Genomic DNA, 288,358 nt, shown 5'->3' with positions numbered 1-288,358 from the left:
TTATGATTACTTATTTATTATTAATTATTAATTTATTATGATTACTTATTTATTAACTTATTTATTATTAATTATTAATTTATTATGATTATTTATTTATTAACTTATTATCATTATTTATTTATTAACTTATTATGATTATTTATTTATTAACTTATTATGATTACTTTATTTATTTATTAACTTATTATGATTATTTATTTATTAACTTATTATGATTACTTTATTTATTTATTTAATATGATTATTTTATTTTGCCTTGTATTTGCTATTGAGAGTTAATTGATAAAAAAAGATTCCAACATTCAATTCAAAGCATTGTAGAGTAACTTTTTGTTCGATTTGATTCGTTGTATATAATTCGTAATTGTGTTTTAGATTTGATTTGTTTGTTTTTTTTTTTTGAAATTTTGAATCAGTTATGTCAATGATAAGTTGCACAAAAAAATTGTATTTTCTAGTCATTTTCGTGTGTATAAATGCTGCAATTAAATTCTGTGTGTATAATACTGTAATAATGAGTAGTGTGGTGTGGCGTGGAGAGGGGGTGCCAGCTCAGGTGTCATCCTCGTCATCTGACCGCGGTTCAAAATTACGAGGTCCGTCCCAAAATAGCCCTAGTGTTGCTTTACAACGGGACGTTAATATAACCTAAAAAAACTAAAGCTGTAATAATGAGAGTAATGCAAATGCTGTAATGAGAATGTTATAAAATAGACTTGAAAATGTTTCAAAACGTTTTAAAATTACACAAAAATGTTCAAGGATATAAAAGGCTATTTTTGTATAGTAAATTGTTTCAAAATTTACAGAGATCTTTCAAATTTCGCTTAATTGTTAATTAGAAATGTAATTAGAATTTTGAAACTTTAAAAAAACAATCGTTTGTCCTATGTAGTGTTTAAAATTATGTTTGCATCATGCATTTCATATCAAGCGGCTTGAAATTTTTCTAGTAGAATCCTATCTATTAATTCTGTTATTATAAAATAATCAGGTCTGATTAATAAAAAGAATCTTCCTGGCATACTGTTTATGTGTTAGGTGTTTTCATCCAACATTTGTTTTGCTTTCGATAATATTGAAATAAATTTATTTCTTCATTGTTGCGACGTTCTTATCATTACTGCTTTCCTTTGCAGTTAATTTCATATATGGTGGAGAGTTTACTGATAGCTTTAATGGAGTCAAACTCCGAATTTGGCGATAAACTTGGCGACGAATTTAGCAACAAAAATGGACCCAGAATCTTCGATAATCTTTTCTATAACTCCATTAGGATTCGAGTTCTGATGTTTTTCTAACGGATTTTAGAGCATTCGATATTCTTTCTCGAGACCTATAAAAAGCGATGGTGGGAGGAGATTCTGTCAATCAGGTAGTCGGTAGTTGAATTGAACTCAAATGAATTGTTGAGTAAATAAGCAAAATCTTTTTGGACACTTTGTGTTATTGCTGTTGTTTAAACGTCGACTCTCCGCCGTCAACGAGAGCGGTTGTGCTTACTGTTCTCTCCTCAAAGAGCGTACTTAGTCTCGCATCATCTTCGCAATTAGTGAACTTCAGACTGCGATCTATCTTCCGCTATTCTTTTTACACTTCGATTCTAGTGTTTATGCACAGTGTTTTACTGTAAATATTTTGTTAATTAAATAAAATTCCAGTAACATGCCCACCAAACCGTTCAGTGATCAGAATGGTCACGGATACGAGGGTATGAGACGGCGTTCTGTTCTGTTGTTTAATACCGATGTTCTGTTTGTATGTTGTTGATTTCTGCTTTTTTTGTGTTTTTGACTATTTGCTGCATAATAAGGTGTCGTATAATCTTATACTGCAAATATATATTTCATGTATTATACGATTGCATATTTCATGTATTATGAAGCTATTATGATCTGCTATATTATCCCATCGTAAAATCACGTTGGAATTTGATTCTGTTGATTACAAGTAACTTTCTATTGGCCATGTTTATACCTTAATTTCCAACGATGCCAAAGAATATAATTGGAATAATCTGTAGTTAAAAATGAAAAAATCAACACATACATTTATAATGAATTTACCTGTTCCTAAATGGCAACATGATCTGGATAATGATCTTATTCTTTTAAAAGACTGAATTGAACGTCTGAACTATCTAAAACCTTTGTTTTATTTAACATTTTAGAGTCGGCAACATTAACATTATTATTATATATATATATAAATATCAACTAATTATATTATAAATGTTTGTGCTAAATGTATAATAAATAGATGTTTATAAAGTTCAACCATCCAACATACTCGAACTGCCTTATCAAATTCACAACAGATCTATGTGAGAAAAATGTTGATTGAATGACTTTAATTAATTAATCTGGATGATGCAATTAAACTCTCAGATATTTCTAAATGGGTTTTTTTCTTCAATAGTCGATTTTATAGATTTACAAATGGAGAGAGTGACTGCGTTTATTAAATGTAAATGGATTTGGATAAATACTGATTGGAAATACAGTAGAAATGGAAATAAGCGTCATTTGAACTAACCATATATCATCTAAATTATATTTAAAATATCTGGAAATACATATGTTTTAAAATAAAATCTGAAGCAATTATATTTTAATAGATAAATATTTCGGTCAAACATGCAAACAAGTCAAATTACAAATGATATTTAGCGCTATTTGAATAAACACCTGGGCAGATGCAAAACTGAACTCAGTTTTCCAGTCAACGCTTAATACCTTTATAAAATTAGTAATGAAGTAACTATGACCTTAAGGTTACGTCATATGCCTATATAGCTTAGAAACAGAAATACATCAATGATCTCGGAAGCAGCAGTAGAATGAGCAGAAAGTCTCGCCCCAGGAGCATATTAATATCTTGGCTGTGAGTCACTTGATACTTGCTGTAACCAAAGAAAGTCTGTATAATGAGAAATTGTGTGGTAGTCTGTGAAATAATACTAAGCATAATGGTCATCATGATACAAGGGAATGGTAATTAAATAAATGAAAAGTGAAAGAACCGGATATTACTTAACGAAAAGTAAAATGAGAACCTTTCTTCCTAAACGTATTTGCATGATATTGTTTTACGCATGATTGCTCTGTTTTATCCATTCTTAGCTTGACTGGATCAAGTGTTGCATTCAGCTAGTAGCATCAACATTTTTACAGCATCCCATTTACATAAAAAATGCGACCATGGAAACATTAATATGTTAATTAATTCATTAATTCTGTTCTACATTTTCGACATTAATTCTACTTTGGAATTAATGTCGAAAAGCAATAATTTTTTATGATAAAGTTAACATCGGCAAAAGTACGAGAGCGAAGGATTTTATAGCAACATTAAAAAGTAATTGTTATAAGTAGAGTTTGAAAATAATTTTTTTAAATGTATTGAAATTTTTAAAAAAATGTTAAACACCATTGATATTATTGAAAACTTAACCCTTTGAGACAATTTCAGTGAAATGAAATTAGCTTATGTGAGATAGGTAATATGCTTTAATGCTTTTTTGTTGTTGTTGCTGTTCTCGATGTATAAACTCCTTGTGTGCCAACAAGTATATCACAAGGCTTACAGATGTAAGTCAGTACACAATTGATAGTAGAATAAATTTCAAATATAAGGACGCAGGCACAAATGCAAAGAAAGAAAGAGGGGGGGGGGTAAACCAGTAGATACACAAACAAAGGCAAAAGGAAACAAAATTGCTCGCATAGAAACCGAAACATACAGTAGATTATATAAAACAATTGACGAAGCATGATCAAATAAAATATTCAAAATACAAATACAAAAGTATGTATGCAAATATATGTAGGCAAGCACACTGAAGTAAAGTTTAAATAATACGGGGGAAAATACTATTAATATATGTACAAAAGGAAATGAAAAATGATTTACACTGTACAAAGGCAGATAAATGAGGAGGCCAAGCTATATTGTTCTTTAGAAGGCAGTTCCTGAGTTTACGTCTCTCAGGAATAAACTTGGTGCATTCAAATATCAAATGCTTGGCATCCTGGACTGCACCACTGTAGCACGAACACCTATCAGTCGGCGAAAAATTGAATCGTTTTAAATATGCTTTAAAGTTTCCATGTCCAGTCAGAAACTGGATAAGCTTAAAATTTGACTCAAAGTAGTTAGCCTTTAGGCGTCTCTGTAAGGATGGAATAAATTCCTTAGTGAGCTGCGCATTAGTCGATGCTTGATATAAAGTATTCCATTCAGATATAACTTTATCTTTAAAGACATTCTTTAAATAAGATTTCGGAATGCTCATAGGAGTGGAATTAACTAATTTTGTCGTTTCTTTGGCAAGCCAGTCGGCGCGATGCTTTAATGTTAATCGAAAAAAATGGTAAATTTTATTTTATCTTTAGTTAATTTAAAATCAAATAAAAATTTCGTAGAACTCTCTTTTGGTGAACATTTACTACCATAATAGTAACTGCGTGCCAAATTGATACGTCTAGGTCCGACATTATGCCTTGTAGATGGCTGAATTGTAGATGGATATTGATATAACTTATATTACAAAATCTATGTCTATCTTAAAAAATTATCATTTTGAAAAGAGATAAATGCAGTGTTAAAGATTACAAAAATAATTATTACACTTATCTGCTCTTTTATAAAGTTTTAATAACATCCCATATAAAAACTCATAATATATTACATATACTTTATACATGCTTAATACACACTACATGTCATAAATTTTTATAACATGATATATACACTTAAGTATATAAGACATGTATTTCGTTAAGTCAACATTTTATCACAATTAATACTTGTTATTTAGAAATGAGGCCTGATTATTAAATTTTATGCCTTCATGGCAGAATTGGAATATTTCAAATTAAATTTATTTAGCTATAAATCTCTATAGGGTGCTCCCAAAAAATCGCGCAAGCATTTATTTTTCTAAACACTGTGCTGAGATATATGCTTCTAATCTCAAAATTTCATTAAATAAGGTAGAAAACTTTATAAAAATATACTGATACCTGTGAAAATTGATAGTATAAAGTTTTTAAAAAATTATATGGACTTTATAACGAAAAAGTGACAATTAATAAATTTTTTTTCTGCATTCATCTATGCACAAACGCAAGGATATACTCATTTTTATCGATGAATTTATCATAAATTTAGTTAAGGACATTCATTTTAAAATGCAAATTTGTTTATTGCAGAAATATTATCATATTCAAATATTTCTTTAGAAGTACCTTATGCAATCATTAGTATTTGAAAGAAATTAACTAATCAGGCATAATGTTGTTTACTTTGATATGTCAAATTTGCAGCATCGAAGAGAGGAGAAACTGCACATTAAATATATGTTAGAGAAGTACTGAAATGCTGGGAATAAAAAAGAAATTCTTTGCACGCATTTGTTTGATTTCTAATGGAAGTACAGATTTCAGATTGATGTTTCATTTACTAATCATGCATACTATTCACAATAATTAATCCGTTGTTACATTATATTAAAATTATATAAAAATTTTACAAATTGTAAAAGGAATTACAAAAAAAGGAATAGATATTTGATGAATATTAGCTAAATTTCAGAGAAATAGTAGAATACCAACAAATAAAATAAAATTCTTAGTTCGCAATCGTGTGCTTGACGAAATACTTTATGAAAGAATAGTATATTTCAGTAAAGAGGAATGCTGACTATTTATACTGTATGCAATCGTAAGTCGTCTTCCGAATTGGTATCCTTCTAAAAAGTGTATTTTCAAAACTCTTTAGTGATTGCAAACTGAAAATCTTTATATACCGGGCATTGTGCAAGCGATATAGAAATCAAATGACATTTTAGTTTGTTTTTGAAGTTATTAGTTATGAAAAAGTCAGTTGTGAACTGGACATCCCCAAAATGATTGTACAAAAAGTACTTGCTATTCATACAGCCTTCTTACTAATGGAGTCCACACTACCAATACAGTTACAGGCAGATAATGATGGGCGTCTAAATTTTTACCGGAGAGTCGTACTTTAATAGCAATATAATGTAGATAGAAATGTAATGTAGATAAGAACAAATGTCGATTTAATTGGGGTGGAAACATAATCGCGAAAATTATCTCTTTTAGAACGATAAAAATCCATTCTTTGCACATATTATCATCGAAGAAAATTTTTTATAAATGTATGCTGTGGAATTATCAGAAACTCTTTGCATGGTCTATTTTGCACAATAGAATATTGAGTGGTGACAGATATTTTCGTTTAGCATTCTATCTGAAAGCATTCTATTCGGTTAGCATTCTATCAGAAATTCTTTGCCTGTTCTATTTTGCACAACAGAATGTTGAGTGGTGACGGATATTTTCGTTTAGCATTCTATCTGAAAGCATTCTATTCGGTTAGCATTCTATCAGAAATTCTTTGCCTGTTCTATTTTGCACAACAGAATGTTGAGTGGTGACGGATATTTTCGTTTAGCATTCTATCTGAAAGCATTCTATTCGGTTAGCATTCTATCAGAAATTCTTTGCCTGTTCTATTTTGCATAACAGAATATTGAGTGGTGACGGATATTTTCGGTTAGCATTCTATCTGAATTAACAGACGAAATGCCGTTGGTAGCGTTTCCAACATGTGTGGTTACAATTAGATTAGCCTTTTTTTTTTTACCGCACATCAACTGTAAGGCAATGGTAGAATGCAGAATTCCCTGGCAGGTGGATTGACTTACAAATACCAGTTGAATATAATCCTAAGTCACGTGGTTTGACTTTTACTTAAGGAGTCATTTTTCTGCATTATCATGCCACCTGTAGATGCAGCAGTTCTTAGCAGACGAATTCAATTAAACTAACACTAGTGGTGAATCAAATCGGCTGTACTATATCGCCTGTAGTATTTCAGAGGGTATAAAACTTTGTCAATGTTCATTTTGAAACAGTTTTTTAAATACTTCAATTAGTGTGTTATTTTTATCATTTCATAAAACCCAATGAAAATTAATAAATACAAATTATTTTCTGATTTCGACCTTTAAATTACTTTTTATAAAAGACACGTTAAAACATTAGTATGAGATATGAAAAAGTAATCTAAATAAATACATTTCTTTCTAAATATCTCAAAAAATGTTTTTGATATAAGAATGAAATATTTTGTACTTATGGATAAGTGTAAGAGAAAATGTCTTATATACTGATAATATTTAATTATGGGGGTCATATAAATATATAATTTTTATACTTTTTGGTTATTAACATTAACAGAAACTAAGGAGTTTTTATATTTAATGAAACTTACACAGAAATATACATTTAATTGCTACATTTAAGAAGTATTATCTTTTCTTTATCTTTTCATTATCTTTCCGAACACCCTATATATATAAATATGAATGTTTATTTGTTTTTCTTTAATGCAAATCTCCAGTTCTTATGCGAGTTTGATAAAATTTGGTACATAACAAAGTCGACGTAAACTGTTCAAATGCAATTTTTAATTTTTTTTATCTGTAACTTCCAAAAATATTATCGTGAAAATGTTTTTACATTGTAACTTAAAAAATTACATTTTTCATGGTATTAGTTTAATTTTCCGAAAAATTTTTGCTCTGAATTTAACCAAACTTCAAAAATTAATATAATATACAATCTATAACAATGCTGTATTGTTATGACAAAATTCAAACTCATTTCTATCTTCTATCCGATCATTCAATTTCTTTTTCTTGATAATATTAAAATAAAAACAAAAAAAAATCATTTTCCTTAGTCATTAATTCAAAGGCAAGATAATCACTTCCTTTTTTATTATTAGTATAAGCAACTTCATTTCGCATACTCAGCATTTTCCATATTAATAGTTTAAAACTCGACAAAAACACATGCCAATATACATGAGAACAATTTGAGCGTAGCTACTTTTTTAACATGAGAGAAATTTTGTTGTTGTTTATAATGGCACTCGCCATGAACAAGCTCGCTGATGGAGGCAGCGATTTTAAGCCAAGGGAGCGTCTCTTTTTTTAGTAGCGCCAACGAGGGCCAAGAGTACGTCTTAGCTACTCACACATCTCATTCGCTTGCACAACCCCTTTTTACAGGGGGGCACATTCACACATCTCACAGATAGAACGGAGGAAGAACAACCATGCCCTTACCGGGACACGAACCCAGGACGCCCAGAACACGGGGAAGACGCTTTACCACTATGCCAAAACGCCGGCGAGAGAAATTTTAAACTGAATAAGTAGGAATTTAACTTTCATTTTTTTAAACTTATTTTAGGAGAAAGGAGGATTATAAAAATACCTCAAATGAACTATGGCTTTCAAAATATCTTTTTAAGGATCCATTAACCCTACAAAAAACTGCATGTTTTTATTTCCATTTATAAGCTTCGCGTGATTGTTTCAAAGGGCAATAGTTAGTGTTTGGAAATCTTTGATAAATATTTGCAGAAAACACTAATATATGACAAAATCGAACTATAATTTGATTTAAACTGGAAACTTTCAAAAATACCAAGATGGCTGTTATATGAATAATTTAACCATTAAAAATGCTATCAAAATGTTTTATTTCCATTGTAAAAAATGTATGGGTAAAAAGGCACTTTAATTTTTGTTTCAGAATTGTTATAATGTGACTTACGTCAATGTTATATTGTTTAATTCATTATGTAGCCAACTGGCACTTTTAATTATGTTATTAAAACTTCATCAGACAAAATAAACTAATATTTTTTTTAATAATTTTTCTAAATTATATACAGCTATTCAAAACAAAGGATTTTTTTTTTTTTGTAAAAAAATAATAAAAAGTCATGCATTCTAGGGTTAGTTTAAAATGATATATCTTAATGTTTGTTGCTTGAAGAAATAATGTTTTGGCACGTTAAATTACATCTAATTAACACAAATAAGGTAAACAAGCATTCAAAAGAAGTTGTAAACATTTCTCCAGAAATCTAACACAGTTTCTTTGGCCGTAATTCGTAGGATTAAACAGCATTTTTCTTTCCAACATCATTAAATTGTTTGGCAACATTTGTCACATTCATTTCGACTCCCTAATTAACTGTAACCGCAATGACTCAAAAGCCAGAAGCGGTTTGTTCTTCAAATCGAGTTAAACGCCTTAACTTCCCAATGAGATCAAACCGCGACTTTACAAAAGCAGAAGTTTTATTCTAGAAAATACTGCAAGCATTTACAGAAGCATCGTTCCCACTCCAAAAAAAAGACACTTAAGGTCTTCACGCAGGACAGACAGAAAACGTAGCTTTCCTAACTAGCGATAAAGCGCCGTAATTTTTCTCGTTCTTTCTTTCTTTCTTTTTTTTTTCACTTGTTTCGTAAAAGCAGGATAAAAGCTGGAAAACTGTTCTCTTGAGATCTCTGAGGTATAAATTATTCCACCAACGAGTCGTCTGCCGTTTCCGTACTGGAATACGGCTATCCCTCGTTTCCAGATGGAATCTGCTATCTTTTTTTTCCCGAGTCATTTGAGAGGATATTCCGTTCGTCTGGTGGCTACACTTAATGTGTTTCTCAGGGAAAATGATAATGACTTCCATGAGGAATTTCCGCCTCAAGTATTTGCTTGGGAATGATGTCTAGTGGATATGATTTTCAATTTATGCTTTTTTGCAGTGACAATAATATTATGCTTTAAAGTATGAAAAATTTCTTTATTAAAACTCATTCATTTACACCAGAGTAGTTAGACATTACATACTGATAATTATATCCCTTCGATATACAAGTTAGTCACAAAGTTTTGTACAACAAATTATTAAAGGATTCTCAAAATTAAAACAAGATTTGAATTCGTTACCATTCGTACAGTAAAGTGTTGGCAACCCTATTAAAAAAACCGTTTGACAGCTGAGAAATAAAAAAGTACAGTCTTTTTCTTTAAATTGATATACTTTTATTGATAATAAAGTACACGGGTTAGGGTTATGTTTGGAATAACATATAGTCCAAATTACTTCCACGGCTTTACTGGCACATACGCACTCTTTTGTCGATATTTTCCATGATCATTTTTTATAAATGTGGCTGAATTTCGTTGATGCATTGTTGAATTTCATCCTTCAACGCAAGCGTGCTTGTAGGCTTGACCTTGGCACAGACCTTTGACTCCAAATAACCCCATAAAAAGAAATCCAATGGTGTTAAATCACCATTGCTGACAAACTCTCATTATTTTTGAAATATTATTTAACATTGAAAACACGTTGTTCTATCGTGTAAACACGCCATCGTGTAAACACGCCAACTATCAGCTATCAAATGGTTTGTTTTCTTTCCAACACTTTACTGCAAGAATTGTGGCAAATTCAAATCTTGCGTTAATTTTGCGACACCCTTTAGAAAAATATTATAATTTGGTTTATGATTGTTTTGATATATTGTAAAGACGTTTCTGAAGTTTTCAATAAAATTATTTACATCAATAAATTTCAGTGTGAGCACCTTTGGTAACTTGGACAATGTCATAAGAACTTGGCGTCTCAAAGATTGCCATAATAGCTTGGCAGCTCAAAGATTGTCATAGCAACCTAGCAGCTCAAAAATTGTTACAGCAGCTTGTATCTCAAACAGTGTCAAGGCAGTATGCCGATATCGCCAAGTAGTGTACAATATTTTGACTATTACACTAGACAGCCAACTTAACAGCTGTGATCTTAATTTTCAGTGCATATGTATTTTCAATTTGGGGTTGTAAACGCTTTTACCTTTATATCACCCTAATCTGATTTGACCTTATGAATTCAAAGAACAAATTGAGCTTTTCCTTTCTGTGACGCTATTATGATAACATCAGAATATAAAATCACTGTTTCTGCATAAATTGAGCCATCTTTTGGATTAAAAAAATATTTCAAAACATGTCTATTCCGCAGTTTAAAAAAATCAGTATTGCAGTCCATAGTATTTTTACAATACTTTTTATAATAAGGGGGGGGGACTTTTCAAGGAACTCGTTGTAACGTCTAGTTTAATTGTCAATATAAAGAAGAGTTCTAATCGAAAGAAAACTAATTTCACGCTTTTGTAACCTGTAAAGATAATTACAGGTTACATTCTATATTACAGTAATTTCAAAGGAAGATTTCTCACAATGATGTTATCATGTTCTGCCCTCTCTTACTGTGTCTTTCGTAGCAATTATGGGCCCCATATACTCAGTGGAATAGCCATTCCATGGAACTCTTCAGACTGGGAAACACCTTCTAACAAATTTTGCCCAGTTTGTCTGATAATAATTTAATTTAGTTTCAGTAAACATGAGCACCATTTTAAAGCCGCTTGTAACAGGCATATTTTAGAATGGATCTTCTAATTTTAGACCGTGAGTAGTTGACGAGGAGGCAACCCAAGTTTACCTACCCTAACTAAATTCTCAGATCACTCCAACATTCCAGCATTGATGCATTAGGATATATGTATATCTGCATATAAAATAACTACTTTTATTTACAGCTTATATATATATTAAAAAAATTGGAAATATTTTTGTTGGGAAATCATCGCAACTTTTATAAAGGCCAGTTCTGAAGCTACTACTTCTAAGTATATGATATGGATATTCCGTTTTTGGAGAATTTATTCTTTACAATAATAATGCATCGCTTTCGAATTATCTGGAAAAAAATCTGAAACACGTTCTTCATATAATTTCACTTTTTACATTTAATAGCAGAAGGAAGTCCCGTCCAAGAAAGGAATGCTTAAAATAACATTACTAGACCCTAAAACAATTGCTCAGCTAAAAACACTATTCTCCAAATTACTTTCGAATTCAACAATAAGATTTATGCTAAGTTACGGCAACGCATTGTAAAATAATTTGTTTTCATCAAGGATGTATAAACAATTCTTAAAGTTTGTACCAAGAGATTTGGCACACTCTTAAAGGACTTAACAAAATTAAATATTCTTTCAAAGTGTGATTTGATTTTTCTCTAGTTATGGGCAATTCAAAAGAATGTCGACTAAGGATTCGGGACTGTTTTGAACATAACGTGTCTTATAGTCGTGAGAGGGATGGGTGTCTTTTTAGATGATGTCAGAAAGTGGTGTGCCAAAATGAATCAATGTCAGAAAAATCCAAATTTTGGGAACTTCGCCTTCGTAGGTTTTAACTTCTACTACTACACAAGTAAACAAATCTTCTGCTTCAATACAAGTGGCAAATCATTTCAAAACTTTACATAAAACTGGTTCTTTGCCAAGTTCCTTTATTTCTGAACACGTATAGATAGACGTTAATTCTAGCAACAAAAGTGACCTGTCGTCTATGGCTGAAGACATTATAGACTATGACCCAAATGAAACTATTGAGGAAACTTCCCCTGTTGTTGATCTGCAAGAACAACCAACAGTAATCTTTAAAACCCCTACTTCAACCGATAATCTTACATTAAAGAAAAAATACACTCATGTCCAAAATTAAGGTCAAAAACATAAAATCTGCGAAAAATGAAAAACTATTCACTGTGTTGGCACGAAATTTAGCACAGAGGTACATTACAATGGCAGAAAGAACATAGACACATAACAACATAGAAAAGATTTGAATTAGGAATTAAGAAACAGGGTATATCAAAAAGTGTTACATTATGAATCAGAGATAAAGCATTTATCTCGGGAAAAGCCTGTCTAATCTGGAGTGTGACCACCGTGCACTGCTATACAGGCTTCACAACGAACTTTCATACTGTTTATGAGAGTATCAATAAATACTTGGGGCAACAAGGCCCATTCTTCCAAAAGCGCGACTTTTAACTCTTGGAGGGTATTAGGAGGGGGCTTACGCTGTGCAATGGCTCTTACGAGACCATCCCAAACATGTTCAATAGGATTGAGATCAGCAGACCTCGAGGGCTAGTCTATAAGTCGAATATAATCTTCCTCAAGAAAATCATCAACGATCTGGGCTCTGTGTGGACGCGTGTTATCGTCCATAAATAAAGTCTGGGCCAAAAGCACCCCGAAACAACCTCATATAGGCTTCAAGGATTTCATCCCTATAGTGATGTGCATTGACAGTACCCGCATCGAAGACGTTCAGTGGTGTACGACTTCCCAATATTATGCCATCCCAGACAAGGATTCCTCTGCCACCAAATCTGTCGATTTCTTTTACGTAGAAGGGGTGATAGGGAACTCCTCGCTCTCAACAGATGAAGATTCGACGAGTGTCACTCTCTGTGGTAAAACTCGACTCATCACTGAAAAGAACGCGCCCCCATTCTTGCTGGGCCCAAGACTGATGTGTTCGGCACCACAACAACCGGGCTTTTCTGTTGGATGCAGTCAAAGGGACGCACTCAACTGGTCACTGGGCATAAAGGGACCTCTCTGCTAGACGTCTGTATACCGTTTGTCAGGAAATTCTTATTCCAGACGCAGCAGCAAGGTCACGAGCAAGTTGAGGAGCCGTTGTCAGCCTATGCCATCGTGCGCTTAATGCCAAATAACGATCCTGAGCAGGCGTCGTTGCTCTTTGACGGCATTTCCCGGCCTTCCTGGTTACAGTACCACTTGTTTGGAATTGATTCTACAACCTGGATACCACTTTCGGTACCACTTGTGACCATCGAGCCACCTCCGCTTGAGACTGCCCAGCTTCAAGCCTGCCAACGGCTCTCCATATCAAGGAATCGTCTAAACGATTATGAGAACTCATTCTCATTGGAAACAGGTTAATTTTTTTTGTTTTAATGCAATATTCACATAATTGCAGATAAAAATCCCAGATGCCTAAACGGTCTAATTTCAGTAGTTCCTCAAAAACTAATGCTAAACAACATTTTTTCCTACAATAAAGGTTAATATAGTGTTACCGGTCCTTTACAATATATAAAATACAATTTGTTTAAAATTTACTGGTAGCCATTTAGAATTATTTTGAAAACCATTTTTGTGACCTTAATTTTGGACATGAGTGTAAAAAACAGCCCATTTCATTGGGTTAATTTTAAAACCTTTCAACCTAAAACAAATAGTACCACTGCCCATGCTAAGTACACAAAGAAATATCATGTCAAAAGACTGCAATGATTTTCTATCCCCAATCTTCACATTATTATTTGCCTTTTGATTTTTTTTAAAATTATTTTATTATTTTTCGAATTTTGTATCTTGTTGTTATCTTATCTTGTATATAGTTCACCATATTTTGGATTTTATGCCATTTATATGACTGATCTTTTATTCATAAGTTTGTAAATACTTTCCACTTTTACCATTTGATTGGCGCAGTTTAGCCAAACATGGCTCTTGCGCCATTAAACCTCTATCAACCAGACACTGGCGTAACTGGACAGGGATTCTGACTGGCCTCATATATCCTGTACATATATGTGTAATATATGAGGATATATCCTCATATATCCATACAGGGACTGGCCTCATATACCCTGTCGATGCTGTGAAGTTCAATAGTTGAAGGTTGATTGCCTGCAAATAACTATCATCAATACAAGTTTAAATGACACTGAGGGCCTTTGTACGATTATTTCACTCCCAGTCATCATTAATGGATTGGCAAGGTTAAATTGGTGAGCAAGTTATTACTTTTTCTTCCTCTCCTTATATTTTATTTTAAAAAGTGGCACAAACGCAATAACGTTTTGTCTCTATAGTGCTCTTTAAGACTGGCATCCAGAGTATCCATAATCTTAATTTCAATTAATTCTTTTCCTACACCACTGAAATACCCTTTTTTCCCTTTTAGTTTTCATTAAATTAATTAACGTGCTACCTGATAAGGTTAAGTAGTTTTACTTGAAACTCTTAAACTGTTCTCAGAATTAAATTGTTAATTTAGCAAATTATACTTACAAAAAATAAATTCATTAATATGTTTTCAGTCTGCCATTCTCGCATTACACAAATCCGTTAGTTTCAACATTAAGAAATTCTTTTCAAAACAAATATGTTTCCGATTTCTTTTTCTCTCTTAATATCAGGACTTTCGCAAAAATTCTATTACATGAAAGACAGTACACGAGTCGTTAAGAATTTTTCCTGCTTTAATATTTTTTTTTCCAGTCTTTAACCTGGTTTCATATCTCCAGTGATTCCGCCCCACTACTTTAGCTAAATTTTTCTTCGGCGTATTTAATGAACTAATATAAAAGTAATGAAGTTCTTCAGACGCCGAATCAATATGAAAGGCTTTTAAACTCTCATTAATTTAATTTGCCTCTGGCGTCTCCGAAAGCTTCCTCTGGACAGAATTTATTTTTTAAAAAAATACTTCTTTTAATTATAATTAGCGCAAGCTTTCAAAATATTACCAGATACTGGAAAAAGAAGCTTAAAATAAAGTGGTTGGATTATTTCTGTCATATAATTTGGTAATTGAATTTGAACTACTATTTTGTTCCGAATGTTTTACTCAGAATTCAGCAATCATTTCCGTAGAGGTTAATGCTTTTTGAATGGAACAATACATTAAGTTCTCTGAAGTTTGTCATTACAAAACCTGGATGATCATTTCATTTTAAAATGTTTTGTTATGGCATATTCCGAAATATGCAATGGTTATAAGAACTGTACTTCGCATTGACGTCACTATTACACAGGCCATTCAGTTGTATAAATTTCATTTATCTGTGATTATTATTTTTTATCAAATTCAAACATTAATTAACCTTATTCATCTCTTGAATCAGTGTTTCAAATATTATAGTTCGAGCTCCAGTATCCTGACATATTGTTACTAAAAATTTTTGTGTCCTAAGAGCCGGCATCCTGGCCTAGGGGCAGCGCATCTTCTCCGTGATCTGGGCGCCCTGGGTTCGAGCTCTGGTTTGGGTCTGGTTGTTCTTTACCCTATGTTCTATTTATGAGGTGTGCGAAAGAGTCCCCCTGCAGTAAGGGGTTGTGCGTCTAGAAGACAGACTTCTGCCCTTGGGCGCTCAAGGGCCTTTACCCTCAAAAGCTTCTGCACAAACTCGGTTTAAATCACAGCGCCATAAGAAACAATATCCGTCTTAAGCGAACCTGCATCTGAAATTCGTTTTTTTTTAATTCAATCTAAATGTTAATCACACTTATTGGTCTCTGAAATCAGTATTTTTAATATTACAGTCAGAGCTCCAGTATCCTGATAATAAAATATTGGCATATTACATATATTACTAAAAATCGTTGATCTGTTTTAAGCGAACTTATCGGAAATATGTTTTTTCAATTCAATCCAAATGTTTGTCTACGTTTAAAAAGCAGTTTTTGGTGAATATTCACATTTTTAAAAAAAAGATTGAGACGAAATTATGTCAAATAATTGAAAATCAATTTTAATGGAAAGTATTTAATTACAGTACGAGCATATTAAAATTTTTGCTTTTAGTTATGTTGCTTTCTACAGATGTACAAAGCAACATAGCATCAACATTAACAGGAACAGATGATACATATGATTAAACAATGAAATTTGCTTATTATATTGACCAAAAAATAGAACTGATAAAAATTATTGAGATAAAATTATGTTTACTTTGAACAAAATGATTAAAAATCATGGAAAAATAGGGCAAAAATGAACTTGAGGGCATTATAAAGCTACTTTTTTTATTTTATGACGTTGTACAAAAACTATTTGTGTATGGTGGCTTGTTCAAAAATTTATGGCAGATATGTTTTAAATTCTTCAACTTTCATTTCACCTCTTTAACAGAAACTTTTTAAAACCGCATTTATTCCTTCTGGGTGAAATTGTTTAGGATTCAAACTAACAAAACAATTTTCAATTTTATATATAGAATTACACTTATACAATAAAAAATAGAACATTCTGATGTTTAGCTATATTTGCAAAGTGGCGAAATTAATTGGCAAAAGCGTTTTAACTGTTGAGTCTGGGAGTTCTGACACAATTTTATTTTATAATATGTCTTAAAACTAATAGTGCATGACGTGCAAAACAATCACTGATGGTATATGATAGTAAGTTTCGTATGAGACACAAATTTTCAAAATAGACCGAATAGTTAAGGCTTGGGAATTAATTCTTAGGTTTTCCTAATTAAATATATTGATATTACCACACTTTGTTTTCTACAGATAAAGGAAGTATGACGTTTTCTAATGGTACTGACTTGCTGAAATCAGAAATAACAATAAAAACCTAGATTGGTTCAAGTTTTCCAAGTACATGGGCAATTATGTTCATAAAATTACAAATCTTACATTAAATGTAATCTAATCTGCTTGCGGAGCATCAATGCCATGATAGTCTTCTAATTATAACCAGCGAAAAGGGTTTCCCTAAAACTCTCTCGCTTACTCTCTAAAAGGTGTTATCTTTACCTTCACCCTCGGGGGGGGCACCTCGAAATGAGGATGAGATGCTTCCGGCATGGTGGTTGGATCTCGCCACCCTGGAGGGTACACTAATAGGTGGGGGATCTGGCTCCTCCCATCGATGACGGGACGTACTTCCTTCGGGGAGGGTTGTACCGTGGCCGGTGACGGCCCTTAGGACTCAACCACAGTTCCCGCCAATTGCTGTTGCGGCGGTCCGGTCATTCAGTTTTATGGTTTAAATCCGTGTGCCTTAGGGCGGGTCGGAGAGTTAGATGGTTGACTTATCTTTACCTTTGCAAGAATAGGCAATCCAAGGTCAGATGGAAAGAGATAATGTAAGTTTCAAGAGTTAGTCCTGCGCCATAGTGCTGAGTGGGGTTGCTTTGCGGCGGCCCATCGTTTTATCCGAATGGCTTCGGCTGGGGCGGACTGTAGGTATGCCTTACCTTTGCATGGCATTGGCATACAATAATTAAAAATAATAAACCTTTGAATTAAATTTATCATTTTTACTGCATCTATCGCATCATTATTGGCGAGTTATTTGGCGATTTATCCCTATCATGCGGTTATTAGTATTCGAAATTCGAATCTGTCTTTTAAAGTTATTTTTCACAACAGTTTGAAACAAAAATTTGAAGAAAAAGTACATTTATTGTCACAAAACCCCATACCAAATTTGATATATTTAAGGCATTTCGCTTTTCAGTTATTGCTTTAGGATGTTTCTGAAAATCATTTGTAGATTTGTCTCAAAATTTGATTGATGTATACACTATAAGTGTTAACTAGATGTATTGAATTTTATCCATCTAGCTCTCTTCGTTTTGCTATTATTTTGTTAAATTACATTCGAAGAGCCGGACATACAGACTTCCACTGAACGGAATTTGCTTAAAATTTGGCAGGAATTTACAAATGTGGTACAAAGACTTTATACCAAATTTCATTCGCCTAGCTCAAAGCGGTTTTTTTTTCAGTTATCTTTGTCACAAATAGACAAATATTTTCCAAAAATGATTTTTTTTAAATTTAGATAGGTCTGAAACGTAGAGAGTAGTCAAACTCTCGATTTCGAATCTTTTGATAATTACTATATTTTCTATACACTACGTATAAAAGAAAGCAAAAATTGTAAGCACGAATATTTCACGATTTTATCATATCGATTTCGGAAAGCAATTAGAGGAAAGATTAATGCGGAATGTTGCAATCCTAAAATGGTATTCAGGTATTTAGTCTCCAATTTTTTAGAATTATAGACAAAAGGAAATTTTTACTAACAAATTCTTGTTAACATCCTCAAATTTGTAATATTCGGCTACTTTTGTTTCTGAATCTATCTATAGACTAGTATTACCATTGTAATAGTATACATACCCTCCATAAAAAGAATTAGGGTCCAAATGGCTTCCATCTTAAACATCCAAACGGTTAGCCTGCTTTGCCGAAATGGTGAATGTTTATAGGTCTTATGTTCCAAACGAATGATTCTTGTTCAAAGAATCCATGATAAAAGCCTTTTAAAAGCGGAGGTCGTAAAAAGCCTGTAAAATAGTAGGTGCAGACCAGTCTCTAAGGGATAAGTTTGTGACATTATAATGTCGAAGAAAGCTCTTTAAACCCAAATATAATACTGTAGGATAATGCTTTAAGAAAAATTTATCTAAGTAAATATATAAACTAGCTACTGGATTTGAGAAAAGTATTAAACTTTTCTATAATCCTAAATAGACATTGCGAAAGAAAAATGGGGTAGTAGGATATGTTTCGTAGATGGATAGAATAGTTATCAACGATAAACAGTAGTTAAAGTATAACAATGGTGTAATAGCATGCCAACTTTTTTACTTTTTCGTATGCATAGTATAGAGAAAGTATAGTAATTGTCAAAACATTCGAACTCGAGAATTTAAAGAACCTCCTAGTTTCAGACCTTTCTGAGTTCGAAGAATAAATTTTCGGAAAATGTCCATTGTCTGTCGATCCGTGACAAAGATAACTTAAAAATAACTAAGCTAGATGGTTGAAATTTGGTATACGGTCTTTACACCAAATCTGCAGATTTCTATCAAATTTTGAGTAAAATCTGATCAGAAGAAGTCCATCTGTCCGGCTGTTAGAATATAAGTTAACACTTTAATTACAAAAACGAGGAGATCTTGATAGATAAAATTCGGTAACAGATTTAACATCTATAGAGTAAACAAACTGTTAAGGTATACGTACTTGAAACTTCGAAAATCGTTCAAAATATCGAATATTTTTTTTATTTTTAGAAAATGTTCTCTGATCCTATAGCTTTCAAACGATAATAAGATGTTGTCAATATTCGGAATATTTCTCGAGTTAGAATTATTTTTCTTGAAGTACTTTCACTAAAAACTCTAGTTTCGGTTTTTTTAAATCTCATTTTATGAAGAATGATATTTTTCCACTACGTTACTTCATTCAAACAATCATAACTCAACAAGTAATTAACCAAATACAATTATTTATATATCAAAATAATATGTATAAAACACTGGATGTGTTGTACCTCAATGAAAGTTATATTTGTAGAAATAAATTTTTAATAACTATTTAAAAGTTAAAATGACAGAAGAAATCCCGCTTTTTCTATTCATCGTTGATGAAAAAATTGTTAAAAAAAACTATTATACTAAAAAAACTATTTTTATAACTTGATTGAGGCAGATAACATGAAGACTAATATTAGGTATAATTTCCAACTAGAGTTGTGTGTCTGTACAAATTAGAATTTAAGATATCATGTTTCAAAAAATATGCTAATTAGCTCATTAAATATTAATTAATTAATAATTAGTATAATATGATTTTTTCTCACTGAAATGAGTTTAAAATATATTAATGACCTGTGAAAAATTTAAATTAAAATTTAAAATTAATAATAAAAATAAAAAATTTAAATTTAAAAAAAATCTTCTAGAGTGTACGTACACCTTAAGTTTTGAGCCTAAAGCAACAATGGATTAACTGTTTTTCAGTCTGTATTTTAAGTAACATGTAAACGCGTTAATTCAAAAACGCAGTAACTTAAATATATCGAATGAGGTATGGAATTTTGTGATTAAAGTACAGTTTTGAATCAAATATTTCTCAAAAGATTGCGGAAAACGCGTCTAAAATACAAATTTGATCTTCGGATACTATTAACGCATGTTAGGAATTCATCGCCAAATAACTCGCCAAGGATGACACGATAGATTCGGTAAAAATGTTATATTTGCGCCAAAAGTTAATATTTCGTAACTATTGCACGCCAGTGCCATGCAAAGCGTTCTTTGACAAGGTTTTATGAGATTATGAGAGACAGTTTAGGGCAGACCACTAACGCTGCTTCTTTTTGGTTAAATTAATATCTCCTTTTTACGCGGCATGAGAATTTGCTATTTGAGGATGAACGTCATCTTATTGGACCATAGCCAGATGACAAAAATGAGATAAATGTTTCAGTTCCATAGAATTTGATTTATGACTTCAGATATAGCATGCACCATGCTCATATAAAAGCGAATTTTCGCTGATTTCGAGCGAATCGTCCTGAAGCACAGACCTTACCACCAAAGCATCATGGACTTGGCATGAAACTAACGAAATATCCTCTGGCGGAAACCAGTTGGAAAATTTACATGCTTAATTTTTTTTTCCATCAAAAACCTTATAACCGAAAAATAGCGAAATTTCTTAATTTTGTTTTCATTTAAGTCTTAGTAAACACAGTATTTTTATTTCGTGTGTCATGCTGTAATTAAAAGATTAATGTCGTACTTTTATTTACTCAATTCGGTCTTAAAATGAAATGGTTAAGTCTCAGGTATTTTTTACAGTTTCAATTCTTAATATGATTATTTTCAAATCTATAAATGTGTATATTTATGTACTTATCAGTAATATGATATTGTCACGTAGGTTCGTTAGTGTGGAACTCAATGACACACAAGTAGTAGAGCTAAACCAATTTATTAACTCAACTATGAACTGAGAATACAGTGACTGACAAATCTTCTGCTTTTATACTAGCAGGGAAAGTTCCAGCATACTTTTCTGGAGACAGTAAGAAAAGTCCAGATCACTTGTCTGGTAAACTAAAGAAATGTCCAGTATCTTCTGGAACATGAAATAAAGGAAAAAATGTTTACATATACTATGAATCGCATTGTCTCGATTGGGATTCGAACGTAAGGTCTCTTGACTATGAGACCGGTGTCATGACCATTCGGCCGTGGAGATTCGGCTATCGTTCTTCAATGCGGCAATATTAGTAAGCGCCTAAATGCATGAATATGTATGGCGCCTAATTTTCCAGTTTAATTTTAGTACCACTGTTATAATATATCGGTCTTTTCTACATTTTACCAAAAAGCATTTAAAAAAGGATCGAATATTTGTTGTTACCCTTTGGAATAGTTATGTGAAATTTATAAATGGAAATACAATTTATATGTAGTCAAATGGCTGCACGATGCACTGAAGGGTTAAATTAACCCTCTTCTGTGATATTTTTTCTTCTCAAATTGCCGAAAACAGGAATGCACCTTACAGAACAATGTTTAAAATAGAATAAAATGCAACTCCGCCTATTTCCGAAACTTTTTTACTAGATCCGAGACTAATTTTTAACTACTCTTCTTCCCAACTCTGCAAAAATTTCATAATCATAAAAAAAAGCCATTTAAAAGAAATTATCCATGGTCCCAAAGGCAAGGCACTCTCACTTTCACCGGCATCCAGAATCATACACTATAAAAGGGGTCTTTTTTAAATAAACCCCTGCCCAAAGACACGTATAACCTGCTTTTTTACGTCCAAGCTTCTAAAAATAGCCCCAGCATTCTCCGAAATACCCCCTCCCATCTCGAAATAGCTAAACAGTTGACTCTCCAGTATCGATCTTCCTTTTCTCCTTCCAAGAAAAGTAAATTACTGCAAGAAAGTTTTCTTTTCTCCTTCTTCTTGCTCTTGGTGATGGTTTAGATTCCTAATTCGCCCCGGAGAAACTGAAATTAAGAAATATCGATTGCAGTTTCTTTTTAAGCAAAGTTTCTTTTGGGATTTTGGATTCTGAATGAGTAGACAATTATTTTTAATTGAAAGATTATATCAAAATAGGGTATAGGATTCATCAATTTATTAATGTTATTTTTTTTTCATAAAGACTTGTTAAGAGAAGAAAATTGAGATTTTTAATAAGTATTTTCCTATGCATTTTTTTTCTTTGAAAGTAAATCATTTCATCATACGATAAACACAGCTTTTCTCTGAATATAAATTTCCTAGGAAAGCATAAAATATCATATTACTTTATTCGAATAATTTTTTCCTGTAATTTTTTTGCTACTGAAATATATTTTTTTCTAGTAGAAGCAGGTAGTAGAATGGATTTTAAAAGTCCTTTTATTGATTTTAAATTCAAAATTGAATCTTATAAAAAAGTATATTTTTTTCTAGTAGAAACAGGTAGTAGAATGGATTTTAAAAGTCCTTTTATTGATTTTAAATTCAAAATTGAATCTTATAAATAAGTAAATTTTTTTCTAGTAGAAACAGGTAGCAGAATGGATTTTAAAAGTCCTTTTATTGATTTTAAATTCAAAATTGAATCTTATAAATAAGTATATTTTTTTCTAGTAGAAACAGGTAGTAGAATGGATTTTAAAAGTCCTTTTATTGATTTTAAATTCAAAATTGAATCTTATAAAAAAGTATATTTTTTTCTAGTAGAAGCAGGTAGTAGAATGGATTTTAAAAGTCCTTTTATTGATTTTAAATTCAAAATTGAATCTTATAAAAAAGTATATTTTTTTCTAGTAGAAACAGGTAGTAGAATGGATTTTAAAAGTCCTTTTATTGATTTTAAATTCAAAATTGAATCTTATAAAAAAGTATATTTTTTTCTAGTAGAAACAGGTAGTAGAATGGATTTTAAAAGTCCTTTTATTGATTTTAAATTCAAAATTGAATCTTATAAAAAAGTATATTTTTTTCTAGTAGAAACAGGTAGTAGAATGGATTTTAAAAGTCCTTTTATTGATTTTAAATTCAAAATTGAATCTTATAAATAAGTAAATTTTTTTCTAGTAGAAACAGGTAGCAGAATGGATTTTAAAAGTCCTTTTATTGATTTTAAATTCAAAATTGAATCTTATAAATAAGTATATTTTTTTCTAGTAGAAATAGGTAGTAGAATGGATTTTTAAAGTCATTTTATTGATTTTAAATTCACCATTGAATCTTATTAATATGTGTGTTACCATAAAAAACTCAGCCAAATCAATTTGTCCTTAAACAGATTGCTTGTAATAATGTAATATACTAAACGTAATAGAATGGAAGTGTGATTATATATATAATTCTATCATATTAATTACCTTCAAAATTACTTTAAAAAAATAAACATCTTTAGAGATTACCTGAAACATCGATGTATTTAATTTCAATCAAACGTTTCATGCTTAATTTTATATACTTTCAAAGTTTTTTTAGAACAGAGCTTTAGGACCTATAATGTGGGAGTGAATATACTCGAAAACATAAAAGGCCTTTCCTTGTTTCAGCAGATCCACCTACAATGGATACCTTCTCATTTTGGCACTGAGGGTAGGGAGATTGCGGACACCCTGGTTGAAGTGGGAGCTAGGGATGTCTCTGTGGCGAATTGAATTGAGCGAGGATAGAACCTGGGACCTTGTGGGTCGCAGCCGAATAACATGACCACAATACAAAAGCAATTGCCCCCGCAGCGCAGCTGTTAACTGGCTTATAAGCTTTCACCACAGACTCTCCCACCAGTGAGTCGGTGATGAGACGAACGATATGGCTGTTGAGTCTAATGTGCCTGTACCCATTTGAGTATGTGCCTGTACCTAAGAGTTATAGCGAGCGAGCGTGTGTGGGTGAGAGTGGTTGCTGTTGTGTCAAGTGAGTCTGACGACTTTGGTTTGTTGTGGGTAGATGGCGAAACAACAGCTGTACGAAAGTTGAAGGTTCATCGTCCGAGGTCATCAATGTAGCGGATTGTGGTGAGCGAAGATAGAACCTGGGACCTTGTGGTTAGCAGCCGAGTAACATGACCACAATACAAAAGCAATTGCCCCTGTCGCGCAGCTATTAACTGGCTTATAAGCTTTCATCATACCTCTGTACCTACTGAAATTCTTACCTACATGGAAATTTTCTCAAGGTGAAAACCCAAAATAAAACCACTTGGCTTGTCCTACTAGTACACAAGTGGTATTAGAGTATTCGTCCAGGGGGCTCTCTGATTCTTGATTGCAATAGGCAGGATCAGACTGCTCTTATTCGTTTTCCCAGTGGGCACCTTAGAACTATGAAAAATTCTGTGGATTCTAAGAGTTTTGAAATCTGTCCCAAGTGTTTCATCTGAACATATTCTTATTTGTCTGGGACTCTCCAGACAGGATTTTACTGACAATCCATTGCTAGCATTGGATTTCTTCAGGGTGCAAAATTCCATAGATTTGATAAAGTTCTGCTGTTGTTGGGGATATACACCAAAAGCGGAACCTAGCAATTTTTGATTATTTTTTAAATCCATTTAAAAGCCAAAAAAATCTTGTTAATTCATTATTATAACATTTTTTTAACTCATAAGGTAGATTTTCAAAATTATTATTATAAAAAATATGACATTTTTTTAAATTCACAGTCCAAGGTCAATAAATACACGAATGAAAAAAGTATTGAGTATATTTGCTAATTCGGAGTTATTAGGCACGCATTACTTAGACAAGTATTGATAAAAAAAAAATTAAAAATGAAAGTTGAGCCTATTTTTCTGTCCATGTGAACTTGAATCTATTGCTAAAAATCTTGAATCTACTTGTTAATTCGGAGTTATTAGGCACGCATTACTTGTACAAGTATTGATAAACAATTTAACTATAAAGGTTGAGACTATTTTTCTATCCATGTGAGATATTTTAGAAACATAACATTCTGACAAAAATTTCAGAAATTTTATGGGAATAGTCTCTTTGTAATAGTTTTTGTATCATGTTGTAGAAAAAAAAAACTTTCTTTCTTTTGAATCGTTTTCATACTACACAAAAACTTTCCAAAATAATTTTTTTTAACAGATAAAACTTTTTTGATACTTTGTCACTTTTTTACGAGCAAGGTAAAATATGATATATATAAAAAAATCGGTTAATATAAAAAAAAACCTGTCGTGTCAAAATTGCAGTTATCCAAAATCGACTTTATCGGTTATGAGATCTCTTCAATAAAAGCTTAACTGTCCAGAAACATGAAACTAAGGATCTGCAATTTAAAGAAGTTTAACTCTATCTTGTTTTGTCTGTATCGAGTTTATTTTTGAGAATAAACGAGCGCCTATCGATCCCATCTTCCATAAAAACTTTACTCTGTTTGCCTGGGCAAAGTAAACAAAAGGAAAAAAGAATACAGCAGAAAAAGAACTCCAACTTGTGTTGCCATTCTGCCCTTCGGAATTTCGATTCGGGGTCGTTTTCAAGCTCTGCCATACGAGCCACTGGCACCGAAAAAGAACATTTCGGAAGAATAGAAGCGAGCGGTCACGTTCCTTTAAGTACTTCCAGAACATAAAGGATGTTCCTTTAATCTTTATGATCCTCTTTCTCGTGGCGGATCGGAAGGATGTTTTTTGCACTTCTCTTCTGTAAGAGGATCCGCAGGTCTTAATTTTTCAAATACAAAGTAACTACTCCCCATAGAACTCTGTAAAGAGATAATTGTACTTGGGGCTCTGCAGAAGTTATGTGTCTGGGACTCAGTTTCTGCTCCTCCCTACTAATTACCTGCCTTTAATAAAGAGAACTTATTGAAACTGTTATTGAAATATTAAAGTTATTTAATCTTTTGATCACGTCTTCTATTAAGTTTCGAAAGCTGTGTTTAGGGAATTAAATGAATTAACAAAATTTTGTTGCTACCAATATTTGAGAATAAACATTCGAGAACACTAATGAAATGTTTTTTGCTAAGTCTTTACTGCTGTAGCTTTCAAGTTTTCAGCATTCCTCGGTTGTTTCTTCCAAAAATAATAAAAATTTCATATTTTTTATTTAGAATTCAAAATATTCAAAATTTTGCAGTTTGTGACTTTTATAAAGCAGCTTTCACACGATTAGGGCAGCCAATTATTGCGCACAAGGGAAGGCCACACCTACTTCAGGAAGATCACGCGACTGCAATTGGACGATGACAAATAGTTGTCCCGATGAGAAAACTATTTGCCATTGTCCTGCTGGGTCATGTGATGTTCCTGAAGTAGGCGTGACTTTCCATTGCGCTCAACAATTGGCCTCGTGTGAACGCTACTTTAAATTATCAACTATCAAAACCGAATCATAAATGTTTTAATAAATTATCATTCAGATTCTGACTTTCAAATTTTCAGTCTTCTGAGACAGGCTGAATTCAGCATGAATAATCTAAAATTATTTTTATCGATATTACTTAGATCTGTTCCGCAGCGAATTTTCTATTAAGAAAGCCGCATAGTGAAAATTGATCCTACAATAAATAACAAATAATCCTATCCACCAATTCATGCACTTCAATTCAAACAACGAATTCTCAAAACCATGATTTGCATATTCCTCTCCTTAAAAAGCAGCTGAAAAAAGACCTAAAATCAATTGAATGAAAAAGGGTACTTATCGTAGAAGATGGTTTACAATTCTTGTATTTTGACCCAAATCTATGAGGAGGTCTCATGAACTAATTCTTCTACGAGAAACAGCTTCAACGAACAACTCCTGTGATTCATCCACAATTAATCATTCCGATAAAACACTTTAACAAAACTAAACGATCAAAAACAATGTAAGAGTATTCTCCTTGGGACAACGTAACAAAGATTTTCGAGAAAGCATTAAGCGATCAAAAATATAATTCGCGATTCAGAGTGTATAAAGAGTAAGTTGTCAATTGAAGATAAGTAAAAAGTACTTTCATTGTTCTTTTCCTTTAATATGCCTACAATCTTAGCAATTAGAGTTTTAAAACAATTGAGAAACATTGGATAAATATCACGAGAAGTTCGATAAATCTTTTAACAGATATTCCAGATAAATCTTTTAACAGGCTACAGATTTATTTGGGAGTTGTAATCAATCAAACCGCAGAAATTCCAGTCACTGGACTGGAATTCCATACTGACGGTCTGATAGTAATTTAAAATGGATGCGCTTATAAGAGCCGTAATAGCAATAAAAGGGAATCTCAGTTTTACATTAAAACTTTTAATAAAAGTGATTGTAGTATAAATTTGTAGCATAGAAGTAGAATTTTTTACGATAGTTCGAGAAATCGTGATTTAATTTTCTTGATGAATGAGTAAGCATAAATGAAATCTTAGGTAAAAATGCTTGTTTATTATGATCAAAAGATTATTCTACAATTATATGAAAATTTCTATGCCATTTCTCACAGAGAAAATGAAGATCAATTAGTCAGATAAATACAACGAATGTCCGTAGTTCGTGATTATAAGGATTTAAATTTCCTCTCGTTGAAAAGGTCAAGAGGTGCGTGTTTTCTCACCGGTTCACAGGAGCCTCCTAGAATCAAATTATCCATCAAAGCATCACATCCTGATATCTCTACAACCAGTTTGTTCCCCTCATCTCGCCTCATGTGAGCTTTCCCGAGGATAGAGAATTCCTTTAAGGAGCAACGATTCTCAAGTTCTAAAGAAGTACAGCAATGAAAACATAAGAGGAAATGGAAAAAAAGGCTTGAAATCTGCAGAAAGGAAATACCAAATAAGGAAATTTTTTTTGTATTAATTTTCCCTGAATAGAAATACGTTTCGGAACTTTTTGAACATAATAATATAAGACAAATTAATAATATCTATAGCAATTTTTTTATCTTTATTTTTTATTCATTTATTTATTTTCATCGGCGAAATGAACCGAGGCGTTAAATTTTTACCAAAAACGCAATTGGTCTGCAATATAATTTATCCACAGACCTATGAGGATTAGTCAGCGAATCCAGTTAAGAAAAAAAAGGAAAAAGTAATAAAATCATAAATTTTCCTTCCACTTTGTATGAACTTGTATAACAGAAAGTCAATAAAATTTCTTAGTTATATTATTTACAAAGCGTTAATTACTATATTAATAATTAAGATCAATCTGAATATTTCGTATAATATTACATTTGATGTCATATTTATTAAATTCCATCCCAAAGGAATAAAAAAACTTTTGCATACTTAAAATACTCAGTATTAATAAATAATATTGAAATATAGAAAATATTCTTGGCTACTTCGGATAGATTTTAATGTTTCCAAAATTATTTATATAATTAATATATGCTTTAGATATTAGAATAATAATTATTCTAAATTAAAATAATTTTATATTTTCCATAATTCAGAAACATTCCAAATAAAAAAATATTTTTTTTAACACTGGAAGTGTTTTATTGGCGAATTTTCGTATAGGACTATATCTAGGGCTGCGAACTACGTTGATTTAATGAAACGTTATTAGCCTAATTAATAAATAAATAATTTTTTAAAAATATCAATTTTATGAATTATAAAACATTAGGATAATATTAACACTTTTTCCAGTATAATTAAACAGGTTTCTATCTGTTCCTTTAAGTTTTTAGAAGTATATAGTATTTTTCGAGAAATGTTATTATGGATGATGTATTTGCACATTTTGTTCGTAAATTTTATTAATAACTAGCCGCCTTTGGCGACCAGCCGGTTCGCCAATCTTAATGTTCGTTAAAATTTTAATAATTAAATATTTTATTCAATTTTTACTTTAATAGCTTCTTCATCAAAATATTTTAAAACTTCAGATTTTGATTATCATATAATTCATTCATAATATTATAAAGGCCTTCAGTCATAACGTAATATGTATCTCTCTCATTTTCTGTTAACACCCGTAGAATTTATGCTTTAAATTAAAGTGGAAAGAATTTATCTTCAATTAATATAATAATATTTTTTACTGAAACAAAGCATTTTTTTATAATCTGATTACTGAAAATAGAGTCACTCAGCGTTTAAACTTTATGGGCACTAAAGAATATCTTTTTAAATTTATGTAATATCTCAAGAGTTGGTCAACAAAATTTTCTTAGATTCATTATGAGCAGATCGATTCATTAACAATGTTTAAATTTAAATGCATCAAACACTAAGAAAATAAACGGTTGAAAACAGGTTTTAAAAAAACTACTTAAAAAACGATGTACTTAAAACTATAAGCATATACAAAATATATATAACTAACATAAATACAATTTACTTACAAAAGCATGCAACTAACCCAAAAATAATTTAAATCATCCATTGATAACGTTGTCATGGCAACAATCAGAACAGAATGCGCATGCGTGAATTTTCTTTGCCGGTTACGTAACGCAAATACGTGATTTTTTCTACGCCAGTTGGGGTAACGCTATGCGGATTAGAAATTTTTAATTTTCTTTATTCTGTTTTATTTTAATTCAGAAGTACTTCAGAATGAATCTGAAAGATTGATTCATTAACAATGTTTAATTTTAAATGCATCAAACATTAAGAAAATAAACAGAACCGATTGAAATATTCCGCCGAAAAATTTTAACCCTAACCTCATTACTGTTGGGAGAAAAAAAAATTGAAGCCTTTCTCGTTTGGCGCTGGGGATAATGGAAGATTTTTTTGGCAGAAAAGTTGGCGGTGGGGAAAATGGAAGATTTTTTTGGCGGGAAAGTTAGTTTTTAATTAATAATTAAAATTCTAATTAAAAATTCGAAAAAAGAAACCCCAGGTGCACATTCCCAACCTCCAAGGTATACATGTACCAAATTTGGTAGCTGTATGTCAAACGGTCTGGCCTGTAGAGCGCCAACACACACACACACACATTGAGCTTTATTATAAGTATATAGATTTTCTTCATCAATAAATTTTGACTATAACAAATTTTCTAATGATACAAATATGTTAGAATTTACATCTTGAAATTAATTATAAAAACACATCAAACCATCACTAAAATATTTTACGACCTAATCTAACCTAAAAATATAAATTTTGAAATTTTAAAAACAACTTCCATTATTTAAAACTGACAGCCATTTATTATTCAAACGATAAAAATTTACATATGCTGAGGAAATGAATTATTAAAACATAATCTGGCAACGCCACTAAAAAATTGAACAGACGATTTCCATTCAGTCCTACAGTTTTACGATCGAATAAATAACAACCTAACGGCCATCTTACTTTCGAGATTACGACGCCTTCTGCGATGTCCGGAAGAATAGAACATCGATTTAGAAGCACTATTCCACCAGAACTTCGGCTTGTTTTCTAGAGGGCATTATACGGAATTTACGATCGCAGAAACGGAAGATTTTTCAGCTATAATTCTGAACGCCGGCTGAGTTTTAACGTTCTTTATTCAGATTCTGATGGAATTCCACTCAATTTACGAGATTCTTGCCAACTATGATCGCCAGCTGACTGCGTGGTTGGATGAGATAGTTCTTTATTTCAGAACTTATGGCGAAATTCATTTCATATAAATTATGTGTAATGAGAACATAGAAATATATATCTGTATTATAAATAAAACAATATACAATTACTCGTGGAATACTTTTGTTGCTTGTTTACATTCATGGTATATTCTTTTCTATGAAACTTGATTAATTTTATTAGATGTTTCTGATCTTGAATATTTAATTAATTCCTCAGATATGCTTCTAATGAAATCAATTCACTTGAGATCCCATTTACATGACAAATGTAATTTTGCATGTCATTTGATATGCGATTTGATACTCTCTTGCATACAGCCGACCACCCCGCCACCACTGAACGTAGCAGTATCGACAGGATTTGTTGTGGCCGACTGCTATCTTGAGTATTGTCCATCCTTGCATTGACCGATTTGTCAAACTGACATTCTCCTCGAGGTAATTGGCCACAAAGGGGTCAATTATTGTCCTTCTTCCTTATCTACAAACTCTCAAATAGTTGGTAAAAACTGACAATTTTTGACATCATGTCCTTCAGAATTTTAAGATTACCTGGTACCATCAGTACTGTACTTAAGTCATTATTTATAATTTTCAGATTTTTTCTTAACTCCGAGATTTCCATACATTTCTTTAAATAGTGGTAAACAGTACCGATTCCTCCACAAATGCATTTATTGTCCTGTATTCTTCCAAATCTTTAGAAATATGCAGGGAATCTCCGCTGTCCTGATATAATTTGAATTATCAGTGGATAGTATCTTCTTATTTTTATTTCTGGATTAGGAATAAAATCGAAAGTTACTCTTCCGTTTTTGGACATATACCATCTGTCAAACCATTGCAGCTTTATTTCTTCTCTTAATTCCCATTTTAAGACACCATTTGATTTGGGGACAACCACATCAACACCCTCTTTCTGTGCCGCCAACTTTGCATATTGATCCGCCTTTTCATTACCATATATCCCAATATGGGCCTTAACCCAATTCAACTCTATCCACTTGTTACTTTTTATACTTTTTATCTTTTCTTTTATAGTCCATATTTCCTTATTACAATTGTGAGAAAATTGTATGGCTTGTAGGATTGAGAGAGAATCTGAAAAAATTGAGCACTTCTGTGCGTCCTCCACCCTTTCACTGCGATTTGATACTGTCTTTGAAAAAATTTATTTCTGTAAGGCCTGGTATAAACCAAAAATTAAATAAATAGATGAAGAATTTGACGCGTATCGCATGAACAAAATTGATTCGATGGCAGCATTTTTTTTTTTTTTTTTTTTTTGTCATAATTCGGCTAATACCGATTTTGCTTGCAGATGTTTCAATACCGTTGAATTCGAATCAGTGTTCAATAGTAAAAAAAAAATTTATTGTAAGATGCAAAAGTTTTTTTTTTTTTTGGATTAATTGTTAAAAAGAATATTAAAAAAAATTTTAAAAAGCATTATTTTTAAACATAAAGAATATTTTTATGGAAAATATATAAATTAATATTTGAATTTCTAAAATCAGGGTTGTGAAAATCATTTAAAGAACTAGTCAAGAAACGAGAAAAAAAATTTTTTTTTTAAAGAAATAAGAAGGGAGAAATATAATTAATATTATTTATCATAAAATTCAATAATTAATCAAAAAAAATTATATAAAAAAGATTATTAATATTAGTGAGATGACTAAAATTCTGAATGCGCGCCAAAACTTTCTCATAATTTATGAAGCACCAAGATGAATTAATTATTTTTATATTTAAACCGGCAAAATCAAAGAAACAATTCTCAAACCCTAGCCACTCATATGATTTTCGGCAATTTTTATTTTATATGAAAACTCATAACCATTATATATGTCTTCAGAAAATGCTTATCACTATTTTTCTTCATTTTGGAAAGAAAACTCAAAAACATTACTTCTGCATGTATTTTCTATAAAGAAAATTTTTGACAGAATCCTCCAGGTACAACTATTGTCCTGATTTCACTCTAATTTCATATCAAAAGATGATAACTTCTAAATAATATATCACGCCCGTATATTTACTGGACTCTTTAGGAGATACCAAAAAAATGGAACTTTGACTGAATTCCTTGCCTTAATCACTAAACCGATTTCACCAGTTTTACTCTCCTATTTATTTCTTCTCTTTGTAGGCATTGTTAATCAATCACAATGGCATTACTTTTATGGCAAAAATAAATTAGATAATCATTAGAATTACCTCTATGATATAAATAAATTAAAATACTTGGTTAGAACTTCGTGTGTGAGATTTCAATGAAATCTTGACTATCACTCAATTCTATCTATTAAGTGGCATTAAAAAAAAAAAGAATGCTGTGGTATTTTAGTTCAATAACAATATTGCTGCTGAAATTTTTAGAGCTCTTATTTCCAAAAAGTAATTCTATTTTTCCTACATTTTATTGCATACTAGTCACCTCAGGCGATCAGTTGGTTCGCCAGGAATGTTGATAAAATTTGAACTCGTATAAGCCATTTTTGTATAATTACATGTCCATGACTCCGTCAAATTGCCTGACTTTAACGCCATGTTATTTTAATTATCTTACTGAAATTTTATTCTCCGCTTTACCAATAATAATTCAATAATACTTTAAAATACAATGAAAACAATTCCTTCTTTACCTAGTTTGTTATTGAACTCAGTGAACATTTTTATCATAAAATATCTGTATATTTAAATAAATCTAGCTAGACCTATGAAACTTTTTTATTGCTAGATCTATACTGGATAATATATCTAGATCTGTAATGAAGTGTGGGAAAAGTTCAATGTGTATGTGTGTTTTGTTGTTATTATTTTGGTTCTCTGTAGATCAGGCCGTTTGATCTGCATTTACCAAATTTGGCCCAGATATATTTTAGGGGAGAAATAATGTGCACATCGAAGCGATTTTTTTTCTGAAACTTTAATTATAAATTTAATTAATTTAAATAAAAAAAAGCTAGAGTCTGATATTATTTCGCGATAACTTCCAAAAACATCAGTACACGAAGTCCAAAAGAATTTTTTTCAATAATACCTTGCTGTAAATTTTTTTGCTTAAATTTAATTAAATTTCATACAATTTTTAAATATATTTTACAACAATAATTGAATTGTTTGGAATGAAACCCAAAGATTTCTTTTTTTTTCATCATCGGAATTAACCTATGCTCTAGCAACGGTCATATGCCGCTTCGAAGTAGAAGTTTGTACATCATTATTTGGATTAATCAGTTATAATACCATGATTCATCTAATGTACCGATTTAGATTAATCTTAACATTATAACTTTATCGATATCATTTATATTTTACCTGCTCCATACTATAGCAAATTCCGAGTGTTGTTTACTACATTTCTTCTATCATACCACTTTTTAGCTTTCAAGTACTTAATGTCTTTAAAAACCAGCAGGGGTAGTCTCCTTAAAACTTATATACTCTCTAGTAAAGGTATTATTATTCGTTCCCTCGAGTAAAAATATGGATTTCGAGCATGGAAGTGAGCATTACAATTGATCAGATTTTTTTGTCTTTATTTTCATAACTCCGCACATGAGAGTTTTGTGCTTCTTAATATAAAAAAGAAAACAAAATATGCATTTTATTTGCCTTTTTTTTAATTTATTAATATAAAATCTTGTTCACAGCTAGTTCACAGGTCTAAATCTCTATACTTTAGAAGCTAGATTTTTGTACCAAATTTTATCTATATAGCTTTTAAGTTTTGTAATTATCTTGTTCACTTTTATTCAAACAATAGGACAGATAAAATTTCTGTAAGTGGATTTCGTTCAAAATTTAAAAGAATGCTACAGATTTGGAGTGAATATACCAATTTACCAAATTTTATCCATTCAAATACCATCCACTTACCAAATCTTATCCATCAAGCTCAAAGCATTTTTAAGTTATCTTGTTCACAGAAAAATAGATAAATATAATTCTCAAAATGTCTTCTTCCGGTCTCATGGAATGTATAATGTAGAGATTTTCCAAAATCTCGAATTCGAGCATTTTGACGATTACAATACTTCTTCTTTGTATACGATAAAGTAAAAGAAAAAAACCTAAAGCATCTAAAATATGTCTGACTTTTCATCTAAAAAGTGAGAAAATTAAAATTAATTGTTTATCTTCAACAATAGTGTTTTAAATCTCAAAACATCAATAACGATATTCGTTTTTCGAAAATATTCCATTCTTCGAAAACCCAGCCTTTCGTTTTAGAAAGTGCTTACAATTCAACACGAATCCCCCTCCTTATTTTTATTTCTTTTCAGATCTAGTATAATATCATCATTTTTTTCTTATATTCATTCAGTATTCTTGTAACGATTCTGCTCTGTTTACAGTATCCAATGCTGGCATTCGGCTACATAAATTCTGCTTACAGTTACAATCGCATGTCATTCTAAAATTTATTGTCGGAAAGAAAAACATCCCTAAATGGGCGCAATGAACTCCGATTTCTTTCTTTCTTTCTTTTCTTTCTTTCTTTTTTTTTTCTAGAATTGAGATACTTGTCTAAATATTTTATTTGAATAGACGTTATCTCCAGTTTGTATTTTATTGTTTACTAGCCGCCTTTGGCGACCAGCTGGTTCGCCAATCTTAATGTTTGTTTAAATTTTAATAATTAAATATTTTACGCAATTCCTACTTTAATTCTTCATTAAAATATTTTAAAACTTCAAATTTTGATAGTCATATAATTCACTCATAATATTATAAAGGCCTTCAGTCATAACGTGATATGTATCTCTCTCATTTTCTGTTGGCTCCCGTAGAATTTATGCTTTAAATTAAAGTGGAAAGAATTAATCCGCAATTAATATAATAATATTTTTTACTGAAACAAAGCATTTTTTTATAATATGATTACTGATAACAGAGTCACTGAGCGTTTAAACTTTATGAGCACTAAAGAATATCTTTCTTAATTTATGTAATATCTCAAGAATTTGTCAACAAAATTTTCTCAGATTCATCATGAACAGATCTATTCATTAACTATATTTAATTTTAAATGCATCAAACACTAAGAAAATAAAATGAATCGTTTAAAATAATCGGTCGAAAACAGGTTTAAAAACAATACTTAAAAAACGATGTACTTAAAACTATAAGCATATACAAAAAATATATAACTCACATAAATCCAATTTTATTACAAAAGCATGCAACTAACCTAAAAATAATTTAAATCAAGAATCATCCGTTGATAATATTGTCAACAATCGGAATACAATGCGCATGCGTGAATTTTCAACGCCAGTTACGGTAACGCAAATGCGTGAATTTTTCTACGCTAGTTGGAGTAATGCAGATTAGACATTTTTAATTTCCTTTATCCTGTCTTATTTTAGTACTATTTTAGATCATTTCAATAATTGTCTCAAGGATAATCAACAATATAATTTTTCACCCCTGTAGTTTTTTAGATAATTAATTTCCATAATCAGAAGGGTAAAAACTGCAACAAACTTTATTCCCCACGCACTTCTTCCGTTAACCTTTTCCAACTGTTGCCAACGCAATTTACATAAATGATGGATCGCTCATACAAGCGTTGCCAGATACTAAAATTTCACCCATTTCGAAGATAATTGGATTACAATAATGGCATTCGAATCTTAAAATGTTGGAACATTGTCACTTTTGATGGCAGGAAGTAAGACATTTTTTTAAACAATTTATTGTGTTAAAAATGCTTTGCTAAATTATCCAAATATAATCATCTAGGTTTACGTTGTTCTTACATCACATGCGTGAATTCATCAGAGCCAAGCCATAAAAATCCTCCTAATCTAGAAATAAAATCTTTTGGCATTTAAAATATTCTTCTTTGATAAATTTAGTATAATAGAAAGCAATAGCATCATTCTGCCACAAAAAAAATGCAAATAAACAAAGACTTCATTGGATTACAAAAAACTTCTATTTCGCAGCTTTGTTTCAGAAAAAAAAATGCGATTAATTAATCGACTGTTTTGCTAAATTATCCAAATCGAAGCGTTTGCGTTTATGTTGTTCTTATGTCACATTCGTCCATTCGCCAGAGTCAAACTATAAAATTTATCAAAATCGAGAGGTTAAATCTTTTGATGTTAAAAATGATTTCTCTTTCCTAAATTTAATATACGAAAAAGTAATAGCATCATTTTGCCACAAAATAAGAAGGAAATAAGCAAAGACTTCATTGGAATACAAAGAACTTCTATTCCGTAGTTTCGTTTCAGAAAAAAAGTTTTCGAGTATTTACTGTGCTAGGCAATACAAAATCGTTTGGTGTTTCCATTTCCTTTCGCCGTGGAGCTGTGCTCAAACTCATCCAATTAAACTGATTGAATTCTCGTACTTCAAGAATCGGACGGCATCTAAGCCCTTCGTCGCGAGGGATTACTGCATCGTTTGTTGAAGAGTGGGCTGAGTTCGTTTAATTCATGCAAGATTGTTATTTGTTCGGTTCAATTATGCGAATGCTAAACAGTTTAAGTCTGCCGAGGTTTTACTTTTGTATTACTCGTAATAAGAATTTAGTTCTTTCTTGATCTGTTGATAGAAAACTTTTAATTGAATAATGACAGTAAAATTTCTTTTTAAAATGTTGTGTGAGCAATCTGTCTTACTGTTAAGTTTTGTAAAAATTCGATTTTACGTATGCTTTATTTTTATTTATTTCAGATTTGAGAAAAACAGCAAGTTGGTTTATTGTGTTTGCAATCTTTTATTACAAAAGATAAATAGAAATTTGAGATTTTACTGATTATGATAGTGACAACAGATAGAAGATGTCCATGAAAGATGTATAACTTTTTAAAAAAAATTTTGCTTCTTTTTTTATTGTAATTACTGATGTGCATTTAGTAAATTACTACTTACTACTATTTATTATTTAAAGAATCCAGGTGAAATGGAAAATGATTGTTCTTAATAATGTTTTTTATATCAATTAAACAATCAAAACTATATTTTTTATATCAGTTTATCAAGTTAGAAATCTATAGCCACTTGAACTTCAAATAACCTCCACATATTGTAGGTGTTTATTTCCTTAAAAATCATGTTTTAAAAGAAATCCTATTGTGTGTTATATATATTAATAGAATTACAAGAGTGGTCTCTCCGAAATTTTCTTGCATATTCTCCCCTAAAGATTTTGCTTCTTCCCTTCGGATAAAATTGTGGACCTTGGGTAAGACCACTAATACTTTGCATTAGGGACCGATACTTTATTGAATATATTGTGAGAATTTATATTTTCGACATCTTTTTGCCGACCAAATGAAACCACAATTTAACACTAAACACGCTGTAGTCATAACATGCTGAATTTCATTGACTTAGGTAATTATGATAATACGTTTTTGCTTTTATAGGCATACGAAAGTACTGATTAACAGACAGCCAACCCTTAGATAGATTTGATTTAAAATATAAAAATAATCTATATTTCAGATGCTGATACTGTTGCGACTTATGGCATGTTACAAGCCCGCTGACAGTTATCTGTCAGCGATTTAAGCTGAGTGAGCGTCTCTTGTTTTTTCAGTAGCTCCAACTAGGACCAAGAGTACGACTTACCTACTTCATGCGTCATATTCGCACGCACAACCCCTTTATACAAGGGGGGAGGGCATATTCACGAACTCACAGATTGAGCACAGAAGAAGAACTACCATGCCCGAACCGGGACACCCAAATCACGGGGAAGACGCGCTACCCTTATGCCAGCACGCCGGCTGAACGTGTCTACCAAATATTATCTATCTTAGCTCTCTGTATTTTCTAGTTATCGTGTTAACTTATATTCCAATGATCGGACAGACAGACTTTCTCTGAATGAATTTCGTTTAAAATTTGATAGAAATATGCAAATTTGGCCGTTATCCTATATTCCGAATTTCGGCTCAAACTGTTTTTTGAATTATCATGTTCAGAAAGAGACAGAAATAATTTCAAAAATAAGTTTTTACGATTTCAGGGAGGTCTGAAATGTAGAAATTCATCAAAATCTGTAAATCGATTTTTTTTATCTAATCTCGATTTACAGAGATTCATCTAATTGTAATGTTGACCTGAATACAAAGCCTTTTTATCTAATCTCGATTTACATTCATTTTTTTCATCTAATCTCGATTTTCATTCATCTAATCTCGATTTACATTCATTTTTTTCATCTAATCTCGATTTACAGAGATTCATCTAATTGTAATGTTGACTTAAATACAGAGCCTTTTTCATCTAATCTCGATTTACATTCATCTAATCCCGATTTACATTCATTTTTTTCATCTAAACTCGATGTACAGAGATTCATCTAATTGTAATGTTGACTTAAATACAGAGCCTTTTTCATCTAATCTCGATTTACATTCATCTAATCCCGATTTACATTCATTTTTTTCATCTAATCTCGATTTACAGAGATTCATCTAATTGTAATGTTGACTTAAATACAGAGCCTTTTTCATCTAATCTCGATTTACATTCATCTAATCCCGATTTACATTCATTTTTTTCATCTAATCTTGATTTACAGAGATTCATCTAATTGTAATGTTGACTTAAATACAGAGCCTTTTTCATCTAATCTCGATTTACATTCATCTAATCTCGATTTACATTCATTTTTTTCATCTAATCTCGATGTACAGAGATTCATCTAATTGTAATGTTGACTTAAATACAGAGCCTTTTTCATCTAATCTCGATTTACATTCATCTAATCCCGATTTACATTCATTTTTTTCATCTAATCTCGATTTACAGAGATTCATCTAATTGTAATGTTGACTTAAATACAGAGCCTTTTTCATCTAATCTCGATTTACATTCATCTAATCCCGATTTACATTCATTTTTTTCATCTAATCTCGATTTACAGAGATTCATCTAATTGTAATGTTGACTTAAATACAGAGCCTTTTTCATCTAATCTCGATTTACATTCATCTAATCCCGATTTACATTCATTTTTTTCATCTAATCTCGATTTACAGAGATTCATCTAATTGTAATGTTGATTTAAATACAGAGCCTTTTTCATCTAATCTCGATTTACATTCATCTAATCCCGATTTACATTCATTTTTTTCATCTAATCTCGATTTACAGAGATTCATCTAATTGTAATGTTGACTTAAATACAGAGCCTTTTTCATCTAATCTCGATTTACATTCATTTTTTTCATCTAATCTCGATTTACAGAGATTCATCTAATTGTAATGTTGACTTAAATACAGAGCCTTTTTCATCTAATCTCGATTTACATTCATCTAATCCCGATTTACATTCATTTTTTTCATCTAATCTCGATTTACAGAGATTCATCTAATTGTAATGTTGACTTAAATACAGAGCCTTTTTCATCTAATCTCGATTTACATTCATCTAATCCCGATTTACATTCATTTTTTTCATCTAATCTCGATTTACAGAGATTCATCTAATTGTAATGTTGACTTAAATACAGAGCCTTTTTCATCTAATCTCGATTTACATTCATCTAATCCCGATTTACATTCATTTTTTTCATCTAATCTCGATTTACAGAGATTCATCTAATTGTAATGTTGACTTAAATACAGAGCCTTTTTCATCTAATCTCGATTTACATTCATCTAATCCCGATTTACATTCATTTTTTTCATCTAATCTCGATTTACAGAGATTCATCTAATTGTAATGTTGACTTAAATACAGAGCCCTTTTCATCTAATCTCGATTTACATTCATCTAATCCCGATTTACATTCATTTTTTTCATCTAATCTCGATTTACAGAGATTCATCTAATTGTAATGTTGACTTAAATACAGAGCCTTTTTCATCTAATCTCGATTTACATTCATCTAATCCCGATTTACATTCATTTTTTTCATCTAATCTCGATTTACAGAGATTCATCTAATTGTAATGTTGACTTAAATACAGAGCCTTTTTCATCTAATCTCGATTTACATTCATCTAATCCCGATTTACATTCATTTTTTCATCTAATCTCGATTTACAGAGATTCATCTAATTGTAATGTTGACTTAAATACAGAGCCTTTTTCATCTAATCTCGATTTACATTCATCTAATCCCGATTTACATTCATTTTTTTCATCTAATCTCGATTTACAGAGATTCATCTAATTGTAATGTTGACTTAAATACAGAGCCTTTTTCATCTAATCTCGATTTACATTCATCTAATCCCGATTTACATTCATTTTTTTCATCTAATCTCGATTTACAGAGATTCATCTAATTGTAATGTTGACTTAAATACAGAGCCTTTTTCATCTAATCTCGATTTACATTCATCTAATCCCGATTTACATTCATTTTTTTCATCTAATCTCGATTTACAGAGATTCATCTAATTGTAATGTTGACTTAAATACAGAGCCTTTTTCATCTAATCTCGATTTACAGAGATTCATATAATTGTAAGGTTAGAGTAAAATCATCTTTCGAGGATGCCATGTTGTTCATTGATTTCTAAATTTTATAAACTGTCACCAGAATGCCGCGTTGGATTTCTCTATTTCTGTACAGCATTGGATCGAAACCATATTTTAAAATACATGCTGTTTAATTATTTTTGTAATTCTAGAAATAGTTCTATAGAACCCATTATTCAAATTCTTTAAATGTGCTAGAAATTGCGTTTCAAGATGTTTTGGCGTTCAAGAATTTTCGTAATTCTAGAATCTAGTTACGTGATGCCGATTATTTAAATTCTTTAAATGTGCAAGAAACTGCATTTCAAAATGTTATGTTGTTCATTTATTTTTAAATTCTAGGATCTAGTTCCTTGATGTCCATTATTCAAATTCTTTAAATGTGCTAAAAATTGTGTTTTAAGATTTTATATTGTTCGAGAAATTTTGTAATTCTAGAAACGTGTTGAAAACTGTGTTATAGAAATGCCTTTCTTTTTATATTCAAGCTGCATGTCCAAACAAGAAAAGATTTGTTATATTTGTTGCCTTTGACATTTTCTTTTTCAGACATATTTCCTTTTATTTATTTATTTTTTCTTCTTTTCCACTGACTATTGTGTCAAAGAACAAAATCAAAACAGAAAACAATCTAACGATTTCTTGAAACAAACGATGAAAAAGAAAGAAAAAAAAAAAACCTTCGCAAGGTTTGCTCCCAAAATTATCAAACAGTTCTTTCAAGAGGAAACAAAATAGAAGGGAAAACGAGCCCCGATCTACGTCCTCCGCTCAAACCTGAAAGAGTTGTTAGACCTCCAATCCTCTACAATCTTTAGAAATAATCAATAAAGAGTAAACATACCGGCTCAATTTTCTGACACCATCCCCTCAATTCTAAACATTTATCAAGGTTATACCCCCGAGCCTTGCAGAATCCTTCATAAAAATTCCAAGAATTCCTTCTCCCGAGAAACTGCGTCATTAAATCCCAAAACATCGAACAATGAGATGCAAAGGAGTAAATCTCATTACTCCTTTGCATCTCCTTTACTCCTTTTCAGAAGAAAAGTTATTTCTATATATCCCGTACCTCGCGTTCTCTCCCATCCCGTTTAGAACAATTCTAAGAAAAGGAAGAGAACAAAAAAAGAAGTTCTTCGGTCCGGCGCAGTCCGAAATCTGGTTGCCATGGCTACGCCCAATCTCTGATCGATGCGGTCTTCAAAATGGCCGCCTCCGAGGAATACTGGAAAATTCCTCGAGATTGGAGACTGTAACCGTGACTACAATTATTCCGGAGAAATTCCAATCCCAAGAGAACTTTTGGAGAAAATTACGTATCAGAATCTGAGGGCCATTTAATTCTTTTTTTATTCTTTTTCCACTCCATTTTTTTTTCTCTCTTAGCCATATCCTTTTTAAGTGGAAAAAAAAATTTATGACATCATCATAATCGGCTTAGGTGTAAAATTCCGAAAATGTGATTAGATTAAAAGGCAGTGGGAACTATAAATCTCCTTCAATTTTTATTGATCACGTCGATGGGTGGGACGTGTGTTCTAATGCTAAAAGAGTAAAGATCGCGATTAATTTGACATATAATCCGTTTTTGGAGAGACGTGTCATCGGTGGATTCCTGGTTTCGAGTGCTTCAAATAAAAAGACTTTCATCTATAGTCTAAAAAATTCTTCTTAACAAACTAACTGTAATCGGTAGAAAATGAGTTTTTTCAATCTGAAACGACTTAACTATTTATAATTTTAAAAAGACATTAAACAAGAGATTTTAAAAGCTTTAAAATATTCTCTTTTTTGTCTACATTAAAAAGTCAAAAGCTTATATTCACTAACAATAATTTTACTTAATTAATAACTTTATTTAAATTTGTCGAAATAGTCTTTTTAATATAAAGGCTCATTTTTTAGATGAATGCAAAATGATTTCAAATACATCAGTATTATTTCTCAAACTTTTCTGGCTGAAAATTTCCTTCAACTTGTAAACAGTCTGAATGCTTTTTTATTTTATTTTATTTTTTGTTTCGCATTGAATGATATTTTCTATTTTGTTGAAAACTTTTTCCTTACATTAAAAACTTTTTATTTATATTAAAGAATCAGCCCTTGGCTTTTGGGGAATATTTTCTCTTAACATACAGTTCCAATCTTTATATATATCTTTATATATCTATATATATATATATATATATATATATATATATATATATATATATAAGTAACCAATCTAAAGTAAGAAAAAGTTTGAAAACGAAATTAAAATGAAAACTGTCAACTGACAACTAAAAATTATTTCCTATTCAAACTAAAACCAAAAAAGGAACAGGAAAAAAACTTCATAGTATTTAGAGAGCGCAACTGCAGCTACTTCTACAACACAGATGAATTGAAACAAAAGTATTAAAATCAAGTTAATAGGAAAATCAAAAGAACCAAATAAAAAAATATAAAAAAAGAATCCGGTCTGAGGACTGTTTCAAGGGTCACCCTCAGGCAGGGATTCAAAGAAAGGGAAGTTTTTCTGTGACGGAAATGCAGACAATGGTCTAATAATGATTCCTCGTGACCCGAAAATCCCCGAAATTAGGCCCAAGAGATATACCATTTTAACAGAAAGGAAAATACAAAACAACAAATTAGAAGAAAATAACCACTACTAAGTAAAAATACAATAACAAAATTTTTGTTATTGTATTTTACTATTTTATATTTCTTTTAATACTTTTGTTATATATATATATATATATATATATATATATATATATATTTGAAAGTTTTCTTTAGCACTAAAACACTAAATATACACTTAACTCTTTTTATTTTTTAATTTTCCTGTAGTTAATAAATTGTATAAATCTTAGGTATATCAACTACAAATATAAACAAGAAGATATTATTGTTTAAGGAAAAATTCTCAGGTAATTAATTCTCTAACATAAAAACTTTCAGAGACTTTGAAAGTAACAAATTATTGAGAATGTTATAACCTATTTAACAGTACCCATCGCTCTCATAACATAATAATAATAACCACTGCTTGCTAAATCCTCTCATTTACAAATTTCTAAACGTTAGGAAATATTAATTTTTATTTAGAAAGAAAAAATATAGCTTTATTGCATTCGAAGCATTGTTGAATGTGTTTTGTATACAAATACAATTTTAATTCATGCCTTATTTTTCATACATATGCAGGGGAGGAGATATAAAGTAACGTTCCTTGTTAAAGGTGTCTGCAACTAAAACTGAACTAGAGGGAGTGGTCTTTCCAAAACTTTCTCGCATACTCTATAAACTTGTTATTCCAGAGAATGCCTGGCATGATATGGGTGTACAATTGTTTCGAAATATTAAATTTTGGCGTGAATTTAACGATTTTTACTGAATTTATCGTGAAAACCATTGAAGGGTTTTTTGGCGATTAATCGCTAGCATGTGGTTGGCAGTACCCGAAAATCGAATTTGTGCTTTTGACACGTTTTTCTCAATCGATTGATACAAAGATTCGACACAAAACTGCCCTTGAAGTCGCAAAATCCCATACCAAATTTGATATGCTTAAGTCATTGCGTTTACATATTTCTGAAAGTACAGACCGACAGACAGTTAACCCTTTGTTGATTTTGGCTCAAACTTTGACAGATGTTTAGTCAAACTATAGATTTTAAATTTGTGCACTGAATCATATCTATCTGACTCTCTTCGTTTTGTAGTTATTCTGTTAACTTATATTCGTACAACTGGACAGACGGATTTCTTCTGAACGGATATCGTCCAAAATTTGACAGAAATCTGCAAATTTGGTGTTGACCATATATTGAATTTTATCTATGTAGCTCAAAGCATTTTTGAGATATCTTTGTCACAGACAGACGGACGTTTTTGAAAAAAAAACTGTGTTTCTCGAACTCAGGGAGATCTAAAACGTGGAGATTCATCTAAATGTCGAGTTGACATATTTTTTAATAATTACTATACTTTCTCTATACTATGTATACGAAAAAGTATTTACTATACTTTCTCTATACTATGTATACTAGAAAGTATAGTACTATGTCCATATGTATTCGTATACTATGTATACGAGAAAGTATTTACTATACTTTCTCTATACTACGTATACGAGAAAGTATAGTACTATGTCTATATGCATTCGTATACTATGTATACGAGAAAGTATTTACTATACTTTCTCTATACTATGTATACTAGAAAGTATAGTACTATGTCCATATGTATTCGTATACTATGTATACGAGAAAGTATTTACTATACTTTCTCTATACTATGTATACGAGAAAGTATTTACTATACTTTCTCTATACTATGTATACGAGAAAGTATTTACTATACTTTCTCTATACTATGTATACGAGAAAGTATTTACTATACTTTCTCTATACTATGTATACGAGAAAGTATTTACTATACTTTCTCTATACTATGTATACGAGAAAGTATTTACTATACTTTCTCTATACTATGTATACGAGAAAGTATTTACTATACTTTCTCTATACTATGTATACGAGAAAGTATTTACTATACTTTCTCTATACTATGTATACGAGAAAGTATTTACTATACTTTCTCTATACTATGTATACGAGAAAGTATTTACTATACTTTCTCTATACTATGTATACGAGAAAGTATTTACTATACTTTCTATGTATACAAGAAAGTATAATACTATGTCTATATGTATTAGTATACTATGTATACGAGAAAGTATAGTACTATGTCTATATGCATTCGTATACTATGTATACGAGAAAGTATTTACTATACTTTCTCTATACTATGTATACTAGAAAGTATAGTACTATGTCCATATGTATTCGTATACTATGTATACGAGAAAGTATTTACTATACTTTCTCTATACTATGTATACGAGAAAGTATTTACTATACTTTCTCTATACTATGTATACGAGAAAGTATTTACTATACTTTCTCTATACTATGTATACGAGAAAGTATTTACTATACTTTCTCTATACTATGTATACGAGAAAGTATTTACTATACTTTCTCTATACTATGTATACGAGAAAGTATTTACTATACTTTCTATGTATACAAGAAAGTATAATACTATGTCTATATGTATTAGTATACTATGTATACGAGAAAGTATAGTACTATGTCTATATGTATTCGTATACTATGTATACGAGAAAGTATTTACTATACTTTCTATGTATACAAGAAAGTATAATACTATGTCTATATGTATTAGTATACTATGTATACGAGAAAGTATAGTACTATGTCTATATGTATTCGTATACTATGTATACGAGAAAGTATTTACTATACTTTCTATGTATACAAGAAAGTATAATACTATGTCTATATGTATTAGTATACTATGTATACGAGAAAGTATAGTACTATGTCTATATGTATTCGTATACTATGTATACGAGAAAGTAAATATAAGGTGAAAGAAAATTAAATATGCGTACCATAAAAGATACTATGAAATAATGCTATGAAAACGATCTGAAACATAAGTTATTGATTGGAGAAATTTTTAAAACGTAAAAACTTTATTAATGTTTGAATGTTAAAACATTTACAATGGGTGTGCATACAAAATATTGCAAAGGCGACTCTTTCTCTCTTTTTCAATTCCTACTATTAGCTCACACTCTCTCTATATATATATATCTTGTTCAAATTTTCAATCGTTGATAAAATTCTTTTTATTCATTCACTGAAGTTCAAATACATTTTTTTTAAAACTTGTAGTGAATAACACTTGATATTAATACATTTTTTTTCAAATATTAATTAATTAATTAAATTTGTCCAGTAATTTCTATTTGGTCGCCAAGATCTTCAAATCCGTCGCCAAGCTCTATTTTGCCACGTAATTCTATCATATGTACTATATACATATTTATATTAATTGTAATTTTTTGATAAAAAGTAACTAAAATAAAAAATATTGTTGACCTAAGTAGGAATTGATTAAAAAATTTTTTTTATATATATTACTTGTTTTGTGAAAATGTTTCTTCGTCTCTTTTACGATCTATATATGAAATTCGGCTTCTTTCCATTCATTTAATATGATCTGAAAATATCTTAAGATCATTATTATTATTTGAAAATATCAAAAAGGAAAGTTATTTTATAGATGCCTTCCATTTTAAGAAATTCATTTCAGCTGCAACTAAATCAAATCCATTTTTAAAAGCAATCGTTTCTCTTTAAACGAGGTGAATGCACTTTGAAAGTTCTAAATAAAGCGAATTCATTTAACCACCAACAAATTCTAATTTCCGATAAATTCTTAACAAAGATTTCATGAATAATTACTTTTCAGTTTAACATTTTCTGACGACTAAATTTAAATAAACGCTGCAAACGATTATTTGCACATCACTCGATTGCGTTTCGCTATTAACTATGATTAATTATAATTAAGTTGATTGTTGCAATTAAGGACTTTAAAAGCTGATAAATTTAGAAAATTGAATAGAGCACAAAGATTTTCCAATAATTGTGCTTCTAAAATGAAATGACGTATTAACTTTCCACAAAGGACTGGAATAGTTTTCAATATCTCTACTTCAGAAAAGTAATGATAGCAATTCTAAAGAATTCGAATTTCTATTTGAAGATTCAATTCAAATACTGAGTCAATTTAATGAAGAATATCGAAGGCTTTATTCTCTTTTCGATTCTTCTTGAAGTTAAGAAAATCAAATTTATTTATTGTGCGATACATTCTGTTTTGTTTTTTCTCCCGAACTTCAGCTTTCGGAACTCAGACAATTATTTTATCAAAATTCGGATATTCTGGCAAAATCAATATCATTCTTTTTTACTTTTTCGTATACGTAGTTTAGAGAAAGTACTGGAGTCGTCAAAATATTCGAATTCGAAATTCTGACGAATCTCCACTTTTTAGACTTTACTAAGTTCAAAAAACTCATTTTAGGAAAATGCTCGTCTATCTGTGACAAAAATAAATCAAAAATACTTTGAGTTAGACAGTTGAAAATTGGTATATAGTTGTTATACCAAATTTGTAAATTTCTATAAAATTTCGAGTAAAATCTGTTTCATCGAAGTCTGTCTGTCCAGCTTTTCGAATGTGGTGTGAATTTAGCATTTTTACTATGTCTATCGTATCATTCTTGGCGAGTTATTTGTTGATTAATCCCCGGCAGGCGTTAATAATATACAAAAATCATATTTGTGTTTGAGTCAAGTTTACTTCAACCGATTAAAATAAAAATTTGATACAAAACTGCACTTGTAGTTACAAAATCCCTTACCAAATTTGATATATTTAAGTCACTGTGTTATGGAATAATTACATTTCATTTTTTTAAATACAGATTGACAGACAGTCAACCCATTGTTGAATGTGGCTCAAAATATCACAGGTATCTACACTATAGATATTAAATCAATATACCGAATTTTATTTTTCTGGCTCTCTTCGCTTTGACAATATTGTGTTAATTTATAATTGGACAGCTAGGCAGACGGATTTTTTATAAATAGATTTTATTCAAAATATGATAGAAATCTGCAAATTTGGTGTAAAGACCTTATGCTAATTTTCAACCGTCTAGCTAAAAGTGTTTCTGAGTTATCTTTGTCACAGACAGATGGGCGGACTTATTCCAAAAATATGTTTTTCTAACTTATGGAGATTCGTCACAATCTCGCTAAGTTCAAATATTTTGATGATTACTTTACATTTTTTTACACTATATGTATGTGAAAAGGTGGGGAAGGATAGCCTGGTTGGTAGGGCGTTGAACTCGCATCCCTCAGGTTGTGAGTTTGAACCCCGTCGGACGAAGACTCTCCGTGTGTGGTGGTGGCTGGCGCACGTATAAATCTGTCGAGGTCACAAAGTACTCCATGTCGAGAGTAATAGCACTGGGGGTACTGATTCAGAGCTGATCGTTCTTTGAATCACTTCTAAATTACGATCTGGGGAGGATTGAATGAAATGCATAAATGAAGTCAGCACCATAAAAAGGGTTGTCAGTGTATGCGTGCTATCTTCATTTGAGCTAGAAGTCAGACTTCTGTCCTCGGGTGCTCAGGGGGACTTTACCCTCAGAAGCTACTGCGAAAAAACGTGCCTTAAAATAGTTATACGACAACAACAACATATGAAAAAGTAAAAAATCTGTATCTATTATTGTGTAGAGTCATCTATGAAAAAAAATACAAATCCGAATTTTGATATTTCTAGATTTTCTAAACTTTTTCCCCTTTCTTATGGAAATGAAAGCCATTACATAACCATTAACATAAAATCTAATCCCTCTTCTCGTGTATTGTGCATGACAACGATCCTATTAGTAAACAATCTAACATCCCATTCCTAATAGTCTCGCTCCTGGCAATAATGATCTTGCATGTTCCTTGGAAGATAAAATTTAAAATTCTTTTAATATTTTTATCTTATTTTACTGGTAATATATATATATATATATGTAATGATATCTTAAAATCTAATTTAAACTTAATAAACATCTTCATTTTTAGCTCAATTCAGCACATATTAACTTCATTCTAAAATATTCTATTTCTTGATCACATTCCCCTTTTTATATTTAATTAATGCAACAAAAACTCTGTCAAAATTGCTTTAGTCAGCGGTTCCCACACTCCGAGTGAAGGGATAAAATACTTTCCAGCTAAGCACATTCTATTAAAACATCCTTATGATTCCCTTATTTATGATTGACACGAGTTAGAAATCCCTATTAAAATCTCACAGTATATATTCGCAGGGATAAAATTTTCATCAGCTTTTCCTCATTTCCTGTTGTGTCATTCTGTGTTGTGCTCGTCGCTTCTGCTTGTGCGAAAAATCATGTCTCCGGGGACGGAAATAAAACGAAGTTAAAAAATCGAAAGTTAAATTCATTTCAGACAGCGCAGTTTTACTTAATCCAATACTTCATTTAATTTACTAAATGAAGCTATAAAATATTATTAGAAATGCTGTGACAGAGGCTTTCCGCGTCACCAAGCACTCCCTTCAGTTAAAAGAAAGACGTCTAAAAGAACAAGAAGAAAGAAGTGGGTGTCTAGTAGAACGTTTAATTGAGCGTCGAAATAGATTTACCTACCGTCAATGAAGTAATCTCAATTACTTCCTTCAGAAATTGACATTCATATCTTCGAAACCCATTATTTTACAAAAATGATTTTTGCATTAAATTAAGACACAAAAAATTAAATTCTTAATAATCTGATTCGTTTCCGAAAATTTTTTTCTTTATATATATATATATATATATATATATATATATATATATATATATATATATATATATATATATATATATATATATATATATATATATATATATATATATATATAATAATAATAAATAATAAAAATCAAGTTAAAAGGAAAATCAAATTAAACCAAATAAAAAATACTTTATTTTTATTTGGTTTAACTTGATTTTTATTACTTTTGTATCAATTCATCTGTGTTTTAGATGTAGCTGCAGCTGCGCTCTCTAAATACTATGATGTTTTTCCTGTTTTTTGGGGGGTTTTTTTTAAGTTTGAATAAGAAATAATTTTTAGTTGCCATTTCGAAGCTATTTCGTTTCGTTTTATATATATATATATATATATATATATATATATATATATATATATATATATTCAACAGCATGCTTTTTCCTATTGCTAAATTCAAAATAGGATTTTCGTTTTCCCTCTTATTTCATAATATATGAACTTTTTAATTTATATGCACAGTAATTTGAAGTAGGTTGATTCAATTAAATTTATGTTTTTCAGTTGTTTAAGTCGAGGGGGGGATAAGGTGTAATTATAAAAACTGCATTCCATACAAATCGTTTAACAACATAAAAGACAAATGATTAAGTCCTAAACTAATCTGGATAAACAAATATAATTATAAGCTTGAAGCAGCTCCAGACATGAGATAAACTACGCTTATCCCGTTTATATAATCAACATGAAGCAAGCTCAAGAAGGACATTCAAATCATCTTCCATCTGAATATTTGATTATCATTAGGAAATACAATTATCTTTAATCATAATTAATGCGAAATTAATTTAACGGCTCTTTCTCTTTATTTTAGCGTTGAAATAATAATGTTATAAAAGATTAAATAAATTGTGAAATCAAAACTGAATCTTACGAAAAACAAAGAATGCCAAATTAGACGCACGGAGGAGAATACCTCATTATATTAAAAAACATCGGACATATCTTCATTCACAAAAAGGTATGCCCCGTCATCAGTGAAAGGGTCGTTAACAAACCTCGAACGAAACCGAAAACCTCAGAGCTAATTCCTGAAACGTTTCGACATATTTTTTAAGATGGTTCGCCTAATGGGATCTCTGAATGAAAGTGCATAATAATATACTTTGATTGCAACGTCAACTATATTCATACTTGACTCTTAGAATAGTAGCGAATCTGATTCTACAATTGTTTTACCCGAAGAATATTTGTACTATATAATGGTTCTGTAATACTTCATGAACAGATATTTTTTCTAATTTTAAACATGAATGCAGAAATAAAATGCATCTACAAAATAGTTATGTAATTTGAAAGAGAATTCTGCGCTCTCAACACATTATACTATACACAACATCAGGTTGACCATCTGTCGGTCTGTACTTACAGAAACATATAAACGCAATAATTCAAAGACGCAATGACTTAAATATATGAAATTTGGTATGTAATCTTGTGTATACAAGTGCAGTTCTGTATCGAATTTTTATTTCAATCGGATGAGAAAAACGGGTCTAAAACAGAAATTCAATTTTTAAATACTGTAGCACCAGAACTGTAATGCATCACCGGATGGGATGAAAGATCTCTGCTTTAAGCGAACATTCTGGCAACCCTGACACCGGAAACAGAGTATTTCCGGAGCTTTCTTCAGTCTGTGTGCGGTTCCCTTACTTTCATGTGAGGAACCCCTGTTTACTTAAAGAATGTAATTTTTATAGAATCGGTTAATTAAAATTTCTTTTAAAGTATTACTTGACACATTCCTAAAATACGATTAATGTATGCCAGGGATTAATCGCCAAATAACCCGCCAAGGATGGAATGATAGATTCAGTAAAAATGCTAAATTCATGCCAAAAATTAATATTTTGTAGATATTTTGCGTCAACACTATGTAAAGTGTTCTCAAGCATGACAAATTTGTTATAGTGTATGAGAGAAAAATTTTGGCGACACCACTCCAATGGTTTCATTTAATTGTGGCATTAAGATAGTCAAAGTTACTCAGGAGATTTATACTTTACATGAAGAAGAAACAATATCTCACAGTCATTTTCGCTAATCAAAAAATGTTGACGAGCGATTGAACAAAATGCTTTGTTAAATAATTCGAGGAATTTTTAAGAAAAGCTAATGATTCAATACTTAACTCAATTGTGTAACTTCTGTCCGACTAATATGGCGCATCGAAAACTCGTTTATATGATATTACAACTCAACTTTGAAAACTAGTCAACTTTCATGCCGTAAATTTGAGAGTAAATTAAACTAATCTACGCAGCAGCAGGACATTAAATCCTCATGATCATCGTAACAAGTTGTCAAGCAATATTTTATGGCTTTCCTCACTGCATTCTGTTGAAAATGCTAGAGGTCAATCACAAGTAATTGAAAACACTCTCCCAAACATTGTTTATTTTTTTAAACTCATTTCTGAGATTATTACAAATAAATGAAAATTTTTAAGAAAAAAACTATTCAAAGGAGGTTTAAAATATATTTTTAATTTACTCGAACTCAATCGATTTGTGTACATCTATGTTGAACAATTGATTTATGAAGGAGGAAAATACTTTTAAACCAGCGTAAATAATGGTCTCCCAAAAACTTTCTCGCATACTCTCTAATAAATTTGGCATGACAGAGAGCGCCTTAATTGCCATTGGCGTACAATTGTTACGAAGTATTAACTTTTGACATTCATTCAGATTTTTTACTGTTTTTGTTGTTTCTAATGGCACTTATCATAGATAAGCCCGATGACTTTAGAAATCAGTGATTTTAAGCCAAGGGTGCGTCTCTTGTTTTTTCAGTAGCGCCATCTAGCGGCAAGAAGAGATTTTTTTTGCTGAATCTATCGAGCCATTCTTGGCGAAGTTTTTGGCGATTAATCCCTGGTGTGCGATTAATAGTACCCAAAAATATAATTTGTACTTTAGACACGCTTTTTTCCACCGATTGAATACAAAATTTGAAACTACATTACGCTTGTCGTTACAAAATCCCATACCAAATTTGGTACATGTAAATCGATGAGTTTCTGAGTTATCGCGTTTATGTGTGTCTGAAAATACAGACAGGCAGACAATGAACCCGTAGTTAGATTTTCCTCGAAATTAGACTGGTGTGTACGAAAAAAGATATTAAAAATGCATTTCTAATTTTATCTATATAGCTCTCATCATTTTGTAATTAACGTGCTGATTTATATTCGAAAAGCCAAACAGACGAACTTCCACTGAACAGATTTTAGTCAACGTTTGATAAAATTCTGTACATTTTGATAGAAATCTGTAAAGACAGTATTCCAAATTTCAACCATCTAGCTCAAAGAGTTCTTGAATTATCTTTGTCACAGACATACGAACACACTCAGGGAGGTCTAAAACATATGTTACGAAATTTTCGGGTTTGTTTGGATAGTGGGAGTTATATGGTGTGGAGAACACTCAATCAGCAGACGGCATTAGAAAATGAAACAACGACGTTTATTTACACGAAGACACACAGGACAGCACAAAGACGACAACTATATACAGCATAGAAGACGATTATCTTCAGCCGAGACGTGCAGCATACAACAGTATACACAGCAGCATACAACAAGACTCTACTGCAGATAGTAGCGCACAGCTTAGTTCAGCACTAGCTTGACTCCGTCGCTGCTCCGCTTATCCCTGGAAGACCAGTTCTTTACCGTCGATTCCGACTACTCTCCTCTGTCACTTTCGACTACGACGACTCAATTCACGACGACTCTGGTTCACAACGACCGGCAGCTGCAGGCTGCTTCTTTTATAGGTCTCAGGAGGCGTGGCTAGAAGCCTCTCAACCAATCAGGAACGTTCGAGGCGTATCTCGGTTCCTACTGGACGGATAGGGACAATTCTCGATGTTTCGGGTATAATCTATTGTGTCGCCAAATTTGTCGCCAAGTTTGTCACCAAGCTCTGGGACTTCCTATGGAACCAACTATGCTGGAAAGCCGCATCACAGATTCGTAACACATAGATATTCGTCAAGATGGAATTTTTTGACCATCACAATAATATATCTGTACTACATATATGAGAAAGTAAAAATCATAATTCTTTTTTACATTTGTTTGGATCGTTATACACACCCATCACTTATGTACTGTAATGTCAATAGGTTATATATTGATCTATTAAATGTTTTTAATATATTAAGAGCCGGGAGCAGAGAGCTGTTAAGAGTTTAAAGTCAAAAATTAGTCTTAACATGAAAGGATAATTGTATTATCCTTCAAAGATTTTTAAATAAATATGTGTCTTTTTTGAAAAAATCTTTTCAGAAGAAACTGGAGGATTTGCATAATGCAAATAGAAAATTGCCTTTATACAGCTCATTTATTATGCAATCAGTTTGCTAAAAACCTTTCAATCAAGTGGTTATCTTGAACATTAATGGAATTTTAAATCTAGTTAAAATTCGTGACTTTCATATGCACAAACGAAAAAAACTTGCTTATAAGACTTGAATGTCGGAGGTTGCCTTTGAGCAATATTTCCAATTTTGTCTCCTAAATTATGATGTAAATAAAATTGAAGCTATAATGGTTGTTGTCAATATATTGGAAATATTATTGAATCAAGTTACAATATTGTATCGGCATCCCAAGGGCTGATGAAAAATAAAACTTAATTGTTTTACACTTACGGCTGCATGTTGTTTTATTTGTATGATTGGGAATATAATTTATTCTACAATGTTGAATTAAAAATTATTAATAGTTAAATTTAATTACTTTAATGCTTCATGTATTACAGTTTTTGGCCAGTTGACTGTAAAAGATTCATTGCAGACAGATTTTTGTGTGCGTTGGCATTTGACATAAATATTCATTAAGCCAAGGCATAAAGTTTCATTAAGCCTATAGAATTATCAATAATTTGATTTTAAATAAGAAATATTGAGGACTGATTGAAAATATTTGAAATTTGAATTAAATTATACTTAATATCTGCAATTCAAAATCTGTTTTCAAAGAGATATCGCAATAGCGATGCTTCATGTTTACGATTATATGTCTTTTTTATCCAAGATAAATTTCTAAAATATTTTCTACAATTTTTACTTTCTCTCATGCGGAGTATAGAAAAAGATTCAAACTCGAGGTTTTGAAAAATCTCCTCGTTTTAGACTGACCGAAGTTGAAAAAACCCCATTTTTGGAAAGTGTCTATTGTCTGCTTATTTGTGATAAAGATAACTCAAAAAAGCTTTGAGCTAGACGAATGAAATTTGGTATACTGTCTTCAAACTAAATTGAACAAATTTCTGTCAAATTTTAAACAAAATTAGTCTGTCTGTCCGGCTTTTTGAATGATAAGTTACCACGATAACTACAAAATAAAAATAGCTAGATAGATAAAATTTGGTGTGCATATTTAAAATCTACAGTATAAACCACTTTCAAATTTTAAGACAAAATCTAATGAGGTTTTGACCCTCTGTTGGTCGGTATTTCCAGAAACTTATAAATGCGTCAAAAAAGGAGTTAAATGGATTAAAATTGATATGCCATCTTGTGACTACAAGTGCAGCTTTATGTCTAATTTTAATTTTTGTTGGTTGGAGTAAAGGGTCTAAAACAAAAATTCGATTTTCAGACAGTGTTGACCACATGCCAGGAACTAATCACCAATAAACATGCCAAGATTGGCACGGTAGATTCAATAAACACGCTGAATTCAATCAAATATTTCGTAAAATTTGTACGCTAATTCCATACAAAGCATGTCAGGGATAACGCCTTTATTAGAGACTATGCGAGAAAGTTTTGGGAAGACTACTCACGTTGGTTATCTTCTAACTTTTACGAAACTGAAACTACATAAAGACTTTTGAAAAAAAATCATTTTGGCGTGAATTTAAATCGATAGTGTGAATGATTATTAATCTAAATGTAACAATGATTTCAATAATAAGAGAGTAATGGGGAAGTGAAAATTTCATAACCACTACTCATTCCACATAATTTTCTGTTGACTGACCCTTCTAAGAATTAGTGATAAATTTTTTTATCCATTTCCTCAATATATCAATCCCAATTTTCAATTTAAACCTGAATCGTCACACATTATCGTCTTTACAAATTAACGAAGGTAAAGTGTCGTGTGTGTATGTGTATAATTCTCGATGGCGATAAATAATTCTAATATTCATAGTTAAATTATAGGTAAATTGTTGAATTTAACTGAAAACAAATGAAAAATGATTTTGTCTGGTGTTGAAGTGAAGAAAAGCGTTATTCCTAAATTCATTAATTTCTGCTAATAATAAAGGTGTGTGTGTAATTTCTGCTAACATGTGCGTGTGTGTGTGTGTGTGTGTGTGTGTGCTTGTTTATGTGTGTGTTATAATTAAGTCGTAGGAATCATTAGAAGTCTTCCGTATAGAATAGAAAAAAAAATTAATAAAATAACTATTAGTAGCTTTATTATTAATTAAAAGGAATCTCAAATTTTGGCTGAATGCCATTCATTCTAACAGCAATTAATTTTAATTTATTTCTATTATTAGATCTTAATATACAAAGCCTTATCTATAACAGTAACGTGACTAAACTCAGAATAATTTTTCTCTTCAATTAGGAAATGTCGAGCTGTTTAAGCCTTTCAATTCCTAATGACGAGGGCAGTTGCCTAATTAATCGGATGTCACTTTCTTTTATGCGTCTACTGCACTAATTAGTTGATATTTTTTATTCATTATAAAAGCCTCTAAGCAATTTCGAAGCCAGATATTACGCGTTATTAAACGAAACTAATTAGAGTAGTAGTATTATTATTTTAGATTTATAATATAGGAAAACAATTATATTTAATGAGCGTCTGATATCAACGTGTGAAATCACGTTGTGTGGCAAGAATTTCACTTGATTGGTTGTTTGCTGGAGTTAATTTCTCTACAATTGGTTGATGCCAATTCTGGTTATTAATAATTTATGCACATTCTTATATCTATGGTTGCTAGATTATGGTATCCATTATAATGAAATCATTTTGTAGTATCATCGATTCATTTCTATTTTCTCGGATACCTGACCTAGCCTGTAGTGAATAGCTTATAAGTCAGTTAACAACTACGCTTCACGAGCAATTGCTTTTGTATTGTGGTCATGTTACTGGACTGCGAACCACAAGGTCACAGGTTCCATCCTCACTCATCCCAATCCTCCACATTGGTGACCTCGGACGATGAACCTTCAACTTTCGTATAGCTGTTGAGGCGCCATCTACCCGCAACCAAAGTTTTCAGACTCACTTAACGCAGCAACAACACCCAATCACCCACACAGGCTCGCCATAACGCTTGGCGCTACTCAAATGGGCACATGCGCATTAGAATCAGCAGCTGTATCCTCACTTAACAGCCATATCGTTCGTCTTACCTCCGACTCACTGGAGGGAGAGTCTGTAGTGAATAGCTTATAAGCCAGTTAAAAACTACGCTGTACGAGCAATTGCTTTTGTATCGTGGTCATGTTACTGGACTGCGAACCACAAGGTCCCAAGTTCTATCCTCGTCCATATCAATTCGCCACACCTTTTTAGAGAAAGTAATATCATCATTAAAAAATTCGAATTCTAGATTATTACGAATCTCAACGTTTTAGACTTCCCTGAGTTAAAAAAAAACACATTTTTTGGAAAGTGGTCGTCCGTCTGTATCAAGGATAAAATTGCTTTGAGCCTTTGAGCAAGACGGATGAAATTTGGTATACATTTTTTATACGAAATTTGAAGATTTGTATCAAATTTTGAGCAAACTCTGCTTAGAGGAAGTCTGTCTGTCCGCCTATTCGAATATAAGTTAACGCGAAAGCTACAAAATGAAGAGAACTAGATGAATAAAATTTGTACTCATATTTAACATCTATGATGTAAATACTCATCAAATTTTGAACCAAGTTCAAAAAGGGGTTGACCGCAATTGGAATATATTTTCAGAAGTATGTAAACGTGGTGACTCAAAAACGCAGTGACTTTATCAAATTTATTTTGTAATTTTATAACTACAAGTGTAGTTTTGTTATAAATTTATATTCTAATTATTTGGGAATTACATGCCTAAAACACAAATTCGATTTTCGGACTATTAATCACATACCAATCGCCAAAAATCTAGCAAAGGATCACAGAAGAGATTAAAAAAACTGCTAATTTCATGCCAAAGCTTAATATATCGTAACTATCATACGCCAGTGCTGTGCAAGGCCTTTTCTGGAATAACACCTTTCTCAGAGAGTATGTGAGATTTTGGGGTGACCAAAGTTTCGAATCAAAGTTCCTCTATTTACAATAACGTTTAGAAATCTTGTGTTCTGTATAAGACTCCGTCAATAAATAAACAAATGATTACTTCACATTGTACATAACGTGCTCAAAATTCCCTGCAAAACTGTGCTCATCAGAAAGCAGTTTTCATCCAGAGAATTATCACCGCAATGGTAGCTCGTCTATTAGGCTAACAGTGCTACACCGTTGCGATGAAAATATTTTAAAAGCTTATTTTTTAGTTTATAAACTTTTTGGCTATTTTCCCACATTAAAACAAATGAACAAATGAAAATTATAATAATAAATAGAGCATATGTGTGATTATATAATATTTGGCGGAATCGTAGACATGAAGTTATATTTACACGTTTTAAAAAAAATTAAATAAAGTTGAAATTTGCAATAATAGAATTCAAGTTAACATATAAGAACATTATTTTTTTAAGTCACGTGGTATCAATATTTCGAAAAACGGGGTTTTTTTTCACCATCTCAAAATGAATGGAGATCCAAAACTTTTCCTCAAGGTCAGATTTTTTTTAAAAAAATCCAGTTTAAACTGGTTTGGAATAATCACGTCACTACTGTATTGCACAATCATTAACTTTTAGAAAAGCGATTCCCCTCCCCCCATCTCAGAATCTTCAATCAATAAAGAAAAATTATAAATGAAATTAAAAAACATTATTATTATTATACACCTTCTGATACCTCCTCTCGGTGCTTCGTATTGATTCCCGTTTTCTTCTTTATGCTGCTTCGGGCGATAACTTCTTACGACCCAGCCCTTTATTGGCCATACAGGAGAATCAGGTACATGATGGACATTCGTGCCAGTTGTAACTTTTCGTTGGCGATAATTCGCCACATGTGACAACCTTATTTATCATTTTCTATTAGGCTAGCAGTGCTACACCGCTGTCATGAAAATATTTCAAAAGCTTGTTTTTTTAGTTTATAAACTGTTTGGCTATTTTCCCACATTAAAACAAATGAACAAATGAAAATTATAATAATAAATAGAACATATGTGTGATTATATAATATTTGGCGGAATCGTAGACATGAAGTTATATTTACACGTTTTAAAAAAAATTAAATAAAGTTGAAATTTGCAATAGTAGAATTCAAGTTAACATGTAAGAACATTATTTTTTTAAGTCACATGGTATCAATATTTCGAAAAGTGGTGGGTTTTTTCACCATCTCAAAATGAATGGAGATCCAAAACTTTTCCTCAAGGTCAGATTTTTTTTTTAAATCCAGTTTAAACTGGTTTGGAATAATCACGTCACTACTGTATTGCACAATCGTTACCTTTTAGAAAAGCGATCCCCCCCCCCATCTCAGAATCTTCAATCAATAAAGAAAAATTAAAAATGAAAGTTAAAAAAAAATTATTATTATTATATATACCTTTTGATACCTCCTCTCGATGCTTCGTATTGATTCCCGTTTTCTTCTTTATGCTACTTCGGGCGATAACTTCTTACGACCCAGCCCTTTATTGGCCAGACAGGAGAATCAGGTACATGGCGGACATTCGTGCCAGTTATAACTTTTCGTTGGCGATAATTCGCCACATGTGACAACCTTATTTATCATTTTCTATTAACGCTAAAAGCGAAAAACTGATTCCACAAAAGAGATAAATCGCAAATGTTCTGCCCGCACAGTTTGAGGCTTCAAAAACAACAAACCATATTACCATCATGTTCTCACATGATAATAAAGGAAAAATATAGAAAATAAATCAATTGGTAGGATATGCTGAAATTCAAGCTGTTCGAACACCAGCTCCAGAAAGCATCAAAATTCGACTAGACAAGCAATGACGGAAGGGGTAAAATCAGAGATTCTTCACATTAAGTTTGTAGAAGCCGAGCTACTCTGATTACAAATCTGTATTGGCCCATGGCCATCTGTGGGATGTTCTTTCCTTCCCTCTTTTCCCCATACAAAGCTAGAATGCATTCTCTTTATTGGTTTTTCCTCGATTTCTGCTTTCTTATTCATGAAGTATATAAAGAGAAAATTTTGCAATCGCCATAAATTTGGAATTTTAGATTTTTACGAATCTCCAAGCCTCAGATCTTCCAAAGTCCGAAATACACATTTTGGGGACTACTGGACTAATTAATTCAAAAAGGCTTGTGAGTATCAATGTATCAGTACCCACTATGCAATCTGGTCGGCAAGAACTTAATATTTCTTTCTCAACTCGAGAGTGAGCAACTTCAACTTCTTCTGTTAATATTTTTATTTATTTATTTGTTTGTTTGTTTTTATTGTATAAGAAAATATACTCTTGTTCCTTGTTTAAAAAAATGTGCTAGTTTGAGGTTCGAACTCGCAACATTAGGGTTCATCGCCGAGTAACATAGCCAGCTACCAGGCAAAAGTGATCACACTGGTGCGGGTGTTGTTATATGTCTTATGAAGTTACCACCACAGGCTTTTTACCGGGCGGAAGAAATCTGGTATATGATCTTTACTTAAAAATTGAAGATTTTTTTAGAAATTTCGAATAAATCCAACTACCGGGTTTGTTTGTCCAGCTGTCCGAGTGCAAGTGTTCAATAAATGCAAAACGCAAAGAGTTAAATAAATAAAATTTGGTATATAGGTTAACCATCTAAAATGTATATTAATATTAAATTTTAATCCTTGGCCTGATTAATCTATGGCCTGACTAATTTTAAGCCATGGCAGTTTAAAAGATAGTCTGTGCTTACGCATCCATACGTTTTAATCTAAAAGCATAACAACTTATTTAAATAAAATTAATTTACCATTTTAGCATCTAAAGTATCGGTCCTTATGAAATTCTGATTCCAAATATATCAAAAGGATGTTGCTATGTTATGCATGCATTGTGATATTTCCGTTGATGCCGAAGATATTTTAGCTTAACAAGAAGACGAAACACTAGGCAATTAATGTATAGATGCAATAAAAAATTTGGAATTAAAATGTAACTTTTCTTTACATTAATTTTTAAAAAAATACTTTTAACTTTTATATCCTTTTTAATAAAAACAATATTAATATTCCTGTTCACCCTCATAAACATTCTTTTTACTTTGAAAAATCAGTGACGCAATGAAATTTTAAATTAATTTTCAGATGAACTCGGAGGGGAGGATCTACATCGCCCCTCCCTCTTGAAGAATTTCTACTGTCTCTAATTGTGGAATGATAACAATCGACATCACTTTGAACGGGAAATGCAATCTTCTTCCATGCCACTGGACAAATAAAATTTAAATCTCCGTTGTCATTTCTCGTGTCCTCAAACTTTTCTCCAGAACTTGGATTAAAACTAAGAATTCCTCACATCATCATTAATGACCCTCTTGTGAAACCTCACCATTCAGCCTTGCGATCTTAATGAAGGTGCAGCCACTCTCATCATTAAATGAGGCACGGGCTAGTGGATACGCATCCAACCTTTGCAACAATCTCAGAAAGATCGTTTCCGTTTCTTTTAGAGTCTCTCGGTACAAAAGACAAAGATTTACTATTTAGGAATGACTAAGTGTGGTATGATATCTATTTTCGAAATCCAATATCACCATATTCTTAGTTTAACACGTTTCAAATTGTTATAATATCGACATCAGTTTATATAGAAATTTCTCTTTCTACTATAAACAGCGAAAATTAAATTGGAACTCCTTTATTCTCTCTCTCTGTGTGTGTGTGTTGTGTGTGTGTGTGTGTGTGTGTGTGTGTGTGTGTGTGTGTGTGTGTGTGTGTGTGTGTGTGTGTGTGTGTGTGTGTGTGTGTGTGTGTGTGTGTGTGTGTGTGTGTGTGTGTGTGTGTGTGTTGCATCTGTTTGCGAACAGTACGAGAGATATCGTTTGATTCAATAGCAACAAATTTTGACACATATATGCTTTGAAGAGTGGAAATGTGTACCACGGAACGATTTCTTTGAAATTTTCTTTTCCATATTAATTAATTAAAATTAAGCTAGATTTTGGCGTTTTTCTGCAATAACATCCAGGATTATTATTGAGCAGACCTAATTTTTACATTAATTGAAAAATTTTTAAATCAACTTTTTAATGATACCAATTTAATTTCCATATGTAGAATTTTTCCGGAGTTTTGAAAACAATTTTAAATATTTTTATAAAATTTTCAACAATATATTTCCTTGTTGTAATTAAATGCTAATCATTTTCTTGTTTTATCAAATATTTAATCTCTAACTGTGCGATTTTTTTCTTCGTTACTGAAAGCCTCGGAATTCTGCTTACTGTTTGTGCTGTTTACTTGAGGAATCAGAAAGAAATAATACCAACTAAACATATAAATTGAAATAGATATCTAGATACTTAAATTTTTAATGGACCTGTGATGGGCGTGATTTGATGAATTCTCAGGTTTTACCATTAAGGAGTGATCTTTCTTAATGGTAAAATGTGTCAGGATTAAGGAACCACCTATTGAACAATACATATCTGTCTCATAATTTTATGCACTGCAATATTTCCACATTGTGAAAACACAATGTGAAAATACTGAATATCTTAACTCTCTAACTGAAACAGATTATATATTGTTACGAATTCATAATACTGCTTCCCTTTGCAGTTGATTCGTAGTAAAAAAGAAAGTTTTACAGGTAGTCCTTAACGGACACCAGGACAATGTCTCGGTCTCGGCCGAATTTAGAGATTTTAGCGGAAATTCCAAATATTATTGGAATTTTGATAATATCTCGATTAAGAGCAAATATGATAAATATTTATAGAAGTTTCTTTACTCTATAAAAAAGTTGAGTTGAGTTGAGTTCTGGCGAGAGCTTGTGCGAAGTCTGTCTTTGGACAATTGATGTTCAACCGCTCCTATTTAAGTGCTTTGTATTGTTGAATTCCGCAAGTGTCGTTTTGTATATTTTTTTGTACCTTCATCAATGTTTTGTTACCTGTGCGCCATGTTTTCGTGTAAAATAAAACGTCATTATCCTTTATTGAACCTGTTGGATTTATCATCGGACACTTACTAGACTTATTTTTCCATAACAATACATACTGATTAAATATCTTAGCAGTTTGTAAAATGCAATTACTTTAATTCTGGAATAAAATATCACTGCTATGGCTTTTCCTTGAAAACACGAGTTCACTTTTAATTAAGTTTACCACGTTTCAAAAGCTTGCTACATTTTTATACATGCAACGTTAAACAATAACAATTTTTTTTAATTAAAAGATAGTTTGTATGAATGTTACTCGATGGCTGAAAATATAATAGTGATATAAAAATTTGAAAATATAATCGTTGTATTAAAATTCAATAGTATATTAATTTAATGGTTGTTAGTTATACTGCGATCTAGTAATTAATGTTGATAAATAGTTTTAACCTGAAAATCCTTCAGCTCAATTATCAACATTGGATTTAGTTTTAGTCACTTTTAAGATGATTTATTATTTAAAAATTAAAATAATCGCCACTCAAAACTGATGTTTTCTATTGATTCATACAACATTTACAAGCATTTTAAATATCACGTATTTTTTGCATTTTTATAGCGATTTGCATTCTATTTTTCATTTACTTTCTGGCATACTGATATTTTTAAATTACCTATGGCTGTACTTCTTGAATGTTTTCTATTGTAGAAAACATTATCTTTCAAACTTTTAAGCGATAAATTTTATTTAAATTATTATTCCATTCAAAAGGCCTCTCCTTGTTTTAAATTTTTTTAAAGAGAAATCGATAAAAATCTCCATACTACTAATAATAAAGAATTGTGAGGTACATTAGACACAAAAAAAGAATAATAAATTTCCTAAATAAGGAGATGAAAACAAAATCATAAAAGTATGTGGATCTGTAAACATTATTACAAAGGAAGTAAATCAAAATTAATATTCAGCAGAAAAAAGTAACACTCTGAAAGGTTAAAAATATGCCATAAATGTAATTATTGTTGCAATTTAGATAAAGCTACGATTACAAGTGACTCAAACATTTTCATTTTTAATATAAACTTCACATTTTCGATTAAAAAATATCGCTTTCTCTTTTTTAATACACAAAAAAAATGAAATTTTGAAACCTTCTTTTATTAGTATTTTAGAATTTTTTTAATGGCATTTTGAAAACGAAGAATAAAGTGATTGGTTATCGCTCTAATTATTACCGAAAATTTAAAAAAAAATTCAACAAAAAAGTAAAATAAATGAACCGAGTTATAAAAGAAAAACCAACATATCAAATTTATTTACAATTTTTATGTTGATGCTCTTATTTTTCATTTTTGTGCACTATAAATTAACTTGGATCTTGCAATATTAAATTCATCCCCCATGCACAGGCCCCGTGTCTTAATGCATATGGCCATTTACAAATGAGGAACGGGTTCAGGAAGTGACCAGCGACGCTTATGGTTAGAATTTACTACCGCCTCATCTCTCGTCAAGTATTCTCGTCTAAGTAAAAAGGACTCAGTAACTTAAGAGGAAAAGGTGAAAGACCTTTTCGTCTCAAGTATGCGCTGCATCTGTTTGAATCTCCAATGAATCACTAAGCTTTGGTCAAATATAATTAAGAGATGAAATTTACTATCCATCAACGTAGAATGTTTAGAAAATAATTTTTATCAAATATCTGGTCATCAAATCTAAATCGTAAAATCGGAAGGTACTGATTCATATACTTTTAATGAATTAAAGTTTTAATCATATTTATGTTGCATTTATAATTTTTATGAATATTTTGGGATTTCTTTACAAATAATATTCATTCTGTTTTAATTTCATTATATGTGTAGTAACAGATCTTTTTTTTGTATATTGCCGCCTTAAACAGTGCACATTCTGAAACCTTGATTGAAAAAACTTGTAAATTTCGTTTAACATTTTAAAATATTTTTAAAGCATGTTAATCAAATTATATAAAATGTTTAATTAAAAATATATTTCAAAAAAATATGTTTATGATTTATTTTATCTTTTTCTTAAGTGCTAAATTTGTTAAAAAAACAATTTTTTTATTGATTTATCGACAATTATGATGACTTTATGCTGTCTGACATGCATGTTTGTACACAATAATTGTTAAAAATAATATTACAGAGAAGCGAGTCAACTACATTTATTCGTACAGTAAATTTTAATGAGAATGTTAGCTGAATTTCTGTATCATCATGTACCAGTTGCTGCACTCTATGAATTTTATATGGATAATAGTGCATCGTTTTTCTCACCATGGAAATCGGCGTATAGACTTCATTTGAAATATCTGATAAACTTGCATTTCAATATACCGGCTGACTTGATAAATCTATGACAACAGTATCAGCATTTTCAAGCCAGAATTGGCCACTTGTTTCCATCCACAGTTAGAAAGAATGTAGTCTTGCTGTTGCCTCAAATCTTTTAATCATTTTGTTAACTCCACGAGCAGGCATTGGTCCAAGTCTAACTTTTTTCTGTCCCCGGAATCGAAGAGTTGTAGCTGCGTTGTTTGTATTTTTAATAAAACAGTTTTACAAGAGGAGTCTTTTCTTTCAAAGTTAACATCTTCCACAAAGCTTCGAATTTTAAGGCTTTTCAGCAATCAAAAATTGCTTAGTATCAAATAAATTACAGATACTTTTACATAAAGTATGCATCAGATTTCCGAATTTTTGACATCAATGATGCTAAGTTGTTCGCCAAAACTTTAAGTAAATGAGAAATCTTTTTCAATGTCTTTAGTTTAACTAAAAAATTCAAATGAATATTCAATTTTACTTCAGTGGAAAAAATAACCCATTGAACTTTTTTCCTTTTAGTAACGGAACGTAACATTCGTATTCCATGCTACTGAAATTATCTTTCATTGAGAACTACATAATCACTCCAAAATCTTTTAAATATGTGGACTTTAGTCTCAATAATACTGTATTCTCATTTATATTTTTAATCAAAAAATTAGCAGGGGTGGTATACCTGAAGGTTTCCATCATTTTCTCTAACAAAAATGCTTTCCTCTCTTCCTAAAGGATAAAACTGCGGACCCTGGGCAAAGCCGCAAATGCCACAAGGGATCGAATTGTTATTTTTCAAAAATGAGAATTTTGCGCTTCGTATAATGGTGACGAAGATTTAATAGGCATTTTGAATTTTGTCTTCTATTGTCTGAAAATAAACTCTACAGAACTATAATTTTCCAATTCCATATTCAAATCGTGTTTATCGATATTGTTGCGCTTTTTGAGTTCACGCGTTTACATGCGCGCAAATGCCCGATTGATTATTTTCACAATTTGAAATCTATCTACATTTTTTTAAAAATATCGCACCAAATTTTAGACATCTAGTTTTTTTACATTTTGTGAATCGTATTTGGACACTTTATTTAGACAATACTACAAACACTTTATTTAGACAAGCACAAAGATATCATTGGATTTAGTTCAAAATTTGGCGAAAATCTGCACATTTGGTGTAAAAACAATGAACTAAATTTTATTCATCTAGCAAAATGAGTTTTTTTTAATTATTCTGTTCACAAACAGACGTAATTCTTAAATGTACTTTTCGAACTTGTAGAGGTCCTTTTGGAACTGCGAAGAATCATCAAAACGTCGAAATCGAAATTATTGACGATTGCAGTACTTTCACGTAATAAAGAGAAAAAAATAAAAATTTTAAAAAAATCTATGAAACTTTTTAAATGATCTGACAAAATATAACAAGCAGCCGATACTTTGTATCATGCTGTATAAAAACTAATTGCAATTTTTTTGTGAAATTAAGGGAATTATTATACGAGAGCGCGTTGTACGAGTCTTCTCTTTATATAAAACTTGTAGAGGTCCTTTTGGAACTGCGAAGAATCGTCAAAACGTCGAAATCGAAATTATTGACGATTGCAGTACTTTCACGTAATAAAGAGAAAAAAATAAAAATTTTAAAAAAATCTATGAAACTTTTTAAATGATCTGACAAAATATAACAAGCAGCCGATACTTTTTATCAAGCTGTATAAAAACTAATTGCAATTTTTTCGTGAAATTAGGGGAATTATTATACGAGAGCGCGTTATACGAGTCTTCTGTTTATATAAAACAAAAACTAGTACTGGCTGTGTCCTGTATATATCTCGTTCATTGAAGACGCATGCAACTGCATATAAAATTGCTCATGAATTAATGCATTTACCAAGTAACTGCCATCTCCCACATACTTCTTTTTGATCGAGCATCAACTTTTAGTTTAGTTATATTGATGTGCCGCTTTAAAGTCACCCGTGAACCATAATAGCGTCTTTATATTTTAAATCCTCATTAGATGAAACTGATACTTGAGCCTATACCCGTCCTCCAGATTTACACGCCACATTAATGGGAGAAAAACTTAGCCGAGCTATATATACTTTAGAAATGCCGGATTCTGAGCCTGGAACATTCTGATCCCATAATCGAAACTTTATCAAAAGGTCCGCTGAACACTTGAATTTCAAGGCAAACATTCTATTGTGAAAAAATAATATTGTATGAGGAATTATCGATAACTCCAATATCGAAAAACAATTGATTCTCTTTTTTCGTTGAATGAAACGGTATTTCTCTTCTCTGCTCTCAATTCAAGATCCAGGGCTGTAAATAAAGCATTGCTTCTTCTATAATCTTTGTCCAGAAGTTTGCGTTTATCCTTTAGGATTTTTTGTTCGTCTTTGCTTTTACACATATTTTACACGAGAGATAAAAAAAAAGATAATGTTATAGCGTTAAAATCTCAAAAATAAAGAAATTGAATAAAGCAAACCATTATTACGAATCAGCAATTCCTTCCTGGAGCAATTCCAAGGAAACAATTCCACATTTATGATTTAGTCCAAAGGAAAACTCCAGCCTCATAGCTGCAGATAATTCGCTGCTAAAGCGTGAAACGCTCCATCAGTTTTTGAAAAATACCGACTAATATTTCAATAAGATTGAGTGCAACTCATAGTCTTTCTTTACGAATTCATATGCCTCAGTGACATTATACTTTAATTTTTTGGATCACCTATGAATGTTTTATTAATCATAAAACCAGTGGGAATGGTTCACTCCGAAAATTTCTAGAATTCTCTCATGTAAAGATGCTATCCCTTCACGATATAAAAATTGGAAGCTACAAGTGCTCAGATTTTTATTTTCAGAGTCCAGCAAATGTGCGTTTTGTGCTTAATAATACAATTTATAAAAACGAATATTCATTTTGAGCTTTTTTCTGTACGATTGAATTCAAAATTCGATACAAAATTACAACTTAGCATCAAGATCACACACTAAATTTCATTTATCGAAATAATTTTGTTTTTGAATTATCGCCTTTATATATAAATGCTAATGTACAGATCGACAGACAGTCAACCTTTACACGGATTTTGTTCAAACTTTGACACGGATCTACACTTCAGATGATAAAATGCCACACCAAATTTCATTTATTTAGTCATTTTAGTTGAGTAATTATGGTTTAAATTTTCTCTCAGAGAAGAAGACGAACAAACTTCTTTTGAGGGAACATTTATTCACAACTGAATAGAAATCTACACATTTAGTGAAAATATCACATAAAAAATTTCAATAATCTAGTCTAAAGGTCTTTTATGTTATCATGTTCGTAAACGTATATCAAAATAATCTTTAAAATATCATCTTGAAACGGTATTTTCATACTCAATGAGGCCTGAAATGTGGATATTTGTCAAAATTTCCAGATCAAATTATTTGAAGACCGAAATTTTTTTTTAATATACTTCATATACGTGAAATTAAAAAAAAAAATTGCAGTGGTATCGAATTTACTTGAAAGAAAATCACTAATATTTTAAAAAACTATTTTTACGGAACGCTTATTAAAATTCAAGAACTTGTTTTACATTAAACTGAATATTGATTATGTAAATTTAACATAAAAAAATAACGCAAATACTGAAAAAAAAATATCGCCCATACCTTTCAGACTGAATTATATACTTTATCACCTTCTGATAAACAAAGCAAAGTATTAAATCTTTCATATCAAAACACTTTAACAGCTAGTTCATACTGCAGAAAGAATTTCATAATATAAGTAACAATTTCGCCTGTGATAATTCACACAGTGTTTTTATGATGAGAAATAAACTGAAGCAGCAGCAATTCGTTTTCTTTGTTTTACTTTTTGAACCAGATGGCGCGTCCTCTTTCGTTGTTTTGTCCATGAAAAAGCACTGCTGTGTCTTCGGTCGAATACGCTGAATAAAATATTATTTATACAACGTAATATTTGTCATTGCAAGCGAAAAAAATATTCCCTTTTTCTTTTTATAAACCTATTTTCGTTCTTGTTAATGTTGTATTAAAATATGTTTATGGATTTTTTAATATCTGAGGTTAACTCCATTTTAAACAATTCAATTAAAAACTGGTTTTCTTAAAAGTTTATAATCATAAAAAGCTTAATACTTTTAATCGAATATCGTATTCCCTGCCATTAGCATTGTCACCCTAAATAAATACAACTTACAAATCATAAGTTACAGAAATATCATACTGTAAATAATTACCTGCTATTAGCATTGTCACCCTAAATAAATACAACTTACAAATCATAAGTTACAGAAATATCATACTGTAAATAATTACCTGCTATTAGCATTGTCACCCTAAATAAATACAACTTACAAATCATAAGTTACTGAAATAACATTGTGTAAATAATTTCTATATAATACTGAGAAATGAAATATATGTATCGACAAAATTCGCATTATGGAATCCATATATGTAACGTCACGGAACATGGCAAACGTCATTTCTCTGTCATCTGACATTTTACTGCTTAATGTCTTATGATGTAATGTCTTTCTGCCTCTGGCAGAATATACAATGAATTCTAAAAAATAATTAGTTCTCCAAAATTAATGTTTGTCTTGTGATCAAAGATTGATTCCATTTCCTGGACTGAAGGCGTCCGGTTAGATTAAAAAAATGATTTTTCCAGAAAATTTTGATTTTTTTTTTTTTTTTTTATGATTTGAAAATAAATTCCAATCTTTGTAGACTCTAAAACAGACTTTGTTTTTAATATATATGAGATAGAACTTTATATATAGTCGTTTCAATAATAGCACCAAATAAAAATGAAATCGGAAACAGTGCTATTTTTAACCGAAAGTGAGCAATTCATTTTATTTTTATCCTAAAATTCTCCAAAATATTATTTGATATGTATATATTAACTCTCTACCTACTCAACCATAATTGGTTTATTTTTAACATTTGAGTTAAAAAAAGTGTGAAAACTACATTTGCTTCCAGCGCGCTTGAATGAACTTATTTACAAGTTAAGTATCTAAATGCATTTTCTGAGGAATGGATATTTCACTGCGCTTGATTCACTGAAAACAAGATATCTCACAATGAATTCAATAAAATTTCATGAAATTTGGTATGCATGTATCCAATACCTTTGAGGGTGGGATAGACCACGGAATTTAAGATAACTTCATTTAGACATGTTTTACTTAAACTTGAAATTCAAAACTTAGACAAATTTTGTCAAAAAAACATTAACGGCAACTTCAAGTGCTCATAAAATTTTTATTTATTAAAATAAGTTTTATCTTGGGGTTTGTTACATTTTATGTAGTTTGAACTATTTATAGGTGAAATAAAAATTAAATGTTTCCATTATTTTTTAAATTTATTCTGTTTTTCCTAACATTGAAAATTTTGGAAAATTTTCATTAACTAAACAGTTTTTCTCAAACACTAAAGGCAATGAGTGTACTTTTTCTTCTAATAGTGACCTTTGAAGTCTGTTTTAGCTATTTGTACAATAAAAAAATGTTTATGTATCATTTTTAAAAAATTCGTTTTCCTAACCTGGTCGAATACCTTAAAAGGGTTTTAATTAATCAAAATGTGATTAATTAACATGATTAATTTGGCGAAATTGATTCAATGCTTCATGTTCTATATTTTGTTAGTTAAGTCGTATCTATATTATTTTGTTTAATTAAATAGCTGGTAAACATTGTTTCTGTTTAAATTATATTTCCCCAATTTGTGTTTAAAACTTAAGATCATAAATATTCATTTTGATTTAATATATTTAAAATTGATTATGAAATTATGATAATTTTTCATACATCAATTTCAATCCTATTTATTGGTAGATTAACTGCCGATGCCGGCGTACTGACCTAGGGGTAGCGCGTCTTCCCCGTGATCTAGGCGTCCCGAGTTCGAGTCGTGGTTCGGGCATGGTTGTTCTCTTCCTTGTGTTCCTTCGTGAGGTGCGTGAATGAGCCCCCCTGTAAAAAGGGGTTGTGCAAGCGAGTGTGTGTGTGCTATCTTCATATGAGCTAGAGGTCAGACTTCTGCCCTCGGGTACTCAGGGGTCTTTACCCTCATAAACTACTGCCCAAAAATTTGGTTTAAATAGTCACAAGACAAAAAAAAAAAGAAACGACCGGTTTTAAAATTTCAAGGACATGGGATAGAAAAGAATGTGGTGGTTATTGAAAGTGCATTGTGGGCATAAAGTGGGAGAGACACCAGGAGACGTTTCTCAACTCTCTATCGCTGTGATTATCACTCTATTTGCCCGACATCTGGCATTTATTGACACTAATTTAGCAAGGATTTTTAAAATCAATAAATAAAATTCGAGATCAACGAGCTGGTTGGGATTCCATTGAGATATGGCTGTGACTTTGTATACTAGTTATCAATGAGAAACTGAAAAACCTATGATATTCTACAAAAAGGGACACACAGTTTAGTTTGGTTGCAAAATTTAGAATATAATAATAAAAAAATATATTGACAAAATAAATTGCTAAAAATGTGGACAGATATATAAAAAAAGAATAAGAGATATACAAAACTGAAAATGCAAATATAGAACAAATTAGTGCTATGTACAAACTCAAAAATAATGGAATATAAATATACTCGTATATATAACTATTATTGGAAGGAGTGTTCTGTAGTTCTAAAAGGATCTTGATTGTCTTCGAGATGGTGAATGTCTGAATTTTCAATCTGAGCTCTTGGGAACAGGCAGCACTGTAAAACAACAAACAAACGGACAGATACACATAATTTTAAAAATGTGTTTTTCGAGCTTAGGGAAGCCTAAAACGTGGAGATCTGTCAAATTCTATTGTTCGAATATTTTGATGATTACAGTAATTTATCTTTCTCGTACACAAGAACCCCGGAGGGGGAGGGGCACCTCGAAATGAGGATGAGATGCTTCCGGCATGGTGGTTGGATCTCGCCATCCTGGAGGGTACACTAATAGGTGGGGGATCTGACTCCTCCCATCGATGACGGGACGTACTTCCTTCGGGGAGGGTTGTACCGTGGCCGGTGACGGCCCTTAGGACTCAACCACAGTTCCCGCCAATGTTGCTGTTGCGGCGGTCCGGTCATTCAGTTTTTTGGTTTAAATCCGTGTGCCTTCGCGACGGGTCGGAGAGTTAGATGGTTGACTTCTCGTACACAAGAAGGTAAAAAGGAGTCCCCTGTACACACTTCCAACAACCTTAAAATGAGTAAACCTACCATTATAAGTATTCGTTAGAATACATAATTATTTGTCATATTCATTAATATTATTACAATTATTACAATACCAATTACTTTTTAATAACTGAAAAATATATTTGAAACTATTAATTCCTTTATTTGTACACATTTATCGAATTACTGGATTTTTAATATTTAAATCTTTAACTAAGAAAAATAGTAGTAATTTGAAGACAAAAAATAAAACACTCGAAACACTTAGTACTTTTTATGGCCATGGCATTCTTATTAAAATTGTAGCATTTCTTTAAAGAGATAAAGGACACTGCTCCAAAGCAAGGACATTAGGCAGCGTGTTATTAAATGGCACAAATTATGACATTTCCTAATTATTATAAGAACAAGATGCATTATTTAAAAGGAAATAATAATTTCAGCAAATGATTGAATGAAAATGATCAGAATGAATGCCAACTTTCTAAATTATCGGCATCATTTCGCAAAACAATACCTTCGATAAAAATAAGCAATTCCTCTAAGTATTGAGGAACTATTACAGAAATAAGAATCTATATCATCCATAAAATATTACCTACAATAACTTTTCTGAGGCTCGTTTTTCTTGATATTTTTATCCGCGTTATTTTTCTTTATTACAAAACAAACATGGTCTCATCCTCTGGCGAGGGTTGTTTCATCCACGTTCTAATGACGGTTGAAGAGCGGCATCGGGGAATTGGGAGGAATCAATTCTTGATTTATTTTTGGACCTTCGATGACGATTTACTCTCCCCTGGGATTGTCTCGCGTCTTTTGTTCTTTCTTCCTCAGGTTGATCTTCTGGAGATTAGCAATCCTTAAAAAGATCTTATTTTTTTATTATGGAGTTTTTATTGTTAGCAATAGGTCTTTCGGTGTCATTGTTTATCGTGGATATTTTTCTTTACAAAAGATGGTTTTCAATTAAAGATGGGCTAGAATATTTAAATTCATCTATACCGATGGTTCTACAGTACGTTGACAATATTTAAGAATAGATCAACCGTACAGGATATTTCCTTAGCCTTAAAAAGACCTTATTTTGTTATTATGGAAATTTAATTTTTAGCAATAGCTCTTTTAGTGTCTCTTTTTGAGACACTAAAAGAGCTATTGCTAAAAAATAAGGTTATAATAAAGTGGATCTTTTCTTTACAAAAAATGGTTTCCAATTAAAGATAGGATGGATATTTAATATGAGAAATTTTAAATCAGCTATATCGGATTCTCGTAAAGGGCTTTCACAACTTTTAAGAATAGATCAGCTATACAGAAGTAATTCCTTATCCTTCAAAAAAAAAACACTTGTTTTTTAACTATGGAAAAAACACTTGTAAAAAAAAACTTGTTTTTTAACTATGGAAAAAACACTTGTAAAAAAAAACTTGTTTTTTAACTATGGAAGTTTTATTTTTAGTAATAACTCTTCCGATGTCACTGTATATAGTGAATCTTTTCTCTATAATAAAATGGCTTCTAATTAAAGACAGGCCAGGGTATTTAATATAAGACATTTTAAAATTAGTTATAACGGATGCTCACAACTTTTAAGAATAGATCAGCTATATAGAAGTAATTCCTTATCCTTAAAAAAAAAAACTTGTTTTTTAACTATGGAAGTTTTATTTTTAACAATAACTCTTCCGATGTCACTTTATATAGTGAATCTTTTCTCTATAATAAAATGGTTTCTAATTAAAGACAGGCTAGGATATTTAATATAAGACATTTTAAAATTAGTTATAACGGATGCTCACAACTTTTAAGAATAGATCAGCTATTCAGAAGTAATTCCTTATCCTTAAAAAAAAAACTTGTTTTTTAACTATGGAAGTTTTATTTTTAGCAATAACTCTTCCGATGTCACTTTATATAGTGAATCTTTTCTCTATAATAAAATGGTTTCTAATTAAAGACAGGCCAGGATATTTAATATAAGACATTTTAAAATTAGTTATAACGGATGCTCACAACTTTTAAGAATAGATCAGATATACAGAAGTAATTCCTTATCCTTAAAAAAAAACTTGTTTTTTAACTATGGAAGTTTTATTTTTAGCAATAACTCTTCCGATGTCACTGTATATAGTGAATCTTTTCTCTATAATAAAGTGGCTTCTAATTAAAGACAGGCCAGGATATTTAATATAAGACATTTTAAAATTAGTTATAACGGATGCTCACAACTTTTAAGAATAGATCAGCTATACAGAATTAATTCCTTATCCTTAAAAAAAAACTTGTTTTTTAACTATGGAAGTTTTATTTTTAGCAATAACTCTTCCGATGTCACTGTATATAGTGAATCTTTTCTCTATAATAAAGTGGCTTCTAATTAAAGACAGGCTAGGATATTTAATATAAGACATTTTAAAATTAGTTATAACGGATGCTCACAACTTTTAAGAATAGATCAGATATACAGAAGTAATTCCTTATCCTTAAAAAAAAACTTGTTTTTTAACTATGGAAGTTTTATTTTTAGCAATAACTCTTCCGATGTCACTGTATATAGTGAGTCTTTTCTCTATAATAAAATGGCTTCTAATTAAAGACAGGCCAGGATATTTAATATAAGACATTTTAAAATTAGTTATAACGGATGCTCACAACTTTTAAGAATAGATCAGCTATACAGAATTAATTCCTTATCCTTAAAAAAAAACTTGTTTTTTAACTATGGAAGTTTTATTTTTAGCAATAACTCTTCCGATGTCACTGTATATAGTGAATCTTTTCTCTATAATAAAGTGGCTTCTAATTAAAGACAGGCCAGGATATTTAATATAAGACATTTTAAAATTAGTTATAACGGATGCTCACAACTTTTAAGAATAGATCAGGTATACAGAAGTAATTCCTTATCCTTAAAAAAAAACTTGTTTTTTAACTATGGAAGTTTTATTTTTAGCAATAACTCTTCCGATGTCACTGTATATAGTGAATCTTTTCTCTATAATAAAATGGTTTCTAATTACAGACAGGCCAGGATATTTAATTTAAGACATTTTAAAATGCTATAACGGATGCTCCTAATGGTCGTTCAAAACCTTTAAGAACAGATCAGCCATGCAGTATTAACTCCTTATTCTTATAATGACCTTATTTTATTATTATGGAAGCTTTATTGCTATCAATGGATTTTTTGGTATCACTGAGTGTGGTGGTTCTTTTCTCTATAAAAAACTGTTTCCAATTAAATATTTGCTAGAATATTTAATGTAAGAAATTTTAAATTCAGTTACATCGGATGCTCCTAAAGGGCGTTCGCAGCATTTAAAAATAGATCAGTCACACAATGCACCTCCTTATCTTTAAAAAGGCCTTATTTTGTTACTATGCACGTTTTATTGTTAGCAATAGTTTTTTCGATGTCACTGTGTAGTGAACCTTTTCTCTATAGATAATTGTTACAAATTAAAAATAAGCAATAGTGTCTATCTATAATATAAAAAAATATTTAAATGATACGTTTTATTCGGTTATTGATTGGTAGGTATAGAGTCTCCTGAACCATGACATTTGAGGTTTGCTTCGTGACTACTGTTTGAAATATTTGATGAAAATTATTATTACCTCATAGTAAGTGTTTATATTGCACTTGACAATGAAATGGAGACAAAAAGTGAAAACTAAAGCTTTTATTGACAAGGAATTAATAGAAAAAGAGTTTAAAATAATATTATTTGTTTATTATACTTTTAGACACACCTTTTGTGGCAATACTAATGAATGACTTTCCGGTTTATTTACCTTTTCCAAGTAACGGAAATTTTTCGTGTCTTGACCAGTAATTGTCAGAATATTTAAATAATACACTTATTAATTCTGCGTTGCTTTTTAAAGTAGTAATGGGGCTCCAGCGATATCAGATGGAAAATAAATGCGAGGAAAGATCGGGCGAGAAATCTGGCAATTTAGTAAGAAAAACTAATCATAAAGTTGTAAGTTGGCTGCAAAACTGAAAAATTGATTCAATATTTAGGTATTTGAGATATAGGCAGAGAATGTTCTCATTATGGGGCTTTGAGTTTTGAATCGGAAGTGTACCAATCGGAAAATGTGTGTTTTCATCATGGAAAGATTAAGTTTCTAGTACTGAACGAATGGAAATGACTAATTGAGTTTAAAATCTTGCTACTGGGACTGACGAACATCGCATAATACAGTATCGGACAACATCGGTATTGGCGAGCGAAAGCGAGCAGGGGATCAAGTCCCTTGGTTTAATAATATAAAAAATTCAATTATACTGTACGTTACTAAAAGCTTTCTCAACTTTTAAGAATAAATCCGCCATACATTAGCAACTCATTTTTTCAACAGAATATGGCATCGTAAATGTTCAACGGGGGCTGCTACAGGGGCTTATTTATCTGAGAATAAAATTTAAAAAACAATACAAAAAAATAAAACATACAACACAGATTTAATCAAATAAAAATTTACAACAGCGTAATAATCGCTGCATTAATAATAACAAAGGCTTAACAAGTTTTAACATTGTTCCAGACAGTACGTTCTAAAAACATTTACTTTAAACACTCTAAAGGTATTTTGTTGATTCATTATCTTTTTAACCAGCATCGCATTTTAAATGTTATATACAATTTGTAATGCTTTGGTTCATACTATTCCAGGTGCTATGTTGTTGTTATACTTATTGTGCATTTTGTTTTCTATTCGTCTTCTTTTTATTTAATTGGCTGAAAAATATCTCTTACTCTTGATCCCCTTTGCATTCCCAGCATCATGTTCTATTGCAAAAATGTCTGATTTCTGTTTGAATAACAATTCTTAAAGTCTGTAAAGTGAGTTTTGGAATGTCCTCCTAAGTATGGATATTTCACTACAGTGATGGTAAAACTCTCTAAACAGTTAAACTATCTGTCTCTGAAAAATTACGAGCCAGACGACTTATCTCCAGCAAAATGCAAATAACATAACATTTGTGAGTTTTCTTTTTCTTCGCCTGCCCAAAGAATAGTTCATTTAGAAAAAGTAGTCTGATATTTTGCACATAGAAAATTAACCAAAAACATATTTAAACACCGAATTGTAGAAATTAAACTTCCTTAACGCATAGGACCGTGCAGGGCATTGTAGGAATCATAACGAAATGAAATTCTTTTAGATGTGTTAATAATGGAGGATGTTAACATTATTCGAGAGGGAATAAACGGGAATTCATTACGTTCCGTAGTGAAATACAACGTTTTGCGATCGAAAAAGTTTATAGAGAACCACGGATACCATGCAGAAATTATGTAAAACGCTTTGTCCCGCTACAGCCCCCCTTCTAGTGGCTTCGTGCTCTAATTACTTTTGTTTGTTTTTTGTTTTAAAAATTTCTACATGGTCTGTATATGCGTTTTTAATATAAAGGTTGATCCATACTCAACAAAAGGAATTCATGCATTAAATGCGCCGTAGCTATCGATTGGATAGCAACCAAAGGTTATACACTTATTCTCCTGGGTATAGAATTTCGATTTCAAATGAGAAAATCGTTCATATTTTAGCCGATAGAATAAGCTTGGCGATACTGTGCTTTCAAAAAAATATCTATAATAATTTTTCTTTGAAGAGAAATAAAAGTTTATTAAATTACCGAAGGATTTTAAGAATATACAGGGTGTTTATTTAGTCCCGGACCCATTTTGATGTTTAATAACTCATAAAATAATAAAGATAGATTAAAATTAATAACATAAATGGTTAAATAGACTCAAAAAGTTTCATGTCCCTTGTCAATGAACTTCCACGTGTGCCCCCTTCGTCGCACGGAGAATATCAAGTCGATTGTCAATTTCACGCCAGGTAGCGGCAAGCATGTCGGCATCCACAGAGCCTATTGCGGTTGTAATTCTGGCTTTTAGGTCATCAATGTTCGACACTCTCCTCCTGAAAACGTTGGAGGATCTTTTTGGTAAATTCTGAAATTTCTCTGTGCTTGCACTATCAATTTCGTTTCTATGAACCACCATAAAATCTGTGTTTTCTCTTGTATTGTATGCATTCTCCTTAATATCCGCTCGAATAAAACATCACATACAAAAGTACTACATAGAACAAACACATCAAAAGTAAACATAATATTGCAATAGTTGCCAAAAACAAGAGAGAGAAAAATGCAATTAATAAGCAGACGATATTTAGAAAAGTACAGATATTTAAACTGGAAAATTAAATTATCTGAAATTAACCACACACGCAGACGATACTTACAAAAGTAAAAATATTCAAACCTGAAAAGGAAAATATATGAGTTATTCCATCAATAAATGCCATAAGTTTGTTTATATCTTCATTATTTTATGAGTTATTGACCATCAAAATGGGTCCGGGACTTTATAAACACCCTGTAGTATTTTGATCATAAAAGTTATGGACTTGTTTGTACATCGAACATCGATTTAAAAGCCTTTTTTTGGGGGGGGTTGCTATTTCTGCGCTCGGTTGATAAATATTTAAGCCTTCGACATGAAATTTATCTCGTTGAAATCCATCTACTGAACCACATTAAAAAAAAAGTTCAAAGAAATATTAATAACATTACACCCTCGTTCTGTAAAAGCAGTATATTCTGTAATATCTAGAAGTGGCATCCAAATTCTATGACGCCTTATCAAGTAAATTATCTCTAAGAAAGTCACTAGACGGATATGGGAAAAATACTTCCTCAAAAGAAACATCTCCAACCTCTTTCATTCGCCCCAACAGACACCAGACCAGCCCCGATTTTATGTTCATTTCTCCATTATCCACACTCCTAAGAGAGACAATTAAATTGCCTGAAGCACTAAATATTCTGTAACATCTGCAATCCTAAAAGCTACTTCAAAATACAAGTTGAGTTTTATAAGAACTCCTCTAACAAGCTTTGAAATATATGTTTAATTTCCTTTTAGAATGGTTGACATTTTCTATAGGTTTACAATTGTGATGACAGTGCCTTACAGCAAATTATACTTTGTGCTCGTTTTCGAATATACTCGTATAGGTAAGCAAATATGTTTACCAGTTTATAGACTTCGGCCAATATTGAATATACATGAATCATTTTTATTCAAAGATCCAACGTTATAGAGGTTTACTGCAGTTCATTGGCCACCGGCGGGCGCCTTCAGCGGCATCCTTAGAAAAAAATTTTGCTTGAGGTGTATGAAATTAAGTGGAGTGCAGAAAAACATGTGCAATGTGTAAAGCAGAAATAAATTTTAAGTAGAATGGCTGAAATGTAAATTAAGAAATTAAATGAAGAATATTTAAAAATAAAAATGGAATTAAAATAAAAGTATGAAAAGGTTTATTATAACACTGATAGATTGAGTGATAAACGTTAGGAAGATTTCTTAAAAATTGTGATATCGAGGCTTTGGGGTCCTACGAAAGTAGGATTGTGGCTAAGATTTATTTAAAGATCGTACACCAAAAGTCACTCATCAATTAACTTGTTACATTTCAGAGATATCCATTTTACATTTGCAAGAATAGATAAATCGATAGATAGTCTATCCTTCTCAGATTTGTTCCATAATTCTATATAGATCTTAAATCTAATAAATGAATCATATGGTCTAGTTACTTGAATTGTAGATGATTTTTAATTTTAAATTAAAATCCAGGTCATAGACATTTCTAAGCGATCTTAATTTTACATTTCATCCATTTTGTACTACTTTGTATTTTCTATTTACATATTTTTGGGCTGATATATAGGCAGATTTACCGTAAACAATTTTCGTTCAATGTTTAACGAAGATTTACAACTTTTGATATAGAGACCTTACTGGGAATTTCATTATTTCACTAAACTTTCCTGTTTTTGAATTTTCGGGTGTTTACAGATAAAATGTCACATATGTTGTTTTATGGACCCAGGAATGTTTGAAACGTAGAAATTCATCAAATTCTTTCTATACTTTCGTATATGAAAAAAACAACATGTTTATTTAATTTTCATTTGTCTTTCTTGAAGTTACTGATCCATTCAATTAATGCATCGTTTGCTTGTACTGATGTTATCTTGTTCTCGCATTAAAATATCATTTCATATTATCACTTTAGAGTTTAGGAAGGGATTAAAAAAACATTTTGATGGGTGAGAGTTTACTCTATTATTTAACTGGATAATATATTCTGTTTCGGTGATATTTGTCGTTTCTATCTAACTGAAAACCCAGAAATACTTTAATTATTTGCGAATTTTACATAACATTTTTTAGTATGTCGAGGAATCATGTGATCTTTCTTCATAAGTTTAAAGTAAGATAACGCGCAATTACACACACACACACACACACACACACACACACACACACACACATATATATATATATAATTATATATATATATATATATATATATATATATATATATATATATATATATATATATATATATATATATATATTATATATATATATATATATATATATATATATATATATATATATATATATATATATATATATATATTTAATTAAGGTATGGTTTTAAACAAGGTATGGTTTGGGATTAATCCTTTGGCTTAAATAAAAATAGAACTTTCCTTGCATATTGGATCACTCAATAGATGGCGCTGGGAGCCTACATCTGTTTACATAATTTACCGTTAGTTTTCTAAAAACAGGGAATCACAATCGATAGTTTAAAGTTTCCTTGACTGTTGATGGTATGTACTGGCCTTTTCGTTTTTAATTTTTAATTTTAGTGCTATTTTTTGTTTTTATTGTTATTTTTGTTATTGTATTTTTACTTTGTTGTGGTTAATTTCTTCTAATTTGTTGTTTTATATTTCCTTTCTGTTAAAATGGTATATCTCTTGAGCATAATTTCAGGGGATTTTCGGGTCACGAGGAATCATTATTAGACAATGTCTGTATTTCCTCACAGAAAAAATCCCTTTCTTTGAATCCCTGCCTGAGGGTGACCCTTGAAAAAGTCTTCAGGCCGGATTCTTTTTTTATATTTTTTATAATTTTTTTGGTTTAAATTTTTATTTGATTTTTTGTTTTTCCTATTAACTTGATTCTAATACTTTTGTATATATACATATACATATACATATACATATACATATATATATATATATATGTATATGTATATATGTATACATACATACATACATATATATATATATATATATATATATATATATATATATATATATATATATATATATATATATATCTTATTTTATATATATATTATATTTTTAAATCGTAAATTAGTCCATGTTAACTTCATATTAAAAGGGTCTCTTATTTCCTAATTCAATTCCCATTTTTTATTTAATTATTTTTATCATGGTGTCTAGAAAACTGATGACTTTAGCATTCTCTCACGCTCCGAGTAAAGGGATAAAAATCCCTAATGCTTACAACATTCTTTTAAAAATAACTAATTTTACATTTCCTGAGACCACACATGTCAAAGAAACTCCTATCAAAATCTCATTGTAAAGTCACTGAAGGGAAAAATGTCTTGTCTCTTTTGCTCTTGTGTCACGATGTAGATTGATGCTTCTTTTATCAATGTTTGTTTTTTGTAAAAATTATACACATATATATTTTGCATAAATATATATCGAATAAATAAAAGAATGCAAATAATGTAGAATATTTTATTTAAAACACATTAATCGCTTCATTAGGGAATGAAATGAATGAAAACTACATAAATACTAAGCTTTCATGGCATCTGTGTTACATGTCCCCACAGACATTATATGTTATATCAAATTTCGATTCCACTAAAAACTTTTCTACGGCCATCAGTTTCTTGGCTATTATAACACTCTAAACTAAAAGGAGTTCTTATTCTCTTGTGAAATCTTTGATACGAAGCAGTTTGATTTAACAGTCAGCCCTTCAACTGCAGAACTTTTTCAAACAAGAAGATGGTAACTGTATAAAAACAGCAGTTTCGTAAAAAGAAAAGAAAGTATTGTCTCCTATTAGCTTCGATAGTTTAGATTCCTTTACAGTCAAAAGAAGCAGGTACAACCCTTTTAGCAGCTGTGTTTGAGTTACTGCGGCGTCGACGAGTCATCTCTTTCATGCCTTTGTGCCGCGATACAAACGGTTGCAAACAGTATTTTCCCCCTTTGGGACAGATTGTTGAAAACAGCGCAGCAGGAAATTGTTTTGTTCACACATGTAATCAAGAGTTAAAAGGCAATTGAAGTTTTCCTCGCTTTGCGCTCTCTCTTATTTCTCTGAAGAGCCAATTCTCGAAGTAAGTCTTATCCGCTCTTGATAAGATCACAAAGAACTCGATAATTGTTACTTAAGGCATCTTTCTCAAGTTGTTTATAAGAACTTTGTGCCAAAAATATAAAGTTCGAAGTTTTATTTAAGCACTGCTATATAATTTTTTAAAATATAATTATATATTTAAATTGGATTTACTTTCTTAATAGAAAGTATTATCATTATCAATATTTGGATGTGTATCTTGAGTTCAAATAAACAACTTTTGAGCAATACGATGAAGAACTCTTTATACGACTTTGAGGAGACTGACCGAAAACGATGCATAATTGAAACTTTAATAAAATCACTTTCATTATTAATCCCCTAGCCGTCTTTAGGGATAATTAGAAGAATCTCAGTTCGAATAAGCAACTTTTGAGCATTACATTAAAGCACTCTTTAGATGACTTTCATTAGATTGTTCAAAAAGGTCAGGAGAATGACCAAAAATGATATATAATTTAAATTTTAATAAAGAGTATTTCATTATTATTCCCTAGCCGTCTTTAGGGATAATTAAAAGAACCTCAGTTGGAATAAACATTTTTTGAACATTATACATTAAAGCACTCTTTAGACGACTTTCATTAGATTGTTCAAAAATGTCAGGAGAATGACCAAAAATGATATATAATTTAAATTTTAATAAAGAGTATTTCATTATTATTCCCTAGCCGTCTTTAGGGATAATTAAAAGAACCTCAGTTCGAATAAACAATTTTTGAACATTACATTAAAGTACTCTTTATACGACTTTCATTAGATTGTTCAAAAATGTCAGGAGAATGACCAAAAATGATATATAATTTAAATTTTAATAAAGAGTATTTCATTATTATTCTCTAGCCGTCTTTAGGGATAATTAAAAGAACCTCAGTTGGAATAAACATTTTTTGAACATTATACATTAAAGCACTCTTTAGACGACTTTCATTAGATTGTTCAAAAATGTCAGGAGAATGACCAAAAATGATATATAATTTAAATTTTAATAAAGAGTATTTCATTATTAATCCCCTAGCCGTCTTTAGGGATAATTAGAAGAACCTCAGTTCGAATAAACAATTTTTGAACATTACATTAAAGTACTCTTTATACGACTTTCATTAGATTGTTCAAAAATGATATATAAATTTTAATAAAGAGTCTCTCATTATTATTCTTTAGCCGTCTTTAGCGATAATTAGAAGAATCTCAGTTCGAATAAGCAACTTTTGAGCATTACATTAAAGCACTCTTTAGATGACTTTCATTAGATTGTTCAAAAATGGCAGGAGTATGAGCAAAAATGATATATAATTTAAATTTTAATAAAGAGTATTTCATTATTGTTCCCTAGCCGTCTTTAGGGATAATTAGAAGAACCTCAGTTCGAATAAACATTTTTTGAACATTACATTAAAGCACTCTTTAGACGACTTTCATTAGATTGTTCAAAAATGTCAGGAGAATGACCAAAAATGATATATAATTTAAATTTTAATAAAGAGTATTTCATTATTATTCCCTAGCCGTCTTTAGGGATAATTAAAAGAACCTCAGTTGGAATAAACATTTTTTGAACATTATACATTAAAGCACTCTTTAGACGACTTTCATTAGATTGTTCAAAAATGTCAGGAGAATGACCAAAAATGATATATAATTTAAATTTTAATAAAAAGTATTTCATTATTGTTCCCTAGCCGTCTTTAGGGATAATTAGAAGAACCTCAGTTCGAATAAACAATTTTTGAACATTACATTAAAGTACTCTTTATACGACTTTCATTAGATTGTTCAAAAATGATATATAAATTTTAATAAAGAGTCTCTCATTATTATTCCTTAGCCGTCTTTAGCGATAATTAGAAGAATCTCAGTTCGAATAAGCAACTTTTGAGCATTACATTAAAGCACTCTTTAGATGACTTTCAATAGATTGTTCAAAAATGTCAGGAGAATGAGCAAAAATGATATATAATTTAAATTTTAATAAAGAGTATTTCATTATTGTTCCCTAGCCGTCTTTAGGGATAATTAGAAGAACCTCAGTTCGAATAAACATTTTTTGAACATTACATTAAAGCACTCTTTAGACGACTTTCATTAGATTGTTCAAAAATGTCAGGAGAATGACTAAAAATGATATATAATTTAAATTTTAATAAAGAGTATTTCATTATTATTCCCTAGCCGTCTTTAGGGATAATTAAAAGAACCTCAGTTGGAATAAACATTTTTTGAACATTATACATTAAAGCACTCTTTAGACGACTTTCATTAGATTGTTCAAAAATGTCAGGAGAATGACCAAAAATGATATATAATTTAAATTTTAATAAAGAGTATTTCATTATTAATCCCCTAGCCGTCTTTAGTGATAATTAGAAGAACCTCAGTTCGAATAAAAAATTTTTTAACATTACATTAAAGTACTCTTTATACGACTTTCATTAGATTGTTCAAAAATGATATATAAATTTTAATAAAGAGTCTCTCATTATTATTCCTTAGCCGTCTTTAGCGATAATTAGAAGAATCTCAGTTCGAATAAGCAACTTTTGAGCATTATATTAAAGCACTCTTTAGATGACTTTCATTAGATTGTTCAAAAATGTCAGGAGAATGAGCAAAAATGATATATAATTTAAATTTTAATAAAGAGTATTTCATTATTGTTCCCTAGCCGTCTTTAGGGATAATTAGAAGAACCTCAGTTCGAATAAACAATTTTTGAACATTACATTAAAGTACTCTTTATACGACTTTCATTAGATTGTTCAAAAATGTCAGGAGAATGACCAAAAATGATATATAATTTAAATTTTAATAAAGAGTATTTCATTATTATTCCCTAGCCGTCTTTAGGGATAATTAAAAGAACCTCAGTTGGAATAAACATTTTTTGAACATTATACATTAAAGCACTCTTTACACGACTTTCATTAGATTGTTCAAAAATGTCAGGAGAATGACCAAAAATGATATATAATTTAAATTTTAATAAAGAGTATTTCATTATTATTCCCTAGCCGTCTTTAGGGATAATTAGAAGAACCTCAGTTCGAATAAACATTTTTTGAACATTACATTAAAGCACTCTTTAGACGACTTTCATTAGATTGTTCAAAAATGTCAGGAGAATGACCAAAAATGATATATAATTTAAATTTTAATAAAGAGTATTTCATTATTATTCCCTAGCCGTCTTTAGGGATAATTAAAAGAACCTCAGTTCGAATAAACATTTTTTGAACATTATACATTAAAGCACTCTTTAGACGACTTTCATTAGATTGTTCAAAAATGTCAGGAGAATGACCAAAAATGATATATAATTTAAATTTTAATAAAGAGTATTTCATTATTAATCCCCTAGCCGTCTTTAGGGATAATTAGAAGAACCTCAGTTCGAATAAAAAATTTTTGAACATTACATTAAAGTACTCTTTATACGACTTTCATTAGATTGTTCAAAAATGATATATAAATTTTAATAAAGAGTCTCTCATTATTATTCCTTAGCCGTCTTTAGCGATAATTAGAAGAATCTCAGTTCGAATAAGCAACTTTTGAGCATTACATTAAAGCACTCTTTAGATGACTTTCAATAGATTGTTCAAAAATGTCAGGAGAATGAGCAAAAATGATATATAATTTAAATTTTAATAAAGAGTATTTCATTATTGTTCCCTAGCCGTCTTTAGGGATAATTAGAAGAACCTCAGTTCGAATAAACATTTTTTGAACATTACATTAAAGCACTCTTTAGACGACTTTCATTAGATTGTTCAAAAATGTCAGGAGAATGACTAAAAATGATATATAATTTAAATTTTAATAAAGAGTATTTCATTATTATTCCCTAGCCGTCTTTAGGGATAATTAAAAGAACCTCAGTTGGAATAAACATTTTTTGAACATTATACATTAAAGCACTCTTTAGACGACTTTCATTAGATTGTTCAAAAATGTCAGGAGAATGACCAAAAATGATATATAATTTAAATTTTAATAAAGAGTATTTCATTATTAATCCCCTAGCCGTCTTTAGTGATAATTAGAAGAACCTCATTTCGAATAAACAATTTTTGAACATTACATTAAAGTACTCTTTAGACGACTTTCATTAGATTATTAAAATTTATATATCATTTTTGAACAATCTAATGAAAGTCGTATAAAGAGTACTTTAATGTAATGTTCAAAAATTGTTTATTCGAACTGAGGTTCTTTTAATTATCCCTAAAGACGGCTAGGGAATAATAATGAAATACTCTTTATTAAAATTTAAATTATATATCATTTTTGGTCATTCTCCTGACATTTTTGAACAATCTAATGAAAGTCATCTAAAGAGTGCTTTAATGTAATGCTCAAAAGTTGCTTATTCGAACTGAGATTCTTCTAATTATCGCTGAAGACGGCTAAGGAATAATAATGAGAGACTCTTTGTTCAAAAATGATATATAAATTTTAATTATTCGAACTGAGATTCTTCTAATTATCGCTGAAGACGGCTAAGGAATAATAATGAGAGACTCTTTATTAAAATTTATATATCATTTTTGAACAAAGAGTCTCTCATTATTATTCCTTAGCCGTCTTCAGCGATAATTAGAAGAATCTCAGTTCGAATAAGCAACTTTTGAGCATTACATTAAAGCACTCTTTAGATGACTTTCATTAGATTGTTCAAAAATGTCAGGAGAATGACCAAAAATGATATATAATTTAAATTTTAATAAAGAGTATTTCATTATTATTCCCTAGCCGTCTTTAGGGATAATTAAAAGAACCTCAGTTCGAATAAACAATTTTTGAACATTACATTAAAGTACTCTTTATACGACTTTCATTAGATTGTTCAAAAATGTCAGGAGAATGACCAAAAATGATATATAATTTAAATTTTAATAAAGAGTATTTCATTATTATTCCCTAGCCGTCTTTAGGGATAATTAAAAGAACCTCAGTTGGAATAAACATTTTTTGAACATTATACATTAAAGCACTCTTTAGACGACTTTCATTAGATTGTTCAAAAATGTCAGGAGAATGACCAAAAATGATATATAATTTAAATTTTAATAAAGAGTATTTCATTATTAATCCCTAGCCGTCTTTAGGGATAATTAAAAGAACCTCAGTTCGAATAAACAATTTTTGAACATTACATTAAAGTACTCTTTATACGACTTTAATTAGATTGTTCAAAAATGTCAGGAGAATGACCAAAAATGATATATAATTTAAATTTTAATAAAGAGTATTTCATTATTATTCCCTAGCCGTCTTTAGGGATAATTAGAAGAACCTCAGTTCGAATAAACATTTTTTGAACATTACATCAAAGCACTCTTTAGACGACTTTCATTAGATTGTTCAAAAATGTCAGGAGAATGACCAAAAATGATATATAATTTAAATTTTAATAAAGAGTATTTCATTATTAATCCCCTAGCCGTCTTTAGGGATAATTAGAAGAACCTCTGTTCGAATAAAAAATTTTTGAACATTACATTAAAGTACTCTTTATACGACTTTCATTAGATTGTTCAAAAATGATATATAAATTTTAATCAAGAGTCTCTCATTATTATTCCTTAGCCGTCTTTAGCGATAATTAGAAGAATCTCAGTTCGAATAAGCAACTTTTGAGCATTACATTAAAGCACTCTTTAGATGACTTTCAATAGATTGTTCAAAAATGTCAGGAGAATGAGCAAAAATGATATATAATTTAAATTTTAATAAAGAGTATTTCATTATTGTTCCCTAGCCGTCTTTAGGGATAATTAGAAGAACCTCAGTTCGAATAAACATTTTTTGAACATTACATTAAAGCACTCTTTAGACGACTTTCATTAGATTGTTCAAAAATGTCAGGAGAATGACCAAAAATGATATATAATTTAAATTTTAATAAAGAGTATTTCATTATTATTCCCTAGCCGTCTTTAGGGATAGTTAAAAGAACCTCAGTTGGAATAAACATTTTTTGAACATTATACATTAAAGCACTCTTTAGACGACTTTCATTAGATTGTTCAAAAATGTCAGGAGAATGACCAAAAATGATATATAATTTAAATTTTAATAAAGAGTATTTCATTATTAATCCCCTAGCCGTCTTTAGTGATAATTAGAAGAACCTCAGTTCGAATAAACAATTTTTGAACATTACATTAAAGTACTCTTTAGACGACTTTCATTAGATTGTTCAAAAATGATATATAAATTTTAATAAAGAGTCTCTCATTATTATTCCTTAGCCGTCTTTAGCGATAATTAGAAGAATCTCAGTTCGAATAAGCAACTTTTGAGCATTACATTAAAGCACTCTTTAGATGACTTTCATTAGATTGTTCAAAAATGTCAGGAGAATGACCAAAAATGATATATAATTTAAATTTTAATAAAGAGTATTTCATTATTATTCCCTAGCCGTCTTTAGGGATAATTAAAAGAACCTCAGTTCGAATAAACAATTTTTGAACATTACATTAAAGTACTCTTTATACGACTTTCATTAGATTGTTCAAAAATGTCAGGAGAATGACCAAAAATGATATATAATTTAAATTTTAATAAAGAGTATTTCATTATTATTCCCTAGCCGTCTTTAGGGATAATTAGAAGAACCTCAGTTCGAATAAACATTTTTTGAACATTACATTAAAGCACTCTTTAGACGACTTTCATTAGATTGTTCAAAAATGTCAGGAGAATGACCAAAAATGATATATAATTTAAATTTTAATAAAGAGTATTTCATTATTAATCCCCTAGCCGTCTTTAGGGATAATTAGAAGAACCTCAGTTCGAATAAAAAATTTTTGAACATTACATTAAAGTACTCTTTATACGACTTTCATTAGATTGTTCAAAAATGATATATAAATTTTAATAAAGAGTCTCTCATTATTATTCCTTAGCCGTCTTTAGCGATAATTAGAAGAATCTCAGTTCGAATAAGCAACTTTTGAGCATTACATTAAAGCACTCTTTAGATGACTTTCATTAGATTGTTCAAAAATGTCAGGAGAATGAGCAAAAATGATATATAATTTAAATTTTAATAAAGAGTATTTCATTATTGTTCCCTAGCCGTCTTTAGGGATAATTAGAAGAACCTCAGTTCGTATAAACATTTTTTGAACATTTCATTAAAGCACTCTTTAGACGACTTTCATTAAATTGTTCAAAAATGTCAGGAGAATGACCAAAAATGATATATAATTTAAATTTTAATAAAGAGTATTTCATTATTGTTCCCTAGCCGTCTTTAGGGATAATTAAAAGAACCTCAGTTGGAATAAACATTTTTTGAACATTATACATTAAAGCACTCTTTAGACGACTTTCATTAGATTGTTCAAAAATGTCAGGAGAATGACCAAAAATGATATATAATTTAAATTTTAATAAAGAGTATTTCATTATTAATCCCCTAGCCGTCTTTAGGGATAATTAGAAGAACCTCAGTTCGAATAAAAAATTTTTGAACATTACATTAAAGTACTCTTTATACGACTTTCATTAGATTGTTCAAAAATGATATATAAATTTTAATAAAGAGTCTCTCATTATTATTCCTTAGCCGTCTTTAGCGATAATTAGAAGAATCTCAGTTCGAATAAGCAACTTTTGAGCATTATATTAAAGCACTCTTTAGATGACTTTCATTAGATTGTTCAAAAATGTCAGGAGAATGAGCAAAAATGATATATAATTTAAATTTTAATAAAGAGTATTTCATTATTGTTCCCTAGCCGTCTTTAGGGATAATTAGAAGAACCTCAGTTCGAATAAACATTTTTTGAACATTACATTAAAGCACTCTTTAGACGACTTTCATTAGATTGTTCAAAAATGTCAGGAGAATGACCAAAAATGATATATAATTTAAATTTTAATAAAGAGTATTTCATTATTATTCCCTAGCCGTCTTTAGGGATAATTAAAAGAACCTCAGTTGGAATAAACATTTTTTGAACATTATACGTTAAAGCACTCTTTAGACGACTTTCATTAGATTGTTCAAAAATGTCAGGAGAATGACCAAAAATGATATATAATTTAAATTTTAATAAAGAGTATTTCATTATTGTTCCCTAGCCGTCTTTAGGGATAATTAGAAGAACCTCAGTTCGAATAAACAATTTTTGAACATTATACATTAAAGCACTCTTTAGACGACTTTCATTAGATTGTTCAAAAATGTCAGGAGAATGACCAAAAATGATATATAATTTAAATTTTAATAAAGAGTATTTCATTATTATTCCCTAGCCGTCTTTAGGGATAATTAGAAGAACCTCAGTTCGAATAAACAATTTTTGAACATTATACATTAAAGCACTCTTTAGACGACTTTCATTAGATTGTTCATAAATGTCAGGAGAATGACCAAAAATGATATATAATTTAAATTTTAATAAAGAGTATTTCATTATTGTTCCCTAGCCGTCTTTAGGGATAATTAGAAGAACCTCAGTTCGAATAAACAATTTTTGAACATTATACATTAAAGCACTCTTTAGACGACTTTCATTAGATTGTTCAAAAATGTCAGGAGAATGACCAAAAATGATATATAATTTAAATTTTAATAAAGAGTATTTCATTATTGTTCCCTAGCCGTCTTTAGGGATAATTAAAAGAACCTCAGTTGGAATAAACATTTTTTGAACATTATACATTAAAGCACTCTTTAGACGACTTTCATTAGATTGTTCAAAAATGTCAGGAGAATGACCAAAAATGATATATAATTTAAATTTTAATAAAGAGTATTTCATTATTAATCCCCTAGCCGTCTTTAGGGATAATTAGAAGAACCTCAGTTCGAATAAAAAATTTTTGAACATTACATTAAAGTACTCTTTATACGACTTTCATTAGATTGTTCAAAAATGATATATAAATTTTAATAAAGAGTCTCTCATTATTATTCCTTAGCCGTCTTTAGCGATAATTAGAAGAATCTCAGTTCGAATAAGCAACTTTTGAGCATTATATTAAAGCACTCTTTAGATGACTTTCATTAGATTGTTCAAAAATGTCAGGAGAATGAGCAAAAATGATATATAATTTAAATTTTAATAAAGAGTATTTCATTATTGTTCCCTAGCCGTCTTTAGGGATAATTAGAAGAACCTCAGTTCGAATAAACATTTTTTGAACATTACATTAAAGCACTCTTTAGACGACTTTCATTAGATTGTTCAAAAATGTCAGGAGAATGACCAAAAATGATATATAATTTAAATTTTAATAAAGAGTATTTCATTATTATTCCCTAGCCGTCTTTAGGGATAATTAAAAGAACCTCAGTTGGAATAAACATTTTTTGAACATTATACATTAAAGCACTCTTTAGACGACTTTCATTAGATTGTTCATAAATGTCAGGAGAATGACCAAAAATGATATATAATTTAAATTTTAATAAAGAGTATTTCATTATTGTTCCCTAGCCGTCTTTAGGGATAATTAGAAGAACCTCAGTTCGAATAAACAATTTTTGAACATTATACATTAAAGCACTCTTTAGACGACTTTCATTAGATTGTTCAAAAATGTCAGGAGAATGACCAAAAATGATATATAATTTAAATTTTAATAAAGAGTATTTCATTATTGTTCCCTAGCCGTCTTTAGGGATAATTAAAAGAACCTCAGTTGGAATAAACATTTTTTGAACATTATACATTAAAGCACTCTTTAGACGACTTTCATTAGATTGTTCAAAAATGTCAGGAGAATGACCAAAAATGATATATAATTTAAATTTTAATAAAGAGTATTTCATTATTAATCCCCTAGCCGTCTTTAGGGATAATTAGAAGAACCTCAGTTCGAATAAAAAATTTTTGAACATTACATTAAAGTACTCTTTATACGACTTTCATTAGATTGTTCAAAAATGATATATAAATTTTAATAAAGAGTCTCTCATTATTATTCCTTAGCCGTCTTTAGCGATAATTAGAAGAATCTCAGTTCGAATAAGCAACTTTTGAGCATTATATTAAAGCACTCTTTAGATGACTTTCAATAGATTGTTCAAAAATGTCAGGAGAATGAGCAAAAATGATATATAATTTAAATTTTAATAAAGAGTATTTCATTATTGTTCCCTAGCCGTCTTTAGGGATAATTAGAAGAACCTCAGTTCGAATAAACATTTTTTGAACATTACATTAAAGCACTCTTTAGACGACTTTCATTAGATTGTTCAAAAATGTCAGGAGAATGACCAAAAATGATATATAATTTAAATTTTAATAAAGAGTATTTCATTATTATTCCCTAGCCGTCTTTAGGGATAATTAAAAGAACCTCAGTTGGAATAAACATTTTTTGAACATTATACATTAAAGCACTCTTTAGACGACTTTCATTAGATTGTTCAAAAATGTCAGGAGAATGACCAAAAATGATATATAATTTAAATTTTAATAAAGAGTATTTCATTATTGTTCCCTAGCCGTCTTTAGGGATAATTAGAAGAACCTCAGTTCGAATAAACAATTTTTGAACATTATACATTAAAGCACTCTTTAGACGACTTTCATTAGATTGTTCAAAAATGTCAGGAGAATGACCAAAAATGATATATAATTTAAATTTTAATAAAGAGTATTTCATTATTATTTCCTAGCCGTCTTTAGGGATAATTAGAAGAACCTCAGTTCGAATAAACAATTTTTGAACATTATACATTAAAGCACTCTTTAGACGACTTTCATTAGATTGTTCAAAAATGTCAGGAGAATGACCAAAAATGATATATAATTTAAATTTTAATAAAGAGTATTTCATTATTGTTCCCTAGCCGTCTTTAGGGATAATTAGAAGAACCTCAGTTCGAATAAACAATTTTTGAACATTATACATTAAAGCACTCTTTAGACGACTTTCATTAGATTGTTCAAAAATGTCAGGAGAATGACCAAAAATGATATATAATTTAAATTTTAATAAAGAGTATTTCATTGTTGTTCCCTAGCCGTCTTTAGGGATAATTAGAAGAACCTCAGTTCGAATAAACAATTTTTGAACATTACACATTAAAGCACTCTTTAGACGACTTTCATTAGATTGTTCAAAAATGTCAGGAGAATGACCAAAAATGATATATAATTTAAATTTTAATAAAGAGTATTTCATTATTATTCCCTAGCCGTCTTTAGGGATAATTAAAAGAACCTCAGTTGGAATAAACATTTTTTGAACATTATACATTAAAGCACTCTTTAGGCGACTTTCATTAGATTGTTCAAAAATGTCAGGAGTATGAGCAAAAATGATATATAATTTAAATTTTAATAAAGAGTATTTCATTATTAATCCCCTAGCCGTCTTTAGGGATAATTAGAAGAATCTCAGTTCGAATAAACAACTTTTGAGCATTACATTAAAGTACTCTTTATACGACTTTCATTAGATTGTTCAAAAATGATATATAAATTTTAATAAAGAGTCTCTCATTATTATTCCCTAGCCGTCTTTAGCGATAATTAGAGGAACCTCAGTTCGAAAAAACAGCATTTGTGCATTACAGTAAAATACTGTTTTAATGAATTTCAGGAGAATGACCAAAAAACGATATATAATTGATATTTTAATAAAAGCGCTTTCATTATTATTATTTGGCCGTCTATAGCGATTATCTGGTATGCAGAGAATAGTCGTAATGTTTAATTTCTTTTCTTATAAGATTTCTTTTGCATAATGTTTATGATTCCCTATACAAAACACCCTTAAATATCAAATTGTGTCAAACATTAGAGACTTATTATTTTGATATCTTTACACCTGTGCCTGGTCTTTGTGTAAATAATTAAAAGATGCTCCAGTAATAATAATAAGAAGGTATATTAGAAGAATCCTTCTTCTTTAGATTTAAGCAATGACATAAAATCACGACAGAAAATATTTGATGAAATTACGAAAGAATTTTGAATTTACGTTAACAATGTAATTTATAGCTAGTAATTAGACAAAATAGTTTTAAGGATTGCCAAAATTCATTAAAAATTCACACGATTATTAAATTAACATCATTATAAAAACATTTTTTTCAAAATGTTGGGAATATGTAAAATTTATTTTTATGCTATAATATTTTCAGTTATCGTGGGAAAAAGCCAAACATCCGCATCATTTTTAATTAATTAAAATTTCAAACAATCTTTCCTAGCTGCACATTCTCATCCTCCAAAGTATATATGTTGTGGTGAAAGCTTATAAGCCAGTTAACAGTTACGCTACCCAGAGCAATTGCTTTTGTATCATGGTCATGTTACTGGGCTGCGAACCACAAGGTCCCAGTGATCACAAGGTCAACCACATTGTCACACAAGGAACCACAAGGTCAATCCCCTACATTGGTGATCCGGACGTGATTTGAACACACCACATTGGTGACGGTGAACCTTCAACCTTCGTACAGCTGTTGTGGCGCCATCTACTCACAGCAAACCAAAGTCGTCAGACTCACTTAACGCAGCAACAGCAACCACTCACGCACACACGCTCGCTCACCATAACGGGCACATTAGAATCAACAGCTAAATACATCCCCACTCAATACCCATATCGTTCGTCTCACCTCCGACTCATTGGAGGGTGAGTCTGTGGTGAAAGCTTATAAGCCAGTTAACAGCTACGCTACTCAGAGAGATTGCTTTTGTATCATGGTCATGTTACTGGGCTGCGAACCACAAGGTCCCAGGTTCTATCCTCGCGCATATCAATCCCCTACAATGTAACAAATTTGTTTGCTCTACGTCACACGATCTGATCTGTACATCGCCAGCAGGCATGTATTCATCTTTATTATAAATAGAAAGAGTTCCATTTAAAAATCATATCTTCCCTGTATCATCCAAGTTTATATTTGACACTTATATTATCTTTCAGAGCAGGAATATCATCTAGAAATCTAACCAGATCCTCAGATTAACTATTAGGGGAACTCAGATTAACAATATATCAGATTAAATATCAGTATATCTCAAACTTTTAGAGAAATAATTTTATCACTGTATCTGACATTTTTCCTTGTCAGATGCATGAAAATTTCGAATTCACAACTCTGATGACATTTGTATAAAAATTTTCCCAATACATTCTTTAAGAATGTAAAAGGTTATTTGGCAATAAAATCATGGTACTTCCCATGTTCTAAAATAATCATTATAACTGATCAAAGAATTTTTTCTGACTATCAGATCTCATTTACAAAATAATAGTAATAGTTATAAAATTTTTAAAAATTCTTTACCTTCATATTTATTATTTAGTTATATGGCCTTCAATATAAAAAAAAAGTTTCTCTTTATTTGAGAATCATAAACAATGAAATAGAGTTAAATTAAAGCATACGAGACCACAATTGAATTTCAATTCGCCCATCAAATCAAATTTTTAAAAATTAAAATTAAAATAGTTACACAGTAAAAGAAAATGAGAGTTTAGATGTTAAAAATGGTAATAACGATATGTTTTTAATATTTAGCAGTTTTAATTAATCTATACTTATAGTAAAGCTCAATGTGTGTGTGTGTGTGTGTGTGTTGGCGCTCTACAGGCCAGGTCATTTGACATAAAGCTACCAAATTTCGTACATGTATACCTTAGAGGTCGGGAATGTGCACCTGGGGTCCCTTTTTTTGAAATTTTAATTAGAATTTTAATTATTAATTAAATACTAACTTTCCCGCCAAAAAAATCTTCCATTTTCCCCACCGCCAACTTTTCCGCCAAAAAAATCTTCCATTTTCACCACCACCAAATGAGTAAGGCTTTAGTTTTTTTTTCTCCCAACAGTAATAAGGCTAGGGTTAACATTTTACGGCGGATTATTTCAAACGATTCTGTTTATTTTCTTAATGTTTTATGCATTTAAAATTAAACATTGTTAATTAATCCATGTTTCAGATTCATTCTGAAGTACTTTTAAATTAAAATAACACAGAATAAAGGAAATTAAAAATGTATAATCTGCATAGCGTTACCCCAACTGGCGTAGAAAAATTCACGCATTTGCGTTACCGTAAAAGGCGAAGAAAATTTAAGCATGCGCACTGCGTTCTGATTGTTGGCATGACAACGTTATCAACGGACGATTTAAATTACTTTTAGGTTAGTTGTATGCTTTTGTAAGTAAATTGTATTTATGTGAGTTATATATTTTTGTATATGCTTATAGTTTTAAGTTCATCGTTTTTTAAGTAGTTTTTTTTAACCTGTTTTCAATGATTTAAATTATTTTTAGGTGAGTTGCATGCTTTTGTAATTAAATTGTATTTATGTTAGTTATATATATATATTTTTGTATATGCTTATAGTTTTAAGTACATCGTCCTTTAAGTAGTTTTTTTAAACGATTCATTTTATTTTCTTAGTGCTTGATGCATTTAAAATGAAACATTGTTAATGAATCGATCCGTTCATGATGAATCTGAGAAAATTTTGTTGACAAATTCTTGAGATATTACATAAATTAAGAAAGATATTCTTTAGTGCCCATAAAGTTTAAACGCTCAGTGACTCTATTATCAGTAATCATATTATTAAAAAAAAATGCTTTGTTTCAGTAAAAAAATATTATTATATTAATTGCAGATTAATCCTTTACACTTTAATTTAAAGCATAAATTCTACGAGGGGTAACAGAAAATGAGAGAGATACATATCACGTTATGACTGAAGGCCTTTATAATATTATGAGTAAATTATATGACTATCAAAATGTGAAGTTTTAAAATATTTTGCTGAAGAATCTATTAAAGTTGGAATTGCGTAAAATATTTAATTATTAAAATTTTAACGAACATTAAGATTGGCGAACCGGCTGGTCGCCAAAGGCGGCTAGTTACTAATAAATAAGCATTTATTAAATAAGTTAATAATTTTTATAATTTACATTTTTTCTTTTTAAAAATTATAATTCCTTTGGGTTAGTAAGAAATCTTTAGAAAGAAACTGTATATAACATTCTAAATACAAAAGTTCCAAGATAACACTTTAAGGCTAACACAGTATTATTCACTTCTAACTTATTCAAATCTTTTTAGAAGTATAAAATTTTTTTATTGAATCGATTGTGTATTTATAAAATCATTCAGCGAATTAGGATAATGTAGTATTATTCATTTCCGGTTACTAAAAACATAAGGTATAGACGAATTTAACTCACAAAAACCATTTAAAAATAAAAACACCTTTTAAAACAATATCAAATTTCCAATTTCAAATAAACGAAAAGCATTCTTCTTTTTATAAGCAAAATTTAAACATTAGCTAAATTGGGAATTACTAGAATAATCCGAAAAAATTCAAATTACTGACGAATTTCAATTAAGAGCATTTAAAATAGAAAAATATCTTTGAAAACCCAAATTAACATATTAAAGAATACTATGAGATTTTATTTTACGCAGTGTCGACCCTTGATATTAGCAATTTACGCGTACAAGAGTAAATTCAAAATAAGATGATCCATGCTAATAATTATCTTGCTCTGAAAAACTGCATTAATCATTAAAAAGGAATTTTACAAAGTATTTATTAAATATTTTTAATGAAACTGAGCATAGGATTTACTATTAAAATCTACCGCCATTTTGGAGAATAATAAACGAAATAAAATATAAAAAGTAATTCTGATTATTTTGCTCAATATGATTTCTAATACAAAAAAATAAACATATCTCAATTGAAAGACAAACTAAGTTATACTAAAACAACACTTCAAAATGTTTATATCCCTCATAATGACGCAACTTGCTATAAACAATTCATATTATTAACGCGATTTCATGATACAATAATCATAATAAATATTTAATTATCTTACATAAATTTAGATAATCCTTTTTAAAGATTCATTTATCTAGCATTTTTTTAGAAGTCTGATCAATAAAATCGTCATGTTCTTATCCTCAGATATCTTCAAACTTTTGTACAAAATTAAAACAAAGGAAAAGACGAGCGCAAGAAAGCTTATTGAAACAAAAAGAAATATTTGCTTTGATAATTTTTTTTCCGGATAACACAAAGAGATAATACAGTCTCTTAACACTTTCTTTTGTGATTTCTTTGAAAAAAAATAAGTTACTGGTTATTAAAAAAAAAGATTGAAATTATTCTATCAAATAAAACTAAAAGAAATTAATGTTAGACACAATGGCGCATTTTAATATAAACAATATATGCATGCAAATTATTTTCATAATACAACAATTGAATCAAATGTTTGCCTGTTTTTTTCAACAATACATGAATGCGGATTGTTTCCATAATGCAACAATCAAACTGAATATTTGCTTGTTTTTTTTCAATAATACATGAATTCAAATTATTTTCTTAATTCAACAATGAAATCGAATATTTGCCCACTTTTCAACAATATATGTATGCAAATTATTTTCATATTACAACAATTAAATCGAATATTCGCCTGTTTTATCAACAATACATGTCTGCAAATTATTTTCCTAATTCATTAATTGAATCGAATATTTACCCGTTTTTCAACAATATATGTAGGCATTTTCATAATATGACAATTAAATCGAATATTTGCCCGTTTTCCAACAATATATGAACGTAAATTATTTTCATAATACAACAATTAAATCGAATACTATTGTGTTTTTTCAAAAATACATGTCTGCAAATTATTTTCATAGTACAATAGTTAAATCGAATATTTGCCCATTTTTCAACAATATATGTATGCAAATTATTTTCATACATACATATATATACATCAATTAAATCGAAAATTGCATGTTTTTTCATAAGATTCCGACAATCATGATCCAGTAATTCTTTAATTACCTCAACCATTTTTATCAATCATACTTTCAAAGCTATTTACATATATGTAGATAAAAATCCTCAATTGCTTTATACAAAATAAAGATCAAAGTGAAACCACGAAACAAAGATATTTTTCGAATTTAAAAAGTAATTTTTGCTTATTACAATAATTCTGATGTGTGTACAAAATAAATATCTAAGTAAATCCAAGAAACAAAAACACTTTTCGAGTTCAAAAGACAATTGTTTTATTTATTACAATAATTCTGATTTGTGCACAAAATAAAGATCAAAATGAATCCACGAAACAAAAATATTTTTCGAATTTAAAAGACAATTATTTTTTTTATTGTAATAATCCTGATGTGAAAATAAATTACAACCAATTTATAAAGTATTTAACTCAAATCATCTGACTGAATAAAGCAACATGAAGTTTAAATTCTGCTGAATGGCGCACCTTGACATAAACAATACTTGTGCGCAAATGCGGAATTGTATTATGATAATCAAATCGAGTATATGCCTATTTTCCGAAAAAAAATCCAACAATCGTATTAAAATATCTCCCAACCCATTTCCTATGTATTCTTTCCCCAGATCATACTTTAACTAAAAGGCCCTACAGACTAATCGTTCGAAATCTACTATGTTATGTCCCAAAACGAAAACAAAGGGCAGGAGGGGTTCAAGGTGGGACCACCAAAACAAAATTCTTCCTCGCACCCCACATCCGGAATGCGTCATGGAGTGCCCGCAGCGCCCTCTCGGACACCGGTAACTGCGGCCGCTGACGTCATCAGAAGCCGTTGCAGCCAGCGTCCGTGGCTCTTGCCTCTGAGAATCCCTTCCGCGCGTATCCTCCGCATCTTCTTCTTCTTCTTCTCACACTCTCTTCCATCCAGCTCTGACGATGGGAGGGCAGCGGGCCTCGTGAACAGGGATGAGCAGGAAAAACCGGAAAAAGAAGACGGACGAACAATGGACGGCGGATGAGGAACGGATGAAACGACACCCTCAAAACACCACCTGTCTCTAGCCCCAAGGATACGGTGAGAAACAACCCCCTATTATTATTATCGTCCTCGAACTCCTACTTTACCTGGGATTTAAATCGTTTGTTTCAAAGTGATCGGTTTGATCCGGTTCAAGTGTTTTGTGGCATGTTCTGGAATGCAGTGGTGTTGTCAAACAATGGATTTGTTGATGTTCGGAACGCAGGAAAAAGAGTTGGGATTCAGGATCTAATGCGTAATTTGGAATGGCCGGTTTAGAGACAGTTGAGTGATTTTTTATCCGAATTTATACACGACTGAATGAAAAAGATTTAGTTACATAAACTAAATTACAATGACCGTTCTATAATAAAGATTATAATTAAGAAAATAATATATATATTTTAAATGTGATCTGATTTAGAATTGATACTTAAATTATCCCGTTATAACGAAGGCAGTTTATATCGAGTGATAAAACGAAAAAAGATAATAATTCTTAAACCACAGTTTATTAAGATGAAAAAAAATGATTTCTCTATAATAAATTGTTTCAAAATACTAAGATGAAAGAAGTTTTTAAATGTAATGTCGTTTGTTGTTTGATGCTGTAATGATTCTCTACAATGAATATGTATAGATTATATGTTTTGGTAAAAATAAACTAATAATATTTCTTAATTCAACCTGATTCAGACAAGATACTAAAAGGATTTCGCTACACAGGATACTAAAATAATGAAGGCAATTTCTATTAATATCGAACGATAAAAGTAAGATATATTTAATTAATATTTTTTAATAATATTTTTTTTAAAAATTTCAAATATTATTCCACTAAATAAAATAGCTTTTAAATAGAAACACCGACATAAGATGATAATTTTTTTAAATAATCTAACTACAGTGTTAATGGTTAAACGTACGAGAATTCTCAAAATTAAAATAACTTTCAGATGATTTTTTTTATATATTTCCAATAAATATTTCCAATAAATTAGAAGATATTACTGAAATAATATTCTCAAAATATAATGTATGGATAAATAGGAAGCTCTGATTTAAAATGCCACGGCATTAAAATTCTTTCTTCTTTTAAATGGTTATATTAAAGTATTAATGTGATATTTGATTCTTATTTATATTAAAATTTAATTATTTAGAAGAGTATTTTTAGAATTTCTGATTTCGGATGTATTTTAGCATAAAACAGATTGAAATTTATTCCTTTTCTGTTATATTATACAGCTCAAAATATTTTCAAGAAACTTGAAAGATTATATGTTCGTTATAGTGTCTTTATAGTAGTAAAATAGCTTTTATATAGAAATACAGACATAAAATGATAACATTTTTAAAGTAGTGTTATTTTATTTTTAAGGGATAGGCGTACAGAATAAAAAGTTCGCTAAATCAAAATAGATTTCAACTGTCTATCTTTATATCTATTAATATTTCCAATAAATTAGAAGACATTACTTGAGTAATACACTCTGAATATAATGTAGTGGGAAAAGAAGAAGCACTGGTTTAAAACGCCGTTGGATCGAATTTCCTTCTTCTTTTAAATGGTAAGATTTAAAATGTCAATGTGAAATCTGAAGTGTATTTATTTTAGCATTTAGTTATTTAGAAGAGTGTTTTTAGAATTGTAGATTTCAAATGTATTTTAGTATAAATTAGTATTGAAATTTTATTCTATATATTTCCTTGTTCTTTATATTGCAAAATCAAAATATTTAAGTGAAATTTCAAGCGATATTACCTTCGTTATATCGTCTTTAAATAAGTAAAATAGCTTTTATATAGAAAAAAAATGATACTTTTTGAAAAGTAATGTTGCTTCATTGTTAATGGATAGGCGTAAGGGAATCCGCTAAATCAAAATAACTTTCAACGGTTTATTTTTGTATATACAAATATATTTCCAATAAAATAAAAGACATTACTTGAATAATATACTCAAAATATAATGTAATTGTAAAAGAAAAAGCACTGAATTAAAATGCCACAGCATGGAATTTCTTCCTTCTTTTAAATAGTTAAATTAAAATTTTTATGTTGAATCTGAAATGTATTTATATTAAATTTAGTTATTTAGAAAGGTGTATTTAGAACTTCAGAGTTTTAATGTATTTTAATATGAAAAAGAATTGGAATTCTATTGCACAAATTTCTTTGATCTTTATATTGCAAACTCAAAATATTTAAGTGGAACGTGCAAGATAATATGTTCGTTATAGTGTTTTTAAATTCGTAAAACGGCTTTCGTATAGAAACTCAGACATAAAATGATGATATTTTTAATTAATTTTGCATTATTGTTAATGTGTAGACGTACGGGAATTCGTCACATCGAAATAACTTTCAACTTTTTATCTTTATATACATATATATATATTACTAATAAATTCGAAAACACTAATTGACTAATATACTCAAAATATAATGCAATGGGAAAAGAGGAAACACTGAATCAAAATACCACTACAGTAAATTTCCTTTTTTTTTTTTTTTTTCTTTTAAATGGTTAGATTAAAATGCTAATGTGAAATCTCAAGTGTTTTTATATTGATATTTAGTTGTTTAGTAGAGTATTTTTATAATTGCAGAGTTTGTATGCATTTTAATATAAAAAAGAATTGAAATTTTATTCACGAATTTCCTTACTCTTTATATTGTAAACTCAAAATGTTTTACTGAAATTTGAAAAATAATATATTCGGTATAGTGTCTTTAAATTGTAAATGTAGAAAAGGACTATAATTAAAAAGATAAATTACGGTATTACCTTATCTTATATTTCTTTCTTTACCTTTATAACAAAAAGTAATATGTATTTGAGAAGCATATAAAATATTCTCTGAATCATAGATTTCTTTAGATTTATAACTGATTAAAATGTTTTTATACTTAAAAAGGTGAAAGATAAATAGTCAAATTAAAGCTAGTATTTCTTAGCTTTCTTAAAGAAATCATAACAAGAGAGAGAAAGAATGTTAACATATTGTGTTCCCCTGTATAAATTGTTTTTGTATGTGGAAAAATCTGAACCACAATTTATATTTTCAATATAAAGCACAAAATAACTATTTTTAGTTATATCGACATTGATTTCTTTTCGTAGTTGATAAAGATCTTAAGGGCAGTTAATTAACTTTCAATCTTTATTACATCAAATTTCATGATATTTTTTATTTAATAAATATCTGAAACATAAATAACATTTTCAGTACCATTCTCAACATTTACTATTGTTTTATGAATTAAATTAGCAGATATAATCTGCAAATTGTCAAAAGTGATCAAATCAAAAGAAAGACAGGTTCAGTTAGGTAGAAAAATAATTAATGTATTCTACAATGCCTCTAAAACATTAAAAATTATCATATTAATATAATTTATTATTATATTAATTTTATTATATGCTAGATATATGTCAATATAGGCAGGGTTTTTTTTCTATTATCAAAATGGCATTTCAATAACGAATTATTTTAACATTTTAAAATATTCGTTTCTTTATTCTGTCATTTTTAGTTGTATTCCTATAATAAAAATTGAAATATAGAAGTCTTGGGAATAGTCTTAGTCTGGTTAGCCTTATCAAATTCCATTACTTTCTATGTTTTGCGTTTTAAAATATGAAATGTTAATACATTTTTTTATAAATTTTATTCTTGTACATTTTAAATATATCTTAATGATTAATACAACTCGCCAGTTTTTTTTTTAATTTTTAATATGATATAAACAACATGCGTAACCGAAATTCGAAACATAAACAATCGGGATGATGTTTATGTCCTGAGCTTTGTATGATTTATTTAGTTGTTCGAGATATGCTGTTGGAAATACCACCGGAAAATTATAACTTTCAATTGCTTAGAAGCCGCTGTTTGACCACTACAATAAAAAAAGTCACTCTAAAATTTATATGAAATCTCACAAGTAAAATTAAATAAAATTAATATTCAAACCAAACTAGTATTTATAAAATGATTGGAAAGTGTCTATTGTATTGAATGATGGATGCCTTACCTTTATTTCAGAAATGATAGACTACCTTTAAAATCCATCATTAAATTATGTCTATAAAATTGTTGTGAAATTAATTCTTATCTATCTCAATAAAATAAGTATTAGATAACATATAAAAACAATAATTGAAAGTACATTTGATTTTTAAACATCCCACTATCAAAAAAATTGATCTCCTATTTTATATTGATTTGACAGTTTAAATAATAGATCAACTACCAAATAATTTCATCCGAATAATTTTATTAATAGACAGTACTGTATGATTATTGAAAGTTTAGAATTCTTATTTATTTGATAAGAAAAGGTTATTTTTATCTAATAAATAATATTTAAGCAGCTGATACTGACAATTTATTATTAAAACATTTGTGCTGTCTATGACTTCTATGCAAGTAAGGGGAATTATGGGATTGTAAATAAAAAAAGCTAATATTTTAGTTTTCGTAGAAAAAGAAAAAGTAGAAAACAAAAGTAGAAATCTTATAGGTCGACATTTTAAAAATGGTTTTATGAAATGCTTTAATATATGATTAAGTCTAAATTTTAAAATCAGTGATTTGATTAGATAATTTTATGAATAGTATTTAAAAGACTGATAAGAATAACTTTTTAAACACTATCTATAGACTGTAAGCTAATTCAAAAGATTTGTTTGATATTTTATAGGTTGGTGGCCAAACTAACTCTTTCTGTTTTCAAATTAATAGAGAAATTAATTTATACTATAGAGAGTGTAGAGAAAAATTGCTTGCAAATGTACAGATTTGTGCCTAATATTTGTAAAATGTTACTTTTACTATTGCTTTTACTTTACTTAGATTGTGTTGTGATAAATCCCTTGCAAATACACAGATTTATGCCAAATATTTGCAAAATATTGCTTTTACTATTGCGAAATTTCTGCTAAAAGATTATTTCTAACTTTTTATTTTAATATTTTTGACAATACTGCAAAATGTACAGATTCTTTTTCTAATTTTATGCTAAATTATAAGGAATAATTGTGTTCTGATAAAAAAAAATTATGATTCATGTATAATCATTCTATAATTTGACTAATGTCTAAAATCAAAAAGAAAATAATTAAAATATTCCATTGAAAAATACTGCGAATTTACCAATATTAAGGATATGAAGGGTTAAAACTATTTTAATTTCTTTTAATATTATATTCAGTGAGAGCTGATAAAAGATTATTATAGCCAGAATCTGTTTTTTGCTAAATATTCATCCCATAATAAGAAAATGTCCTGAATTTAATTAAATTATATAAATAGCCTTTTTCGTGTTTTATACGTAAAAGCTCTTTTTCCTTTATTTTTATTAAAAAGTTATTAATTTCTGCGGGTTGCAGTTATCGTAAATTTGATAGAGTAAACAAAATCACCCTCTTGATAAAGAAACATAATAAATTTCTTTTGCGAGATTCGAAAACACTTCTTCTAGGTACATATTTAACAATTAAAAATTGAAATCAGAGTGGAAACAATAAACTAATCAGTGATTGGCTTTTTAAAGTCTGAAATGATATAAGAAATTATTATTTTTCTAGTATAAGCTTTGTAAATTTTATAAGTAGCTTATAAACTGACTAGCTTGTAAGCCATTGATACATATAAGTTGATATAATTTACAAACTGATACATCCAGTTTTGCATAAGATAAAAAATATTTTCAAATCTAAGTCCTTATAGCTTTTTAAACTTACCTCGTTTTTCTTTGTAGTACCTTCCGTTGATTTTCTTCGTCTTTCCGCTTTTCATCTTAAATAGGTTACACAGTTAACCACATTTTTTCTTTCTGTTTCTGCACTTTAAATTATTTAATACATTCTTCAGCTTCCATTTTTCTCTTCCTGTCATTCCTATAGTGATAATACAAGTTTTTTTTCATATCATGTTTCCGATTGGCAACTCTAAATACCATTCTCCTCTTTTTTGTGTCTCTGTGCCTAATCAGGAATTACCATATCGTGCTGCTTCTTTTTCTCTTCAATCCTCTACTTTCAGTAGAAATGAAATTCATTAACCTTGAATGATCATTTACAGTTATTGCGCTCAGTTACAAACTAATGAAAATAAAACGGATGATTAGAAAGAGGGGGGAAATTAAATTAATATCATTGAATTGCAGTGAACTCATATTAAAATGGAAGTAAAATTTTTATCTTTCAGTTTAAGTCCAAAGCAATCAATATTTTATCATAATTTTAACAATGGTGAAAGCGTGAGAGGTACTTGACGAGATAGTTCTTTAAATTTAATTCAACAATAGAAAGCGTTATAACAAACTGTGATTAAATTCATTAAAATTGAGCAAAAATGTAAGACAGTTTGATTAATTAATGGATAAATGCTTGGCGTTTTTAAGATCGTTCTATAAATAATTTTTATGCGATAACTGTGTCAGAAGTTATTGGTGAAAACTGAGTTTTTGGCTTACTCTGTGTTATCTAATTAGATTTCTGGAAAATTATTTAATTTTAGATTTTAAAAATAATACTGTTGACCTTGAAATGGTTAAACAGCATGAGCAAGTTTCATGCCGATACTGATTTGAGAGAAATTCTTGAGAAAAACAGAAAAAACATCTACGTATTTATATTAAAGATTTTTTTTCAGAAAAATATAATTGCCCTTCCGGGACTTTTCATTATTTTAAAATTTTATCTCAGCTTCAAAATATATTACGGTCTAATCTAATTGCTAACTGTTTAGTGGACGGAATTACATTCAAAATACATAAATGTGAAATATTACTTATGTATATATGGCTGTCGATGGAATGAATCAATTATTATTATTATTTGGAAGTCCTTGGTAACCAATTGATTAAATAGAAGTATTATTTCTGTTCATTTCCAATTAAAATTAAAACTGATACTCGTGATTCCCATAATAAAAACATTTTATCCAACAAATAAACAAATGTCTATTTGTGACAGATTTAATAGCCTTACACCTCTTACGTTCACTATGTACACAAGCCGACTAAATAAAGTTACATTACATTAAAAACGGAACTGTCTATTTTTTATTTATTTTCCAACTTTCCTGGATCTGTAATCTCACTTCGTTATTCGTCATGTGAGCTAAACATTTATTAAACAGAAAACCCTCTTCCTTTCTTTTGAACAATGGACGAAAAGCAGTACATTCAATTTTTGAAGAAAGAAAAAAAAATGGTTTGAATTTCAAGGCAATGTTTTAGTTTCCTGTTTAAAAGAAGTCTAATTTTTTTAATATCAAAAATTTAGGAACATTTTTATTAAATTATGAAATTGGTATCTTTAAAAGAAAACGTTTTAAATTTTGAAACAATGTTCAAATAATCTTTATGGGAATGATCGCCCGCAAATTATGAAAATTACAGCATCCAAAAATTGAATTTGTACTTTAGACACGTTTTTCTCACAGAGAGAAACAAAAATTTGACATAAAACTGCACTTGTAGTCACAAAATTCCATAATAAATGTTATATATTTAAGTCATTACATTTATGAGCTGTCCCGTTTACATTTTTCTGAAAATGCAGACCGACATACAGTCAATCTCTTGTTGGATTTGGATCTGTACACCGAATTTTATTCATCTAGCTTTCTTTGTTTTGCATGACAGACAAATTTGAATCTGCAAATTTGTTGTAAAGTCTGTACACTAAATTTCATCTGTCTAACTCAGAGCATTAATGAGTTACTTTTGTCACAGACAGATAGACAAACGGACATTTTCCAAAGGTGTTTTTTCAAACTCAAAGAGGTCTAAAATGTGGGGATTCGTCAAAATTTCGAGTTCGAATTTTTTGACGATTACGTTATTATCAATACGTTATATATCAATAAAATATTTTCTCTATATTACGTATACGAGAAAGTAAAATGTGATTAATTAATTTATTATATGAATAAGTAACTTTTAATACTGATTTCGAGTGGTATTATTAATCCCATTGAGTTTAACATACACACACACACAGATATATATATATATATATATATATATATATATATATATATATATATATATATATATATATATATATATATATATATATATATATATATATATATATATATATATATATATATATATATATATATATATATATATATATATAATTAAGTTAATATAAGCAAAAAGAATCAAAAAAGAAATGATGAATCCAGCCTGAAGACATTCTCAAAGGTCACCCTCAGGCAGGAATTCAAACAAACAAGGGATTTTTTCTGTAAGGGATCTGACTCCAGAAATATTGACCTCCTGAATAATATTTTTAAATGACAATCAGATGCCTCACAGAAAAAATCCCTTGTTTCAATCCCTGCCTGAGGATGACCCTTGAGAAAATCTTCAGATCGGATTTATCATCTCTATTTTTTTATTCTGTTTTTTTATATTAACTTGATATTTTTACTAATTGGTTAAGTTCATCTGTGTTTTAGTAGTAGCAGTATTAGCGCTCTCTAAATACAATTGCATCGTTTCTTATTTTTTTTTCCATTTGATTCAGAAATTATTTTTTTAATTGAAATTTCATAATGTTTATATTTTTGATTAATTTCTTATATATATATATATATATATACAAAAGTATTAGAATCAAGTTAATAGGAAAAACAAAAAATCAAATAAAAATTAAACCAAAAAAAAAAACTTCGAAAAACTTCGTTGTGGTTATTTTCTTCTAATTTGTTGTCTTGTATTTCCTTTCTGTTAAAATGGTATATCTCTTGAGCATAATTTCAGGGGATTTTCGGGTCACGAGGAATCATTATTAGACAATGTCTGTATTTCCTCACAGAAAAAATCTCTTTCTTTGAATCCCTGCCTGAGGGTGACCCTTGAAAAAGTCTTCAGGCCAGATTCTTTTTTTATATTTTTTATAATTTTTTTTTGGTTTAATTTTTATTTGATTTTTTGTTTTTCCTATTAACTTGATTCTAATACTTTTGCATCAATTCATCTGTGTTTTAGAAGTAGCTGCAATTGCGCTCTCTAAATACTATGAAGTTCTTTTTTTGGTTTTAGTTTAAATAGGTTATAAATTTTAGTTGCGATTTCGAAACTGTTTTGTTTCGTTTTCATTTTAGTTTCGTTTTCAAACTTTTTCTTACTTAAGATTGGTTATATATATATATATATATATATATATATATATATATATATATATATATATATATATATATATATATATATATATATATATATATATATATATATATATATATATATATATATAATAAGAAAGAGAATATATTTATATGTGTGTACATTTCCTCTACTGCAGAGTTGCAAAAAATCAAATCAATTCTTATTAACGTCCCGTTTTAAGCAAAACTGAGGCTATTTCAATTCTTGTGGTGGATAGATATAATATATCACTCTTCCAGTGTAAATTGTATATTTATACAATATCAAGAGACTAGAACAACGTGGCTGCTTTTGAACCTTTGTACCAATTTTGTCTCTCTCTCATCCCTTCGATTTTTTATTTATCGGATTGATCCAGAAAATCTTTGGACTATAGATTCATAAGTAGTTCGATTTATCTAATATATTTTAGTTTAGTATATAATATTCTGAAATGATAACTGATTTCAATTCTCATTATATATATTACGATAAACGTGATTAATTCGATGATTATTCATATCACCTTTAAATTTATTGGTGATTATGTATATTCATGAGTAATTATACATAATCACCAATTTATTATATTTACCGTAACATATTGTTAAAAACCTGTTATGTTGCTTCCCATCACGAATAGTTTCATCTTAAGAAAGACCGTTTTACGGTGAGTCCGGTTGGATGCTGATCGGGTGCCGCGTCAGTGATCGCAGAGCTTGGCGACCATTTGGCGACAAAATAGATATTGCTGGAAACTTCGAGAATTTTAACGATCCATCCGATAGGAACTGAGTTGCTCCTGATTGGTTCAGAAATTTCTCGGCCCGCCTCCAGGAACTATAAAAGACCAGCAGTCTCAAGCTACAAGGAATCGTACCCAGAATCGGAATCGGAGTCAACCATCAACTGGAATCTTGTCCGTAGTCAGAGTCAAGTAACGAGTCATCGAGAGGATGACGAAGCAACGGCGGGATAGTCCGGCGAAGTGCCAACGTTCTGTGGAGCCCAAGAATATTGTTCAACAACCCCTATTGCTGAACTGAGCTGTGTGCCGCGTCCTGATGTTTATTGTGAAAGCAACATCGAGTACTGCCGACACACTACTATACGAGCCAATCGTATAGTAGTGCGTCGGCAGCTGGATAAAGCTAAAGCGTGGAGACAGTGGAGAATTTAAGCCGTTTGGATTGACCGTAGAGCGATGCTCCGAGGATCCCCTCTCCTACTGATTTCTGTCTGGCCGCTTTGTGTGCTGTGGCTGTTATTACTACCGTTTACGACTTGTAAGCTACTGTTTGTTGTAGTGTGCTGCTATCTGTTACCTGTCTTCGTCTCGGCTGTATATATTCGTCGTCTGTGTCTGTGTTTAATAAACGTCGTGTTTGTTTTCTACTAAAGGACTGTTTATTTCATTTCATTGCCCATCAAATCTTGAAAGAACCCCAAACGAAGGTAATAATTTAGTAACAATATATATGTAGAATGAATCTTTGCTCCCTTTCCATTGAATTCTCATTATGTGCATGTTAAATGTCTCTTTCTTCTCTCTCTCTCTCTCTTTGAATATACAAAATCCATAAAGCGTAAAACAAATATTTAGAATTTGTGCGCTAAACACATATAATAAATTTGCTATACCAAATAACATACTAATTTTTAAGTATTATTTGTTAAGCAAATAAATATCACTCCATAGTTGTAATTATATATAATCGATTTATGATGTATTTAAAATTAATCCAAAAAAATAAAGAAAATTCGAACTCTTTTTTCCGAAGCATTGTGGCATTGCTTTGATCATTTATTTGATATATAGCCACAGTGCTTCATTATAGATGAGATACCGAATTTCATAAATTTAGTTCCCTTTTTTTAATATTCGAGTTCTCTTTTATAGGTTTTATCCCAAATTTGATCTAGATCTCAATTTTGGAATAAATACTTCATGTCGAATTTCATTTCTTTTAACTCGATCCAATGTTGAATCTTCCTGGTTAGAAACAAACAGTAAAGAGACAGATGGACATTATCCCCCCCCCTTCTCAAAAAATATATTTATCAGACGCAATGAGATCTCAAATGAAATGTCTTTTCAAAATTTCACTGTCAAAAATAGTTTCTCAATTCTTATGAGAGTCAAACTAAAAGTTACCAAAAACATCAGCTATCATGCAATACTTTTAATAGATTATTAAAAGGTCAGAAGAAATCGATTGGAAAAGATATTCGGGAAAATAGGATTGATAATAAAGTTGTGTTTATGTTTTTGTCCCAAACTTCCGCTGGAAAGACAATGCAACATTAAAGTAAATACATTGTAGTTCTTTCATTTGTTTACCTACACAAATTTGTATCTGCTTTGAATTCTATTCTAACAATAACAACAAACAGATAGTAAAAAAAATTATTCAATTGTACACGTTTTTTTAGGTCTATAAAAATTTCAGATAAGTTTTATCAATGAATTAAATATTTTAAAATATTGCTTAAAAATCAAAATGCACCTTTCGATAATTCATTCGCTTAATTTTATTTATTATTGGCGCAACTATTGTTCAGTTAAAATGCAAAAGCAAAATGGATTAGCAATTATTATTAAAAATCAATTCATCTTGGAGATAAATGAATGAAATGATGGCGGGACTTGTTTTTTATCGTCCAGTTTGTTACAGTTATCCTTCAATATATTAAATATTTATTAAGGAAATTCTACTGGCAACATTCATACATTTTTTTTATTCTTGAGTAGTAATTCACAAATGCAAACGATTGTTAAAAACAGATTACGAAAAGAATGCAACAATAATAATGAGTTAGTTATAAAACGCAGACTTACGGTACAGCAACAATTTTATTATTTCTCCTCTTGGATTTGTTCCAGATATGTTGTTTTATTTTTAATTCCAATTATATTTTGCTTTTTTCTTTATTATATCTTACACTGAAAATGTTTCCTTTTTATATTAAAAAAATTTAAATAAATGCTTTAAATAGGATGAGAAACATACACATAAAGTATATATATATATGCATTGTCATTTTAAATTTTAAAAACTTCGCCTATCTTGGCAAATTTTTTTGAAAAAAATATTTTACACATTTTGATATAATTAAGCATATATGTACTCTTTTACGGAGGAAAAACCGAATGGAGACTTATATAAGAGTCAGAAATTCCGTTTCAGGCTTCGTATCTCTTTGTATTTTTCTTAATTCCAAATTTTTTTAAAAAATCGCCCATCTTGGCATTTTTTTTTTTTTTTTTGAAAAAAATATTGTACACATTTTTATATAATTAAGCATATATGTACTTTTTTACCGAGGAAAAAAAACCGAATAAGGATTCTTATATAAATCCGAAATACAGTTTCAGGCTTCGTATCTCTTTGTATTGTTTTTTAAAAATTCCTGTTAATTATATAGAAACGGAAATGAGAACGTAAAAAATAATGTACTTAATATTGTTACAATTCTTGTTTGTAGCCCTATAAATGCAAAAATGAGCAGTATTGCTGAAATACATCTTTACAAATATTTTTTTAAAATATTCTATATTTAGAGAAAAAAAAGTATAAGGAAATATTACTGAAAGGCTAATTTATTTTTAAATTTTAAAGTGGTGTAAAAATGATTTTAGAATAATAATATGTATCAATTTTTTAAGGAAAAAATGTTCAATATTAATCTTAACTTAAAATTTTAATTAATTGAAATTTTGAAACAAAATTAGTGAGCATTTATTGTCCGAGAAATAATTACGTGCCAAATTTGATAACTTAAGCTTCAAGATTTGACCTGCAAGTTCTTTCAATGAATTCTGGTTCATGCAATTTACATATAATACCTCCCTATAAATATTATAATGCGAAGACTAGACCACAATATAAACCCGTGTACTTAAGTTGGAGTTATCATTTCAGATATTCGAAAACCTAACTTGAACTAACCTTCTCGCTTAAATTATTCTAGCGTAAATAAATGTATAATAAATTTCTCTTTTTCGGTCTCACAGTTCTCGAGTCGCGATGTGGTATTCCAGTAGGACATAGAGCGTAAGATTGAAGTTGCCTTCTAGTTACTGCTATAAAAAAAGTCATACTGGCAGCAAAACATTCTCAACTCCCAGGCGATTGGGGAAAGAGTAGAGAAATGTAATCGCCTTTTAAGCAGCGTTCCAGATATTTTTACTTTCTGGTACACGTAGTATAGAGAAAGTATAGCAATTGTTAAAAAATTTGAACTCGAAATCTTGACGAATCTTCATGTTTTAGACATCCCTGAGTTCGCAAAACACATTTTTGGAAAAAAGTCCTCTGTTTGTCTGAGACAAAGATAGCTCAAAACCGCTGTGAGCCAGACGGATGAAATTTGGTATACGGCCTTTAAACCAAATTTATATATTTTCTTCAAATTTTGAATAAAATATGTTCAGATGAAATTCGTCTGTCCGGCTCTTCGAAATATAAGCTAACACTATAATTAGAAAACGAAGAGAGCTAGATATATGAGATTCTGTAGGTAGATTTAATATCTATTCTGTAGACATAAGTCAAATTTTGAATCAAATTCAATAACGGGTTGATTGTCTGTCGGTCTGTACTTTCAGAAATCTGTAAACGCGATAACTCAAAAACACAATAGCTTAAATATATCAAATTTGGTACAGGATTTTGCGACTACAAGTGCCATTTTGTATCAAATGTTTGTTTCAGTCAGTTGAGAGGAACATATCTAAAGTACAATGCTAAATTCATGCCAAAAGTTAATATTTTGTAACTATTGTACGCCAATGCTATGCAAGCAGTTCTCTGGTATAACAAATTTAATATAGAGTATGCGAGAAAGTTTCCTCGGAGCTTCGCTGTACGGTCTCTCCAAAACGGCTGAAATTCTCGACTGTCTCCTCGCTTTAGCTGTATCCAGCTGCCGAACACTACTACACGACTGGCTACTCCTTACAGGACTCGATGCTGCTTCTCCTGCTGGTTAATACAACAGAAGTCTTTTTTTTTTAACCTTCAGGTTAGAGCTAATTTAAACTGAGTTATTGGGGCATCATTATATGTTAAAACGACAATAACCTGCCCTTTCTCTTTTAATTTAATTTTTTTTCGCTGTTTGTCTTAGTTTTTAAGATAAAATCTATAATCGAGATTTTCGTTTTTGGCATTGCGATCAGTGTCCAATAAGATGGCATGCAATCATGCGGTGGATATATTTTAATGAGACTAAAGACATCCACACTCAGAATATATATTTAAAAATATTATTATACTATTCAATAATTTTAATTTTTTTCGCTGAATCATGAGTAATTAAACAAAAATGTAGAAGTATTCAAATTTTGAGGAAATAAAAAGCAATATTTAACTTTCTTCGCTGAATCGTGAATAACTAAACAAAAATGTAGAAGTATACCCATTTTGAAGAAATAAAAAGCAATATTTCTATCCCTATAAAATTTATTTAGAATTTATATTCTAGTATAACGAAAATATTTTAATTTAAATAAAAAGAACTTCGCAAAAAAAATCCAGCGTTTATTTTTATTCGCGGTTAATAATTAAAATATGTTTTATAAAAGGAACAAAACCTTGAAAATGAAAAGTTTAGCTATTACTTACTGAGGAAATTACTACATTATTGTCACAGTAGCGCATTATCCCGTTCGTTTGACCGTATCAGCGGTTATTAAAACAAAGTCTTTATTCTTGAATGGTAATTATAAGTAACATTTGGCAAGGTAAAAATTCAATAACTGGCCGCCTTTGGTGACCAGTTTGTTCGCCCAGATTATTAACTAATTAGGTTATTAAATTATTAATATGGGATGTATTTCTTTTAAAAAAAACATTTCACCTAAAAATATGAATTCACTTAAAACAGTTTACTGCAATTTACAGAGCTCATATATTATGAAATAAAAGCGTAAATGAAAATCCTACTACGGATTCTGTGATTGGCTAAAGTACGTGTTAGAATGCTTTGATGGCGAGTTTCAATCTTGTAAAAACATTGTTTCCGATAGTGTATCAAATTGAATTATAATATTAATAAAGATAAATGAAAAATTGTATAAAAATGAAATTTATGTCATTAAAAGTATAATTTTTTTAATCTCTAAGATAAAACAAAAGCATTTTTTACAAGATAATTGTTTTGGAAGATATGAGCATCATTTTATGAAGGCAGGTCATAGCCATTACTGTTAAACTTAAGATTAATATATGGGCGCCAAAATTGAAAAAATTTTGAGCGGTTTCTCGCCAATTATAATCGTGACAATTTTTTATTGCAACTTTAGAAACTGTTTATTAGAATTTCTGTTACTAGGGGTTATCTTCTCGGGGTTTTTTTAGTACACAACCAGAATTTCAGACTTTTAGAGAGTTTTTGGACGATTGGCACGATTTTGTTTGGAGAGAAATCGTACATTAATCTACCATGATTACTTCTGTGGCAACGGTTAAGCCTATTTTTAGGCTTGATTGAACTTTTTATTTGAAACTTATTTCTTGATTTCTTTCAGATCACTTCTAATAATATTTTGCAACTCTATTAATTAGCTAAACTAAGCGAAGTGTTTGAATCACAAAGATGGTAAATGAATAAAGCAGTCTTTGTATGATGTTTTGTTTATATTTAACTGTTTGCCATTCGACAATCAGTAATAAGCTCCACTTCTATGTCACATATGTTAGTGTTTTATATACAGATTTTTTTATACATTTTGTTTATTTTTACTATACATAATGATTTTTATTATACATTTGTTGTTTTTATTATACAAAATCAACTTCGGTTTTGACCTGTAATCTTTTATATTGATTTATTAACGACCAATTAAAAAAAACATTACATTCGAATCATTCTCCTGGTCTATAGACATCATGATTTTGTTTTCATTCTATATTATTAACTGATATCTCCGGGGTTGTTTAAAATAAAAATATTTTGAAGCCTAAATTCTTAAAATATTTTAAACTCAATGAAACAGCTTTTTACTGCAGCGTCTTTCATTGATTTTCATTCGCTCTCGTCCTTGTCGTCTGACCCCTTTACCAACAGTTAAAACTTCTCTAATTTTTGTTTCGTATTTTAAATTATCTGACACCGTTCCAGAAGCTCTTAGGGTTCATTTTTTATTTCCCATCACAGGGACAACATAAGTTATTGTATAATATATTTTATTACATGACTCCATTCTCTTCTTTATGGTATCTAAACCTAACCCAAAGCACTTCATAATGTCCCTTCCTTTTCACCCAAAATTCTCTCATTTCAATAGGAATGGAATTCAGTGACTTTGCATTGTGCAGTGATAAGGATCTTTTAAAAAATTGCAAAGAATTAAACTGAAACAGAAATTAAGCTAACATTACTGGATATTTGTTATGCATGCATATTAAAAGTTTTGTGTGCTGTAAAGTACAAACGGAAATCAAAATTCTTCTTAGGAGTTAAGCAATTTTATTTTAATCATAACTTAATCAATGGCAGAAACATCAAACAGCAATAACCTGTAAATAACATTATTGACTTATCTCCTAAGCCGGTCAAGTGACAGCAGTGATAAAAAAACACAAAAGACTTTGACGAAATAATAAAATTTGTATCGATATAATTACAACAGAAAGCATTATTTCAAATTATATCATATTATTTTTTTAAAACATCTATAAATATTAAAGAAACATAGCACGGAAATTAAATTTGTATCTTTAAAAAAGATTGTTTACATGACATAAATTGTTTCATATGACAAAATTAAAATATTTATTGTCCTATATAACATCAAACAATTGAGTGAAAACATCTAAGCTTGGTTTAATTCTTGTTAATTAGTTAATTATTTTAAGGATTAATTTTTAAAATTAAAACTATATTAACTGGGCTGGAATTGAATTGTTGTTGCGACATTTCATCGTTTAGTATAAATTTTTTTCCTGCATTAGACCCTAGATAGGGCCTCGGTGGCCTGGTGGTAAGGTCTCGGCTCGTGAGTCGTAGGGTTCCAGGTTCGAGACCCGATTCCACCGAAGAACCATCGTGTAAGGGGGTTTGTTGCACGTTAAATCCGTCAGGGCCAAACGTCTTCCCGTTGGTGTGGAGAGAGGAGTGCCAGCTCAGGTGTCGTTTTCGTCATCTGACATCGGTTCAAAATTGCAAGGTCCGCCCCAAAATAGCCCTAGTGTTGCTTTACAACGGGACGTTAATATAACCAAACTTAGATAGCAGATAATTATCTTTGTCTCTCTCTCTCTCTCACTATATATATATATTTAGAAACTTGTCTATTGTCATTCCTGTCTAATATTGCATATGCATTTTTTTAAATAAAGTCCATTAGTATCTATAGTAAATCGTATGGAAGCGACATAAGCTAGGTACGAGTCTGTATTGTGGTATTAATATATTCTGGCCATGACCATCAACTTTATAAAGAAATATGCCTTCCGTTAAATTAAACTAATTAGGTTTAGTTGAAAAGAATTTCTAAATTATAATCTCCATTGTTGAAAATAAAACAGTATCTATTTGTCTGATGTCTGTTCTTAGTCTATTACATTATGAATCAAGTGTATAGCTTTTTTTTTTCAGTATTAATGCTAAATGATCTGCTAAGATTTTTTAAAGAGTATGGATTCTTTTTATTATTATCATTTATTTTCTACAGACTTGTTAGAATATGAATTCTCTTTATTTTCCTTTTCTTTCTGCAGTTTTATTAAAGTATGAATTATTTTTATTATCCTTTACTTTCTGCAGTTTCATTAAAGTATGAATTCTTTTTATTATCCTTTACTTTCTACAGTTTCATTAAAGTATGAATTCTTTTTATTATCCTTTACTTTCTACGGTTTCATTAAAGTATGAATTCTTTTTATTATCCTTTACTTTCTACAGTTTCATTAAAGTATGAATTATTTTTATTAATGCGGGACGCGGTAGCCTGGTGGTAAGGTCACAGAGTCGGAATCGGGGAGCTTCAGGTTCGAGACCCAAAGAACCGCCATGTAAAAGGGTTTGGCGCACGATGAATCTGTCGGGGCTAAACACCATCCGGTTGGTATGATGTGGAAGTCTGGAGAAGAGGGTGCCAATTCAGATGTCGTCCTCGTTAGATCATGGTTCAAAATTACGAGGACAGTCCCACGATCTCCCTAATGTTGCTTTAAAAACGGGACGTAAATATAACTAAGCTTTTGATTGTTATTATGTATTTTCTACAGATTTGCCAGAGTATGGATTCTCTTTATTATCGTCATTTTTCCAAAGTTATTAAGTTTGCCATTTTTTTGATAAAAAGATTTCGTCACACTTGAAAATATTTCTTATGCTGGATAATTTGCAACTCTCTAATGCTTATGTATATTTTTTCTTAGTAAATTATCAAAGAAATGCTCTTAATAAAGAGAAGAAACAACTAGATTACTTCTGTGGAGCTTTCAGTAATCAATTGCAAACACAGTTTTCTACCTCAAATGGGTTAATGAAGAGTCTTAAAGAGTTAGGTTGTCTGAATTATTTGTGTTATTTACTCAAGGTTTTCCAATTTTTATTTAATGGCAAGGCAATTTTCTTTAAATGTACTGCTACTAAATCTTGTGGTTTGCCATTAATGCTGTACGTTGGCTTTAACTTATTGCTTTTCTTTAACTGTAATTTATTTTGTCGATTTTAAATCGTTGGATGTCAAAACTTAACGTTTTTTCGCAGTAATATTAAAGACAATCGTTGCATGATATTAAATCTTTAATGTTTAGAATTGTAAGGGAATGTAGTACATATTTTGGAGAAAGCTTTTAGCAAAAAAGACTATAAATTTAACGACAGAGAGAAAGTTATCGAATTATATGTATTAACCCTTTAAAGGGTCATTTTTTTCTAGTCATAGTATGTTATAATATTTTTAGGCTTGAAATTAGAGTAAGAAAAGGAATTCATTTAGCTTATTAGATATATTTAATTTGATTCATTAATTAATTTGGTTAATTAATAATTAAGTGACAAACCAAGACACATCATTTTGTGTGAGATAAAGAACAGAAGCATCTAAGCTTCTGTCTTTCTAAAAAAATTCGTCAGAACTGATGCCAACCTGCATAATTTCATACAAAGATTGATAAATTTGGTGGGAAGCATACTTCCCACGGCCTTAGAAAGGGTTAAGACATTATTCTTAACCTGCTAAGTTAATCAATTTTCATGAAGATCTTATTAAATTGAGGAATATCAAATCGTGTATTGTAGGTAGTTTAGGTTTGCTAGAAGTCTTGCTATACAGATTGATCGTTTAAGATCTTTTTAAACTCTTTAAATTCAAAACTGCAACTCTTATAGCTAGAAAAATAATATATACCTGCAGTAAAGTGGTTATAATACGATAGATTACAGGATACTAATTTATTAAGATAGGTTACAAGACACCTAGCAGGGAAATTAAGAAATTACAAAAAAATAAAGGAGATCGATAAAAAGTCCAGTTAGTAAAAGGTACACTATATACCTTAATAAAAATACAAGAAAAGTATCGAGGAAGTTATCTGAAAAATTGGCGGAGATATTTGTGATTGAAATTATGGACTTTCCGTGATGTGAAAAAGAATTCATCATAAATTGGAAAACATATCTTTCGATATTATTATATAGTTTTTCCGAGTTATACAATAGCAAAGTGAAATTTAAGCAACGAATAAAGTAAACAAAAATAATAATAAAACGCAATCGCGGGAGGGAATCTGAGAATGCATTTTTCAAGTTTAGGACAAACCCCTTTTCAAGGCACGGAAAACTCATAATTTTAATCCCAAATATCTCCGCCAATTTTACAGATAACTCCACGAAATTTTTCCGTATTTTTATATGGTATAACATATATTGTTTCAACTGGACTTTGAGAACGATCTCCGCCATTTTTTTAGTTATTTTTGTAAGTTCCTTATTTTTTCACCTGGGGTGCTGTAACTTATCTCAACAAATTTAACATAGTCATTTTACTATACGGGCATGTTTATTTCCCTGATATAAAACACGCAGTTTTGAATTTCAAATGCATTAACCAGTTAAAAGCGGAATTTACTTTTTTTTAATTCTCTCTTAAACTATTATCTCCTTTTTAAGGTCAAGTAATGACGCATATACACGAAAGCAATACCAATGTTTGCATAGTAAATTTTGCAAAACAAAATCAAAATAATCCGAATAAGATTTCGTTTTTATTAGATAAATTTCACATCCAGAATCAAAATTTGGATTGCTGTGCATACACATTTAACTGAATAAAACAATTTTACCGATCGCCTTGTACATTGAAAACGGTTTCGTATACGTTACCTAGATATGATGATTAAAATATTTAGACTGTATCTGGTCATGCAATACGTTAGTTAACTCAAATACCTCCTACAAATATTTTTTACCTTTTCTTTGTACACATTCCTTATTATACCAACACTGAGATTATATTAATTCATCGATCGAATCAAAAATTTCATTAAAAAATACGAACATTATAAAATATAATGTGTAGTTTTTCGAAAAATATCATTATTTTTTTGAATTTTTATCTAAAAATTTTATCTTGTTATTTGTAATTATTAAAATAAAATTTTGACAATGGAAGCAGAGCAGTATGATGCATTTAGAAAGAGATTTTAATACGCGCCAAAATTTTGGCATATAAAAGCGCCTAATGCGCCAGAATTTGATTATATGAAAACTAACTGTCTTGGTTATCATTCTTGTCAATTTTCGGCTTAGCACGGGGTTGATGAAATCATAATTGGCATCTTTAAAAAGAAATATTCTTAATTGGTAACAAGAATTATTTTATTTTTAATAAAAAAATTTGATAAATTTTGGAAATAATTATGAAAAAGTAAAAATAGAAAAGTAATTAAAAAAGTAATTGAAGTTTTAGATATATATCTAAAATGTTAAAACTTAAAGATAGATATTATAAAATGGTGGTTATAGTCAAATTAATTCTAGCTCACGTGATGCATATCAAATACACCGAATCAATTTAATTTTGAAATTAAATCTTAATGTGGGGGAGAGATATGACGTCACATCAGAGTAAGACAAAGCTCAATTCGGTGTTTTCTGATATGCGCAGATAAGTCAGTTATGTAATTATGTGAATTGAAATTATCGCTTTGTCTTTGAATGTTTTCAAAAGTTATGTAACTAATTAATTAAAATATCGTCATCAAGAATTCCTATATATATTATAATTTTTATTTAGTTTTAATATTCACCGTTCTAATGGCATCTTAATTTATTTTTAATACTACCTTTGGATATTTTATATTAATTGCTGATATGTTTGTCTTATACTACGCATGCTACCTTAAATTTTCTGCTTTCCTTCTCTTGATTACGCCAAATTATCAATTGATGGTATAGCCTGGTTGGTAGAGCATTGGATTCGCGTCCCTTGGGTTGCGAGTTCGAACCCCGCCTGACGAAGACTCTGCGTGCGTGTAGTGGATGGCACACGTATAAATCTGTCGTGGTCACAAAGTCCTCCATGTCGAGAGTAATGCCACTGGGGGTACTGATTCAGAAGTGATCGTTCTCTGATTCAGGTCTAAATTACGATCTGTGGATGAGTGAATGAAACGCATGAATGAAGTCTACTCTGTAAAAAGGATTGTGACGTGAGAGTAGCTAAGTCGTACTCTTGGCGCTAGTTGGCGCTACTGAAAAAACAAGAGACGCTCAGTCGGCTTAAATCGCTGATAGATAACTGTCAGCGAGCTTGTAAAGTGCAATGCCATAAGTCACGCAACAACAACGCCAAGTTAAATTTGAATATCTTCTTCATCTATGTACTATTTATCACCATTCGTGGTTGGCCAAGAGGCATTGGCGCCATTCAACGAATTTGTAACTTACGCTTAGCCTCAAGGGGAACTACATTTAAATTTAACTAATCGCCTTCGGCGACGAACTTTGCTCCCACTGTATTAAAAACAATAATTTAATAATGTCAATCCATTTTAATGAATTACGTCGTATCTCAACAAAAGGAAGCACTGTTTAATTTTATTCTTGCACAGTAAAAACAGCGCACAACTATGCAGTGAAATTAATTGTCAAATAACCTATCGAGTTGTTGAGGCTAGTGACTCCATCAAAGTTTTGTTTTGCAATGTCTCTTGAAAATGGAAAGTGAAAGAGAGCAGATAACAATTGATGGTGTACCTATACATCATGAGGTTTCAAATGGATTAAGAATTGGCGAAATCGATGCAGTAATTGAGACTGAAGGAATCTGTCGTGATGTTCTTTCCTTAGAAAATGTAGTGTGACGTCATATTCTTGATATTTTTCTCAAAAAAAAATGCTTTGTAGGGCCATTGATGATATATTTAAAGGTCATGATCTTTTATATCAAATGTGAAACTTCATGAAATTTCATTTAAATCAATGGTCAGGTCAGAGATATTAATTCCTTCGTTTTCATAAACATTTTTAACATACAGGTAATATGTAAGTTAGAAGCAGTTTTCTTCATGTAAAAAAAAAGATTAAATATCTTTGGCCATTCAAAATTATGTTAATAATCTAAAATTACGTTGAAAAATATTTTTAGAAAATGCAGTCAAGTTTAATTTAATTATAACATTGTCTCATTCTTAAGTATCATAAAAGTTATTTAAAGACGTGTGAGTGTCATAATATTTAAGCAATGGTCAAAATAAGAGAATGACACTTGAGGAGACGCTCCTTTTCTAATATTCCCACCCAGAAGGACTGTAGAACATTTGATATTATGTCTAATATCAATATATCTGATTTGTTGTGCATCAGGCTTACATAGCTGATGGAAATAGGATTTGAAATAGGAACTCTCTGGTGCAAAGGTGGGAACTTATGGCCTGGCTACAGCGTTTCTATAAAATGCAATCAAAAATAATTCAATAAAATGGAATTGTTTTTTTAATAAAATGATCTTATACCGAAATAAAAAGGACAAGAACAATGAAGCTTATTCTCGTAAAAATAAATAAATGCTTATGGTGTGTGTGTGTGTGTGTGTGTGTGTGTGTGTGTGTGTGTGTGTGTGTGTGTGTGTGTGTGTGTGTGTGTGTGTGTGTGTGTGTGTGTGTGTGTGTTTTGCCAAAGAGATGAACGAGCGATATGTTACCTGTCTGATAAATGATAAATATTCAAAATAAACGGATCAAAAAGCGACTGGAAATTTCATGCTAGTTATATTTTTCTTAAATATGAAATGTATTTCTTATAAATTATGATTTGTAAGCTACCATCAATTTCATGTGTTATTTAATAAATGCTAATTATTACAATTATTAATAATTATACTTCATGAAGCAATTCGCAAAATAAATACAATATTACATAATCCAATTACTATTCCATTTTTATTCAAATTATATTTTACAAAAGAAACTTTTTTAGGTTCCCTTTTTCGAAATTTACTGAGTGAGAAAAAACAATTGTATTAATCTCTTGACTATCCACTGCAAAATACATTTTTTTAAAATTTATTATAAAAATAAATATTAAATTTTTATTTATATTTGTATTGTTATCTAAGACATTTCGCTAGTTTATTTTCTTCAGAATTCAGAAAAAAGATCAAGACTTAACCGCTTAACTGCCCGAGTGCCAAACATGCATCGATTTATCGAATTTTGATAGTTGTAAGCAAAAAATAAACCATTCATAACGATTATAATTCAATATTAAAATTACTTCGAATGCATAGATAAGTCAAGTATTCAATGGGTCTCCATTTGAAACAAAATAAGAAAACATTCCCAAAATAGAAGGTGTCATCTTATTAGTTAGTAAAGAAAATAAAACAGTTAAGTAGTGAAAGATCGCAGATCAAAAACCATTTCACACAAGTCTCAATCCAGGCCATTAAATGTCGACAAAACAATATGAAAAACTAAAGCATTTTGCAAGTAAACATATTTGTAAAATTTAGCCATAATATGAGGATCTTTTTCATAAAAATTACGCTACAAATGAAATCATATCATCACATACTCATTTTTAAGAACGATATATTATTACAAATTGCTCATAACCCTTCCTGATGCAATTATTTGATTTTAATTACTGTTGTTATGTATACTATCAACTTAAATAACTTGATTATTTGAAACTTGTATATTTTAAAAATATCAAATATAGAAATTCCTTAATGTTAAATTAATGTAATTCGTTAAAAGCTGAGGAATGGTTTTTCTGCTCATATTTTCATATTCTGTAAATGGCTTCTCTGCTCATATTTCATTTTTTTCCTGAAAAATTTGTTAATAAAACTTTTTGAGATGTTTAGAATTAGATAAATAAAGTACTTAATTAAAATAACCAAGAATATCAAATTATGCATAAGAAGTACAATTGAAATTAAACACTGTCACTGTTTCCACAATCTATTTATTACGAGGCAATCTCTTAATAAATTTCACTTGTTCAATGCATCTCAATAAATGTAATAAATACAGTGATTTTCAATATTTCGATTCGTTTTATTTTTGACCAAACCGAGAAAACCATTTCTGAAAACCAATTTTTTAACCAAATTAACCTAAAATAACCAATTTTTTATGCATACAATGGAAGAACATGGTCTAAAATGTAAAATGTTCATGTTAAATAGATGAAAACAAAATTTAAAAACAATTGTATTATAATTTTGGAATTTTTAAACTTTAAATTTTTTTTCATTGTTTACTTTTGAAATTTAATAATGTTTCCGTTCACCCAACTTTCAAATAGCTCAAAATACATTAGATTCTTGCAGTCACGGTCAGATAATTGAAAATACGTTAGAAAAAATTCCTCTAATTTTTATTAGAAGATCTAACAGCCAAACTTTTAAATTTAAGGCATGAGCAAAGTTTTGTAAAAATTCTTTATTATTTCGTATTAATATCAAAATATTAATAATTAGTAACCAAAAAGTTTAAGAGTGTATGGCTCCCTTCGATTAGATCAAAGAAATTAAATTATTTCGATTATACAACTTCTAAATTAAATTCCTTTAAACCAAATTATGATATGATGGTGCTTGTGAAAAAATTTTCAGCCGAAAGATTATAAGACGCACTCATTGCCATTTAAATTTTACAAAATATTGAATCTTCGCTTGACGTTCCAAACATGAAATCGAATTTATTTTTGACAGCCATATAAAATATACACTAAATCAAGCATCTGTGCTTTCAAAAACAGGACTTAGTAATTCATCCCAAAATATTACTGTATCTCTTCTCGCTTATCTCAAAATAAGTACTAAACTATCCTACCTATTTTTAGAAACAAACGTTTTCGAAACAAGCCTCAAAGAGAAGAGGATTGGTAACCAATGCCCCTCAACTCTTTTCTGCCTAGATCAATAACTCAGAAATTACCCGCAGTGCCTGAAAGGGGACTCGGTGGAGGATTATCTGTAGGTACGCCGGCTCAAAGCTTAATGACAGAGTCCCGCTTTTCTTTCACGGGCAGTTTCTTCGCTTATTACTGGTATCCCTCAGAGGGAATGTGTTCCAAGGCAGGACAGTTATCCGTTTATTGCGGGAACTAAGCTACTCATTACTTTGCATCATGTTCCACTAAGCCTGTGGTTTTCAGCCTTTCCCTCTAGTTGTACCCTTTGGTTTTAAACTAGTTGGTTTAATATTGACATTCTGGTTTAGTGTTTAACTAAGCGTAAAAATAGAGGAAATTGCATGGTTCCATTGTAATGGGCTGTGACTGTTGAAGAAGTGTACTTTTATTGTAGTAATCAGCGACCAATTCAAGTTTATGGCGCATTATTATGTATCAGTTTACATCATGGATGGGCAGAATTTTCTAAGGAACGAGTTACTTCTAATTTTTTTTCAAGGTGCTGCGATCCATTCAGTGGCGTAGGTATGGTAAGCTAAAAAAAATAGGTCTACAATAATTATTAGAACTTAATAATAAATGCGGAATATGTACTTACCTACATAACTACAAACATAATAATAAGAGCAAGATACAAACTTAATAATAACAGCTGCAAATGATACATTTAATATTAAACAATTCAAAATACATTAAAAAATAAATCATTTTCACCTAACGTTAGTTCTCGTAGTTATAGTTAGTAGAAGATTTAGTCTGCATACTGTCAACCAACATTAAATATCTCAGCATATAATTACTATCTGCTAATCTTGGACTGGGTTCTAAGTGGTCATCTGTGGAAACGATATTTTGTATTAATTGTATTCATCGTTGAAAATGCAGATTCCCACAGATAGGTAGAACCAAAAAAACAATGTAAAATGATACGCATTTTTTTTTTTAAATTAGGATACTTTACTTCGTCTATTAGATTCCAAAAATTATTTTAAGTTTCTGAATTACGTGGTTTTAAAAATTATATCATTTTAATCGAGAAAAACTTCGTTTTTTTCAAGAGATATATAATTTGTTTTTCTATTATAAATAAAACAGAGAGAAATAAATTATATATAATAGAATAAATAATTTATATTTTTTTCCACATCAACATTGCTAAATAGGTAACATATGAATGTAACAATTGGTTTCTTTTAGTATACGCGTCTTAGGTTAGTAAAGGTGGTCACTTAAAAATGTCTTGGTGGTCCACCGGTAGATCGCGATCGACTTAATGCCCACTCCTGGTTTACACTTTTCAATCTAGCGGTTATGTTTCATTTATCTTTTTGATATAATCCACATGACTAGAAATACAAATAGTTACTCAATTAGTAGATACTGCTTCGGTGTTCAAAAAATTATTTATGTTATTCATTTTTTGTGCGGTATTTGAAAGCAATAATAGTAACAAAGAATTCGATCACAAATTAGCTAATACTAAAATATTTGAAAGCTATTATATATATTGTAAAATCTAATGAATTTAATGCAGCTTGGTTTTAAAATTATTTTCTAATATTTAAATCATATATATAGAGAGAGATCTTTAGAAAAATTCTTTATACTTCGTAAATGTTCGATAAAAGTCGTAAAAGTTCGGTAAAAAGTATACAAAAAGTCTTTAAAAAGTAAATATGTTGCATATTATAAAGTGCGATAATTGAACTGAAAACAAGTTCGAAAACATCAAACGATATTCTCGTGACTCTTGATGGTGCGGAATTAATTATTTAAAAGTCAAAAACCATAAACAAACTAGTAGTACTATCTGAAAATGACGTCACATCACAGAAACGCCGAACAATATTGTTTTCGATTTTCTAGGAATTGTTGTCTTAAATATATTAATCTCTAAAACATCATTGAATACATAAACAACAAAAAAATAGTTTATGCTATATAATGCTTTGTGTAATCACTTTAATATATTATTTTATTTGGATTTTAATTGTAATTTTTTTTTTTTTTTTTGCTTGTGACAATGAAATTTTCTGATTGAAATTTAAAAATGTCCTACATTTTTGCGTGATTAATTACTGCGAACCAGTTAGTATTTTTATAAAGTAATCGATGCTTAATTGATTAATTAAATTTTTATTCTATCAAAGAAAGTTACCGGAAAAAGAATTTAAATGAAATTTAAGAGTGAATTAAGTAAGATTCAAGAATATCGCATGGTAAATTAAAAATGAAAAAGTAGAAAATGATTAAATAAAAAATCTACCTTGGAATTTGAAGAAAATTGTATTCTTTAAAACTATTTTTACTACATTTATTTAAGCTTTATTTATGAGCTTCTCCTAATAACTTATTACTTTAATTTTTCGAAAGCGCTTCACTTTAATTTTTCGAAGGTTTAATTTAAAGCAACTTCTAATTAGCAAATACCATAACATGTATTAAGGAAATGTCCTAGAATATTTATTGTCGCTTAAAACGCAACAATCCATAACTCAATTTTGGAAATCTTAAATTTAGAACTACAAACTTAGGCTTTAAAAATACTCCTATTTTTTTAGAAAAAAATGCGTTTATTTTTTTTTCTGCTTAGATGTGAGTATAAATCAACAATTTTAACTGTTTTCCCGTCTTCTAAAATTTTCAAAATCGCGATGTTAAAGTAACGATATAGTTCTATTGTAAAATATTGCATGAAGATTCAAAAAAGCTAAAAAAGAAGAAAATTACTAATGAAAGAGAAAGGGGGAAAAGGACTTGCTAATAAATTAAGTGAATTAGGAAGAAAAACTCTAATGAATCGATTCAATTCTATTTTTTTACTTTTACTCTGAAAAGAGTATGTGTAGGTTTATGACACTAATAATTTAATTACGTTGTACGTTCTGAAAGTTTGTTTTATATAAAGTAAAAGCATTATTTTTGTACGGAAATAAAAACTAAAAAGGGCAAACAAAGTAAGAACCGAAATAAACATCGCGTTTTACGATAACGTGCCAAATGAGAAATGTTTTATAATCTGATAAATGTACAATAACCTGGTAGTGCTCTAAAACCTTTAAAAGAATTTTTTTTTTTTTTTTTTGAATTTCTAACCAATTGTTTTTACCATTTTTGTCCTCATATGGTTAATCATTTGAAAACTATTAGTTTAACTGCCTGTTTTGTTACAAAATACACTGAATTATCTTCGGGTGACTTGTTTTTAATAGATACTTTTATTTAACTTGATTTCTTTCATGCTTATACAGGTCGAATCTTGCAATCAATTTGTCACACATTTAATTGTGCTCTTCAATTGTGGAATTTTGTATAGTTGTATATTCCCAATGATACGACAATTTATTGCTCTCAGAACTTAATTAGTAGCTCATAAATTGATTTTAATTGCATATGAAATGCTACATCTGTTAGGATTTTCAGAAATAACTAATTGCAAAATCCCATAATATTTATTCCTTGCCACCTTTCGTGATTGTTTGGTTCATCGAAAATATTGATTGTGTTTAACTTCAATTAATTCCTCTTCCCATATCTTACCCTTCATGATTTCTCTATCTAAGTACTCTTGAACATCAAAATGTGAAACATATTAAAATTATATTAATTTAACAACATTAGACTCGTTCTATTTATTGTACACATGAACCAACCTAATACTTTTATATCTTATAACATCATAGTGGTATCAAAATTTTTAAATGTAATATTTTTCGAATTGGACATTGTCTTCCGCAATGACGTGATTACTTTTTACTCTCTCGTGTATGAAGCATAAAGAAAGGATTTTAATCGTCAAAAAAATTAAATACAGGTTGTTGTTTTTTTAAGAATCTCCACATTTTAGACCTCCCTAAATTTGAAAAATACATTTTTGGAAAATATTGGCCAGATAACTCAAAACCGCTTTGAGCTAGACAGGTGAAATTTGGTATACGGTGTTTACACCAAGTTTGTAGATTTCTTTCAAATTTTGAGAGTAAGTCTGTCTTGAGATACAATTAATAAATTCAATCTATCTATCAAGAAAGAGATCCACACAAAGAAGATAACAGGATGACTTGAATATTTATTAAAACGCGGTTTAACATTTTGTAATCAGAACATAAGAGAAAGAAAAGAAAAACTTACTTATCAAAGAAGCTTGTACACTAACAACAACTTCAACCCCAACCCCAACATAACCATCTTATATATATGCGACGATAAACAAAAAACTGCATCTTCTTTGATGATATGCTTATTAGCATATCACACTAGATATTAGCTCTTGGGCGACTGCATCGAATTAGATTAAGATTCGAAAAATTTGCATTCAACAGATGTTGCCGATAAAATGGGAGGAAAGTTTTGATTTGTTCCCGACAATCTGTCTGTCCATCGGTTCGAATATGAGTTAACACGATAATTAGAAAAGCGAAGAGAGACAGATGGATAAAATTCGGTACTCTGATTTAGCATCGATAGTGTAGACACTTAACAAATATTCAGTTATATTCCACAATGGGTTAATCATCTGCCAATCTGTACTTTTAGCAGCTCGTAAAAGCGACAACTCAACAAGAGAATGATATAAATATATAAAATTTAATAATATCTGATTTAATAATATTGTTACGAAATTTCCGGGAGTTCGTTTGGATAGTGGGAGTTATATGGTGTGGTGAACACTCAATCAGCAGGCGGCAGTAGAAAATAAAACAACGACGTTTATTTACACGAAGACACACAGGACAGCACAAAGACGACAACTATATACAGCACAGAAGACGATTATCTTCAGCCGAGACGTGAAGCATACACAGCAGCATTCAACAGTATACACAGCAGCATACAACAGTATACACAGCAGCTCTACTCCGTCGCTGCTCCGCTAGTCCCTGGAAGACGAGTTCTTCACCGTCGCTTCCGACTACTCTTCGACTCCACTGGTCCACGACTCAATTCACCGCTGGTTCACCACCCGACTCACCGTCGGTTCACAACTACGACGACTCCACTGGTCCACGACCCCTCTTCTCTGTCGCTTCCGACTACTCTTCGACTCCACTGGTTGGCAACCCAATTCACCACCGCCCGGCAGCTGCGGGTGCTTCCTTTTATAGGTCTCAGGAAGCGGGGCTAGAAGCCTCTCAACCAATCAGAAACGTTCGAGGCGTAACTCCATTCCTACTGGACGGATCGGGAAAATTCTTGATGTTTCGGGTATAATCTATTTTGGCGCCAAAGTCGCCAAATGGTCACCAAGTTTGTCGCCAAGATCTGGGACCTCCCATGTAACCGACTATGCTGGGAAGCCGCCTCACAGATTCGTAACAATATGTAGTTTTGTGTCAGTTTCAATCGGCTGGAAAAAACGCGTCTAAAACACATATTCGATTTTCGGATACTGTTAACGGATTAATTAATCAGCCACGAATTAATCGCTGACAAACCCTACCAAGTATTACACGATAGATTCAGTAATGCTATTGTATACCAGTGCCATATAAGACGTTTTCTGGGATTTCAAGCTTATTAGAGAGTATGCGAGAAAGTTTTGGGGAAACTACTGCCACTGGTTATAATCAATTTAATTTCACTTCTCAACAAATTTTTAACTTAATCAACATGTTTATGATCAATTTGAAATGTTACTTTATTTTGATATGACACTTTAGTATATACAGAGTGTCTCAAAAGCCTTGACCGCGGCTTTTATTCCTGAAATATTGATCGTAGGCATATACTGTAAATTACAAAGTTGTGTAAAAAAAAGGTGCAAATTGCTTTGAAATCGATTAAAGTTTTCAGGGGATTACACTTTAAAAAATATAAAATTTAAATTTTTATACGGACCCCGTCAAAAAAAATCTTAGTGAGTGAAATGCGCCGCATCCTCTAATAAGTTCATGTACGAAATTTCAGGAATTTGTCACAAAAAGTCTCAAAGATATGAAACTACATAAATACTGACTTAAACCACTTTTCGATGCCTGGATATGAGTTCGCAAAGATAAAAAATCAAGCCGGATGTTCGTGCTTTAGAAGTCGTGCACAAATTAACAAAGAAAGTAATAATTGAATAAGTAAATAATAATTTTGCTATTTATTGGTTCAAAAGTATTAAAAATGTGTTAAAATAATAACTCAAAGGAAAGGTTACATAAGGAAAGATTACTTTAATAAGTTACATAAGATTTCTTACAAGTTCACTGACTGTGCTATTTTTAAGTTATATTCTGTAATTCATGATATAAAAATTTAAAGTATTTTTCAGAAAGTATAGATTTTAAAATTTGTATTTAAAACTAAAGATATGAAGCCTATTTAATTTTCGTATGATACATTCTTGCGTCGCGTCATCTGCACTGAAGCTGTAAACATTTGCATTTTAATTTGTGTTAATCCTTCTCCAACTTTGTTTCAACATATCTTTGAGAATGTTCATGATAAAATGCTGAAATTTTGTACATGACCTTATTAGAGGATGGGTTACATTTTACTCACTTTTGTATGGGTTTTTTTTGTACAGGGTCCCTATAAAAATTTAAATTTTGCATTTTTTAAGTTTAATCCCCTGAAACTTTTAATCAATTTGATAACATTTTGTACCTTGTTTTAGGCAACTTTGTAATTTATAGTATATGTCTGTGATCAATTTTTAAGAAATAAAAGCCACGGTCAAGGTTTTTGAGACACCCTATATATTATTATTATTTACTGTGGAATGACAACAATCAAATGTAAACAAACTATTTTAATGACGCCGTTTCGATTAATTCATTCAACACTTTTACAATTGCTTAATTGCTTTCGATTTTACGTTTCGTTTAATTAATGGAGTCGCAAAATATTTTTAAAAATACTCAGAAAAAGATTTGCTGTATTAAACAGTCAAAGTACTATTCAATTAGATTATAGAAATGTGAACCAATCAAGACTCTGATGTCTAAAAGAAAATTTAATTCGTTGCAAAATTATGTTTAATCTTAATCAAATAAATAATTCAGATGACAGTCGATAAAGCATGAAATCTGTTATTTCACACAATGCGATAAGTTATTTCATGAAACAACTAAAAATTCTATGAAATAACTGATAAATCATAATCAGTTAATTTATGAAATAACTATAGAATTAATTTATGAAATAACTATAGAAATAATTATAGAATTCTTTGACATTACTTATTTATATACTTTATATATAAATCTTTAAGTACGTTTTAGCAAGACATAAATTAATGTACGGTTTCTCGCCAAACACGTCAAAATCTTGCCAAAAGTCCACCATCTCGGATAGTTACCGAAATGATAACAAACAGTATTTGGGGCTGCAATAAAAACTGTCACGATTACATTGGAGGAGAAATCTCCCACAAGAATTCAACTTCGGCAATAGTACATTAAATCTTAACGTCTAGCTCATATTTTAATTTGCCAGAGTAGCAATTTGTTGTAGGTTGATTCCATTTTATTTATATGTTAATTAAATAATATGATGAAATTTTAATAAATGTATTCTGTACTAATAATTAAACACTCAGATAAATCAGCATTCTGGGTTATCAATCTGGACGCAAAGGCAGCTAATTATATTTATTATAAATGCAATTAATTGCTCTACTACTGATATTTTTCTATCATCATCGCATTCTCTCACAATTTTATTTGAAGCTTCATACTTCATAAAAATTACTTTCTCCTTTTTCGTTCACAGATGAAGCAAAGCTTTAAAAACTATTACTTTCTCGTGTACGAAGTGTAGAGAAAGTATTGTAGAGAAGTATCATCGAAGTGTAGAGAAAGTATCATCGAAAAATTCGAGCTCGAGATTTTGACAAAACTTTATATTTTAGACCTCACTTAGTTAAAAATACACATTTTTGAGAAATGACAGTCCGTTTGTCTGTCTGTTTGTGACAAAGATAACTCAAAAACGCTTTGTTCAAGACGGATGAAATTTGGTATTCGATCTTTACACCAACTTTGTTGATTTCTCTCAAATTTTGAGCAAAATCCGCTCAGAATTCTATTATGTCTGGCTCTTCGAATATAATTTAACAAGATAACAACGAAAAGAGAGCTAATAGAGAAAACTCGAATTACACATATTTAACATCTATAGTCTAAACACCTTTCACATTTTGAGCTAAAAAAACAAGAAATTCACCGTCTGTCTATTTCTGAAGCATGCAAACGTGATAACTCAAAAATGCAGTGACTTAAGTTTATCAAATTTGGTATGGCATTTTGCGACTACAAATGTAGTTCTATGTCAAATTTTTGTTTCGATCGGTTGGGAAGAACGCGTTTAAATGCTAAATTCAGTTTTCGTGTACTTTTAACTTCATGACAGAGATTGATCGCCAATAAACTCGCCAAGGGGTAAACACGATAGATTCAGTAAAAATGTATTCGGTATCCATGCCAAAAAGTTAATAGTTCGTAAGTATTATACGCCAATGAAATGCAAGGGTTCTTTGGGATAACACATCTTTTAATGAATATGCGAGAAAGTTTTGAGGAGACTACTTCTTACTACTTCTACTTCTATCTTGAGGAGACTACTTCCTACTACTTCTACTTCTATCTTGAGGAGACTACTTCCTACTACTTCTACTTCTACTTCTGTCTTGAGGAGACTACTTCCTACTACTTCTACTTCTACTTCTATCTTGAGGAGACTACTTCCTACTAATTCTACTTCTACTTCTATCTCGAGGAGACTACTTCCTACTACTTCTACTTCTACTTCTATCTTGAGGAGACTACTTCCTACTACTTCTACTTCTACTTCTATATTGAGGAGACTACTTCCTACTACTTCTACTTCTATATTGAGGAGACTACTTCCTACTTATTTATTATTATTATTAATGCAGGGGTGATGGCCAAGCAATAACAAGCTCGAGCTAGTTGATATTTGAGATTTTAAAGAGTGGCAATATAGTTTCGTTAATGATGACGCACAATTTATGATGAACAAATTCAATATGCCAAATTTACAGGATGAGACTACTGTAATCAGATTCAGAGTTACACATAAAAGTTCGTTTTTTTAAACAATGCGTCGTCATATTTCGTCTTCACATCGTTCCGTCTTGGCGTAGGCTGCCAGCAACTCTCGTTTCCACCACCAGAGGCGCTGCTCAATGGCGGGAAGTGAGGTACCTCGCAAGAACTAGCTGTCAATCTGGGAATGAGGCCGCCCTCGTAGACTTGCTGTCAGGTGAAAGTAGCATCACATTATTATTTTTAATATTATCATTATTATTCACGTTGCTTAATATATCTTCTACATGAAATATGGCTACATGGCTTTTATATATAAATGTTTGTTTTACTGCATTTTAATAACAAATTGACTACGCGATGAAAGACATTCTATGGTATGACAGAAACTTCAGAATTCCAACATACTGAAAGACTTCAAACGATAATTCACGAAACTGCTTCATCCTCGTAGAAATAACAAAGCACTTGTTCTTTCTTCACTGAACTTGCATATTGCTCCAATTATGTTTCCGATATTTGGCAGGTTACAACTCCTGCACCGCTTCAAGTAACGAAAGAAATATCCGATTCCGCCCTTGCATCGCGAGCCGCACCAATTTCCAGCAAAGGTTTTAACATTCCATTAAAGAAAATTCTGAGAGGAGGAAAATATTAGCATTTCTGTATTGCCGCACGCTGAGATGCCATGATTTATTCATGAGTTTCATCGCGCTCTAAATTTTCCACCGCAACTATCAATAAGAAGGTAAACAAACTTATCTCAGGAAACTCTTCGAAGAATGGGAAAAGTAAACAGTCGAGGGAGAAAAAAAATTAAACGTCGCCGGTATTAAAGATGCTTATTATATTAAAGCCCCCGTTTTATTAAATTTTTCTAGGAGCTTTCTCTTAATCAGTGGTGCACAATAGAAGGGAATTTCATCTTCAGAAACATGGAATGTTCGGCTGTTGTTGTTATTTCTTTAACCTTCCTTCAGTTGATTCGATTCTTAAAATTTTTAATTGGGCCTTTAGTGAAATCTGTTTGTGTTAGAGGATCTGTTACAATAGCTGTGATTTGTTTTTAATTCCTGCGAATTTTCGTCTGTGTAAATAAAGACTGCAGTAAATGATAACTTTCGCTACCATTGTTCAGTTTTTCGTCATTAGCCTCATGTACCATTTCAGTTCATTTCGTCATTAGCCTCATGTTCATAGAAGAATTATTTAACCAAAGTGCCAGATTAAAAGTATCTCTGTTTTATATTGTGGTCTTTTTGAATGTCCTGTATATGACTGGAGATTTATATTAAAATTAAATTCAAAGCGTTTATTTTTAACAACAATTTTCGTTAAAATTGTTGGAGACATTCGACAACAATGGGGAATGAATGTTTGCTATGAAGCGACGAGATAAATTTAACTAAAAATACAACTCATTCAAAATAAGCGTGTTTTTGTGCCTATTTCAATATTTTATTTAAACATAATTATGTTTTATAATAACAAATCATGTTTGCCTTCGGTGGATAAGAATATTTTTTTTTGATGCAACTTTGAAAATATGTTTGCCAGCCTAATTTTAATGTCAAATGGAATGCTGTCATACAGCTAATTAAACTATGAAAACATTCGAGGTATACTAGAGAAAGAAAACAAAGTTATATTTGTTTTACCATTCTATAAGAAACCGTGTTGTTAGAACCCGTATTGCTGTGGAGGTTTCGCAATTTTTGTCTCTCATTTCATGGAAGCCATGTTACCAGAAAATTTTATGTTATTATTATTGCTGGGTTTTTTTATTTAATAAAATGGATTTTAGCACAGAAATGCTTCTAAGTTTTTATAGTATTTATAAATTGATCCGTGAGACAAACGTAAGGCAAGAATGTTCAACACATTCTCTACATACCATGGGACCTATCGTTATTTTATTAGGTACGTACTTATTTTTTAAGCAATAAGTGTTCACAAAAAATGATAATTTTCGTTAAAAATGAATTAAATATAAATTACCAAATATTTCCTCCATATTGTACCTTTTGAACATAAAAATTATTTTTATACCACATGCAAATTCAAAAACATGGTTTTTCAATTAGAGTAATTATATTGCCGTGTCCTTTTTTTCCTTTAAAACATTTAAAAATATTTTTTGAAAATACTTTCCAATATATATTTAAAGCGTATATTTTCAATATATATTTCATAATATTGATACATTTCATTATTTATTTAGAAATATTTTACATCATAATTAATTTCATTCTTTTAATATTTGGAATATTTTTCATAATTTAAATTATTGAATTTTTACACATGAGTTTACACTAAAAATAACAATTTTATTAAATGCAATTTTTATTTATTCTTTATCAGTCTTTTATTTAAAAAAAATGTTTAAACTCACACAAAGACAGGTAAATAAAGTCTAAATATTAACTTGCAAAACTTGTTCCGTTTTCTTATACAGTATTCCCACTGCAAACATTGCGAATCTAACCTTTCCTTCACTAATTGAAAGCTTCTTTGAAATTGATTGACGCCGGATAGATAAACATGCCTTGTGTCTATATTAAATGCATTTTATCTTTGCCATAATTATAAATAAATTTTCAAAGTCATGAAAACCGACGAATCATTTCTAAAACATCATTTTGCTACCGTATTTCGGTTTATAGATTCAAACATCTTCGATTTTTTGTTATATAACATCCCACACTTCAGCCATTCTGAATCTCAGCATTCCATCAATACCTGCAAACATTCTCATAGTTGATTAATCCCGAGATAATGGAATAATCATATTACCAACCATGGCAATCTCAGCACTTCAACATGTTTAGCCTCATCCCTGCTCGTCTTCGTCATCATATGAGCCGCTGTCTATTGGCTGATTCCATTAGAAAATGGAATCATCGTTAATATTCGAGGATATATGATTCTGGCAACCAGACGCAGTCGATTCATCAAGATGCTAGTTCAGATATCGTTTGACACACAAGCTATCGATTGCTCGAATTTCTTTATAGTAGCTTGCATGAGTGGAATATCGAAATTTCACAATCGATATAAAATATCAGTAATTTTGGAAAGATCGATTATTATTCTTAAGTGAACATGGTATTTCATTGATGACGAAAATGCTCTCGTTTAAAAGAATGGCTTCAAAAAAAATAACATCCGCTATAAATGGATGTATCTTCTTTTGTTAGCAAATATAGGGAAAAAACTTTGATCAAAATGTAGAAAGAAGTCTTATATAATTTTTCTATACATAAAAATATGACTTCTCTTGGTATTATGGGCAATACTCTTGCGGCTGTTGATTTCGAACCAGGCATCTTGAATAATGCTCGCAACCTTTAATGAGCGTCTGGACAGGCACATGTAGAACATGCATCGTCTTCTGAAATTGCTCCTTCTGCTTTCGTTTCATTGGGATGAATCTTTATCTTTACGCCATAGCAAAGCATTTCATGTATATTAACTGTCTGTACACCATAGGCAGTTAAATGCATGAAACAACCGTGAAATTACCAACTGGGATGTTATCTGTATGATTAAGAGTCTAACAAGAAGCAGAGAGTAATTATTATATATGCAAACAAACTTTCTTCTGTATTATATCCGAAATAATTCCTATCGTTCTTTACAAGAAGAAGTATTTTACTTTACAGTATTGTAAACATTTGTAATTGGTGCAATTACTTTGAATAACTTTGTTTTTTCTTATACATTCTGGTGTTCCTCCTACTGTTTATCTTATGGTTGGTAATCTATCCTATCTGGCAAGGAACACTTGATATTGTGTTAAGACGTTGAGGTGGTTGGATCTCGCCACCCTAGCGAGTATTGTGGTAAATAGCTGAGTTACCCCCCTCCCACCCAATGATGTCCGAACGTACTTCCTACGGGATTGTCTATACAGTAGCCGGAGATGGGAATTAAGATTCAATTACAGTTTCCCCTCATTACTGTCGCGATGTTCCGATCATTCACCAAACTTCGGTGCTTCTGATGGAGCGGATGTAATTCTTTTGAGGTTATATAATTGGTAATTTGCATATTAAAACAACTCCTGCAAAAAGAAAATCAACTGGTAAGCGTGAAGAGGTACTCCGTTTTATCATATATATTTATATACTATGGCACATTTTTGTTTAACTTCGTCATATAGGAGAGAGAATTGTGGGTGTATTTTGAAACACTTATTTTGAACATATCGAAAAAAAATCTAATAACGATCTGCAATATTACTGTCAAGATAACATTCCAAATTTCATTACATTACCTTATTAAGTTATCGCGACAAATAGACAGACAGACAGATAACACTTAACCGTATCTGATTCGAAGTTTGGTATACATATATACCATATTACTATAAAATCATATGCAAAATGATTTTTCTATATCATTGTGTTTCTGAGTTGTCAAATTTATAAGATCATGGCCGATCAGACAGACTTCCCATTGCAGAATTTTGTCCAAAATTCGACACACATTTACAACTTTGATAAAATATATTGCAAGAAAACATACCAAATTTTCTTCTTCTAACTCTTCTCATTTTTTAATTATCGTAATCAAGCGCAGATAAAATTATGAACGCACTTTTCTGGCTTGGTGAATGAGTTCCAAAACGTAGAAATTCGTCAAATGATCTAGATCAAGTTTTCTGATGACACAATACTTTCTCTTCATGTATTTAGTACACGAAATGTAAAAATGTCATCGCGCAATGTAATTTTGTACGTATTTAATACTTTCGTTGTCAAGCCTGTAATTTGGATTTCCTTTCTAATTTAATAACCCTTTCTCTAAAATCTTTCAACTGTAGTAGAAGACGATAATCTAATTTGATAGTAGGGTGATTTAAAAATATGAGTCAGTGGCAGCCAACGTATTAATTAAATCTCATGTTTACGGTTTGTGCTCTTTTAGAAGTGGAATAATTTTAAACCATTGTTAAATGGCATCTAATATCTATATATACATACGATGCATATTTTATATACATACGATGGGAGTTTTATGTTTGAATATTTCTTCCTTAAAACTGGAATAAAACGAACAATTTATCTTTTATATGACTCCCTTAGAAAATTCTTTTTTTTGCAATCGCTGTGTGTTTTAAATATATTTCAATGAAATTAAAAATTTCCTTAACAGTTGCTGAGGATATTTTAATATCATAACATAAGTACTTAAAACATACCTTACTATGAGATAATTTTCTTCAATTATATGTGAATCTTTTTGCCATTTACTATTCTGTTGGAAATAATAATTTTAAAAGATGACAGAGATACTTGTTAAACGGAGTTACGTGGCGTCAAAGTCACGTGATGAACGTAATTGTACATGCCTAATATCTAACTTCACATTGCCTTATACATCATATATATATCTTTTCTTTCTGTGAGATGCAAAATGGATTCCAAAAGTATATTGGAAAATAACATTAAGTGCATGGGTGGCCATAGTTTAAACTCATTTTTATTCTACTAATATTCTGCTTTGAAGCTATGTGAGATTTACATAAGCAGTTCTCATAAGGATAAACCTTATATAATGACACAAATTAATCGTATATAATGGCACAGTTTAGATATCTATCTTGATCTCTACTTATAATAAATCTGAATGTGTGTGTGTGTGTGTGTGTGTGTGTGTGTGTGTGTGTGTGTGTGTGTGTGTGTGTGTGTGTGTGTGTGTGTGTGTGTGTGTCGGTGCTCTTCAGACTAGTCTGTTTGACCTAAAGCTACCAGACACGGCACATACTTTGAAATATTATATTACTAGCCGCCTTTGGCTACCAGCCGGTTCGCCAATCTTAATGTTCGTTAAAATTTTAATAATTAAATATTTTATGCAATTCCAACTTTAATAGATTCTTCAGCAAAATATTTTAAAACTTCAAATTTTGATAGTCATATAATTCACTCATAATATTATAAAGGCCTTCAGTCATAACGTGATATGTATCTCTCTAATTTTCTGTTACCTTTCGTAGAATTTATGCTTTAAATTAAAGTGTAAAGGATTAACCTGCAATTAAAATAATAATATTTTTTTACTGAAACAAAGCATTTTTTTTAATAATATGATTACTGATAATAGAGTCACTGAGCGTTTAAACTTTATGGGCACTAAAGAATATCTTTCTTAATTTATGTAATATCTCAAGAATTTGTCAACAAAATTTCTCAGATTCATCATGAACAGATCAATTCATTAACAATGTTTCATTTTAAATGCATCAAACACTAAGAAAATAAAATGAATCGTTTAAAATAATCGGTCTAAAACAGGTTTAAAAAAAACTACTTAAAAAACGATGTACTTAAAATTATAAGCATATACAAAAAAATATATAACTAACATAAATACAATTTAATTACAAAAGCATGCAGCTAACCTAAAAATAATTTAAATCATTGAAAACAGGTTAAAAAAACTACTTAAAAAACGATGTACTTAAAACTATAAGCATATACGAAAAATATATAACTAACATAAATACAATTTACTTACAAAAGCATGCAGCTAACCTAAAAATAATTTAAATCATCCGTTGATAGTGGTTGTCATGACAACAATCAGAACAATGCGCATGCGTGAATTTTCTTCGCCAGTTAGGTAACGCAAATGCGTGAATTTTTCTACGCCAGTTGGGGTAACGCTATGCAGATTAGACATTTTTAATTTCCTTTATTCTGTGTTATTTTAATTCAAAAGTACTTCAGAATGAATCTGAAGCATGGATTAATTAACAATGTTTAATTTTAAATGCATAAAACATTAAGAAAATAAACAGAATCGTTTGAAATAATCCGCCGAAAAATATTAACCCTAGTCTCATTACTGTTGGGAGAAAAAAAAACTGAAGCATTATTCATTTGGCGGTGGGGAAAATGGAAGATTATTTTGGCGGAAAAGTTGGCGGTGGGGAAAATGGAAGATTTTTTGGGCGGGAAAGTTAGATTTTAATTAATAATTAAAATTTCAAAAAAAGGGACCCCAGGTGCACATTCCCGACCTCTAAGGTATACATGTACCAAATTTGGTAGCTTTATGTCAAATGACCTGGCCTGTAGAGTGCCAACACACACACACATTTTGAGCTTTATTATAAGCATAGATTAACTATACTTTGGATGGTGGAAACGAGGAACTAGGAGTAATCTAGGAGTAATAAAAGCGATATTGTGGCAGTTTATCAGCATAATTTTCGAAAATATTGCAGCGCAAAAAGATTTATTCTCATATGTTAAAATTGAAGAAAATAATCTTTTCAAATATACCACTTTTTCCGTATTAAGTTTTTACAGTTTTTTAATCAGTTTTTAAAAAAAAATATTTAAGCGTAATTCACAACAACACATATCAATATTGAAGTGAAACTCAATTCAATTTCAACAATTGCTATTAATATTTCACTTTGACATTTATTCCAATTTAATAATTGGAATAAATGTTAAATGATATGATCAAAATATTAAGATTTGATCTATTTTTCTTATCCTGCGTGTTTTAGTGTAAGAGATACTTTTATTAAAAATTATTTGACTTGTTTGAAATTTTGACTATTTTGAGAATTTTTATACTACAGCACACTCCCGAGTATCCGGCCTAATATGGCGGAAGTGTAAGCCGGATAGGCTGGATTCTATGAACTCATTTCTTTCTCCACCAATATCAGAAGACACAATTTTTTATACCGAAACTCACTGTTACAATACGTATTTTCTCACTTCTTATCGAGTACTAAGCCCTCCATTTATCTCAAGCCACGCAGAATGTGAACATAGCCGCTGCTCAGTGAATCATAGAAGCAGTTACCGGTAACGTGTCAAGTTAAATCAGAAGGATCTGCACTGGCAGTTTATACATGTTTATATACTGCACAGCACATTTCAAGAATTTATTACAGAAAAAGTAAGTTAAGGGATATAAATTGTTCACATTTTAACATAAATTCTGTAATCTTCACTGAGGTATTTTTAAAAAGGCATTGCGCATACCCCAAGAACAATTTATGTACATACTGTGTAGTTATAATCAGGAATATTGGCAACAATTGAGGTCCGTTACGCACTGTCAAAACAATGAACAACGAGCAGAACGCTGCTCTTTTCTTGTCACAGCTTGTATTTTGCACTCGATACGTAGAAGGATTGTAGCAGAAGCCCGCTTCCAATGCCTTGACAATGTTGTCAATGCAACGCCTTGCCTTCCTCATTTAATTATGATAAGCGGATATTAGGCCGGAAAGTACGGAATCCGGATAGTCGTAAACCGGACATTCAGGAGTGTACTGTATTTTTAAATTATGTTGTACTTACAAATAAAGTTTTTCAGAATCTAGAAATGGCAAAAAAACAATTAAGTACACTCATTTTCAAATGCTTCTGTTCTTTCCTGTGATATAAATAGAAAATTTAAGAAGTAGAAAGCACAATGAACAGAATGAGGCGCAGATTCTAAAATAGTACGAGTTATATATTTATCAAAATTTGAAATTTAAAAATAGTTTATTGGGAAAGCCATGAAGTCATAGCTATACAAAATATTTAATTGAAATTTTCATCAACCATTAATCCTTCAAACCTACTGCTCATCGTACGTAGTTAATACGGAATAAGAAAGTAAAATTAGTACCTCAAATATTAAAAAGATTACTTGGACCGATACATTTATCATATATTATAATATACTATAATGCCATGGAATACCATGGCATTATCACTATAATTATTCCTATAATTCCATGGCATTATCACTATAATTATTCCTATAATTCCATGGCATTATCACTATAATTATTCCTATAATTCCATGGCATTATCACCATAATTATTCCTATAATTCCATGACATTATCACTATAATTATTCCTATAATTCCATGGCATTATCACCATAATTATTCCTATTATTCCATGGCATTATCACTATAATGCCATGGGATGCCATTACTCCATCACTATAATGCCATTTACTCCATTTGGATTTTTCATTTACTCGATGAACTGAATATGTGGAAAGCTATTAAAATAATCCGACATTATCACAATTTGTTGATCGAAAATAATTTGCTGTGGAATTATGAATATCATGCATTATAGATTCAGTTGAAACTAGCCCTATGAGCCCGGATTCCAACCCAAATCACCCCGTTTGACAAAGCATTGATTCGGATGCTTTCTGGTATATTACTGAAATATTGGGATAAAACCGAATTCCTGATCAGCGCTGATATAGAAATGAACAATACATGCTGTTTTCATACAATCGATCCTGTTTCCTAACATGAAAAAATTACCGTGGGTTTTGAGTCTCTGAAATACTCACACTAGTAGGGTTCATAAAGTAAAACATAATCAGTATTTTCCATGAATTAGTTGATCGCTTAACACGGCTGGTAATAAAGTATTGTTGAAAAAGACTCTGCTGATAAAATCGTTGATATAATTTAATTAACATTGTTTTCATTCTGCTTTTAATTTCAATTTTTAAAGAAATAATGGATTTTTAAAAGGTGGGCATGCATTATAACATAAAGAAATAGTGAAAGAAACCTTTGACATTCTATTTATCGTATAGACTTTGTGTTAGTTGAATAAAAGGAATCCTGACAGCATAAATAGTATATAAGAGAATACAAAAATTTAACATTGAAACAAGTAGGAGTGAAATGAGGCTAGTCCCAAACCATATGCTGAAAATTATTTATTAAAAATGTTCATTACGATTAATTTTTAACAATTCTTATATTAAGACACAAACATTTCAATGTTAAAAAAAATTCTGAAAAAATAAACAAAAGGAATTTATTTCAGTGGAGTACATTTTCTTCAAAACCAAATATCATCTTTTACGCAATGTACATCAAAAACAAAATTAAATCACATAACTTTGACTTAAACAAATAAAATTTTCTATGTTTGTATTATTCATCCGAGTACATATTATATAACAAAGAAAACCAATCTAGCGGAAACGGTTTTACTTTTCTATTTATTTCCCGAGGCTACGCATCGAGTGATCCGCAACTGCAGTTTCTGGCTTTATTTTATAAATACTCAACTGGGAATTCTCCGCTGGCAGAGAAGAGATGCTTTATTTTCTAGTACAGTCATATGAAATGCTTTACGCAAGCAGACAGAAACTGTTTGAGGTTCCACAAACTTCGCCATGGTGAGCAAAAAATAAAAACGTCCCTTTGTAGAATAGTTTTAAACATAAAAGTCTAATAAAGCATTAAAACAAAAAGTTGGATAAGTTATTATGAGCAGATCATAAATTATGTTCCTTAATAAAAGAGCCTCTCTGTAATAAAAATTCTCGTACATTTTTTTAGCATGATATTATTTTTAGATTGCAATATTTTTCGTAAATTGCTTGATATAAAAAGCGTTATGGACGAAATGCGATGTTCTAAAAGCAGAATACCGGATTTAGAACTACCATGTAGTTACTTTTTTTTTAATATTCAGAAATAACTAAGGAATAGATTTGTAAAGTTTCAATTAAAATTTTTACCAAAGAAAAATTAACTGAAATAATTTTAATTCTAAGCATTTCTAAGGATCGATTTAAAGCTTCATAAATGAATTCAAAGCATATTAGTGCTCAAAAACCTATTTTTGTGCCGTATTAAAATTTAAAAATTTTAATATTTTATAAAAATTAATCAAAATTAATTAACTAACTCTGAAATGACATAATATCATTTTCGTATTTTTCTGTCGAATTTTAATAAATTTTACAAAATTAATCTTGCATGGAATTTTAAACGATTCTTTATATTGATCTAATGAAATTGAGACCCGTTTTATTGCTTTAATACGTCGCAGATTATTACAATTATTAAAGCTATGATTGAACAATTGCCAAACAAGAATTTTCATTTTCATTAACATAAAAATGCTATCTGGTTGCCATTCTTTCTATAAATTACGTGATATAAAAATCGTTAAGTACATAATACAAATATAGATGCAATAAAACCAGATGAAGGCAACATAGACAAACCAAGCTTAAATTATTATGCCAAAATGTTTCGGAGTAGAGATTCGAATTTCTTCTACTTTTTTCCTTATTTTCAAAATAATGCAATCGAAAATCGTTCGAAATTTCAATGACAATTGGGTTAAAAAAATATTATAGATAAAAGTAGTTTTTTTTTTTTTACAGCATCTTAAAATTGAAAAAAAAAAATCTTTTTTTTTCCCCTGATACAAGTTTCGTTGCTTTAAAATTTTTATCCAATTTTAATTAACTTTTAACAGGTTGGCTACCGTGTGTCCCATAATCGGATGAAAGCAAAATTTTTCATTCAGTGTAAAATTTGGCGAGAGCAAAACACACCTATGATTAGTTTACATCTTTCATTCAGTGTAAAATCGGATGAGAGTAAAACACACCTATGATTAGTTTACATCTTTCATTCAGTGTAAAATTTGGCGAGAGCAAAACACACCTATGATTAGTTTACATCTTTCATTCAGTGTAAAATCGGATGAGAGTAAAACACACCTATGATTAGTTTACATCTTTCATTCAGTGTAAAATTTGGCGAGAGCAAAACACACCTATGATTAGTTTACATCTTTCATTCAGTGTAAAATTTGGCGAGAACAAAACACACCTATGATTAGTTTACATCTTTCATTCAGTGTAAAATCTGATGAGAGTAAAACACACCTATGATTAGTTTACATCTTTCATTCAGTGTAAAATCGGATGAGAGTAAAACACACCTATGATTAGTTTACATCTTTCATTCATTGTAAAATCGGATGAGAGTAAAACATACCTATGATTAGTTTGCATCTTTCATTCAGTGTAAAATGTGATGAGAGTAAAACACACCTATGATTAGTTTACATCTTTCATTCAGTGTAAAATCTGATGAGAGTAAAACACACCTATTATTAGTTTACATCTTTCATTCAGTGTAAAATTTGGCGAGAGCAAAACACACCTATGATTAATTTACATCTTTCATTCAGTGTAAAATGTGATGAGAGTAAACTTCACCTATGATTAGTTTAAATCTGAATGAAAGATGTAAACCTATGATTAGTTTACATCTTTCATTCAGTGTAAAATCGGATGAGAGTAAAACATACCTATGATTAGTTTGCATATTTCATTCAGTGTAAAATGTGATGAGAGTAAAACACACCTATTATTAGTTTACATCTTTCATTCAGTGTAAAATTTGGCGAGAGCAAAACACACCTATGATTAATTTACATCTTTCATTCAGTGTAAAATGTGATGAGAGTAAACTTCACCTATGATTAGTTTAAATCTGAATGAAAGATGTAAACCTATGATTAGTTTACATCTTTCATTCAGTGTAAAATTTGGCGAGAGCAAAACACACCTATGATTAGTTTACATCTTTCATTCAGTGTAAAATCGGATGAGAGTAAAACATACCTATGATTAGTTTGCATCTTTCATTCAGTGTAAAATGTGATGAGAGTAAAACACACCTATGATTAGTTTACATCTTTCATTCAGTGTAAAATCTGATGAGAGTAAAACACACCTATTATTAGTTTACATCTTTCATTCAGTGTAAAATTTGGCGAGAGCAAAACACACCTATGATTAATTTACATCTTTCATTCAGTGTAAAATGTGATGAGAGTAAACTTCACCTATGATTAGTTTAAATCTTTTTGTTTTAACACGTTGTTCACCGCGTGAATCACATGTTATTCACACTGATTATTTAATTAGATATTTTCTTCCTACTATAATTAAGAGATAGCAATTGTGTATTATTAGATTGTATTCCGATTCATAGGCATAAATCATGGTGATGAACTTGTTAAGGAGGTTTTTAAGTATATTTTAAAAAGATATTTTTATTGTTGCTGCTAATAATTTGTCCGGGATTTTTTTCTATCATTGTTGATAAACATGGTATTCTTTCTTATTTTTTCTATGTTTTCTTATTGGATAGTTTTTATTTTCACTTAAAGATAGTGTAGAGAAAGAATAGTAATTATAAAAAAAATTTGAATTCGAGATTTTGACGAATCCCCACGTTTTAGACCACTCTGAGTTGGAAAAACAAATTTTTGAGTAATGTACGTCGATTTATCTAGCAAAGATAACTCAAAAATACTTTGATCTATATGGATGAAATTTGTCACGTTACTTTATGTCGAATTTGTAGATTTCTATCAAATTTTAAACTAATACTGCTCGGAAGTCTGTTTGTCTCGCTGTTGGAATATAATTTAACACGATAAATACATTCATGTCCAAATTAAGGTCACAAAGAGGTTTTTCAAAGTAATTCTAATTGGCTACCAGTAAAATGTGAAAAAAATTATATTTTATATATTGTGAAGGACCGGCAACACGATATTAACCTTCGTTGTGGGAAAAAATATTGTTTAGCATTAGTTTTTGAGAAACTACTAAAATTAGACCTTTTAGGCATCTGGGATTTTTGTCTGCAATTTTGTGAATATTGAATTAAAACAAAAAATTTAACATGTTTCCAGTGAGAATGAGTTCTCATAATCGTTTAGACGATGCCTTGAGATGGAGAGCCATTGGCAGGCTTGAAGCTGGGCAGTCTCAAGCGGAGGTGGCTCGATGATTACAAGTGGCACCGAAAGTGGTATCCAGGTTGTGGAATCAATTCCAAACAAGTAGTACTGTATCCAGGAAGGCCGGCCAAGGCCGTCACAGAACAAGGACGCCTGCACAGGATCGCCATTTGCCATTAAGCGCACGATGGCAATAGGCTAACAATGACTCCTCAACTTGCTCTTGACCTTGCTGCTGCGTCTGGAATAAGAATTTCCAGACAAGCTGTATACAGACGTCTAGCAGAGAGGGCCTTTTATGCCCGGTGACCAGTTGAGTGCGCCCCTTTGACTGCATCCAACTGAAAAGTCCGATTGTTATGGTGCCGAACACATCAGTCTTGGGCACAGGTAGAATGGGGGCATGTTTTTTTCAGTGATGAGTCGAGATTTACCCCACAGAGGGACACTCTTCGAATCTTCATCTGGAAAGAGCAAGGAGTTCGCAATCATCCCTCCTACATAAAAGAAATCGACAGATTCGGTGGCAGAGGAATCCTTGTCTGGGGTGGCATAATGTTGGGCAGTTGTACACCACTGCACGTCTTCGATGCGGGTACTGTCAATGCACATCGCTATAGGGATGAGATCCTTGAAGCCTATGTGAGGTTGTTCCGGGGTGCTTTTGGCCGTCCACACAGATCCCAGATCGTTGATGATTTTCCTGAGGAAGAGGATATTCGACGTACGGACTGGCCCACGAGGTCTCCGGATGACAATCTTATTGAACATGTTTGGGATGGTCTCGGAGGAGCTATTGCACAGCGTAACCCCCCTCCTAATACCCTCCAAGAGTTAAAAGCCGCGCTTTTGGAAGAATGGGCTTTGTTGCCCCAGGCATTTATTGACACCCTCATAAACAGTATGAAAACTCGTTGTGAAGCCTGTATAGCAGTGCACGGTGGTCACACTCCATATTAGACAGGCCTTTCCCGAGATAAATGCATTTTCTCTGATTCATAATGTAACACTTTTTGATATAACCTGTTTCTTAATTCCCAATTAAAATCTTTTCCGTGTTGTTATGTGTCTATATTCTTTCTTCCATTGTAGTGTACCTGTGCCAAACTTCGTGGCAATACAGTGAATAGTTTTTCATTTTTCTCAGATTTTATGTTTGTGACCTTAATTTTGGACATGAGTGTATAAAACGAAAAGAGCTAGATAGATAAACTTCAATTCACAGAATTGTCTATAGTCTAGACACTTATCAAATTTTGAGCCAAATCCAACAAGAGATTAACCATCTGTTAGTCTATACTTTTAGAAACATATAAACGCGGTAACTCAAAGGCGCAATGACTTAAATATATCAAATTTGGTATGTGATTTTGTGACACCAATTGCAGTTCTGTGCCAAATTTTTATTTCACTTGGGTAAAACGCGTCTGAAACGAAATTCGATTTCTGGGTGCTTTTGACCACATGCCAGCGATTAATCGCCAAAGATCACACGATAGAGCCAATAATAATGCTAAATACATGCCAAAGGTTAATATTTCATAACTATTGTACGCCAGTGCAATGCAAATAACGTCATTATTAATCAGTATGTGAGAAAGGTTTGGGAGAGGGGGGTAAATCAATCCCCCTGGTTTGTTTAACGTACACTATTAATATATTTTATTGAATAAATTGAAATTTAACTTTTACATTTAGAATTAAACTTCAGATTTTAGGTGAAATTACAGAAAAGTAGAAAGGCTCATAATACAAGGAACGTGACTGTGTCCGACTTCTAAAGTAGTAGAAAATACAGGATTATTGAAATCTGAAGTTTAATTTACTTTGTAATCAAAAATTGTAAGCCTTTAAGACATGGTTATAAATATAAAATGCAATCGAAATCGTTTGCAACCAATAATTCCGACAAAACATCTAGTCACCCATGGTCACTAATTTATAATAAATGCTCATGTTTTCTCTTTCTTCTTTTCCTCTTCATTAAATATTTTAACTTCTGCTTTGGAAGAATTTATTTATTTACTCAACCATTAGGATAACTGAAGCAGTTGCAATTATACTGATAATTCCAATGGAACTGTCTATAATTTTATGAATCATTCATTCAATTCGATAGGGTACCATAAAGTCGGTCCTTCATCTTTGGAATCCAAACAGTTCTGCATTTTGTTTAAATGATGTAACATTCATGTTTATGCAGTTTATCTCATACCGTGACATATCGTAAGAATGTGGAAAATACTGGTCATAACGCAATTTTAGACCATCTACGAATACGCGACGTTTTACATCGTACACCTGCTTAGCATCGTAGCACCTACACTGGGGCTTGATGAAAGAGCGCCTGAAAGTAAGAATTATAATTAATATATGATATAAGCTAAACAAGTTGATACCGGTTTATGATTTTCAAACCACTGAATAATCTTATTAAATTTCCAAGCCATATATAATGCTTTTGGTGACAGCTAACAGCCTTTTGCGAACAGCTGGTTCATCAAAATTAATGTTTGTGAAAAGTTTCAATTAAATAGCTTACATAATTTGATCTTAACAACTTCCTCGGTAATGCATTTTTCACTTCCAAATTATGATAGGCTTGAAATTCCTACTATTTATGAAGCCTTACACCACTCTATTCTTTGTGCTAAGTAAGGGATAAAGGATTGTCTCTAATTTTCTGTCAGCTTATCTAAAATGTGAACTTTTTTTAAAATTAAAATTTAAGCATTTCTGAAGCTAAACTATATTTGTAAATACATCAAAATTTCAAAAATGTATTAAAACTCTACCTTATATTGAGAGTTGAATAAGTAAGTTTATTCCTCATATCTTCATTAATCAAAGGAAGAGAACTACATAGATGGATTGAATTTGTAGTATTTAGTAGCACAAGTGCCAATCCTGGCCATACTGTGCCAGCCTTACGGTGTATAGTAAAAAAATACTTTTTATATGGGTAAAAATTATTTAAATGTAAAAATTGTATTAAAATATATTTGTATGTTGTCTTATAATAAAAATAGCAAGAAATTAAAACTACAAAGTCAAATGTTAGATAAAATGGTAAAAACCAATACCTTTCAAAAACTTAAAAACGTTTTGGTGGGGATTTGGTGGACCAGTATTCGCATGTCAAATGATGAGCACTTAAAATATCGTTGACGAGGAAAAGTAAAATCGGGGCATTCGATCAAAATATGAACAACAGTTGAAGTTACCAAACAAATAGGAACTCTTCCGCCTAGTAAAAGATGTCTATGAGTTATGTGGGTGTGACCAATGTGGAGTTTAACTACAGGGAGAAATATATGTAATAACGATGAAGACGATCTTAATTTCATTTCAACAATGAAATATATTGTTTTCAAATAAAGACATTTGTAAAAATCAATTAAAAATATACAAAGATTTATATGTAAACGACATTAATTCTTTGAGTAAATAAGTTTTCGAATGTTAAGATGATGAAAAAGTCATTTTTGTGCTGTAATATTTACGAAAATTAAGTCGGAGAAACATTGAACTTTGGTTATTTTCGAATTATTTAAAATTCTAAATAAAATGTTAAACTAATCACTACAACATGCATATTCTTATCTTCCAAAGTATATGTCAACATTGGTAACTCTAAGCTTAACAAACCGTCTTGTAGAGCGCCAGCAGGCACGCACATTCATTTTTATTATTAAATGGCAATTTAAACAATTTTTCCGTAATCTGTTTTTAATTTTCTAGACAACCAATTCTGCTTATTAAAACTAGAAATATTTCTAATACCTTCTTACCAAGTACTAACTTCGTAAAGTCTGGCTCATTAAGAAAATTTTAAAAGCTTTTAAATCTCCATTTATCAATTAAATTACTTAATGCGTTCCTAATGGGGTTATTAAGGACCTGCGCCAGTTAACATTGTTGGATAAACTTTCTAAAAGGTACCTTCAACGAAAAGGAAGTTGTGGAAACAGAACATGCAATACGCGTCTTAAAAAGCAATAATCCGTTAATGTTCGAATGTAAAGGTAAACAAAAGAAGATTAATTCATCATCTAGCCCGGAATATCGACTTTCAGATTTAATATATCTGCCTTGTTTTCGTCTGAATTAATTGGATCATCATGTTTGTTTTATTGCTGTGTTTACATTCATGCGCAACGTTTTCTACGTTATGCAATTTATAGAAACAATTCAAGCCCAAAAATATTATCATATTTAATTTATATTTAATATTATCATATTTATATTTACCTTATATTAATTATTATCATATTTATGTTCATTGTTTTAAGATCTGTTAAAACATTAATCTAAACTTATTATCTAAACTTATAAAAATAGAGGATGTGTGTGCATGCAGGTGTGTGTGTGTGCGTGCGTGGGTGCGTGTGGGTGTGTGAATGCGTGCGTGCATTTGTGTGATACCCATACAAATCCATCACACTTACAGCCATGAAATTTCGCACACGAAAAATCGTCATGGCGACTCCATGCGCCTTGTAATTCGAATTTTTAAACTTAATTTAGAAAAGCACTTAATTAAGGTTTTGTTTTATTTTTCGCATGTATTTATTCGTAATAGCGATGATTGATATAGTTAAATTGAAAAGCGATGAATAGCATAGAATTTCGATGATTGAATAGCGATGTTCGTAATAGATTTGATTTCTAATAATTATGAAAAATAAATCTTTGTACCATCCATGAAAGTAAAAAATTGTAAACTTTTAGGTGTTTTATAAATATAAAATCTAACAAAATCGTTTACAATAAGATGTCTAATTTTATTGTTTATTTCTCTTATTTTAGAGCATCTTCATTTCCTATTATTTGTTTTGATTTTCAACGTCTGCAGCAATCCAATTATTATGAGAAAAAAAATGTAAAATTATTTTTTTTATTTCCTTTTTACTTTCTTCTACGCGAACTATAATGCATAGTAATCTTCAAAAAATTCCAACTGGAAAATTCCACAAATCTCCACGTTTTAAACCTTCTCAGTTCTAAAAATCACATTCTTGCTATTATGTTTGTCTGTGACAATGATAATTAAAAAAAATATTTTGAGCTAAATGGATGTTATTTGATATACGATCTTTACACTAAATTTGTATATTTGTATCAAATTTTGAACGAGATCCGTTTAGATGAAGTCTGTCTATCCGGTTATTTGAATATAAGTTAACACAATAACTACAAAATGAAGTGAGCTAGATGAATAAAATTTGGAATATAGATTTAATATCTGTAGTGTAAACAGTTATCAAATTTTGAACCAAATCCAACTACAGGTTGGTTGTCTGTCGGTCTGTATTATCATTGGCATATAAACACAAAAACTCAAAAACACATTGATTTAAATTTATCAAATTTTGCTTGGAGTTTAGTGACTACAAGTGTAATTTCAAATTTTTATTTCATTCAGTTGGTAAAAATGCATTTTAGACCCGCATTTAATTTTCGGATACTTTTTACCACGTGACAGAGATTAATCTCCAAAAACTCTCGCCAAGGATCACACGATAGAATCTGTGAAAATGTTAAATTCATGCCAATAGATATTTCATATTTATCGTACGCCAATGCCATACAAGACGATCTCTGAGATAATACCTTTATTAGAGAGTAGGCGGAAACGTTTAGAGTAGCCAATTCTCGCTGTTTATAGCTTTATATTATGCCATTCTGGTTTTAATTTTTCAATAACACTCTGCAGATTCTATTAGTATGTATTACACTGGAAATTTTTTTGGGACGTTTGATTAAAACTTAAATATTTGTGAGGAATATTCACAATCATGGCATTCTGCTGCATTTGTAAATTTTTAAAGAGAAAAACCATTGTTACGAAATTATATTTAAATCTACCTTTAAAAATGTATTAAAAAATGTATTAAAGTTTTTAATGTATGTATTGAAACAAATTTATTAAAAATGTATTAAATTTTAAAAAATGTATCAAATGTATTAATACATTTTTTCAAAATGTATTTTTTTATTTTTATAAAAAAAATAATTAAAAATGTACTTAAAAAATGTATTTTTTTAATGTATTAAATTTTAAAATGTATTAATATATTTTTTAAAAAATGTATTAAAAATGTTTTTAAAAATCTATTTTTAAAATATATTTTTAAAAAATGTATTTTTTTAAATGTAATTTTTAAAAAATGTATTAAAGTTTTTAAAAATTATGGAAATTTATAATATAAAAATAAAATTGTTATCTCTAGAAATCTAATTTTTCGAAAATTAATGCGGTATAAAATTGGTAATCGTGCAATTATATTACCTGGAGTTATTGAGGAAAAATACAGAATCTTTGATGAATTTTTAATTCATTAAAATTCTAAAAATTTCTTTTTTACTGAGTATTTACTGCCTTAGAAGTAATTACGTAGTGAATTTGTACCTCTAGATTTAATTTTCTTTCCTTGTTTGAACAATATTTGCATCAAGTATCATGCTGTGTATAAATAATATGCTATGTACAATATATTTTTATGTTAAAATAATATTTAATTATGTATCTAAATACATATTTTGTGAAATATTACCGAAAATCTTCAGAGCTGTCGTTATTTTCAATATTCAGACTTTCATATACTGGTTTGAATATTTCTTTTTAGAACAAGGTTCGTCGATTTCTTTTCGAATAACTGTTGCGAAAAATCTTCCAATGAATGCAATTCCTTTTCTTCGTTATTTCTCGAATTGTCTGCAACAATCGATCAGTGCCACCGCATAAAACCAAAATTTCGAATGCTCATTCTTTCGGAACTATAAATCACTCTCGGATTCCATCAGGTACTAAAATTTTGTGATTTTCTCAGATGCAAAAACCATGTCCCTGGAGGAAATGAAATTTTTTTCGTCTACAGCCTTTTGAATTTTATTCAAATAAGCTTCTATAAATTCTCCTGAATCTAAGATATTATTTTTAAGATTTGCACAAGATTTACAGCTTCTATAAATAACACACATTGATCTGTAGAAAACTCGAATGTATTATTAAAAGCATTTTTAAAGTTTAATGTTGTTGTGTTTTACTTGCGAAGAAAATATTTTTTGAAAATCTGATAACTGATAAAATCTGAAATTGCTAGTTTCATTTCAGTTTAAAGGAGTATTAAAAATACTTGTGACAGAATATAACAGTTTTCAAAAACAGTTTTAAGCCATTTGAAATTACGCTGTCGTATTAAGAACTAATCTGATTTGGAAATCTATTGATATATTTGATACTGAGTCAGAATTTTAAAACTTATAAATGCTTATATTTTTTTATTAATTATAAACAAAAAAAACTTTTTAATATTTTTTAATGAAATTCTAATTTTGAAAAATTTTTTTTATAAATCTTCAATATTTGTAATCAAAAACAGAAAAATATCAATTTTTGAAAAACTAATTATTTTGTATTTATCATTTATTAAATACTAATTAATTAAATAAGAAATTACTTATTTAAATAAAAAATTAATATTTCGAAGCATGTAATGAATACATATGCGTTTTTTATCGATTCAATTGTAGGCAATGTTACTATAAACTATTAGATTTCTTTTCTTCATGCATTTCTTTATATTTTATCTATTGAAAATGAAAAATATAATTAAACATTCGTTAAATTAAATAAAAATATTAATACAAAAATATTAAAAATATAGTGATTGAAATAATAATATTATGAAATCAATATATAAATTATTGACTATCCGCTTATTACTTCATTTTATTTTAATTTCTTCAGAAATCTCATATATATTACTTTTTGGATTACTTTCTGTTGATGGTTCTTTTTAGATTAGTTCAAATTAATTCATGCTGATATAAATAGACTTTGCCAATTTAATTTTTGACTTTTCTACTTGTTACAATAGAATGACGTGAAGTTAAATTAAAATTGAATGTCTGGTTAAAAGTAGATTTTTTTTATGTCAAATGGACGTCTACAAATATTTGATATTTGTGATAAAATTAATTATTTTTTTAAAACTAAGATTCCAGTGATGTTTCATTTACTATAGATAAATCTCTATATGGGATCTGAAATTCATAATAGGAAAAATTACGATTAATTAACTGCATGCATTCCTTAAATATAAATTTTTATAGAAAAATTTCAAACTTTCGTTGTTGTTCCTAATGGCACTTGCCGTAGACAAGCCCATTGACTTTAAAAGTCAGTGATTTTAATCCAAGGGTGCGTCTCTTGTTTCTCAGTAGCGCCATCTAGGGCCAAGAATACGACTTAGCTACACACTCATCCCAATCCTTTTTACGGGGTGGATTTCATTCATGCATTTTCATTCACAGATCTTAATTTAGACCTGAATCAGAGAACAACCACCCCTGATTCAATACCCCAAGCGGTATCATTCTGGACAGCAAAAACTTTGTGACCACGACAGATTTACACGTGTGCTAGCCACCACACACACGGGAAGTCTTCGGCCGGCGGGGTTCGAACTCGCAACCCAAGGGACGCGAATCCAATACCCTACCAACCAGACTATACCGGCAATATTAAGGTATAAAAGCAGGTTATAAACCTCCTTTTGTCACTTTTTCGTCGCAGAACTCCTACGAATCTTCAAAATCATTGCCATTTATTTAAAAAATCATAATCCGATTTAAAATGTCATACCGTGGAAAATCAGGATAATAAGCTAATTTTGAAAGTATAGAAATGCAATGTTTTGATAAATGACTTGACTCTAGAAAGGTCCTGTGAACCGGCATCTTTTCATGAATGAGCACTCATAGCTTTCTCATTGCGAGAAATTTTAAATGCCTCTAACCTACCCTGAACTACGCACATGCGTCGTATTATTTGAAGTGAATGAAGTCTGTGTCTGAATAATCGGCTACATGTTACTTTTCCCCTATTCTGCGATAAATAGCAAAATCCATTTACCTTTGAATAGTACAAAAGGCGTATTGTGTACAGGGAAGAAGCGATAAGGCAATGCGTCAGTCTACATCGCGACAAGAGCAAAATAAGAGAAATTTTTCCCTTCGATGATCTTACTATGAAATTCAGATAGGGATTTCTTTGCCACGTGTCGACTTAGACAAAGGAATCTATGTAACTTTGACAGGTGTGTGTGGGGGTTAGAAATAAAAATCCCTAATACCCACATATCACGATCGGAGCGTAAGAAACTGCAATAATTATCAGTTTTCTTGAGAAAATTATTAGGAAATTAAGTAAGATTTAAATTAGAGTTAAATACATCTTCACGCGCGTGTGTGTGTGTGTGTGTGTGTGTGTGTGTGTGTGTGTGTGTGTGTGTGTGTGTGTGTGTGTGTGTGTGTGTGCACGCGCGTGCTCACGCATGTGCCATATAATTATGTCACAAAAACCATTAGAAGTCTTTTTGGTTCGAATCTTTTCAAAAAGATTAATAAAATAACTATTAATAGCTTTAAATTATAAATAGTTTTATCATTATCTAAGAACGAACCTCACATTTTGGCTGAATACTACTCAGCTTTCTAACAGTAATGTATTTTAATTTATTTCTATTATTAGATGCTAATACGCGAAACCTTATCTTCTACTATAACGTTAACGTGATTATGCTCAGAATAATTTTGCTCTTCAATTAATAAGTATCAAGCTGTTTAAGCCTTTCATTTCCTAATAAGGAGCATGATTGCCTAATTAATTGGATGTCACTTACTTTTATACTTCAACTATACTAATTAGTTGATATTTTGGATTCATTATAAAAGTCTCTTAGTAATTTCGAAGCTAGATATTAAGCGTTATTAAACGAAACTAATTAGAGTAGTAGTATGATTATTTTACATTTATAGTACGAATTTGGTATTTATTATTATTTATTACACTTAGGAATTAGTATTTATTACACGAAATTATTAGTACGAATTAGTATTTATTACACGAAACAATTACATTTACATATGTGTCATCGGGATACTATTACACATTAGTTGAAATCGTACCAAAATATTTAAAAGCAGTACATAAAAATAAACCAATACGAAGAAAATTAAGAGCCTCCTATATTGTAGATTACTGCATTTACAAGACATATTTTTTCTCGACATATTCTTTCTTTCGAGAATATCAATTTTTTTCTTTCTAAATTTACCGCGATATTTTCACCATTGCAGCTCTTCTTATTTTAGATTGGAAAAAATAATTTTAATTCATGTCATTAACTTGTAAACAATTAGAGTTTTTTAAATCTTATATAGTGCAAAATCGAGTTATACTCATTTTTTTCTTTGTTTATGGATCAAGAGTGCCTAAGAAGATATAAGAAGCTTATTAAAAACTTTGTTTGGCAAAGAAAAATAGCAGCAAAGTTTATCTAAGTCTTGCAAACAAAGCAACTTTCGTTACAGATCCAAGCAAAGCTTCCTCAAACGCTTGTTAACTATAGGATCTATGTTATCGTCTGATAACAAAAAAAATTATTTTCTTTTGTATATACTTTCATTATCACAGTAGCTTGTTATTGGCGAAGTATGAATTCGTAACCATGGTGTTAACAAGATACAAAGCGTATAGTTATAAGCCTTTCTGAGTGTATACTTAACTTTCCCTTTGTTTGAAGAGATATAAACATATTATAAAGAAAGTGGAAGATCCCTTCAAAGCATATAAACTTGCTGCAAAAGAAACAATGAATTAAATTCATCAAGAAATTTAATTGTAAAATAAAAATGCATACAGTTATGTTATATCGGAAGCTAGTATTTTATGGATCTCGGATTCATTCATCTAAAATTAATCTTTTCTTCTTTCTTAATCCTAATTCAGTTTACAAAATGTTAGAGTAACTGGGAAACATGAAAATATGCTTCAAATGTAAAGGAAAATGTAGTCAGAAACACCAACCAGAGATGACAGAGGTTGTATTTCAGACATATTTATTCATTATTCTTACCGTGTTGCTCAATAAATGGGCATAGATCTTGTGGCTGGAGGTGTGAATGAAAACAGAAAAAGAATGGCAGTTTTTAAAAGAATTCACCAAACTTTAGAGTAGAGTAATTTACACATGATAAATTATGATTTCAAAGCTACTACTACAGTCTCAAGATACTAACGTACATACATACAGTTTCAAATCCTTTTTTGATTGTGTATTTAATCTTTGCACTAAATTGAGAAGTGAAAACTGCTGTTAAAGATTAGAAATTGTTGTGTTGGCTGTCTAAATTTAAAATATCGCCAAATAAAATGTTTTCACCTTTAGTGGCTCAACATTTATGCATTTTTATATATTATCTTACTGAATCATGTGGAAGTCTCTTCTGTACATTTCTATGGGATATTAGCTCGTTTTGGGCTTGTGGTGATGTTCATGTGGAGTGTAGTATAAAGCATTTCATCGCTATTAGAAAAATAAACTCTTTATTACACTAACAACTATCGAACATCGCTGCTTAGCGCACGTATACACAGAACGGGGATTCCCCGGGAGAAGTATTAACATAGATTGTATTAGGGAAAGTAGATAGGTAGCGCTTTAGAATGACATGATTAAAGATGGCGCTACGATCACTACATGCTTTATAATTTTTTGAAAATTTAAACATTGAATTTTGCAATATCCTCCGCAAGTGTAAATAGCTAGATATTACTTAAAATGCAATAATTAAGTTTGAAAGATGAAATGTTAGGTTTCTTATTTTAATTTCTTGTGGGAAATTGTAACTCAAAATTTGAATTTTGGAGATAGTTTTCGATTAAGAAATTACAAAAGTTTTATATTAATATAAAAAAGTATCATTTTTATAACACTTAGAGCTTTAATCCTTTTCTGCTAACTGAACTATATTTGCATGACAGACGTTATTGCTGTATATTTTCTCATATATAAAGCACACAGAAAATATTGCAATTGCGAAAAACTCGAACTCGATATTTAGACGAATCTTCATATTTCAAACACCCCTTAGTTAAAAAAAAAATGCATTTTTGGATTATGTCTATCTGTCTGGTTCTTGGAATGATAACTCTTAAACGCTTTGATTTAGACGATTGAAATTTTGTAGAAAGATTTAACATCTAAAAATAAATTCTTATAAAATTGTGAACCAAATCTGTCAAGTGGGTGACGGTCTGCTGGTCTGCATTTAGACATGAAATGGTTTAAATCAATGAACTGTAATATGTCATGTGACTACAACTGCAGTTACGTGTCATATTTTCCAATCGTGGAAGAAAAAAACTCGTCTTAATTATTTTAATAAATAGGATAAATAGACTAGCAAAATGTATGAAAATTTGGTTATTGTAATAAGTCAATTACAGCATTGTTCTTTATCGGAAACGTATAACTATCTCTAATATTTTGAAACTAACTATTCGGCATGACTTAAAGTTGACACCCTATATATATTTTATATTTTAAAAGAAATGTATACTTGTGAGCTTGTGACTGAAAACTCACATTCAAAATTTTAACTTTATAATAGCAGAACTATCGATGCTATTAACACCATACGTTTGGCGCAGCATAGCTATGTCTGACTTTTGCGCCATTAAAATCCAATCAATCATCGATGCTATTATTCTCGAACTCGATATTATATTCACAAATACATCGAATTAATTTTATTTTAAACATAAATTAATTTGCTTTTTTTCTTTTCCTATTTTCTTTTCGAAAATTTTCTTTTATTTATCTTATTTTATCTATTTATATATAAATATGGCTCTTCTCTATTGCTAACCATCTTCTAATACTTCGCATACCAACGACTTTCAATAGAAGCAATAAACAAATCTGCTGCCAAAATCTTCCAACTAAATGACATAAAAAAATACTTTCTCACAATAGGAAGTTCCATACAAGCGAGATTTAAACCTCGCTAATCGCAAATCCAATGAAGAAAAAAAAACAGACAATAAGCCAAAAAAATGGTAAAAATTGCTCCAACTATCAGATAAGGATCGTTCTAGAAAATAGAAATTCAGTTTTTACGAGCAAATGGTGGGAGAGTTTATGGTCCATTTTGGCTTTCGTTTTATGATCATCGAGATGGACTAAATTTCTACGATTTATCGGATGCTGAATCCGCAGCTATAATGAAGAAACAGGGAAATGATTGAAGCAATTTCGAAATGGATTTCATACCATTTTTGTTTTTCGCTTTCTCTATTATCTCTTCATTGTTGCCTCTGATAACCACCGACTCTCTTTGATGTAACAACGAAATGGAAGTCCTTTCTTTATTTATGTAATAATCTTGCGTATAAAAAAAAGAATTGTGGCCGTATTATTTTCAGAGCTTGGTTTAAAATACTTACAAGTCAAATTCTGAGAGAACACACCTTTTTTTTTTTTTTTTTTTACTTTTTAATATACAAAGAAACTTGTCAAAAAATTAGATCTAGAGATTTTGATAAATTGACAGGGAGTTTTTCAGATCTCCCTGTTGTGGAAATCATATTTTTGGAATAATGCCTGCCTGTCTATATAAGTGCTTAAACATGATAACTCTAAAATACATCGAGATAATGAGATAATATAATGTATATGGATTTTCATGTGAATTTCGTCTCGGGAACTAGAAATAAGGTCCTGTGTTATCTAATTACATGAGAAATATTCCTGCTGATTTATTACTAAAATTTTTATGATTTAGCCACATGAAAAGACATTGTGGTTTAAACAGCATTGTGGTTTAACATTGTGGCTTTAATGGAATTTACTTGGCGATTTTCGGATTACGCCAAGATTACCATGTTGTATTATACATGAAATATCAAGATTTCTCAAAGTTCCTGAGTTTACTTGGAGATTTTCGGGTTTATCATACATTAAGACACCAAAACAGTTAGAGACTTCTATTGGCGACGGTTTGCACTTTTATCACGGAAACCGTTAAAATAAACAAGTAACGATATTTCTTTTTTAAATAACTTCAGATATCTATACATGTCAGAAGGACTCTGTTATAAAACAGTGATATTATGATACTCAGTGAAAGAGAAGCTACAAAATATGTAACCATTTCCGTGGATTAATCCAAATAAGGCTCAGCATGGAATAAAAAAATTTTGTTGGCCAAAAGATTTTGAACATTTACCACCGAATGATGAATGTGTATAAGACTAAAAATGTATGATGTGCAGTTTCCCGATGGTCTAGTAAATTTGCAGATGTCAGGATAGCTGCCATGCCACGAACATGTCACTAACCATTAGCCATTTGTCTAAAGAATATAATTTCGATTTCGCTATATACATACAGTTCCACATTTATTTAACAATAGATGTCGAATACAATTTGTTGACAAAAACTGGATTGTGATTCGCACATCTTGTCTGGATTAATCCATGTCTCGATCTTGCTTGTTTTTTATTAGTTCTGTTTCATTCAATGTCAGACCACAGACCACCGCTTATCGTTTTACACAAACTGACAATCATTAATAGTCAATCATCTTTGTATATGAAAGATTACCGACCATAGATATGTGAAAGTACTAGTTAACGAAAAAACATCTTCTAGAACCTAAATTACATTTCATTTGCTGTTAGTAATCCTTGGAGACCAGATACTTTGAAGAGAAAGTTGCTTGTGTTAGAATTCAGTTAAATATCTCAAGTATAACTTAATGGTCATAGCTGCTCAAATAAGTACTTTTTGCATTAAATTGCAACATATGTTTTAGAAATATTAATTTAATAACTTTCACTTGTTCTGTTTATTGTGTGCATGAATTTTCCTAATGAAGTATTTGTATCATAGTGCCATCAAAAGTTAAAATATCTGAGCAATCTATTTCAAACTGCACGTTATCTTTGGCGATAATGGAATTTAATTTTCTGATTCCTCGTGTAAATAGTTCGAATAAGAAATAGAATGTTTCTATCTAAGTATTCAATGGTGAATAAAAATCACACAATAAAACACTTGATGAAACAATGAACATTATTTAAATTTCCCCAAATAATAATTTTGTAATGATATAAATATTATTTTTAAATCATTTAAAAAATAAGATTATTATTTGAAAATATTTACAAATATTATTGCCGAAATCTTGCTTTATTTTTATTAATTAAAGTTTTAATTAAAATTTTCAAAAAGTCGTTCCAAGATGCATATTTACATCAAGTAAATCCTATCAAAATGCCAAATTTGGTAGATGAAATGGTCTGGCCTTTATGCTCCGAAGCAAACGCACATATTCTCTTTTTTTATTAGTTGAAATATATCATCATACCATATAGTTATCCAGAATAGGGCTTCGAACAAGAGCAGAGCTTCAATATCAACTCAATTCCCACTTGATTTCATTTTAAAGAGGTTCTTACATACTTATATATAGTAAGTAGAAAAGTGCTTTGCCATCAAATATCTCATATAATTCCAAAATACATCTTTTTGGGTATAATTTCACCTTACGGTAAGGGCAACTATTATATGTTTTAGAATAGTTATATCGTCTTTCAGCGATTTATTATATTCAAACTTTGATATAAAGCAATAAAAGTTACCGGGTCACACAAACAAACTTAACTATATGCGCATAGACAAACTTTTAAAGCACGGTTTAAATCCGAAACGAGAATAAGAGCAACGATTTTAATGTAAAAGACTTTAATCAAATTTCCTTTTCAAGCTCATCGCCTGTTTTTTAGTTTCATATCCAAAATATATAAAGATGCCATTTAATAAATGCTTATTTCTCTCTCCTTCCGGCCTAAAGCGCAAAGATACAATAATATCTCAAGTATTTGAAATATTTTCTATTTGTATAATTCATATACCAGACAAATAAAATTAGTGAAAACTTTGGTCTATACAGTGGTCTTCTTTACCATCACGTAATCGCTTTGGCTTTCGTTGATATTATTAGCTTTCTGCATTTACTTCTCAAAATAATAGATAGTTTGCTCTATCTAATTATTTTTCATCCTTTTTTTTTTTTCAGAAATCTTATTCTTGTTTTTGCCTATGATCAGTTTCGATTAGCTTTATGTCAAATGTTGCCATGATTTATTAGAAATCTACAAGGTGGTTATGATTAAACTTAACCTATAAACAGCATTCTACAATGCAAACAGGTGAACGGATTGCAGCGAAATTTGGTATGTAGGCAATACACGAGATGCGCTCATGGAATTTCGAAAAAAAAAAGATCCAAAATGTCCACCGGAGGACGCCTTTTCCGGAAAAGCGTTAAATTTAACACAATAAACACCCAAAACGGAATACAGAAACAATATTAACAATCCAGAATAAGAATTATGAGTAATAAAATGAGAAACCGGGAAAAGCTGTCGATTCTAGGAAAAAAATGTCGAGATTTGCATGCTTGAGAAGAATAGGAAGCTTTATGCAAAACGTTAGAAACGTTTGCAGTCGTTGACATGTTTTATGTCGATGTTTCCGGCTGCAATGATCACGGTATCATGTTGCGATATTGAATGGCTTAAAGAACTCCATAACGCTTCATGTTCGAAGTATCACAACTGATCAATCACAATCTGCTGTTGAACACATTGTCCATCGATTTGAAATTTTGCAGGTGAATGAGGGTGGTCACATGGAGAAACTTCCCTACATCATCCTGGACACGATTAACAACTGCTCCTCTTGTGCAATTTCGTCCTAATCTGTACTTGTTTCTGCAAACTGAACTGTTTTTTTTTCTCAAACAGCGTACTGTTATTTTTTCCGTGCCTTTATTTAATATGGTTCGATGACAAGGTGATCAGAAACTAGCCAATAAATGTTAATACCCATTCTATATTGCGTTTTGGTCCTTTATTGTGTTAAAATTAATATTTTTCTAGAAAATTTGCCCTCTGGTGAACATTTTGGAACTATTTTTTTTTCCAAATTCCGTGAGCGCATCTCCTGTTTAGTCTATATACCAAATTTCGCTGCAATCCGTTCATCAGTTTGTGTTTTATGATGCTGTTTAGTGGGGAAGTTTAATTATAACCACCCTATACTTTTTGTGGTTGCCTAACTTCTTTTCTAAGATGTAAAGTTCTCATATGCCTTTATTTCAGATCGATTCTTCCAGTTAACGCATGCCCAGTCACCACACTTTATTTTCTTTTTTTTATGGACCACGTATTTTATTTCAAGTCTGCCCTATAAGCGTCCGTCAGCTTTATTGTGCGCTAGCACTAAACGCATGATTTAGAAATCTAGTCTGAAAATTCTTTAGTTATTTCATGAAGGCCATTTCCAGTTGACTATCTTTAACCATTACTTAACCGATTATTTCCGCTCTATATCACGCTCCTTTCTGAGTGTCTTAGAAATCCAGCATTGAGGCAGTCAGTATTTCGCTACAGTCTATAAAATCGTCTCTCTTTCAAAACTCTTTCTTCTTCCTGCTTAAACTCTCTTTTTAATAGAGAATATATTTTAAAGTTAAGATAGTTTGCAGTAAACGTATAGCTAAATTTAGCCGAATTTAATCATGCTATTATTATTAAGAGTTTAAAGTATTGAAATCAAATGAATTATAATATATTCATTCCTTTCTAGCCGTCTTTGCTAATCAGTGGTTTGCCAAGAGTATTGGTGAATAATTACAGACATTGTCGTGTCTGTAACTGTCTGCCTTGATACAATTGGTGACATTTTTCTTGACACTAAAATATAATAACACAAGTTTATTACATTTTAAGGATTAAATGGTCCATAACAACTTACATATATGCAATTAAAATCAAATTTAAGTTTAAACGCAGCCTCGATTTAGCTTAATTGGGGCCCGTGGCGAAAACTTCTTTGGGGGCCCTCCTCTGCTTCACTACTTCAGTAATGAAAAACCGTGCATAGAAGTGCATAGAACGTGTCTATGGTATTTTTCGTTAATTAATTCAAAATGCTATTTAAAATTAAAACTAAAAACACTTTTAGTCTTAACTCGAAGTACCACATTTAACCATTGAAGGAAATGTAAAATATACTTTCTATTCTATTTCGGCCCCCTCCCTCTGATGTGGAAGACCCTCAATCCTCAACTGCCCCGTATGCCCCTGCCTTAGTCAGGCTCTATTTAAACTCATTTTTCGGAGTTCCCACCAGAGCTCCTACCAACGCAAACTCTTAAGTTCCGTTCCGACGACCTATAGCTTTACGGATTTGGTCATAAATCTGACAACTGGCCCATTGTTGGACCACCCCCACCTACGGACTGCAATCGAGAGCTTCCCTCAAATTGTCGGTAAAATGAACAAACATCAAAGAACCCCAAAAAACCACAAGAGAGCGGAAAGAGGGTAAGATGTTTCAGACTCAAGGCGGGCAAATGTCGTCGGATAATTAACGATATCAATCATACCACTCTGGTGCAATTGTTCCTCTCTCTCTTCACTTCATCTACTTTCAGCCGTTGGGCTGCGTGGAGGTTCAAGGCATGACAGACATTAAAGCCGTTTTATTTTTGATAACTTTGTACCTTCTTCATTAACCTTACTAATAGGATAGAGACGCAATTTATACTATTAAAAAATGAATTTTCTGTGTAATCTACTTTAAATTGCACGTTGTTTTTCGAGGAAATGCAGTTTCACTTTCTAGTTTCGCATAAAGACTGCGCAGATATAAAGTAACATCACTTAGGTTTGAATGACGAAAGAAATTCACGGGATTAAAAATTTAATTAAACAATGAAAACGGTTTAAATTGGTTTATAACAAAGAAATCTATTACTGAAAATTAGGCAAAAAGTTATTTTGAAAAAAATATATCGAAATTCAGAAAGAAATTTCACAGTAACAAAATTGGTATCATAAGGAAAGGAAAATTTTGAATTTTAAAATGATACAGAATTTATTTTTTGAGCAATTATGTTTTGAAAAACGCCAATATTCTGCTTAATTTCCATAAATTAAAATTTTAATTGAAATTTCTAAAAAGTTGCTCCGATGTGTATATTTTTTACCTCCGACAAAAATCTGTAGTTCATTTTGTAACCCGAGATCTAACAGCTTCTCCTGTAGGGTATCAATACACAGACATGCACAAAGAGTAAACGAGCCGATGAAAGAACACAGTTTCTCTTTTATTATTAACAAAGATTATGAAAAATGTTTTGATGTTGCAAGATATGTTCGTCAAAAAATTAAACAATTACTATCAAGATCTTTTTTTGTTGTTATTTTTTAATTTTGAATGATAAGTAGCCAAAAATAATAAAATTTAGTAGAAATTATATACATATACATATTATAACATACGTAGTTTTGAAAAAAGTATTGTAATTGTCAAAAGAATCGAACTCGAAATTTTGACAATTCTTCACATTTTATACTTCCCTAAGCTCGAAAAGCACACTTTTGGAAAACATCAGTCTGTCTTTCTGTGATTATATAGATAACTCAAAAACACTTTGAGCCGGACAGATGAAATTTGGTATACAGACTTTATACCAGATTTGTAGATTTCTATCAAATTTTGAAAGAAATCCATTCGGAGTAAGTCTGTCAGTTTAGCTGCTAGAATATAAGTTTACATCAGAACTAGAAAACGAAAGAGCTAGATGGATGAAATTCGGTACATAGATTTAACGTCTATAGTGTAGATAGACTTCCATAAATTTTTGACCCAAATCCAATGAGAAGTTGACCATCTATGTATTGATTTCTACTATCAGACAGTTATAAATGTGATAAATGAAAAACGCAGGGAGTTAAATATATTAAATTTGGTATGGGTTTTTGACACTTAGTGTAGCTTTTATCAAATTTATACAATTATAACTTTGTATCAATTTTTTGTTTCAGTAGATTGGGAAAAAGATATCTAAAACACGAAATCGATTTTAGGATACTTTTAACTGCATGCCAAGGATTAATCGCTAAGAATCAAACGATAGATTTAGTAAAAATGCTAACTTCACGCCAAACATTTATATTCCGTGACTATTGTACGCCAATACCCTGCGAGGCGTTCTCTGATATAACACTTTTATTCGAGAATATGCTGGAAAGTTTAGGAAAGACCACTCACGATAGATTTTAATCTTATGTTTGAAGATATCACTTCGACTTTTTAAAAAAAATTCTTCAACATTCTGGCGGGATTGCAATCTGTACTTCTTGTGTTTTAAAGGGCTTTTATTTTATACATTTTGTATACTAACTTACAATATTTTTTTTTGAATCATAAGAAAATTGTTAAGCAATTTCATCATAGGAATGCTCTTTTGTTTTTAATCTATGGATATGATTGAAATCATTGAGGTTTTGTAGCAATGGCTGAAAAATTTGTGTTGGGTTGTTTGAGAACATTCTCATGTTAAAGACATTCTCATGTTTGAGAACATTCTCATGAAGTAATTTAGTGGATAATTTTATTTCTTTTGTAACTAATATTTCGTTTTATGATAGATACCTAGACATATCTGTAAATGCGTAATAGTTATAGATAATTCTAGTCAACAACTTCAGAAGACGTTATATAGTCACATTCTATGATTATTGTGCTTTTAACTAAAATATTCTAAACAATATGAAATAAATTAAAAAAATATTTTTAATTTTAAAATTTTTTAACTTTTTAAATTATTAATTTTACATAATGATTATTACAGTACTAAGCATCTTGAATAACATGTGTAGATATTTTCTCCCTCTTGAGTTTTTATCGCTGATATAACAATAAAAGGTAATTTTCAATATTTGATATATAGTAAAAAATTTTCTCATATTATGACCATAGATGGAAGTTAAGTTGTTTATCCTTATTGTAATATTTCTTAATTTTCTTTCCTTCTTCTTTTTAGAATAATTTGCAAGGAAATGGTGAAATTCTAATCTTGTTGTGCAAAAATGATTATATAAATTATATTATATTATTATATAAATATAACTTTGGATTTTATATTCTTAATAAATTACTGTAACTATGATTTATCGTTTTAAAGCATTTTTCTATTATGAATTTAGAATATCTGAAGAAATTTTTTGACAATGAAATAAATACGAATAACCCTGGAAAAAGCAAAACGATATAATAAAAATGTTTCACACTTATTTATAATAATAAAAAAAATCTGAAAACGATAATCAATAAAAAAAATTTAAATCAAATTAGCAAACATAAAATAAACTAAAGTTATCATTACTGAATAGATGATTTTTAAATAACTATTTTTTTTATATTTAAATAATCTTTTTGTGTTACCACTTAACACATTTATAACCAATTCCCAATTCAAACTTCATATTTATAATCTATTTTGAAAGTCTGAAATCCTATATTTTACCTCAGAACTTTCACTGCCGCTTAAAGCTGTCATCAGTAGAACCATCTAATAGGTCAAAGTTGCAGTTTAGAATTTATTCCCGCACAAAAAAAAGTGAATAAAATTCTTTCAAAGTCGTTTGCTTTTCTACTAAATTCTTTCGTATGCAGAACACGCCTAACGACATGTATATTTAATTTCCTCTGCTTCACGTCGGATAAAAATAACTGCGAAATCCCCTCATGGATGCCGATGCATGTTTAAGTTGATCGATGAAAGTGGAACTTTTTTATTGTTAGCGGGACAAAATATCAAGGTGGAACAAAAAAGAAAGCGCCGCTTTAAATTGAAAATAAAAGAAAGATTATTTTTCCCTGATTGCATATTTTTCTAAACGTTCGCAAAATGAAGAATATTTGAAGTTATAATGATTTTGGAAATATGTTTTTTTAGCTGAAAAGGCTTGACATTTTTTATTATTCTGTTTTTAATTGGCGCATTCACTACTGACTTAAATATTTTGGAGTACTTTTATGTACTTCAATATTATTATTGTGTTAGCATATTTTTTAAAATATCATTCTTGTTATTCGAAAGAAAAATCATGCTCTTTCATACTCATAAAAAATTTAATACAAATATGAAAAGTTGCCCTATTAATTGCATAAATTTCTGAGCAAACTATTCTTTCTTTTTGATAAAAAGTAACTTTAAGGAACAATGAGGGAAAATATTTATTGCAAAAAGAATTTATTGTATAAAGAAACAATATTGAAAAAATACTAAAAGATGAAAATAATTTTATTTACTAGATTATTTAATAATTATTTAACAATTTAAAGTTTTATTAGATTAATTACGATTCTTTTTTCTAGAGTAATAGTTTTTCTCGATTTTGCATTAAATGCTTTTAAATTTCCATTTTTCTAATTATCTGAAATGTGACGTTGTTGTGTGTTTGAGTCACCATTTTAATATATTCTATACTTTTATCTTAATATCTCCACCTCCATTGATTTTTGATTTAGTATGGGAACTTCTGTTTGGAAACATACTTGAAAAAATCTAATATATAAAAAGCTCGTGTCACGGTGTTTGTGTTCGTACTCCTTCGAAACGGCTCGACCGATTTTTATGAAATTTTTTATGTATATTTGGTAGGTATGAGAGTAGGTGGTAAAGTATATTTCATAACACTAGGTAATTAGGGTGTCCCTATCCCGTCATTCCACGCTCAACGTACGCTGATGAGATCAACGCTTGCTTGAAATCATCGTCATTGTGCCGTAATGTTGAAACAGTCCAACTAAAAATAAGCATGCGCGTCTAAATGCTACAAGATCCATTTGCTGACACATTCTCGGACCAATTGTTAGATTATTAGATATTGTTAGATATATGAAAAAGTTGCTATCTATTAAAATACTGAATGCATAAAATTGCCCACTCATTTCTGCACTATCGTTGATTCGCAAAATGCTCTCACTGACCGTATATTTCCCGATGTACGCACATAATATATAAATCATGCGCGGCTGGCAGAAAGAGCCATTTTGGCAGTAAAAAATGTGGACGTCGACGATTTAAACTTCAAGATACAGAAGTCGTTGCCAAGTGACTTGGTATCATACAGTTTGCGATCCTAACGGAGCTGTAAATTATCCAATAGAGTTTTTGAACTCAATGGATTTACCAGGATTGTCACTACATCTTCTACGACTGAAAGTTGGATCTCCGGTTATTTTACTTCGGAATTTGAACCCACCACGGCTGTGTAATGGCACGCGATTAGTCATTAAAAAATTGACGAAAAACGTTATCGAAGCCATCATTTTGAACGGTAAATTGCTGCCACGAATTCCAATGATTCTCACAGACGTGCCAATTGAATTCAAACGCGTTTCAATTAGATTGGCATTCGCAGTGACAATCAATAAGTCGCAAGGCCAAACGATGTCTGTTTGCGGCTTCGATTTGGGCACAGCATGTTTTTCACACGAACAATTATACGTGGCATGTTCTGGCGTGGGCAAACCATCGAGCTTATTTGTGTTGGCTAAAGACGGACTGAGAAAAAATATCGTACACTCAATTGCTTTTTGAAATGAATATTGATTTTCTTTATTTCATTTTTATACTTTAGGATAAAAGATATATTACTTTTTTCACTTTACGTTTAATTTTTAAGAGATCAAACAATGTATATGTTCTTTACGTTATTGAAATACATTGTATTGAGAAATGAATGGTTGGGTTTTTTTTTTTTTTATCGGAGATCATCGTCTATAGCGCTCTATTCCTCTTTCTGACATAGATCTCATCTCCACACACTTACAATACATTCGTTATTTTTTAATTAACAATTATTTTTTAATTAACAACCAAAATATTCACTAGAAATAATTTATATGGCAGAACAACGTTTGCCGGGTCAGCTAGTAATATTTATAAAAATTAATTAAAAATCCGTTAAATTTAAAAGAGCACAGAATAACAGTATTAAAAATAACTTTTTTTAATTCGCTTTAATATGTTTTATAGAAAATTGAAAATATTTTTTTATATCACTGTCTCTACTTAAAAGGTGAATGTATGTATATGTACCTGTATTTCAATGTGTGTTGGAGCTCTACGGGTTTGGCCGCTTGATCTACAAAACCAAATTTGGAGCTTTCATATCTTAGAGGGTAGGAATGAATAAATCAAAGCATTTTTTTAGCTTCTATATAGAATCTTAATTAATTAAAAACTAAAAGAAATTTCGACGGTATTTCCCGATAATTCTAAAAAATATTATTGCACAAAGTTAATTCTTACACCATTTTTGAATTTAAAAATTATCTTTTAATACCAATTTCATTGTAATACAAATTCACTTCTGAAATTTGGCAATTTTTTAAAAATATTTTGGTCTTATTTCCAATAGTAGATTGCATTGTCCTGCTGTAATCCATACAGTTTTGATTCGTTTCATCAAAAGTTCCTTTGTGTGATTTTTTTCCATTGTTGAAAACTTAAGAAAAAGGATTCTGTGAAATAATTATGTGGTCATCAGAAGAATAAACAGGTGTAGTATTCTTTCCACTTTCTCTCATTCAATAAGAGAGAAATAATAAAAGTGTTATGCTGCAGAACTCTCTCGAGTAAAAGTGTCATGCTACTCTCTCGCTAATAAAAGTGTTGTGCTAGAGAACGCCTTGTATGCAATTGTATACAATAGTTGCGAAATTTTTTTTCAAGGAATATAAATTAGGAGGTGAATGGTATATGTAGATTGACAAGAGTTGGTGTCAAATTCTGTGTTGACGAACCCACATTGGCTGAATCATGCATGAGTTATGGATGAATCATCAGCCTGTACAAAAGATCAACAGATCAACCTACAAAGGATTAACAGGTCATTTCTACCTTTGGTGTGAATTTAGCATTTAGCATTTTCACTGAATCTCTCGTGTCATCTCTGCCATTCTTTTTTCCATATAAAATGATAAGTTTCGATTAAATCTCAAATTTTTATACATAAAACATTTACAAGAGTTTCATGATTTTAAAAGTCTTTTTATTTTTAAAATATATTTATTATGCTACTCTTTTATGGATGAGGAATTTTTTGCTGAACTTTACATTTTGAAAAAAAAAATATCATCACTATCAGAATTCATTTTTTTTTCGTCACTTACTTTTGTTGTATTTGCTTATAAAGCAGTACTTTTTTTTAAGTCCTTTTCTGTGTTTATTTCATGTTTGTTCTTGTATGGCCATCATTTGATTTTAATGTCTATAAATCTTTTTTTTCAAGACTGATAATGAAAATATTTTATTTATCTTTTGGTCTTTCTTTGTTTATTCATATTCGTCGCTTTGCCTCATAAAAAGGCCTCACGTTTTCAAGGAATATAAATCAAGAGGTCAATGGTATATGTAGATTGCCAAGAGTTGGTGTCAGATTCTGTGTTGACGAACCTACATTGGCTGAATCATGCATGAGTTATGGATGAATCATCAGCCTGTACAAAATATCAACAGGTCAACATGCAAAAGATCAACAAGTCATTTCTACAGGTACACCAGCTCGATATCTAGTTCCCAGAAATTTCCTTAACCCTTTCTAGTGCCGTGGGAAGTAGGGAAGTATGCTTCCCACCAAATTTATCAATCTTTATATGAAATTTTGTAGGCTGGCATAAGTTCTAACAAATTTTTTTAGAAAGATAGAAATTTAGATGCTTCAGTTCTTTATCTCAATCAAAATGATGTGTCTTGATTTGTTACTTAATTATTAATTAACCAAATTAATTAATCAAATTAAATTAAATTTATCTAATAAGCTAAATGAATCTCTTTTCTTATTCTAATTTCAAGCCTACAAATATTTTAACCTAATATGACTAGAAAAAAATGGCCCTTTAAAGAGTTAAAAGTATGTTAAATAAATCGAACCTATAAAGATGGAAAGAAGAATAGGAAATGGCTTAACTATAGAAATATTTATCAAACTACCCTCAAAGTCTCCCTTAATCCAAGACCATGGAAATCTTTGCAACCGGCCATGGTTTATCATTCCCTTCTTACTTCAAGCGATTCCGTGTCAAAGAATCGGATCACTGCGGCTGCGGAGAAGCCACTTCATTATGACACTAGCTGTCCTCTCACCACATCTTGGGCCGCGGTGGCCTGGTGGTAAGTCGCGGCTTTTGAGCTGCAACGTTTCAGGTTCGAGACCCGATTCCACCGAAGAACCGTCGTTTAAGGAGGTCTGTTGCACGTTAAATCCGTCATGCCAAACGTCCTCCCGCTGGTGCAGTGTGGCGTGGAGAGGGGGGTGCCAGCTCAGGTGTCGTCCTCGTCATCTGACCGCGGTTCAAAATTACGAGGTCCGTCCCAAAATAGCCCTAGTGTTGCTTTACAACGTAACGTTAGTATAACTAAAGTAAACTCACCACATCTTTCCAACTTAGCAATTCCATATCCGACCTCGATCGGATCTGATGGATCAACGTGATGACAAACAAAATGTCCAAAATTAGAACAATCTTGTGCGATGTCTCAAAGATAACGAAGATTTGATTAACCCAGACCTTAGCACAGCATGATTTTTGTCTCTTCAATCAAACCCTTCTACAAGAAATATTACTTCATCAAAATTCTAATTCCCCACAAAACACTCCCTGTCCTCATTATTGTTTTGCTTATATTTGTGGCGTTGACATGTGAGTAAGATTATGATTTTGTATACTGTGTGTAACCTTAAACATGTTTTTATTCTTGATAAATCTTTCCATGTATAACCATTCAAATGACAGGAAATCCTAGAGATCCCAAGTTCGGCGGTATTCTGTGGCGAAAAGAAAAGAAATATGCATATAATGGCAAAAACTCGTCATTAGAAAATAAAATATTCTTATCAAAAAATATCAAACCTATAAACTATCACACTTCCATGATGTTAAGCGTAATCAGGTATAGTAACCCAATTTAACCACATTATATATAGTAACAAATTTATTTCTATTAGCATCCAATTGTTCATTGCCTAGTTATAATAAGTTTTGAATTGGTCAGGATAAAATACTTAAATTAGTCTTGTAAAGTAGTAATATAAAAATCGAAAAACTATCATGAAGGAAAATAATCATAGAAAAAAAAGTAATCTAAAAATCATACCACTTAAAATGAAGATCTCGTGCAATATCGTGTATCAAGATATAGATAGAAATATATTTAAAACTCAGAAATATTTCTTTCAAAAGTTAACTTCCAATCCACAGAGAAATACAAAGAGAAAATTTATTTGGGTATTCCAAAATATTATTTACCTTCCCACTTTTATGTGGCTTTTTTTAAGATTGGAATGGAAATCTCTTGCGATAAGGCATAAAACCAAGTCCAAATAGGAATAGCATACATAAATTATCATCTACCTCACAGTCTGAGAAAACGATCTTTTTTAAGTATCTAGCTTCCTCTAAATAAGAAATATTGTACATTTATCCTGGTCAATTTAGCAACACATCATGGTGGCCAAAGCTAGAGCATGGTGCAATTTTATATTAGTTTTATATAACTCCTTCTACTTTATCATATACAAAGTATAGAGGAAATATTGTAGTCGTCAAAAAATTCGAACTCGAGATTTTGACTAATCCCCACGTTTCAGACCTCTGTGAGTACTGCGCAATTTTTGCCATTAGGTCTGCCTGTCTATCTGGGGACACAATAACTTAAAAATACTTTGATCTAGACAGATGAAATTTGGTATACGGAATTACCGTACAAAATTGTAGATTTCTATCAAATTTTAAACGAAATCCATTCGCAGGAAATTCATCTATCTAAATGTTTGACTACAAGTAAACTTGATAAAAACAAAATGCAAAGAGTTAGGTAGACAAAAATTTTTAATACGAAGGCTTAACATCTAATATATAGAACTCTTCAAATTTTGAACCAAATTTGTCAAACAGTTAATGGTCTGTAAATCTGTACTTTCAAAGGCATGTAAACTGAATGTTTTAAACCAATTAAAGTCGGTATGTTATCTTGTGGCTATAATTGTAGTTTTATGTCAAATTTTGTAATCAATGGACCAGGATAAGGCTTCGAAAATGCATATTCTTGTTATAAATTTAGAAAAAAAATGCTAAATTTACTCCAAAGATCTATATTTCGTAATTTTTTTTGCAAATGTCATTCAAAGAATTTGCGGCCTTGCTCAAAGTCTACAATTTTATGTGGGGGAAGGGAGAATAAGATCTTTTTTTGCGAGTATGAGAAAAATTTTGGAGAGAACTATCTACTGCTTTAGCTCCAAATAGAAAAATCAGCATTTCAACAAAACACAATTATTCGGTTATTTATAGTATACATCTATTAATATCACTTCGTAATTTTATCAATAAATGCTGTGAGATGAATTGTTATGTTTGTTAAACAAGTAATATATATAAAAAAAAATTGTAAGTCAATTCCTACTTATTTTCTTATACAGTAGACTCCCGATTATCCGCGGGCGGGTTATCCGCGCCTGCCGCACAAAGTTTTTTTTTTTTTTTTTTTTTGGCTGATTTTTTCAAAAAGGTGCAGTTTTACAGTTATGCTTTTGTAATTACATAATACATTACAGTATTAAAACAGTACATATGTATTCATTTTTCTGTGTATCCTTGACGTCTCTCGTAAATACTAAGGACTTTTATGTTTTCATTAACAAAATGCATTTTAGGTTAGTTTTGAGTGATATTCTAAAATATTAAGCGTTAGTTAAACATTTCCTGCTGTTTATTTTATGTTTTATTGTACATAAAACGATTTTTCAAAGTTGGAATGACTGTTTTCTTTTTTGTTATACCCGTTTTTAGCTTTTTTCGGATTATCCGCGATTTTTGTTATCCGCGGCGGTCGCGCCACCCAATTCCGCGGATAATCGGGAGTGTACTGTATTATTTATATATATATTATATTATTTATGATCGGGTGTCTCTTCAGTAATCTCAGAGCTTGGCGACCATTTAGCGACGGATTTTGGAGACAAAATAGAAATTATTGGACAAATTTAATTAATTAATTAATATTTGAAAAAAACTGTATTAGCATCAAATGTCATCCACTACAAGTTTTAAAAAATATATTTGAACTTGAGTGGATGAATAAAAAGTATTTTATTAACGATTGAAAATTTGAACAAGATATATATATATGTAATGATATTTTAAACTTTAACTTAATTAATTTCCAAGATTTTATCCTAATTTAGGCCCTAGTAACTTCATTCTAAAATATTCTCTTATTTCGTGATCCAATTCCACTTTCTCTACTTAATTAATTCAAGAGAAGCTTCATAAAATTGCTTAATCAGCTAAACGCCGATACGCTCGGCGTGAAGGAGTAAAAAATGTCCAGTAAGCACATTCTTTCTTAAAAGATCCCTGTGTTTCCCTTACATGTGATTGCCATGCATCAGAAATCCCTATCAGTATTTTATTAATATATTTGCACTGTGGAGAAATATTTTCCCTACCAAAATTTAAGGTTATATAAGGCGAGGGATAATTCATTCCGCCCTTCTTCCCCACTTCCGCTTTTGCGCTGCGCTGTGGCGGACGTGAATTGTCCGCGTCTTTGCTTGTAAATAATTATGCCTTCCTGATGGATTAAAAAGAATTTAAAAATGTAAAAAGTCTCTTCATTGTCTTCAAACTGCATTCTGTTTAAAATAAAATAATGTTACATGTATATATATATATATATATATATATATATATATATATATATATATATATATATGTAATGATATTTTAACTCTAATTTCACTTTAATTAATTTCCATAGTAACTTCATCTTAATTTAGCCCACAGTAACTTCATTCTAAAATATTCTCTTATTTCGTGATCCGATTCCACTGTCTCTACTTAATTAATTCAAGAGAAGCTTTGTTAAATTGTTGAATCAGCTAAAATCTAACTTTCCCACACTACGCGTGAAGAGATAACATACCGCTGATCAAGCAAATTCTTTTTTAAAATCTCCCTGTGTTTCCTCTACCTTGTCCACCCGTGTAATGAAAATCCCTATCGAAATCTCATAATACATTAGCACTGTAAAGAAATATTTTCCCTATCAAAATCATAGGTTATATAAGACCAGGGATAAAATGTCCAAGAGCTTTTTCCTCATTCCTTTCTGTGTCGTTCTGTGTGATCGTCGCTAGTACATATGCTTGCTTCTTCAAAATGAAATAAAACGACGTCACAAAAAGTAAAGTATCTTCACTGTCTTCAAACTGCATCATGCTTCACAACAAATAATATTACATATATATATATATATATATATATATATATATATATATATATATATATATATATATATATATATATATATATATATAGAGAGAGAGAGAGAGAGAGAGAGAGAGAGAGAGAGAAAGAAAGAAAGAGAATGTGAACTAATAGTAGGAATTGAATAAAAAGAGTGTAAAAATACACGTAAGCTGAAAAATGTCGATAAAAGCTAAAACTTCGAGACAGATGCCTCTTACTCGATGAACAATCTCGTAATCGAAAGGACCAGCCATCATTTTAAAATATTTCCATGCATAGAGAACTGTCATTTTTCATTAAAACTGTACCTCAGTTATTCTCTCAGAGGCATTAGAGAGTCACAGAACATGAATTATATAATTCTTTAAACTCATAATGTTTCTATAACTCGAGTACATTCAGATGAATTCAAAATCTTCTAGGACGAATGCTCTGCAGCGAGAGAATTAACAGCCGATTCCCTTCTAATTGCCATCACGCAACACGCTCTAATTTAGAAAATGGCGCCGTGGGAGAGAAGAACAGGCTGCCGAGCTTTATCGAATGAAGTAAATCGCGTAAAGTGGCGAGAAACTTAATTAAGCGTTAAGATTTCGAAAGTGGTTGTTGTGTCTCATTCCAGTAATAATTCGTAGGAAAGGTTTGTAACGCAAGTTACCGAACCATCTAATTCTGCCGTATTTAAGATGCCAGAAACGTTAAATTTAATTCGATTTAACTATTTCCGTCATGGAATGTATTTCACAGATGAATCAACTGGCTGGAAACGAAACGTATAAACAGGTACTCGAATAGCGTCGAGTAGCTGCTATACAAAATTTCAATTGGGACTCATCTTTTCTAGACATTCTTGTTTATAGGGGAATTGTGTTCTTAAAAAGTGGAACAAACTTTTATTTCCCAAAATATTATTCCTAAACATACAATTCCTATTACAAAACTTCATAAAATTAAGTGGACAGTTGTATGAAAATGTTTTGGCTTCTTCTAAAAAGTTAAAAAATTATAATTTTTATGTCACCCTCATAATATGAAAGTGTCAGCTAGTAAAACGTTTCTTTTAAATTTTTTTATGTACACACAAAATTTCATATTTCTATCAGAACATTTGCAGAAATACGCTTATTTTTAAATTTAGAAGGATTAATCACAAAAAAAAAAACGTTTATTTCAAAAATACAAATTTATTCAAGACAGAAATACTGTCAAATGTAAATATTTTTCAGATCATCCAATCATCATTTTTTTCAAAGAATTTTGCTAATCATTAATAATAATGATTGGTCGCCAATTGCCTCTTCGACATAAAGAAGAGAAAAGAAACTTTACATTTAATATATCTCAAAGAAGTACTGGAATGCCGAGGAAGAAAATAAAACTCTTTGCTCGCTCTTATGTGCTTTCTAATAGAATGACGTGTTACAATAACAATTAAGGTTTGGAAATGATGCTGATTTATGCTACATGTATTTGGAATACCGTCCTAGCTGTAGAAAAATACAAAAGTTATTTTTCGAATTCCCGCCGTCTGTCTATGAAGTGTATTTGCAGAAAGATTTAGCGATTACAAACTACAGGATTTTAATTTCTTGAAACGGAAAGGAAAGACGTAGCATAAATGTAAAACAAAAATTGACATTTTGTCTTATTTTTCAAGCTATCCTCTTGCTAGTACGAACAGTCAATGGGTAATTTAACATTCCAGTGGAGAATTTTTCAACTCAATAATTTGCATCCATGCAGTATCCGTGGAGTCCATAGACTGATAAACATTTCATGTACAACTACATGATCAATAATTATAATTATACTATAGGGTTCCGCCTTAAGTAAGTCAGCCATCTAACTCTCCGACCCGCCAGAAAGGTGCACGGATTTAAACCATAAAAACTGAATGACCGGACCGCCGCAACAGCAACATTGGCGGGAACTGTGGTTGAGTCCTAAGGGCCGTCACCGGCCACGGTACAACCCTCCCCGAAGGAATCCCATCATCGATGGGAGGAGTCAGATCCCCCACCAATTATTGTACCCTCCAGGGTAGCGAGATCCAACCACCATGCCGGAAGCATCTCATCCTCATTTCGAGGTGCCGACCCGGGGGTCTCCGCTTTAGGTAAAATCAATTCCTTCTTTCCAGAGGAATGCAATTTGGATTGAACGAATGTTGGTTTGATGGAGATAGAAACATTACCCCTGGTAGCCACAGTTATCTAGCATCCACACTGAATTTTATTCATCTATTTAATTTCAGTTTTGAGTTACGGCAATTGCATACACAAAAAATAGATAGATCAATAAACAGTCAACCTTCGGACAGATTTGATTAAAAAATTGATACAAACCCACAATACTAATGATAAAAATGTATAGTAAAAAGGTAACATTTTATGCATCTTGCAAGAAAAAGTATGGTCAGAAATGCAAACCTTTCCACGATTTTATTGCAACGATCTCATATAAAACTCATTAGCCTAACCAGTTCCGTTTCCGAATCATTGAGTTCACAAACATAAAAACTTAATTCTTATAAATTTAACTAAAGATATTTTATGAAACCACATTTTATTCATATCTATGTAGACTGTAAATTTTGTTGCAAAAATTACTTCCTACTTTTTAATCGTGTACTATTATTTCTCAAACTCAATATCAGATGGCGCCCTCAGTGTGAAAACAAAATTCATTTTTTTAATCTTATAACTTTAAATGAATGATTCTTGTATGTATATAACTAGCAGTACCCTCACAGCGTTGCCCGTGGCATAACATCTAAGAGGAAAAATTAGCTTTAGACTTAAGTCTAGCCTCCACCCGATATGACTTGAGAATTTCATGCGGGATCAAAAATATATTTAGAAATTATCAAAAATAACTACAAAACAAATTTTTATAGCACTTATTCAGTAATATTTAGGGCTAAGCTTTGATATGTAGACATTTGGCGCCTTGCGAGGTAGGAAATTTTTCGGTGGCGCTTTGTTTGGGATTAAATGGCCGCCATTTTTTTTTATGTAACTGTATGCTACTGTATTTCGATCTCTCCTGTTCATTTCCCTTGATTTTTTCCTGCTGCACATCTTCCTTCTGTTTACTTTCATTATTTTCGATTACATTTTTTACATGCATTTCATTTTACTGCATTTATTGACTTTTTTGCCTATATTTCCGTTAATCTGCTGCAGCCTTCCTCGGAACCTTTAGATTGGAAACGCTATTGCTGCCATTCGAGCCACATTCAGCCATTTCGCTAAAATTTGGCGATAACCTTTTTGCGTGTAAATAACTGTATATCAATGCTGTTCCATATTTAGACTGTTAAAATTTTCCCTTGTAAACATGCCTTTTGATTCATCTTTCCGGATGAACCGGAGTTTAACCCGCTTCTTCGCCAAGTTGCGATAACGCGCCAAAGCTGGCAACCTCCAGACTGGCAAACCTACTACCTTTCATCTTTATTATGCGCTATGATTGGACATCTGCTCCCTCGCTTTTGAACATTTCCTAAAACACGGCGCAAGACCGTTGTTGACGAAAATGACTGTATATCAAAGCTGTTTCTAAAGCTGAACAATATGAACAGACTGTAGATATTGTTCCTATTGAAACCGAGGCATCATTTCTGTAATCCACATATGGATCGAAATTCAGAGCGGTGTATTCCTTTTCGGATCAAATATCAGGAACGTTGTTCTTTCATTTATTCTCTTGTGTCTCAAATTTAAATGTCTTTCTCTGTCAGTAGACAGGTGAGATTCATTCTATCTCTGTAATTCAATTGCAGTGCGATTTAAAGAGAGAAGGTTACTTCGCTCAGCAGAAGATTTTCCCTTGAAGAAAGTGTGGACATTCTTTCTCTGATATTCGCTAATCTAACGTTTCTTACCTCTACATTTTCACTATCGCTCACCAAACGAAGCGTTTTGGCATTTAACGTGCTTCGGCCAAGGTTGAATTTCCTTCTTTTGGGGATAATGAGATTTGAATCGCTTGCTATTTGCAAATGCGAAGTTTGAGATTTCCACACAGACGCGGATAAGTGCAAAGCACAGATACTGCTGATTTACACATGCACGAATAGTAGTAGAAAAATAATTAAAATCGATATTATAAAACTCTTTTTTTTATTTTGATATGCTTTAATATACTAAAACCTTCCCCAATAAATGCCCTACAAAATGCTACAAATATCTCGAAAATTAGTTGAGTATCTCTCGAGTGTTTAAGGTTTCAACATACAGACGCTTTCAGGAGACTTCATTTTATACTATGTATAGATTATATTTATTTCGTGTAACTCGGAAGTGGCTCTAACGATTTGGATAAAATTTTTGCTTTAGATAAAGTTTTACTTTTTAAGTCTATCTTATATAAGTGTCTTTCCTGAATAAACGAGATTTTACTCACAAAAAAAATTATTTTAGAACTAACTATTAGAATAAGTATATTCAACTTTCGCTTTGCAGTATAGACAGTAGAGCATAGGGTCAAAGCAACATGAATGACGCGTGTGTTGCGAGTCCTCGATTCGAGTCACGCTCTGCTTTATTTTTTTTACTTATGTATTTATATTTAATATTTTTGTTTTTTAAATTTATCTATAGAGGTGTCTTTCCTGGAAAAAAAAATTTTGCATACACACACACACACATACAAAAAAAAAACTTCTTTTTTTCATATTAAAGCCTTTTTTTATCGGTTTTCATGATGACAATGTCATATAGCACTGTCTCGAATCCGATTTCACCATTGTAAAACTGAGTGTAAGTTAAAAAATATAAGTAATGCCAGATAAACTGTAAAATGAATGCTGTAATATAGCAAATTGTTTCGAATAAGTGCATTCATGATTTTGTATTTAAATGATCAGTTCATATGTTGGTAAGATTGAAAAATATTCATTGTAATCGTATGCGATTCGTATCTAAATATTTTCTCCAAAAGAAAACGATTTAATGATTTTTCAGATATTGATTTACTGATATTTAAAAGTGAAAATATAAAAATAACTTATTTCAGACAAAATGCATAAATGTACAAAATTTTAAGTCTGTAACCCAAATTAATATGCATATTAAATCCCTTAATAATTTCAATCATCTGAATTTGAAATACTTCAAATTATATATAACTACTTAAAAACTGATTTCTCTGATTTACTGGGGTTTGAAGCATGGATATCCCAAGCACAAATTTTTTACGCTTCCATTAATTTTTTCTGTACATTTCATACACAAGAGTGTGAAAATATGCATGCTTATAAATATGAAAAATAGCACAAACTTCTTCGCAAAATTTTATCGCCATTTCAAATTCGATTCAAGAACATTTTCATCAAAAAAAAGGGAATCTTTTAAAAAGCAGTCGATTTCAGCAGGCAGATTCCGAAATTGAATTATCTCTAAGCCATGGCCCTACGTGACACGGAATTCGAGAGGGCAATATAAGAAACAAACTTCATGAATATATATTATTGCAAAACTTCTGAATTTAAATCTCTTGCTTCGATTCATAGCAGCAAGAAATGTTCCTTGAGCCCTTCTTGTGTCGCAGTCAACAGCTTTTTGCACTGACTCGCCACAAACTCAAATAAAAATTTATTTTTCTTGTAGTTTTTGTGAAGACTTAAAATTTTTGAAACTTCTACTTCTCTTTAAAGCTATGTCGTTAGTTTTATTATACATTCGGTACTCTTTAATTCAGCATTCTTCTACAATCTCGTACCAATAAACATTCTTCGGTTTGGAGCATTCTGAAATCCATTACCGATATTGTTATGTTCTAAAATTTACATTCTTCGGCTTAGCACATTCTAAAATCCTATACAAGTTTTATTATGCTGTCGATGCTCTTTAATTTAGCATTCTTTTGTAATCTCGTACCAGTTAACATCCTTCAGTTAGGCGCATTCTGTAATCCGGCATTAATATTGTTATTTTCTTTAATTTATATACTTCGGCTTTAATTAAAAGTTTAGTTAAGTTTTAATTAAAATTTTCAAAAAGTCGTTCCAAGATGCATATTTACATCAAGTAAATCCTATCAAAATGCCAAATTTGGTAGATGAAATGGTCTGGCCTTTATGCTCCGAAGCAAACGCACATATTCTCTTTTTTTTATTAGTTGAAATATATCATCATACCATATAGTTATCCAGAATAGGGCTTCGAACAAGAGCAGAGCTTCAATATCAACTCAATTCCCACTTGATTTCATTTTAAAGAGGTTCTTACATACTTATATATAGTAAGTAGAAGAGTGCTTTGCCATCAAATATCTCATATAATTCCAAAATACATCGTTTTGGGTATAATTTCACCTTACGGTAAGGGCAACTATTATATGTTTTAGAATAGTTATATCGCCTTTCAGCGATTTATTATATTCAAACTTTGATACAGATCAATAAGAGTTACCGCGTCACACAAACAAACTTAACTATATACTCATAGACAAACTTTTAAACGGATTAAATCCGAAACTGGAATAAGAGCAACGATTTTAATTTAAAAGACTTTAATCAAATTTCATTCTTAAGGCTCATCACCTTTTTTTAGTTTCATATCCAAAATATATAAAGATGACATTTAATAAATGCTTATTTCGCTCTCCTGCCGGCCTAAAGCGCGAAGATACAATAATATCTCAAGTATTTAAAATATTTTCTATTTGTATAATTCATATACCAGACAAATAAAATTAGTGAAAACTTTGGTCTATACAGTGGTCTTCTTTACCATCACGTAATCGCTTTGGCTTTCGTTGATATTATTAGCTTTCTGCATTTACTTCTCAAAATAATAGATAGTTTGCTCTATCTAATTATTTTTCATCCTTTTTTTTCATAAATCTTATTCTTGTTTTTGCCTATGATCAGTTTCGATTAGCTTTATGTCAAATGTTGCCATGAATTATTAGAAATGTACAAGGTGGTTATGATTAAACTTAACCTATAAACAGCATTCTACAATGCAAACAGGTGAACGGATTGCAGCGAAATTTGGCATATAGGCAATACACGAGATGCGCTCATGGAATTTCGAAAAAAAAAAAAGATCCAAAATGTCCACCGGAGGACGCCTTTTCCGGAAAAGCGTTAAATTTAACACAATAAACACCCAAAACGGAATGCAGAAACAATATTAACAATCCAGAATAAGAATTACGAGTAATAAAATGAGAAACCGGGAAAATCTGTCGATTCTAGGAAAAAAATGTCGAGATTTGCATGCTTGAGAAGAATAGGAAGCTTTATGCAAAACGTTAGAAACGTTTGCAGTCGTTGACATGTTTTATGTCGATGTTTCCGGCTGCAATGATCACGGTATCATGTTGCGACATTGAATGACTTAAAGAACTCCATAACGCTTCCTGTGCGAAACATCACAACTGATCAATCACGATCTGCTGCTAAACACACTGTCCATCGACTTGACATTTTGCAGGTGAATGAGGGGGGTCACATGGAGCACCTTTCCCTACATCATCCTGGACACGATTAACAACTGCTCCTCTTGTGTAATTTCGTTCTAATCTTTTCTTGTTTCTGCAAACTGAACTGTTTTTCTCAAACAACGTACTGTTATTTTTTCCGTGCCTTTATTTAATATGGTTCGATGACAAGGTGATCAGAAACTAGCCAATAAATGTTAATACCCATTCTATATTGCGTTTTGGTCCTTTATTGTGTTAAAATTAATATTTTTCTAGAAAATTTGCCCTCTGGTGAACATTTTGGAACTATTTTTTTTTCCAAATTCCGTGAGCGCATCTCCTGTTTAGTCTATATACCAAATTTCGCTGCAATCCGTTCATCAGTTTGTGTTTTATGATGCTGTTTAGTGGGGAAGTTTAATTATAACCACCCTATACTTTTTGTGGTTGCCTAACTTCTTTTCTAAGATGTAAAGTTCTCATATGCCTTTATTTCAGATCGATTCTTCCAGTTAACGCATGCCCAGTCACCACACTTTATTTTCTTTTTTTTATGGACCACGTATTTTATTTCAAGTCTGCCCTATAAGCGTCCGTCAGCTTTATTGTGCGCTAGCACTAAACGCATGATTTAGAAATCTAGTCTGAAAATTCTTTAGTTATTTCATGAAGGCCATTTCCAGTTGACTATCTTTAACCATTACTTAACCGATTATTTCCGCTCTATATCACGCTCCTTTCTGAGTGTCTTAGAAATCCAGCATTGAGGCAGTCAGTATTTCGCTACAGTCTATAAAATCGTCTCTCTTTCAAAACTCTTTCTTCTTCCTGCTTAAACTCTCTTTTTAATAGAGAATATATTTTAAAGTTAAGATAGTTTGCAGTAAACGTATAGCTAAATTTAGCCGAATTTAATCATGCTATTATTATTAAGAGTTTAAAGTATTGAAATCAAATGAATTATAATATATTCATTCCTTTCTAGCCGTCTTTGCTAATCAGTGGTTTGCCAAGAGTATTGGTGAATAATTACAGACATTGTCGTGTCTGTAACTGTCTGCCTTGATACAATTGGTGACATTTTTCTTGACACTAAAATATAATAACACAAGTTTATTACATTTTAAGGATTAAATGGTCCATAACAACTTACATATATGCAATTAAAATCAAATTTAAGTTTAAACGCAGCCTCGATTTAGCTTAATTGGGGCCCGTGGCGAAAACTTCTTTGGGGGCCCTCCTCTGCTTCACTACTTCAGTAATGAAAAACCGTGCATAGAAGTGCATAGAACGTGTCTATGGTATTTTTCGTTAATTAATTCAAAATGCTATTTAAAATTAAAACTAAAAACACTTTTAGTCTTAACTCGAAGTACCACATTTAACCATTGAAGGAAATGTAAAATATACTTTCTATTCTATTTCGGCCCCCTCCCTCTGATGTGGAAGACCCTCAATCCTCAACTGCCCCGTATGCCCCTGCCTTAGTCAGGCTCTATTTAAACTCATTTTTCGGAGTTCCCACCAGAGCTCCTACCAACGCAAACTCTTAAGTTCCGTTCCGACGACCTATAGCTTTACGGATTTGGTCATAAATCTGACAACTGGCCCATTGTTGGACCACCCCCACCTACGGACTGCAATCGAGAGCTTCCCTCAAATTGTCGGTAAAATGAACAAACATCAAAGAACCCCAAAAAACCACAAGAGAGCGGAAAGAGGGTAAGATGTTTCAGACTCAAGGCGGGCAAATGTCGTCGGATAATTAACGATATCAATCATACCACTCTGGTGCAATTGTTCCTCTCTCTCTTCACTTCATCTACTTTCAGCCGTTGGGCTGCGTGGAGGTTCAAGGCATGACAGACATTAAAGCCGTTTTATTTTTGATAACTTTGTACCTTCTTCATTAACCTTACTAATAGGATAGAGACGCAATTTATACTATTAAAAAATGAATTTTCTGTGTAATCTACTTTAAATTGCACGTTGTTTTTCGAGGAAATGCAGTTTCACTTTCTAGTTTCGCATAAAGACTGCGCAGATATAAAGTAACATCACTTAGGTTTGAATGACGAAAGAAATTCACGGGATTAAAAATTTAATTAAACAATGAAAACGGTTTAAATTGGTTTATAACAAAGAAATCTATTACTGAAAATTAGGCAAAAAGTTATTTTGAAAAAAATATATCGAAATTCAGAAAGAAATTTCACAGTAACAAAATTGGTATCATAAGGAAAGGAAAATTTTGAATTTTAAAATGATACAGAATTTATTTTTTGAGCAATTATGTTTTGAAAAACGCCAATATTCTGCTTAATTTCCATAAATTAAAATTTTAATTGAAATTTCTAAAAAGTTGCTCCGATGTGTATATTTTTTACCTCCGACAAAAATCTGTAGTTCATTTTGTAACCCGAGATCTAACAGCTTCTCCTGTAGGGTATCAATACACAGACATGCACAAAGAGTAAACGAGCCGATGAAAGAACACAGTTTCTCTTTTATTATTAACAAAGATTATGAAAAATGTTTTGATGTTGCAAGATATGTTCGTCAAAAAATTAAACAATTACTATCAAGATCTTTTTTTGTTGTTATTTTTTAATTTTGAATGATAAGTAGCCAAAAATAATAAAATTTAGTAGAAATTATATACATATACATATTATAACATACGTAGTTTTGAAAAAAGTATTGTAATTGTCAAAAGAATCGAACTCGAAATTTTGACAATTCTTCACATTTTATACTTCCCTAAGCTCGAAAAGCACACTTTTGGAAAACATCAGTCTGTCTTTCTGTGATTATATAGATAACTCAAAAACACTTTGAGCCGGACAGATGAAATTTGGTATACAGACTTTATACCAGATTTGTAGATTTCTATCAAATTTTGAAAGAAATCCATTCGGAGTAAGTCTGTCAGTTTAGCTGCTAGAATATAAGTTTACATCAGAACTAGAAAACGAAAGAGCTAGATGGATGAAATTCGGTACATAGATTTAACGTCTATAGTGTAGATAGACTTCCATAAATTTTTGACCCAAATCCAATGAGAAGTTGACCATCTATGTATTGATTTCTACTATCAGACAGTTATAAATGTGATAAATGAAAAACGCAGGGAGTTAAATATATTAAATTTGGTATGGGTTTTTGACACTTAGTGTAGCTTTTATCAAATTTATACAATTATAACTTTGTATTAAATTTTTGTTTCAGTAGATTGGGAAAAAGATATCTAAAACACGAAATCGATTTTAGGATACTTTTAACTGCATGCCAAGGATTAATCGCTAAGAATCAAACGATAGATTTAGTAAAAATGCTAACTTCACGCCAAACATTTATATTCCGTGACTATTGTACGCCAATACCCTGCGAGGCGTTCTCTGATATAACACTTTTATTCGAGAATATGCTGGAAAGTTTAGGAAAGACCACTCACGATAGATTTTAATCTTATGTTTGAAGATATCACTTCGACTTTTTAAAAAAAATTCTTCAACATTCTGGCGGGATTGCAATCTGTACTTCTTGTGTTTTAAAGGGCTTTTATTTTATACATTTTGTATACTAACTTACAATATTTTTTTTGAATCATAAGAAAATTGTTAAGCAATTTCATCATAGGAATGCTCTTTTGTTTTTAATCTATGGATATGATTGAAATCATTGAGGTTTTGTAGCAATGGCTGAAAAATTTGTGTTGGGTTGTTTGAGAACATTCTCATGTTAAAGACATTCTCATGTTTGAGAACATTCTCATGAAGTAATTTAGTGGATAATTTTATTTCTTTTGTAACTAATATTTCGTTTTATGATAGATACCTAGACATATCTGTAAATGCGTAATAGTTATAGATAATTCTAGTCAACAACTTCAGAAGACGTTATATAGTCACATTCTATGATTATTGTGCTTTTAACTAAAATATTCTAAACAATATGAAACAAATTAAAAAAATATTTTTAATTTTAAAATTTTTTTAACTTTTTAAATTATTAATTTTACATAATGATTATTACAGTACTAAGCATCTTGAATAACATGTGTAGATATTTTCTCCCTCTTGAGTTTTTATCGCTGATATAACAATAAAAGGTAATTTTCAATATTTGATATATAGTAAAAAATTTTCTCATATTATGACCATAGATGGAAGTTAAGTTGTTTATCCTTATTGTAATATTTCTTAATTTTCTTTCCTTCTTCTTTTTAGAATAATTTGCAAGGAAATGGTGAAATTCTAATCTTGTTGTGCAAAAATGATTATATAAATTATATTATATTATTATATAAATATAACTTTGGATTTTATATTCTTAATAAATTACTGTAACTATGATTTATCGTTTTAAAGCATTTTTCTATTATGAATTTAGAATATCTGAAGAAATTTTTTGACAATGAAATAAATACGAATAACCCTGGAAAAAGCAAAACGATATAATAAAAATGTTTCACACTTATTTATAATAATAAAAAAAATCTGAAAACGATAATCAATAAAAAAAATTTAAATCAAATTAGCAAACATAAAATAAACTAAAGTTATCATTACTGAATAGATGATTTTTAAATAACTATTTTTTTTATATTTAAATAATCTTTTTGTGTTACCACTTAACACATTTATAACCAATTCCCAATTCAAACTTCATATTTATAATCTATTTTGAAAGTCTGAAATCCTATATTTTACCTCAGAACTTTCACTGCCGCTTAAAGCTGTCATCAGTAGAACCATCTAATAGGTCAAAGTTGCAGTTTAGAATTTATTCCCGCACAAAAAAAAGTGAATAAAATTCTTTCAAAGTCGTTTGCTTTTCTACTAAATTCTTTCGTATGCAGAACACGCCTAACGACATGTATATTTAATTTCCTCTGCTCCACGTCGGATAAAAATAACTGCGAAATCCCCTCATGGATGCCGATGCATGTTTAAGTTGATCGATGAAAGTGGAACTTTTTTATTGTTAGCGGGACAAAATATCAAGGTGGAACAAAAAAGAAAGCGCCGCTCTAAATTGAAAATAAAAGAAAGATTATTTTTCCCTGATTGCATATTTTTCTAAACGTTCGCAAAATGAGGAATATTTGAAGTTATAATGATTTTGGGAACATTTTTTTTTAGCTGAAAAGGCTTGAAATTTTTTATTATTCTGTTTTTAATTGGCGCATTCACTACTGACTTAAATGTTTTGGAGTACTTTTATGTATTTCAATATTATTATTGTGTTAACATATTTTTTTAAATATCTTTCTTGTTATTCGAAAGAAAAAGCATGTTCTTTCATACTAATAAAAAATTTAACGCAAATATGAAAAATTGCTCTAATAGTTGCATAAATTTTTGAGCAAACTATTCTTTCTTTTTGATAAAAAGTAACTTTACGGAACAATGAGGGAAAATATTTATTACAAAAAGAATTTATTGTATAAAGAAACAATATTGAAAAAAATACTAAAAGATGGGAATAATTTTATTTAATAGATTATTTGATAATTATTTAACAAAATTTTAAAGTTTTATGAAATTAATTACGATTCTTTTTTCTAGAGTAATAGTTTTTCTCGATTTTTCATTAAATGCTTTTAACTTTCCATTTTTCTAATGATCTGAAATGTGACGTTGTTATGTGTTTCAGTCACCAATTTAATATATTCTATACTTTGATCTAAATATCTCCACCTCCATTAATTTTTGTTTTAGTGTGAGAAATTCTATCTGGAAATATGCTTGAAAAAATCTAATTTAAAAGTTAATAATATTTATAAAAATTAATTAAAAATCCGTTAAATTTAAAAGAGCACAGAATAACATTATTAAAAATTGCATTTTTTAATTCACTTTAATTTGTGCAATAGAATATTGAAAATATTTTTTATATCACTGTCTCTACTTACAACAAAGATGAATGTATATATACCTGTGTTTCAATGTGCGTTGCTGCTCTACGGGATTGGCTGCTTGATCTACAGTACCAAATTTGGAGCTTTCATATCTTGGAGGGTGGGAATGAATAAATTAAAACTTTTTTTTAACTTCTATATAGAATCAATTAATTAAAAACTAAACGAGATTTCGACGGTATTTCGCGATAATTCTAAAACATATTATTACACAAAGTTGATTCTTACACCATTTTTGAATTTAAAAATTATCTTTTAATATCAATTTTATTGTAATACAAATTTACTTCTGAAGTTTGGCAATTTTTTAAAAATATTTTGGTCTTATTTCCAATAATAGATTGCATTGTCTTCCTGTAATCCATACAGTCTTCATTCGTTTCATCAAAAATTTATTTGTGTGATTTTTTTTTTCCTTTTTCTTGTTGAAAACTTAAGAAAAAGGATTCTGTGAAGTAATTATGTGGTCATCAGGAGAATAAACAGAGGTAGTATTCTTCCCAAAACTTTCTCTCATTCAATAAGAGAGAAATAATAAAAGTGTTATGCTGCAGAACTCTCTCGAGTAAAAGTGTCATGCTACTCTCTCGCTAATAAAAGTGTTGTGCTAGAGAACGCCTTGTATGCAATTGTGTACAATAGTTGCGGAATTTTTTTTCAAGGAATATAAATTAGGAGGTCAATGGTATATGTAGATTGACAAGAGTTGGTGTCAAATTCTGTGTTGACGAACCCACATTGGCTGAATAATGCATGAGTTATGGATGAATCATCAGTCTGTACAAAAGATCAACAGGTCAACATACAAAAGATTAACAGGTCATTTCTACCTTTGGCGTGAATTTATCATTTAGCATTTTCACTGAATCTCTCGTGTCATCCCTGCCATTCTTTTTTCCATATAAAATGATAAGTTTCGATTAAATCTCAAATTTTTATACATAAAAAATTTACAAGAGTTTCATGATTTTAAAAGTCTTTTTATTTTTAAAATATATTTATTATGCTACTATTTTATGGATGAGGAATTTTTTGCTGAACTTTACATTTTGAAAAAAAAAATATCATCACTATCAGAATTCATTTTTTTTTTCGTCACTTACTTTTGTTGTATTTGCTTATAAAGCAGTACTTTTTTTTAAGTCCTTTTCTGTGTTTATTTCATGTTTGTTCTTGTATGGCCATCATTTGATTTTAATGTCTATAAAACTTTTTTTTCAAGACTGATAATGAAAATATTTTATTTATCTTTTGGTCTTTCTTTGTTTATTCATATTCGTCGCTTTGCCTCATAAAAAGGCCTCACGTTTTCAAGGAATATAAATCAAGAGGTCAATGGTATATGTAGATTGCCAAGAGTTGGTGTCAGATTCTGTGTTGACGAACCTACATTGGCTGAATCATGCATGAGTTATGGATGAATCATCAGCCTGTACAAAATATCAACAGGTCAACATGCAAAAGATCAACAAGTCATTTCTACAGGTACACCATCTCGATATCTAGTTCCCAGAAATTTCCTTAACCCTTTCTAGTGCCGTGGGAAGTAGGGAAGTATGCTTCCCACCAAATTTATCAATCTTTATATGAAATTTTGTAGGCTGGCATAAGTTCTAACAAATTTTTTTAGAAAGATAGAAATTTAGATGCTTCAGTTCTTTATCTCAATCAAAATGATGTGTCTTCATTTGTTACTTAATTATTAATTAACCAAATTAATTAATAAATCAAATTAAATTTATCTAATAAGCTAAATGAATCCCTTTTCTTATTCTAATTTCAAGCCCAAAAATATTTTAACATAATATGACTAGAAAAAATGGCCCTTTAAAGGGTTAAAAGTATGTTAAATAAATCGAACCTATAAAGATGGAAAAAAGAATAGGAAATGGCTTAACTATAGAAATATTTATCAAACTACCCTCAAAGTCTCCCTTAATCCAAGACCATGGAAATCTTTGCAACCGGCCATGGTTCATCATTCCCTTCTTACTTCAAGCGATTCCGTGTCAAAGAATCGGATCACTGCGGCTGCGGAGAAGCCACTTCATTATGACACTAGCTGTCCTCTCACCACATCTTGGGCCGCGGTGGCCTGGTGGTAAGGTCGGGGCTTGTGAGCCGTAACGTTTCAAGTTCGAGACCCGATTCCACCGAAGAACCGTCGTATAAGGGGGTCTGTTGCACGTTAAATCCGTCATGCCAAACGTCCTCCCGCTGGTGTGGTGTGGCGTGGAGAGGGGTGTGCCAGCTCAGGTGTCGTCCTCGTCATCTGGCCGCGGTTCAAAATTACGAGGTCCGTCCCAAAATAGCCCTAGTGTTGCTTTACAACGGGACGTTAATATAACTAAACTTAGCAATTCCATATCCGACCTCGATCGGATCTGATGGATCAACGTGATGACAAACAAAATGTCCAAAATTAGAACAATCTTGTGCGGTGTCTCAAAGATAACGAAGATTTGATTAACCCAGACCTTAGCACAGCATGATTTTTGTCTCTTCAATCAAACCCTTCTACAAGAAATATTACTTCATCAAAATTCTAATTCCCCACAAAACACTCCCTGTCCTCATTATTGTTTTGCTTATATTTGTGGCGTTGACATGTGAGTAAGATTATGATTTTGTATACTGTGTGTAACCTTAAACATGTTTTTATTCTTGATAAATCTTTCCATGTATAACCATTCAAATGACAGGAAATCCTAGAGATCCCAAGTTCGGCGGTATTCTGTGGCGAAAAGAAAAGAAATATACATATAAGGTCAAAAACTCGTCATAAGAAAAAAATATTCTTATTAAAAAATATCAAACCTATAAACTATCACACTTCCATGATGTTAAGCGTAATCAGGTATAGTAACCCAATTTAACCACATTATATATAGTAACAAATTTATTTCTATTAGCATCCAATTGTTCATTGCCTAGTTATAATAAGTTTTGAATTGGTCAGGATAAAATACTTAAATTAGTCTTGTAAAGTAGTAATATAAAAATCGAAAAACTATCATGAAGGAAAATAATCATAGAAAAAAAAGTAATCTAAAAATCATCCCACTTAAAATGAAGATCTCGTGCAATATCGTGTATCAAGATATAGATAGAAATATATTTAAAACTCAGAAATATTTCTTTCAAAAGTTAACTTCCAATCCACAGAGAAATGCAAAGAGAAAATTTATTTGGGTATTCCAAAATATTATTTACCTTCCCACTTTTATAAGGCTTTTTTTAAGATTGGAATGGAAATCTCTTGCGATAAGGCATAAAACCAAGTCCAAATAGGAATAGCATACATAAATTATCATCTACCTCACAGTCTGAGAAAACGATCTTTGTTTAAGTATCCCTAACTTCCTCTAAATAAGAAATATTGTACATTTATCCTGGTCAATTTAGCAACACATCATGGTGGCCAAAGGTAGAGCATGGTGCAATTTTATATTAGTTTTATATAACTCCTTCTACTTTATCATATACAAAGTATAGAGGAAATATTGTAGTCGTCAAAAAATTCGAACTCGAGATTTTGACTAATCCCCACGTTTCAGACCTCTGTGAGTACTGCGCAATTTTTGCCATTAGGTCTGCCTGTCTATCTGGGGACACAATAACTTAAAAATACTTTGATCTAGACAGATGAAATTTGGTGTACGGAATTACCGTACAAAATTGTAGATTTCTATCAAATTTTAAACGAAATCCATTCGCAGGAAATTTATCTATCTAAATGTTTGACTACAAGTAAACTTGATAAAAACAAAATGCAAAGAGTTAGGTAGACAAAAATTTTTAATACGAAGGCTTAACATCTAATATATAGAACTCTTCAAATTTTGAACCAAATTTGTCAAACAGTTAATGGTCTGTAAATCTGTACTTTCAAAGGCATGTAAACTGAATGTTTTAAACCAATTAAAGTCGGTATGTTATCTTGTGGCTATAATTGTAGTTTTATGTCAAATTTTGTAATCAATGGACCAGGATAAGGCTTCGAAAATGCATATTCTTGTTATAAATTTAGAAAAAAAAATGCTAAATTTACTCCAAAGATCTATATTTCGTAATTTTTTTTGCAAATGTCATTCAAAGAATTTGCGGCCTTGCTCAAAGTCTACAATTTTATGTGGGGGAAGGGAGAATAAGATCTTTTTTTGCGAGTATGAGAAAAATTTTGGAGAGAACTATCTACTGCTTTAGCTCCAAATAGAAAAATCAGCATTTCAACAAAACACAATTATTCGGTTATTTATAGTATACATCTATTAATATCACTTCGTAATTTTATCAATAAATGCTGTGAGATGAATTGTTATGTTTGTTAAACAAGTAATATATATAAAAAAAAAATTGTAAGTCAATTCCTACTTATTTTCTTATACAGTAGACTCCCGATTATCCGCGGGCGGGTTATCCGCGCCTGCCGCACAAAGTTTTTTTTTTTTTTTTTTGGCTGATTTTTTCAAAAAGGTGCAGTTTTACAGTTATGCTTTTGTAATTACATAATACATTACAGTATTAAAACAGTACATATGTATTCATTTTTCTGTGTATCCTTGACGTCTCTCGTAAATACTAAGGACTTTTATGTTTTCATTAACAAAATGCATTTTAGGTTAGTTTTGAGTGATATTCTAAAATATTAAGCGTTAGTTAAACATTTCCTGCTGTTTATTTTATGTTTTATTGTACATAAAACGATTTTTCAAAGTTGGAATGACTGTTTTCTTTTTTGTTATACCCGTTTTTAGCTTTTTTCGGATTATCCGCGATTTTTGTTATCCGCGGCGGTCGCGCCACCCAATTCCGCGGATAATCGGGAGTGTACTGTATTATTTATATATATATTATATTATTTATGATCGGGTGTCTCTTCAGTAATCTCAGAGCTTGGCGACCATTTAGCGACGGATTTTGGAGACAAAATAGAAATTATTGGACAAATTTAATTAATTAATTAATATTTGAAAAAAACTGTATTAGCATCAAATGTCATCCACTACAAGTTTTAAAAAATATATTTGAACTTGAGTGGATGAATAAAAAGTATTTTATTAACGATTGAAAATTTGAACAAGATATATATATATGTAATGATATTTTAAACTTTAACTTAATTAATTTCCAAGATTTTATCCTAATTTAGGCCCTAGTAACTTCATTCTAAAATATTCTCTTATTTCGTGATCCAATTCCACTTTCTCTACTTAATTAATTCAAGAGAAGCTTCATAAAATTGCTTAATCAGCTAAACGCCGATACGCTCGGCGTGAAGGAGTAAAAAATGTCCAGTAAGCACATTCTTTCTTAAAAGATCCCTGTGTTTCCCTTACATGTGATTGCCATGCATCAGAAATCCCTATCAGTATTTTATTAATATATTTGCACTGTGGAGAAATATTTTCCCTACCAAAATTTAAGGTTATATAAGGCGAGGGATAATTCATTCCGCCCTTCTTCCCCACTTCCGCTTTTGCGCTGCGCTGTGGCGGACGTGAATTGTCCGCGTCTTTGCTTGTAAATAATTATGCCTTCCTGATGGATTAAAAAGAATTTAAAAATGTAAAAAGTCTCTTCATTGTCTTCAAACTGCATTCTGTTTAAAATAAAATAATGTTACATGTATATATATATATATATATATATATATATATATATATATATATATATATATATATATATATATATATGTAATGATATTTTAACTCTAATTTCACTTTAATTAATTTCCATAGTAACTTCATCTTAATTTAGCCCACAGTAACTTCATTCTAAAATATTCTCTTATTTCGTGATCCGATTCCACTGTCTCTACTTAATTAATTCAAGAGAAGCTTTGTTAAATTGTTGAATCAGCTAAAATCTAACTTTCCCACACTACGCGTGAAGAGATAACATACCGCTGATCAAGCAAATTCTTTTTTAAAATCTCCCTGTGTTTCCTCTACCTTGTCCACCCGTGTAATGAAAATCCCTATCGAAATCTCATAATACATTAGCACTGTAAAGAAATATTTTCCCTATCAAAATCATAGGTTATATAAGACCAGGGATAAAATGTCCAAGAGCTTTTTCCTCATTCCTTTCTGTGTCGTTCTGTGTGATCGTCGCTTGTACATATGCTTGCTTCTTCAAAATGAAATAAAACGACGTCACAAAAAGTAAAGTATCTTCACTGTCTTCAAACTGCATCATGCTTCACAACAAATAATATTACATATATATATATATATATATATATATATATATATATATATATATATATATATATATATATATATATAGAGAGAGAGAGAGAGAGAGAGAGAGAGAGAGAGAGAGAGAGAGAACGAAAGAAAGAGAATGTGAACTAATAGTAGGAATTGAATAAAAAGAGTGTAAAAATACACGTAAGCTGAAAAATGTCGATAAAAGCTAAAACTTCGAGACAGATGCCTCTTACTCGATGAACAATCTCGTAATCGAAAGGACCAGCCATCATTTTAAAATATTTCCATGCATAGAGAACTGTCATTTTTCATTAAAACTGTACCTCAGTTATTCTCTCAGAGGCATTAGAGAGTCACAGAACATGAATTATATAATTCTTTAAACTCATAATGTTTCTATAACTCGAGTACATTCAGATGAATTCAAAATCTTCTAGGACGAATGCTCTGCAGCGAGAGAATTAACAGCCGATTCCCTTCTAATTGCCATCACGCAACACGCTCTAATTTAGAAAATGGCGCCGTGGGAGAGAAGAACAGGTTGCCGAGCTTTATCGAATGAAGTAAATCGCGTAAAGTGGCGAGAAACTTAATTAAGCGTTAAGATTTCGAAAGTGGTTGTTGTGTCTCATTCCAGCAATAATTCGTAGGAAAGGTTTGTAACGCAAATTACCGAACCATCTAATTCTGCCGTATTTAAGATGCCAGAGACGTTAAATTTAATTCGATTTAACTATTTCCGTCATGGAATGTATTTCACAGATGAATCAACTGGCTGGAAACGAAACGTATAAACAGGTACTCGAATAGCATCGAGCAGCTGCTATACAAAATTTCAATTGGGACTCATCTTTTCTAGACATTCTTGTTTATAGGGGAATTGTGTTCTTAAAAAGTGGAACAAACTTTTATTTCCCCAAATATTATTCCTAAACATACACTTCCTATTACAAAACTTCATAAAATTAAGTGGACAGTTGTATGAAAATGTTTTGGCTTCTTCTAAAAAGTTAAAAAATTATAATTTTTATATCACCCTCATAATGTAAAAGTGTCAGCTAGTAAAACGTTTCTTTTAAATTTTTTTATGTACACACAAACTTTCATATTTCTATCAGAACATTTGCAGAAATATGCTTATTTTTAAATTTAGAGGGATTAATCACAAAAAAAACGTTTATTTCAAAAATACAAATTTATTCAATACAGAAATACTGTCAAATGTAAATATTTTTGCAGATCATCCAATCATCATTTTTTTTCAAAGAATTTTGCTAATCATTAATAATAATGATTGGTCGCCAATTGCCTCTTCGACATAAAGAAGAGAAAAGAAACTTTACATTTAATATATCTCAAAGAAGTACTGGAATACCGAGGAAGAAAATAAAACTCTTTGCTCGCTCTTATGTGCTTTCTAATAGAATGACGTGTTACAATAACAATTAAGGTTTGGAAATGATGTTGATTTATGCTACATGTATTCGGAATACCGTGCTAGCTATAGAAAAATACAAAAGTTATTTTTCGAATTCCCGCCGTCTGTCTATGAAGTGTATTTGCAGAAAGATTTAGCGATTACAAACTACAGGATTTTAATTTCTTGAAACGGAAAGGAAAGACGTAGCATAAATGTAAAACAAAAATTGACATTTTGTCTTATTTTTCAAGCTATCCTCTTGCTAGTACGAACAGTCAATGGGTAATTTAACATTCCAGTGGAGAATTTTTCAACTCAATAATTTGCATCCATGCAGTATCCGTGGAGTCCATAGACTGATAAACATTTCATGTACAACTACATGATCAATAATTATAATTATACTATAGGGTTCCGCCTTAAGTAAGTCAGCCATCTAACTCTCCGACCCGCCAGAAAGGTGCACGGATTTAAACCATAAAAACTGAATGACCGGACCGCCGCAACAGCAACATTGGCGGGAACTGTGGTTGAGTCCTAAGGGCCGTCACCGGCCACGGTACAACCCTCCCCGAAGGAATCCCATCATCGATGGGAGGAGTCAGATCCCCCACCAATTATTGTACCCTCCAGGGTAGCGAGATCCAACCACCATGCCGGAAGCATCTCATCCTCATTTCGAGGTGCCGACCCGGGGGTCTCCGCTTTAGGTAAAATCAATTCCTTCTTTCCAGAGGAATGCAATTTGGATTGAACGAATGTTGGTTTGATGGAGATAGAAACATTACCCCTGGTAGCCACAGTTATCTAGCATCCACACTGAATTTTATTCATCTATTTAATTTCAGTTTTGAGTTACGGCAATTGCATACACAAAAAATAGATAGATCAATAAACAGTCAACCTTCGGACAGATTTGATTAAAAAATTGATACAAACCCACAATACTAATGATAAAAATGTATAGTAAAAAGGTAACATTTTATGCATCTTGCAAGAAAAATGATGGTCAGAAATGCAAACTTTTCTACGATTTTATTGTAACGATCTCATATAAAACTCATTAGCCTTACCAGTTCCGTTTCCGAATCATTGAGTTCACAAACATAAAAACTTAATTCTTATAAATTTAACGAAAGATATTTTTTGAAACCACATTTTATTCATATCTATGTAGACTGTAAATTTTGTTGCAAAAATTACTTCCTACTTTTTAATCGTGTACTATTATTTCTCAAACTCAATATCAGATGGCGCCCTCAGTGTTAAAACAAAATTCATTTTTTTAATCTTATAACTTTAAATGAATGATTCTTGTATGTATATAACTAACAATACCCTCACAGCGTTGCCCGTGGCATAACATCTAAGAGGGAAAATTAGCTTTAGACTTAAGTCTAGCCTCCACCCGATATGACTTGAGAATTTCATGCGGGATCAAAAAGATATTTAGAAATTATCAAAAATAACTACAAAACAAATTTTTATAGCACTTATTCAGTAATATTTAGGGCTAAGCTTTGATATACAGTCATTTGGCGCCTTGCGAGGTTGGCAATTTTTCGGTGGCGCTTTGTTTGGGATTAAATGGCCGCCATTTTTTTTTTATGTTACTGTATGCTACTGTATTTCGATTTCTCCTGTTCATTTCCCTTGATTTTTTCCTGCTGCACATCCTCCTTCTGTTTACTTTCATTATTTTCGATTACATTTTTTACATGCATTTCATTTTACTGCATTTATTGACTTTTTTGTCTATATTTCAGTTAATCTGCTGCAGCCTTCCTCGGAACCTTTAGATTGGAAACGCTATTGCTGCCATTCGAGCCACATTCAGCCATTTCGCTAAAATTTGGCGATAACCTTTTTGCGAGTAAATAACTGTATATCAATGCTGTTCCATATTTAGACTGTTAAAATTTTCCCTTGTAAACATGCCTTTTGATTCATCTTTCCGGATGAACCGGAGTTTAACCCGCTTCTTCGCCAAGTTGCGATAACGCGCCAAAGCTAAGCAACCTCCAGACTGGCAAACCTATTACCTTTCATCTTTATTATGCGCTATGATTGGACATCTGCTCCCTCGCTTTTGAACATTTCCTAAAACACGGCGCAAGACCGTTGTAGACGAAAATGACTGTATATCAAAGCTGTTTCTAAAGCTGAACAATATGAACAGACTGTAGATATTGTTCCTATTGAAACCGAGGCGTCATTTCTGTAATCCACATATGGATCGAAATTCAGAGCGGTGTACTCCTTTTCGGATCAAATATCAGGAACGTTGTTCTTTCATTTATTCTCTTGTGTCTCAAATTTAAATGTCTTTCTCTGTCAGTAGACAGGTGAGATTCATTCTATCTCTGTAATTCAATTGCAGTGCGATTTAAAGAGAGACGGTTACCTCGCTCAGCAGAAGATTTTCCTTTGAAGAAAGTGTGAACATTCTTTCTCTGATATTCGCTAATCTAACGTTTCTTACCTCTACATTTTCACTATCGCTCACCAAACGAAGCGTTTTGGCATTTAACGTGCTTCGGCCAAGGTTGAATTTCCTTCTTTTTGGGATAATGAGATTTGAATCGCTGTTTAAAATAAGATGTAAACAAAATAATGCATCGCATATGAATGCCATAGCTCTTGCTATTTGCACATGCGAAGTTTGAGATTTCCGCTCAGATGCGGATAAGTGCAAAGCACAAATACTGCTGCTTTACACATGCGCGAATAGTAGTAGGAAAATAATTAAAATCGATATTATAAAACTCTTTTTTTTTTATTTTGATATGACTTTGATGTACTAAAACCTTCCCCAATCAATGCCCTACAAAATGGTACAAATATCTCGAAAATTAGTTGAGTATCTCTCGAGTGTTTAAGGTTTCAACATACAGACGCCTTCAGGATACTTCATTTTATACAATGTATAGATTTTATTTATTTTGTGTATCTCGGAAGTGGCTCTAACGATTTGGATAAACTTTTTGCTTTATATAAAGTTTTACTTTTTAAGCTTATCGATATAAGTGCCTTTCCTGAATAAACGCGATTTTGCTCACAAAAAAAATTCTTTTTAGAACTAACTATTAGAATAAGTATATTCAACTTTCGCTTTGCAGTATAGACAGTAGAGCATAGGGTCAAAGCAACATGAATGACGCGTGTGTTGTGAGTCCTCGATTCGAGTCGCGCTCTGCTTTATTTTTTTTTTACTTATGTATTTATATTTAATATTTTTGGTTTTTAAGTTTATCTATAGAGGTGTCTTTCCTGGAAAAAAAAGCAATTTTGCACACACACACATACAAAAAAAAACTTCTTTTTTTCATATTAAAGCCTTTATCTATCGGTTTTCATGCTGACAATGTCATATAGCGCTGTCTCGAATCCGATTTCACCATGGTAAAACTGAGTGTAAGTTAAAAAATATAAGTAATGCCAGATAAACTGTAAAATGAATGCTGTAATATAGCAAATTGTTTCGAATAAGTGCATTCATGATTTTGTATTTAAATGATCAGTTCATATGTTGGTAAGATTGAAAAATATTCATTGTAATCGTATGCGATTCGTATCTAAATATTTTCTCCAAAAGAAAACGATTCCAAAAACGATTCTCCAAAGAAAAAGAAAAGAAAACGATGATTTTTCAGATATTGATTTACTGATATTTAAAAGTGAAAATATAAAAATAACTTATTTTCAGAGAAAATGCATAAATGTACAAAATTTTAAGTCTGTAACCCAAATTAATATGCATATTAAATCCCTTAATAATTTCATTCATCTGAATTTGAAATACTTCAAATTATATACAACTACTTAAAAACTGATTTCTCTGATTTACTGGGGTTTGAAGCATGGATATCCCAAGCACAAATTTTTTACGCTTACATTAATTTTTTTCTGTATATTTCATACACAAGAGAGTGAAAATATACATGCTTATAAACGTGAAAATAGCACAAACTTTTTCGCAAAATTTTATCGCCATTTCAAATTCGATTCAAGAACATTTTCATCAAAAAAAAGGAACCTTTTAAAAAGCAGTCGATTTCAGCAGGCAGATTCCGAAATTGAATTATCTCTAAGCCATGGCCCTACGTGACACGGAATTCGAGAGGGCAATATAAGAAACAAACTTCATGAATATATATTATTGCAAAACTTCTGAATTTAAATCTCTTGCTTCGATTCATAGCAGCAAGAAATGTTCCTTGAGCCCTTCTTGTGTCGCAGTCAACAGCTTTTTGCACTGACTCGCCACAAACTCAAATAAAAATTTATTTTTCTTGTAGTTCTTGTGAAGACTTAAAATTTCTGAAACTTCTATTTCTCTTTAACGCTATGTCGTTAGTTTTATTATACATTCGGTACTCTTTAATTCAGCATTCTTCTACAATCTCGTACCAATAAACATTCTTCGGTTTGGAGCATTCTGAAATCCATTACCGATATTGTTATGTTCTAAAATTTACATTCTTCGGCTTAGCACATTCTAAAATCCTATACAAGTTTTATTATGCTGTCGATGCTCTTTAATTTAGCATTCTTTTGTAATCTCGTACCAGTTAACATTCTTCGGTTAGATGCATTCTGTAATCCGACACTAATACTGTTAAATTCTTTAATTTTTATACTTCGACTTAGAACATTCTATAACCTAAGTTTTGTTATGCTGTTGGTGCTCTTTAATTTGGCATTCTTCCGCAATCTCGTACCAGTTAGTATTCGGTTTTTTGCATTCTGCAATCCGGTACCGATATTGTTAAGTTCTGTAATTTACATTCTTTGGCTTAGTACATTCTAAAATCCTATACAAGTTTTATTATGCTGTCGATGCTCTTTAATTTAGCATTCTTTTGTAATCTCGTACCAGTTAACATTCTGTAATCCGACACTAATACTGTTAAATTCTTTAATTTTTATACTTCGACTTAGAACATTCTATAACCTAAGTTTTGTTATGCTGTTGGTGCTCTTTAATTTGGCATTCTTCCGCAATCTCGTACCAGTTAGTATTCGGTTTTTTGCATTCTGTAATCCGGTACCAATATTGTTAAGTTCTGTAATTTACATTCTTCGGCTTAGTATATTCTAAAATCCTATACAAGTTTTATTATGCTGTCGATGCTCTTTAATTTAGCATTCTTTTGTAATCTCGTACCAGTTAACATTCTTCGGTTTGTCTCATTCTGTAATCCGGTACTATTATTGTTGTTTTCTTTAATTTACATTCTTCTTCTTACCACTATCTGTAATCTTATATAAATTTTGTTATGCTGTTCTGTACTCTTTAATTTAACATTCTCCTGTAATCTCGTACCAGTTAGTATTCTTGAATTTTCTGCACATTCTGTTATCCGACACCAATATTGTTATGTTCTTTAATTTACATTCTTCGGCTTAGCACAATCTATAATCCTATATAAGTTTTGTTACTCTTGCCAGTGCTTTATGATTTAATATTCATCGGTAATCTCTACTAGTTAACATTCTTTGGTTTGGCACATTTTATAATTTGGCACCAATATTGTTATATTCTTTTAATTTACATTCTTACATTACAAATTTTGTTATGCTGTCGATGCTCTTTAATTCAGCATTTGTCGATTTATCAGTGCTGTTTACAAATTCCAACTGAATCGCTCACGTTGGATTTCTATTGTGGATTCGAGCATAAATTTATCGTGATCAAAATTCATACTTTATTATTGATGGTTATAAAATACTGTTAGATTTGATCGAAATTGTGTCACACAACCTTTGCATGTACGTATCCTTAAAAATATTTCCTATTTCTATTTTTTGAAAATGACAAAATTATGACTGTGAGACTTAATGACGATCAGATTATATGAAATATTGTAAACGCAGGAATCCCATATTTATTAAAGGGCATAGAACAAGAAATATTTGAAGTCTTGTAAAAAATATGACAGTATTGCAATAAGTATATTAATAAATATTGCCAAATCCAACAATCACCATCACTCTGCGCAATTCATAAATGTGTGTAAAATAAGTAATTATTATATATTATTTGAATTTGTTACATAGCGCAGTTAGTTTCTTAGTAAGGAAGAGAGTTTTATATATACTCTAATGGATACTGAAGGAATTCCGAGTCAATGACCTCCGAGTCTTGGCGACCTGGTGACGAATTTAGCGACTTTGGCGATAAACATGAAGGATCCGGAATATTCATGCATCTTGGTGGTATCTCCATTAGTATTCGAGTTACAGCGTTTCTTCTAGAATCTTCAATATCACGGAAACTATGTAAAGCAGAGGAAAGTGTGACATTTGTCAGTAGTCAGCATTCGAATGGAAAGTAAGAAAGCAGTCGAGTGAATTTCCTCTTGAGAAGCTGATCTTCTATAAACTCTCTCTGAACGATTTGTGTTATTATTAACGATATGCTGCTTTTGTGAAATTGATTTCTGTTGCTAGTGCTGTTTTATGTGTGCTTCGTCTGTATTTTGTTACCTATGTTTGGTAATTTCTTCAAAATGAAGTATCGGTATTAAGTCTGTTGGATTTTTCACTGTATACTCATAGGACAGAATTTTCCACAAAAAAAAAAAAAAAAAAAAACATAGTTTTTCTGAATAAATTATTAATTTTTAAACTTAATACATTTTTTCAGCATTTCATTAATCTTGAATAGTTTTGAATCATTTTATTTCATTCCCAAAGGAAATGTTTTAATACCAACCACTCTGCTGAACTAACGAAAAGTGCAATCAACCATCTCAACGACCTATGTAGACACCTAATCTAAACAAAAAAATAAACTATCCGTTAAATAAACAAATAAGTAATCATATGCAAAACTGTTGTTAATCGTAAACTTGTTCGGTAATATATTTTACAAGTTAAATAATTACTTTCCTCGACTTTAAATATCGTGACTCCAAATCATTAATACACAGCAGCTATAATATCAAAGTTCAGACAAATCATTTTTAATCACACTTTTCTATTAGAATAGTTTCCAAGAGGAAAAAACCATCTCTCGAAAATGACACGCATAGACGATCCAGTGCATCGATTGATTTTTCAATCACCGCATGTTTAAGTTATCACTGCTCCGCGTTAATTCCTTTTATTGATTCAAAAACTATCTCTGTGTTCTCGGAACGGACGTTGCGCAATTAACTGGTGAAATCCACATATTCTTCTTTTGCTCATGATGCAAAAATCCAATTATTGGGAATAGTTATTTTTAAAGATACTCAATTAACCGAAATAGTTTGAGCACGAATTTCATTTACTCGATTATCGGGATTAATTAATTATAATTTTGAATGAAGCTGTGATTGCTAAATAAGCAGTTGTTGGCAGTGTAATGTGAAGTGTAGTTAAAGAAGCGGGAAATTGAAATTTTAATTAGAATGTTTTTTTATTTAATTAAAAACAAAAAATAGAATTTGGGGCTTTTCCATGATAACTTCAGAAAATATTGCTTAAAAATGATTTTTCGCGCCATTATAAAATTCATGTAATCGTCTTTTTTAATAGTATCCATTTAAATGCCGTGCAATTTTAGAATTTTAAGAAATTTTATAAATATTTTTTCATAATTTTCAACAATGCATTTCATTGTCGGAATGAGATTCAGATCTTACGCGAGGTCATCTTATACTGAAAAAAATTTATTCGAAAATTCTATTGTAGTTTTAGCCATGAATTATAAAGCAAATAATAAAACTTAGAAAATAATTTTAATATATTGGGTTGGCAACTAAGTAATTGCGGATTTCTTTTAGAAAATCAAAGACAATTTTTTCATGGAACTAAATAAATTTATTCTGTAATGTATTGCCCATTTTGATCAATGACCTTTTGCCATCTTTCAGGCAGCATCATAATCCCACGTTCATAAAACTTCTGGTTTTTATTAGCAAAAAACTGAATCAGGTACGATTTGACATCGTCATCATTATTGAAATTTTTACCATTCAAAGAGTTTTGTAAAGATCGAAACAAAAAGTAATCAGATGGTGCAAGGTCAGGACTATATGGTTGATGTGGCAAAACATACCAACCAAGCTCCAATAATTTTTGCCGAGTGACCAAAGATGTGTGTGGCCTTGCATTGTCATGATGGAATACAACACCTTTTCGATTTGTCAATTCGGGCCGCTTCTCTTCAACTGCATTGTTTAATTTCGTTAGTTGTTCAATGTAGACATCAGAATTGATCGTTCGGTTGGGTGGTAAGAGTTCAAATTAGACAATTCCTTTGTAATCCCACCAAACTGATAACAAAACCTTCTTTTGATGAATATCAGCTTTTGATGTTGTTTGAGTTGATTCACCTGGCCTGCTCCACGATCTTTTACGCTTGATATTGATGTAAACAACCCATTTTTCATCGCCAGTTATCAGTCGTTTTAAAAATGGATCATTTTCATTACGTTTCTTTAGCAAGTCTCAGCTGTTAATGCGTTGCGTTAAATGCGTTTCTTTCAGTTCGTGAGGAACCCATGTATCGAGTTTTTGAACATAGCCAAGTTGTTTTAAGTGATTTTCAATGCATGTATGTGATACATGAAGCTTCTCCGCAATCTCACGTGTTATACTGTGACGATTCGAATCGATTATTGCTTTGATTAGGTCGTCATCAACTTCAACTGGACGACCAGAGCATTTTTCATCTTTGAGTGAAAAATTACCAGAACGACATTTGGCAAACCAATTTTGACACTGCCGTTCTTTTAAGGCTTCGTCACCATAAACAGCACATAACTTTTTATGAGCTTGCGATGCGTTTTTCCCTTTGCGGAAATAAAAAAGCAAAATATGACGAAAATGTTCCTTTTGATTTTCCATTTTTCAACGAAAACTACGCAACCTATTAAAAAACTTTTTTTACTGATTGACAGCTGAATTGCCAACTATCAAATAACAAAAAGTGTTTTACATTTGTACTACGTCTGCAAACCTAAAAATTCAACTGAAGCCATCTATGAGTGAAATCCGCAATTACTTTGTTGCCAACCCAATAAAAGCATTTTTAGTACATTATGTTTTCTAAAATCTCGCTATAAAATCTATTCAAATTTTACTTCTTAAATACTTATTTAAAATACATACATGTTCTGTCTTCGTTTGCAAAATATGAAAAAAATATCATCTGAAATGAAAGAAGGGAAAGTACATTTCTTGATATAGAATATTTCAGAGATATCTTCAGTTATAAACAAAAATACAGTAGAAAATATTCAATAAGAAAGAAACTTATTGTCACTTTTAGAAGAAATCTTTGACAAGTGACGAACGAATCGAAAATTCACTGCGACATGAGGAAGAGTGATGATGGAGCGGATAAAGATGTCGCCACATCACGTTGGTCAAGGAACTTTGCAGAAAATTCCTTCCCAAACTGCGGGGAAGTGCTTCGTTCAGAAATGGGGGCATCACAATTCCTCGTAAACATTTTTCCAGTGTACTGAGTAGGGCTGGCGATGACAGAACTTCTTCATCGCGATATGTCGACCAACACATATCTATAGTTTTCGATATATCGTGATATCATTAATTTATAGCTATTATAAGTTATAAATAGTATCTCTTAACATATTGACCGACTCCAAATAAAAGGAAGTTTCAATTTGATAAAAATATTAATTTTCTTTTGAATGAAAGTAGTTAGAAAATAATTTTGTTAAAACCTCCTTAATAAAGTGCGTCAATACAATGTCTGCATGTTACAATTTATAACATTGTGCTTAAAAACAAGTATTTTTATATATTAGAATATGACAGCATTTATAGAAATATTAACAAAATTTCTGTATGAAGGTAAAAAAGAATGAAGAGCAACAAAAATAAACACCGGTAACCAAAACGAAATCGAAAACTTAAATTAATTGTGAATATAGATTTATTGTATCGCTATTTATCATGACCTATTATTCATGATCAGGATTTCGATAGATCGATATTTATCGAAAACTGGCATATAAAAATCGATTTTTTTTATAAGTCAAAAATCGGCACAGCCCTAGTACTGAAATAGTCATAATATTATATTTCTAAAAGCTTACTGTTGACCAAGCATCATGCTTATTCCTGTGAGAACAGGCGGAGAATTGGTCGAGGGTACCTTCAAGCATCGATAGGCACTTCTGTGTTTAAATCACAAAGCCCCTTCAACTTAAATGAGTGTCGTCATTGAAGGAAACTCCATCGCATGAGAAGGCTCTTTTTACATTCACAGTAAAAGACAAAGTCATAAAGGCGATGCTAAAGAGACGGGTTTGTTTGGTTTGATTCCGGTGATGCTCCGTTTTGAGGCTAGATGGCAGTTTAATTGTGTTGTATCTTAAATGGTGAAATAGCTTCATTGGACCTCCACATCGGACAAAGACATTTGACCCATGATTATTGAACATGTATCAAGCCTATTTGTACAAAGTATCTTCGAAGGAACTTAGACCTCTACAGGATTGAGGTGACTCTTTGGGAAAGAGTGAAAAGATTATGATTACACGATAAACCAGCGGGAATTGTCTGCTCAGTGTTTTTTAGTATACTACAACAAATGTGTTAATTAACAGCATGCCGTTTGCGAACAAGAGTGTGAATAAAGCTATTAGATTGGTTTGGTTTAGTTATATTAACGTCCCGTTTGATGGATGGATGGATGGATATTGGATTTTTATGGCGCAAGAGCCAAAACTGGCTATGCTGCGCCAAAACAAGTGGTATGTGTATATTACCATATGATTGTTAAACGAAACATTTCCTCAAGGTTAAAATACAAACAACGTTTTACACTTATAAAAAGAAAGCACAATAAGTTTAAAAGACAAATGTCTTAAAATTATGACTCCAATTATGGAAAAAATTCCAAGAAAATGTTTAAAATCCCAAAAGTTTTCATATAAAATGGAAAAAATTTATAGCTCTTAGAAATTCAAAGATACTCCTATGAGGGTGTTCTCCCACCAATTCATGCATTTCCAATGTTAATGAATTAAAAAACCGCACACGATGAGAATTAAATTTATGACACTGAATTAAAATGTGTAAAACTGTAAGATTAACATTGCAGTCTGAGCACATCGGTGGACGCTGACCAAACAAAAGATGTTTGTGCGTAAGGCGGGTGTGACCAATGCGTAGTCTGGTTAATTTGACATCTGCCCCTCTAACCGAGACAGCTGGCCACAAGTTAATAGTCGGTTTAATAAAATGCAATTTATTTTGCATTTCTCTATCCCAAGATTCTTGCATTTCTCTATCCCCGTTTGAAGTAACACTTGGGCTATTTTGAGACGGACCTCGTCATTTTGAACCGCGGTCAGATGACGAGGACGACACCTGAGCTGGCACCTTCCTCTCCACAACACACCACATCAGCGGGAGGACGTTTGGTCAGGACGGATTTAACGTGAAACAGACCCCCTTACGCGACAGTTCTTCGGTGGAATCGGGTTTCGAATCTGAAACCCTCCGGTTCCGAAGCCGAGACCTTACCACCAGGCCACCACGGCCCCTAAAAGCTATTAGATTACAGTATTTGGCGATAACTTGAGGTGATGCGGTTATTATACAAAAACTAGAAAATCGAATGTGCGAAATCGAATTTTAGACGACTTTCTATCAATTTTGAACTAAAAACGAAAATAGTTCATGGGAAAATCGTTTGACTATTCAAAAACAAATGAACATGATAAGATGATATAAAGAGTTCGATGCCTAAAAATCGATTCTCAGATTTAGCACCTAAGTGTTTATCCATACAAACAAAACGTAAAGAATTAGATAAAATAAAATTTGGTATACAAATTCTGAACCAAAAACTCAGATCCATATCAAATTTGGAATTAAATCTGTCACGAGGTTAGCCATCCATCGATCTATATTTTCGCATATTTTTAGAAGCAATATCTTAAAAGTATAACAATTTAGATAAGCAAAATACTGTAAATGGATTTAGCATTTAAAGTGCAAATTCTTATAAAATTTAAAATAAAATCTTTCAAAGGTTTGATCGTCTTTTGGTCTGTACTTGGGCATGCATATAAACACAATAACTCACATCGCAGCTATTTAAATAAATGAAATTTTCTATGTGATCTTATCATTAAAATTGTAGTTCTATGTAATTTTTTAATTTGTCGATCGTAAACGGATATTCCAAATATATATTTGATTTTCTTTGCTATATGAACATTGAAGTACAAATCTCTCATATATGGGACTCTGAAAATAAATTTTAGTGTGTTTTTTTTTCTCAAATTTTATAATTTTACAAGGGGAGAGGATGAATAAGTTTTTTTTTAGAGAACATGGGAAAAAGTTTCGGAGAGACGGCTGGTTTACTTGCTTTAAAATAAAAATAAAAAATTTCTCTCAACAAGATGGAAGGCATAAGGCCTTGCTATCTTAATATTTTTCAATTCCTTTCCATATTAAGTAAAAAAAAATGACCCATTGCATATTGAAGCGGCCATAGATAATTTTTTCATTCATTGATATCGTATAATTCAGCATTTATTGTATAATAAATATTCAGTATGATCTATATTATTATATTTAATTAGATAAATGTTTATAATCGCAGCTTCTGAACTTTTTAAATATTTTTATCTTATTTTTTTATTTTTATTTAATTTGTTTTCTTTAAGCTATTGAACTTTAATCTTCGAGCAATTAAATAATTTCAAATTAAGGAAAGGAAATAACTTATAAGACCTTTTTTCTTTATTGAAATGTGGCAATACAGCTACCTTAAAAACAGTCAAAGCTAAAGATCGAAAATGACTTTTCAACTCCTAACATCTTAAGCTATTTCAACTAACGAAAAACTTCTAATAAAAAATTTAAAAAGCTGCACATCTTAATAAAACGCTAATTCTTCTAATTTGATTTATTTTTCTATCTTTAATTGTAAAGAAATGAGGGGAAGGAACTTTTCAATCCCCTTTGAACTAGATGACCATCTAGATTATCGTGTTCAACATTTTTATACTTTCTACAATGTATGTCAAGTAAGTTAAAAGCCAGTCAAAATTACTCAAGTTATATTATTAACAAGACAACATGGGCAAAGCTTTAGGAGTGGTTCTGGGTTCTGCAGACCATGATCGGTGAAGATAGGCAGATATTTTCCCAAAGTCGTTTCACGAGAGCCATTTCCACGTTCTTTAAAGCTATTCCTTAAGGAAGGTTCAGAAATGAAGGTACCCAAGGTATCTTCTTTAAGATTATGTGCCTTCCTTTAGCGAAGATTCCCAGTAGTGGGCAAGTCAGATATGAAGATGAGAAGCTTCCGGTATGGTGAATATTTCTCGCCATCCAAGAGTGCGTACAGAAATGGTATGGGCCTTACCGATGACGGCACGTACCTCCCACTGGAGAGGTTCTACCGTGACCGATGATGGTGATGGTGATTAGAAATCAACCTCATATTCCTGTGTGTGTGTGTGTGTGTGTGTGTGTGTGTGTGTGTGTGTGTGTGTGTGTGTGTGTGTGTGTGTGTGTGTGTGTGTGCGCGCGTGCGTGCGTGCGTGTGTGTGTGTAGTCAGTCATTGTAATGTGAAGCTTTCCTATATGGAATCTACCTAAAAATACTCGATACTTTTAAAAATTTCTTCATATATCATCATAAAGTAGAAAAATACTCCTTTAAGGATATATCGATTAAGAATATAATAAGAATCCATTCTACATTGATTTAATTCATTTAACAAATTATGTCAAAGGACAACAGGAATGTAAAAAGTAATTATTATGGAAGACAAAAATAGTCTTTTTATCTCACACTTAAACGGAATAAAATTTTCTTACAAAGATAAAAGATCACGCAATGCATTCTGAAGGGTTTTATTCAAATACATTTCATAGTTCGAAGACATTTTTTTTTATTGTTGGTAAAGCCAACATTCAATCCCTTTGTGTCAAAGAATTCGGTTCTTTTCCAGCCTTTGATGTCCTTTAAGATATTTGTTGTCCTTTGTTCTTACGGATTCCCATGACAGATCCTGTTTTGACGTGACACGACTTTTCGATTCTTCGCTGGATAAATAAATTTTGGTTGGAAATTCGATTAGAATTCCTAAGTTATATGCTTTTTGTGGCTCTTCCCATAAAAACAATGAATGTTCAGTTTCTAAGTTACATTTCGTGCAACATTCCTTCGGTAACTGCATACTAATATTTCCTTGTTCTTTTAATTTTGCGCATTTCTTCTGGAATTTTAAGCTAAATACATAAAGAAATGCTTTTTTTTTAAGTGAAAACTGTGGAGTGAAAATTTTATTCTATATAACAAAAAAGTAATGGAAAATAAATACTACTGTTCGGAGTCTTCGCCATTTCTTCATGGGCCAAGGTGACTTGGTAATAAGGTTTCGATTTCAGGATAAACGGACTTCCCGTTCGAGACCCACTTCCGCCTAGGGGACGCCATATAAATAGGTTTGGTGCACACCTGGATGCAAATGGGTCTGATCGGAAAGTTCGGAAAAGGGGCGCCAACTCAAAAATGCCATCATCATCTCATCGCAACAGACAAAATTACGAAATCCGAGAAAAAATTATCCAATATCCAAAGCAAAAATTATTATTTGTTGCTTTAAATCTGGACGTTGATATAACTAAACTAACAATCTATTTTCTCGTATAGTTAAATAATATAGTGTGCTTTTGTGTACTTCTTATCATAATAAAAAAAAGCGAATCACAAGTTCACTACTCCGACAAGCCCTGAGGCATACGGAAAAAATCTGAAAATTTGGACGCTCGCAACAGCATTGGCGGAAATTGAAGTTGAATTAGAAGGGCCATCACCGGTCACGGTACCACACCTCCCATGAAAGGAAGGTCCCGTCATTGGTAGGGGGCAGACGGCCACACACCATTTCTGTACCTACCCAGGTGACGAGAATCAACCTCCATACCGGAAGTTTCTCATCCTCATATCTGAAGTGTCCCCCGGAAGGGCGGGGGGAAGAAAGAAAAGCGAATATGTTTTTTGAACAACTTTCCTTTGAACCACCGAATTCAATATTCAACACAAATTTTCAGATTAGATTGATCTTTGACTAAATCTACAATACAAAGTAGATTGTCGTGTTTTTGAATTATTGTATTCAAACGCACATAAATAGGCAGTCAATTGTTTTCGTTCGAAATTTGAGACAGTTGTAGAATACATATGATTAAATTATGTGCAATTTTTGCATATCTAGCTCCAAGCATTTTTGAATTATTATGTTTACATTACATAGGGGCGGACATATAGACAGGCTAAAGAAAGAATGGGTTACAAGTTTCCATAATATTTATAATAAAACAAAATCGTAACATGCATGAGGCTCTAAAACTAATACGATCAAAAAATTAAGAAGCAAATTAATCTTAATTTTAAAAAATTCCTACACATACATAAAAAAAATTGAAAATATGTTTCAAATATAATTAAAATTCTGAAGTATATGTGTTTGTATCTCATTTTTAAGATTTAGTTTCGGTCTCCATATTTTTATATAAAAAAATTATCATCTACTGTTTAGTTCACTAATAAAAACCTATATTTAAACCTTTTTACCTTTTTCACGAATATGAAATATACAAAAAGAATGTATTGTAATTGTCAAAAAATTCAAAGCCGGGATTTCGAATTCTATTCTGTGTCAAATTTATTTTCAATCGATTCGAAGAAAAGCGACCAAAATACATATTCGATTTCCTGGAACTTGTAAATTAACAGCATACGAGATAATAAAATCGCTATAGATCGCATAATACCAAACTCTTTCATGCGTCACATACACTTAATGCCCAAGTACCGGTTTTCTTTGCTGTACTGCGAAGCATACTATTCTTATGCACGAGACACTGAAAATAAAAATTTGAGCTCTGGTGGGGTTCACGGCCTCGTCCAAGGTTTACAGTTTTATGCAGGAGGAATGTAAAACACATTTACAAAAGACTATGTTAGAAGGTTTTGGGAAGACCATACCAGCTCGTTTATTATTACTATTCATGCTTCTGTTAAATTCGTCATAATTTTTAGCATCTTGCCAAAGAAGAAGTGCCGCGGTGATCTGGTCTCGGATTCGGAATTGGAGGGTTTCAGGTTCGAGACCCGATTCCCCCGAAGAATCGTTGTGTGAGCGGGTCCGGTGCACGTTAAACATCCACCCGCTGGTGCGGCGTGGTGTGGAGAAGGGAGTGCCAGTTCAGGTGTCGTCCTCGTCATCAGTCCGCGGTTCAAAATCACGAGGTCCGTCCCAAAATAGCCCTAGTGTTGCTTTAAAACGGAACGCTAATTTAACTAAATTAACCTACCAAATATTCATCAAACAGGCAACCATCATTAACTTTGGAGTATAAATATAAACAAAATATTCTACAACCATACAATTTTTCAATACATAAAAAAAGATGCACATCCTTCACAGATAAAATCGTTTCCAAATAATTCAACACACATAGTAAGCTAAATCGAAAAACCTTTGAATTCAATTTATGCGGATTCTTACTTTTTCACAAAATTCTAACTTCAATTAAACCCTGTTTAGTTTAATTGTATTAACGCCCTGTTTTAAAGCAACACTATGGCTATTTTGGGACGGACCTCATAATTTTGAACCGCGGTCAGATGACGGAGACGACACCTGAACTGGCACTCCCTTCTCCACACCACGCCGCACCAGCGAAAGGACGTTCGGCCCGGACGTTTTACGTGCACCAGACCCGCTTACACGTCGATTCTTCGGTGAAATCGGGTCTCGAACCTGAAGCCCTCCGCTTCCGAAGTCGAGACCTTACAACCAGACCATCGCAGCCCTCAATTAAACTCTGAGTATATTTGCCGTCAGTATGGAAGATTGCTAAGAAAAGGACGCAAATCATTTGAGCGGCACTCGGGTTAATGTGTCGGCAAATTGCCAAATTAACAAGCTTTTAGTGAAGAAGCACAATTGCAAAGATAAAATAATACAAGCTCAATTATGCTGCACATAAACTTCTTTCTGGTTTTAAACTTTCGTAGAACTAGAACATTTTGACTTCCAGCCGTTAAAACAAGTCAGCAAATGCGTTGCAGAAAGCAGAAAGATTGTATGAAGCGTAACTTTATTATTATTTTCTTCAGTGACGATAGCGAATCAAACAGGAAATTATTTAAATATTTTAATGCATGCATTCGTAAGTAAATTGGGTCAAAAGTATGTAAGTGTGTTAGAAAGAGTAAAAGGATCAGCTTTATTTTTTACTTTCTCATGTACATAGTTTAGTTATATTAATGTCCCGTTGTAAATCAACACTAAGGCTATTTTGGGACGGACCTCGTCATTTTGAACCGCGGTCAAATGACGAGGACGACAGTAGTATATATATGCCTGTTCTGGCGCACCTTAAAAACCATCAATAATTTAAAATAACATCAAAATTTAGAGCAAAAATAGTGTAAAAAGGCCATAATTAGCACACCTTAAAAATCCATCAAATAACCTCAAAATTTAGAGCAAAAATAGTGTAAAAAGGCCATAATTAGCACACCTTAAAAATCCATCAAATAACCTCAAAATTTAGAGCAAAAATAGTGTAAAAAGGGCATAATTAGCACACCAAATAACATCAATAATTTAAAGTATCAAGTCAAAATTTAGAGCAAAAATAGTGCAAAAAGGTCATAATTAGCACACCAAAATAACATCAATAATTTAAAATATCGCCAAAACTTGGAAAAAGTTAACAAATTAACCGAAAGGCTATCGTCTTAAAATCAATATAAATTCATGCGTTGTTCACATTATTATACACATTAAAAGAAATAAAAATATAAGAATAAAAATATAAAAAAAGAAAAAATTATTCATAAATACTGCACGCACCCCATTGAAAAAAATCTTTATGTTCTGTTAAAGGTTCGCCGTTTAATTTTATACATTGAAATCTAAAACCATATCGATCTACTTCTGTTATTTTAACAATAAAAGGTTCACCATATTTACAAATAGGTGTTACAGTTATTACAGGATGAATTCTAAAAGTTTCTGTAAAACTAACGTTTATTCGATCACTAGTACAACTACCTGTTAATATCTTTGTTTGCTTACCACCCATTTATAAAGATTAAAAAAAAGAATTATTATTTATTCAAACACGTTCTTGCTATATACCATAATTTCATCCTTCTATAAAGTTTATTAAATTCTTCATCTGAAAGTTTCAGATTTCTCATAACTCTACAATCTGTTATTTTTTCAACATGTTTCATTATAAATTCAGAGGTTAAATTTTTCTGATATGAATAAATTTTATTCCAATTAACAGTTGTTTCTAGTTTTTCGATTATATTCATACTCATTTCATCTTGATACTGAGAAACTAAATCCATATCTAGTTTTCCAACATTTTCAAAAATAAATTTATCACTTAAAGTTTGATATTGTGAAATTGCAGGCCAGTGTACTTTATGATCATGCATTAAAATAAATTTTTCTGTTAATTTTTGAAATTTCGATATGATATCCCATTCAACTAAATGCTCATTTTCACTTATAAATTTTTCTGATAATTTTTGATAAGCTGATATATTTTTCCAATCAACTTTATCTTTGAACTCTAAAATGAAATTTTCTGATAATGTTTGATATCTAGAAATTAAATCCCATTTCACTTCATCTTTTAATTTTCTAATCAAACTTTCAGGCATACCACGTTCTTTTGAAACTTCATCCCAATTGACTTTTTCACTCATTTATTATAGGATGAAATTCTCTAATTAAATCTTCACTTAATTTTAGTTTTCGGGATATATAATACCAATCTACTTTATCTTGAAATTCTCTTATAAAGCTTCACTTAATTTTTGATGTTCTGATATAAGTTTCCAATCTACTTTATCTTGAAATATTCTTATGAAATCTTCACTTAATTCTTGTTTCCATGATATACCTTCCCAATCTACTTTATCTTGAAATACTATTATAAAATCTTCACTTAATTCTTGTTTCCATGATATACCTTCCCAATCTACTTTATCTTGAAATATTCTTATGAAATCTTCACTTAATTCTTGTTTCCATGATATATTACCCCAATCTACTTTATTTCGAAATTCTCTTATAAAATCTTCACTTAATTTTTGGTGATATGATATATTACCCCAATCTACTTTATTTCGAAATTCTCTTATAAAATCTTCACTTAATTTTTGATATTCTGATATAAGTTTCCAATTAACTTTATATTGAAATTCTCTTATAAAATCTTCACTTAATTTTTGATATTCTGATATAAGTTTCCAATTAAATTTATCTTGAAATTCTCTTATAAAATCTTCACTTAATTTTTGTTTTATTGGTTTTATTAGCTTTGCTGCTAATATTCGTTTTTCTAAATAGTTAGATGAACTCATTTATTTAGAAAAATTTTATAAGTCGAAATCTAAAATAAAAAATCAAGTTTATCTTGAAATTCTCTAATGAAATCTTCACTTAATTCTCGATATTCTGATATATAATACCAATCTACTTTATCTTGAAATTCTCTTATAAAATCTTCACTTATTTTTTGATTTCGGGATATACACTTCCAATCTACTAAATCTTTAAATTCTCTAATGAAATCTTCACTTAATTCTTGATATTCTGATATATCATACCAATATACTTGATCTTGAAATTCTCTTATAAAATCTTCACTTAATTTTTGTTTTACGGATATATAATACCAATCTACTAAATCTTTAAATTCTCTAATGAAATCTTCACTTAATTCTTGATATTCTGATATATAGCCCCAATTAACTTTATCTTGAAATTCTCTAATAAAATCTTCACTTATTTTTTGATTTCGGGATATACACTTCCAATCTACTTTATCTTTAAATTCTCTAATAAAATCTTCACTTAATTTTCGATATTTGGATATATAAAACCATTTCAAATCTAGATTTTTTGACTTTTCTGCTAATATTGGTTTTTTATAGTCGGAAAGACTATCGTCTTTAAAATAGGTAGATGAACTCATTTATTTAGAAAAAAATTATAAATCAATTTCAGCTAATTTCTCGATATAAAGGTAAGGTTTTACATAAAATATCATATCTTCTGTAGAAAATTTATGTTGTATACTTAATGTTAATTTATCATCACGTTTACCATAAGCAAACAGGACAACCATTTTACTAAGATCATCACTGTATATTATATTATCATTGAGTTGGATATATAACAAATAATTATCATTATTTACAAATCTATCAGTTTTTAAAAAGAGTGTAATTTTCATCAACATATCAGTTGTAAGTTGCAGTTCATTAGTTAATAAAGTAGAACTGAAAACATTAAATTCAATCAAAGTACCCTCATGGTCAAATTCTATCTGTTGTTCTTTATTAGTTGCTAAAAATGTTGATGTTTTAGGAACATATAATCCATCATGATCTCTCGTCAACATATTATCAGGTTTTTTATCATTTATTTTTGTTTTTTTATCAACGTATTGTTTAGTAACTGCATCATTTTTATCTTGTGGATTAGGAAGATGTTTTAAAGGAATACCTTTCAAATCAAAAAAATTGTTAGCTTTTTGTTGTCTAAAATCTTCATTCAAAATTAAAGCATTATTTTCTAAATATTGTTTATTAACAACGTTCATAACATGAATTGGATCTTTAACATTTCCTATAATTTTATCTTTCGCATCAAAATCTCCATGTTCTGAATGAATTAAACTTCTTTTTTGTAATTCAACAATATGCGATTTTAAGCCTATTTGAACTGAATCAACATAAGATTTAGTCGCTGCATCACTAATTTCAACAGGTTCATCAACACGTTTTAATTTCTTCTTTTCCATATCATAATCACCATTATCTGTTAATTTAAATCCAATTCCTGGAGGTCCTATACGTCCTTCTGTCATTTCATCATCAAAAAGTGGATAATAAGCAGCCATTTATTATAGGATGAAAAGCGACTATCACTCTGAATGATCTTTTATACTAAACGTAAATTTATTCTCACGCATATTTAAGTAACATTTATTCCTTTCCTTCAAAATAAAATAAAATATATAATCTTTTTGGGTATTATTTTCTAATTTCCAATGAAATATTAATTCTCTGGAAGATACAGAAGTAAGATTCTTATGAGCAGATAAATCTATACAGAGAAATGGATATAATTCTCCAAAATCTTTATATCCAATCATGCAACCTGTTTCTGTATTATTAGCATTATATCCTTCTTTTAAAAGAGCTGTATATGCATTATTATAATTTTTATCCGAAAAATTTACTTTATAATGATATTCAGGATAATCTTGTCCATTTACAGTAACCCAATATTCAACTATCCCTAAATTATCAAATATTAGATTATTTTTAGTATAATCTCCATTTCTATCATTATATTGGGGAATTGCATAAAATGCTGAGACTTCATCCCATTCAGTTGAAAGTTTATATGATCCATATTTTACTTTTAAGTTTATACCAGATTTTTCTATTCTATAATGATCCCAATATATATCTATATATGAATTTAAAACTTTCAATTCTGTAAATTTCAAATTTGCGGCATTTCTAAACTTTACATAAGGTAAAAATAATGATATTTTCTCAACTTTTACTTTAAAATCAGGGTTTGCATCATCTGTAATAATCATATCCTTACTAGTATTTCTCGTAAATTCCATTCTAACATGAAATCCAGTCAATACTTTTCTGTATTCATTAAAGAAATCGAATATATATTTCAAAGGAATCCATATATTAACGGTTTTACTATTTTTTGTGAAATAATACCTTTTATCAAAGCCTTTGTTATAATTCTCATTTATTTTTAACTTATTAAAAAATTCAGTTATTTTAGTTGTATCTGTTAAAGTTCCATCATATTTTAATATATTTATATCCTTCGTATCTGCTGTATCTGAGTAAAAAAACATATTTTGAGCTTCAGATTTTGAATAATCACTTGTAAAATGAATATGTCTTAAAACTTGATCTAGAATTGAACAATTTTCATTAATCGATTCGAGTGTAGTTGAGCCAATTTGCAGTTTTTTACCCTTAAAAAAACCTCCTCCATTCTCAAAAGTTGCTTTTCTATTTCCAATATTTAAATCATTTTTATCAGTAATTTTCATTTCCAGATGAATATAGGCTCCTGAATAAAATATATTATCATTTTCACCTCTAATACTAAACTTATACGTTGCATTTTCATCATAAGCATAACTTGGATTTTCACATTCTTTTTCCTGATATTCAAATTGTTCGAGATCATTATTTTGAAAATAATGAGTATCTGTCAAATCATAAATCTTTTCCATTTATTAAGGATGAAAAGTGTAAAGGTGAAATCCTTCGACTTTAGCTGTCTAAGGTGATAACCTGTCGGTTAAAAATCTCACTTGGAATACTTTTTAAAGCCTCCTCCAATTTTATTCTTCGATAAAATTTCTTCTACTTTATCATGAAAAATTTTCTTTGTTTTATCTTCTAATACTGGTTTCACTCCTTTAATAGCTGCTAGAAACAAATCTTTAAAAAATCCTTTTCCTTGAATTTTTTTAGCTGAAAAGCTATCTCTTTTACTTCTACGATATAATCTATGTTTATTCATTTATTATAGGATGAAAAGACTATCATCTTTAAGGGTGATAACCTTTCAGGTTTATCTAAGTGGATAATCTTTCATGCATCAAATTGTAAATTTTCTTTAAATAATTTCCCTCTTCTTCATCATATACAGCTACAAAATTATATTCAACTCTTCCTTTATTCAAATCTATTAGTTCATTATTTTGATTAGTAATTCTCATTCTTATTCTATATATATTCTTCTTTTCCACAGCTGAAAATATCCAATTATTAAAATCTTTAGTTATATTACCACCATGAGGAATTTTACTAACGAATGAATGAATAACATCTGAATCACAATTATTAATTAATGAACCTTTTACGATGTCACAATGAATATAAATATTATCGATTCCATGTGTAATATCTGCAATATATTCACCAAATTGATTTTCCTGATCTAATATTTTAGATTTAAAACCTAATAATTGATGAAGATTTCCTTCTGTTAAATCCATTTTAAAATTTTTCTTCAAATTAACAGAAATTAATTCTCTTTCTTCAATAATACCAAATTTAATGGGTGAATCTATTCCGAATAGTTCAATCATATAACGATTTAAACTTTTAACAGTATAACTACCATTTGGAATTTTAATGATCCTTTCATTGTTTCCTTCAATCAATTTAAACTTATTATTATTAAATTTTTCACTTATGTTATGCCAAGTCTTTTTAATAGAAAACGACTCTAAAGCTAACTTTTTAATCTTCAAAGGAGGCGAATATTCAACTGTAAAGTCTTCAGATTTTTCATAATTATCTGATGTCAATTTTAAACGACTCATTTATTATGGATGAAAGTCGACTAATTTCTCATTATAAGCACTTGGTTCTTGAGTAAATGAATATAAAACTTCAACAGGTGATTTTCCTTTATTTCTTTCAGTTATGTATTTCATGCAAAATAAACCACATTTTACAGAAGTAGGTTGTTGTAAAAAACTAGAATTATATCTGATTTCTTTCTTAGATGTTTTAAGATAATTTACAATATTTTTAGGAATATCACCTTCTTTGAATTTGATCCCTTCATATTCATATTCACCAAAAGAATCAAAATATTCAACAAATTTATATTTAGGATCATTATAATAACAGACCCAATGAGTTCCAGATCCAGTTGAAATATCAAAATTAATTATCCCATTTTCAAATTTTCTCATTATTTTGGGTAATGTATCTATTGTAAAAACTCCTCGAAATCCTTTCTCTTTTATCATATTTTCATTAATCATTGCATCGGATATTCCCTTGGTAGATATACTCCCTTTCCATTCTTTGGTTTTCGATTTTTTTTTTTAGGGTGCCAGCCCTTCAGTCTAGGATTACCAGAGCCTGTTACTTTATCTAATACTTTTTTAGTGCCCCAGGCTCCTAATCCTGTTGCTGCACCAGTTAAAAGAGGAATAAGAAATTGTAAAAATCCCCCATTTTTATTCAATTGAGCTTTACTGATTGTAATTCTTTTACCTTCATTAATTCGATTAATATTTGTTTTTGTTAAATACAATTCATAATTCGGTGATTTAGATTTATCGATTTGTAAGGTAATTTCCTCATTTTTTCTATAAGCCGATTTTAATTTATCTTTCTGCCCATCACTTAAAAAGACTTTCTTTTTAATATAACTCATTTATTAAGGATGAAAAAAAGCGTAAAGATGTTAATTCCTTTTATAAGAGAAATTTATGATAATATCGTATTACTTGATCATTAGTCATAAATCCTTCTTTATGTAATCTATCTATTAATATAACAACTTGATTATATATTTTTGCAGGAATATCACTTTTAAATTGACAAATTTTATCTGTTAATTTATCTAAAAGCATCTTTTTATCTTCTAAACCTTCTCCAATATAATCTTTACCTAAGTTTATAAGACTCAGTGCTTTTATGTATTTTTTCATATTATTCATCTTTTTATCTGCATCTTGTATTTGATCTGTTTTCCTATGTTTAGACGCATTTCCTTTTGCTCGTTTATATTCATCTCGTCTATCTTTTGCTTTTTTTATTATTGTATTCAGTTCATCTGCACTTTTATTTACTAATTCTGACGGTAATTCAAAACCTTCATTTTTAATAAAAGATGTATCTAAATCTTTATTAAAATGCATCTTAAATATATCGTCAGCTCTCTCAAACATATTTGTAATATCTGACGAATAATCAGGCTCAATTTCTAAAGGAATTTTGGATGATTCATGCTGTGGAATGATTGAAAAATCACTTACAACATTTTGTATAGCTCGTATTTGCTCTTTCGTATTTATTTCTTGTTTCTGAAATTCTTCTAAAATAGGCTTATATTTTTTCTTTAAAGATTTTTGTATTCCAATTTCTTCTTCTAATTTTTCTTCATTTATTCTTCTTTTTTCTTCATCTAATTTATTTATATGTAATAAATCTCTTATTTCTGAACTTTTCTTTAAAGGGGTAATCTTTTTATTCGTTCTATTTAAAGGTTTAGATACCTTTAAGGTGATAACCTGTCGGTTTAAAGCTTCTTCATTTATTCTTCTTTTTTCTTCTTCTAATTTTATGATACGTTTTAAATCTTTCAAGTCTTTTTCATTCAAGTCTTTTTCATTCATTTATTATAGGATGAAAAGCGTAAAGGTTTGCAACGAGCAGAGCCATATTTGCAACGAGCAGAGCCATATTTGCAACGAGCAGAGCCGGAGGATTTAACCGACAGGTTATCACCTTTACGCTTTTCATCCTATAATAAATGATAAAAATCAAAAATTATAGTGAAGAAGAAGAATTTACAGATGAAAACCAAAATCCATATATACCAAAACATCCATTTCGTTTATTAATTACAGGAGCATCTGGTTCAGGAAAAACGAATTTATTATTGAATTTAATCTATGATTATTTAGATTTTGATGCTTTATACGTATGTGCTAAAGATTTATTTGAACCTAAATATTCTAAATTGCAAGAAAATTATACATTGTTTCAAGATCTTCAAAAAGAAGATATTATTAGCAATATTAAAAATCATAAAAAAAGGGAAAGGTTATTAAAATTGTACAACAAATTCAAAAAGAAAGAAGTCTTATTTTCATCTGATTTGAATGAATTTATTACAGTGGATGATTTAGATCCTGCTATTAAAAACTTGGTTATATTTGATGATTGCGTTACAGAAAAAAATCAAAAATGTATAGAAGATTTATTCATAAGAGGAAGGAAAAAAAATGCATCAATTATTTATTTATCACAATCTTATTATTCTACACCAATCAATATTAGAAAAAACTGTAATTATTTCATTTTTTTCAATCTTCAACCAAGAGAAATGAAACAAATTATTAGAGAAATAGATGGTAAATTAAACACAGAAGAATTTAAACAATTATATAATAAGTGCATTCAAAAACCATATGATTTCTTTATGCTAGATTTAGTGAATCCAAAAATGAGATACAGACAAAATTTTGACTATATTAAATGGACGAATATTTAGAAAAACGGATCTTTATTTACAGAAAGAGCTATAATTGCTTTCACAAGATAAGCATTTCTTTATCTGTCAGTAAGTTTATTTTAAGTGGAACAGGCTTATCAGCATTTGTTTTTATTCCTTTAGCAGCATTAAGTTTAAGTGCTGGAATTGTTGAAATTATTGAAAAATCGTTAAATATTTTAGAAAGAAAAGAAGAATATAAGCAATGTTATAGATTTTATAAACAATTGTTAAATTTATGGAAAGCTAAAGCAATTTCTGAAGAAGAAATATATCAAAGAGAACAAGATTTTATTAATAGTTTAAACTATTTTCCTGTCGAAAAATATGTAAAAAAGACTCAATTGAATGGATATAAATATGTTAATAACGTATGATTTTTTATCCTTAATAAATGGTTTGTGATAAGAAAAAGACACCTTGCAGCTGTAAAAAATTTGTTATTGAAAAAATATCAAAAAATGGAAAATTTAAAGGATATTGTCAAAAATGTGAACAATTAGGTTCAGGTTTATTCAAACTAATAAGTAATCCGGAATCAGTTAAATATGGAAAAGGATTTATAAATTCAGCTATAAATAATTTACCATTCGAATTGCATTTACCAGGTCATAATTTTACTGGTCCTGGAACTCAATTATTATGGGGAAAACATAGATTAAATCCAGATTTATCATATAAAGATTTGAGTAAACCGATTAATAGAGTTGATAAAGCTGCTTATAATCATGATGTTTGTTATTTAAAAAATAAAGATACAAAAGTAAGAAATGAAGTATGTGATTCAAATATGTTGAAAGAATTGGATGATATTGAAAAGCCAACTATTAGAGAAAGAATTGAAAGAGCAATTGTAAAACCTATTATTAAAACTAAAAAAAGGTTTGGAATGGGAGGCGTTTTCATGATATATTGTGTAAAATGTAAAAAGGAAACAGAAACTAAAGATATGAAAGAAACTGTTACTAAAAATAATAGACCAATATTAAAAGGAATTTGTATACAATGTGGATCTAAAAAGTGTCGTTTTTTAGGGCGCTAGCCCTTCAGTCTAGGGCGCTAGCCCTTCAGTCTAGGGGGCAATCTAGGAAAGGAGAAAAAGCCTTAAAAGTCCTTGAAAAAACATATTATAATCCAGAAACTGGTTATTGTGGAATTAACGAGATAAAAAGAAAAACAGGGATAAAACAAAAAGAAATTGCAGATTTTTTACATTCTCAAGATGTTTATACTAGATATAAACCTGTTATAAGAAAATTTAAAAGAAGAAGAGTATATGTTTCTCATATTGATGATCAATGGCAAGCAGATTTATTATTCATAAAAAAATTTAGTAAATACAATGATGGAACTAATTATTTATTAACTGTCATTGATATTTTTAGCAAATATGCTTGGGCTATACCAATTAAAAGAAAAACAGGAGAAGAAGTTACTGAAGCATTTAAAAAGGTTTTTAAAGGCAGAATTCCTGAAAATCTTCAAACAGATAAAGGAACTGAATTTATTAATAAACATACTCAAAAGTTATTCAAAGATAATAATATTCATTGGTTTACAACAGAAAATGTTGAAATTAAATGCTCTATAGTTGAACGGTTTAATCGCACTATTAATACTAAAATAAGAAAATATTTAGCAGCTAACAATACTAAAACGTATATAAATGTATTACCGAAATTACTAAAAAATTATAACAATTCTTACCACAGATCTATAAAAATGACACCTATAGAAGCAAGTAAAGAAGAAAACGAATCATTAGTTTATAAGAATTTATACCAACAAAAAGTGATTAGAAAACCGAAATTTCAAGTAGGTGATAAAGTTAGAATATCTAAATATAAAGAAACTTTTACACGAGGTTATGATCCTACATTTACTGAAGAAATATTTCTAATCTCAAAAATATTAAAAACTGACCCAATAACATATAAAATTAAAGATTTAAATGATGAAGAAATTAAAGGAACGTATTATGAATCTGAATTGGTTAAATATAATAAAAAAGACAATGACTATAAGACTATAAAATTAAAAGAAAGGAAATAATCGAAAAGATTTAAATTATTAGAAAAAATCGCAAAATAGCCCGCCAGATTCGATGTATGGAACTTCAGTTCCCACAGCTGTTTAAGAATTCAAGGAACTGAAGCTCCATACATCGAATTCTGACCAACAGGGCCTTCTTTTAACATCACAAACATAACATAACATTTAGGACTTAGAACCACAAGTTCTATCCCACCTCTTTTCTTTTTTTTTTAATCGTTGAAGCATGCTATTTTTATCGTTGAGATCGATCGATTATTTTTATCGTTGTTATGACGTCATTTTTTAGGCTTGGTAAAAGTTCATAGGCCATCAATTCGAATTATTCGAATAACATAACTCGAAAGAGGCTTATATTCGAACCCGGGACCTTTTGTTTCGTCCCTGCGCGCAAACCAATTAAGCCATGGATACCCGGAAGTAAAACGCTTATTTAAATATTTAAACTTAACTCCGAAGCGAAGCTCCTTCATATACCATAGTGGCGCCATCTTTTAGTTAAATTTTCTTGATTGCGATTTGTATAATATTCAAAACACTTTAAAGCTGAAAAAATCTGGAATGAATTTCAGGGAAAACATTTAATAAATTGTTATGTAATAAATGGAGCTCGATTTTAAAACGTGTATAAAATGTTTAAACACAAAATCAGTAAATGAGTTTTATACTTATAATAAAAAAGGAAAAATTTATTTCCAAAGTCGTTGCAAATGTTGTGATTCTTTAATGAAAGGTAAGAAAATTACCTGTGAATGTGGAAAACAATATACATATTCACATAGAAAAAGACATGAGAGTTCAAGTTATCATATTAAGCGAACGCAAAGTAAAAGTGTTTAAAAATTTTTTTCTAAATAAATGGAGCACGCCTTGAAGTCAAAGACTATCGGTGAACTTAGAAAAGCTGTAAAACAGTTAAAAATTAAACAACCTAGAGGTTGTAAGAAAGTTGAATTGATTAGATTATTAAGGAAATACATTAAAGAAACAGGTGAATATAAACCGGTTTTGGTAGATTTATTAAACTTGGATGTTACTGATTATTTGAATAAATGTAAAAAAATATTTAACAAAAAACCAGAAAAGCGTGATAAGATTAAAAAAATATTTGATTCTTTCGGTTTTAAAGTTGAAGGTTACTCCTTAAAAAATTTATATGATTTTGATAAAGGTGAAATTGAAGGCCAGTTTAATCTTGATAAGTTATTTACAGTGGAAGAAGATAGAAAATGTTATATATGTGGCAAATATTACAAAATCGAAGATATAGAGGAGCATATAAAAAAAGACTTAATGAATAAAAAATCAAAAAAGAAGAGAAAATGTATGATTTGTGGTGAATATTATAACATAGCACATTTAAGTAATCACATATCAAGTCGAAAACATCTAAAAGCATTATCAAAAATAAAAGATGGAGAAATTATAGAATATGACACTGCTTTTGAATCTAGATTAAGATCTTATAGAATTAATAATTATAATAATATTATAATCCCCTTAGAGTTTTTACAAGAGAAAAGAAAAATTGTAATTGATAAAATAAGACAAATTTTGAATGAATTTAATGGAATAAAAGTCAATTTAAAATTGTTTTGTTTGTATAGGTTAGATGATGAAATTCAGGAATTTTCATTCAAAACTGAGAATCAAATTATATTAAATTCTAATGATTTAGATACTTTTTATGATAATGCTATTGACAAATTAATTAATGAATCTGATGAATTTATAGCAAAAGGCTCTGGCTGGAGTCTTGAAGAAATTAGATTTTTGGAATTGAGAATAAATAAATATCAACCTTTGAGTGGATCAAGTTATATTGATTTACCTAAAAAAATTAAATCTAAAAAAGCTATAATAAATGTTAAAAATACAGATAATAAATGTTTTATGTGGTCTATATTATCAGCGATTCATCCTGTAAAAAAAGATCCTCAAAGAGTGTCAAAATATGAACAATTTAAAGATGAATTGAATTTTAAAGGAATTAATTTCCCTGTTTCATTAAATAATATTAAAAATTTTGAAAAACTGAATAATATATCTGTAAATGTTTATAGTTATGACAGTTCGATTTATCCACTTAGAATAACTAACAATAAATTACAAAATCATGTAAACTTGTTTTATATGAAGGATGAACAAAATGATCATTATTGTTGGATTAAAGATATAAATAAATTGGTCGGATCCCAAATTACTGTTGATCATCGAATATTTTTATGTGATAGATGTTTAAATCATTTTTATTCTGAGGAAAAATTAAAAATGCATGAAGAATACTGTAAAAAGAAAGAAGCTGTCACAATTAATATGCCAGAAAAAGGTAAAGTTATTCGATTTAAAAAATATAATCATAAAATGAGAAATCCATTTACTATATACGCAGATTTTGAGTGTCTTTTACATAAAATGGATACAAGTGAACCAGATCAAACTAAATCATATACTATGAAATATCAGAAACATGAATCTGATAATTTTTGCTATTATATCAAATATGAAAATGAATATTTTAAACCTCCTATTCATTATAGAGGACCTGATGCAATAAAAAAGTTTATATCTATGTTAAAAGAGGATACTCTCGAAATTGAAATTTTTATAAAAGAGAAAACTGAAAAATATGAAAGTCTTAAATCAATGATAGATTTCGATAAAAATCATTACAAAAGAACTAATATTTGTCATATATGTGAAAATGAAATCTTAAAGGATTCTCCTGTTGATGGGGAAAAAAAAGTAATTGATCACTGTCATTTAACCGGAAAATATAGAGGTCCAGCTCATAATATTTGTAATTTAAATTATAAAATTCCAAAATTTATTCCAGTAAAAATCCATAATTTAACAGGTTATGATTCTCATTTATTTATAAAAGAGCTCGGATTTGATAAATCAAAAATAGATGCTATACCTAATACTGAAGAAAAATATATATCTTTCAGCAAAAAAATAGGAGGAATGAAATTGAGATTTATTGATTCATTTAAATTTATGTCATCCAGTTTAGATCAATTATCAAAAAACTTGAGAAAGATGCCTGAAAATGAGTTGAGTAAATATCCGTCAAAAATAAGAGAAATGAAATATATTAATTATTTAAAATCGAAATTTAGAGAGACATCATTACATTTTCCTGATGACAAATTAGATCTCATAACAAGAAAAGGTGTATATCCGTATGATTATATGGATTCTAAAGATAAATATGAAGAAACAAAATTACCTCCAAAAGATAAATTTTATAATAAATTGAATGAATGTCATATAACTGATGAAGAATATCAACATGCTCAACGTGTTTGGAAAGCATTTAATATAAAAAATTTGGGTGAATATACAGATTTATATGTTAAAACAGATGTATTAATTTTAACAGATGTATTTGAAAATTTTAGAGATGTTTGTTTAAAAACTTATAAATTAGATCCAGATTGGTATTTTACTGCTCCTGGTTTATCTTGGGATGCAATGTTAAAAATGACAAAAATTAAATTAGATTTATTAGATGATTATGATATGATTCTTATGTTAGAAAAAGGATTAAGAGGTGGAGTTTCGCAATGTTGTAATAGATATGGGAAAGCAAATAATAAATATATGAAAAATTATGATGAAAGCAAAGAATCCAATTTTTTAATGTATTTAGATGCTAATAACTTATATGGATGGGCAATGAGTCAATATTTACCTTATGGAGGATTTAAATGGATAAATACAAATGCAATACAAAATGCAATACAAAATATTCTTAAATGTCCTGATGATTCAGAAAAAGGATATATATTGGAAGTTGATTTAGAATATCCAAAAGAATTACATGATTATCATACAGATTTACCATTATGTCCTGAAAATAGAATTCCTGAAAATTCTAAACAAGGTAAGTTATTAACAACTTTATACGATAAAGAGAAATATGTAGTTCATTATAGAAGTTTAAAACAGTATTTGAAAATGGGTTTAAAAATTATAAAAGTACATAGAATATTGAAATTCAAACAATCGAATTGGTTGAAAAAATATATAGATTTAAACACTGAAATGAGAAAACGAGCAACTAATGATTTTGAGAAAGATTTTTATAAATTGATGAATAACTCAGTATTTGGAAAAACCATGGAAAACATAAGAAAACGAATAGATATAAGATTATGTTGTAATTATGATCAAGTTAAAAAATTAATTGCCAAACCTCATTTTAAAAGTCGAACTATTTTTGATGAAAATTTGGTTGCTGTTCATATGAAAAAGACAAAAATACTTTTTAATAAACCAATCTATGTTGGAATGAGTATATTAGATTTGTCTAAATATTTAATGTATGATTTCCATTATAATGTAATGAAGCCAAGATATAAGAATAATATTAAATTATTATATATGGATACAGATAGTTTCATATATGATATTAAAACAGATGATTTTTATGAAGATATGAAATCTATGATTGATTATTTTGATACTTCTGATTATCAAGAAAATAATCTATATAATATGCCGAGATGTAATAAAAAAATATTGGGTAAAATGAAAGATGAAAATAGTGGTGTTATTATGGAAGAATTTGTAGGTTTAAGAAGTAAAATGTATGCAATCAGACTAGAAAAATGTGAAATTAAAAAATCGAAAGGAGTTAAAAAATCTGTAGTTAAAAATAGAATATCATTTGATGATTATAAAAAATGTTTATTTGATAAAATTCATCAATATAGAACACAGAATTTAATTCGAAGTATGAAACATGAGCTGTATTCAATTCAAATAAATAAAATAGCTTTATCAGCAAAAGATGATAAAAGATATATTTTAGAAGATGGAATTCACACTTTAGCATTGGGTCATTATAAGACGATAGATTCTTAAAGGTGAAACCTTTCGGTTTTAAAAATAACTTTAAATAAATGGAGGATCTAGAACAACTTACACAAGAACTTATGAAACTAAATTCAAAATATTTAAGATCTGACTTGCATGAATTAATAACGAAATATGTCAAAGAAATAATTAATTCATATACAAATAAAATATCTAATGCATTGGAAAATATCGATTCAAACACACAATTAATCAACTCAATTGAAGAAATAATCGATTCATAAGATGGAAGTCATTCAACTTGTAAAATTTTTTTCTAAATAAATGGAAGCTTTCAATAGACTTAAGCCACTTGTAACATATAGATTAAAAGATTTAAAGAATGGTGAATACACTCTATTATCTTTGAAAAAAATTCAATCTGCTAAATATGGATATATAGTTATTGCAAAATTACAAGTTGAAGGGCAAGAAAAAGAATATTTTCTCCCTAAACATAAATCTAATATATCTGATGAAGCAATTGATATAATTAATGAAGGCTCATATATTTTTGGTTATAGAGGTAAGGTTGATGGTAAATATGATGATTGCTATATCAAGAAAATTGAATAGTGAAACCTTTTTCTTTTTATATTTTTATTCTTATATTTTTATTCTTATATTTTTATTTCTTTTTATGTGTATAATAATGTGAACAACGCATGAATTTATATTGATTTTAAGACGATAGCCTTTCGGTTAATTTGTTAACTTTTTCCAAGTTTTGGCTTGATATTTTAAATTATTGATGTTATTTTGGTGTGCTAATTATGACCTTTTTGCACTATTTTTGCTCTAAATTTTGACTTGATACTTTAAATTATTGATGTTATTTTGGTGTGCTAATTATGACCTTTTTACACTATTTTTGCTCTAAATTTTGAGGTTATTTGATGGATTTTTAAGGTGTGCTAATTATGGCCTTTTTACACTATTTTTGCTCTAAATTTTGATGTTATTTTAAATTATTGATGGTTTTTAAGGTGCGCCAGAACAGGCATATATATACTACTGACGACGCCCGAACTGGCACCCCCTCTCCACACCACACCAGCGTGGGGACGTTTGGTCCTGATGGATTTAACGTGCAACAGACCCCCTTACACGACGGTTCTTAGGTGGATTCAGGTCTCGAACCTGAAACCCTACGGCTTACGAGCCGAGACCTTATCACCACGACACCGCGCCCTGTGGAGTGTAGAAAAAGTATTGTAATTGTCAAAAAATTCGAATTCGAGATTTTGACGAATTTTCACGTTTCAGACCTCCCCGAGTTCGAAAAAATTCAAAAATACTTTGAGCTAGACATTTGAAATTTGGTATACGGTCTTCACACCAAATTTGCAGGTATCTATCAAATTGTGAGTAAGATCTGTTCAAAAGAAGTTCGTTTGTCTGGCTATTTCAATATAAGTTAGCATGATAACTACAAAATTAAGAGAGCTTGATTGATAAGATTCGGTCCATAGATTTAACATCTATAGTGTAGACACCTGCCAAATTTGAAGCCAAATCCAACTACGGGTTGACTCTCTGTCGGTCTGCGCTTTCAGAATCATGTAAACATGATAATTCAAATGCGCAATAATTTAAATATATCAAATTTAATGAGATTATTTTTTTTTTTTTTTTTACTACAAGTGCAGTTTTGGGTCAAACTTTTGTTTCGATTAATCGAAAAACGCATCTAAAACACGAATTTGATTCCCGAATACCATTAACCGCATGCCTGGGATTAATCACCAAAAATACTCGCCAAATGTCACACAATAGCTTCAGTAAAAATGCTAAATTCACGTGAAAGGTTAATATTTCGTAATTACTGTTCGGCAATGCCATGCAAGACATGGATAACACCTTTATACAGAGTATGCAAGAAAATTTTGAGGAGACCACTTACGCTGGTTTTTCTCCCTGCAAATTAGCATGTTGAACCTATGAATATAAAATTTCACTCATCGTTCTTCTTGGAAAGTAGGTACACATTAAGGAAGAGTTTTTCAGAAACTTTAAAAGGTTTTTTTAATTGTAATTTATTTGAAAATTAATATTACTCTTCAGTAAGAAGTGGGATTTAAAAGTTCAGCAGAATGGTCTGCACGAAACTTCAATTTGAAATTAAAGTATTATCTCCCCTTCATCCATTCCCATATAAAAAATATATATAAACATTAGGCAAAATCAACAACGTTAGAATTGCTCAGATTTGTATTTTCAGAGTCCGCTCGGTCCTTCTTTATAGTATGGTAAAAGAAAAGATAATATACATTTTTTTTTTTTTTTTTTTTTTTTTTTTTGCGAAACGAAAATAAAACTGGACTCAGAATTACAAATTTAGTGATACCATTACATACCAAATTTCATTTATTTAAAACATTTCGTTTTTATCTATCAGTTTTTCCCCCCGGGGGCACTTCAAAATGAGGATGAGATGCTTCCAGCATGGTGGTTGGATCTCGCCACCCTGGAGGGTACACAAATAGGTGGGGGATCTGACTCCTCCCGTCGATGACGGGGCGTTCTTCCTTCGGGAAGGGTTGTACCGTGGCCGGTGATGGCCCTTAGGACTCAACCACAGTTCCCGCCAGTGCTGCTGTTGAGGCGGTCCGATCATTCAGTTTTATGGTTTAAATCCATGTGCCTTCGTGGCGGGTCGGAGAGTCAGTTGGTTGACTTATCTATCAGTTTTATAGGCATGTGACCGTACAGACCAAATATCAATCATTTAGCGGATTCTTTTTGAAAATTTTTTACCAATCTGTACATAAGATGCTAAAATTACGTACCTAATTTTATCCATCTGATACTCTCTGTTTCACATTTATCGTGTTCACTTACACTTTTATAGATACATAAACAAACTTTTTATGTATTTTGTTCAAAACTGGATAGTAATATACTAATTTAATATTGCAAACCATACACAAAATTCTTTCCTTCTAGCTCGAAGTTTTTATTATTATTATTATTTATTTATTTATTGTGCTGAGAGACTAGCACTCAAACAAAATTCAAAAAGTGTGCTTTTGGGAATCAAGGATATGGAACGAGAAGATCGAATTTCTTGACTATTACAACATTTTTTCTCATTGTATACTTAGTATGCGAGAAAGGAATAAATTATCATATCAATTTTATATCCATACATTTTTTTCACTGTTTTTAAATAAATTTTTCAAAACGTGTTTATATCTATTTTATGACAAGTACATATAATTAGTTATTACGTATAATAATTAAAAAATAATTGAAATTTTGACATTTTACCATCATAGCTTTCATAAATATTAAATACAAAGAAAAATTTTACTTCATCTTAAAATTCAAAAAAAAATTTGATACCAATTTAGTTGCCGCAATTTTGTCTAGATTTATTTTTAAACTTTTATAAATGTTTATAAACATATTTTACTACGATATATATATATATATATATATATATATATATATATATATATATATATATATATATATATATATATATATATATATATATATATATGTATGTAATAATATTTTAAACTCTTAATTTACACCAAATTTATTTCCAAATCTTTATCTTAATTTAGCCCATAGTATAAGGTGACCATTTTTTTAAAATCTGAAACCAGGACAACGTGAATTTTGACCAGCCACGCCCAGATTTTATAAATTTTTATCAAAAATTCACCCAACGGCCAACCTGTATACCAAAGTAAATAAAAAAACTTTTAGATATCAAAAAATGTTGCGTTTATTTAAACACAAGAAATGTGAAAACTAAAATATGATTTTACAATATAAAAATAAAACATAATAAACATAACATGATAAGCCATACCTAATATAATAACATAATAAAACATAAGGAGTTATTTAATTTAGTTTGTTTTTTTATATTTTTCTGAGGAATGAATTGCTTTTAACAAATTTTTGTTTTCCTGTATATTTTCATAGAATTCCATACAGGTTGCATTTAAATTATTTTTGACAATCAACAAGGATTTCAAAGTTTCCACTTTCAATTGGGTTTTCTCGCTAGTCCAGATGTTGTTTAATAAAGAAAAATCCCGTTCGGTCGGTGCATTAGTTCCTAGCATACAGAGGCAATACTCTACCAATTTGCCAATATTACTGGACACATCATTTTCTTTAAAGGCTTTAAAAATTTCAATCCACCTATCTCGTGGCGGTCCTGCTTATGCGACACCTGACGATATCACATGGAATTATCAGGGTTGCCAGTTTTAATTTTATTATTTTTATTTTATTACTTTTTTTGTTTTACTTTTCATGTACTGGTTTTTTTTAATGACTAACCAGGACTTATGCCCTGAAAACCAGTACTGTACTGGTAAAATCAGTACGAATGGTCACCTTACCATAGTAATTTGATTCTGTTATTTCCTGATATAATTCCACTTTCTGTTTAATTAATTCAACTGAAGCTGTGTAAAATTTACTGCGCAATCACTTCTATGTATCAAATGAAAGTGATCCCTTCATTGACCTTGTCAAAGGTCAACACATGTATTCGTACCATGCCAATAAAATGCATTTTAAGGTTTCAAAAACCTCAAACCAAAACGGCATCATGTCTCATATGATAATAAAAATAAAATTTATGAATCTAATATATTACATTTCATGTAAAATTATTTTTAAAAATGTTAGGAAAACATTGCTTTTAAAGCGTGTTAAATTCTACTAAATCTAAAATAAAGTGAAATTATCCAAACGAGAAGAATATCAATTATTGAAGACTAGGGTTTATTCTGTATTTATAAGAATAAAGTTTTGATAAAGTCTTCTAATTGGAATAATTTTCATTCTTCTTGATTAGTCTTCCTTAGTCTTCAGTGTCATATATTTTTCTACTTTGGTTTTCTTTGAAAGCATGTTTTTAATAAAATTCTTAAGTACTCTGACAGTTTTGGTTAACATTAAATTTTAGTAATAAGCAATATTTTTTAAAAAAATTGATCATTTTTAAACATGCTTGGTATTTTACTTTCTTATTCTTTATAGTTTTATTATAATTTTATTATATTTTATTATAATTTCATATTGAATTAAAGAGCTTTTTTTGAATAATCCTTTGATATGCTGTATAAATGATGAAACATATTCTGTAGAACATACAAAACTTCAAAGTTGAGTGATTCTTTCTTTTTTATCCAAAACATCAAAGTTGAGTGATTCTTTTTATTTTCTGTCCATATATTGTTTATAAACGTGCTTCGATTCAGCGAGCATATCGCTTAATTAGTTTGAAAATTATTCATTTCTCATTTGAAATTAAACTTCACATTTTGAATGAAATAAGAAATTATAAAGTTGTTGTATAATAATTAGTATAAACTATACAAAGTTTATAAAATTATACGAATTGAATGATACGAATTACAGGAGTATTTGAAGTTCAAAATATTTTTCTTAAGTTAATCTTAGCACAAAATATTCATTTGAAATTTTGTAATCAATAACCCCGTTGAACTAATTAACGCCGAAAGTAGTTAGTTTATATAATAAACAAATACATGAGTATATCTTTGCTGGTTGATTTTCATTTTGCGTTCTCTTGTGCAAAATGTACAAAGAGAAACATATTGCATTCATCAGAAATTCGAATTCGAAATTTGATAACTTTCTTTATTTTAGACTTCCCTAAATCAGAAAAACATGTTTGTTTTTTTTATTCTGTGCATCTGCTTGCAAGCACGATAACTCAAAATCCTAACTTATGAGCTAGACAGATGAAATTTGATACATGACCTCCAAATATATAGTTTTCTATCAAATTTTGAACGAAATCCATCAGAAATAGATTTACCATCACATTTGTAGATTTCTACCGAATTTTGAACGAAATCTGTTTATTTGACTGTTTGATTCTAATGAACTCAATTGATAGAATGATAAAATTTAATATATAGATTTACCATCAAATTTGTAGATTTCTACCGAATTTTGAACGAAATCTGTTCATTTGTCTGTTCGATTCTAATGAACTCAATTGATAGAATGATAAAATTTAATATATAGATTTACCATCAAATTTGTAGATTTCTACCGAATTTTGAACGAAATCTGTTCATTTGTCTGTTCGATTCTAATGAACTCAATTGATAGAATGATAAAATTTAATATATAGATTTACCATCAAATTTGTAGATTTCTACCGAATTTTGAACGAAATCTGTTTATTTGACTGTTCGATTCTAATGAACTCAATTGATAGAATGATAAAATTTAATATATAGATTTACCATCAAATTTGTAGATTTCTACCGAATTTTGAACGAAATCTGTTCATTTGTCTGTTCGATTCTAATGAACTCAATTGATAGAATGATAAAATTTAATATATAGATTTACCATCAAATTTGTAGATTTCTACCGAATTTTGAACGAAATCTGTTTATTTGACTGTTCGATTCTAATGAACTCAATTGATAGAATGATAAAATTTAATATATAGATTTACCATCAAATTTGTAGATTTCTACCGAATTTTGAACGAAATCTGTTTATTTGACTGTTTGATTCTAATGAACTCAATTGATAGAATGATAAAATTTAATATATAGATTTACCATCAAATTTGTAGATTTCTACCGAATTTTGAACGAAATCTGTTCATTTGTCTGTTTGATTCTAATGAACTCAATTGATAGAATGATAAAATTTAATATATAGATTTACCATCAAATTTGTAGATTTCTACCGAATTTTGAACGAAATCTGTTCATTTGTCTGTTCGATTCTAATGAACTCAATTGATAGAATGATAAAATTTAATATATAGATTTACCATCAAATTTGTAGATTTCTACCGAATTTTGAACGAAATCTGTTTATTTGACTGTTCGATTCTAATGAACTCAATTGATAGAATGATAAAATTTAATATATAGATTTACCATCAAATTTGTAGATTTCTACCGAATTTTGAACGAAATCTGTTCATTTGGCTGTTCGATTCTAATGAATTCAATTGATAGAATGATAAAATTTAATATATAGATTTACCATCAAATTTGTAGATTTCTACCGAATTTTGAACGAAATCTATTTATTTGACTGTTCGATTCTAATGAATACAATTGATAGAATGATAAAATTTAATATATAGATTTACCATCAAATTTGTAGATTTCTACCGAATTTTGAACGAAATCTGTTCATTTGGCTGTTCGATTCTAATGAATTCAATTGATAGAATGATAAAAATTTAATATATAGATTTACCATATCAAATTTGTAGATTTCTACCGAATTTTGAACGAAATCTGTTCATTTGGCTGTTCGATTCTAATGAACTCAATTGATAGAATGATAAAATTTAATATATAGATTTACCATCAAATTTATAGATTTCTACCGAATTTTGAACGAAATCTGTTTATTTGACTGTTCGATTCTAATGAACTCAATTGATAGAATGATAAAATTTAATATATAGATTTACCATCAAATTTGTAGATTTCTACCGAATTTTGAACGAAATCTGTTTATTTGGCTGTTCGATTCTAATGAACTCAATTGATAGAATGATAAAATTTAATATATAGATTTACCATCAAATTTGTAGATTTCTACCGAATTTTGAACGAAATCTGTTTATTTGACTGTTCGATTCTAATGAACTCAATTGATAGAATGATAAAATTTAATATATAGATTTAACATCAAATTTGTAGATTTCTACCGAATTTTGAACGAAATCTGTTGATTTGACTGTTCGATTCTAATGAACTCAATTGATAGAATGATAAAATTTAATATATAGATTTAACATCAAATTTGTAGATTTCTACCGAATTTTGAACGAAATCTGCTCATTTGGCTGTTCGATTCTAATGAATTCAATTGATAGAATGATAAAATTTAATATATAGATTTACCATCAAATTTGTAGATTTCTACCGAATTTTGAACGAAATCTGTTTATTTGACTGTTCGATTCAAATGAACTCGATTGAATCGGATCTCAATTTGCTCCAAAACATAAAAAATAGGTAGATAAAATTTTGTACACGAGTTTAACATCAAAAATATGGATGCTTTTCAAATTTTAAATGTAATCTGTCATAGAATTGACCGTCTATCAGTCTGTACTTCCGTATGCATGTAAACGCAATAACTCATTATCCTAATGACTTAAATCAATGTAATTCTTATGTTATTTTATGACTGCAGTTCCGTGCCAAATTCTGGTTTCATTAGGCCCTCAAAGAGACGTCCAAAATTCATATTCTTACGATATATTCAATAAAATTGTTAATACCTTGCAAAGCATTTGCGGCTTTATCCAAGATCCATGATTTTTTGACAGGGGATGTGGATAAGACATTAATTGGAAAATATGTCAGACAGCTGTGGAAAGACCATTTCCATTGGTTTATTCTTAATATACAGGGTGGTCCCGAATTCATGGTACAAACTTTAAGGGTAGATGCAGGACATTGTAACAATCATTTATCGTATAGGAATGTATGGTCGCAAATGACGCGCAAACAGGAGAAATAAAAGAAAAGAGAAATGAAGTTGTTGGTTGGTTGTGTTGCCGATAGAGGGTAGTAGATATCTAGCTGCCGTTCAATACGATGCATCTCAGTAGAGGAAAGTGCCATTTGCAATTGTGCTGACTTCTAAGATGGAAGACTTTACGTATGCCGAAAAAGCAGACATGCATTACATGTACGGTCGTGCAAATGGTAACGGCAAATCTGCGCTACGAATGTATAACGCGCTGTTTCCTGATCGATGAATGCCAGATCACAGAATTTTTCAGCGGTTACATGATCAACTTCGTGAAACTGGTTCGTTCAATGTCACCAGAGATGAAGCTGGTCGACGAAGAGCTGTACGCAGTCCAAGCCTGGAACTGTGCACGGCACCAAGCCTTGAACGTTGTGGCTGATAAACCCGAGTCAAGTACAAGAGCTATTGTTCATCACGTAAGTGTGAGTCATCATACCGTCTGTAGAGTGTTAAACGAAAATCGTTTACACCCCTTCCATTTTCAGTGAGTACAAGCTTTGAATCCGGCAGACTATCCTCCTTCTGCCAGAGGGTGGTACAGCAATGTACGCTGCAGCCAGACTTCATAGCTCATGTGCTATTTACAGATGAGACGACGTTTACACGCGAGGGTGTCTTTAATGCGCACAATTCCCATGTGTGGGCAACCGAGAATACAAATGCAATGCGACCACATGCGTTTCAATAACGGATCTGTGTGAATCTATGGGCTGGTATTTTCAACAACTTTTTGATTGGCCCGTAGTATCGACGCGACTTCATGGCGAATGTTATCTTATTTTTCTGGAACATGTGTTACCAGAACTACTGCAGGATATTCCGATCGCCATTCGTAACCGCATGTGGTTTCAGCATGATGGGGCGCTAGCCCATTTCAGCACTGATGTGCACACTTACCTGAATGCCACGCCTGGGGCACTATGGATTGGGCGTGGGGTGATGCAGTTCCTTGGCCTCCCCGATCTCTCGATTTATCGAGTCTCTATTACTTTTTATAGGAACATCTGAAGAATCATGTTTATGCGACTCCACTTGACTCAGGAGGATCTCGTTGCTTGAATATCCGAATCTGTTGCACGTGTGCGTGAAATACCTGGCATCATTGAACGTGTAAGCTAATCGCTCCACCGACGCTGTCAAGCATGTATTGCTACTGGTGGGCGCAATTTTGAACAGTTATTAAAAACATTACACTTGTCAACGACGCTTTCAATAAACACTCTGTCTTTCCTTTCGTCTCTTATTGTTTGTGTTTGCGCCCATACATTCTTATACAATAAATGATTGCTACAATGTCCTGCACCTACCCTTAAAGTTTGTACCATGAATTCGGGACCACCTTGTATTAAAATAAAGAAATATGCATTTTTAATTTATTTTTTTTTTAGCAAACTGAATCTAAAATTTGATATAGCCTACAAGTTCAGCTGCAACATACCAGATTTCTTTTCTCTAAATATTTAAAATCTGAGTGACCACTTTCGTAATGAATGTACAGGTTTAAAAACCTTGGACAGATTTGGTCAAAAATCTCGATGCAATTTACAATTCTGAATATAAAACCCTATGCTAAATTTCATCAAATTTGTTTTTTTAATTACCTTGTTCACATACACACAGATAGTCAGAGGGGCAAACTTTCAGTTGGCAGATTTCTTCGAAAATGTGAAGAAGGCCGGCCTACAACTTTGGGTTATTTCATCAAAAATGAGACAGATATCTACAACTTTGGATAAAAAAATCAAATACTAAATTTCGTTTGTCTAGCTGGTTGCCACTTACAGGCCAACTAGCTTGATTTCAAACATTGTTTTTCTTGAGCGGGATGGTACAAAATGTGTAGATTCATTAAATATCCAAGGCGGAAATTATTGATGATTTAGGAATTTCCTTTTTGTATGCATCATACAAGAGAACACTAGGTCTAAAGTAATGTGATACAATATCAGTCATACCACAGAAATAGTTTATGCAGTTAGTCTAAGTGACATCCGTGCTTTTTATTCTTTAGACACACACACACAAAAAAAACCCTACTGAGACGACAAATCTAGTTCTTATAGAAGTGAATCTTCAACGGAAAGTTCAACAAGTCTTTGAGGAAAATCATAAATATCTAGTATATCTGATATTCTATGTATCCCCGAGGAAAAAAAACTATAGTATATCTTGGAGTGAAGATTTCAAATAAGATCCTGCGTTCCTCTCATGCGTCCATTCCTGTTACGTATGTAGTATCTCATGCCAAAGACAGTTATGTTCAATCAGCATGGACTGCTATCGTATTGCATGGTTTTGAAGTATGTGACTACTCTCAGAAGGAATTTTTTTAAAAAAACGTTCGAAAATAGTATATTTTTGAATATTTGCATAAAAAAAGACTGAAAAAAAACATTTATGAAACCAAAAACATACCAGTTAAATCTCAAACGTTTTTTTAAAAAATGGGAAAAGGGACTTTTTTGGCTTAAAAGAGGTATAAAACAAATCCTCTAACTTAGAGGTTTATCAAATGATTTGCTTAAAACTTTGGAGATAGCTTAAGAAATATATTATCTAGTTCCTTGACTCAAAAGTAAACTTTATTTCTATCCATTCTTTAAATATTGGGATTTGACTGATAAATAACACGAAATTTTCCTTTTTATTCAAATTGTGGAGCACTAAAACAATTATAAAATATTTCTAATTGAATAGATTACTTATTCTCCAGTTCTGGATCTGCAGAACATACTGAGAAATCATCATAACAAATTTCAACACAAAAATTGACAAAAGATTTTAATTTATGAGGTTTTTCGTAAGAAAATTCTTTCAAATATTAGAATTTGAGAAAATAGATTAAAGCCTATGTAAATACAAATATAAAAATCATTATATCTTCCCAAAAAAAATGATTTAGAAATAAAATTCTAACGGTTTTATAAAGAAATCTGTGCAGACGTTAAGAATATTTGATTAAATAAATAGAATTTCTCAAAAAATCGATTTTTTAATGCAGTCACTACTTCTTTCCTTTTTTTCACTAAAAAAGGCATGTGGAACATGTGTGCGAGTATTTTGCCCCAAATTATTTTAATTTTCATTGAAATAACATTCAACAGCGTCATTCAAACTCAGGGAGCTCTAATATGTGGAGATTCATCAGATTACTTTATATGTTGCATGGTATTCTAATCCCACTCTGCTTTCCTGCTGTTTCCTTTTTTCTGTTGTTTCTAATGGCACTTGTCCTATACAAGCCCACTGACTTTAAGAAGTCATTGTGGATTAAGCCAAGAGGACGACTTAGCTGCACACACGTCACAAACCTTTTTACGGGGCGGACTTCATTCATGCATTTCATTCACTCAACCACAGATCTTAATTTATACCTGAATCAGAGAACGATCACCCTGATCCAATACCCCCAGTGGTATTACTCTAGACATGGAGGACTTTGTGACCACGACAGATTTATAAGTGCGCCAGCCACCACACACGCGGGGAGTCTTCGGCCGTCAGGGTTCAAACTTGCAACCCTAGGGACACCCCATTCTATCTAGCATATATAAGCAAATCTACGAGTCAAGAATTCATGATATTGAGGAAAAGCATCTTCTATTGGATAAAACGATCTCACATTATCTGAAGTATAGGTCTAACTTAGTTCTGATATAAGGAGAGGGTGGACGTGATTTTCATGGGGAATTTCCAGAGAAAACTATTATTTTAACATGAAAGAGAAAAAGAATTGTTATTTTAAAATGCTTTTCAACTTCTCATTTCCAGAAGAAAGACATTTTGTTTAGTTTGGAGTAACATATTTTGCTTCATTTAAAGCTAGACTACTGCAAGCAATTTAATTTGATTTTTTTTATGGAATTTTTTGGTGCAAGAACCATTTATGATTTAACTGCGCCAAACATATAGTGAGACTTCTGCAAGCAAATCATCGATATATCTCACGTTGATTTTTAATAGCATTGACAAAGTGATTAAAAGATCAGCCAAAAGATAGAACGCATAATGTTGTTTCTTTGATTCACAATCTTCAACTTTTTCATGCTTTAACCCATTAAACCAAGGGTAGACCTATATATTGCATTCTCATGCTAACGATATAATGATTGCTGCTTTAGTTTATAACATGCACACCTAAACGATTACAAAAGTTATATATATCTTATAAATTAATAATATCATTAAAAAATATTTGAATATATAAGTTTTGATTTAACCATGCATTAAATTGAAAATTGAACTTTTATTACAATCAAATCATTTGATATCATGATCATCTGACAAATTTCCTATCCGTGCCCCAACAAGCAACTGGCACTCGCTATATTACAAAGGGTATATACTGAAGAACAGTTGCCTTTGGCGACCAGTTGATTCGCTAAGATTAATGATTGCTAAAAATTTCAATTAAATAATTTATATATGTTTTAATGGCTTCCTCAACTGAATATTTTCAAATTTTGACAGGTTCATACTATTTAGCCTTGCATCGCTCTGTTCGTTGTCATATGCATTTTCCCTGATTTCCTCTCTATATCTTAATACATCCACTTATACAATAGGAAAAAATAGCATTGTTTAACAATGGTTGTACTTTAAAAAATTTTCATCATTGCATGACTTTGAAATTAAATCTTAATTGTAAATGCAACGAAATTTCTAAATTTTATTAAAAGCATGCCTCGTACTAAAATCAACAATGTAAAAAAAAAATCTAGGATGAAATATTATTTACTATGAAAACGATTTACACTTTCACTTCATCAATGAAATATATTAAATACGTTTAAAATATTTTTAAAAAAATAATTTAAAAATAGGAGAATTATAAAGTTATTAAATTGTTATCATTGAAAATATAATAATTTTTTTTAATTTTAAGGTGATGTAAAAATTATTTTTGCTCAAAAGATACAGAGGTAAAAACTACAAATTAATAAATCTTTTGAGAAAATCGCTCCGAGGTTTGCACCCTCCAAAATATATATATCTAATGATATTTTAAACTCTTAATTTAAACTAAATTATTTTCCAAAGCTTTTTCTTAATTTAGCCCATAGTAATTTCATTCTCTTATCTCCTTATCTCATTCCACTGAAACTGTGTAAAAATTACTGCGTAATCAGTTCAAAGTTTCGAGTGAAAGTGATACTTCCGTTGCCCTTCTCAAGGTCAACACCTGTATTCAATTGACACGTGGTCGGAAATCCCATGTTATATAAGAACAGAGATCATTTGTTTCTGCCGTTCTTCCCTTCTTTCTTACTTCTGCTTTTGTGCCGCGCTGCGCCTTCTTGTAAATAAATCATGCCTGTCTCCCGTGAGAGAATAAAACGAAATTGAAAATACAAAGTCTCTTCATTGCTTGTCAAACTTGCATTCGGCTACAAACAAAATAATGTTACATATATAATGCACCAAACATTCTTCTTTGATTGTAATATGATGCCGTGTTAAAGTTTTTGTGTAAAAACGACGCTATTAATCTTTTGGTTATTACAGTATGAAAGAGGAAGATAATTGTCGTATAAAAATGATTTCTTTTAAATTTCCATTTAACAATCTTGTGTTTAAAAGCAGCAGGAGTAGACTTACCAAAATTTTCTCACATACTCTCTAATAGGTTTTATCCCAGGAAAAACCTAGCATGCCAATGGCGTCCAATATTTAAGAAATATTAACTTGTGGCGTGAATTAAGAATTTTTTTCTGGATCTATCGCGTCATCCATGGCGAGTTTTTTTTATCAATTAATCTCTAGAATGCAGTTAAAAGTATCCGAAGATAGCATTTGTGTTTTAGAAACGTTTTCCCCGTCTGACTGAAACTAAAATTTGACACAAGACTACACGTGTCATCACAAACTCCCATACCAAATTTGATTATTTTTGTTACTGCGGTTTTAAGTTACAACGTTTGTATGTTTTTGAGAGTACATACTAACAGACGGTAGCCTCTTTTTGGATTTAACTTAAAATTTGATAAGCGTCTACACTATAGATGTTAAATCTGTGTACTGAATTTTATCTATGTATCTAGCTCTCTTTTTTTTGTTGTTATCGTGTTAACTTACATTCGAACAGCCGGACAGACAAACTTCCTCTGAACGGATTTTACTCAAAATTCGATAGAAATCTACAAGTATTTGGTGTAAAGACCGTAAACCAAATTTCAGTCTTCTAGCTCAAAGCGTTTTTGAGTTATTATTGTCTCAGACTGATAGAAAAGATGGACATTTTTCCAAAAATGCGTTTTTTGGTCTAAAACATGAAGATTCGAGTTCGAATTTTTTACGATTACAATACTTCCTTTCTACTACATATACAAAAAAAGCAAAAAGGATTAATTGAGGAATTTTAAAAGTAAAATTTGAAATCTGAACCATACTTTAATCTATAATCCTTCAGGGACGAAGATTTTTCTACGATATTAATGTACGTATTTATGAACTTACAGAATTTAAGAGATAATTGAGTAAATAATTAAGCATCATTAGTTAAAGATATTATACATTCAAAAAAAGACCCAAACAATTTAAATTAAAATAGCTTAAATCAACAAATAGACAGACCAATTGAAAGAGAAAATGATGTTATTTAAATAAATAAAACAAAATTTAGAAGTATTTAAAACCAAAAAAAGCAATTAATTTTTTGGTGTGAGAACTAGAATAATATTTCTGAAATAACATTTAAAAAACAGCAATTTCAAACATCCAAAGAATTGATGTTATCAGTACGAGAAACAAATACAAAAGCCGCAATCAATTCGAAATTTAAATTGACGCGAAACACTCTTAATTGGCGATGTGCAAGAATTGGCTTCATTCTTCCGTGAATGATGGCTGTTTAAAAATAAAACAAAAAGTTCTCAGTTAAATAATTGCTCAAAAGACACATTGCACAGCTTGGCATTTATCTAGTTAAGAGACAATGTTATTCTTTTCTACCTCAGTATAGGGATGGGCATTTGCTTTTGAAGCTATTTGCAAGCTGGCAGTTTGCCCAAAAAAGGAGTTGCTTTCATCGTTTTGACATCTTTTTGTTTTTCAACACGGATTCTTCCAGCTGTTTCTAATGTAATCTAGAATAATGTTTAAGGTCATTTGTATATTTCTAAATGAGTGGAAGAAAAGAAATTGTTATAATTAATATCAAAGGCGCAGAGATTCATGAGGCTTATAATCTTTGAAAAATAAGAGAAATGCCTAATACTTCTAAGAAAATGAGTGGAACGGTTTTAAAAATTACATATTCACAAACAAAATTTATCTACATTTACATTAATGTATTAACTATATCAGACAATCTCTTCAATATGTTAGATTGTTGGTAATCAGTCGTGAGATCATTGTGAAAAGTGCCGTAAGGTAGCAGATGAATTCAGATGCCATTGAGCTCACGATATAGGTGTATTTATATAGACGAAAAGATGATGGAAAGAGGGAGACGGAGATGGCTATAGAGGACTTATACCAAACATGCCCTAATGTTCATTTTTAAGTTTTCTTTTGAATCTTATTATGTTTTATTCAAGACGAATAAACAAAGTTGTTTCGAAAACCTGTTCTCTGTTATTTCTCCAACATAGATATTCTATTTAATGCTGATATTTTCTATTCATTTATTTTACTTTAATATGAATGAAATATTGTACATAAAGATTGCCTGCTCGAAATTAGCTCGACAGCTAATTTCGAAGCTATTAGAAATATTAAGAATACAAATATCAATCCGTCTATATTTTCAATAGATGGCATTAGTAGTTCTGCTTGACAGCAAACAAATCGGGAAAATTGTATTTCAAAAGCTTGGCAACAAGCTTTAAAAATGAGTGAATGACCTATGATTAATAATTTTAAAAAATTCAACTTATAAAGTATGTCGAGTATTGTACCAAACAACGAGCATTTGTAGGAAATTATTTTATTGTATATATAACTGCTGCAAAACCATATCGGTTGCTGTTGGACATGTATGGTGAATATACCCCATTGCATATAACTAATAAATGACTTCTGATAAATAATTTAAAAATATATTTTAGCTTATAAAACATGTTTAATTGTACCAAACAACGGGCGTTTGCAAAAAATTATTTCTTTGCAAAAAAAAAAAAAACTGCAGCAGAAACACATCGGTTGCTGTTGGACATTTTTTGGTGAACATGTCCCATCAAATACAATTTGTGAATGACATCTGATTAATAATTAAAAATAGTTTTTAGTTTAGAGAACATGTCGGGTTTTTTACAAACAAGGAACATTTTCAGGAAATAATTTCATTACAAAGAAAGCATTCATTGCACCTTCAGCAAGAGGCTAATGCATACTTACTTTAAGTAGAAAAGAAGAAATATCCATACGAACACCTCTTCTTTCCTAGTTTTCTAAACTTCGAATAGGCAAAGAATAAGAGATGACTGCTTGTAATGTCCTTACGCTTCACAAAATATTGAGTATGGATGCAAAATAATAGAAATTTCATCACGTTTTTTTTTTTTTTTTTTTTTTTTTGTCTTCAAATGTAACATGCCAGATGTAACATGATTTAATTCTGCTATTAACTCACTGCCTTAAATATTATAGCTTAGATTATGTTAAATATATACTTTCCAGGAAAACACTAAAAGAAATTCCATTATTTTGTGTTAACTTTCATCTTGGTGCGTGTATTTATCTTTACCGAAATTAATCTGTTTTTCCTCTTTGTTCTTGCAGCAACTCTGGTGATCATGATAAGCGCCATGCCAGCGGTGGCCGTCCGGCGGGGACGGATGAAACAGCGAGCCGCAGCAGCTGCAGCTGCGGCACAGCAGAATGGCTTCACCCCCACATCAGCAGGAAGCCGACGGGGCAGCCTATCGTCCCTCCCATCGCCCTCCACACGGTCCTCCAGCCTTCTCTCGTCGCCGCTCTCCGCGCCGGGCAGCTACTACAACTATTTCGCAAGCCAGAGCAGCCAACGGCAGCAGCAGCGACCTTCTTCCTCAGCCTCGTCCACGCCATCAGCTGCAGCCGCAGCTCCCCCAGGTCCACCCTCGAGACGGCCTAGCGCCAGCGTCTCCACCATCTCGAGCGCAGCCAGCAATTACGTGAGCGCCCTGCACAAGGTCCGCGAGCGGCAACTCGAGACGCAGCGAGAGAGGGCGCGGTTCCTGGTCTACACGGGTTCGGTGCTGCTGGCCAGTGGGGCGGCGCTGGTCGTCATCGGACTGGTGGCGAGGACGGGCGCCGCACAGACCGTGGGGCTTCTCTTTATGTGCCTGGGATCGGCTTTCTGCCTAGCGCGCGTCTTCTGCCTTGTTCCACGGGAGGAGCTGCCCCTAGTGAAGCGGGCCAGAACTGTATCGGGCCAGTCCATCTATGTGCCGTCGTCTGCGCACCCCAGTGCGGCCACCACGCCTGGGACGGACGATTCCTCCACCACATCCTCCTACTACTTCTCCGCGGTGCCTCTGCATCGCATCCAGCAGCAACCGCAGTCGCCGGAGACGCCCACAAGCGCTACTGCCCCTCCGCCGCTGCAACCACCCCCACCGGTGGTGCCTGGGGTGCACGGGGCGGTGGGCAGCCACAGAAGCAATCCCTCAAGCCTCTTGACTCCGATGAGTCTTAACAGCATTCCCGAAATGCAGGTTTTGATCACCGATGACAGTCAAAGGTACTAAAATCACAATCGTGTGTCTTGGCGAAGCTCTCCCATACAGCAGAACAGGCCACACGCTCGATTACTTTTACCAAGTGCCAACTGGTTGCACCGACGCCAAACAAAAGAAAAGAAGCTTATGCCTTAAACAGAACACGGTGCCAGACGTTCGAAATCCACAATGAATCTTATACTTTCGGTTGCACCAGAAAAATCATCGAGACATCAGTTTCCTAATCACTAGAAATATTTTTTCTTAGACAAAAAAAAAAAAAGTTTTAAAAAAAGAACCTTCAAGTCGTAGAAACTGCAGTTAATAGTTTTTAAGGTCTGTGGCGACGTGGGTAGCTTTATATACTGACTAATTTTACAAATTTGAGAACATTACTTATTCTGTTCTGTCCTTATATTTCTTTCACTGGATTACCAGTAATGCTAGTTCAAAAACCTTTAATTGCTACCTCATAATTTTCTATCAACGTTTTCAGCTCATCTTACGAAGCACTCTTAAATGAGATCAACAATCTAAGTTCGAAAGGCTTTTAACTACATATTCTCCTAATTATTTGACGAGAAAAGATGAGAAAAACGACAAATATTATTTTAGAATCCCATTAATTTCCTTTCTCCATCATGTTTAAGCTCTACTTTTTGTATCAAACATCGCATCACTTTGCATTTCCTGCATTGCTCTTTCTTCTAATTTTGGAGATTTTATAAATAATGAGTTAATGGAATATTTTCATTCATTTGATCCATTAATTACTACTGGATCAGTTGACTTATTTTTTAAGGACCAAATCTTCTTTGAATGTTAGCAAATAGTTTAAAACTCTTTGATGTTAGGTAAAGTAAAATCATTTGATTAGTATTTTGTTTCTTGGATAGGAATCTTGTACGCGTGAAAACATGCATGAATACGTGAAGTAGTTACTGTTCTTAACACGTGAAAACATGCATGGACACGTGAAGTTAGTATCATCTTAAGTGCCGCGAGCTGAAGTCGCGAATGCGATGCATTGAGGGACGACAATATATTTAGTTAATCGAACAATGCAGTTGCAAAAATAGAGAAAATTATGACGCTGTGTAGCATTAAAATTATATACGTTTTTTTAAATTAGAATACAGAATGTTACTTTTCTGCTGAATATCAAACGTAACAAAGTTAATTTTTATGCGAAATACATATCTTATGTTATAGTTTGTTACTTATAAGAAACAAAAGAAAAAAATTAAGAATACGAGCTTAAGTAATTTTAAAATTAAAAATAGTTGCTATAAAGTTAATTGAATTAGAAATTTAATGGAACTTTATTTTATGAAAGGCATTGAATAAGTACAGCAACGCATACTTTATATGGTTGTATATTACATACAACTAAGCTGGAAATAAGAAAAAAATATAGCATGTTTACAAGAAGAAAAAAACATAAGAATTCAGTTAGAAAAACGTGTTGCCACAATCTGCTATTTAAACATCGAATATCAGCACGCTAACACTAGTAAAAAGATATGCAAATTCTATTGTCATAAAAAAATTTGTTAATAAAAAGTTTTTCATTTTGACAATCGTAATTTTTTTTTACTTATTTATTAATGGCTTGAATTAAAAGAAAAAGTGCTAGATCCAGACTGCTAACGAAATGTTTCTTTTTTATTATTATTAATATTAATTTTTTATGTAATTCATTCAATTTTCATAGTAATTACGTTTGATATTCACGCAAACTTCCTCAAATTCTCTATTTTCCATGATCACATTTTAGAACAGTCATTTTAATGGGCACTTATTTCATCATTTGAGCGTGTGGCCTCATAATTCTGCATATGTTAGAAGTCTGTTAATGCGCTTTTGAGTTGATAAGTTAACGCCACCTGGTATCAATCATAGTTAACCACCGAAGTCGAATTTCACAGCGACAAATAAACACTGAAACGCTCTTCGCTGTAGACGCGTTAATCGAACACACTTTTTAAGCCTTATTTTTATTCAAGTATATCAGGATAGGCGTTAGTGACTAGAAGATATTCTCTCTAATGTTGCTTAAGCTTCTCGCAGACGAACAAATTTTGATTCTGATCAAAATATATCTAAAAACAATTAATTATCTTTTGCTATTTAAACTTCAAGATATGATTGGTTATTGTTTAGAATGCTTAAAAAGCTTTAAAAAATCGTCATTTTATTAATTATATTCTAATGTTATTCATTTATTGAAAAGATACGGGGAAAAATATTTTCAAGTTATTTTTATTCTAATCACGTTATGTTTATTAAGAATTTGCTTTAAAAATGCTATTAAATGGTTTATTCTAGAAATTCTTTTTTTTTTACTTGATTGCTCTAAAAGTTCTCCTTGTGTATGTACTATAAATACCTTACCAAGTGAGTACTGTTTCTGTAAGTATAAAGTTGTATTGTCTGTTATGTATTCTCTACTCCAGTGTATTTATTGTATTCTGTTTTGTATATACAATTATTATTGGGACCAAAATACATATAACTTTACCAAAGTAATGTTTGCGCTGTACGATAATGAAATGTTATTTGTTACATGTTGTTGCCTAATCTATTTCATCAATGAACAAATTCTATTAATAACTTTAAGAACTTCCTTTAAATTTTATGTATTTTGCTTCAATATTTTATTTAGCCTTTTATATGAGTTGTTAGACGCATTTTTTGAAGCCACAAATTCCATTATTCATATTTCTTGCATTAAATTACATTTTTGCAATGTTCAGAAGCATTGAAAATAAAGTATTACAAATTATTAATCAATTGCAACTTACATACGGATTTTAATATAGTATTATTATACTTTTTTGCAAAATCCTCTTAAAATACAAAATTGTTTACTTACTTTATTAATGAATACTTACAAATCTTTTGTTAAATTTCTGTTTCGATACTAGATATTTTCAGATACTAAAAACCCCTTTTAAAATTTCACATATTTAAGAATCTTCTGATATATCCAGTAATATTATAAATTGCATAAATAAATAATTATTTAATTGAAATCAGTTGGTTCAAGTTCTCTAGCAATCATTTTTAAATCGATCTGTTTCTGAAGAAATAAAATTCTCATTGCTGCAAATTTAAATTTCTGTAATCAAAAAAATATTTTGAAGATTAACTTTCATTATTTTAAGAAATGTTCTTTTTATTCTTTATACAAAGATGAATGAATTTTCTAAAATTAATTATTCATGAACAATCTTATCTTCTGAACAAAATCGTTTTGAATAACTAATCGTATCCGCACTATTAAATAAATCGAATGAAAGTTTTTTAGAATTTATTCATCTAATTCTTTTTGATAAAATTTAATGCAAACGAATAAAATTCAACTATATATCCAAGAGCCAAAAATTATCTGCTGCTGATTTTGTGCGAAAAAAACAGTTAAACAAACAAAACAAAAAAAAGATCATTCGTTGTAGAAGCTAAAGTCAAATGGAACATTTATATTTATTAATCGTTTTCTTTTCTTTTTTTTACCCTTATTCATTGTTTTTTGCAAGTTTTTGCATTTATATATTGAAATTTATATTCTTAAATTAACTCATTCCAAAATAAATCTCGTTGCTTCTTTTTATCTGATTTTAACTCAAATGCAGATATAAATGAGGCTCACAAATCATTAAGAAAAGTGTAATTTTTTTGTCAAATTACTTAAATATATTTTAACAATATAATATTTGACATTCATTACAAAAGAGCAACAAAAGGTTTTTTTTTGTTTTTTTTGCAGCAGTGAGAAAAAAATTTCGGAAAATTAGTATTTAGAAGCAAAATTTGCTAGATTTGTTTTGCTTCGCATTTTGCTGCTGTTGATTCCGGTTCTGTTCGAAATGCTCTGTATTGCGCTTTGCAGATAATTCTATGCTCGCCAAAATATCTATGGCTGGCGCCAGTCCTGATCCTTTCGAAAAGAAACAAATGAATTATGTCGAACTCCAGTTTTCCATCAAGTTATTTACTTGAAGAATACGCGAAAGTACGCGAGAAGATGCTAAAGATTATTGTCACTTGTATATAGTAAAACGAAAACGTCTCACACAAACTCTGTATACAATGAACAGGTGAAACTTTCTCTAGTTTTTTAGAGAGAATTTTTTGATTCTGTAGCTAGGATAGAAGTAGTTGAAATCGTCAACAGATTGCTGATGTTATAGAAAACAAGTGAAAGTCGCCATCTTGGTTTTCTAATCTTTAAAAGATTTTTCAAATCTTTTGAAAGACCTATTGCCACGAATAGGAGTCGAATTTCATTTGTTTTACTCTTCATTTGCAATTTCTAATAAGATTGCATTCAAGCAATTTATTTAACAAAATAATAGTGCTAAGAAAATAGCAGAATCAGTTTAAAATTTTATATATCCTTAATTGTTTAAAAAGATTAGATTTTTATTTGATTTGCATCAAATATTGAAAAAAAATGTTCTTATGATCAATTTTTTACATTTTCATTTAATATCTTAAAAACTTTGATGTCTATTATAATTTACATTAGTTAAAAATTAATGATAATTTCTTTAAAGCATAGAGTTAATCTTTGAAATTAAAAAGATGTATTTAGAGTATTTACTGAGTATGATTAATTAAATCGAACGTGACACGTTTTTGTAATTTTTATATATATCTTCTTAGCATGTATGAGAAGAAACATCACTGAATACGGTATAAAGCAATAAGTTGAGAACGGTCTCCTACATAAATATACAAGTGAATGTTATTTTATGTAATGTATAGAGAAGAAAATACTAATATTCTTCACGACAACGTTATTTTATACTAATAATAATTGCAACATTTGTCCTTTTCCAGTTTCAAACTGCTTGGCGCTTGTATTTTGAATACCACCTCAAAGATGCGGAACATATAGTTAGCACTTCAATTATCCCAAGCAAAATATTTGATCCAATCGAATCAAACAGATCAATAGCTTAGTGAAGAAATCAAAAATAAATTCTCATTAATTGCTATTAAGTATAAAGGCAATAATTTTTTCAATTCCAAATTTTTCCGAGTTCGAAGCAGAATTTCAAACTATTCATCTGCATTTTTAAATTATGCAAAAACATTTTGGAAATGGATTTTAATTTTGGAAAGGCAACTCGTAGATGAGTTAATAATCTGTTATTGACGTTTATATATCAAATATAGGGTAAATGAGTTTATTTCACAAATGAATAAAAAAATAAAATTAGCAGAATCAATTTTTTTCACGGAGATTTTAAAAAGAAATAATACAATATCTAGAAATGAAAACAAATCGTAAAAGAATGAAGCTCTAGAACATTCTAAAAAAATTGGAATTTTAATCAAATTTATGAGATTATTTAAAATTAATAGTTGGTAATTTTCTAAATAATGATAATAATTGTGGTTTAATTTCTTCATCATATTGTTTTCTGTGGAAAATTTTTTCACTTCAAAATGGTGCTCCCTGCATAAAATTTATACTTAATTAAAATTAATCGATTAGTTGATTATGAAATTACGGCCCTGGCAACACAATATTTCAAAACTCAACCATATTAAGAAATGAATGGAAAAGTTTACTAAAGAATCTAATTTTTACAAATCTGTTATTTAGAAATTTTTAAAAAGTCAAATTAAAGCAAAGTGCCTAAAAATATAGAAAAGTGTATCTTTTATCTATGCATTTTTTCAATAATTTTAAAATATTAATACTTTGCATTTATTTCCATTTATTCTTATTATGTAGAAATCAAATTTTACCCAATAGAATAGCTTCTTTTAAAAAAATAGAACATTTTTGAATAACAACTAACGATTTCTAATATATCTAAACTTAATATCGTTGAAAATAATGAATTTCATTCAGTAAGAATTCTGCGATAACAGAATAATTTCAGTTTGTTTGAAATAGTTTATACCGTTTAAAATGTCTTTTGACAATAAATAAAGAAGGCTTCTTTTTTATGGTAATCGTAATTAAAATATAAAGATAAAATAAAAGGATGTTTTTATAATTTCTCTGAGCTGTCTTTTATTATTTCTTTGACTGAACTGGGCTAAACTGTCGGCTCAGAGACTTCAACCTCAGATAAATGAAGATGTGAGGGTGTAAAGTACGATACGGAAATGTCACAAATTTGACTATGTTGCGTCTCCTCATTCATCAAAATAAAGTCATTTGATGTTCCATGATACTTAATTGTCAATTGCCTTTTCGAGAAAAACCAGGACATAAATAGTAACTGTCTTTCATTTTCATATGACAACTCTAATCATGGAAAAACAGAACATTTACCTTTATACTTGATATGTATACTCGTCAAATGCACTGAACAGGTTTAAAGTATTATTTTTCATTATTACGAATTAAAAAACTGTAAAATGCAATTTTGATTTATAAGAAATTATCATAAATGGTCTACAACTATAAAAATTATAAATATGTAGCCCTCATTTAAAAACTAAAAAAAAAGATATCAATAAAAAAACGTGAGTGCAAGATGTAAAGAACTTACTGAAATAAATGGAAATGGAAAACAACAATAAAATGTTGTTTTCCTTTGTAACTTTCTAGGCAGCTCTTTTTTAAGTTGTCGAACAATCACAATGGTAAATCCTCCGCTTCACGTTAAAATACATATCATGACACCGACGAATAAAGTGGAAAAACTCAAGATTAGTTTAATATCCACTCAAAATAACGTCACACAAAAAAATGCGTAAAAATGTAAATGGTAAACAAATATCCGTTTTTCATACAATCGTTCTTCCTCGTGTAATATTTGTGGTGTATATTTCGATTTAAATCTGAGATGTGTTGTTATATTATGCATATACAGAGACATAATTCACTATTTTTTAGTATTGCTTTTGTGTTAATTATTGAATTCTCATTCTTTCTAAAATATTTCAGAGAAGTGGTTTCCCAAGATATTGAAGTGTACCATAGTTATAAAAGGTTAATGCTGAGAAATTGTTTCTTTATGAGAATAAATAAAGAAATGATGTTGAATGCATCGCCAATATGAAAAAGTTATAAAAGTTTTTCAGAATCACCGTTCTTCTCAATGATTTCTTAATTTTTAATATTTACTTCAAAAAAATTATAATAATGAAAAAGTACTTGAAATCTACTTCAACGCATATAAATAAAGCTAGGAGTGAAATAAATTTGAAAAAAAGAAATTGTAAAAAATAGTGTAAGATAATATAATTAGTTGCATTGTTCCGTGAAGTATTTATATGGAACATGTAGCATTGTCTTAAAATGCATGATAATTTCTTTAATCCTGAAGAGACTGTAGAATAAAATAAATGTAAATCTGGTATGTTCTATGCTGTGTAAGTAATTATTACGAAATAACTCAAGTCGTTTGCAAGTATTATGAATGATATAAATACTTGTAAAAAATGTATTTTTTGTTTGATTATATCTTTAAATAAAAAATATACATATTCTTGGGACCACTATCTTGAAGTCCGTGCTAAATGAATTTAAAACTGTCTTGAACGAATTTGTATAATAAGAAATTCTGTTCTGATTTGTCTATTATATAAGAATTGTTCTGGTCCTCTTTTGATGTTGTAATAAATATGCCATGGCTTTTTTTAAATCAAATAAATATATAACTGTTTATAAACCATGTAATATGAACCATTTATTGGCAATTATATATTATGAAAACTCGAAGTAAATTTCACGAATAGTAGTTTCCAACCGATGGTTTGTGTAGCTTTATACTAAAGTTTAAATTCATTTATGGGTACAAAAAAGTTAATTATTAACAATGTCCAGAATAGCTGAAAAGAGTTTAACAACAATAAATCCACAAAATGAAACATTAGAAACAAAGAGCAATGTATACAAATTTGGACTCTCAAATATTATACAGCATTTACTCATTATAGTAAAGAGCTATTGTAACGGCTTATTTAAACTTTTTAAAACGATTTGTCCGGGAAAATTTATTTAATTCCACATTTTCTATTAGTTTTTGATATATTGAATAAACCATCTACATCAGTGAGATACTTAAAGCAGTTAATAATCTTTAAAAACAATTACAGTAAGATTTTTGAATAAATGGAAAATCTTGTTGGGTTCTCGAACATTACTTTGGTATTTAATTTGAGACTTAATTCTTTCAGTATTGCAAATACTGTAAAATGAAATCTGCTTTTGTATTCATTTTAATATATCAGTTTCCTCTTTCTTATATCCATTATTTTTCATTCATGCAGACATTGTCCAAACAAAGATCGGTATTCGAAAACTGATAGTTTGAAAAATTAATGATGTAATTATCTTCTTGTAAAGGAAATATTTGTTACCATGAACTTCTTGAGCAGTTGTCTTTGTTACATTTAACATTAAACATTCAATAAACACAACATACCTGAACGTGGAAAACATTATACAATTATATTATAATTACGCAGTTAACTCGCCAAACAGTTTGGAAAAAAAAATGTTCCAATATAAGGTTCGGCAAAACTCGGTGAGGCTCCAATGTTCAAGCACTATTACTAATGCTTGATGTTTGCATTCATTACAGGTGTGAAAAAAAAATGTTGGAAACCACTGTTCTATGAGATTAGATATGACTCTGTCTGTAATAAAATGTTATTGCTAAAATACACAAATATTCGTACTGTAAACAATCAATAAAACGATCAGATCAATCAGCATCAAAAGAGGATTCAATCAGAACAACAATATGATAATTCCTGTTCAATTTTCAACTGTATATTTTAATGTGCAATGTTAAATGAATCGAACCTCTTTAACTTGTACAGTGATATTTGCTATAAACTGTTGGTAGAGCTGTTATGTTTGCAAATGTTTACTGTTTTGTAGTTTCCCAAATGTAGATGCTAATACTGTAAGCTATATTGTGTTTGTTGATGAGATGATATATAATTGTACATAATGTGCTGTACATTAGAAGATATTTTGTTTCTAATTTTGCGTTGTGTCGCCTTTATTAATTGCATTTTCTTGAAAGGGGCCCAAAATTTGTTAGATTCACTTGTGAATAGAAAAGGACACTCAGCTTAATTTTCTAAAAGTTGAAACTCAGAAATAGGTTGCTTCTAAGCCTTTAAATAGTATTTTGTGAAGGTAAATACGAATGACTTTGACGTTAGAGCGTTATATTCATAATTTTGCTTGTATAAGCTTATAATGATAATAGCATTTTAAGAATAATTTTAATTAAGGTAGTTTAATTAAAATAATTAATTTTGCATGATTCAGCGAGGAAGAATATTATAGGAGTAACAGATAAATAAATCCTCTAATATTATAAGTTCCAAAATCTTATAAAATCAGAAGTCGAATTTAATAAAGCACATATTCAACTTCAACTAAAAGACTGATGAATTTAATAAAGCACATATTCAACTTCTAACATATTCAAACTAAAAGACTAAATTCTTTTCTTTTCGCTAGATCAGGAAAAATAATAGTTGCATCACCTTTTATTTCCTTGTTCAGTATTATATTCCAGTAACCATATTTTATGTTATTCTAAACAATAACATAAAAAGTTACAGTCATTACCAAAAGTATAATTTCAAAATAATAATTTGAAATTCAAAGATTTTGTTTTGTAACAAACACCAAAAAGATCATAAATATTGCAACAGGAAGACATTTCTAATCACACATATGGCCATAATTTAATTTGAACCATAAGCAAGAGTGATTTAATATTTAATCATTTTAAATGCAGTATCCCAAAAGCTAAATAAGAAATTAAATTAATTATTCTATGTTAAAAACAGAACAACATTTATTTTTAAAAAAAGTGGTTCGATAATAATTTCGTTAACTTTTAAGAAAATTACATAAAAATTCCGAAATTAAAATGTGTCAGTGTAAATTTAATTTAAAGTTACAAAACAGCTAAAGAATGGATAGCAATATATAATGCAATTAAATCCATTCAAATTAAATGTTTTTCGTTTAAGAACTGTAAAATATAGCACAATTCTGGAAGTAGGCACAATGCTTACAAATGGTGCTCTTTTATGTCTAAATTAGAATCAATTTTAAAGCATTGTCACTTAGGCTTTTAATAATGCTGAAGACCTTAATTACAAATTACATGGTTTCCTTTTCAAGGTACGCGTGCAATAAAGAGTGTGGCTTACTGTAGAATCAAAGTTTCAAAGTGCTTTGCAAACACATTCATTTTTATTATATTAAAATCATTTCAAGATCATAACGTGAAATAATTCTTCACAAACATTTAGGCTTATCTAGTCTTAAATACACCATAATAGAAAAATCGCGTCATGATTTCTAATAAATCTTCCACAAAGTTTTTCTCAATAATTTCTCACTAATAAAATGATCGATTATTGCTTCCTCGCCTGATTCCATCTTTACAGTGTGTCGCCCTTTTTTATAAGAAATTGACTGAATCGTATAGATCGTGTCTGCCTTAGAAAAGATTGCGTAGTTTTGTAAAAGGATTTACTTTTATCGACATATTTCTTCTGAATATTCTAGAGGCCAAAGATGTACGAGCACTTATATGCTCATTCATAGCTTCCCCCTTTCAATGAAAACGAGTGTGTAAATAAAAGTTGTTGTTCAAAAAAAAAAAGTGACAGAACAACTTCAATCATTAAACAGTGTTTGTATGGCTTCTGCTGGAACCATCTTTGACGTATGTACAAGATGAATCGAAGAACGTCGGGGCTAACCGGCGCTGTTAGATCATGTTCACATGTGAACAGTGTTAGAGTTTATTTCTTTATTGACATGTCCACGATATTCATTATTGTTGCATAGGAATAAATTTACTGTTTTTATATTAAAATCAAATGCCTGAGTCTTTTTTGTGTATGTGTGCATTGTGTTTCTGCTTCTTTCATTACAAAACAAATTCGGTTTTATTGCCTGCTAAACTCCTTCGGTAACCAAGTGGTTCGTTGGGAATATTAGTAGTATTTCATTTCTATTGAATTTCTTATACATAACTTGATGATCGTGATTTCCTTATCAAATTATGATAAACATTAAAGTCATATTATTTTAATTGCCTTACATCTGATCTGCTAATAAACTTTCTAACGGAGTCAAGTCTATTATAAAAACCAGCCTAAAAGAATTACCATGTGGAAAGCTTTAGAGATGCCAGTTTCGAATTATGAAACTCCAATTTCTGGTTTGAAAGGATTTTGTAAAACATTGAAATTTTTAGAATATTGGAAGGAGATATTCATATCAAATCTTTCATTGTACTAAAATTGTAGTTGTGTATTAAATTATAACTTTATTCGGCTAAAAAAAAGAAATCCAATACACAGACTATGTTTTCTTCACTATACTAAGATGCACAAAACGCTCATGTATGGAGCCTTTAAAAAATCTGAGCATTCATGACTTTGCCGAAGAGCTGAAATGTTTTGATGTGGAAGAGAAGTATATCTTTGTTAGGGAATATGCAAGATATTTTCTGGAAGAATATTCTCGCTAGCTTTCGTATGAAGAAGAGAAATAAAAGAGAATATACAAAAAGAAAAATATAGAAGTACGAAAACAAAAATTATTACAATCCTCCAATTCATTAACCTAAGACTTTTTGATGATTCTTCACAAGTTGGACTTCCTGGAGTCTGAAAAATAAATTTTGGTATTATATTTATCGGTCTGAGAACATGATGACCAAATAGGAACTTGGGTATATAGGCTTTGACTTAATATTGGAGATTTCTATCACGTTTTGGAAGCAAAAAAAATCCATCGACATGGAATCATTTTATCTATTCACATACAAAAGTGATTTACACGTTTTACTTAAAAACATAACGAATTGTGTTTGGGATTCGCTTATACAAATCCCTTCAATAGCCATCAACTAAGCGAAGTTCTTTTTATACATCAAGTTTTGAAAAATACGAACTGTTATTGATGTATTTGAGGAAAGGAGGGATTTCTCTGAAGTTTTTTTTTTATTTTTATTTTTTTATTTTTTTATTGAACATTTATAAATCCCCCGTGCTCCACAAAGTATCACACGGGGCTTACAGAAGTAAGTATGTAACACATTACAAAAAGAAAAATAAGAAAATTTAACAGTCATGAAGGATTACAGATGTCAACAATAAACTGACAGAAATTTTCAAAAGCACTTCTAGTGGAAATAAGTTGGTGAAACTCTGTAGGCCAATTTAAATTCATGTGCTTAAGAGCCAGTCTTGGGATCTGTCTTTCTTTGACGAACTTGGAACATAGAAAGAGCACATGTTCAACATTTTCCTCCCCACCAATATCACAATCGCAGGAAGATGACGGAAACAAATTAAATTTGTACAAGTAACTTTTAAAATTACCATGACCAGTTAGAAATTGGGTTATTTTGTAATTAGTATAAAAATGATGGCATGACAGTCTCTTATTAATGGATGTAAAAAATTTCTTTGTTAAGCTCCCTTTATTTGAAAGGAGGTATTCTTGATTCCAAGACTCCACCATTTTTTCTCTCGTAATCTTCTTGTAAAAAGATTTAGGAATATTAACGTCAATGTCGATTTTGCGCTTAGTAGCAGCTTTAGCAAGCCAACCGGCCCGCTCATTTCTATAAATGCGCGTGTGTCCACGAACAAATGCAAAAACTATTGAGATATTTTTATCTTTCAGGCTTTTAATTTGCTTTTGGATTTCAATGATTATGTTGTTAGACGAAGAAATATTCTCTGAAGTTTGAAAGAGGAACTCTGTCTTTTCAGCATTCTGAGAACACAGGACTTCAAAGTTAGTAAAATATAGAATGTTAATTTTCACAAACTTTAGAATTCCTACCTAAAGTGATACGTGGAAAACACTTGTTTTTTAAAGGGGCAATACTTTATTTACTTTTGTAAAAAATCATCGTTATCTTTCAAATATTCAAGATTACATGTTATTTTACGCATTTTTTGAAACAGTTCTCAAAAGTTTGTTTTTATCCTTAACATTTTTGAAACTGGAATTTAGCTGCAATTAAAGAAAAAGGGATTCAGATATTATCAATTAATTTTTTTAAAAAAAATTGATATTTCGATGATTTTAATAAAGAAACAAAACATTTAGTGATATAATCAAAGAGGAAATTTCTTTCGCTATAATTTATGAAATAATACAGTAGACTCCCGATTATCCACACCTGCCGCCAAAGTTTTTTTTTTTTTTTTTTTGACTGATTTCTTCAAAAAGGTGCAGTTTTACTGTTATGCTTTTGTAATTACATAATACATTACAGTATTAAAACAATACATATGTATTCATTTTTCTGTGTATCCTTGACGCCTCTCGTAAGTACAAAGCACTTTTCTGTTTTTATTAACAAAATGCATTTTAGGTTAGTTTTGAGTCATATACTAAAATATTAAGCGTTAGTTAAACATTTCCTGCTGTTTATTTTACGTTTTATTGTATACTAGCCGCCTTTGGCGACCAGCCGGTTCGCCAATCTTAATGTTCGTTTAAATTTTAATAATTAAATAGGTTGAACCGGAGTTTAACCCCCTTCTTCGCCAAGTTGCGATAACGCTCCAAAGCTGGCAATCTTTATTATGCACTATAATTGTACATCTGCTCCTTTGCTTTTGAACATTTCGCAAGGTCGTTGTTGGCGATTTTTAAAAATTGCTCCAAGCAGGAGGTTAAACTCCGGTCGTACCATTAAATATTTTACGCAATTCCAACTTTAATAGATTCTTCGGCAAAATATTTTAAAACTTCAAATTTTGATAGTCATATAATTCACTCATAATCTTATAAGGGCCTTCAGTCATAGCCTGATATGTATCTCTCTAATTTTCTGTTACCCCTCGTAGAAATTATGCTTTAAATTAAAGTGTAAATGATTAATCTGCAATTAATATAATAATATTTTTTACTGAAACAAAGCATTTTTTTAATACTATGATTACTGATAATAGAGTCACTGAGCGTTTAGACTTTATGGGCACTAAAGAATATCTTTCTTAATTTATGTAATATCTCAAGAATTTGTCAACAAAAATTTCTCAGATTCATCATGAACAGATCGATTCATTAACAATGTTTAATTTTAAATGCATCAAACACTAAAAAAATAAAATGAATCGTTTAAAATAATCGGTCGAAAACAGGTTTAAAAAAATACTTAAAAACAATGTACTTAAAACTATAAGCATATACAAAAAAGTATATAACTTTTCAAAAAAGTACTAACATAAATACAATTTAATTACAAAAGCATCCAATTAACCTAAAAATAATTTAAATCATTGAAAATAGGTTAAAAAAAACTACTTAAAAAACCATGTACTTAAAACTATAAGCATATATAAAAAATATATAACTAACATAAATACAATTTACTTAAAAAAGCATGCAACTAACCTAAAAATAATTTAAATCATCCGTTGGTTGCCATGTCAACAGTCAGAAAACAATGCGCATGCGTGAATTTTCTTCGCCAGTTACTGTAACGAAAATGCGTGAATTTTTCTACGCCAGTTGGGGTAACGCTATGCAGATTATACATTTTTAATTTCCTTTATTCTGTGTTATTTTAATTCAAAAGTACTTCAGAATGAATGTGAAACATGGATTAATTAACAATGTTTAATTTTAAATGCATAAAACATTAAGAAAATAAACAGAATCGTTTGAAATAATCCGCCGAAAAATATTAACCCTAGCCTCAATTCTGTTGGGAGAAAAAAATAACTGAAAGTTGGCGGTGGGGAAAATGGAAGATTTTTTTGGCGGAAAAGTTGGCGGTGGGGAAAATGGAAGATTTTTTTGGCGGGAAAGTTAGTTTTTAATTAATAATTAAAATTCTAATTAAAATTTCAAAAAAAGGGAGCCCAGGTGCACATTCCCGACCTCTAAGGTATACATGTACCAAATTTGATAGCTGTATGTCAAATGACCTGACCTGTAGAGCGCCAACACACACACACATTGAGCTTTATTATAAGTATAGATAAAACGATTTTTCAAAGTTGGAATAATTGTTTTCTCTTTTTCTATACCCGTTTTTAGTTTTTTTCGGATTATCCGCGATTTTTGTTATCCGCGGCGGCCACGCCACCCAATTCCGCGGATAATCGGGAGTGTAATGTATTATTAAAATACTCTAAAGATAAGATAAGATGAATTCTTATCTATAATTATTAAGGTGTATGTACACACTTGAAACATCGAAAATCGTTCAAAATATCGAATATTTTTTTTTTATTGCTTAAAAATGTTTTCTGATTCTTTAGCTTTCAAACGATACCAAGATGTTGCCAATATTCCAAATATTTCTCGAGTTATAATTATTTTTCTTGAGGTGCTTTCATTGAAAACTCTAGTTACGGTGTTTTTAAAACTCATTTTATGAAGAATGATATTTTTCCACTATGTTACTTCATTCAAACAATTATAACTCAACAAGAAATTAACCAAATACAGTTATTTATATATCAAAATAATCTGTAGGAAATAGCAGATGTTTGGTGCCTCAATCAAAAATCACAGAAAAAGTAAAAATCACAGAAAAAATCTCGCTCTTTCTATTTATCGTTAATGAAAAAATTGTAAAAAAAAAAAACTATATATTTTTATAACTTGATTGAGGCAGACAACATGAAGACTAATATTAGGTATAATTTCCAACTAGAATTGTGCGTCTGTACAAATTAGAATTTAAGATATCATGTTTCAAAAAATAGGCTAATTAGCTCATTAAATATTGTTTAATTAATTAATAATTAGTGTAATATGGCTTTTTCTCACTGAAATGAATTTAAACATATATTAATAACCTACTGTGAAAAAACTATATTTTTAAAGTTAAAATTTTAAAAAAAAAAGTCTTCAAGTGTGTACGTACACCTTAAGGCTACTCAGATTGTGCCACAAACATTGAAGTTTGAATTGAGCTGGCACAATAAACGTGACTATTATTTTTCAGAAAAAATTAATTCGCCACTTATAAAAGATATTTGTTTGGATCAAAACTTTAAGAAGGGAAATTGGTGACTGAAAGTGAGTTTGCTCCAAATGCTCTATGAGCTGAATACTCAAACAGTGCATGAAAATATCTTCAATGTCATTTGCTAAAAGAAGAAATGATACAGTACATAAAATATCAATAGTTTCACATATTATGCTTGGTATGAATTCGAGAAATTGAAAAAAAACTTTTACTTTATTTTTGACTAGCCGCCTTTGGCGACCAGCCGGTTCGCCAATCTTAATGTTCGTTAAAATTTTAATAATTAAATATTATATGCAATTCCAACTTTAATAGATTCTTCATCAAAATATTTTAAAACTTCAAATTTTGATAGTCATATAATTCACTCATAATATTATAAAGGCCTTTAGTCATAACGTGATATGTATCTCTCTCATTTTCTGTTACCCCTCGTAGAATGTATGCTTTAAATTAAAGTGTAAATGATTAATCTGCAATTAATATAATAATATTTTTTACTGAAACAAAGCATTTTTTTTAATAATATGGTTACTGATAATAGAGTCACTGAGCGTTTAAACTTTATGTTCACTAAAGAATATCTTTCTTAATTTATGTAATATCTCAAGAGTTGGTCAACAAAATTTTCTCAGATTCATCATGAACGGATCGATTCATTAACAATGTTTCATTTTAAATGCATCAAACACTAAGAAAATAAAATGAATCGTTTCAAATAATCGGTCTAAAACAGGTTTAAAAAAACTACTTAAAAAACGATGTACTTAAAACTATAAGCATATACAAAAAAATATATAACTAACATAAATACAATTTAATTACAAAAGCATGCAACTAACCTAAAAATAATTTAAATCATTGAAAACAGGTTTAAAAAAACTACTTAAAAAACAATGTACTTAAAACTATAAGCATATACAAAAAATATATAACTAACATAAATACAATTTACTTACAAAAGCATACAACTAACCTAAAAGTAATTGAAATCGTCCGTTGATAATGGTTGCCATGCCAACAATCAGAACACAGTACGCATGCGTGAATTTTCTTCGTCTTTTACGGTAACGCAAATGCGTGAATTTTTCTACGCCAGTTGGGGTAACGCTATGCGGATTATACATTTTTAATTTTCTTTATTCTGTGTTATTTTAATTCAAAAGTACTTCAGAATGAATGTGAAACATGGATTAATTAACAATGTTTAATTTTAAATGCATAAAACATTAAGAAAATAAACAGAATCGTTTGAAATAATCCGCCGAAAAATATTAACCCTAGCCTCAATTCTGTTGGGAGAAAAAAATAACTGAAAGTTGGCGGTGGGGAAAATGGAAGATTTTTTTGGCGGGAAAGTTAGTTTTTAATTAATAATTAAAATTCTAATTAAAATTTCAAAAAAAGGGAGCCCAGGTGCACATTCCCGACCTCTAAGGTATACATGTACCAAATTTGATAGCTGTATGTCAAATGACCTGACCTGTAGAGCGCCAACACACACACACATTGAGCTTTATTATAAGTATAGATAAAACGATTTTTCAAAGTTGGAATAATTGTTTTCTCTTTTTCTATACCCGTTTTTAGTTTTTTTCGGATTATCCGCGATTTTTGTTATCCGCGGCGGCCACGCCACCCAATTCCGCGGATAATCGGGAGTGTAATGTATTATTAAAATACTCTAAAGATAAGATAAGATGAATTCTTATCTATAATTATTAAGGTGTATGTACACACTTGAAACATCGAAAATCGTTCAAAATATCGAATATTTTTTTTTTATTGCTTAAAAATGTTTTCTGATTCTTTAGCTTTCAAACGATACCAAGATGTTGCCAATATTCCAAATATTTCTCGAGTTATAATTATTTTTCTTGAGGTGCTTTCATTGAAAACTCTAGTTACGGTGTTTTTAAAACTCATTTTATGAAGAATGATATTTTTCCACTATGTTACTTCATTCAAACAATTATAACTCAACAAGAAATTAACCAAATACAGTTATTTATATATCAAAATAATCTGTAGGAAATAGCGGATGTTTGGTGCCTCAATCAAAAATCACAGAAAAAGTAAAAATCACAGAAAAAATCTCGCTCTTTCTATTTATCGTTAATGAAAAAATTGTAAAAAAAAAAAAACTATATATTTTTATAACTTGATTGAGGCAGACAACATGAAGACTAATATTAGGTATAATTTCCAACTAGAATTGTGCGTCTGTACAAATTAGAATTTAAGATATCATGTTTCAAAAAATAGGCTAATTAGCTCATTAAATATTGTTTAATTAATTAATAATTAGTGTAATATGGCTTTTTCTCACTGAAATGAATTTAAACATATATTAATAACCTACTGTGAAAAAACTGGATTTTTAAAGTTAAAATTTTAAAAAAAAAAGTCTTCAAGTGTGTACGTACACCTTAAGGCTACTCAGATTGTGCCACAAACATTGAAGTTTGAATTGAGCTGGCACAATAAACGTGACTATTATTTTTCAGAAAAAATTAATTCGCCACTTATAAAAGATATTTGTTTGGATCAAAACTTTAAGAAGGGAAATTGGTGACTGAAAGTGAGTTTGCTCCAAATGCTCTATGAGCTGAATACTCAAACAGTGCATGAAAATATCTTCAATGTCATTTGCTAAAAGAAGAAATGATACAGTACATAAAATATCAATAGTTTCACATATTATGCTTGGTATGAATTCGAGAAATTGAAAAAAAACTTTTACTTTATTTTTGACTAGCCGCCTTTGGCGACCAGCCGGTTCGCCAATCTTAATGTTCGTTAAAATTTTAATAATTAAATATTATATGCAATTCCAACTTTAATAGATTCTTCATCAAAATATTTTAAAACTTCAAATTTTGATAGTCATATAATTCACTCATAATATTATAAAGGCCTTTAGTCATAACGTGATATGTATCTCTCTCATTTTCTGTTACCCCTCGTAGAATGTATGCTTTAAATTAAAGTGTAAATGATTAATCTGCAATTAATATAATAATATTTTTTACTGAAACAAAGCATTTTTTTAATAATATGGTTACTCATAATAGAGTCACTGAGCGTTTAAACTTTATGTTCACTAAAGAATATCTTTCTTAATTTATGTAATATCTCAAGAGTTGGTCAACAAAATTTTCTCAGATTCATCATGAACGGATCGATTCATTAACAATGTTTCATTTTAAATGCATCAAACACTAAGAAAATAAAATGAATCGTTTCAAATAATCGGTCTAAAACAGGTTTAAAAAAACTACTTAAAAAACGATGTACTTAAAACTATAAGCATATACAAAAAAATATATAACTAACATAAATACAATTTAATTACAAAAGCATGCAACTAACCTAAAAATAATTTAAATCATTGAAAACAGGTTTAAAAAAACTACTTAAAAAACGATGTACTTAAAACTATAAGCATATACAAAAAATATATAACTAACATAAATACAATTTACTTACAAAAGCATACAACTAACCTAAAAGTAATTGAAATCGTCCGTTGATAATGGTTGCCATGCCAACAATCAGAACACAGTACGCATGCGTGAATTTTCTTCGTCTTTTACGGTAACGCAAATGCGTGAATTTTTCTACGCCAGTTGGGGTAACGCTATGCGGATTATACATTTTTAATTTTCTTTATTCTGTGTTATTTTAATTCAAAAGTACTTCAGAATGAATCTGAAACATGGATTAATTAACAATGTTTAATTTTAAATGCATAAAACATTAAGAAAATAAACAGAATCGTTTGAAATAATCCGCCGAAATATATTAACTCTAGCCTCATTACTGTTGGGAGAAAAAAGAATTGAATCCTTTCTCATTTGGCGGTGGGGAAAATGGAAGATTTTTTTGGCTGGAAAGTTAGTTTTTAATTAATAATTAAAATTCTAATTAAAATTTCAAAAAAAGGGACCCCAGGTGCACATTCCCGACCTCTAAGGTATACATGTACCAAATTGGATAGCTGTATGTCAAATGACCTGGCCTGTAGAGCGCCAACACACACACACACACACATTGAGCTTTATTATAAGTATAGATTAAAGAAATTGGCTGTCCAGTTTCGGAAAATTAGTTCACACAATGATGACATAATTTCGATAAACAGTTTTTTTAAACATTAAAATGTATTTCTTAGCCAACAGAAATGGTCTCCCCGAAACTTTCTCCCATATTTTCTAATGAAAATATTTTCTCTCCCGTACGTCCACGTGAAATTGTGTACCATAGATAAAGCCATGAAGGTCACGATTGCTAAGATTATTTTCAGAATCCTGCATGTAAGCATTTCATGCTTCGAATATGCATGCTTGACAACATTCTTTCAATCGATTAAACCGCATTTTAAACATAGAATTATAATTGTAGTCATAGATTTTTCTTTATCTAATTGGTTGTATTTTTTAGTTACCTTATTTGCATGCGTGTGAAAGTACAGATCGATAGATGGTCAACCCTTTGGAAGATTCCATTCAAAATTTGAAACCAATTTACATTTCAGATTTTAAATTTAAATCAGTGTGTTAAATTTTATTTTTCTAATTCTCAACGTTTTATAGTCGTATAGCCAAACGGCGATTTTCAAGTTCGATAAGATTCTGCGTCCACAGGAGCGGTTTTTATAAATAAATTTCCATGATTTATAGTTTCCTAATTTGGCAACAATCCAAATCAATGAAGGAACAAAACTTCCTTGGGAGGAAGTTTAGTTCTTCACTGATCGGATCAACGGAAAACATTCTGGAACTCACTTAGAAAACAATTAATTAAAAGTCAATCAACGAAAATAATTTTATTGTCCTCGTTTTAGATCAGAGAGTAATGTTCAAACAAGTACCTAAAAACGTTTTTGAAAAAGTTAATGGAAATAGAATGACGGATGCAAAAATTGTGTTTTATAAAGAGATGAGATTATTTATAACTTCATTATGAGGTACATGAAAATAATAGGCAAACTTCAGGAACAGTTATTTAATTATTTTCTAAGTTCCTCATTTCACAAGACAAAACAAACACGAACACGAAAAAAAAAAAAAACACTCACTTAGAATTCAATTTAATAATGCCTCCCAAGAAGGATCATGGGAAATATATCTTGATGTTAATAAGGTAACGCCATCTGTTGTATCAAAAGAAAAAGTAGTAGAGTATGTAACCGCTACAGGTTTCAATTTTTTTTAATATTTCAGGTAAAGTGATTGTTTTTTAAAAATTTCTTAAAATTCAGTAAAATATGTCAGAAGTCCAAAATAATCTTTTGAGAGCGGCAATTGTTTGTTCTTTTAGTCGGTGCAAAAACCTTTACCTACGATCATTAAAAGCCATACTACGCAGAAATACGTGCAAATAATCATCCAAATTAACAAATCATCCAAAACATTAAATAAAAACATTCTATTTGTTTTACTGCATTTTAAAATTCGGACTACCAGCTGTATTGATTCACCATTACGATTATCTATGTGCCACATTTTAAACTGTAAGTGCAATTCTTCCTTTTATAAATATAGATAATCTGTATGTTTTTGATTTTTCTTGACTGATTCAATATTTCCAATGCGATTATTAAAAATCTCCAAAAATTGAAAATGGAAACAATATTAGCTACTTACTGCGACCATTTACTCGCCTATCTGATTAAGAGCATTAATATAATCCTGTGAGTTATTGTGCTGAAATTTTCCAAATATCAGCAAAATCATGATGATGATGAGGTTTGTTGTAGTAAGGGGAAGGCTCAACGTCGTTTATTTAACATGAACGCACAAATCGCAAAACATAACCGAAACGTTCACAAAAACAACAATTACAGTAAAAAGCACCCACACAAGCAGCACATTGGTAGAATACAGCCGTAACAGCACAAAACGCTCAGAAAGAACTCTGCAGCAAGAGAGACTTAAAGCAATTTTTCATACCTCTCCAACGTCTGCTGCATCTCCATTGTCCACTCACTTTAGCTGAACTCGACTGCCGATTCATTACAAACGCAGTGCTCCCCTCAACATTGACTAGCTGCTCAGCACATGACTCAATATTCAACTCATGCCATGCTCTGTCTCCTGACTTTTTACAGTTTCCGTAATAGGGCAAAAAAAAAATTTTCAAAGAACGGCATGACTCGCGTTCTAATGGATCTATCGCCAAATTTCCTGAAGATTCTTTGCCAAATCCATCGCTAAATGGTCATCAAAACCAAGGATCATATATCGGGCATCATAAGTAGCAGACTGACTGTCTTCCTTGCGATGAAACTTCCTTCGCTGGAGAGCAACATTACAGATTCGTAGCAAAAAAAAAAAAAAAAAAAAAAATTGTAAATAATACTTGTACAATAAAGATTCTGTTCCGTTACAAAGTGGCAAAATCGGCTCAGCTGTTAAAGCTGGGGAAGTTTTATACTGGATATGTCTCAAAAACATTGGGTGATAAAAAGGTGTCCCTTGATGATGTATTAGGTGTCATAAAAGAGTGCATGAAAAAAAAATTGACAAAATCGGTATATTGATTACAGCTAAAGGACTTTTTCTATACTTTTTCCATAAAAATTATGAAGTAAGGTAATGGTTGTGGAGATTTATCTCAAAATTAGAAGGCGGTGATGGGCAAATGATCGTTAATGATATATTTAGAGAGGAATCTCGAACTTTTATCTTTACTAATAAAAAAGGAGAGTGTATGTGTGAGTGTTGTTGCTCTATAGGATAGACCGTTTACCAATCTGGGTCCAGATATACTTTATAAGATGGAAATAAGAAGTTCAAAGCTATTCTTTTTGAAATTTTAATTAGAATAAAATTAATCAAGATTTTGATGGTTTCTCTGTGACAATTCATAAAAATATAGTTACACAAAAGTTTTTTATACCATTTTTCAACTTAAATAATTGTCTCTTTAATTATACCAAACTTAACAGTAATAGAAATGTTTTTCTAAATGTTGGTAATTTTTTTAAAAAAATGCCTAATTTTTATCAATAGGTTTCATTGCTACACTGAAACGCAGACCGTTTTCATTGTTTAATTAATTATCTGATCTCGTGATTTTCTTCCATTGTTGAAAGCAAAGGAATAAGTCTGCGTAGTTCCATAAAGAATAAGAAAGGAAAGTTTAGAAGATCTATGAACTGGAGCTTTACATTTTTAATAACATTATGGTATTAAAAATTAACTTGACATTATTAAGATGATTTATATATTCAATGAACAGAATAGGTGTAGGACAATTAAAATAACATAGATTTGATGTTTATCACAATTTGAACTTAAAAATATTTGGTTGTATGACAGATGCGTACAACCATTTCCGTACAGCTCATAAAAAAGCCAATAAATCACGCGTAGCTCTTTGAAAAAAGGGGGTAGGGAGTAATTAGTTTAGGTTTGCTAAAACATATGTTATCTGTTGGCAAGAGTATTTGGCGAGAAAATGTATTGGTATTTCAACTAAATTTTGATGCTTAAACACAGGGAAAAAACTTTTGTCTCTATGTGTATATGCTGGCTCTGTACACACCTTGCCGTCTGCCTATCAAATTTGGCAAATATATATTTTGGAGGGTAGGAAAGTGATTTTTTGAATTTTTAATTAGAATTTTAATTCATCAAAAAATAAGAGAATTATTTGATAACTTTCTAAAAATTTACAGTAAAAAATAGTTTTTACTTCCAAATCATATAAATTCTCTGCATTATTCATTCAAAATCAAAGTATGCTAAATATAGTTCTCATGAAATGAAAATCAATAAACTTTAAAAAAATCCGAAATAGAAATTCCATTCTAAAAAAACAAAAATACACCTGAACTTAACTATTACCATCACAAACGATTCCTATTGTTTTAAAATAAATGGATCATTTAAATGTGCATTTCAGCTAATTAATAGCACATAAATCAATAAGAGAATTTAACAGTGATAAATTTACTACTATTTGAAATTAAATCTGTTCAAAGCTTTTGAATTTCTGGAACTCAAATAAATAATTCAAATACACACGAAATAAATAATTTAAGAAGCCTGATATAATAAAAATAAATCTTATCTTATATTTAAAAATCTAGTATTCTCTTTTATGTGAAAACTTTATCTTTTCGTACGTAAATATAAACGGAAGATCTTGACTATAAAACATACATGCTATCTAAGATCTGTATTCTTTTTACAGAATAAAATTAAGCAAAGACTAATAAACCAATAAAATTAATGAATTTTTTTAAAATTTTAAGATAATTTACGTAAGACATAATATTTTTTGTATTAATATTTTTAAATGCACTGAATTACATATTTTTTTCTTCCAAATATACGTGTGTTAAATTTAGTATCTCTAGTTCCAATGGTCGATATTTTAAATTCACTTTCATTCTTGGAAGAAAATCTTATTTTGTTAATTAAAACTTTTAGATTTAAGTCTGAATATTCCACACTTTAATTTTTGAATAATTTTAAACGAAAAATTTGGAGATATCTGTGAAATTTAAAATATATGCTTCCGTGTTAAAAGCAAATTTTATCCCCCCCCCCATCCTTTGTGTGTGTGTGCGTATGTTATTAGGTAATTTTTTATTTAAATTCCTAAAACAGTCCTTATTTTATTTTATGAATTAAAAATAAAACTCAGGATATTTTAATGGAACATTACAAATGGAAATGGAATAATAATACGTAAGAAAGCATTTTTCACAATTTTTAAACTTATCCCGCATTTACTATTTATTTGATTTTTATAATATTGCAGTGTATTGAATACTATGATCTAAGAAATCATTTAAATTATTTTTTTGTACATAGTAGCATTAAAGAATTAATGCTCTGTGAAATATTCCTTCAAATCCAATACAAACTCACCAAACTTTTAGCCTATATTGAGAAAAAAAATTATAACTGTTACATAAGTATTATAATGCAGTTTTTTTTATTTAGTAATATACTAATAGGAAATTATTCATTTTATTTTAATTACAAGATTGCAAATTTCTATAATGGAAATACTATAATGGAATACTGAAGATTTAATCAAAGTTTCATGTATTATGAATGAAAGTAAATTACAGAAATAGAAGTGAATGTTCACTTATATAGTTATGAAGAAATAAAACATCTCTTTAAAAACTTCTTTAATGTTACAGCAAGAGTTTCTTCTGCAATGCAGTAAAAGAAGTCTGACTTTATTTTTTAAATAAAGAAACTAATGTTCTAAATTCATTTGCTCTTAAAATCTTATATGGATCTCGACTGGACTTCTGAAAACTATGGGCTCATTGTGAGATAACCAGACTTTTTCCATAGCAAAATATCTGCAAATTGTGCATTGTTTTCACGAAAAAAATCGCTTAAGAACGTCCGAATCAATGGTAAAATCGAAAGATGCCCTTGAAGTCATTTCTATTAAATATAATTAAATTCCCAAGAGATTTGAATCTACTATACAGGAGCTGTTATGTCAACAGTCCAAAAAAATTATTTAAATAATTCTAATCTGGGGGAGGGGGGAGGGGACAAGATTTTTAAATAGGTAAAGTTTGCAATTGTCAAAGAACCCTTCAGCTCTTGATAATTTTTAATAGTTGTAGAAAGGTAAATAGTTTTATACTTTCATTTAATGACAGTGGGCCGTGCAGTCAAATTTATTCAAGTTATAATCAAAATTATAAATTAATTTTGAGACTTTAGTCTAGTAATATTTCTAATTACCATTTACTCGTTATGCTATTTTATAATTCTAAAAAATTTGAAGCTTTACAGTTTAAAGAAATATATTCCCTCCTTTTACAATATTGTTTAGAGTGTTATAGAAAGTTTTCTTTAGTTTTCGATATTTTGCTTAAAATTAATTTTACGTCTTGACAGTGCACTTTTTTTATTTGTACAATACTGAAATGGACTTTTTAGAAAGGGACTTGCGACTTCAGTTTTCAAAATTTACTACTTAAAATTGGTGAATAAAAATTAAATTAAAATCAATAAAAAATTTGGAGGGAAAAAGGGGCTTTGAGATTTGCATTATCTCAGGCCCCCCGGAAGGTTTAAAACGGCCATGAATTCTTTTGAAATTAGAAATAATTACATTGTTTAAAATATGGAAAAAACGCATAGCTAATAAGTAAACATTTCAATAAAGGGGTAGATGTATATTGTTGAAGAGTATTTTACCAGAACTTCATTCAACACTATTTTTAATGACTTTTTGTACATATAAGAACGATCTTTAATGAAATTAAAGTTTCTGAAGAACATATACTACATATATTAATGTAAAAATCCTTTTTCTTAATTTTGTTTTATATTTAACAGTAGATTTCGATTATAGTTTAATGAATAGTGCAACTAGAAGAAAATTAAATTTGAATTCAGCTAATATTTCCTACAAATTTTCGCAGGTACAAATGATCAGTTAGCAAAATATTAATATACTTCTGATTTAGTAAGCTGCTTATTTTACGCACCTTATACTTAAAATATTTCATACATAAAGTGCAAAGTCGTATAATGAACAAATAATTTATCTTTATCAGAGTACAGATTTTTGAAAAAAATGTAACAACATTTAAATTAAATCTGCGATGATAAACAGAAAATTTAAATTTGAATGGCGTTCTACTCTGGAAACTGATTTTTTAAAAACAAATACAAATCCCTCCTTACAAATCCTTCCAATTCCACTAACCTCATTTAATTGTACTTTAAATTTAAGAAATAATTTTTAATTGCCTATATTTAAATAACGAACTTATTGAATTAAATAAACGAATCAAGAAGAAATAAATCAAAAATTAATGAAACGCAAACTCTTTCGTTTAATGCAAAACGTTATATTTATGTAAAGTAATGCATTTATATCTGAAATCTAGAAAAAATGATTATTATTTCGAAGTGGCTACACTATTTATATAAGCAGAAATATCTTTCCCCAATGTTTTTATCTTACATTTTTAAATATATACATTGAAAAGCAATCCATCTTTCATAAAAAGCAAGTAGAAATTACTCCTATAGTATTAAAACGCATGAAATTATATTAATGAACGTATCGTTAAGTGTTCGAAATTGTGTCAAACATCAGGCTAACTCTCGCCATATATGACACTTTTAGATAACGTTTAAGATGTTGTAACCTCTTCTAGAACTGAACCTTCTCAGTAACACAACCGCATTGTAAACGAGACAACTGATTGACAGTTTTATGATTCGTACGCAAATGGTTGTACGCATCTGTCCCACTACCAAAATATTTCCTTCTTCCCATGACCATTAAGTTATGCATAAGAAATTTTTTTGGAAGTGAACACAACCAATTTTCCCAGCGAACCGACTGGTTGCCAAAAGTGGATTGTACAAAATAAAAATTGAAGAAATATTCCTAATATTTTTGTCAGGGGGCTGATTCTTTAATTTTACCATTTTTTTTATATACAAATAGAATGTTTAAATGTTAAGAAAGCATCAACAATATAGAAATGGAAGAGTATATCACTTCTATAAATAATACTAAAAAAATCTCAAGATATACATTAGAACTGATTTGTAATAGCACTTTTCTGCTAAGCGTGTATTAAATTAAAGAGAGTCGTGCCATCTCCCTTTCCTGCCCACAGGTGGCAAAAGCGGGAAGTAGGTAAACCAATAGACAGTAAAGAGAAAGTGGACGATGTTTTTATAAAGCTAAGGCGAATTTCATTTCTCTTTAACTTGATAAAAACATCACCTAGCAATATTTTTTCTGTTGTATGAGAAATATTTTCACTTAGACGAATAAAATATGGCATGTAGACCGAATTCTATAAAATTTTGAATAAATTCGATTTGGCGGGAGTCTATCTGTTCGAATACAGGTGCGCACGAGACCTACAGAATATAAGTACGTAGGATAAAATTCCGTTCATAGGTTTAGCATCTAATATATGGATTCTTATCAAATTGTAAACCAAATCCATCAGAGAATTGTTCCCTCTGTCTGTCTATAGTTTTGTACTCCTGTAAATGCAGGAACTCAAAAATGAATGTCTTGGATTTAGAAAATTTGGTATGGGATTTTGTAACCAAAAGTGCAATTTTGTCTCAAATTATTTTAGTTTCAATCGATTAAAAAAGCAACAGGAGTTGTTCGGTAAATATAATCTAAATCTGTTAATAGACATTTAGCAGACGATTCCTTTTCAGACATTTTATAACTGCTACTATTTTTATTTCAATTAAAATATTATTAAAAAGTAAAAGCAAACGATTTTTTCATTGATAAACATATTTTATTAATATTATTTCGTTTATTTTTTGTATAATAGCTGATGATCAATTGTAAACCTTGTGGAATCTGGCAATGTTTGTAAGATATGCTGTTAAGTTGAAAGAATAAACAAGCCGAGGGAATTCTATAATGCTTGCAGTATTATTTTAGTTTTAAGAATTTAAGATGCTCTGCAAGTTAAGTTTGAAGCTTAAGAAAACGAGTAGTTTTCTAGAAAGTATGCAAAAGCATCTCCCCAAAACTTTCCCGCACAGTCTCGAATAAAAATGTTGTCCCAGTGAACGCCTTGCATGACACTGGCATACAACAGTTACGAAATATTAATTTTTAGCTTGAATTTAGCATTTTCACTGAATCTGTCATATGATCCTTGGCGAGCATTTTGGCGAATAATCTCTGGTATACGGTCAAAACTACCCCATAAAATTGCATTTGGGTTTCGGAGGCGTTTTTCCCGACCGACTGAAACAAAAATTTGACATAAAACTACATTTAAAATCGCAAAATCACTTACCAAATTCCATATTATTAAATCAGTGCGTTTTTGAGTTTTTGCGTTTACCTGTCTCTGAAAGTAAAGAACGACAGACAGTCAGCCTCTTGTTGGATTTCACTCAAAATTTACTAGGCTTCTATACTAGTGATATTAAATTTGTGGACTGATTTTTATCCAGCTCTCTTCGTTTTGTAGTTACCGTAATAACTTATATTCGAAAAGTCGGGCAGAAAGGTTTCCTCTGAATGGAATTTGCTCAAAACTTAATAGAAATCTACAAATTTAGTTTTAAACCTGTATACCAAATTTCATCCATCTAACTCAAAAGGTTTTAGAGTTATCTTTGTCACAGATGGACGGACATTTCCCAAAAATGTGTTTTTCGAACTTAGAGAAATCTAAAACGTGGTGATTCGTCTAAATCTCAAGTTCGATTTCTTTGACAATTGCTGTACTTTCTCTACACTTCGTATAAAAGACATCCAAAATGTATATACCATTTTCTTTACTGTATTACGAATCTAAAAATCTTTCATATACAAAACTATAAAAGTACAAATTTGAGCACTCGTGATATTCACAACTTTTTCTCAAGAACCACGGTCTTATGCGGGAGTGAGAGGAAATTGGAAAATAATTAGAGAAAAGTTTGCGGGGGAGCACCTCACTGGTTTATTTCAGATTTTTTTTATATATATATAGACCAATAAATTGAAGAAAAAAAAACCAATGATTTGAATATCTTGCAATTTTTGTGAATGACATCACAAAACAAATCTGAAAATCATTTGATTAATTATCCGAAATAATTTCTTATCTGGCATAGGCGATAAAAAGATTCTACTATGTCTTTTAACATGAACAAAATTCCTATATTTAAAATACTTGATGATCGATGAGATAACGGATATTGGCATTGTAAAAAGTTACCGGATTATAATTTTAGCTCCAAAAACTTTTTGCAAATGGGCTTGCTGTAAATAAGTTGAAATTTTTCATCCTTAACTTAATTCTTCCTATTTGAAGTTTTCTGGCTCGAAATTTTCAAGCATTTTTAAACCAAGAGTTGAAAAAGCAATTACTGTACCCAAAACTTTTCAAAGAAATTAATTAAAAAAATTTCCCGCGCGAATAATACATTGTTAATATAGATTTGTGTAAGATTCTTTTGTAAATTCAACGAAGAATCATTGCAGAATCGTGATATTGCCACGGATATTGGCAACGAAAATTCGTTCGTGGTTGTCCGGTGCAGGAAGTCGAACATGCTCAGTGGCAAATAACGATGCTTTATGTCCCAGGAAAGTGAAAAAAGAGATAACAAAACATAGCCGAAGTATACTTAAAGACAATACTTGCAGAAATCAACAACACACAAGAAAATAAAAAATTGTTTTTAACAACTACAACAACATCAAGCCCGCAAAAAAAACTCGCTGGACATCAACAGTCAAAAGAGAATCACGCGACTACTACTCGTGTGAGCGTTTCAGCTTTTATAACTCTAGTGACCGCGCATCAAAAGATATAAAAGGATCCCGTATCTTGGTTCCACGATAGATATCGCCAAAATTCTTGAGAAACTTTGCTTATATAGCTTTATTCGTTTATAGTCACTGATTTCGAGGCCAGGACCTAGGCATCTATTACAGATATCTCTTCCTTAATATGCGACTAACTACATAGAGAAACAATATAACAAATTCATAATAATTGCCATGAATATCGTCATAACGGCGAATGAAGAAGCGATACATTACAAATCCTTTGGGGTTTCCTCATCAACCGATCACTTTTTCAAATCTTTCCCAATTAAGAACTTGGTTCTCTGAAACCGACATACAAATATTAAATTGCATTGTAATTGGACAACCTCAACAGTACAAATCTTTTATTCTACGGCGATTTCTACCTATAATTATGAATGTGATATATGAGTAACTAGAGTAATGAGCACATGAGCCATTGCGCAAAAACAGCAGACAATACAAGAGAAGAAATGAACAACCCGAATTCCAAATCTTATATCCAATTCAAAATTAAAAGAAATATCAAAATAAGAGCGAGGGAATAATGGAGAAATAATGGTTCAGAATTGAGGTGGCGGATTAAACAATTTGATTTAAAATTTTTGATTCAAAGTATACTTTCTAGATGGGCCTGTCTATTTCCTTCACGTCTGAAGCGTTTTAAAACGTAAAGAAACTGAGAATGTTAATCATTACGTTGTTGACTGCATTTCCACGTAAAAATTTCTTCTAAATAAACCTTCAGGTAATTTTAAAATAGAGTGGTCTAAAAATTTACTTGTTAATAAAAAATACTTCTTTCCTAAAAATTCCGGAAATTTACAACATTGGTGATTTTTTGATTGCAATAAATACACATAATCTTTTAATCATAATTTTAATTAACAACTAGAAATTTTATTCCATTTCTAGATATTATTTTTTATTGAAAATACAAACAACCTAAAAAAGTTCGATATATGGGGGGGGGGGTCCACTCTAATTTAAAAATTTACAAAAACGCGAGAGAAAATATCTTATAAAGTAAGATCAGTTATTCTTCTGAAAATAGAATTCAATTATTTGCAGCTATTTTATATGGCAAAAAAAATAAAAGACTGAAAAATTTTACATTCAGAAATTTTTTTTCTTTCATGGTATTCGAAAAGTTTGGGAAGGATGGTTTTTCTCTTTCATAAATTTTGTATATTCACAGATATACAGAACGACATAATTCTTTTTTTAAAAATGTGTAATTCGGACACACAGATCTTGGGAGATTCATCAAAATCTCATCATCAAATTTTTGTGAGCGATTGCAACACTTTTGTCTTGTATTGAGAAAGACATTTTTTTTTTTTTAGTTTCGCGTTTACGTCAAAAACCGTCAAAAAATTAGAAGACAAGATTTTGAATAATCTGACTACCTCAAGATCAGCTTGATCATCAGCTATTATATAAAAAAATAAACGAAATAATATTAATAAAATATGTTTATCAATGAAAAAATCGTTTGCTTTTACTTTTTAATAATATTTTAATTGAAATAAAAATAGTAGCAGTTATAAAATGTCTGAAAAGGAATCGTCTGATGTCTATTAACAGATTTAGATTATGATATTTAACGAACAACTCCTGCTATTTTTTTATTCGATTGAAACTAAAATAATTTGACACAAAACTGCCCTTTTGGTTACAAAATCCCATACCAAATTTTCTAAATCCAAGACATTCATTTTTGAGTTACTGCATTTACAGGAATACGAAACTATAGACAGACGGTGGGAACAATTCTCTGGTGGATTTGGTTTACAATTTGATAAGAATCCCTATATTAGATGCTAAACCTATGAACAGAATTTTATTCTTCGTACTTTTTATTTTCTGTAGATCTCGTGCACACCTGTATTCGAACAGACAGACTCTCGCCAAATCGATTTTATTCAAAATTTTATAGAATTCGGTCTACATGCCATATTTTATTCGTCTAAGTGAAAATCTTTCTCATACAACAGAAAAAAATATTGCTAGGTGATGTTTTTATCAAGTTAAAGGGAAGTGAAATTCGCCTTAGCTTTATATAAACATCGTCCACTTCACTTTACTGTCTGTTGGTTTACCTACTTCTCCCCGCTTTTGCCACCTGTGGGCAGGAAAGGGAGATGGCACGGCTCTCTTTAATTTAATATACGCTTAGCAGAAAAAAGTGCTATTACAAATCAGTTCTGATGTATGTCTTGAGATACCTTGAATTTTTCTGACTACCTGAGTTAAAAAATTGATTTTTGAAATTATGTCTTTATATGAATATAATAACTTAAAAGCATATACATATAAAAATTAGTAGATGATTTTAGCACTAAATTTGTTGATTACTATCAAATTTTGAATAAAATCCATTCATAGAGAATCTGTCTGGTCGACTACACGTGAAGCTATTAATTACCAAATGTAAAAAGATAAAAACTAGATAGATAAAATAGAATGCAAACATTTAGCATATCAAGTGGAAATCTGTTGCACTTGATATGTTAACGACTGTTGATTATACTTTGCATGCATACAAATGGAATAACTGAAAAACGCAAAGACCTAAATAAATGAAATTTGGTATGTAATCTTGTTACTAAATTTACAGTATCTTATTTTGATTACAACTGATTGAAAAATAGGTATTCAAAATGCATATTCGTTTTCCTTTACTATATTAACCCCTTCTCGACCGGCGAAAGGAGAAAGAAGCATTCATTCACCCAGGCCCGAGCGTTCCGAGAGTGTACGCACCCATAGGCCCGGGAAATTTTTCCCACTAAGCCTAATTTTAATTAAAAATTCATATAAAATAATTAATGCAAATAAATACGCTGAAATTTATAGTTTATTATGATTGATAGTATCTGAATATACTGTAATAAAATTGTCGCAATATTTAAAAGAAACAATTGCGAAATTTAAAGTAAATGAAATAAAATAAACATTTTTATTAGAGCAACATTTTAATAAATAAAGTTATGTATAATATATACTTTCAGAAAATAACATACATTAGTTTACTAATATTAAAAACATGAAAAATATTAGAAAACTTAATATAAAAAAAATTGCTTAGTTATATCTAAAATGTTTGAAATTTATGACATATTTCAAAACATATTTCGGGACAAAGCCCTACGTTGAAAGTTTTGCATTTACAATATAAGATAACTTCCGTTTTTATTCTTTTCTTTTAAAGAAGTATCTGATTGATTTATCAATTTAGAAATCTCACTCTCATTTAAATATTTTGCTCTTTTCACCAAAGTGACTAAAATAAAACTAACCAAAAATATACAAAAAAACAACTATCTAGCAAATTTCAAATGCAAACGATAAATGTACACCCACATAAACCAATAAGTAATCTTTTATCCATCTTAGTCAAAATATAAATGCAAACCCAGAGGGCAGTCAGTCAAGCTCCTTTAATGCCCAATCCACCGGAGAAAGCCGAAAAAGTGTAATTGTTTATATGTTGAAATACCCTGATCAAATAAAAAAAAAAAAACTCGAAAATGAATGAGCATATTGAAAGTCAATGTTCTGTGAAACAATATTCGAAATTATAACGAACTTCAACCGCCATCTAGTTCCATTTAAAAATTTAAATAAAACGTTCCAAATTGAAATCACGTATACGCCATCATGGGATCCTGGAGTATGAAAGACTGATCACATGCACGATATTGCGGGTCCTGAAGGGAGACTGGCGTGATCAAGTATACATGATCACCGACCTCAACGGGTTAAAGAACACAGAGACTCTTATGTACAAGATTCTAAAACTAAAAATCTGAAAACACTCGTCATATTTATTTCATTACCCAAGATCTACAATTCTATGCAGAGGAAATATGGATAATGCCTTTATTAGAGAACTTACGAGAAAGTTACGGAGAGACCATCCCAGCATTTTATTCTAGTAATGTAATCAATAAGTATCGCTTTATTGACACAAAAAGGATCATGAATAAACGCGCTCTTTGAACTTGCTGTTTTGCCAAAAGATGTTTTGCAAATTCAGCCCAATTTTGTGCCCGCGTCGGAGCGATATTCATTTGGATTAATTATTTCCTCAAGAGCGTTTCCGGGTACTGATTTAATAGATTTGCTCTTCCTTCTTGGAAATGTGAAATCATCATTTTTCTCTTCTTCTAAGACTAACTTGTGTCTTAAGCGAATGGTAAATTATTACAGGAAATCCAAGAACTCACTGAGGAGACAACTTTTGATAAATGACAGATAATGGATTCCCATCTAAGAGATGGAAGTTGATTATACAGAATGGAAAGTAAAAAATTAAATTATACGATTAATAATTTTATTGATTTTGTATAATATCAACTTACAATTAATAATGTTCCCGTATAAATTGTATGAAAGGAACCAGCTGAATGGTCACCCCCAAAAATCATCCGCATACTCTCGAATGAAGGTGTTATCCACACCCCACCCGCATGTAACTATGAATTTTGGATAAGGCAGTAAGCGTCATGAGGTTTCTATTTTTAACATTAGAGTCTCATACGTGAGAGCATTGTGACCATAAAACAACCATTTTGTTCATTGCTTGGATGGCAATCGATGATGATGGGCCTTGGTAGACACTGTTTAATAATAAGGCTCATATAGAACATCATTATATCAGACCAAATAGGCAGCCAATTGACTATTTGGTCTGACACATATCCCACGTTAATCAACAAATTCTGTTGCATAATCCAAACTTGACAGTGTGGTATGACTTCACTTCATCTTTCATTATTGATCCTCACTCTTTTGAAGAAAACTCGACCATGAGGCCAATAACATGTTAAGTTATATGCAAAAAAAAAAAAAAAGTCTACTTGTAAATTATTCTTTGTATTTTAATCCTATTGATTTAAATTTTTTACAATGTTTGACTATTTTTTCTTTTATTTTAAGTGAATAAATTTTATTTACCACTAATAAAAAATTTTAAAAACATTACTTAATAATTTTTAATGTTTGAGAAAAGTAGAAGGGCACGTACTAAATTGACGTAATGAATATTGTTTTTGACTCTATTGTAAACTTTAAAAGTGGGTGCTTTTTTAGAATGCTAAGAGTTTCTAAAAAGAGTGAATTTCAAAAATGCCAAATTATCGACTACAAAAAGTGTCGGCAAAGGTTTGAGAGAAATTACACGCTAGGTACATATCATTCCAAATATTATTTTGAACTTCATAAGAAATTCTTATAATCAGGGTACCAAAACGAAGACTAGTAGACCTAAAAACCGATGCAATGCGATCAAAGAAAAATCATTCGAGAACTTTAAAAAACGGATAGAAGTGCAGTAGACTCCCGATTATCCGCGCCTGCCGCACAAAGTTTTTTTTTTTTTTTTTTTACTGATTTTTTCAAAAAGGTGCAGTTTTACAGTTATGCTTTTGTAATTACATAATACATTACAGTATTAAAACAGTACATATGTATTAATTTTTCTGTGCATCCTTGACGCCTCTTGTAAATACTAAGCACTTTTCTGTTTTCATTAACAAAGTGCATTTTAGGTTAGTTTTGAGTGATATACTAAAACATTAAGCGTTAGTTAAACATTTCCTGCTGTTTATTTTACGTTTTATTGTACATAAAACAGTCATTCAAAGTTGGAATGACTGTTTTCTTTTTTGCTATACCCGTTTTTAGCTTTTTTCGTATTATCCGCGATTTTTGTTATCCGCGGCGGCCGCGCCACCCAATTCCGCGGATAATCGGGAGTGTACTGTATTACCAAAGCTCAAAATAATACAAGCATCACACATGTTTCAGGAACTATTTACAACTACAAATATCTCGAAGTTTATATTCAGAAAAAGGAAGCACCAACCTGAATATATTGAAATTCTCATTGAATACCGTCTGTAAGGCTAAAAAAATCCCGCATATCTTGTAATGCAAAATGGGCCTGTTATATTTTCAGATAATAAAAAATTTAATTTAGACGACCAAAATGAGTACCAATACCATTAGCATTTTCTTGACAATGAAGATAAGACTTTTCGACCCGACAAATAGGAGGATGGAGTTTAATGGTTTGTTTAGCATGAAGGAAGAAAAAGGTACGTTACTGAATGGTAGACACAAACACACGGACTATATCCATATCTTATTTATCTATGGCGAT

The 288,358-nt window shown here is 30.3% G+C and overlaps 2 protein-coding genes across 2 annotated transcripts; one reads left to right on the top strand and one right to left on the bottom strand.

Annotated features, from left to right (window-relative positions):
* Positions 1 to 101,426: 101,426 nt before the first annotated feature.
* LOC129969685 (uncharacterized) lies at positions 101,427 to 253,191 on the top strand. The gene is made up of 2 exons (XM_056084354.1): positions 101,427 to 101,626; positions 250,995 to 253,191. Exon 2 carries the CDS (start codon positions 251,009 to 251,011, stop codon positions 251,942 to 251,944), a length of 936 nt encoding a protein of 311 aa, XP_055940329.1. The 5' UTR covers positions 101,427 to 101,626; positions 250,995 to 251,008; the 3' UTR covers positions 251,945 to 253,191.
* On the bottom strand, positions 135,608 to 137,287 carry LOC129968200 (uncharacterized). Its single transcript, XM_056082053.1, has 2 exons — positions 137,251 to 137,287; positions 135,608 to 135,942 (listed from the first exon to the last, which is right to left on the bottom strand). Exons 1-2 carry the CDS (start codon positions 137,285 to 137,287, stop codon positions 135,608 to 135,610), a joined length of 372 nt encoding a protein of 123 aa, XP_055938028.1.
* Positions 253,192 to 288,358: the final 35,167 nt, after the last annotated feature.

Source organism: Argiope bruennichi, chromosome 5 (assembly GCF_947563725.1).
Source record: "Argiope bruennichi chromosome 5, qqArgBrue1.1, whole genome shotgun sequence".
Lineage (NCBI taxonomy): Eukaryota > Metazoa > Arthropoda > Arachnida > Araneae > Araneidae > Argiope > Argiope bruennichi.
Note: the sequence above shows the minus strand (reverse complement) of the source record. Positions and strands in the feature narration are given on the sequence as shown.

Bases quoted from the DNA above. Each gene is read 5' to 3' on its own strand.
- LOC129968200 (XM_056082053.1), bottom strand. From the start codon at position 137,287: ATGGTACATGAGGCTAATGACGAAAAACTGAACAATG. The intron at 135,943-137,250 runs GTAGCGAAAGTT...TCCTCAATATAG, and splicing joins TGACGAAAAACTGAACAATG to AAGTAGAAGTAGTAGGAAGT.
- LOC129969685 (XM_056084354.1), top strand. From the start codon at position 251,009: ATGATAAGCGCCATGCCAGCGGTGGCCGTCCGGCGGGGACGGATGAAA.